Source organism: Mobula hypostoma, chromosome 21, assembly GCF_963921235.1.
Source record: "Mobula hypostoma chromosome 21, sMobHyp1.1, whole genome shotgun sequence".
In the NCBI taxonomy this organism is placed as follows: Eukaryota; Metazoa; Chordata; class Chondrichthyes; order Myliobatiformes; family Myliobatidae; genus Mobula; species Mobula hypostoma.
Window position 1 is genome coordinate 18,493,969 of NC_086117.1, and position 260,385 is coordinate 18,754,353.

Consider the following 260,385-nt stretch of genomic DNA (forward strand, 5'->3'; position numbering starts at 1 on the left):
ACTGAGGATGACATTAAACTATCTTGAATCTTGAATTATAGTGACTTTTTTTTCATTGAAGGGGAATGCCTCCCATGTATCCTGCCCAATATTTATCCCCAGCCAACATTCCAAACGAGAACATTGGGCTGTTTTCAGGAAAAGACGAAGCACAACGAGATCTAGGTGTTCTTGCACATCAGTCACTGAAAGCAAGCATGCAGGTACAGCAGGCAGTGAAGAAAGCTAATGGCATGCTGGCCTTCATAACAAGGGGAATTGAGTATAAGAGCAAAGAGGTCCTTCTGCAGCTGTACAGGACCCTGGTGAGACCACATCTGGAGTACTGTGTGCAGTTTTGGTCTCCAAATTTGAGGAAGGACATTCTTGCTATTGAAGGAGTGCAGCGTAGGTTCACAAAGTTAATTCCCAGGATGGCGGGACTGTCATATGTCGAAAGATTGGAGCGACTGGGCTTGTATGCACTGGAATTTAGAAGGATGAGAGGGGATCTGATTGAAACATATAAGATTATTAAGGAATTGGACACACTGGAGGCAGGAAGCATGTTCCCGCTGATGGGTGAGTCCAGAACCAGAGGCCACAGTTTAAGAATTAGGGGTGGGCCATTTAGAACAGAGTTGAGGAAAAACTTTTTCACCCAGAGAGTGGTGGATATGTGGAATGCTCTGCCCCAGAAGGCTGTGGAGGCCAAGTCTCTGAATATTTTCAAGAAAGAGATGGATAGAGCTCTTAAAGATAGCAGAATCAAAGGTTATGGGGATAAGGCAGGAACTGGATACTGATTGTGGATGATCAGCCATGATCACAGTGAATGGCGGTGCTGGCTCGAAGCACCTATTGTCTATTGTCTATTGTTGCTGTGGGAGTTTGCCAGTTTATGATGGAAAATTCGAGGATCAGTCCAGGAGGTGAGAAAGCAGCGACAAGAAGGCTGAGGCTGCAGGGAAAGGTGCTGAAGTATCGCATGGTTCCTGCAGCCCGTGGGAGGTGCGGTATTGTAGCAGTTAGTGCAATTGCTTTACAGCACCAGCGATCACCGGCTGGAGTTCGATTCCCGCCACTGTCTGTAAGGAGTTAATACGTTCTTTCTGTGACCACGTGGGTTGCTCCCATTTCTTCTCACACTCCACAGATGTACAATACTGAGCTAAAGTCTTAGGCACCCTGGCTACATATTTGTCAATGTGGAGCGCTGAGCGAGTTCGTAAATCTGGCAGGAACAAAGGATGTTGGGAATGGCGAGCGTGGAGCGCTGCAGGGTGGCGTGGATGCAGATGCATCCTGCCCTGAGACAGCAGAAAAGGTCATTTAATTCCACACAAATGGGTTCTTGATCATTACAGAATGTCTCTGGTGCTTCCCTCTCCCTCCCCTCTCCCTTCCTCTTTATTGTGATGCCACTCTGAGTGAGCTGCAACTGGAGACGAAGTTCATGGCTGCACAATCTCCAAGGCCTTGCACAAAAAGAGTATGTATGGAAGAGAGGTGAGGAAGAAGCCCTGGGAAGGTCCACACCTTCTAAAGTGGAACATTTTGGCCTCAACACCAAGCAGTACATCTGGCATAAGTTTAATACTGCACGTCAGCCAGGTAACATTACCCCTACTGTAGAGTCAGGTGGAGGTAGCATCACGCTATGGGGATGCTTTTCAGCAGCAGGGACTGGAAATCTGGTCAGGATTGATGGAAAGATGAATGTTACTGAATTCAGAGAGGTCCTAGATAAAACCTGCTGGCCTCTGCCTGAAAGCTTAAACTGGGGGGGAGGTTTGTCTTTCAGCAGTACAACGACCCAAAGCACACTACCAGAGCGACCATGGAATGGCTTCAAATGAAGAAAATTTATGTTGTTGAGTGGCCCAGTCGGAGACCGGGCCTTAACTCAATCGAACATCTCTGCCAAGACCTCGAGATTGCTGTCCACTGCTGCCTCCCCAATGAACCTGGTACTGCTTGAGCAGTTTTGCAAAGAGGAGTGGGCAAATCACGCTCCACCACATTGTGCAAGGCTAGTAGAGACTTATCCAAGCCGACTACAGGCTGTAATAGCTGCAGGACGTGGCTCAGCTAAGCACTGAACAAAGGGGGATGAATACTTTTCAACTGCTGACATTACAGTTTTGGAATTTCTAGTTTTTCATGCTTTACAATTTCCCCTCTATTTTGGGCACTATGGTGAATAAAGGAGCATGTTTCACAAATAAAAATTCTCAGTTAAGTTGCTCCAAATCCCTGGATGTAATACTCATTTATGTGAACAAAGGGTTGAGAGCTGAATACTTGTACTGTATAAAGAGTAAGAGAGACAACAGTAGGTATTGGATGGCCGGAAAATGATGCCGGAGAAGTAGCAATCTGGGGCAAAGAAATGTAGTATAAACTTAATCAGTCTTCACTGAGGAAGACACGAGCAGCATGCCAGAAATTCAAGTGTGTCAGGGGCAGAAGTGGGTGCACTTGCCATTACTATAGAGAAGGTGCTTGAGATCCTGTAAGGTCTGAAGGAGGTAGCTGAAGAGATCGTGGAGGCATTAGTAATGATCTTTCAAGAATCTCTAGATTCTGGAATGGTTCCAGAGGACTGGAGAATTGCAAATGTCACTCCACTCTTTAAGAAAGGAGGGAGACAGAAATAAGGAAATTATAGGCCAGTTAGTCTCAGGCACCTTAGCTATATACATATGTGCCTAAGACTTTTGCACAGTATAGGTTAGGTTAGGGTTAGTAAATTGTAGGATGGCTATGTTGGTGCCAGAAGCATGGGGACATTTGCAGGCTGCCCCCAGTTCAATCCTTGGACAGTGCTGGTCGTATTTATAAAAAATGCATAGCACAGTGTTTCGATGTTTTGATGTACACGTGATAAATAAAGCAAATCTTTTTACCTTTAAACGCTGTTGTTTCATGATGGAAAATTCATGGACCAGTCCAGGATGAGTCATAGAGGCATAGAGCACTATGGGACTGAAACAGGCTATTTGGCCCCTCTAGTCTGTGCTGAGAATGATGGGAAGGGCGTTAAAGGGTCACATGGTGCAGTGCAGGGCTGTAATCTCTCAAGGAGGTTTAATTGCATGGTACGGATCAACAAGCCAGTGCAGTGATGGTCAGTCCTGAGTAGGAGCGTCAGATCCTGTCCGAGGTGTAAAACTGATGTTTTGTTCCTTTTGGTAATTCAGGTGGGAACTGGGGAGAATTAAAGTCAGCAGAGGAGGAGGAATGGGATCCCGCCTGATGACGTGGACAACATTCACATATTCAAGCCAAGCATAAGTCGCAAATTATATACAAGTTACTGGACGAAGGGGAGCAGAAGGAGAGGGGTATAGCTCGGCTCTTTACCCCTTTCCTGAGAGGGTCAGTATTGACATCGTAGTACCTGAGCTCTGAACCTGCCACAGGGTATTTCAGATCGGTCAGCTCATGCAGTGGAATGGTGAGACCAGAACCCCGGTCCGGGGCGAGGAGGTCTAATTCAGGATGGCACCTGCGCTTTTTCCCTCTTTCTACACCCAGTAACAAGAAGTTGGTGAAAAAATGCTTCTGTTCCCTGTCTTCAGTGATCACTGAAAGTGGCTCCTTTGGAACCAGCGACTGGCATCTTGAGAGGCAGCAGCTCCAGGAAAATCGACTCATGAATCGGTTATGGGGGATTGATCAAACGGACCCTACAATTCATGTTCTCAGTATCATTTATTTTTTTATTTGCACAGTTTGTCTTGTTTTTGCTCATTGGTTGTGTGTCAGTCTTAAGAACATAAGAAATAGGAGCAGGAGTAGGCAATTTGGCCCGTCGAGCCTGCTCCACCATTCAATAAGATCATGGCTGATCTGGGCATGGACTCATCTCCATCTACCTGCCTTTTCCCCATAATCCTTAATTCCCTTAGTATTCAAAATTCTATCCAACCTTGTCTTAAATATATTTACTGAGGTAGCCTCCACTGCTTCATGGGGCAGAGAATTCCACAGATTCACCATCCTCTGGGAAAAGCAGTTCCTCCTCATATCCATCCTAAACTTACTCCCCCGAATCTTGAGACTATGTCCCCTAGTTCTAGTCTCACCTACCAGTGGAAACAACTTTCCTGCCTCTATCTTGCCTATTCCTTTCATAATTTTATATGTCTCTATAAAATCTCCTCTCATTCTTCTGAATTCCAGCAAGTATAGTCCCAGGCAACTCAATCTCTCCTCATAGTCCAACCAGTAAACACCCGCTAAAAATTCACCTCAGGTTAGGATATGGTGACGTATACTTTGATAATAAATTTACTCTGACTTTGACTTTGAAAACATCAGAATAGGCCACTTATCCCCTTGAATCGGTTCCTCTCTTTCGGTATTGGAATTTGTTTATTATAGTCAGACGTACCAAGATACTGTGAAAAGTTTGTCTTGCATGTTGTTTACACAGATCAAGTTATTACACACAGTACATTGAACAAGGTAAAATAATAACAATGCAGAATAAAGTGCAACAGCTATGGAGAGAGTGCAGTGCAGGTCAACAATAAAGTGCGAGATCACAGTGAGGTAGATTAACCAATTTGCCCCGGGATCAATAAAGTATGACTATGACTATGGTGAGGTTGAGGATCCAACTTTGTCTGTAATGTATCTTGCTTTCCTTCATGCTCCTGCCTCACAGTGGAAGCTGTCAATCTCAGAGTGGCATTACCTGAGTTTACACCTTCTGCTTTGCTGGACAAGAGCTTTGCAACTTTTATCATCTGAGGAGTGAATAAAACGTGCTCCCTAAATTCTCTCCTGAGTGGCCAAGTCTGATTTTAAGATTCTCTCCCTAAACTAATCCTGCACTTAGGAAAGGGGACGGGAGTTTTGATTGCAGGTAATCTCACCCTGGGAAGATCAGTTAAGCTCTGTTATTGTGCGTTCCAAGGCTGACCACTCGGTTGGCTTTTTGGCTCGCTACCTGAGAAAGGTTCTCCCTGAGGTCCTGCAGCTTGACACTGCCCTGACCAAACTTGGCAATTTTCAGCCACAGGGTTACAGAGGTCATCACGGTGTCATTATCCTAAATCTGTTCTTCGTGGCTTCCATATCAGGGGACAGCGCAGGGACATGAATAGTCAGTGGTGTTGGGTTTCGAGAGTCCACAGCACTCACCTGTTGCTCCTCTCCCTGCGGCCCTCAAACGTAACTGCAACTAATTCACCTTTCCCTTTTTGTATTGTTGAATTCAGTCCTTCAAACTGGCCCTCCTTGGAAAAGTAAGCGCTCGAGTGGCCAGCAGGTCACTGACCATTACTTTATGACCATATGGGGCTGCTCTTTTAGACTCTTGTTTTGTTCTCTGATTTTTTTTCCCCAGTTTGCATTACCATATCAGTCTCGACTATCTATTGCCTCAGGGTGATTTTTTCGCCCTCTCAGTTCTCTGATCCAGGTTAAATAGGGTCTAATCTTCAGTCAGTATATCAGGGAAAATATAATGTTACCAGTTGATCCACAATGAAGATAAGTTACAAAAATAGATGCAACAGGGAGCAGCTTAGCCATTTTCTAATTAAAACAGTCTCCCTGAGTCCAGGTGCTCATTGATAGGTTATTAATAGGATAATTTTTTCAGATGCAATTATTTCTTTCCAGTGCATTACAAAGACCTGGATGGCACAAAACTCCTTTGTAGGCTGTAGTGTGCAGAGGATCTTAAATTTAATGGCCAATGTGAGGTTAACAAGATATACACTCAGTGGTCACTATATTAGGTACTTCCAGTACCTCATAAAATGGCCACTGAGTGTATGTTCGAGGTTTTCTGCTACTGCAGTCCATCCACTTCAAGGTTTGACGTGTTGTGTGTTCAGGAATGCTCTTCTGCTCACCACTGTTGTAACGCGTGGTTTTTGAGCGACTGTTGCCTTCCTGTCAGCTTGAACCAGTCTGGCCGTTCTCCTCTGACCTCTCTCATTTTGCCCACAGAACTGCTGCCCACTGGCTGTTTTTTGTTTCTCTCTTCATTCTCGGTAAACTCCAGAGCAGGGGGTTCCCAGCCTTCTTTAATGCCATGGACCCCGACCATTAACTGAGGAGTCCACGGACCCCAGGTTAAGAACCCTTGCCCTAGACACTGTTAAGTGTGAACATCCAAGGATATCAGCAGCTTATGACATACTCAAAACACCCCATCTGGCATCAACAACCATTCCACAGTCAAAGTCACTTAGATCACATTTCTTCCCCATTCTGATGTTTGGTCTGAACAACAACTGAACCTCTTGACCATGTCTGCGTGCTTTTATGCATTGAGTTGCTGCCACATGACTGGCTGATTAGATACAAACAGGTGTACAGGTATACCTAATAAAGTGGCCGTTAAGTGTACACTCTCTGTCCAATTGTTACTAATGTCCATATTGTCACCAGTTGATGTGATTAATGAGACTATCACTGAAGTGATAAAGAAATGGACGAGTATTAGTAGAATTTGATGAAGATATAATTTGTTGCATTCATGACATGGCCACCAGGAAGTCCTCTGAATGGATGGAATCAAGATGCCTGGTGCTTGGACACCTTCAGGCCATCGTAAGAGGTGGTCATTTCCATTCTGATTATTAAACATGTCTCCTGTTGGTTGGCTGGTCCGCCAGGGGGGTGGTAACAAACAAAGGGGGTTCTGATGAACCCCTAGTGCCATTTTAAGAGGAAGCGTGCAGGTGATGTGTTGACTGGCAACTTTTGAGCTGTTTTTCTGGAACAGGGATGAGAAAGAATTCTCCATGCCTCGAAGTCTGATCTGCACTGTGCAAGTCACTGGCTGTTCCTCTTTGACCCCTTCCGTCACCCCCAAACAAGGGTTCATCTCCCTTCAGGGCCACCATCTCTGGACCACATCAGTTCTGGGACGGCTGCACCCAGGTACTTACTTTGAGAAGTCCTGTGGCTGCATTGAGTTAGTGCTTAAACAAGGCCCCATCCTCAGAACAACAGGACTTGTCCTAAAGATTCAAATTTGCCCAGATGGTACGTAACTCCAGGCTGTTTTATGTGCAGGCCAGTGTCCAACTCTTCCAATTTGGGAAGTTAAGCCAGGGAAGCATTTGCAGGGTCCTGGAGGTGGCCTGTGTGTGTGAGAGTGTGAAAGGAGCTTGTTTTGCTGTTGTTATCCTGTTTCGTTCTATTGTTGCTGTTGCTGCTTGGGTGTTGTTGCACTCAACATTGTGGGCATACTATGTTGGCATCAGAATGCGTGGCGACACTTGTGGGCTGTCGCCAGCACGTCCTTAAGTGTGTTGGTTGTTGATGTAAATGAGGGTCGGAGTGTAGTTCACTGACAATGGTGACAGGAGCAGAGAAGGTTGTCACTCTTCCCTTCATTAGTTGGGTGTTGAGTTGGGGATATCATGTTGTGGCTCAGTGGGACGTTGGTGAAACCACTCCTGGAACACTGTGTGTAGTTCTGATCACCAGGCTACAGGAGGCTGGAGAAGGCACAGAAAACTTCCACAAGGGCGCCGTTGGTGCTGGAGGGATCGAGTTACGAGGCGAGACTGGTTTGGCTGTGATGGTTTTCCCTGCAGTGAAGGAGGTTGAGAGGTAACCTAATGTGCAGGTTTATAAAATCAGGAAGGGCCAAGTTAAGGTGACTGGTCAGTCTTCTTTTCCCGAGGGAGAAAGGAGTTTTAGGAACAGCCTCTTCCCCTCTGCCATCAGATTTCTGAACAGTTCATTGATCTATGAAAACTACCTCATAATTTTGCTCTCCTTTTGCACTAATTGTAATTTATAGTAATTTTTATGTACTTATGCAAAAAAAACCTGATTTCCAGACTGATGTCAGTGATAATAAACCTGATTGTGATTTTGGACAGGGGAATCTAAAACCGGGGAGCGGAGGCTTAGGACAGAAGGAAAAAATTTAAATGGAACCTGAAGGACAAGTATTCATAGAGGGACGTGGGTGTAGGGAATGAACTGCCAGAGAGCGGAAGTTGTAAAAGCAGGTACAGTTACAACATACAAAGTTCAAAGTAAATTTATTATCAAAGTATGTCACCATATACAATCCTGACATTCATTTTCCTGCAGGTATATTCAGCTAATCTATAAAATAGTGTTGCCACACATTCTGATGCCAACATAGTATGCATAGGAGGAGGAGGAGAAGATGGTGGCGCGATGCACGCGCGGCCTCTCCGATGATGATATCTGTTATTTGTCAAGTAGGATACCATGCACAATTCTGATTTGATGGAGGCAGACGTGAGAGCACGGAGGAAAATCTGGTGAAACTTCTGAAATGCCTGTTTCGCTGCCCCCCGCTACTGTGTGATCCGAAATCTCCAGAGGGGAAGGCCCTGAATCCTTGGCTTTGCTTGTTGCTTGGCGGCCGGGGCGGGGTCAAAACGCTCGGCAGATATGGTGCTCAGTGCTCGGTGTCGGAGGCTCGAAGATTTCGTACGGACTCAGAGTCGGACTGTAGTCGGGTGCTTCCAGGATGCTGCATCGGCAAGTTTGTGGCGCTGGAAGCTCATGGCAGGGAGAGTTTTTTCTTTCTACCGTCTGCTTGAGATGTTGGGGCTATCGGGACTTTGAGACTTTTTTTTACCGTGCCCATGGTCTGCTCTTATCAAGTTACGGTATTGCTTTGCACTGTTGTAACTATATGTTATAATGATGTGGTTTTTGTCAGTTTTAGTCTTGGTCTGTCCTGTGTTTCTGTGATATCATACTGGAGGAACATTGTATCATTTCTTAATGCATGCATTTCTAAATGACAATAAACGAGGGCTGAGTGTCCTCATAATCTAATCTAATCTAGTAACTATAACAGGATCAATAAAAGATCAACCAGAGTGCAGAAGCACCAGACTGTGCAAATGCAAATATAAAAAAAAAGCAATAAGTAACGAGAACATGAGATCATGAGGTAAAGAGTCCTTAAAGTGAGGTCATTGGTTGTGGGAAACATCTCAATGACGGGGCCGGTGAGTGTAGTTATCCCCTTTTGTTCAAGAGCCTGATAGCTGAGGGGTAGTAACTGTTCTCGAATCTGGCGAAGTGCGTCCTGAGGCTCTTGTATCTTCTACCAGAAGAGATGGGCTGGGTGCTGGGGATCTCGGATGATGCATGCTGCTTTCCTATGGCAACGTTTCATGTAGCTGTGCTCAATGGTTGGTCACAGTAAAATACATTTAGACAGGTATGTGGATAGGAATCATTTAGAGGGCCGTCGGCCAAATGTAGACAAATGGGATGAGCTAAGAAAGGTTCGTCTGACCATGGTCGAGTTGAGTCAAGGGGTCTTTTTCCTTTCTGGATGATTCTACAACTCAAGGCTTTAATTTGTCACATACAGACCACTACATGAGAAATAGACACTCTATAACTCATCTCCTTCTACCTAAGGCCAAGAACTTATCAATCACCCCTGCTGTGGACCACCTGGAGGTCCAAGACGCTCTTGTTACATGCACGTGCAGTTCAACTCTTTGAGTGATAATGCAGACAGTTTGAAGTTAATAGCTCATCTCCTTCCACCTTAGGCCATGAACTTACCGATCTCTCCGTGTGTGTGTGTGTGTGTGTGTGTATTTACTTAATGTAACTCAGTTTTATCTCCATATTTATTTATCATGTATTGCATTGCACTGTTGCAGCTAAGTTAACAAATGTCATGACATATACTGGTGATATTAAACCTGATTCTGATGTATCAGTGGACACAGATAGTAATGTGCTTTATACTGTGGTAAATATAGCATGAGTCAACTTGTTTGTGCTGACTTGTAAGTGTTAAACGACGTTGTAGCTTCCAAATACTGTTTGTCATTTAGCAAGAGATTGCACCTATTGAGGTAAAAAGATAATGTGAGTTCTTTTTCTCTCTGTGCACTTTGGGTGTTTGACGGTCTGCCTTTTTATATGTGTATCTTTGGGTGTCTTTGTTTTGTGGCTGCCTGCAAGAAGGTGAATCTCAAGGTTGTATAATGCATACATATTCTGATAATAAATGTATTTTGAACTTTAAACAATAGGATAACAGTGCATCTTAGCTGTACAGATTCTGTAGTTTATTATAAAAAGAAATAGTGGCATCCACATCATAAGATATAAGAGCAAAATTAGGCTATTTGGCCCATCAAGTCTGCTCCGTCATTCAATTATGTCTGATCCATTTTTCCCCTCCTCAGGCCCACTCCCCAGATTTCTCCCCATAACCTTTGATGCCACGTCCAATCAAGGACCTTTCAATCTCTGCCTTAAATACACCCAACGACCTGGCCTTCACAGCAGCAGGTGGCAACAAATTCCGCAAATTCACCACTCTCTGGTTAAAGAAATTTCTCCACATCTCTGTTTTAAATGGATACTCCTCTATCCTGAGGCTGTGCCCTCTTGTCCTAGACTCCCCCACCATGGGAAACATCCTTTTCATATCTACTCTGTCTAGGCCTTTCAACATTCGAAAGGTTTCAATGGGATCCCTCCCCCACCCACCATCCTTCTAAATTCCAGTGAGTACAGACCCAGAGCCATCAAATGTTCCTTGTATGATAACCCTTTCATTCTCAAAATCATCCTTGTGAACCTCCTCTGGACCCTCTCCAATGCCAGCACATCTTTTCTTAGATGAGAAGCCCAAAACTGCTCACAATATTCAAGGTGAGGCCTCACCAGTGCTTTATAAAGCCTCAGCATCACAACCCTGCTCTTGTATTCTAGGCCTCTTGAAATGGAGGGCCGTACCCTCCAAATATCCGGACCTGCCTCTCGGTTTTTTTGCACTAGCTTACTTCCCATTTTTCTATTTTCTATTTATGATTTATAATTTAAATTTTTAATATTTACTAATTTTAACTATTTTTAATATTTAATATTTGTAATCCAGGGAGTGTGAAGCGCAGGATTAAGTATCGCTGTGATGATTGTACGTTCTAGTACCAGTTGTTTGGTGACAATAAAGTATAAAGTATAAAGCATGAATGCCTTCCTCACCACCAACTCAACCTGCAAATTAATGCTTAGTGTGTTCTGCACAAGGACTCCTAAGTTCCTTTGCATCTCAGATTTTTGTATTTTCTCCCCGTTTAGAAAAGAGTCTGCACATTTATTTCTACTACCAAAGTGCATGACCACGTATTTTCCAAAATTGTATTTCATTCGCCACTTTCTTGCCCATTCTCCTAATCGGTCTAAGTCCTTCTGCAGCCTACTTGTTTCCTCAACGCTACCTACCCCTCCACCAATCTTTGTATCAACTGAAAACTTGGCAACAAAGCCACCTATCCCATCTTCTAAATCATTGATATACAACATAAAAAGAAGCGGTCCCAACACCAAGCCCTGCGGAATTCTTCGGAATCACTGGCAGCCCAAGAAAAGGATCCTCTTATTCCCAGTCGCTGCCTCCTACCAATCAGCCAATGCCCTAACCATGCCAGTAACTTTCTTGTAATACCATGAACTCTTAACTTGGTAAGCAGCCTCATGTGTGGCACCTTGTCAAAGGCCTTCTGAATGTCCAAATATAGAAAATCCACTGTATCCCCTTTATCTATCCTATGTGTAATCTCCTGAAAGAATTCCAAACAGGTTTGTCAGGCAAGACTTTCCCTTAAGGAAACCAAGCTGACTTTATCCTATCTTGTCCTGTGTCACCAAGTACTTCATAACCTCATCCCTAACAATTGACTCCAACATCTTCCCAACCACTGACGTCAGGCTAACTAGTCTATAACTTCCTTTATGCTGCCTTCCTCATTTCTTAAAGAGTGCAGTGACATTTGCAATTTTCCAGTCCTCTGGTACCATGCCAAAGTCCAATGATTTTTGATTGATCTTTACTAATACCTCCACAATCTCTACCTCTTTCAGAACCCTTGGGTGCAGTTCATCGGGTCTTGGTGACTTATGTACCCTTAGGACTTCCAGCTTTTTGAGCACCTTCTCCCTTGTAATAGTAACTGCACTCACTTCTCTTCCCTCACACCCTTCAACACCTAGCACACAGCCAGTGTCTTCCACAGTGAAGACTGATGTAAAATACTCATTTAGTTCATCAGCTATCTCCTTGTCCTCCGTTAATATTTCTCCAGCCTCATTTTCTAGTGGTCCTATATCCACTCTCATCTCTCTTTTAATTTTTGCATACTTGGCAGAAGCTTTTTCTATCCACTTTGATATTGTTTGCTAGCTTGCTTTCATATTTCATCTTTTACCTCCTAATGATTCTTATAGTTACTCTCTGTCGGTTTTTAAAAGCTTCCCAATCCTCTATCTTCCTACCAATTTTTGCTTTGTTGTATGCTCTTTCTTTTGCTTTTACATTAGCTTTGACTTCCTTTGTCATCCACGGTTGTATTATTTTGCCATTTGAGTATTTCTTCATTTTTGGAATACATCTAATTTGCACCTTTCTCATTTACCCCAGAAACGCACGGCATTGCTGCTCTGCTGACATCCCTGCCAGCAGCTCCTTCCAATTTACTTTGGCCACCTCCTCTCTCATACCACTGTAATTTCCCTTACTCCACTGAAATACTGCTACATCAGACTTTACTTTCGCCCTGTCAAATTTCAACTTGAACTCAGTCACATTGTGATGACTGTCTCCTAAGGGTTCTTTTACCTTAAGCTCTCTGATCACCTCTGGTTCATTACATAACACCCAATCCAGTAAAGCTGATCCCCTAGTAGGCTCAACAACAATCTGCTCTAAAAAGCCATCTTGTAGGCATTCAACAAACTCACTCTCATGACATCCATTACCAACCTCATTTTCCCAATTGACCTGCATGTTGAAATCTCCCATGGCTATCATAACATTGCCCTTTTGACATGCCTTTTTAATTTCCCATTGTAATCTGTGGTCCACCTCCCAGCTACTGTTGGGAGGCCTGTACATAACTGCTATCAGGGTAATGATTCAACACCTTCTGATCCTATGTTACATCCTTCTACTGATTTGATGTCATTATTTACGGCAGAGCCACGCCATCCCCTCTGCCTGCCTTCCTATCCCTCCAATACAATGTGTAACCTTGGACATTCAGCTCCCAATTACAACCATCCTTCAGCCATGATCCAGCATCATACCTGACAATCTGTAATAATGCAACAAGATCATCCACCTTATTTCCTATACTCCGTACATTGAGTTATAACACTTTGAGTGCTGTATTTGCTACCCTTTTTGATTCTGCATTCCCAGTGCACTGGTACTCACCCTGCTGGCTCAATTTTGTTCTGTCATCTGCCTGCCCCCCCTGACAGTCTGACTGTAGACTATCTTTACTTTTTTACCATCTATCCTATCCTGAGTCCTTTCACTCCAGTTCCTACCCCGCTACCAAATTAGTTTAAAACTTTCCCAAAAGCTCCAACAAACCTGCCCGCAAGATTATTCGTCTCTCTTGGGTTCAGGTGCAACCCATCAGTTTTGCACAGGTCATACCTCCTCCAGAAGGGACCCCAATGATCCAAGAATCTGAAGCCCTGTCTCCTGCACCAGCTTCTCAGCTCTGCATTAATCTACCAAATCACCCTGAGTGCACCCTCACTGGCAGCAATCCAGAAATTACTGCCCCAGAGGTCCTGCTTCTCAGCTCTGCATTAATCTACCAAATCACCCTGAGTGCACCCTCACTGGCAGCAATCCAGAAATTACTGCCCCAGAGGTCCTGCTTCTCAGCTTTCTGCCCAGCTCTCTAAATTCTCTCTTCAGGACCTCTTTGCTTTTCCTTCCTATGTCATTGGTACCAACATGTACCAAGACATCTGGCTGCTCGCCCTCCCCCTCCAAAATGTTGTGGACTCGATCCAAGATGTCGCTGACCCTGGAACCTGGGAGGAAAACATACCATCCTAGTGTCCCATTCACATCCACAGAATCTCCTGTCTGTTCCCCTCAGTATTGAGTCCCCTATCACTACACTCCCCCCCTCCCTCTTTCCCTTCTGTACCATGGACCCATGCTCAGTGCCAATAACCTGGTCTCTGTGGCATTCCCCTGGGTCGTCATCCTCCACAGCAGTATCCAAAATGGTATACTTATTATTGAGGGGAAAGGCCACAAGGGTGCTCTGCACTAACTGCCTATTCATATTTCCATTTTCCCTGATGGATGCCTCCTGCGACTTCAGGGTGACAACTTCCCTGTAACTCAGATCGATGATCACCTCACTCCCCCGTACAAGCCAAAGGTCATCCAGCTGCTGCTCCAGATCCCTAACACGGTCTTCAAGGAGCTGCAGCCGGATGCACTTCATGCAGGTCCCCCAGGACTCCAACATCTGGCATGAAGAACACACAACCGCCATTTACTACGCTGGGTTCAGCAACAGAAGAATGAGGGAACCTTAACAGAAACTTACCCAGAGCCAATGCCCCTCTTGAGCTGAAGCCTCCTCCGAGTCAAAGCCTGACAATCCTACTCTCACCAATGTCCTAACTCCCAACCATGGCTGCCCGGCTTGTCCCTTCTGTACTTTTAAACAAGTATCGCTGACCTGCAAGAAACCTCATTGCTGTGGCCTGCTCTTGCTATTGATGGGGCCGCTGGAATGACATTCAGGAAGTATCCACTCGACATCAGATATATGAGCTGTCTCGGGCATTGGGATTGCAGCCTTAGTTCACCTCCCACACATGTCTGCATCCTGTTGGTTGAGGCCCTCACCAAATCTGGTTCAACATGTCTCCACACCACTGAGGGGGTGCCGGAACGTCAGAGTTGCTATTTTTGGAAGAGATGTTGAATCCACATCTCTGCCTACCTTCTTGGACAGGGGGATGAGAAGTGACTTAATAGAAATATATAATATAACAAAAATGACACAGATCGAGTGCACAGCCAGAGACTTGTTCCCAGGGTGGAAATGGCTAACGTGAGAGGGCATAATTTTAAGATGATTGGAAGTCGAGGGGGATGTCAGAGGTAAGTCCTTTACACGGAGAGTGGTGGGTGTGTGAAATGCCCTTCCAGAGGCAGATATATTAGGGGCATTTAAATAGGCATATCAATGGTAGAAAAATGGGAGGGTACTGCAGGAGGCAAGGGTTAGATTGATCTTAGAGTAAGTTAAAAGGTTAGCACAACATTGTGGGCCCAAAGGTCTGCACTGAACTAGTGTATGTTCTATGTTAACAGGTAACAAGGCATTATACTGAGAATGTAGAAGGGGAGCCCTCCTTGTTTTCCTAGTCACCCCTCAGTAAACAAACTGAGCATTTGTCACACTGCTGTTTCCATTATACACAACTGCTGCCGCATTTCCTGCATTGGTACATTGCACTTTTACCTCATTGCCTGCCTGAACTGAGATTTTCTCCACTGCCTCGACCAATCAGAAAGACAAGATGCTGCCCTCATTAAGTGAAGAAAATGGGAGCCACCGAGCCCACGTGAACAAAGAACACGATTTCTGTACTCGACAGATCACATCTGTGCTCTCTGACACAGCTCAGGTGACTACAATAAATGTCATTTTTAACTGATTTCATGATATAGGGATAAAAGAAGTCGCTTCCTGCAGAATCACATTCCAGGTAGTTTATTAAGTTTGGAACTAGGGACTTCATGGGAGTTTGTTTGAATTATGAGCCAACACTGAACAAACCTTTCCAAATGATATAATGCTTCATATTGCCAGTTAAGAACATTAAGAGTATGGCTCGTGATATCTGTGCCAAACACAATGCTGAATTAAACAAAATTTCTTCTGCCTATACATGATTTCCATTCCTTCATATTCATTCTAACAGCCTCTTTAACACCACTTGCCTCCTCTCACTCTCACCTGACCATCACGTCCCTCTGATGACCCTCCTCCTTCCCTTTCTACCACGGTCTTCTCCAATCAGATTTTCTGCTTCTCCAGCCCTATACCCATTCCACCTATCACCTCCCAGCTTCTTACTTACTTTTCTGCCTACCCCACCAACCCACCTCCCCCTCACCGGCATGCTTGCACTCCTTACCCTCCCCCTGCCTACTTATTCTGGCTTCTGCCCCCTTCCTTTCCAATCTTGATGAAAGGTCTCGGTCTGAAAAGGCAAACTGTTTAATCCACTCCATAGATGGTGTCCGACCTACTCAGTTCCTTCAGCATTTTGTGTGTGTTGCTCTGGATTTCCAGCATCAGCAGAATCCCTTGTGTTATTCTGCAATAGTGAGTGCAGGGGTAAGTTTCCTTGTAGGATGTGTGGGACAGACTCCGGGAAAAGCAGTGTCCATCGGAAGTGAAGCACTTCTCATCCAAAGGGTGTCTGCTGAGGTACACTGTATCTGGCCAAGATTACCATGCCTCACAAGTGGAGTCATTAAAAGGCTGGAATTGATCATCACTTCCACCACAAGACTCAGTAGATTAGATATTGATCTTGTTGACCTGCAGGAGGCCCTATCAGCCTGCAGAAGGGCATGGTACTTCAGCATCGCTCCACCGTGTGGCAATTGGTGGGTTAAACCTTTCCAAATAGAGCAGTGGTCAATAAATGATTATTTCTTGGCTCCCCTGTCTTCAGGCTACCTTGCTTGACCTTCCTCTTGCTGCTTTCCGAACACTAAAGAAATTGCTTCAAAAGATTCATGGTTCTGTCAAATGGATCCAATCAAGTTCTTTTTTTTTTATTTTGGTATACCACACGCTGCTTTATCATTTCTATGCTTCAAAAGTTAATTTGAAACTTTTTGAAAAAAAGGCTTTAAACTCCAGCATTTTGTACTTGAACACAAACTTCAGACTTGGATTTGTTCAACGGTTCTCTGTAGCTTGGTCACGTTGGTGTTGTTCTTCACTGCAGCTCCGAGATCCCAAGGCTACATCCATCTCTCTTGCTACACACCAGCGATACCACACATGACAGCCTCCACTCTCCTCTCCTATCACATTCTGTCTCCCCCAGCCCTTGACCTTTCCCATCCACCTGGCTTCACCTCTCACCTTCCAGCTAGCCTCCTTCCCCTTCCCCCACCTTTTTATTCTGGCATCTCCTCCCTTCCTTCTCAGTCCTGAAGAAGGGTCTCAGCCCAAAACACTGACTTTATTCATTTCCATAGATGCTGCCTGACCTGCTGAGTTCTTCCAGCATTCTGTGTCTGTTGCTTAGCATTAGGTGGTGTCTACAGTATCCTTGCCTGTAGAGTGCCATTTCACTGGAGTGATGGCAGTGCTGAGAGGGAACAATTAGGAAACTAGGCTTTATAACCTTAGCTCGTCTCTCCTGGAAAATTGAAGACATGTTTAAATGATCTGATGGTTTAAATACAGGGGAAACATTTTTTTTGGTGGGAGAACAGAGAACAAATGGGTGTATTACTAACATTAGAGGTGACACATATAGAACTGAAATTAGTAAGAATTTTTACACAAAACATAGAGGAACTTTGAATTTACCCCTTTAAAAGACTGTGGGTACTGGTACAAATTTATTAAGTGAAATTGATAAATCTCTGTGAGCACAGGTACTAGAGGATTTGGAATTAAATGGAGCCAAGAAGTAGATAAATAAATACTTGAACAAGTTAAAACAATCTTAACACAGACACTTGTGCTCATGATTCACTGATTCTTCTACACCAGAGGATCATTACGCAAGACTACAAAATGGCAAGGGTTCGTTAACATTTTTATCACCTTCAGATTTTTAAAACAAAAAGCCTTGCATCACCTACTCTTGAACTATCCAGCTCCAAGCTTTATTCTGTTCATGGTAACTGTGCTGTGGGCCTTTCATGTTTTATCCGGATTTTTCATAAAAGCCTGTAAGGTCTGTAAGTTCTACCTGTGGCCCAGGGGTTTTCTCCGGGTTCTCCAGGTTCTTCCCACGTACATTCCAAAGATGTGCCGGTCAGTAAGTCCTGAGCAAGCTATGTTCGCACCGGAAGCTTATGACACTTTTGGACTGCCCCCAGCACATTATCAACTGTGTTGGTCGATGATGCAAGCAGCACATTTCACTGTGTGTTTTTATGTACATGTGACTAATATAGCTAACCTTTAATTTTTAAAAATTCATTCAAAATAATCTACATATTAAAGGAAAAACAAAAATTTAACATCTTGAATGTTAATACTCAGTTTCCTCCAAAGATTCAAAGGTACATCTAATATCAAAATACGTATACAGCATACAACCTGAAATTCGTCTTCTTCACCGACATCCACAAAACAAAGAAACCCCAAAAAATGAATGATAGAAACATTGAAGCTCCAAATGAACCCCCCCTCCCCTCACACATGCAACAGTAAAAGCATTGACCCCCCTCCCTCTCTTGAAAGGAACAATAGACAAGCACCATTTGAGGGGTTTGTTCAAGATGATTCATTTTATTCAAAATGAAACCAGCGACATACATGGAACTTGCACTTTCAACAAAATGTTTTGCGATATGTATATTAAAATACATTTTACAAAGTAAGTGCCAGAATTCGCACAGGATTTTCACTTATTTGAGCTTTGGAGACGATGATATTCTTTCAACCTGTTTAAAAACAGATTAGGACATTTAGCTATTTGCAATAAAAATGGAAATGCAAAACAAAAGGTAGAGAAATTGTTCAACATAAACTTGAATAAAATCCATTTTTGTCCTTTCAAGTGAAAATAAAAATACTACAACTGCTCGAAATCCAAAATAAAACCAGTCAAAATGCTGGAAACACTCAGTAAGTCAGTCAGCATCCATGGAGGGAGAAGGAGCGAGGGAAAAAATGACTGACAGAATGAGACATTAGCTCTGATTCTCTTTCCTCAGATTCTCCTTCACCTGCTGAGTGTTTCGAGTATTTTCTTGTTTTTTATATTGTACCTTCAGAGCTGATTAATTGTGTGCAGACGCCTGATTGATTGCTTCTCTGTTCTTTCTAAAGCGTGGATGTGCTGTGTACAACGAAGGTTGTACAGCTTTTCTGATTCTGAAAGGGGTTTGTTCAGATCCTCTGCTGAGCAGGGAGTCACTGTTCTTCTCCATCGGACATTACCTGTCGTTCTCAGTGCCTCTTTCTGGACAAAACTGCCCTTACCCCCCTCCTGCTCAGAGAGGTTCTGGGACGCCCATTTGTAATTTGCTATTGAAACAGTTTCAGAGCAAGTTAAGACAGACTGAAACAACTGTCAAATTTTGCAAAAAAAAACACACACACACAATGTCAGAAACATCCAAGTTCTGGTAAAAATTAAAGATACCATTAAAAGTTAAAGTTATTTAAAAATAAATATAAACAAGAACCTATTTAAAACAAATGAATATATTTTATTTAGCTCAATTAAAACCACAGGAGCAAATTGGGCCATTCAGCCCATCGAGTCTGCTCTGCCATTCGATCATGGCTGATTTATTTTCCCTCTCAACTCCCTTCTCCTTATTTAAATGACATTGTTACTCAAGAACTTATTAACCTCACTGTAAATATACCCACTGACTTGGCCTCCACTAGGTTTCGTTGCAATGAATTCCAGAGGCTCACCACCCTCTGGCTGAAGAAATTCTTACTCATCTCTGTTCCAAAGGGACCTCCTTGTATTCTGAGGCTGTGCCCTCTGGTCCTAGCTCCCCCCACTGTTGGAAACATCCTCTCCACGTCTACTCAATCTAGGTTTTTCAATATTTGGTAGGCTTTAATGAGATTCCACCCCCGCTCTCATATTCTTCTAAACTCCAGTGAGCACAGGACCAGAGCCAGAAAGTACCTCATACATTAACCTTTTCATTCCCGGGATAACTTTTGTAAACCTTCTCTCCAACACCAGCTTATCCTTTCTTAGATATGAGACCAAAACCTATTCCCAAGGCTGCGTTAAATAATAAAGTTACTCAATATACCCTCTTCTCCCTTGCAGTTCTTCTCTAGTCTAATGAATGGGTCATCTGAACTGTACCAGTTTAAACTGTCATAGGTGCATTGATTAAGTACTGGAAACTACTTATGGCCTATGGCCTCAGTGCTGGGCTCCTGGTGAAGATCTTAGCAATCAGTTGGATGAGGATTCCTGCATAAGGGTAAGACCTGTGAGACTCTGCAGGGCCATGGTGGCAACTGTTGGCAGTCCCGTGCAAATCACCAGCAGTTTTGTGCAAGGTTCGGGCCACTTTTGGGGACAGAAATTCCACAATAGGTTAGGACCTTATTCCCTACAGTGTCGGAGAATGAAGGGAGATTTAATAGGGGTATGCAAAATGGTGATAGACAGAGCAAATAGAAGCAGGCTTTTCTCCACTGAAGTTAGGTAAGAGTAGAACTAGAGGTCATGAGTTAAGGGTGAAAGGTGAAATGTTTAAGGGTACCATGAGGGGGAGCTTCTTCACTCAGAGGGAGGTGACAGTGTGGAACAAGCTGCCAGCAAAAGTGATGGATGTGGGTTCGATTTCAACATTTCAGAGAAATGTGGATAGGTACATGGATGAGAGGGGTAGGGAGGGCTATGGTCCCGGTGCAGGTCGATGGGACAGGGCAGATTAATAATTTGGCATGGCCCAGATGGGCTGAAGGGCCTGTTTCTGTGCTGTAGTGTTCCATGACAATCATAATGTAAGGTGGGTTTTGAGTTCACAGATTTTTAGCTGGAGTAAGTACTCCCAAAATGTCGTTAATTAATCGTAACAAATTAGTTAAAATGTGAGAATGAGGGAACATGTGACTGTGTGTGAGATGTATAAATACAGTGGTTTCCAGCTCATGCCTGACAGAGTGGGTATTTTCTACTTGATCCAGGAGATAAATAAATTAGAGGGAGATGCACTCGTGCCCAGTTTCAACATGACTACAGCCTGTCCTTAGGATTAGTCAATGGTTCCAATTCACAAGCAGAAGGTAGTCGACCTTGACTACAACTCGGTTTGGCAGTTAAATTGTTCAACGTTTCAGATCGTGATTGGAGTTCATGAATCACTTACCCATGCAAATAGCATAAAAACCTTTGAACTCCCAGGGCGAAAGATTCACTCACCTTAAGGAGCAGATCCGAATAAATCCGCCTGCATCAATCGGGTCATAATCCCCCTGCACGTTCATGCTGGAAGAGAGAAACAAGACAAGGTCACCCATCCTCCACTCTGCTCAGAATTGCAAAATCACTGCAAAGGATTTGTACGTTCTCCCCAAGACCGTGTGGGCTTCCTCCTGGTGCTCTGGTTTCCTCCCACATTCCAAAAGATGTGTAGTTAGGTTGAGGGTCAGTGAGATGTAGGCATGCCACGTTGCACTGGAAGTAATGGCAACACTTGTAGGCTGCCCCAACACAATCCTCAGACTGGACTGGGCATGACGCTCTTCACTATGTGTTTCAATATACATGCGACAATTAAGAGTTAATATTTTCTCTTCGTTCCTCATCAGACTTTCAGATAACACATCACAGGTCTATTAGAAATTTGATCAAGTTGCAGTACTTATTGGAAGAGCTGGAGACCGTATGTCAAACACAGAACAGCTGAGAGAAACGTGCATCTCTGATCTCTCCTATACGCTGAGCTCTGCGCTTGGACACACCATTGAGATAATACACCAAGGACAAACACTTGCAATCGTACAAAGCTTTGATGAACCAGGAGGGGAATACGGTGAGGAAATGGACATCTGCTTAATGGTTGGAGAGGTGACAATGGATGCTCTCCAATGACCTGCCAGGATGGTGCTGGATGTACACGTAATCGTAGCACTCAAAAGGGAGTGAGTAAATCTCTGAAGGGAAAGAAACAGCAGTGTGGCAGGGTGGGGGGAAGAGGACAATATTAAGAGGATTCAACGAGCAAACCAAATTCCGAACATGATCATTATTCAACTAAACTAAATAGAGTTGAAAGTTCACACATTTTTTTCCTCACACAGAGGTTGATTGGAATCTGGAATTCCCAACTCTGAAGCAGCAGAGATTTCGGGACTAGACAGAGCTCAATAGGTTTTGGCTAGACAAAGGGGGTGGGCAGGTGGGGGAAGGGACGGTCAGAGTGGTGGAAGAGTTGGGGCAAATGCAGCCGATACACATATTTTTGCTTTCACTGAACGGCAGCATGGAGGATGTTAAACAAATGAGGATAAATTCATCAATATGCGTGCAAATCAAAAAGGGAAACTGTAGGGGGACACTGGGTGCATATAGGAGAGGGATGAGTGCGACGTTGAGTCAGGGGAGATAAGAGAAAGAGGGAGAACTGGGGTACTTAGCAGCTGAACACAGAAGATGGGAACATCGCAATACAAAATTCAGAATCAGGGTGGCAGGTGAATCGGATCTGCGTGGAATGAGATACTGGCAGGAATGTTTGGGATGAGCTGATGTAAACAGATTGTAGAGGTTGGATGGGTTTTCATCCAATAGCCAATCTTTTAGGCTATTGTTACTGTAGAAATAATTATAAAATATGAATCTAAACTCACTGTGGGCCGAATTATGAACGCAAGATTATGACCACTCAGAGACAATGAACAGGGGGAAATTTAACAGCAGTCAGATCTATTGATGATTAGATAGATAGATAGGTACTTTGTTGATCCCAAAGGAAATTACAGTACCACAGTATCATTACAAGTGCACAGTGCAACATATCGATGTAGTGATAAAGAAGGCAAGACAGCAGCTATACTTTAGACCATAAGATATAGGAGCAGAAGTAGGCCGTTTGGCCACTTTATTTGGAGTTTGAAGAGATTTGGTATGTCAACAGATACATTCAAAAACTTCTATAGTTGTACTGTGGAGAGCATTCTGACAGGCTGTCTGGTATGGAGGGCTATTGCACGGGACCAAAAGAAGCTGCAGAGGGTTGTAAATCTAGTCAATTCCATCTTGGGCACTAGCCTACAAAGTACCCAGGACATTTTTAGGGAGCGGTGTCTCAGAAAGGCAGCGTCCATTATTAAGGACCTCCAGCACCCAGGGCATGCCCTTTTCTCACTGTTACCATCAGGGAGGAGGTACAGAAGCCTGAAGGCACACACTCAGTGATTCAAGAACAGTTTCTTTCCCTCTGCCATCCGATTCCTAAACAGACATTGAATCTTTGGATACTACCTCACTTGTTTTTTGATATACAACATTTCTGTTTTTGCATATTTTTTTAAAAATCTATTCAATATACGTAATTGATTTACTTGTTTATTTATTATTATTATTTTTATTTTTTTTCTCTCTGCTAGATTATGTATTGTACTGAACTGCTGCTGCTAAGCTAACGAATTTCACGTCACATGCTGATAATAAACCTGATTCTGATAAGATATAAATATTAGAACAGAAGTAAACAGAATAAAAAATGAGTTACCACAAACAGTCTAACAGGAGGAGGTTACTTACTTATCCTTGTAAGCGGAACAAATGCTACACGTGCCCTTACACTTTCTCCCTCACCACCATTCAGGGCCCCAGACAGTCCTTCCAGGTGAGGCGACACTTCACCTGTGAGTCGGCTGGGGTGATGTACTGCATCCGGTGCTCCCGATGTGGCCTTCTATATATTGGCGAGACCCGATGCAGACTGGGAGATCGTTTCGCTGAACACCTACACTCTGTCCGCCAGAGAAAGCAGGATCTCCCAGTGGCCACACATTTTAATTCCACATCCCATTCCCATTCTGATATTTTATATCCACGGCCTCCTTTACTGTAAAGATGAAGCCACACTCAGGTTGGAGGAACAACTCACCTTATATTCCGTCTGGGTAGCCTCCAACCTGATGGCATGAACACTGACTTCTCAAACTTCCGCTAATGCCCCACCTCCCCCTCGTACCCCATCAGTTATTTATTTATATACACACATTCTTTTTTTCTCTCTCTCCTTTTTCTCCCTCTGTCCCTCTCACTATACCCCTTGCCCATCCTCTGTTTTCTTTCCTCCCCTCCCCCTTTTCCTTCTCCCTGGGCCTCCTGTCCCATGATCCCCTCATATCCCTTTTGCCAATCAACTGTCCAGCTCTTGGCTCCATCCCTCCCCCTCCTGTCTTCTCCTATCATTTCGGATCTCCCCCTCCCACTCCCACTTTCAAATCTCTTACTGGCTCATCTTTCAGTTAGTCCTGACGAAGGGTCTCGGCCCGAAACGTCGACTGTACCTCTTCCTAGAGATGCTGCCTGGCCTGCTGCATTCACCAGCAACTTTTATGTGTGTAACAGTAGGGGGCCATCAGTTCCCTGGCTATAGATTGACTCATTATAGAGCCTAATCGCCAAGGGTAAGAATGACCTCATATAGTGTTCTCTGGAGCGGCGCAGTTGTCTTAGTCCATTACTAAAAGTGCTCCTCTGTTCAGCCAAGGTGGCATGCAAAGGGTGAGAAACATTGTCTACAGCTAGGTTAGTTGTATGCCTTGGGTGGTAGGGTGGAGATATGTCTCTACCAAAGGAGGTGTAAGGTGCTCCTTCCCTCCGCTAGCCTGCAGGTCACCCCTGGGCAGGGTGCAGCACCTGCTTAGCAGCCCCCCACCCAACCAAGGACACGTGAAGTCATGGGAGCAGGTGGTGGATGATCGTATGCCCATATCACAAATCCAGGTTATGTCACCAATCTCCGGGGTCACCCATCTTGTAAAAACACTGCCCAGAAGAAGGCAGTGGCAAACCGCTTCTGTAAATAAATTTGCCAAGAACAATCACGGTCATAAGACCATGATCACCATGGCACGGAATGATGATGATGATGAGTTATGTCAAAATCGTGTCGATAGATACCTTTTGAATATGAGATAATGACAGTTTTACTCAGGGAGTTGCAAGGAGATCCACGGTAAATGTTACAGAGTCCTGTAGCAGAGTAAGGCTGCTGAAATATTGTGACCACACCTCAGCAGTAGAAAGTTAAAAAGCAACCAGGGAGGAGACACAAGAGACTCCAGACACTGGAAATGTGGAGCCGAGAACAAAACTGCTGGGGTAACTGCGCTGATGCAGTCTGCTTACCTGACTCAATGATCAACCCTTTGCCTCTGCAGATGCTGCTCGGCCTGCTGAGTTTTCCAGCAGTGTGATTTTTGTCAGCTATGGGCAGTGCTCCCTTCCCGGGGGCTTTCTGGTAAAGGGAAGTTGGTTGGAAGGGTAGGATAAGGTGAGTGCTGACGGTGCAAGAAATGGTTCGAGATGGTCTTGTCTGTGAGTGAGGAAATGGCTGCAGATTGTGACAACGTTTTCCGTTAACCAGGCAATGAAACCTGAACTTGCACTTCCTCCCCCCCATATAATAACTCTGAGGCAAAAAAAAATCAACTCGCTGGCAAAACCTCAGCAAAACAAATGCCAAAACTACTCAGTACCTTGCTCAATTTTGGTCCTCTCAGTAAAAGGATATTGTACATTATTTAAAACTGATGCAATACATTAGTTAGATTTATTGTCATTCAGCTGCATACACATACACGGACGGCCAAACGAAACACCATTCCTTCAGATCAAGGTGCACCACACAGTACATATAACTCACACACAACACAAGGGTAATATTACCCAAAATAAATGTACAAGTAATAAGGTGCATTTATGACACAAGTCAAAAAAACTGAACAGAATAGGCTACTGGATTTTCATATGTGATGAGAATTGGGTGGTAGCAGCGAGTTCAGTAATCTCACGGCCTGACACTTGCCCCAACACCACAGTGCGTCCTGCCTGATTGTGGGTGGGGTGAGGGATCAAGGAGATTGTTGGACAGACGGTAGGGTGTCACAGTTGCGTAGCAGTTAGTGTGACGCTATTGCAGCTCAGGCCGTCGGAGCTCAGTGATAAATTCTGGTGGCCTCTGTAATAAAGTTTGTACGTTCTTCCTGGGTACCTGTGGGTTTCCTCCGGGTGCTCTGGTTTCCTGGCACAGTCCAAAGATGCACCGGTCAGCAGGTTAATTGGTCACGGTGAAACCGTCCTGTGATTAGGCTAGGGTCGAATTGGTGGGTGGCTAAATAAATAAGAGCCCTGCGTAAGCAGAGCTCCTGGTGAGTATCTCAGATGGGGAAGAGGGACCTTGATCCCCTCAGCTGTCCTCGCAATCCTTTGTAGGGTCCTGCAGCGAGATGCCTCGCAATTCCCGTACCAGACGGTGATGCAGCTGGTCAGGACTCTGCCAATGCTCGCCTTGTAAAAATTGTTTAGAATGGTGGTGGGGGGGCAGGGGAGCCTCACTCGCCTTGATCTATTCACTCAGCAAACCTCACGAGACTGAAAGAAGCTTTTGCGGTGTATCTGGAAACACAATACCTCATCTAAGAAGTATTAATATTTATCTCAATAAGAACAGTTTTCCAATTTCTCTTACTATCAGTACAATAAGCACAGACTGCTGATGAGGTAATTCCCAAGGGCACCTGTACCTCTGCGGTAGCTGCTGTTCACTAAATAGTGTTTGAATCCAAGGTTTTGCTCACACTAATACTCCAGTCTGTTCCACCCTCACTAAATGTAGGCTTAAGTGATCAATAAATGCTTCAAGTATAATGCACATTGACAACAACGTGTTCATGAAACATGCAACACTTTAATTTTACTCCTTAGACTTTTATTACAGTCTGTTTGAAGGCAAGTCTAAAAAGCCACAACATATTGACTTTTCAACGGACAGCTTCTGTTCAACAAATTGATTTGCTTTTCTTCTTTGACACTCAGGGCTAATAAAATGAAATCTCTCAGTTAAACCACCAGAATTTTATTTTTTTAAATTAAAAGCCAAGTTATTATGTATTTATTTTGTTGATCTAAAGTACGTAGGCAGCACTTAACGCTTCCATAGAGTGGGAACTTAACAATGAGAGAAAATTTATCAAAAGCAGCTTTTGTTGTCAGTTATAAGCAGACAATGTCAAGGATGCAGAGAATTTTCAAGGCAACACGGCCACGTAAAGGCACGGCGAATCTGACTGGAGCATTGCATTTGCCCGAAGAGCAACTCAATAAAAATTAAAACAGATCACATGGTTGTGGACGGTTTTTAGGTGCAGTTAACAGGAGTCATTTGGATGTTTAACAAGACGACGCCCCAATACTCCCAGGGACACCTGCCTGGAAATCACGGGTGGCTTCTGGTCCAGCCTGGGCAATGGCAATGGAACTGTCTCAGTCCCATTTGGCTGCAAGTATATTCTGAGAGTCCTCCAGCCTCCCAGATAACCGCGTGCGCCAAAGCTGCAGGTTCCCAGAGAACGCGTCAAGGAACTGGAACTGCATCTCAGTGGCCTTTGGCTCATACGGAAGAATGAGGAGGTGATGGACAGGAGCTACAGGGAGGTAGTCACCCCTAGACTGCGGGAGATAGGTAACTGGGTGACTGTCAGGTGAGGGAAATGAAACGGGCAGCCAGCACAGAATACCCCAGGGGCTGTTCTGCTCAGTAATAAGTATACTGCTTTGGATACTGTTGGCGGGGGGGGGGGGGGGAGGGAAACGCCCTACCTGGGGCAGCCACAGCAACTGGATCTTTGACACTGTGGCTCAGAAGGGAAGTGGGGGCAACAGCAGTGACAGGGGAGCAGACACGAGGTTCTCTGGATATGATAGAGACACCCGGATGGTACCTTCCCTCCCTGGTGACAGGGTCAAGGACATCTTGGATCGGGCCCACGGCATTCTGAAGGGAGAGGGTGAGCAGCCAGAAGTTCTGGTACATATTGGCACTGACGACGTTGGTAGGGGAAGAGAGGAGGTCCTGAAGAGAGAATCTAGGGAGCTAGGTAGAAAGCTGAAAAGCAGGATCTTTATGTAGTAATCTCTGAATTGCTGCCACACACCAGGGTAAGAATGGGATGAGGGAGTGCAGGGTAGGTTCACAAGGTTAATGCCCGGGATGGCGGGAGTGTCATATGTCAAAAGATTGGAGCGACTGGGCTTGTATACACTGGAATTTAGAAGGATGAGAGGGGATCTGATTGAAACATATAAGATTATTAAGGGATTGGACACGCTGGAGGCAGGAAGCATGTTCCCGCTAATGGGTGAGTCCAGAACCAGAGGCCACAGTTTAAGAATAAGGGGTAGGCTATTTAGAACAGAGTTGAGGAAAAACTTTTTCACCCAGAGAGTGGTGGATATGTGGAATGCTCTGCCCCAGAAGGCAGTGGAGGCCAAGTCTCTGGATGCTTTCAAAAAAGAGATGGATAGAGCTCTTAAAGAAAGCGGAATCAAAGGTTATGGGGATAAGGCAGGAACTGGATACTGATTGTGGATGATCAGCCATGATCACAGTGAATGGCGGTGCTGGCTCGAAGGGCCGAATGGCCTACTCCTGCACATATTGTCTATTGTCTATTTGGCAGATGAATGTGTTGTCGAGGAACTGATGCGGGGGGCAGGGTTTCAGATTTCTGAATCATCCGGACCTCTTCTGGGGAAGGTCTGACCCATACAAAAGGGGTGGGTTACACCTGAATCTGAGGGGGACCAATATCCTTGGGGGCAGGTTTGCCAGAGTTGTATGGGAGGGTTTAAACTGATTTGTCAGGGGAATGGGAAACTGGGTGTTAGGGCTGAGAATGGGGCAGTTGGTATACAATCAGAGACAGTGTGTAGTGAGAACGTCAGGAGGGTCAGGCAGATGGCAGGGCAAAATTGCAGTGAGTGGGATGAGTTAAAGTGTAACAGGGGGACAAAATTGAAAAGGGTGATGAATACAGGACTGAAGGTGTTATATTTGAATGCACGCAGTATACAGAATAAGATAGATGATCTTTTAGCGCAGTTAGAGATTAGCAGGTATGACGTTGTGGGCATCACTGAGTTGTAGCTGAAAGAAGATTATCATTGGGAGCTTAACATCCAAGGAAACACATTATATCTAAAGGACAGGCAGGTAGGTAGAGGGGGTGGGCTGGCTCTGTTGGTAAAAATGATATCAAATGGCATAGGATCGGAAGATGTGAATCTGTGTGGGTACAATTATGGAACTTCAAGGGAAAAAAGACTGTGATGAGAGTTATATACAGACCTCTGAACGGTAGCCAGGATGTGGGCTACAAATTACAATGGGAGATAGGAAACACATGCCAAAAGGGCAGTGTGCAGGTGGATTGCGAAAATGAGGTTGGTGCTGATTTTAGTTTTTGGATCTCGAGGGACAGAATTTGTAGAATCCCAACGGGAAGGCTTTTTAGAGCAGCTTGTGGTTAAGCCCACTAGATCAGCTATTCTGGATTGGTTCTTGTGTAATGAACTGGATTTGGTTAGGGAGCTTAAGGTAAAAGAACCCTTAGGAGGCAATGATCATAATATGATAGAATTCACCCTGCAATTTAAGAGGGAGAAGTTACAATCAAATGCACCAGTGTTACAGTGGAGTAAAGGAAATTACAGAAGCATGAGAGAGGAGTTGGCCAAAGTTGATTAGAAAGGGACACTGGCAGGGATGACAGAGCAGCAATGGCTGGAGTTTCTGGGAGCAATTTGGAAGGTGCAGAACAGAAACATCCCAAAGAAAAAAAGAAGTATTCTAAAGGCAGGATGGCTCAACCATGACTGACAAGAGAGTCAAAGGCAACATAAAAGCAAAAGATAGGGCATATAACAGAGCAAAAATTAGTGGGAAGTTAGAGGATTGGGAAACTTTTAAAAACTGACAGAAGACAACTAAAAAAGCCATCAGGTTAAGATAAAATATGAAGGCAAGCGAGCCAGTAATATCAAAGTGGATACCAAAAGTTTTCTCAGATTATATGAAAGAGAGGTGAGAGTAGATATTAGATTGCTGGAACATTACACTGGAGAGGTAGTAATGGGGGACAAGGAAATGGCAGATGAATTGAATAAGTATTTTGCATCAGTCTTCACTGTGGATGACACTAGCAATATGCTGGAGTAAGCATAGTTGTTATTGCAGGTCATGTAAGAACATACATCCTAGCTGTACTGTGGTTGGGTGGGTGGGGGAAGGAGGATCTTCAAATGCCCCGGAAGTTACTCCAGCTCCCCGTGGCTCTCAATGAGAGGGAGAATATGAGGCCTCCAATAAGAATTGCAGATCAAGTCTCATTAATGTTATTGGACATGAAGCATACATTTAAAAATGCATCATTATACTGGCCTGAAACGTGGACTCCACAGATGCTGCCTGACCTGCTGAGCTCCTCCAGCACATTGTGTGCATTTCTCTAGATTTCCAGCATCTCGTGTCTATCATCATACCCTTCTGCAGTTCTCAGTAAAGCAGATACACAACACAGGAGCTTCTGCTGACGCTGGAAAGCCACACAAAGTGCTGGAGGATCTCAGCAGTCAGACGGCATCCACGGGGAGGCAAAAACAGTCGATGTTTCGGGTCCTGATGAACGGTCTCAGCCCGAAACGTCGTCTATTTATTCCTCTCCATATGAATTGGTTTGTGAGGACTATCCACATTTTACCCAGCCTCCTGTTAACAGCCAAACTGGGTATGAAGATCCACCTCAGACAGAACCCTTTGGAATACGCTAATTTAATGAGCTAGAATGTTCCAACAGCTAGTCACATCCTTCTAAACAGAAGGTGCATTTAAAAATATCACCTTAATCTAGAAAGTTGCTGGACTTTGGTCTGCAGTTTCATCTTACAATATATCTCCTTGTACTTTCAAGTGTCTGGGACCCAGCCACTGTAGGGGTCTGTCAGGTCAGTGTACTAGAGTGTATATATAAATACATCTACTACATTCAAGAGTATAGTAAAGTACTGGAATTGGCCCAAGGTTACAAAAGGTCCAGTGCAAACGCAAGCATTCATTTCTTCTTTGCTTTACGGTGAGATCACAAACTGAATCCCATCCTTCTGTGTTACTCTGCTATGAAGACACTTGCAGAAATCACTTCACACGTATGGTACTTGCAGCCATTCTGAGTAGCAGCCAGGGGAGAAGATCATCTGCCTGCCTGCCTACCTCTCAGCTGCAGGTGCTGTGACTAGGATGCCCAAAGGCAGATTATCTGTGATATATAAAAAAAAACCCTTAAGTGATCCTTCAAAGCCCACTTCAGTTTTAACTATTTTTAAATGTCCAGTTCCCCTCACTTCTCTCCATATAGGTTTCAAAACATCACAGCAGTTACCATCCAAACTGCAACTGATGAATTATTTGCAAGAATAAAAAAAAACAAGCAATTTAGAAGAATTTACAATGGTGCTGGATGTCTTTCCAGAAATCCATGCTTTTATTTTTGTGCAATCGAGTGGGCTATATGCCATATAATTACATTACTTTATACCTACTGTGACCAGTCACTTCCAGCCTCCTGTACTGCTTACTGCTATTCTTTTATTAGTATGATTCCATCATCATTCAAACACTTTAAAGGCGCTGATGTAGAAACTGAAAGAGAAATCGCTTTGGAACTGACAGTGAATAAGTGGTCCTGATTACTTTTACTTTATTCATTTAGCTCCTTCTGTGACTGTAAGCCACAAAGAAGGGGATTATTAAGGGTTACTCTGTACACATTTTGGCTATAAAAGAGAAAATCAGCTGTGGTATTTATCCTACCCGACACCTTCCTTTCTCAGGAATGAAAAACATTTCGATGCCTTGACAATCTTTAAAAAGTCGGGTTGACAATGAAGATAAATAAACTGTGTGTGAAGCACAATACAACATTAACGCTGCTTGAGTAATGGTGTTTACTTATTTAAAAGAAACACAAGCATAAAGGACACGTTTTATTGCCTTTAGAGTGGACTGCAAAAAACTTTACATAGACCTGTATTGATCTCCAGAATGGTACCATGGGCTATTGATCTGTGTGTGTTACTGTTGAATTTTTTTTTGCAGCTGTAATTGGTGGATTGAAATCAATAAAGATTATAACACATAAAATGCATCAGAAGCAAGTAAATAGGAGTTAGTTTTTTTTAGGCAGTGAGATAGTCAATAGCTAATCTCGCTCTGTAAACTGTAATGTATCATCTCTTTGTATATGATATTTAAAAGACATTAAACTCAATGGCAGAAAAAACAATGTATAATTCCTTTCCCCTTCATACCTATATCAATATAGCATCATGGCCTGGTGTGGAAGCACCAATGCCATTGAATGGACAGTCCTACAATAAGTGCTGGATACAGTCCAGTCCATCACGGGTAAAGCCCTCCCCAACATCGAGCGCATCGCAGGAAAGCAGCATCCATCATCAGGGACCCCCACCATCCAGGTCATGCCCTCCTCTCGCCACTGCCATTAGGATAAAGGCACGGGAGCCTTAAGAATCACACGACCCAGGTTCAGGAAGTTACTACACCCCAACCATCAGATTCTTGAACCAAAACTTCTCTCAACTTCACTTACCCCATAACTGAACTGTTCCGACAACCTATGAGCTCACTCTCAAGGTCTCTTCCTCTCATGTTCTCGCTGTTTATTGCTTATTTATTTATTATTATTATTTCATTTTCTTCTTTCTTTCTGTATTTGCATGGTTTGTTGCCTTCTCGCTATCTGCCCTGTTGGTGTGGTCTTTCACTGATTCTATTATGGTGATTGGATTTATTAAGTATGGCAGCTAGAGGATGAATCTCAGGGTAGTATACAGTGACATATATGTACTTTGATAATAAATTTACCTTGAACTTTGATTTATACTTGGATAAATGAATATAACCTAATTTCACTCAGAAGCACCGGATGAATTCCTAAACCATGTTAACAAAAATCTTACATTAACAAACATAACTGCACCATGAACAGTCATTTCTTCTTAAGTTTAGTTCCTAGCACAATATTTCAATGCAGTTTGGAAAGCATGCATTACAAGGACATTGGAGGTAATTGAAGTCAGCGTGGGTAAACTGGACACACTCAGGAATACGGTATCAAGTTCAAGCACAAGATGCACAACTTTTGATTTGATGCAAAAATATATCCCACCTTTCCAATTTTTTTACAGCATAAATGTTGAAGCAAATGCCAGTTGTTAGCTTTTTGAATACTGTCCCTTTCACTATGCCAGGAAAACATATCAGTGCAATTCTTTTAAAATTTAAATTCTGGATGTGACTCAGTTTGTGGACAGTTCAGAGTGGCACAAATTCATAAAGCAGGGGTCCATTTCCTATATTTCTGGGCAACAAGTAATTTATAGTGATTTAACTTTTAACCGACTTTACTATTAAGATACAAAGCTGATCCTAACTGCACAGTTCCTTTCCTAAATTTCCTGGTTTTGTATTTTGACTTTACCTTCAAATCGGAGATTTTGGTCATTAATTTAATTCATAAATGCCAAATGGGTTGCAATGAAATGCAAATCGGACCCAACAGTGGTATTTATTTTGAATAATTCCAGATGCTATATTAGGGACATTTATAGTGCATATTTTGAAATCAAGAGACCAAATGGTTAACACACACAAAATGCTGGAGGAACTCAGCAGGTCAGGCAGCATCTATGGAGATGTTTCAGGCCGAGACCCTTCATCTGGGCAAGTACTTCTTATTCATCCATGCGTATCTTGTGATCGGAATTTTCAGCACTCAATTTTCCACGGTGCTCAAACAACACTGCAAACCAAACATAAACTGTGACGTTACCCACCTGACGAGACTTTCGTTGTACAGAGAAGTAGGTGATTCCCGACCAAGGATGTAAACTTGTCCCTTGAGCACAGAAAGCTGAACTTTCCCTTCGACGTTCTCCTGTGAATTGTTGATGCAGTGACGGACAAAAGTACACTCAGGACTGTTCCAAAAGCCTACCAAATCAAGAAGTAATTTTCAAACGAGTGTTAGGCATAACTGGAAACAATTAAAAAGTCATTTCAGTGAGAAAGCATCAGGAGCCATACATTTATTAAGTGTGCAGCACGTTGTTATATTCACTGATTGAATCCCCAAAAAAATGCAGAGAACGTTGGCAAAGTAAACACAATTAGCCCCTACTGAGCTGCTGTATCTGGGCTGCACTGCAGAACGACGTGAAAACTTACATGCATAGGTGACAAAAGTGTGCTGTAGTCAGCTTTCTGAATAATTCAGCAACCCACAATTTCAAACACAAGGATGTTTGTGTGGTTTGGTGGGTAATTTTTGAGAGATGTTTTTAGATCTATTAGGGCTCATTTTCCTCTCCAGCCCTCTTGCCTGCGCTGTAGTCAAAGATGTGCAAAGGCACAGTCAATAGAAGGACAAGTATTGGCAAATGTCACTGCCCCTACTTTGCCCCAGCTTACGGGTGTACAAAACTTGCTAACTTTCTCCCCCACAAACAAGAGAAAATCTGCAGATGCTGGAAATCCAAGCAACACACACACACACACACAAAATGCTGGAGTGGAGGAACTCAGCAGGCTGGGCAGAACCTGTGAAGGTCTCGGCCCAGAACGTCGACTGTTCACTCTGCCTGGCCTGCTGAGTTCCTCCAGCACTTTGTGTGTGTGTTACTTTCTCCCCAGCCGCTACCACATTAAGGTAAACAGTAATCGTATTCCATTTTTCTCTCAAAGCACATATTTGTACAGACCCAAAGCTAAATTAAAGAATATCATCACCTAATATCAAGATAAAAAAGTGAACGGAAATAGCAGCAAGGTAGTAATCCTAACTTATTAAAGCTATAGAGTCGGGAATTCTTTCACTTTCTTTAAAGAGGCCAGAACTGGGCCACTTCCTCTCTCATCCGCTGATCTAGAGAAGTGCCTTGTTCTTTTTCTTCATGGCAGGTCATCTGCACACAAGAGAGACAAGAGAGAGGAACGGGAGAATGGAGCGAACGGATGCGTTAGGGGTCACTGTCCCTTTCTGTTCTTCAATGCTCACTGCAGCATGCTTGTCTGAAGAAGCAGAGTACTGTAAGACCTTCAAACATTAACACCACAAAGGTGTAATGGAGCAGAGACTCGCGAGCAGAGTGCATCTTTCCACTGTTACCAGGAGATGTCACTCCATAACTCTGGTCATAAAAATGTCTGTGATAAAGCCACCATTACCAGGACAATGAAACACTGACACACGGTCCTTCTATTCCCTATGGTTCTCTTTTGTAAAGCTGGTACTTCCAGTAGGCATGTACACACAGTTTAACAAAACTAGAAATCTACACAGCTAACATGAAATATTGAAGATGGATTAAATAACTTTTAAGAGCTGACTTGGAGACTCTAAGCCAGAGAAAGCCAACCTATCAATGGATAAATAGCTAAATATAAAGGATTCTGACAACTCTTAAGACCCAGGCTACATAATTTGCCCAGTACGAATCCACAAGCAGACATAACAGTATGCACCAGCTCCACTGCTTTACCCCTCAGGGTATTCGTCAACCAAACAATCTCTGTTTTGTGATGTAGACTGTACCTACATCACACTGCACTGGTACCTGAGCAACAAAACTATTCTTACCAACAGAGTGTCAGGGCTGTTTCCTGTAATAAGTAGTTTTATTGGTTCAACTTCAAATACTCCAAACAGCTCCAATTTAATAATAAGCTGGAATGTGCCTGCTTAACTTGGGTTGACAATATCTTGATGCCTTTGCTGAATCGGGCTATTTGAATCAGCTCTACGTAAAACTTCCGACTTGCAAACGTTTGTATGAATGATTTCTTTATTTACTTTTTTTTTCCCTGGGAAAGGGTTGGGTGTTTAACATCTAAAAACAAAAAGTCACCACATGACAATTTCACAAATCTACTGGGAATCACCAAACTCATTACAGGAGAGGGAGTCCCAAAGAAAGGGTTGAAGAATGGCTCCTTTCAACTTTGTCCAGCCCCACCAGCCCCGACAATGAAGCCACAGAGGGCAGTTCAAATTCATCCTGCAGGCTTTTGAGCTGTGAATGAACAGCTGAACCTGTTTTCTTCTGGGCTTGGCGTGGCCTCCTGATAGCTTGTTGAAGTATCCCATGAGGGACTCCTCAGACCTTCGAGTAAATCTAACTGAATAGCCAAGGCCTGACCTATTACTTATCACGATTGAAATCAAAGGCCCATATGTTTCATTTTGCAAATCTACACGTTTTTGTCGATGCTCACCAGTAGCCTCTTTCCAAAATAACATTGCTAATTAGAGCTCAAAGGAGCTGGCAATCTCCAGTTTCTCTCTCTCTCTCTGCTCTCTCTGTTAACAACAAGCTATCACAGGCACATCTGTCCATTTGACTTACACACACAATGCGAAAACAGGAGCAGGAGGAGATTACTTGGTCTTTAAAGTCTCCTCTACCCCCTCAATGGGATCATTGATGACCTTCTACCACAATCCCACTCCCCGGTGTTATCATCGTATCCCGCTAATCCCACAGTATCCAAAGATCTATTGATCTCCAACTCGATGACGGTCCTCAATAGTGTGTGGAGGTCCGTAGATCCACAACTTTACGTGAAGTCATTTCTCATCTCAGCCATAATGACAGGCACTGTAGAAAGAAGGTGAAATATCGCACCAGGAGACCAGCCAAAGATGACCTAACTGAGCATCAGCAATACTCACAACACGCTGGAGGAACTCAGCAGGTCGGGCAGCATCCGTGGAAAAGATCGGTCGACGTTTCAGGCCGAAACCCTTCGTCGAAGCTGCCCGACCTGCTGAGTTCCTCCAGCGTGTTGTGAGTGTTGCTTTGACCCCAGCGTCTGCAGATTATTTTGAGTTTACTAACTGGGCATGAGCTTGGCATAGCTTTTATAACCTCAGTTGAAGAGATTACCAGAAAAAACTATGCTCCCTCTAATTTGTAATGACCAGTGTGCACAAAAATCTTGTGCCGTGCAATTTTTTGCCCAGTGACAACAACATGTGCAGGCTGAATAATTCCTTCAATAAAAACAGTTTAAATAAGCCAGTTCTAAAATCTGCAGACAAATCATTGCAAACTTCACATTGTCGACACCGTCTGCATCAGAGACCGGAAAAGTACGGTCTTTGTGTACGGTCGTGCAATATACTTAACAGGCCAATGAGGTAGAAGGTGACAACTTTTTATGTGCAGTTAAATTCCTTTGTGCGCTTGTAGCAAACGCGCACTCCTTAGAGGGAACGTTGCAGTAAAGCGATATTTTGACACATAATGTGGTGAGAGAAGACTTAATTAAATATCAGACCACAAAACAAAATGATTATCCACAGGCCTAATCGTAAATCCAGTTTTCTATTACAATGATGGGTGAACGCTGTAATATAATTACTGAAGTTCCTGAAATCTGGGTGTTGTCGTTGCTACATTTCATGTCTCTGCTTTTGTCTGCGGTTTCCTGTTACCACATTAGCACAATCCACATCACGTCTTACCAGTTATAAGATCATAATACCATAAGATATTGGAATTAGGCCATTTGGCCTGTCAAGTCTGCTCTGCCATTTTGTTACGGCTGATCTGATATTCCCCTCAGTCCCAATCTCCTGCTTTAGACCATAAGACCTTAAGACATAGGAGCAGAATTAGGCCATCTGGCCCATCAAATCTCCTCCGCCATTCAATCATGGCCGATCCTTTTTATTGAAATCTCCTCCTCAACCCCAGTTCCCGGCCTTCTCCCCATAACCTTTGATCCCATGTCCAATCAAGAACCTATCAATTTCTGCCTTAAATACACCCAGTGACCTGGCCTCCACAGCTGCACGTGGGAACAAATTCCACAAATCCACCACCCTCTGGCTAAAGAAATTTCTCTGCAACTCTGTTTTGAAAGGACACCCCTCTATCCTGAGGCTATGCCCTCTTGTCCTAGACTCTCCCACCATGGGAAACACCCTTTCCACATCTACTCTGTCTAGGCCTTTCAACATTCGAAAGGTTTCAATGAGATCCCCCTCTTATCCTTCTGAATTCCAGCGAGTACAGACCCAGAGCCATCAAACCTTCCTCACATGATAACTTTTTAATTCCTGGAATCATCCTTGTGAACCTCCTCTGGACCCACTCCAATGTCAGCACATCTTTTCTAAGATGAGGGGCCCAAAACTGTTCACAATACTCAAGGTGAGGCCTCATCAGTGCCTTATAAAGCCTCAGCTTTTCCCCCATATCCCTTCATGCCCTGATCAGTCAAAAATTTATCAACCTCTGCCTCAAATATACATATAAACTTGGCCCACACAGCTGCCTGTGGCAAAGAATTCCACAGATTCACCACACTCTGGCTAAAAAAATTCCTCCTCATTTCCATTCTAAAAGGACGCCCTTCTTTTCTGAGGCTGCTGTTGTTCCTCTCCAAGCCTTGTGGTGCATTGGGTGACAACTTTGCCATTTCTTTGACATTTGTCTGCATTTTTATGAGGCCAAGTTGCTAGCTTGATGCTCTACCCAGCACGGATGAAAAATGTGCAAGGTGGCCGACTGGATTCGAACCGGGGATCACTCGCCTCACAGTCCGGTGTGGATCCCACTACACCACCGGCCAGCAACCTCACTAGTTATTAGCTCTCACTACTCTTTCTCCTACAACAGCACAAATCCTAACACCCTAGTCCCAGCCTTTCAATCTGAGGGAACATCCACCAAATTCTAAGCCATCAAGTCCCTTGAGAACGAAATATTTCAATGAAATCACTTCAAATTCAGCTCACCTCAATTGCATGGAAACCTAACTAACTCAAACTCTCCTTGTAGGACAGCTTCGTCGCTTCAGGAATCCAACCATGGGCTCATCAAAGCATCCTTCCAACTCAGCCCTCCGAAGACAATGCATTTGCAATGAGTAATATCACAGAACCACCTTATCCCAAGCCAAGATGATGGCTGTAATGCAGTTTCCATAAGGATGGTAAACAGCTTAGTAGTGCCAAGTACATTTTCTTTGAAACTAAAATGTATCTGTAACAGAGAAACACTTCTGCTGTTAATAAACTGCAAGTGTATCTTTAGGTTGAAAAGTTCTGTACCTGCAAACTTAGTTGGAATCAAGTTCATTGAAGCACAGAATTGCTCAACACAGAATGGGGCCCTTTTGACACACCTCTTTACACCTATCTACACTAATCCCATTGGAACCATCTCCCTCCGCTTGCTTCTATTGTCCCCATACTTGTACAAATGGTTCCTAAGGTTGTCATAGCCGGGGGTGGTAGTGGGGATAAGTTCCCACTACCTATAAACTGCTCCAAATGGTGTGCGACTCTAACAGCCTCTGACAACCAAGTCTAACTCTTGGCCTTCACCCGTGGCTTAGCTACTAGGCCCGGCGGAACTGTTTCTACCGACAAGAGAGGGGGCAAAGGCGGACCACTGGCGCCTCAAAACCAGCTGCTTCAGGCAGGTGGGGCTCGTCAGCCTTGGATGGCAGCCCGCTTAGGAGAAAGAAAAATCTGATTTTAAACCTCCGCTGTCTTGTGGCCATACCCACCCATGGGAAAGGCTTTGGGAGAAAATCCTGAGGAAGAAATCCAGAGCCGGGGTCCCTAAGGCAGTTTGATGTCATTCACAACTTCACTCCGGCAACCTCTGCGACAGCACTGGTGCCAAGCTGTATTGGTGCTTGTCCTTCCCTTGGACTACATCAGTGACGTGGAGAGGGGGAGCCCACTGCATGGGCAACAGCCGGTTCTTCAAATCTTCCCACCCAGGCTTGTGCCCTGGAGAGAACACAGTCCACCAGAGGCACAAACCCATGATCCCCTGGGATCGACGACTGCCTACTGTACTTGTACAAATGCCTTTTAAACATTGGAATTGTTTCTGCCTCCATCACCTTTTCTGGCAGCTCATTCCAGATGTTCACCATCCTCTGTGCCTCAGACCTCCTTTCAATTTCTCCCCTCCTGTCAAACCTGCACCCTCTAGTTTTAGACTCACTGCATTGGAAGAAAAGATTTGGACTATGCAAACAATCTATGCCCCTCATCATTTTATAAATTTCTTTAAGGTCACCTCTCAGACTCCTCAATTCCAGTGAGAATATACCCAGCCTTTCATCATAGTTACAGCTCTCTGTTCCAGCAATCACCCTTTGGATGTGGAGAGGGTGTTTCCTACGGTGGGGGTATCCAGAACTAGAGGGCACAGCCTCAAAATTGAGAGGCGACCCTTTAGAACAGAGGTAAGGAGGAATTTTTTAGCCAGAGAGTAGTAAATCTGTGGAATGCTCTGCCACAGACTGTGGTGGAGGCCAAGTCTATGGGTATATTTAAGGCAGAAGTTGACCATTTCCTGATCAGTCAGAGCATCAAAGATATGGTGAGGAGGCAGGTGTGTCGAGCTGAGTGGGATCACGGTTCAGCCATGATGGAATGGCGGACTAGATTCAATGGGCTGAATGGCCTAATTCTGCTCCTTTATTTTATGGTCTTATGGTCTAAATTCTGTCTGCACCCTCTCACTATCCTTCCCGTCATGTAACAGCCAGTACCGTCAGCAGTACTCAGAGTGCCGACTGATGCAGAAGATGGAACAATTTACATGTTTGGCTCATGAACTAACATGACCTGTTCTGGTTTACACCGAATGACTCCACTTACTGCATCCAAGACACAACTTACATTTAACTTAAACAGCAATCTTGACAGTCTTTTGGCAGCTGGTGGTGAGCAACAGAACCGACCACTGCAAAAAAAATAGATCTAACAGCAGTGAAGCAGATGGCAGGAAATATTAAGAAAACCAGGGATTTAGTGTTATGGGCAGGTTCCAGGGTGCCACTCGATGGTGCAAGGAACAGTTATCATGAGGGGAAAGTTTTTAAATTAAAACCAAGTGAAGCTTGTTTCCAGTTGTGGAAAAACAGATGTCGACTGTTGGGAAGATCTGCTTCTACACAAGCCATTGAGCGACACTCACATACAAAAGAAATTCAGCGAAGGAGCGTCTAGACCCATGATCTGTTAGTGTCAGCACCCGTCACCAAGCACATCAGATGCATGGGAAACTCAGAAGGGAAATTATGAACTTCATTAGGGACATTGAATAAACTCCTAGACATGGATGATAGAAAAATGGAGAACTATGTAGGAGCTAAGTGTTAGATTGATTTAGAATAGGCTAAAGGTTTGGCACAATGTCATGAGCTGAAGGGTCTGTACTGGGCTGTGTTCTATGATCCACTCACAAAGTTTCAAATTCTATTTTAAAAAAGGGATTTCATAGAAATGCAGTCATCAGATAAACGTTGCTCAAAATGATAAAGTATCTAAGCCAACATTCATTACTTCACTGGTGTGTTCATTCTATTTCTTACATCTTGCGAATTCTTGGCCAGGTTGACATCGCAGGGATAATTAATGGGCTGTTTTTGTCGCAGAGACTCACTCGATGAGAAACAAACCAAGGCGGCCTTAACTCATTTCACTTAAGACCTTTACTGCGTTCGGATCCGGAGTTTATCATCATGGGTCTGGCGTTATTTAAATTCTAGCCCCAGAGGCAAAATGACAATGTTTCCAGTTCATTGTGCTCGGTACCGAGGGAATTCCACAAAGGAAAGGCCGACTGAAACTGACATCTTACCACTTGAGAACTCTAAGCCTGTTTCACGTTGATTCTGTCACGATGCCAAGTGTTGTTACTGCCTCAACAAGGTATTCTGAAAATTTCAGCTGACATTCATCAAAAACAAAATCATCTGCTATCGTATTCACATGCTTTATAACCCCTTAGTGTAACACAGCAGCTTCTATGAGGAACAGGTCTCTGACAAAGTAGTTTCAGGGATGTAACATTAACCCAGCCACTCCACACACCTGAAAACATCATTCTTGTCAAGTCTGCTGTTGCTAATGAAGAAAAGCAATTAGGTATTTAGTGTTTCTTAGATAATAAAGGTATGTGTGGGGCTGCCACTGGACTAACCTCTCAAATCTTTCAATCACCCACTTAACCTTAGGAATTATTGCCTAACCTTTCCTTTCCAACGGCTTGTCCCTTTTCCAGAACACACAGTGAGTTCAGTGCTATTGAAACCCAAGTAAGTCTAAATCATGGGTTCAGTAGAATCTTATTAAAAACTTGCCATTAAGTTTTGAAGGGACTGAGAAGAGTTAAGAATCCTCTAGCATTAAGCTTTGCTGACAGAATTCAAAATGGGATTTAAAATATTTTGCTCCCTCAAATCTATGACAACATAACAAATTATTTAACTGATTTCCCCATGTTAAACAGACGACAGAAATTGTTTTAGACAAAAAAAAACATTTTGAAATCTCTAAAATCAGAACTTAGCATTTGAAAACTGAGATCTAAAATATCTATGATTGTGAAAAAGCATTACTGATACTCAAACGAGTGAGTATTTAATGTAGATGATGAAAATAATAACACTCTAATGCAAGACAGGCCAGGAGCAGAAACGGTCTCTCCCTGATGCTATATTATACATTATAAACAGTTCTAAAATAAGGTGATTTTCTAAATGATTTCCTGTCTCTCCTCAGCTAGAACGGTGGCTCAGTGACAGCTCTCTGCAGTAGGACAACCACTTCAGTGATTATATAGTGTGGGAGGGAGGATATTTACAGGTGCACAGAATACGTTCCTTTCATCTCCAGTTCCAGGTAATTTCTATCATTGATCTCACCTTCTTCTTCCAAGGTTGGTGCTATTTCTTTGTAACCAACATCTAAACATTAATAAAACAAATCCTATCAATTTCAAGCTCATTAAAAAAAAGACAATAGGATTAAACACCTGGGCCGGACCCTAAGAGGAGGATTTACGGATTTAAGTCTGTTTCAAATGTTCATTTCAACTCGACAAAAGCAAATAATCCTTGGAGAAAGAGGCTAGTTGTAGCAATTAGAGAGATTGTATTTATTTATTTATTTGGAGATACAGTGGAGTAGGCCTTTCCAGCCCTTTGAGCCTTGTTGCCCCAGCAACGCCCGGCAACCCTGATTTAACCCTAACCTAATCATGGGACAACTTACAATGACCAATTAACATACTTGGTATTTTCCTGATAGGCTAACCCTTCTGCCTGTAAAGAAGTTTATATCAACCTACTTGCTTTTCTAAAATCTGATCATCAGAAGCTGTTTTCTTATTTTGGTCATTATTAACTGATTGCCCACCATGCACACATTTGAAGTTTTCCTGCAAACCCAAGCCTTCAGAATGAAAGAAGTTATAGCAAGAAAGGGGGCCCATCCATGAGCACTTGGCACAGTCCAGCCCTTTGCCCCTCGATATCTTGCAAACTTTTTGACCTACTCTAAGATCAATCTAAACCTTCTTTCCGAAACAGCCTTCCACTTTTCTGTCATCCATGTGCCCATCTGAGAGTTTTGTAAATGAAGTTCATAACTTCCCTACTGAGTTTCCCAGGCACTTCACATGTTCGGTGACAGACACCAACATCCAGCAGCAGATCGCGAGTCTAGATCAGGGGTTCCCAACCTTTTTTTTAATGCCATGGGCCCTTACTATTGACCAAAGAGACCATGGATGCCAGATTCGGAAGCCCTGGTCTAAACGCTCCTTCAATGAATTTCATTTGTGTGTGAGTGTCAGTCAACAGCTCGTGTAGAACCAGATCTTCCCGACACTCAAAGTCTGTGTGTTCCAACAATTGGAAACAAGCTTCTGTTGGTTAAATTTTTAAAACTTTCTCCTCATGATAATCGTTCATTGGACCATCGTGTGTGCCCCTGGAACCTGCCCATAGCACATAGTCCCTGATTTTGCTAATATTTCCTGCCTTCATTGCTATAGATTTTTTTTTGCCGTGTTTGGTCCTACTGCTCACTACCAGCTGCAAAAAGAATCTTAAGACTGCTGATTGTGTTAAATAAGTTTCTTGTTTGTTATGTCTCCTCTCTCGCTGTGAAATGGGGACACTTCTTTTCCCCTTATTAGAGGGAGAAAGAGCCTGTGGTGTACTGCAAGTCTGTGTCTTCACTGATGCTTGCTGCACACCTGAGTGCTCGTTGGGGGGGGGGGCTGATAATTTTTGCTGGTGGTGGGGGGGGTCACTGCCTTCCTGCTGCTTATGCATGGGAGGGGGGAGCTGGGGGGGGGGCTTTGGGGTTCTCACGGTTAACTGTCATTCATTCTTTGGGGCACTCCTCTGTTTTCATGGATGCTTGTGAAGAAAAAGAATTTCAGGATGTGTATTGTATACGTTTCTCTGACATTAAACGTACCTATTGAAAATACCCTAAGGTTAGAAATTTTTCAACTGTTGAAGCTAGGTGCTGACGGAAGTTAACCACCATTCTGGAACAACTTATATTAAAAAGATGCAGAGGAGCTGACCGAAGCCCGTGAAGAGTTAAATGTCTGTACTCTTGAATCAAGATACTCCAAGGAATGCAGGGTGTTGAGAGAGATGTTCCCCAAGTGGTTTCAGTGACTAAAGGCCACCACGTATCAACGAGATAACAAACTGGAGACACAGGAGACTGCAGATGTTGTACGCTGGGGCAGCAAGCAACCTGCTGGAGGAACTCAGAGGGCTGAGCAGCATCTCATCTGGCAATTCCAGAGTTTGCTGCCGATATGCCGCCTAACTAACATTCAGTTTGAGAGGACTTGATTACGGATGTGATGCTGAGGCTTTATAAGGCATTGGTCAGACCCAAGTTTTGGGTCTCTTACCTAAGAAAGGATGTGCTGACGTTGGAGAGGGTCCAGAGGAGGTCTATGAGAATGATCCCGGGTGTGAAAGGGTTAACACTTGAGGAACGTTTGATGTCTCTGGGCCTGAACTCGCTGGAGTTTAGCAGAATGGGCATAGGGATGTCATTGAAACCCATCAGATATTTAAGGGCATAGATCAGGGGTTCCCAACCTTTTTTATGCCATGGACCAATACCATTAAGCAAGGAGTCTGTACACCCCAGGGTGGGAACCCTAGGCCTAGATAGTGGACATGGAGAGGACGTTTCCTATAGTGGGGCAAATCTAGGACCAGAGGGTGCAACCACAGAATAGAAGGATGTCCTTTTAGAACAGAGATGAGAGAAATTTCTTTAGACAGAGGGTGGTGAATCTGTGGAATTCATTGCTGCAGACGGCTCTGGAGGCCAAGTCATTGGGTATATTTAAAGCAGAGGTTGATAGGTTCTTGATTAGTCAGGGCATCAAAGATTACGGGGGGAAGGCAGGAGAATGGGGTTGAGGGGGATAGTAAATCAGCCATGATGGAATGGCGGAGCAGACTTGATGGGCCAAATGGCCTCATTCTGCTCCTATATCTTATGATTCGTGACTGTAATTGATTCTTGCCTTGAGGTAAGGAAAGGTTTAAAAAACAAGTTAGGTAATGCATCTATTCTTAATCACCATTCAATGTGTATCTGAATGGAGAGCAAATATGCAGTGACATTTATCAAGGTCCCAACTGGCTCAGCTGTGAATCTCTCCGTGACTGAATAACTTGTCTACATTCACTGCATGGTTCATTCACGACGGGAAGCCACTGGGGTGAGTTACCGCAGGTCTCATAGGAATAGATCCTTCTGACAAATTCAGAAAATGAATGGGAAAAGTCAGGCAGGACTACGTCTGAAATTAAATTAGAAAATGAAGCAAAGCCACTTGAAAAGGAAAGGTGAAAAAGCTCCAAAAGTTAATCTTAAATGTGGTTGTAGACCATCCACCTGAATTGGCTATGTAATATATTTTACTCAATACATTCTTGAAAATCAAGGTCCACAACAGTTGAATCTATAAATGGAATGTGAACTAAAATGAATTTAATATTCTATTTCCATTAGATTCCACGGCAGATAATGGACAAAAGAAAAATGCAGAGCCATGTGGGAAGAAAGTGTTCGATTGATCTTGGAGCGGGTTTAAATGTAGGCCCAACATTGTGGGCCGAAGGGCCTGTAACTGTGTCATAATGTTCCATGTTCTAATGGGTAGGCCTCCTCTCTTACAATAACTTCCTTTCATTTTGAAGGGCTGGGTTTGAGGGAAAACTTCAAAAGTGCACATGGTGGGTAAAGATTAATAATGAGTGCAAAACTACTGGATTGTTTTAAAAACACATCTAGTCCTGAAGGGTTTAAACCTGCCAGCTGATCCACCAATGGTGGGTGATCTTAAATGCCCCCTGAAATAGCCCAGCAGGATGTTCAGTGCAAGGACAGTTAGAGATGAGTAATAAAAGCATTCAGTGGCCCAGATTAAAACAAATAAACTGGATCACGCAGAGACAATCTGACTTTAGGGCAGGGAAATCACATCGGACAGATGCACTAGCATTCTTTGAAGGGGTATCAGTCAAAGTGGGTAGAGGGGGAACCAAACACGAGGAAATCTGCAGATGCTGGAATTTCAAGCAACACTCAAAAAAAATGCTGGTGAACGCAGCAGGCCAGGCAGCATCTATAGGAAGAGGTACAGTCGACGGTTTGGGCCAAGACCCTTCGTCAGGACGAACTGAAGGAAGAGCTAGTAAGAGATTTGAAAGTGGGAGGGGGAGGGGGAGATCCGAAATGATAGGAGAAGACAGGAGGGGGAGGGATGGAGCCAAGAGCTGGACAGGTGATTGGCAAAAGGGATATGAGGCTGGAGAAGGGAGAGGATCATGGGACGGGAGGCCTAGGGAGAAAGAAAGGGGAAGGGGAGCCCAGAGGATGGGAAAAGAGGGAGAGCCACACAGGTTTGGATTTTCAGAAGGTATTCAGCATGCAATTCAGAAGGCTGCTTCGCCAGATAAGAGATCATGGCACTGGGGGTAATATTAAAGAGAGAGGGAGAGAGCAGCAGATAACTTGTGGAAGCAGTAGGTGGATGATAAAGGTGTCATTTTCAAGTTGACTATCTACAACAACTGAAGTGCCTCAAACCAGATTCCCACTTGCACAATGTCATGAACACTGATTTCTGTAACTTTCGGTAATTCTTCCCCTTCCCCTCTTCGTCCATTCCCCACTCTGGCCCCCACTGCTCTACTCCACACCTACCTTCCACCTCCTTGTGGTGCCCCCCTCCTTCCCTTTCTTCTATGGTCCATTCTTTTCTCCTATCAGCTTCTTTCTTCTTCAGCCCATTACCTTTTCCACCTATCACCTCCCAGCTTCTTAGATTTTTAGCTTGATCTACATACCCCACATTGTGTACACGTGCACCATGTGCGGTTTAAATTTTCTCCCAACAAAGCAAAACTTGTGAAGTTTGGAGTTTGTGGCATCAAAAGAAATCTTGAGAGACAACCAATAATTCTATTTATTTCCTCTGTTCTTTTTTAGGGGCAGCCACATCAGTCTCGTCCCTGTTTGCAGGCAATGCCATAGCTGATAAAGTTTAGAAGAGTTCAAAAGCTTGGAGTAAATTTATTATAATTAGTCTGCAAGTACCCTGAAACCTCAACCTTAATAACAGATGTTAGTGTCAGATCTGTAATAACAGATGCGAGGGGGAATTCGTTGAATGCCTACAAGATAGCTTTTTAGAACAGCTTGTGCTTGAGCTTACACAGGAAATGGCTATCTTAGATTGGGTGTTGTGTAATAACCCAGATCTTATTAGGGAGCTTAAGGTAAAGGAACTCTTAGGAGACAGTGATCATAATATGTTTGAATTCATACTGCAATTTGAGAGGGAGAAACATAAGTCATGTGTGTCAGTATCACAATGGAATAAAGGGAATTACAAAGGCATGAGAGAGGAGCTTGCCCTGCTGGATTGGAGGGGGATATTGGTGGGGACAATGGCAGAGCAGAGATGGCTGAGGTTTCTGGGAACAGTTCAAAAGGTGTAGGATAGACATGTCCCAAAGAAGTAGTTGTTTTCAAATGGCAGGGGTAGACAACCATGACTGAAAGGGGAAGTTAAGGACTGAATACAAGCCAAGGAAAGGGCATATAATGTAGCAAAGATGAGTGGGAAGTTGGATGATTGGGAAATGTTTAAAATCAGACAAAAGGTAACTAAAAAAGCTATAAGAAGGAAAAGATGAAATATGAGGGCAAACTAGCCAATAATATAAAGCCAGGTACCAAAAGATTTTTCAGTTATATAAAGAGTAAAAGGAAGGTGTGAGTTGATATTGGACCACTGGAAATGATGCTTATGAGAGAGTAATGGTGGACAAGGAAGTAGTGAACTTAATAAGTTCTTTGCATCTGTCTTCACTGAAGAAGACACTAGCAGTGTGCCAGAGGTCTGTGAGTGTCAGGGAGCAGGAGTGAGTGCCATTGCTATTACAATGGAAAACTTGCTAGGCAAACTCAAAGGTCTCAATGTGGATAGGTCACCTGGACCAGATGGACTACATCCCAGAGTTCTTAAAGAGGTTGCTGAAGAGATAGCAGATGCATTGGTCATGATCTTTCAAGAATCACTTGATCCTGGCATGGTCCTGGAGGACTGGGAAAATTACAAATGTCACTCCACTCTTTAAGATGGGAGGAAGGCAAAAGAAAGGAAGTTATAGGCCAGTCAGCCTAACCTCAGTGGTTGGGAAAGTGTTGGAGTCAATCAGTAAGGATGAGGTTTTGGTGTACTTGGAGACTAATGATAAAATAAGTCAAAGTCAGCATGGTTTCTGACAAGGGAAATCTTGCCTGACAAATCTGTTAAGAGTTCTTCAAAGAAGTAACAAGCAGGGTGTACAAAGGAGAGGCAGTGGCTATCATTGAGAAGACATTTGATAAGGTGCCACACATGAGGCTGCTTAACAAGATAAAATCCCATGGCATTACAGGAAATACTACCATGTATAGAGGAATGGCTGACAGGCAGGAGACAGTGAGTGGGAATAAAGGGGTCTTTTATGACTGGCTGCCAGTGATTAGTGGTGTTTCTTTGGGGTCAGTATTGGGACCGCTGCTTTGCACATTGTTTATCACTGTTTTAGATAATGTATCACTGTTTTAGATAATGGAATTGATGGCTTTGTGGCAAAGTTTGCAGATGATATGAAGATGAGTGAAGGAGTAGGTAGTGCTGAGGAAGCAATGCGATTGCAGAAGGACTTAAGACAAATTAGAAGAATTGGCAAAAAGGTATTAGGTATACAGTATCAGGAAATGTACGATAATGCAGTTTGGTAAAAGGAACAAGAGCGCAGACTGTTATCTAAATTGGGAGAAAATTCAAACATCAGAGGTGCAGAGGGACTTAGGAGTCCTCGTGCAAGACTCCCAGAAGGTTAATTTATAGGTTGAGTTTGTGGTAGTAAAGAAGGCAAATGAAATGTTGGCATTGATTTCAAGGGGAAATAGAATATAAAAACAAGGAGATAATGCTGAGGCTTTATAAGACACTGGTCAGGCCACACTTCCAGTATTGTCAACAGTTTTGGGCCCCATGTCTCAGAACAGATGTGCTGTCATTGGAGAGAGTCTAGAGGAGGTTCACGAGAATGATTCTGGGAATGAAGGGGTTAAGATATGGGGACCGTTTGGCAGCTTTGGGCCTACACTCACTGGAATTTAGAAGAATCTGGGGACATCTCATTGAAACCAACCGAATGTTGAAAGGACTAGGTAGGGTGGATGTGGAGAGGATGTTTCCTACGGCGGGGGTATCCAGAACTAGAGGGCACAGCCTCCAAATTGAGGGGCAACCCTTTAGAACAGAGGTAAGGAGGAATTTTTTTAGCCAGAGAGCAGTGAAACTGCAGAATTCTCTGCCACTGACTGCGGTGGAGGCCAAGACCGTGTGTATATTTAAAGTGAAAATTGACAGTTTCCTGTTTGGTCGGGGCATCAAAGGTTATGGCGAGAAGGTAGGTGTATGGGGTTGAGTGGGATCCAAGATCAGCTACAATGGAATGGTGGAGCAGACTCGATGGGCTGAATGGCCTAATTCTGCTCCTGCGTCCTATGGTCTCTTATTATCAAAATAAGTACATGTCATCAGCCACTACCCTGAGACTGATTATCCTGCAGGCATTCACAGTACAAAAAATAAGTACAATAGAACCAGTGGAAAACTACACAAAATGACTAACAAGCAACCAATGCGCAAAAGAAGACAACCTGCACAAATACAAAAAAAAACAAACAAATAAAGAAATAACACTAAAAACACAAGTTGAAGAGTCCTTGAAATGAGTCGATAGGTTGTGGATTCAGTTCAGAGTTGAGGTGGGTGAAGTTATCTATTCTGGTTCAGGAGCCTGATGGTTGAAAGGTAATAACAACTCAAGAGTCACTTTGCATTTTGGACAGCCAGAATGGATAGTTTGAATAGCATTCCAACTTTCATAAACCATAGTCTGCTACTTTTTTCCCTGCTTACCATTGTACAGCTGCTCTGAAAACTTCACTGCCAAATCCCGTTTGATTTTCCTCACTTCCTTGTCCATGGTGAAGGCCTCGATGTCCGTGTGAGCGTGGTACAGAATTGTCCCACCTGGGGTCTCGTAGATACCTAACCATTTACCGAGAGAAGAAAGAGAAAAAAAACACAAAAAATTATTGTTGACTGACAAAAATAATCACTTTTCTGACAGAAATAGAGTTGGACACCATTCAGTCCCAGCTTGCTCTAAAAGGCATCTGTCATTATCTGCTCACTGGGACTCACGCAGTCCACTTCACACCTTGCAGTGAAAATTTCCAGATTCCTTGTTCTATCTGCACTCATTCTGACTAAATGACAGGGTTTAAGCACTGATTCCCCTCAATGTATGCCCAGTGGCCTCCCTGAAAGCCTGTAATTAAACAACTGCCAGTGAACAGAGAGAAACTCAGCTGTGAAAATTAAGCTGTCACCAAGTGCTCAGAGCTGGATCTCGTCTTCATCCGTTCAAAGGGAAAGCATTTGGAAAAATCTGATTAGGTTTGTAAAATACAGCTCTGAGCCGCTTTCCCAGCTTTTGCGCTTGGCGGTGGATAAGGAGAGAAATATTGTTAAAAGGAAAGCAAAAACAGGCAGATTTATCTTTTGGTATGGCAAGTTGTGACAATTATTTAACCACCTTAATTCTCAAGTATGATTAAATATTTTTCAGCTGTAAAAGTGCATATTTCCTTCAGCAACACAGCTGCAGACAATTTCCATTTTTATACATTTAACATGAAAGTTAGTACAGGTTTCCAAAATCAACATGTTAACCTGTGGAAGATGTCTTTGGTATTTTATACCTCCTTCTACATTTACACTGAAGCTACATTCTCTCTTTGGATTTTATGTTTTCCGATTAACAGGCTGATATTCCACATACTTCAATTAAATGCAGACAGTAATACACATTCAGTTCCTTGTGCCTGCCTCAGTCACTCACTAAGATTATGGCTGAACTGTATCTCTGCTACGTTTCCGAAACAACCCCATCAGTCTGACTTCCCTTAACATCCAAAGACCTATCCATCTCTGCCAAAGATATACTGAATGGATTAGCTGCTGCAGCCCTCTGAGTTTACGAGGTTCACTGCTCTCTGAGTAAAGAAATTTATTTTCATCTCCAATCCAAATTTCTTACTTTGACACTGTGATCTCGGGGTCTAAACATACCAGCCAAGGGAAAAATCCCGGCATCAACCCTGTCAAGATCCAAGAGAACTTCAGATAATTTAATCTGATCTTGTATTGATCTAAATTTGTGAGAATATAGGCTCAGTCTGATCAATACTTGAGGGGATATCCCAGGAATCACTCTGGGGAATGGTTTGTCACATTCCCTCTATATAGGTCAGAAGACCAGACTTGCATATAATCAAAGTCAAGGTTAATTTATTATCAACGTACATGCAGGTTACCACACACTAGCTTGAGATTCACTTTATTACAGGCATTTACAAGAAAATAAAGAATTTATGGAAAATGATACATAATCAAAGACTGAGAAATAACCGAAGTGAAAAAGAAGATAAATTGCACAAATATAAAAAATAAACAATACTGAGAACAAGTTGCAATCTCATCAGAATTCTATATAAATTCAGAAGGCTCAGATTCATTTTATTTTACTTATCACATATACAGCCCAAAAGAAACTCTGCTTTTGCCAAAGTTGACTGCACTTTCTTCAGCTACCTCATCCCTGCCCATTCACCCAGGTATTCCCCAGAAACCCCTCCCCATCCTCAGGACTCCCTGTGGTATCCCTCCAGTTACAAGATTCAACCTGAGATGACACATTAATCCCCACTCATTGTTTCTGTTAATGGATTATACCTAGTAAATTATCCCCAATCCCAAATGTTCTAAATCCGTTTAATAATCTCTTGTTGGCATTTCCTTGCACACTTTCCTGATAGGCCCAAATGCACCACACACCCCACTACATCCCAATTGCCTAGTCACTCAGTTTACAACAAAAAACTCAAATAGATATGCCAAACCTGATCTTATTTTCATAAATCCCTGACCTACCCTAAAATAAAGTGTTCTGTTGTCATGTCCTTAATGATGTTCTAATGTCTTCCTTGATTTGCACAAGTTAATGGGTCTACAGTTCCATGTCTTCTCCCACCCTGCTTTCTTAAATAGATTAGATTATGAGGACACTCAGTCCTCGTTTATTGTCATTTAGAAATGCATGCATGCATTAAGAAATGATACAATGTTCCTCCAGAGTGATATCACAAAAAAAACAGGACAAACCAAAGACTAACACTGACAAGACCACATAACTATAACATATAGTTATAGCCGTGCAAAGCAATACCATAATTTGATAAAGAACAGACCATGGGAACGGATAAAAAAAAATCTCAAAGTTCCGATCGACTCCCGATAGTCCCCGATAGCAGGCGGCAGGAGGAAGAAACTCTCTCTGCCATAAACCTCCAGGCACCGACAACTGTTGATGCATTGGAAGCACCTGACCCCAGCCGACTCTGAGTCCGTCCGAAAACCTTGAGCCTCCGACCAGCCCTTTGACACTGAGCACCGAGCACCATCTCTGCCGAGCGCTTCGACCCTGTCCCGGCCTCCGAGCAACAAGCAAAGCCGAGGATTCGGAGCCTTCCCCTCCGGAGATTCAGGATCACACAGTAACAGCGGCAGCGAGAAAGGCATCTCAGAAGTTTCTCCAGATGTTCCTCCGTTCTCTCACATCTGTCTCCATCAAATCAGGATTGTGCACGGCACCCTACTTGACAGATTACAGATATCATTCACTGGAGTGGCTGTGCAAGCGCAAATAGTGTGGTTACATTTGCGATACCATCCCAGAACCTGTGGAATTGTAGATGGTGACAGTCATCCATTATCACTGCTGTATCTGCATCTCTTCAAAACCTTGAGATGGATGACAGACATCCACAGAATCTGTGAATTACTGGCCAAATTTCATTACTCCAGTATTTCTTCCCCCACCCAAATGGTTGTTGTGACACTAGTGTGGTAGTGTAGTAGTTAGTGCTTGTCACTCTCACTTTCGACTTCCACCACTGGCCAGCAGTCTTGCAAGAAGGAGAGCTGAATGTGTAAGTCTCTCCCTGCCAGTACGTAGCCTCTCCAACAGCAAGCCTCATGGAGTGCCTCCTCCTCACTGGCGACACACGGAAACTGAACTCCTTTTGGACTCAGGCTGAACTACAGAGGACGAGGAGGAGGTCTGGCCCCTGCACACGTAGCACGCAGGCCCACCGGTGAGTGGACACGCCCTGGTGCTTGTGAACCAGGTCCCCAGCTGTGAGCAAGTAGCCCCACTGCTTTGTGGGCAGCCTCGGGAGAGACAAAGGCTACAGGAGTAAACGCAGACAGCAAATCCGGAGTGGAGCCCCTAAGGGGGTTGGACGTCACTGAACATCCTTCTGGCAGCTCCTGCAGCCGAGCTGGTGCCAAATGTTTTGCTTTGCCTTCCTTTGGACTAGACCGGTGAGGCTGAGAGGGATCTTGACAACTGGGTATCTCAGGATCTCCATACCTTCCACCCAGAATTGTAATCCATTCTCCCTCGAGACTGACGGATGTCATCATCACCTTCCCACACCCCCATACTAATGTCTTTCAGCACCATATTCACTGTAGACCACTTCTTTTGGAGTGTGCTTCATGTGTTCTTCCATAAAGCCAAATACAAGATTATTAATTTGCCTGTAATTTCCCTATTCCGAGTAGAATTTTCACAGGCCCAGTCTGTGAAAGACTATGCTACCTGTTGCTATTCTTCTCCATTTTACGATTGAAGCTTTAAACACAGTCTGTTTTTATATTTCTCTTCCCTTATTAATATCTCGGTCAGCAAGTTCTGAACATCTCCCAAACCTCAGGGTGAATGCAACATTATTACATGCCTGATCCTTTGATCTAATGCAACCAACATCAAACAGTAAAAAGAGAAAAAAAAAAACCCAAAATGTTGGAAATACTCAACAGTCAGGCAGCATCTGTGAAAACAAGTTTGATTTCTAAATTATCTCGGTATTAACGAAAAGTTATAGACAGGAAACATTAATTCTGTTTCTTTTACCCAAGACATTGCCCATCCTCTCATATATTTCAGCATTGTGTGTTTTTACTTTTAGCCGAGAAGCTCTTTTCTCTGCTGTTATTTTTGTGCCTTTGCGGGATATTTCATGGAATCATAGAGCCGTACAGCACAGAACAAGCCATCCGGCCTATCAGACCCATGCTGACCATTCCATCCATCTACACTATTCTCATTTGCTCGTATTAATTCTCCTCCTTCTTTTGTCTCGCCTATTCAAGTGCTTAAACGCCTCTTTTAATAGGTCATCTTCACTCCTATAGTCAAACTCTTTCCAACTCCCACCATTTACAAAACTCTTCCTTTGCCAACGATAACTGCACATTCTCGTATCTGCCCAAACGCTCCAGGTAAACTGAGAGACTGTATCTGGTTCCACCCCTTCATCTGACAGAGCATTCCAACTATCAGTCACTTTCTGTGCAGAAGATCTTTCCCTCTCATCTCCTTTAAAAGTTCCTTCCTACCACCTTAAACACATATGCAAAAGTATAAGAGACTTAGGGTAGGTAGATTCTTTTCCCCAAGGTAGGGGTATCAGAACCATACCCCTACCTTGGGGAAAAGAATCTACCTACCCTAAGTCTCTTATACTTTTGCATACCTCTAACACAGGGGTTCCCAACCTGGGGTTCGTGGACCCCTCAGTTAATGGTAGGGATCCATGGCATAAAAAGGGTTGGGAACCCCCTGCTCTAACGGGACACCCGTCAGCTTCCTTTGCTCCAGGAAAAGCAAGCCCAGTCTATTCAATCACTTCTCAGAACTTAAAAGTCCTCAAATCTGGACAACTTCCTGGCCGATCATAAATCAGGTGTTAAAGACTTAAATGTTAGTCACTGCCTGTTTTTTTGTTCTATCTTAATGTAGCATCCCAATCTACTATTGCCAGCTCACACTTTATGTTTACATACAAACAACAGGAATTCTGCAGATGCTGGAAATTCAAGCAACATACATCAAAGTTGCTGGTGAACGCAGCAGGCCAAGCAGCATCTATAGGAAGAGGTGCAGTCGACGTTCCAGGCCGAGACCCTTCGTCAGGACTAACTGAAGGAAGAGTGAGTAAGGGATTTGAAAGTTGGAGGGGGAGGGGGAGATCCAAAATGATAGAAGACAGGAAGGGGAGGGATAGAGCTGAGAGCTGGACAGGTGATAGGCAAAAGGGGATACGAGAGGATCATGGGACAGGAGGTCCAGGAAGAAAGACGGGGGGGGGGGGGTGTGACCCAGAGGATGGGCAAGAGGTATATTCAGAGGGACAGAGGGAGAAAAAGGAGAGTGAGAGAAAGAATGTGTGCATAAAAATGAGTAACAGATGGGGTACGAGGGGGAGGTGGGGCCTTAGCGGAAGTTAGAGAAGTCGATGTTCATGCCATCAGGTTGGAGGCTACCCAGACGGAATATAAGGTGTTGTTCCTCCAACCTGAGTGTGGCTTCATCTTTACAGTAGAGGAGGCCGTGGATAGACATGTCAGAATGGAAATGGGATGTGGAATTAAAATGTGTGGCCACTGGGAGATCCTGCTTTCTCTGGCGGACAGAGCGTAGATGTTCAGCAAAGCGGTCTCCCAGTCTGCGTCGGGTCTCACCAATATAGAAAAGGCCACATCGGGAGCACCGGACGCAGTACATCAGCCCAGCCGACTCACAGGTGAAGTGATGCCTCACCTGGAAGGACTGTTTGCTCCCGATGTGGCCTTTTATATATTGGTGAGACCCGACGCAGATTGGGAGACCGCTTTGCTGAACATCTACGCTCTGTCCGCCAGAGAAAGCAGGATCTCCCAGTGGCCACACATTTTAATTCCACATCCCATTCCCATTCTGACATGTCTATCCACGGCCTCCTCTACTGTAAAGATGAAGCCACACTCAGGTTGGAGGAACAACACCTTATATTCCGTCTGGGTAGCCTCCAACCTGATGGCATGAACATCGACTTCTCTAACTTCCGCTAAGGCCCCACCTCCCCCTCGTACCCCATCTGTTACTCATTTTTATGCACACATTCTTTCTCTCACTCTCCTTTTTCTCCCTCTGTCCCTCTGAATATACCTCTTGCCCATCCTCTGGGTCACACCCCCCCCCTTGTCTTTCTTCCCGGACCTCCTGTCCCATGATCCTCTCGTATCCACTTTTGCCTATCACCTGTCCAGCTCTCGGCTCTATCCCTCCCCCTCCTGTCTTCTCCTATCATTTTGGATCTCCCCCTCCCCCTCCAACTTTCAAATCCCTTCAAGCAACACACATAAAAGTTGCTGGTGAACGCAGCAGGCCAGGCAGCATCTATAGGAAGAGGCGCAGTCGATGTTTCAGGCCGAGACCCTTCGTCAGGACCTTACTCACTCTTCCTTCAGTTAGTCCTGACGAAGGGTCTCGGCCCGAAACGTCGACTGTACCTCTTCCTACAGATGCTGCTTGGCCTGCTGCGTTCACCAGCAACTTTGATGTATGTTGTTATGTTTACATAGTTTGTTTGGCTTGGGGTCAAGACACTCCTTTCAACATTAAAAAAAATCAATTTCAATTTTAATATGAAATTGTATTTTATGATGACTGACCTATAGAGTGCTAGACTTTTAATAACCCTTTGCCATAGCACAATGTTAGGTTTAAAGCAGCTGTTCCCAACACTTTGATCTCAGAATCAGGTTTAATATCACTGGTCTATGTCATTAAATTTGTTGTTATGCGACAGCAGTACATTGCAATACATAATAATAAAAACTGTAAATTACAGTAAAAAAATATATGAAATAAGTAGCGCAAAAAAAGAAAAAAATAGTGAGGTAGTGTTCATGGGTTCAATGTCAATTCAGAGATCCGATGGCCGAGGGGAAGAAGCTGTTCCCGAATCATTGAGTGTGTGGCTTCAGGCTCCTGTACCTCCTCCCTGATTGTAACAATGAGAAGAGGACATGTCCTGGGTGATGGGTGTCCTGAATGATGGATGCCACCCTTTTGAGGCATCGCTCCTTGGAGATGCCCTGGATGTCCGGGAGGCTAGTGCCCATGATGGAGCTGAGTGAGTTTACAACTCCCTGCAGCTTATTTTGATCCTGTGCAGTGCACCCCCCACCCCGGTATCAGACAGGGTTGCAGCCAGTTAGAATGCTAGAAAACTCTTGGCTATACTCCATGAATATGGCTACCATAGTATTACCGTAATTTGGTTTGTCTGAGACCAAAATATAGAAGTCCCTCATGATTACGCTAAACACATGTTAGTTGTAAAATTATTTTCTGATTTTGCTATGTCCTACGTTGCCACTAATGTCTTCTGCCCTCTGTTTTAAGCTCCGCCCAAATAAATCCTACTTTTCTGAGCTAAGCTTCTTTCTCTCTCCCCCCCCCCCTTCACCATTTTGCATTTTAGTGAAGTTAGAGAACTGAAATAGTTAATTCCCGACCCTGGTTACTGTGACAATGTCTGCTCAATGTATACTAAGTGGCGGCCAATTATTCTTAGTTGTGGCAATATGCTGCCTAACTTGTTTGGACTATCACAATCAAGCAGATAAAGGGCCTTAATATTTTTCATTTTACCTTTCGTACTTATTTTTCTTGGAGGTACTCTTACATTCACGTGCCCTGCTTCTTCCTGATACCTGATTTCCATTATCAATTTGCTACCTTACTCACCTTTTCCCCTTGACTTTCTAGCCCTTTTTCAGCACCCTACCTCCTAATACTTGGTTTCAAGGGTTGCTAGTGTAGTGCATTTAATACTTCAGTAATATTGTAAACATATTGTTTGATTTGGCAACTGTGTTTGTTTACATAATTCAGTACAGGTTATATGCAAAAAGTATGTGAATGGCATATGTTATTATGCCACCGTGTCACATGTGAGCGTCTCACTAAAAGATAGGTTTCCTAGCTTCCGTGCTTTTCTTTCAATTCAGTTCTGGAGTTACAAAACATAACAGTGGCAATGAGTAAGTTTTAAAACAAATCTGAGGCAACTACCCACCTGTTAAGATACAGCATGTTTTTCTTTGCAAGGAGAGAGAGAGAGACGATAGAGTTTTTAAAAAAGCGCAGCATGTGGTTCTTTAAAAGGAGAGAGAGAGAGAGAAAGAGTTCACGTTAAAAAAAAGAAAGACAGAAAAAGGTCAAAGTTAATAAGCAACAAGTTTGGCCACAGGTTCGTAATACATTTTTAAAAAGCAGAAAAACTGGCTATATCTGAAAGATAGACACATTTGAGTGCACAATAGATAACTGGATTAGGTATACTGAATGAATTGAGCAGTATTTTAAAGCAAATGGAATAGCCAATAAGAAGTGAGTGCCAGTGTTACTGAGTTCAACAGGTAGAAAAGCATATAGTTTGTTAAAAGTTTAACTGCTCCAACCAAAACAGCCAAAATGAGCTTCACTGATATCATGAACATAATGTGGGAATATTTAGAACGAAAACAATTGTTGGCTGCAGAATGCTTTAGGTTTCATAATCAGAATCAAAAGAAAGGAGAGTCCATTTCAGCTTATGTAGCTGAATCGAAGAAATTGTCTGAGCATTGTCAGTTCAGTGATGGGCTTAATGATGCACTGAGAGATCAGTTAGTTTATGCAATCTTACAAGAAAGCATTCAAAAATGGCTCCTAACTGAAGCACAAGTCACATTTAAAAGAGCAGCTGAAGTCGCTGTATCAATGGAAACAGCATCCAGAGGCAGAAGTGAATTGCAGCCAGGAGTGAAAGTGAATGTGAACAAAATTGCAACATCTAAACAGAAACTTTCCTGGCTGAATAAATTTTGTTACCACTATGGCAGGGGCTCACATACGCCATACCAATGTGAATTTAAAGGTGAAACGTGCAGAAAATGCAACAAAGTAGGACACATACAAACAGCAGGTCAGGCAGACAAAATAAATGCACTGCACAGGGAAAAGAAAAAGTACATGAACTTGAATGGCATTTCAAAGATACTGAACTGAAGCCTGCAGATATCCAACTAAGAACTTACAGTGTACTGGAGAAAAGATAATTTCTGAGGGAATGACATTTCTAACAGTGAAATACAACAGCCACAAGCCACATTGGGCTTGTATGTGGTTAAAAAAAACAGGAGTGCCATCATTGTGAGGTCATGATTACAAGATTACAGAAGTATGCTCAGAAAATTCAAGCAGTGGTGGATGCCCCAAGGCCAAAGGACATGCTTGGATTGTCCTATTTACCCTTGGAAAAGCAAATAACTGAAAATTTACTGAAGATGACACTCCTCCTGTTGTATTCTCCTTAGTGCAAATCAACGTCTCCCTATTACGGCAGCGATGATCCAAAATGAAACCAGAAAAGACGCCATACTGTCTCAGGTCTATATGTCAACCCAGAATAGCTGGAATGTGCAGCAGAAGTTCCAGTTCCCCCATTTTTACCATCGCTGGGATAAACCTGCCTTTGCCAGATGTTGTTTTATGTGGAGAGTTGATGTACCATCCAAGCTGAGAGTTAAAGAGTTGGGGGAGCTACATGCCGGCCATCTAGAACATCCCAGAAATTAACTGGGATGGATCAGCAGATCGAGCAGCTTGCCATGCACTGTTCAGAATGCCAACACGTCCAGAAGACGCCAAGAGCAGCACAATTCACAACCAACAACTCACCAGCCACGCAGTTCCTGGGGTGGCCCTTGCACTCACGTTTGGATCTCTTTAAACCCAACCTCAGAAGGATGACGCAGGACATACAGATGAGACAAACTGACAGCTCCTCAAACAACTAGGTTCGATGTTTCACTCCTGGCAAGCAGTTCTGGCGAAAAACTACAGAGCTGATCAAAAGTGGGAAGACTATGTAGAGAACAGCACCACTCTCCTACACAGTGGAGATTGCATCCGATGTCATCTGAAGATGACACAACAATCAGTCGAGGGGAGCAGAGTCGATTGTTAGAGAAGAAAGGTGCCCAGAGCTGTCAGAATCATCTCCTGCAGTCCCAGAGTCAACTCCTACAACCACCACTTGGAAGGTCCCAGAACCTCAGATTGTTTCACAGTCACAAGTCTCACCTATCAAGCAGAGTGACCCACTCCCGTCGTTAGGAAATATGTTATCCAACAAGTGTAAGAACCTTTCCACAGTGATTAAATCTTCAGGCCTGAATGAAGATTCATTATGCTGTGGATGTCAATATGGTAGTTGTATGATATAGTATACAGTATTAAGACTAGAGCACAATAAGTTACATATTTGAGTTGAGGTGCACTCTATGGTGAGTTCGTTTATAGCTAAGTAGGGAGGAGTGTAGTGTATTTCATATTTCACTAATATTTGAATAATAATGTAAATATATTGTTTGATTAAGCATTCTTGTTTGCTTACATAACCATTACGGGTTATGTGTAAGAAGTACATAAATGGCATACATCATTATGTCACCACATCATATGCAAATGACTCACTAACAGAAGAACAAAGTATACACATTTCCCAGCTCCCATGCTTTCCTTTCAATTAGTTTCTGGAGTTACAAGACATAAAAGCTAGTTGTTCAATGTAAATGAACACAAGTGAAGTCATTCAAATGGAAGAACTTTGTTCTCCCACTACTGGAGCCTGTTCCCAATTAACTAAAATTATTTCTCCCACACTAGTCTTTGAACCAAACGTTCAGCCCTCTGACTCCTGCTGAAGGGTCTCGGCCCGAAACGTCGACTGTACTCTTTTCCATAGATGCTGCCTGGCCTGCTGAGTTCCTCCAGCATTTTGTGTGCATTGTATTAATTTAACTCTCTGATCTTATTGGTCCAGTGGAAGTAGAGTTATAGAGCACCACAGCACAAAAACTGGCTTTTTGGGCCACCTAGTCCAAGGCAACCTGGTCTTCAGCCTCATCCCATCTACCTACATCCAGTACTGTACTTCCGCTGGCAGCCTGTCCCATGCACTGGAAGAGTTCCCCCTCAAATTCCCTTTAAATGTTTCACCTTTCACCCTGCCCTTATGACCCAACGTGAAGGGAAGTGTGTGCAACCCCCACTCTGGTCCATTACTGTCCTAATAATGTCGCAACTTTGCGAAATGCGAGCTTCAGAAGCTCGTTGCAGATCGCAATACACAATGCATCACTGTGATGCAATGATTTTGAACCGCATCCACAAACTAAACCTGCCCTTTCAATTTTAATTTATTTAATGATTAATTAAGCTACCTATCTATGCTCGTTAGTTATAATTTTGACTAGACTCAAATCAAGTGTCAAAATGCCATTTTTAGTTAAAATGTTTAAAATTTCAGAGTAAAATCCTTAAAACTGGAACCAAATTAACTCAAAACATCATCAGATTAAGCCACTGAGCTATAAACAAACAAGGTGTATTTTTATCCTGTAATCTTTACCTTTGACTCATTAAGCTTCTGATTGATCAAAGTCATTACGTTAAAGCACTGGATGTTTTATGTTCTCAAAATCAGCAGAGGAATAGATTAAAGACATTCAAAGAGATCAACAGATAGTTAAAGAGGTACTTCACAGTTCTCAAAAACAGATCAGAAAATAAAACTTTGTGGGAAATGTAATCCATTTGTGCCTAACCAACAAATTAAGGGAGTTGGTTATCTTCCAAAAATCAAAATTTCTGGGAAAGTTCAAGCGGATTAAAAGCACGAAATATACTAGCACGCCTGAGGAAGGGAGGGTGAGTGACCTGGAATTGTGAACCAGTTACCTTATCATCAATTGTGAGGAAAACGTTGGAATTCACTACAAGGAAAAGCATAACACGAGTGGTGAATGACAACAGACACAAAGTGCTGGAGGAACACAGCAGGCCAGGCACCATCAATGGAAAAGAGAGAGTCCGCGCCAAAGGGTTTCGGCCCGAAACATCGTCTGTACTCTTTTCCATAAATGCTACCTGGCCTGCCGAGTTTCTCCAGCATTTTGTGTGTGTTGCTCGGATTTCCAGCAGCTGTCGATTTTCTCTTGTTTGTGGTGAAGAACAATTTATGAAGGGAAGTATAGGAAGCAGATAGATGGTTTACATGGAAACTGCTGGGCGTATTGTACTTAAGTTACCAAAGTGTTGAAGGGAAATAAGAATTCCTCAGGTGTGCTGTTCCTACCACATTAGGGCAGGTCAGTTCTCAGTGTGGGTCCCAAATCAAGAATTCACTGCTCATTAACACATTCACTGGGATTAATTCATGCGGCCATTGGGAATAGAGCCGAGGCTCCCATTTCAATTTTGAACTAGATGTGTAAGGGATGAAGTGGTTGGCTTTCTAAATATGCAACAGCTATGTGTCTGGCAGAGTACAAGAAGGATAATTTTACCCTGGATGCCATCCAAGTGATGTGTATGGAATTGGGCAGCCTGCAGCATATCCTCGAGTGTGTTGGTTGCTTGCAAAAATGACGCATTTCACTGTATATTTTGGTGTACATGTGATAAATAAATCTAAACTTGACTCTGAGATCTATAAAAAATCGGAGTAAGTTTTCTTTTAAAACATTTTCTACATTTATCTGCTTTAAAGAAAAGATATCCTTTTTAACAATCACTGACATCTGGCTTTCACTATTTCAGTGTTTTCCATAGAGTCATTAAATCCCAATTTATATATGTAAATCAAAATGTGACAATATTCCATATAACCAAATCCTAAGGAGTTTGAACAACTCAGACTGAATCGCAATGGTACCATAGTAACACACACATCAATGGAAATAAATACACAGTTGATATTTCAGGCCTAGATCAGCACTGTATTTTAGAACATGTTTCTTAAATTTAAAAATAAAATTGCGGTAGGTTTCAAATTTTAAAATCGTATCTACTTTTAAATATTCTTCTGATTTGAAATGTTTGTGTTAAGCTACATGAAGTTTAAAATCGAATCATATCCTACAACTGTGGCATGAAAGGAACCTCAGTTCAATTTGACAGAACAGCCTCATTTATTGTGGAAAATACAAACAGATTAATTCAACAGTGAAACCTGGATCTGTTCCTACTGTGGTGATATCACGTGTAAGAATGTGATAGGAGAGAGTTCTAAAAGTTCTATGTTTTCCAGAAGATGTTTCTTTATTAGCAACCCACGGTACGTATAAATATAAAGAACACAACACCTACCATTATTTACAACTGTTACTTACTGCATGACAACAATTTTCCTGCAAGCAGGGACCTCATGGGGATTGAAAGAGAGACAATATTAACTTAACAGAAAGGGATTAGTTTCATGGTAACCAACATGGCTGACATGCCAACACTCTCGAGCCATTATGTAAGAAGCATGCAATCCTTCACAGACTGGAATCACAGATCACTGAAGACCAGCTTCAACACAAATACGTACAATTAAAAACTGGTGGCTTGCAGAATGATAGTGGTTATAGGTTTCAAATAAAACTTAAAAGTAAGTTTTATTGAAAATGTGTTTTATCATTCTCTGTGCAAGGGCAATGTTGTATACCATAAGGTTTAACCTGATTCTTCATATATTTTTTGAATGAAATCATTCATTTCATTTCATTTTTTGAATGAAATCATTCGGGCAGGGTGGTTTATTACTGAAGATCTCCTTGCCTTAAACAGCCTAAACTATTAAATGAACTATCGAATGAATGGTGGTGGGGGAGATTTAACAGGCTCTCATTCCCTCGCATTCCACCACATGCACGTAAAACTTTTTAAGCTCAACCACTGCAGAAATGGGAACAGAAAGCAAATAGCAAATATCAAGGGCAAGAGTTAATTTAGGCTGTAAAAAAATTATTTATATATTCAGATACATGAAGTTCTTAAAATATCTTTAGGCCGAGGACAAGTGGATCCAGCAGAGTCAGGAGGCGAGCAGTTGAAAATCTCAGTACTTGTTCCCATCTCTATTTGCTCTTTCTTTACTCCAAAGTTTATTTTACTTACAATTTTCTTTTATTTTCTTTAATTCCTATTTATCTTTAATTCTGTCAATTGCAATAGGTTAGCAGCAATTGTTTTAGGCAGTTTCAGTCACATTCATCACATCTGCCTGTCAACAGGACATAAACAATGACTATTCTATTAAAACGTTGCTTTCTGTCCCACTGTATTGAGTGATTCTGACATTTGTCTTATTGGTGGAAGAAAAAAAAAGGAGGAAGGCAGCTTTGGAAGCTAGTAATCTTCCTGCATTTCTGTCTAAAGAGAGTGAATTCGTGTACTCCATCAGGAAACAGAGGATGACACGTGTAAAAATTAAGTAATTGCTTGTCAGAACCAAGTCAAATAATCTGCTCACTTCATGCTGATAGGCACTCAGCTTTTCTGCACACTTGATGCACTGCGGCTCCCTGATGTTTTCCTGTTGAGCAAGGATACAGCAAGAGGCCAGAGCTGCGAGTAGCTGTTGGTTTCAAACAATTCCGTTTTGCACAGGGGAAGACAAGTCAGACCGAGAATTGGAATCTTGATGCAAACAATAATCTGCTTCTGATACAAATTTGTCAACAACAAGCCCAATATTCATACATCTTATTTCGTATTCCACTGAATATTAAAAATATCAGTACCTTAAATTTGTACAGTGTTTTCCCCAAACTCCAACAAGATTTGGTTTGTAGCTGAATATGTGTTATCTTAAGTAATATGTTCTAAAAGGGACAGCATACCAACAGCCCTGCTGAGCTTTCGCCTGAGAAGACATTTCCTACTTTTGGACAATGATCGCATCACAGAGGAGCATATACTATACTATCCAAGCTTCTATTTTTACGCGTAATAATTAAAAATAGTTTGAACAACTGAACTGCAGTTGAACGAGACTGGCATTCATAAAGGCATCTTTCACTCCCTTTTCTGAGCATCTCCAAAACCTTTACAGCCAATGAAGCATCTGTAAACAGCAAAAAGGTTAATGGGTCTGTAAGTGATGTTCATTAAACGAACCGTATTGGCCAGGACATCAGCCTCTCCTATCCTTTCTTCCCAATAGTGATGTCCCACTGAAAGGACTGATGTCAAAGTAAATTTATCACCCAAGTACATACATGCCACCATATACTACCTTGTGATTCATTTTCTTGCAGGCATTTACAGGAAAATGAATAAATACTGTAGAATTGATGAAAAACGCTGTACATATGACTGATGAACAATAAGAAGACAAAGTGTGCGAATAAAAAGATCAATAATACTGAGAATATGGAATGTAGAGTCTTTAAAAGTGAGTCTGCAGATTGTGGAATCACTTCAGCTTTGAAGTGAGTGCTAGTTCAGGACCTTGATGGTTGTAGGGCAGGGATGGCCAACCTATGGCGCATGTGCCAACAGTGGCGCACTGGATGATTAGAAGTGGTGCACTGCACCCCAGTGATAATCATAAAAAAGTAAGCCTACTCATGCAAAAAGTATTAACCAAAAACCGATTTGGAGAGAAAAAAAATCTATAACAGGAATTCAAGTAGCTTAAATGGGTTTTACTGAGAACAAATCTAAAACTTACCTATTATTTTTAGTGATTTTATTATTTTGTGCACATCTTTTGGCGAATGTTATCTCTGTTTTCAATTTTTAAAAAATGTTCAATGAGCCAAACTAGGAATGAAGGACTTTTGTTCTGCAGTCGTTCCATTAACTGTTCAACACACGTTTGATACTTGTTTGATCCTGAGGTGCCAGACGTCTGCACCAACGGTGCGTTGCAGGAGCTGTGCTTTGCTTTTCGAAAATTAAGCCTTGTTTTTACCCATCACAGTGCAAAAGAAAAGCAGAAGGTGATAGTAAGTGTGAATTCAATGAACAGTGGGAAAATGAGTTCCTATTTATAGCGGGTCTGTCAGGAAAACCATTGTGTATTGTTTGTAAAAACATATTCTCACATAATAGAAGACATGGTCTTAATAGACACTATAAAACACAACATCAGACTGAAATAGAAGGAAAACTGAAGCTACTGCTTGGGTCTGAGATACGGAAAGAATCTGTGATTAAGAAAAAGGAAGAAATCAAAAGAAGACAAAATATATTTGTTAAAAACCTCATTAAGGTAAGTAATGTTTATCTTGTTTTATATTAAATCAATATATCATGTAAAAATGCTAAATCTGTCTATATTAACATAATTTTACAAGAATTGAATGGGGGTACAAGAGTTGTACGGCACATCTGAACTCGTGCGTGAAAAAATTGATGCATGGAATGTAAAAGGTTGGCCACCCCTGTTGTAGGGTAATAATTGTTCCTGAACGTGTTGGTGTGGGACCCAAGGTTCCTATACCTTTTACCCAATGGTGACCTGGATGGAGGGAGTCCTTGACAATGGATGCTGCTTTCTTGTTGCAGCCCTGCATGTATATGTGCTCAATGATAGACAGGGCTTTGCCAGTGATGGGCTTGGCCGTTTTCACCAATTACTGTAAACGTTTCCATTCCTGTGATGTGGCCACGGTTTCTATCTCATTCCAAAGACGTCACTTCTGACAGTGCAGCAGCAGCCAGGTACAGTCCTGGAGAGTTGGCTTCAATGCTTGGAGTCAGCGGCCGTCAAGTGCATCTCGTGTGTGGCAAATGATACTCCAATCTACCAGCAAAGCTACAAACCCACCCATTACCTTCTCCCGCCAAAAAGACGTTACAAACCCTAAATTCATGCATGATTCAAATAATGACGCAACTTATGCAAGACTTGTGCAACTTTTCTTGGATTGCAAGGAGGAAGCTTAAGTCTAGCCTTCAAAGGTCTTCCACTCTCTCCTCAGAGGTCAGTGTGGTTGCTGTTACTAAGAAGAATGTGCTTGGGAAGCTGAAAGGTCAATGTGCGAAGGTAAATTAGTCACCTGGACCAGATGGACTACACACCCCAGGGTTCTGAAAGAGGTGGCTAAAGAGATTGTGGAGGTATTAGTAGTGATCTTTGAAGAAGAATAACTAGATACTGGAATGGTTCTGGAAGGGGAAAGTCGTAAATGTCATTCCAATCTGTCAGAAGGGAAGGAGGCAAAGGGGAAATTCTGGGCCAGTTAGAATGACTCCAATGGTCAGTGGTTGGGAAGATGTTGGAGTCCATTTTTAAGGATCAGGTTTCAGGGTACTTGAAGGCACACAATAAAATAGGCCAAAGTCAGCATGGCTTCCTTAAGGGGAAATCTTGCCTGACAAATCTGTTGGAATTTTGAGGAGATAACAGGCAAGATAGCCAAATGAGAGTTGGTGGATATTGTTTACCTGGATTTTCAGAAGGCCTTTGATGAGAAGCCAGAGATGCGGCGGCTAAATAAGATAAAAGCCCATGGTAATACAGGAAGATATCAGCATGGCTGACTGGCAGAGGCAAAGAGCGGGAATAAAGGGGCCCTTTTGTGGTTGGCTGCTGGTGTTCCTCAGGGGTCAGTATGAAGACTGCTACTTTTTACAATATATTGTTAATGAACTGGATGATGGAATTGATGCCTTTGTGGCCAAGTTTGCATTTGATACAAAGATAGATGGATGGGCAGGTGGAGCTGAGGAAACAGGTAGTCTACAGAGGAACTTGGGCAGATTAGAAGAATGGGAAAAAAACTGGCAGATGGAATACAGTGCAGGGAACTGTATAGTCATGCACTTTAGTACTTTATACTTTATACATTATTGTCGCCAAATAATTAATACTAAAATGTACAATCATCACAGGCAATATTTGATTCTGCGCTTCCCACTCCCTGGATTACAAATATTAAATATTAAAAATAGTAAAAAATTAGTAAATATTAAAAATTTAAAGTATAAATCAAAAATAGAAAATAGAAAAATGGAAAGTAAGGTAGTGCAAAAAAACCTAGAGGCAGGTTCAGATATTTGGAGGGTACGGCCCGGATCCGGGTCAGGATCCGTTCAGCAGTCCTATCACAGTTGGAAAGAAGCTGTTCCCAAATCTGGCCATACGAGTCTTCAAGCTCCTGAGCCTTCTCCCGGAGGGAAGAAGGACGAAAAGTGTGTTGACTGGGTGGGTCGTGTCCTTGATTATCCTGGCAGCACTGCTCCAACAGTGTGCGGTGTAAAGTGAGTCCAAGGACGGAAGATTGGTTTGTGTGATGTGCTGCGCCGTGTTCACGATCTTCTGCAGCTTCTTTCGGTCTTGGACAGAACAACTTCCATACCAGGTTGTGATGCATCCTAGGAGAATGCTTTCTACGGTGCATCTATAAAAATTAGTGAGGGTTTTAGGGGACAGGCCAAATTTCTTTAGTTTTCTCAGGAAGTAAAGGTGCTGGTGGGCCTTCTTGGCAGTGAACTCTGCTTGGTTGGACCAAGTCAGGTCATTTGTGATATTGACCCCGAGGAACTTAAAGCTTTTGACCTGTTCCACTTGCGCACCACCGATGTAAATTGGGTCGTGCGGTCCGTTATTCCTTCTGAAGTCAACAACCAATTCCTTCGTCTTGCTGAAGTTGAGGGATAGGTTATTGTCTTCGCACCATGCCACCAGGTTCTTAATTTCCTCTCTGTACTCAAACTTATCATTACCTGAGATAAGGCCTACAATTGTTGTGTCATCAGCAAACTTATATATTGAGTTCGATGGAAACTTGGCTACACAATCATGGGTGTACAGTGTGTACAGCAGGGGGCTGAGTACACAGCCTTGTGGGGCACTGGTGCTCAGAGTGATTGTAGAGGAGAGCTTGTCCCCTATTTTTACAGCCTGGGTCCTGTCTGTGAGGAAGATGAAGATCCAGCTGCAGATCTGAGTGCTAAGGCCCAGGTTCTGGAGCTTAGGAATCAGTTTATTTGGAATGATGGTATTAAAGGCAGAGCTTTAGTCAATGAAAAGGAACCTTACGTATGCGTCTTTATTCTCCAGGTGTTCTAAGGAGGAATATAGGGCCAGAGAGATGGCATCTGCCGTTGACCTGTTGCTCTGGTAGGTGAATTGCAAAGCGTCGAAGTTGACCGGTAGGCTGTGGTTGATGTGTGCCATAACCAATCTCTCGAAGCACTTCATAGCAATTGATGTCAGAGCCACAGGTCAATAGTCATTCAGGCATGCCACCTTGCTCTTCTTCGGCACTGGGATTATCGTTGCCTTCTTAAAACACGAGGGGATCTTATACTGAAGCAAGGAGCAGTTGAAGATGTCAGCAAACACTCCAGCTAGCTCGCTTGCAGGAATAAGGGTGTGTAAATGGGGAGTGAATTCAGAAATCGAAGGTGCAAAGGGACTCAGAAGTCGTCGGTAAGGAAGGCAAGGGCAAAGTTAGCATTCATTTCAAGGGGACTATAATATAAGAGTATGGATATACTGCTGTGGCTTTATAAGACATCTGTCAAACCACATTACTGAGAAGTTTTGGGCCTCATTTCCAAGAAAGGATGTACTGTCATTGGAGACAGTCTAGAGAATGTTCACCAGAGTGATTCCGGGAATGAAAGGGTTAATGCATGAGGACCTATACTTGCTGGAGTTTAGAAGAATGGGAGGGGGGTGGACCTCATTGAAACCTACTGAATATTGAAAGGCTTAGATAGGGTGGACGGGGAGCGGATGTTTCCAAAAGTGGGAGAGAGAAGAAAGAGTGAATAATGGAGCAGACACAATGGGTGAACGGTCAAATACTCATCATATGCTTTATGGTCTAAAATTTCTTAATCTACTCCTATCTCTCCAAGTGGTGAATTTTTCTGTTTGCTCTTGTGGTCTTTCTACGCTTCACCGTCAGCCCACACGCTGTCACTGCGTATTCATTTCTTGTCGTGCACTGTCACTGATGGCCGAATTTGTGATTGCAGGGCTCTCTGATATTGAGAACATCTGATTACCTGGTTTCTAAACAGTGAAACTCCACAGACCTTCATCAAGAAAACTGACTTGAATGTCAACGTCCCCTGCCCCGAAAGAAGTCATCGGTGGAAGTGGAAAACAAGGCAAGAATTCTAGGAGAGGGGTTGCTATCACCAAGCTACATCATGAAGGAGATGCAGGCGACAACTCTGATACGTTCGATGCTTGTGCGAAATTCAGCCGAATAAAAAGATGGAAAGGTATTCCAGTTTGTCCCTCTCCAGAGACTGAGAATAAAAAACTATCTTACTGAGGGTGGATTTACAGTAACTGTTGCCATCTTTCTGTAAGACTTTAAACTGACAGGTGGGGATTAAATCAGATTCAGGTTTAATATCACGTATCACGGGCAGATGTTGTGAAATTTGTTGTCTTTGCAGCAGCAGTACAATGCAATACATAATAATAGAGAAAAAAGTGAATTATATTAAGTGTATATATAATAAAATAATGTCAACTATATAGGACGCTGGTCAGACCTCACTTGGAGTACTGTGCTCAATTCTGGCCGCCTCACTACAGGAAGGACGTGGAAACCATAGAAAGAGTGCAGAGGAGATTTACAAAGGATGTTGCCTGGATTGGGGAGCATGCCTTATGAGAATAAGTTGAGTGAACTCGGCCTTTTCATCTTGGAGCGACGAAGGATGAGAAGTGACCTGATAGAGGTGTACAAGATAATGAGAGGCATTGATCATGTGGATAATCAGAGGCTTTTTTTCCCACGGAGGGCATAGTTTTAAGGTGCTTGGGAGCAGGTACAGAGGAGATGACGGGTAAGTTTTTTTACACAGAGAGTGGTGAGTGCATGATATGGGCTGCCGGCGGCAGTGGTGGAGGTGGATAAGATAGGGTCTTTTAAGAGACTCCTGGATAGGTACATGGAGCTTAGAAAAATAGAGGGCTATGGGTAAAGCCTAGGTAGTTCTAAGGTAAGGACATGTTTGGCACAGCTTTTTGGGCCAAAGAGCCTGTATTGTGCTGTAGGTTTTCTATGTTTCTATGTTTTTTTAAGTAAATAGTGCAAAATAAAAATTATATGAGTAGTGAGGTAGTCTTCATCAAAGTTGCTGGTGAACGCAGCAGGCCAGGCAGCATCTCTAGGAAGAGGTACAGTCGACGTTTCAGGCCGAGACCCTTCGTCAGGACTAACTGCTTCCTTCAGTTAGTCCTGACGAAGGGTCTTGGCCTGAAACGTCCACTGTACCTCTTCCTAGAGATGCTGCCTGGCCTGCTGCGTTCACCAGCAACTTTGATGTGTGTTGCTTGAATTTCCAGCATCTGCAGAATTCCTGTTGTTTGAGTGAGGTAGTGTTCTTGGCTTCAATCTCCATTCAGAAATCAGATGGCAGAGGGAAAGAAGTTGTTCCTGAAATGCAGAGTGTGTGCCTTCAGGCTTCTGTACCTCCTCCCTGATGGTAGCAGTGAGAAGAGGGCATGTCCTGGGTGTGGGGGTCCTTAATAATGGATGCCACCTTTCAGAGGCATCGCTGAAAATGTTAAAGATCCAATGGCAATATTTTGAAGTATAAAGGACTAATCAAAATATTGTGGAAAGGCAGTTAGTTGGCTGATTCAGTTCAAAGAAAACCAAGATAGTAAATTTTAGTTGTTCCTTTAAAGCAATAAAAACTCTTATACCTGTTCACAAGTGGGACAGCATGGTAGTGTAGTGGTTAGTACATCGGTTTACAGTGCTGGCAATCACAGATCAGGGTTCAATTCCTGCCCCCGTCTATAAGGTTTTGTATGTTTGTACTGAACGTTCTCCCTATATCTGCGTGTGTTTCCTCGCACATTTTCAATTCGTACGGTTATGGTTATTGAGTTGTCGGCATATTACTTTGGCGCCAGAAACATGGCAACACTTGCGGGCTGATCCCTACACAATCCTCAATCAGAAAAGAACATGTTTCACTGTATTTTTCAATGTTTTGACATATGTGTGACAAATAAAGCTAATCTCTTCCCAATTGGTATGATTTAGAAAAGGAAGAATATATAAGCAAAAGATGTGAAGTTCTTTAACAACTGCAGGCAAGAAATCTATAAAAATGTCAAGTGCCGCACTACATTATAAACAAAGAGATAATGGCTTTAAAAGCAATGACATGATGTTGCACTTCAACAGAATATTGTTCAAGCCATTTTTCAAAACTGCAACCCTAGCTACCCAATTAAAGTCGTGAAAATTATACAGGGAACATTCACAAGCAATTCAAAATATAATTTAAAAGAAATGCACTTTCCCCAATGAAAGTGAACAAAGGAAGGAAAGAGAAAATTTTGAGGTTTTCAAATTTAAGAGAGGTTTTATCAGAGAAAATTGTCAAACCATCAGCATCTTGCAAATTATTAACAAGGTGACATGACAAGGGAAGCAGAGAAACTGGAAATAATTTCACATTAAGATTATTATTAGAATATGGAATCCCCTACCACAAGTGGTTACAGAGGCAAAAACTAGATCACGTAAAAATATATCATCACAAATATTTGTAAAGGATGAATATGAAAGGGTGGAGATATGGAATTAGAGCAGACGGCTCCAATTTGAAGAGATAGCACTGGCAGAGGCACAATGGCCTCCTTCTGTGCCCTAATTTCTATGATTTCTGAACTGAAGTGTTAAATCGAGTATAGCAGTATGAAGTTAAATACCGCAATAATGTTAAATGTTACGCTTTTACAGTTCTAGTTCCTGGTCAGCAGTAGGCGTCAGAATGGAGGAGCACTTGCTTTGACAGGGGCTTGATACTAAAAGGCTGTGGATACAAATCTGACTTGAGAATACATGGCGACAAAGGCAAAGTGTTGGCAACTGCTTATCTGCCTCGCAGATTAAATGAAGTCTGACATTTCAAGGATCTTTTGCTCTCCTGTATTTACAAGAACTCAGGGGAACAGTGACAGCTCTTCAGCTGTAGGTACAAGACAGCATGAGATCACTTGGCAACTGCGCTTCTGTTGTTAATACAGACATTCTATTTTATTTGTTTACCTTTCTACATCACATACCTTTTACATTATACTCCATACTATAAACTAATCATTGTTTAAGCATTAAGGAAATTAGAGTAACCTGGATGATTTGGTAAACGTTTATATAAACTGGAATCGTAAAATGGAGATTTAAAGTAGTTCTTTTATTTTGCATAGTGTTGTTATTTTAAATTATAATATTGTCTTCCTGGGCAGAGGAAGATTAGAAGTCACTCCTCAATATTTCTCTGGTATGGGATATTTCAAAGTAGTCTTCACCCTAGCCCATACAATAACCTTATTTTGACAGATCCTTCCTCAATATCCAAAACATTTAGAGCTCTTGAAAATTCAAGATATAGATAAACACCTGGATGAAATTTTACGAGGGGATCTTCTCCAGCAATTTACAGACCTTCACATCTCTTAAGAGTCCCAAGACAATTTACATCTCAACTTGATTTTGTTGGCCGTGGTCACTTTTGTATTGCAACTCAGTTGCAAACTGCACAACAGATACTTTACAAGGAGCAGTAACTGGATAACCTGTTTTAATTATACTGGTTGAGGATAAATCCAGTTCCTTAAGGTTGTTATAGCCGGGGGTGGTGGAAGGGATAAGCTCCCACTATCTTTTAAATGCTCCCAATGGCGTGCGTCTCAAATAGCCTCTGATAAGCAAGCCAAGCTCCTGGCCTTTACATGTGGCTACTTAGCCCAGTGGGACAGTTTCTACTGACAGGAGAAGGGACAAAGGCAGGCTCTTGGCACCTTAAAACCAGTTGCTTTGGGCGAATGAGGCTCTTCAGCCGTGGCTGGCAGCTCATTTGGGAGAAGGAAAACTCTGATCTCAGACCTCCACTGCAAGTGGCTATACCGACTCATGGGGAAGGCTTCGGGAGCAAACCCCGAGGAATAATCCGGAGCTGGAGTCCCTAAGGCAGTCCTACGTTGAGTTTGACATTGACTGGTAACTCCTGCAGTGCTGCTGGTGTCAAATTGTTCCTTCCGGCGTTCCTTTTGATTCATCAGCCGCATGGAGAGGGGCAGCCTGCTGCATGGGCAACAGCTTGCCCAAGGGAGGCCATACTTTGAATCTCCTTTAATGTATATATTGTTTGTTTTGGCATGCCCTTTGAATACAGAACTTTATCTCTGACTTCCTACTGCTTTCTTGCTGAGCACGCCCTTTATTGCTGGACTCTGGTGCTGCTCTTTCCCACAACTGTAAATCCTTTGTCTGTTCTAGAGTCATGGAGCACCACAGCTCAGAAAGTGGCCCTTCAGCCCATCTAGTCCGTGCTAAACTTTTACTCTGCCCACTCCCATCAACCTGCACCTGAACCACAGCCCTCCATACCCCTCTCATCCACGTACTTATCCATATTTCTCTTAATAGGAATCAGGTTTATTATCACCCGCATGTGTCGTGAAATTTATTAACTTAGCAGCAGCATTTCAATGCAATACATAATATAGAAGAAAAATTAAAGTAAATAGATAAATTACAGTATATGTATATTGAATAGATTAAAGACTGTGCAAAAACAAATAATATATATATTAAAAAGTGAGGTAGTGTTTACGGGTTCAATGTCCATTCAGAAATCAGATAACGGAGGGGAAGAAGCTGTTCCTTAATCGCCGAGTGTGTGCTTTCAGGCTTCTGTACCTCCTACCTGATGGTAACAGTGAGAAAAGGGCATGCCCTGGGTGCTGGAGGTCCTTAATAATGGACGCTGCCTTTCTGAGACACCACTCCCTGAAGATGTCCTGGGTGCTGTGTAGCAATTAATGTTGCAATTGAACCACTTCTGTCAGCAGTTCATTCCACACCGTCGTCACCCTCTGAGCAAAGAAGCTCCTCCTCAGGTCCTCTTAAATATTTCACCTTTCACCCTTAACCTATGACCTCTAGCATATTTCACTGTTTGCTACTCTCCCGAATTGTTAATCTATTGGTTTAGCAAGCAATGATGACCTGATAACATTGCAGCAAGAACGTAACTTATTTAAAATGACACCAATATCAAAGGAGCTTCACTGTAAAGCTGGTCTGAACACCCAGAGGCCTATGCCTGCTCAGCGTTATATTTTGAAAGCACCATTGCCTGTGTCAGTCAGGGTTACTGTTTATAAACCACGAAGGCATGGTGGCACAGCAGTTAGTACCGCTGCCTCATTCCTCCAGCGACCAGTGTACGGTCCTGATCTTCGTGAGGTGAGTGTGCAGGGACACGAGCTGGCCCCTCCACATCCCAAAAGGGTTAATGGGCTGCTGCACGATGCCCCCAGTGTAAGTGGGGAGGCAGGAGAAGGATTGGGGGAAGCTGATTGACATGTGGGAGAAAGCAGGTCGCAGAGAAGTAAAGGGGGTTATAGAACTCGTGCCTGAGAGCTCGCAGAGACTCTGGGGGACATTTACACGAAACGCTGGCAAAAGAAAGCAGCCTCTATCATTGTGGTAAACCATGTATATAGGTTGTAACTGGGTTACCTGTCTGGACACGCCCCCCTGCTGACTGCTCCTGTGGCTCCTCCCGCAGACCTCTGAATAAAGGCGATTGTGTCACTGCTCCTCCCTCAGTCCAGGACAGATACTCAGCATGGACCTGGGTCCATTTAGTGTTAATAAAAGCCTTTCAGTATTTACTCTACTTCCAGTCTTTTGGAGTAATTGATAGTGCATCAATCATCAGGGACCCCCAGCATATGCTCACTTCTACTACTGAGCAGGAGGCAGTGAGGTCTTAAGTCCCACACCACCATGTTCAGAAACAGTCGTTACCCGACCGAATCACCATGGATAACTTCACTCACACTGATTCAGGAGCCTGATAGTTGTAGGGTAACTCTGAACTGATTCCACAACCTACAGCCTAATTTTTAAGGACTGAACAATTCATGTTTAATCTTTCTTATTTGCATGCTTTGACTGTCTATTCGCCTCCATAGATGCTGCCTGACCTGCTGAGTTCCTCCAGCATTTTGCGTGTGTTGTTCTGGATTTCCAGCATCTGCAGAATCTCTTGCGTTTCCATAGCACTAAAGGATCGAACAGCACCAGGATAAGGAAAGGTAATGTTATTAAGGTTCCTTTTTCTGGTCATTGAGTTCTGTTCCTTTTTTTAGTGCTGATTATGTAAACAATATGCTCAATACAGATTAAGTGAGTGGGCAAGAGAGTAGTCAGTGGATTTCGTTATGGAGAAAATGTGTAGCTACCTATTTACAGTAGGTTTGAAAAGCAATGCTTAAAGTCTTCACAGACTGCTTCTTGCTAGAATTCAGGAGCTGGGGAGCCCTTGTACATAAAAGTACCGAAATATAATGCAGACAGAGCAAATATTTACAGAAACAAACAATATCCTTTATCATAAAATGGATTAGCATACAAGCATAAAGACTTATGGCAACTGTGCTGGGTGTTGGCAAGACTATTCTTAGGACCACTGGGCAACACACCAAGAATGCCGGAGGAACTCAGCAGGCCAGGCAGCATCTCCGAAAAGAGTACAGTCGACGTTTCGGGCCGAGACCCTTCGGCAGGACACCTGGCCTGCTGAGTTCCTCCAGCATTTTGTGTGTGATGCTCGGATTTCCAGCATCCACAGATTTTCTCTTGTTTGTGTGAAGACCACTGTGGTCCACTTGCCTTTGAGCAGCACAGCAGTGGCACATGAGGTTACTAGATAAGAGAACTGTTCTACGAGGAGAGATTAAACAGACGAAAGAGGCGATCACATCGAAGCAAAAAGCATGGGAATTCAAAAGAGATCTAACAGAGTAGGTGACAGGAGGATTTTTGCCCTCTTTGAGAAGCTAGAATTAATATTGGTTACAGAAAACAAAAGACAAGGAGCAACTTCTTCATTCAGGCTGTTGTGAATCTTTAGAATGTCCTTCACTGGGTGCTTTGAACGTTTGGCTACAGAGTACACCGGAAACAAAGGATGACGACTTCTGTTTCAGGAGGGAATCAAGAGGATGATTCAGGAAGATGAAGTTCAAAGGGCCAAATGACCCAGTTCGGCATGTACTTCAAGTTGCTTTAGTTATGACAGTATTGCAGTCACCGTGGCACTATTACAGCTCAGGGCGTCCGAGTTCAGAGATCAATTCTGGCACCATCCATACATTCTCCACATGCCCGTGTGGATTTCCTCCCACAGTGCAAAGACATACCAGTTAGTAGGTTAACTGGTCACTGTAAATTGTGCTGTGATAAGGCGAGGGTTAAATAGGTGTGTTGCTGGGAGGCGTGGGTCATTGGACAGAAATGGCCTGTTCAGCACTGTATCTCAAAATAAGCAAAAAGAGGAGGGGAGGGGATAGGAGGAAAGGAAAAGGGAGGGGAATGGAATTCTATTTTAGCAGAAAACTTGTCCATTTTGTTTATAGAATGAATTAGACTTTGAATGAAGGACAGGAGTATGCTAATTAAGCTAACGTCTGGTCAATGGCCTTTCATTATGTTGATTTCAAATAATTTAACGGTGCTTGTAAATGGGAGGAAATGGCAGAAGTCACTGATTTAATTCTGTGCATTTCCACAATGATCTGTAGCTGTTATCTTCTGAAAATATGCAGTATTTATTTTCCCCTGGTCATAATGGACTTAAAATAGCACTTGTTACAAGATTTGAAAACAAGTTTCTATTATTTTAAGCAGAACAACAGAATCTCTCTCTCTACATAAACCTTGCATTTGTCAATTAACAATATCTATAATAGGCCCAACTGCTCTTTGATAATGTCAGCACAATGTATTCATTGATCTATTATATATGATGTGATGCATCAAGTTTTAAAATGCACTGCGGCTACAAAGCCTTTTAATTAGGGCTTTTGTCAGACTGGCACACAGTGCAAGAATTCTACAGCTTGAGGTGTTAATACTAATTTCTGGATCCGTTCACAATTTCTTTTCTTCTAACCAAGGCAGAAAGTACACAAAAAAAAATACAAAATCTCTGTTCTAAATGTCATGCCTGTGTAAACAAAAGCATAGGTGATTAAAATGTTAATAAACATGGGCACAGAACATAGAAGCTCATTTATGACATTGTTATTCAGTTGTGAATAGGCAAACAATCCGGGAAGAGGCTTCAATGGGACTGTGTACGCAAACCCACATTTGCCACTGACAAAGACAAGCCATCAACAGCTTCACCTGGACCTCAGCCTTTGCTCAAGTCCCCGCCTACATGGACACTTGTGCATTTTTGCAGCCAATAGATTTATATTTACAGCTTAACATCAAAGTTGGCAATAAACTAATAATGTGTATTCAGATACCCACTAAAATGTCAAGTAGTGCCATCAGTTGCTGCAAATTCAAATGGCTTCTAATATGGTTAAATGGAGGTCAAATAACTCCAGTGATCTGATCGGCTTCTATAGAGGACAAGAAATTTTATGAAGATATTGGACTTTACAGAATTATTTAGTAACACCAGCAGTTGTGACACTAAACAAAATGGCCAATAATCGAGTCACTGAGGAAATGTGGCAATTTAGTGATATCATAAGACCATAAGACATAAGAGTCAAATTAGGCCATTCAGCCCCTCAAGTCTGCTCTGACATTCAATCATGGCTGATTTATTATTCCTCTTAACCCTATTCTCCAGCCTTCTCCCCGTAACCTTTGACACCCTCACTAATCAAGTACCTATCTCTGCTTTAAGTACACCCAGTGACTTGGCCTCCACAGCCTTGGCAACAGATTCCACAGATTCACTACCTTCTGGCTAAAGAAATCCCTCCTCATCCCTATTCTAGAGAGAGGAGAAATGGGTTAAAAATTCTATATCTGAATGCACGAAGTGTCAGAAATAAGGTGGATGAGCTTGAAGCTCAGGTGCGAATGGGTAACGATGATGTTGTTGGGATAACGGAGACATGGCTGCAGGGGGATCAGACCTGGGAATTGAATGTACAAGGGTATACATGCTATCGAAGGGACAGAAAGGTGGGCAGAGGGGGTGGGGTGGCCCTGTTGGTGAGGAATGAGATTCAGTCCCTTGCAAGGGGGGACATAGAATCAGGAGAAGTAGAGTCAGTGTGGATAGAACTGAGGAACAGTAAGGGCAAAAAGACCCTAACAGGTGTTATCTACAGGCCCCCAAACAGTAGCATGGATATTGGGTGCAAGTTGAATAGGGAGTTAACAATGGCATGTGGCAAAGGAAATGTCGCAGTAGTTATGGGGGATTTCAACATGCAGGTGAACTGGGAAAATCAGGTTGGTACTGGACCCCAGGATAGGGAGTTTGTAGAGTGCCTACGGGATGCATTTTTGGAGCAGCTTGTATGAGAGCCGACCAGGGATAAGGCTATTCTGGATTTAGTGTTGTGCAATGAACAGGATTTGATAAGTGATCTTGAAGTAAAGAAGCCATTAGGAGGTAGTGACCTTAATATGATAAGTTTTTATCTGCAAGTTGAGAGGGATAAGGGCAGATCAGAAGTGTCAGTATTGCAGTTGAACAAAGGAGACTACGGAGCCATGAGGGAGGAGCTGGCCAAAATTGACTGGTCGGATATCCTAGCAGAAAAGACAGTGGAACAGCAATGGCAGGTATTCTTGGGAATAATGCACAAGGTGCAAAATCAGTTCATCCCCCAGAGAAGGAAGGATTCAAAGGGGGGAAAGTGGCCACAGTGGTTGACAAAGGAAGTCAGAGATAGCATAGCATTAAAAAAGAAGAAGTATAATAGAGCTAAGGTGAGTGGGAAGATGGATGATTGGGAAATTTTTAAGGAGCAACAGAACTTAACTAAGAAGGCAAAACGGGGAGAAAAAAATGAGGTATGAACGCAAGCTAGCTAGGAATATAAAGGAGGATAGCAAAAGTTTTTTTAGGTATGTGAAGAGAAGGAAGATAGTTAAGAACAATGTTGGGCCCTTGAAGAATGAATTGGGAGAAATTGTTATGGGAAACAGAGAAATGGCAGACGAATTTACTAAGTACTTTGGATCTGTCTTCACTAGGGAAGACACAAGCAATCTCCCAGATGTATGGATGGGCCAAGGACATAGGGTAACAGAGGAACTGAAACAGATTGACATTAGGAAGGAAATGGTGATGAGTAGATTGATGGGACTGAAGGCTAACAAATCCCCAGCTCCAGATGGTCTGCATCCTAGGGTACTAAAGGAGGTGGCTCTGGAAATTGCGGATGCATTGGTGATCATTTTCCAATGTTCCTTAGATTCAGGATCAGTTCCTGAGGATTGACGAATGGCTAATGTTATCCCACTTTTTAAGAAAGCAGGGAGGGAGAAAACAGAGAACTATCACCCTGTTAGCCTAACATCAGTAGTGGGGAAGATGCTAGAGTCCATTATTAAAGATGAAATAGTGGCATATCTTGATAGCAGTGATAGGATTGGGCTGAGCCAGCATGGATTTACCAAGGGCAAATCATGCTTGACTAATCTATTGGAGTTTTTCGCGGATGTAACCAGGAAGATAGACGCGGGAGATTCAGTGGATGTGGTGTACCTTGACTTTCAGAAGGTATTTGATAAGGTACCACATAGGAGATTGGTGGGTAAAATCAGAGCTCAAGGCATTGGGGGGAGGATATTGACATGGATAGAAAACTGGTTGGCAGATAGAAAGCAAAGGGTAGCAGTGAATGGGTGTTTCTCGGAATGGCAGGTGGTGACTAGTGGGGTGCCACAGGGCTCGGTATTGGGACCACAGCTGTTTACGATTTACGTCAATGATTTAGAGGAAGACATTGTGAATAACATCAGCAAGTTTGCTGATGATACTAAGCTGGGTGGCAGTGTGACATGTGATGAGGATGTTAGGAGAATTCAAGGTGACTTGGATAGGCTGGGTGAGTGGGCAGAAACTTGGCAGATGGCGTTTAATGTGAATAAGTGTGAGGTTATTCACTTTGGGAGCAAGAACAGGAAGGCAGATTATTATCTGAACAGTGTGGAGTTAGGTAAGGGAGAAATACAAAGAGATCTAGGAGTACTTGTTCATCAGTCTCTGAAGGTGAATGAGCAAGTGCAGCAGGCAGTGAAGAAGGCTAATGGAATGTTGGCCTTTATTACAAAGGGAATTGAGTACAAGAGCAAGGAAATCCTTTTGCATTTGTACAGGGCCCTGGTGAGACCACACCTGGAGTATTGTGTGCAGTTTTGGTCTCCAGGGTTAAGGAAGGACATCCTGGCTGTGAAGGAGGTGCAGCGTAGGGTCTCGGCCTGAAACGTCGACTGCGCCTCTTTCTATAGATGCTGCTTGGCCTGCTGCGTTCACCAGCAACTTTGATGTGTGTTGCTTGAATTTCCAGCATCTGCAGAATTCCTGTTGTTTGCAGCATAGGTTCACTAGGTTAATTCCTGGGATGCCCGGACTGTCTTACGCACACAGGTTAGAGAGACTGGGCTTGTACACGCTGGAATTAAGGAGATTGAGGGGGGATCTGATTGAGACATATAAGATTATTAAGGGATTGGACAAGATAGAGGCAGGAAATATGTTCCAGATGCTGGGAGAGTCCAGTACCAGAGGGCATGGTTTAAGAATAAGGGGTAGGTCATTTAGGACAGAGTTGAGGAGGAACTTCTTCTCCCAGAGAGTTGTGGAGGTGTGGAACGCACTGCCTCAGAAGGCAGTGGAGGCCAATTCTCTGGATGCTTTCAGGAAGGAGCTAGATAGGTATCTTATGGATAGGGGAATCAAGGGTTATGGGGACAAGGCAGGAACTGGGTATTGATAGTGGATGATCAGCCATGATCTCAGAATGGCGGTGCAGGCTCGAAGGGCCGAATGGTCTACTTCTGCACCTATTGTCTATTGTCTATTCTAAAGGAATGTCCCTCTATTCTGAAGCTGTGTCCACTGGTCCTAGACTCCCCCACTATTGGAAACATCTTCTCTCATTCACTCTACCTAGGCCTGTCAATATTTGGTAGGTTTCAATGAGATCCCCTTCCCATTCTTCTAAACTTCAGCAAGTACGGGCCTAGAGCCATCAAACACTCTTCATACATTAACCCTTTCATTCTTGTGAACCTGCTCTGGACCCTTTCCAAAGCCAGCACATTATTTTTTAGATATGGGGGCCCAAAACTCTGCATAATACTCCAAGTGTGGTCTGACCAATGCCTATTTTAAGATTATTACAGAGTATGTTTAAAAATCCATAGGCTAAGTTAACTCAATAGAGATTGGGAGTTTTTTTGAATCAAACCCTAAAATTCAATGCTACACAGGGATGGTCAAAGATGTGAAATATATACCCTAAAGAGCAAATACGTTAAACACACAAATCCTCTCAAACTGCCCTGCAAAGTTCATCTGTTTCTTTAGCATATGATTTCTAGGTACTACGTGTTATTCATGAGCATTACAAAACAAACTCATCGTCAATCTTCTCTGTCTCTTATAATTTGATGTTTTATTTCATTGTTGCTCAGAGCCTGCTTCTAAATTTTTCTGTACTTTCTCCCTGCTATTTTTAATCTCTGGTATTATCTGGCCAAGTACCCCTTATCCGTAAACTTCCAAAATCCAGTTCTTTTTTAGCTCTAACATGATGTCACAAATGGAAAATTCTGCAAGACGCTGAGAAGGTTCCTGGGCGAAACGTAGGTTTCTGAACATCACAGACAGTTCTGAGAAGTGAGCACATATATGTAATGAAAAGAAGTTAATGAAAAATAGAAAAAGCACTGCATAAAAGCGGGAAACAAAGATCTCGATTGTGTATTGACAGAGTGGATTCGTCAGCGTTGAGTGAACATATGCTGCTTAATGTTATGCTAAGGTCAAATAAGCTAAGGTCTATCACAATGAACTGAAAGTTGAAGGTAACTGAATATTCAGCAGGCTGGTTGCAGTAATTTAAGAAAAGGCACGATATTAAATTTTAAATCACCTGCTGATCACGAAGCAGCAGAGAAATTCGTTGCTGAGTTTGCTAGATCGTTGCTGATGAAAAATCTAACTTCAGAACGTCTATAATACTGATTGTTTTTACATAAAACCTAAAGAAAAAAGAAAAATACAAATACTGTGTACTGCAGTCATTTGATCAAAACACAGCATTGTAGGGAGACTAGAAGCCTGCGGTGCTGCTTTTGTTAGTCTGCACACATTACATTAATGAATTGTAATGTTTTTTATTGGTAAATACACATATGTGCTGAACAAGACAAAGACTGGTGACCGGTAGCATATAAATTCAGTATCAGAAATTATGGTGTTCACAAGCTATCTCATTATATATTCCAAAATCTGAAATCTGAAACACTTCTGGCCCTAAGTATTTGGATAAGTGGGACTCACTCAGTGGCCACTTTATTTGCTACACCTGCTCATTAATGCAAATATCTAAATCAGCCAATCATGTGGCAGCAACTCAATGCATAAAACCATCCACACATGGTCAAGAGGTTCAGTTGTTGCTCAGACCAAGCATCAGAACGGGGAAGAAATGTGGTCTAAGTGATTTTGACCATGGAATGATTGTTGGTGCCAGATGGGGTGGTTTGAGTATCTCAGAAATTGTTGATCTCCTGGGATTTTCACGCACAACAGTCTCCAGTGAGTGGTAGCTCTGTGGGTATAAACACCTTGTTAATGAGAGTCAGAGGAGAATGGCCAGTCTAGTTCAAGCTGACGGGAAGGCACCAGTAACTTAAATAACCATGCATTACAATAGTGGAGTGCAGAAGAGCATATCTGAATGCACAATACATTGAAACCAAAAGTGGATGGGATACAGCAGCAGAATATCATAAATACACACTGGGTGTCCACTTTATTAGATACAGGAGCTACCTAATGAAGTGGCCACTGAGTGCAGAAACTTACAAATATTGGAATGGGTTGTGGTGTTATTGTAGTTTAACTTTCCTAAGCTTACTTGTATTTTTATATAATCACTTACATACATGTAATCTTTCAGTGAATTTCCAGTAATTAATGGTACAGTTGCTTCAGAAACTTGTTAGTTCCCAGTAGCAGGTGAAATGCATTTGTGTTCCCACAGCCACTTTCATTCTATATGGTCCTTCTTGATTCACATTTAGTGTAGAATATTTAATTGAACACCTTTTGAATGTATACAACATCAACTACACTGCCCTTATCGACCTTCTGTTCATTCACAAACAAATAATCACTTTGATCTCTTTTCCAGATCTGTACTGACTTTATTTTATTTATTTCTCCTGGCTCATTGCCACAACCACTTCCAGATCTACCCTTGGTTCCATTACTTGCCGAACGCTTTCTTTTATTTTTGTCTCAGACCAAAGGCTTTATTCTTTCTGCAAAAACAGATTGGATTTACAAAATGCAGCACTGTTTGGTATACAATTAATGCACTTACCAAGGGATGTGAATTATCCCATTAGGTTTTAGGAAGCGTTGAGAGGCAGTTAATTATGGTTTTCACAGATGTTATTGATTTCTGTTTAGCACTGATTCCTAGTTAAATTAATTAATACCCAGAGCCCAGAAGTATAATCAGCTGCTCTTATTTAATTATCTGGTCCAACAAGAAGAATTTCCCCATTCCATTTGTTGTGTGACATCAAGGAGATTCCTCTTTACTAAGTTCAGCATAATTTTGCCATTATATTTAAAAAGGTAACAAGCAAATGAAAGGACAATTGCCTTACAATGTTGAACACCGCTTCTAATAGAGCTGCATTAGTTTTATTGAGTTCTCTGTGATATAACAACTCATCTTTACTCTAGTAAAATATCCCAAGGCACTTGACTGGGACATTGTCAAAGAAATCAAGTCACATTATTTGTTAGGACAGGTAACCAAAAGCATAGGCACCTAAAGACTCACCGAAATATAGCAAGCCTGCAACTTAGCCATTTGACCTAATAAGCCACTGAGAAACAAGTGCTCTGTAACAACATTTGGCATGCACTGTGTAGCTCTGCAGGTATGGGTTTTTTAAGTATGCATCCAACTATACAACTTCAACGTGATGAGGGCTTCTGTCTTGACCACCTGTTCAAACAGCAAGTTACAGACCCAGACACCCTCTCGTCAGGGGGTCCTCAGGCCCCTTGGTTAATGGTCAGCCTCCATGAAGCTTGGGAACCCCCACTCTAAATGAAAACATTTTTCTCATCTCCTTTTCTTCTAACCATTATTTTATATCTCTGCCTACTTCTCCCTGATCCCCTTGCTAGGTTGTGTTGGTGCCGGAAGCATATGGGTCGTGACCAGACTGTGTTGGTCTTTGATGCAAATGACACATTTCACTGTATGTGACAAACAAAGCCTCCTTCCCTTTCTCCCATGGTCCACTCTCCTCTCCTATCAGATTTCTTCTTCTCCAGCCCTTTATCTTTCTTACTCACCTTCTAGTTATCCTCCTTCCCCTCTCCCCACCTTTTTATTCTAGCACCTCCCCCTTCCTCTCAGTCCTGAAGAAGGACCTCGGCCCGAAACATCGATGATACATACAGCTCCACAGATGCTGCCTGACCTGCTGAGTTCCTCCAGCATCGTGTGTGTGTTGCTTTTAATCTTTATCCCTGTTTCCTTTGAACAATGTTTACAGAGGAGCTGGCTACCATAAGGAATGATGATTGTGCAGAAGTGGTTGAGGCAACATGCAAACATATGACAAATAAAAATAATCTTTAGAAACAGCCAGATCCTTTATCATTTTACACTCCTCAACTAAATCTCCCTCTAGATTCCTCTATTCCAAGTAACAAAGACCACAGTTTATCCAGCCTTTCCCTCATGGCTGAAGTTTTTCAGTCCTAGCAATGTCTGTAGAACTCCTTTGCATCCTCTCCAGCACAATCACGGTAACTGCAGATAGTTGTGGACACAGCTCAGCACATTACAGAAACCATCTGCCCCTTTATAGACTCTGTCTGTACTACTTGTTGCCTCAGTGAAGCAGCCAGCAAAATGAAAGACCCCACCCACCCCAGACATTCTCTCTTCTCCCCTCCTCCATCAGGCAGAAGATACAAAACACAAAATACTCTGCAGATGCTGGGGTCAAAGCAACACTCACTACAAGCTGGACAAACTCAGCAGGTCGGGCAGCATCCGTGGAAACGATCAGTCAACGTTTCAGGCCGGAACCCTTCGTCAGGACTGAAGAGGGAAGGGGCAGAGGCCCTATAAAGAAGGTGGGGGGAGGGAGGGAAGGAGAAGGCTGGTAGGTTCCAGGTGAAAAACCAGTGAAGGGAAGCAGGGAGGTGGTAGGCAGGAAAGGTGAAGAAGGAATAGGGGAAAATGCTATGGGTAGTAGAAGGAGGCGGAACCATGAGTGAGGTGATAGGCTGCTGGGGGAGTGAAACTCGATGCAGATTGGGGGACCACTTCGTCGAGCACCTCCGCTCTGTCCGCCACAACAAACAGGATCTTCCGGTTGCCACCCACTTCAACTCTGCTTTACATTCCCATTCAGATATGTCCATACATGGCCTCCTCTACTGCCATGATGAGGCTAAACTCAGGTTGGAGGAGCAACACCTCATATACCGTCTAGGTAGACTCCAGCCCCTTGGTATGAACATAGAATTCTCCAACTTCTGGTAATTCCCTCCCCCTCCCTTCCCCTATCCCAGTTTCACTCTTCCCCCTCCCTCAGCTGCCTATCACCTCCCTCATGGTTCCGCCTCCTTCTACTACCCATTGTGTTTTCCCCTATTCCTTCTTCACCTTTCCTGCCTATCCTCTCCCTGCTTCCCCTCCCCCACCCCTTTATCTTTCCCCTTACTGGTTTTTCACCTGGAACCTACCAGCCTTCTCCTTCCCACCCTCCCCCACCTTCTTTATAGGACCTCTGCCCCTTCCCCCACAGTCCTGACGAAGGGTTCCGGCCCGAAACGTCGACCAATCGTTTCCACGGATGCTGCCCGACCTGCTGAGTTCCTCCAGCGTGTTGTGAGTGAAGATACAAAAGCCTGAAAGCACGAACGACCAGGATTAAGGATAGCTACTACCCTGCTATAATAAGACTATTAAATGGTTCCCTAGAGCGAGAAAGCAAACTTATGGTCTCACAAACTACCTTGTTATGATCTTACACTTTATTGTTTACCTGCACTGCATTCTCGTACACTTTATTCTTTCTGCATTGTTATTGTATTACCTTCTTCTACCTTAATGCACTGTGTCGTGATTTGATCTGTGTGAACTGTATGCAAGACCAGCTTTTCCGTATTATCTCAGTAAATGCAACAATAATAAGCCAGTTCCAATACCACAGTCACGAAGGCTGTGGTAAAGAGGGTGGAGGAAGGGTAGGGCCTTGGCGGCAAACCACAATGCTGTCCGAACTGCAGTAACTAAATTCAGAGATGATCAAATCCCTGGACTGGCGTAAGTGCAGATACCTCAGAGTCGCATTCTGTAAAGGATGCAGGATAATACATGGGAGAGGTAAATACATGAATTAGTAACAGGACCGGGTTACTCAACCAATGAAGCCTTCAAGGATCAAGAAAAGGATGAGCACATTAATGCCTTTGATCTAAATCAGTTGTACAAATTTCAGCAAGCTGTGCAATGGCACAACGCTTGTTACACCAAGCAAGGACCCCTTTACTCCTGCTGTGCTTCCTGTTGTCCAGCCAATTGTCTGTCCAAAATGTTGCTAGTAAGCTTTTATTTTCTGCAGCTCCTTGTCAAATGTGTTCTGGAATCCTAGTGCGTCCGGAGGTTCCCCTTTCACCACGGCACACATCACTTGCTCAAAGAACTCAAATAAACTGTTTCAATTTTATCAACACACACAAAATGCTGGAGGAACTCAGCAGGCCAGGCAGCATCTATGGGAAAAAAACACAGTTGACGTATCGGGTCCTGCTGAAGGGTTTCGGCCTGAAATACCGACTGTACTTTTATTCCTAGATGCTGCCTGGCCTGCTGAGTTCCTCCAGCATTTTGTGTGCGTGTTGCCTGGATTTCCAGCATCTGCAGATTTTCTCTTGTTTGTGTTTCAATTTTATTGTCTTTTAACAAAATCTTGCCAACTCTGCCAATTTTCTTGATTTTATTTTTCTATGCCCTGCTATTATTATCTTTGATAATAGTTTCTATTATTTCACAATGCATTTTGTTAAGATAGTTGGACACTGATTTCCTGCTTTCTGCCTTCTTTTTTCATTAAAGCAAAAGTTCCCAACCTTTCTTTATGTGATGGACCAATACCACTTTGCAAGGGGTCCGTGGAATTCATTAATTAATACCTATGCACAAATTCTCCCACTGGCTATTTCTTTAAAAACCTAAGATGAAACTCTATCAGAACCTAGAGATTATCAGTACATAACACAACAATTCACTCAGCACCCATACTCAAGCGATCCTCTCTCTCTCTCTCTCTCTCTCTCTTTTGATGGTGAGTGACAACCTGTTGCTCCTCAAGTCAGGGGGACTTGGAAAAGCAACCTGGAAGATTGTAACATCAGACGGTGAGCTGCTTGTCTCCCGCTCATGTTATTGCAGGAGTGATCCCTTCCTCGCTAGTGACAGAGAATCTGTTTGAGATACTGCAGTGCTGGGTTATGGACGGTAGTTTTTGATGGACTCTAGATCAAGGTCTCTTTGGGGGCTTTTGCTATTGCTTGCAGGGTGGGGGTGCTTTTTGCTGGGGCAAGTGGAGGAAATGGAAGGAGCAGGTCTATGCTTCCACTGCTGCTTGTACATGTGGGGGAGATGGGGCTTTGGGGTTCTGCTGTTTCTGTCATCCATTCTTTGGGGTTTTTGTTTTGAGGATGTCTGCAAAGAGTAAGAATTTCAGGTTGTGCACTGTATACATTCTCTGATATTAAATTGAACCATTTGAACTACTTTACTGGTGATTATAATTTTCCATCTCTCCCTTCCAATTCCAACTTGCATTTATCTCTGGTATGTCCTCTATAGTGAAAACCAATGAAAAATACCCATTTCATTCATCTACTGACTCCTTTCTTTCCATTATTAATTCCCAGACTTGCTTACTATAGAACTAGCACTCAATTTTTAATGCTTTCTAATGGCCTATAGGAACTCATGCTGTTTTTACATTCCCGGTCACCTTTATCTAATTTAATTTTTCCTTTGTCATCAAGCTTTTAGTAACTCTTTATTGATTTTTATATCCTGTCTAATATTCTGGCTTGCCACCTGTCTTTATACAATTATATGCTTTTACTTTAAGTTTGACACCATCAAAATTCAAAAAAAAAGTTCAAAGTAAATTTATTATCGAAGTGCAGTATGTAAACATCACCATATACAGCTCTGAAATTAGTTTTCTTGCAGGCAGTCACAGTAGGACAGAGAAATACAACAGAATCCATGAAAAGTTACACACAAAGACTGACAACCAACCAATGTCAAAAAGAAGACAAACTGTCTTAAAGGGCAATTACAGACTGCAAATTGCAGTGATAGAAACACAGACCAAGTACTTTTAGTAGTTTTGTGAGCTGCCCGCAAAAAATCGCTGTGTATCACCACCGACCTCTTGACTTTTTAGTTAATTACAGATGGTGGGCCCTCCCCTTGGAATGTCTCCTTCTTGTTGGAAGAGATTCCCTTCGGGTTCTCTGAAAGGTGCCCTGATACAACAGCCAAGGCATCTTGGCTAACCAATCTTTTACCCAAACTTGCTAGTTTATTAATTAGGGATATTATTATTGAGCAGAGCAGCTCCTCCGTTCTTTCACTAGCTTCCTGTTCATGATAAATGTCAATAATATTTATGTCATAAGATCCCCTGTTATGCCAGCCTGCAGCTAACTCAGTGATGGCCATCAGATCATACATATGGTCATCCCTCTATGAGTTTGCAGATGGCACCACCATGGTGGGCCAAAACTCAAATAACAATGAGTCGGAGCACAGGAAGGAGATAGAGAGCTTAGCAACATGGTGTCATGCCAACAACCTTTCCCTCAATGTCAGCAGCACAAAATAGCTCGTCATTGACTTCAGGAAGGTGGGTGGTGTACACGCTCCTGTTGTCAACAGTGGTGCTGAGGTTGAGAGGGTTGAGACCCTCAAGTTCCCAGGAGTCAACATCACCTGTCCTGGTCCAACCACATTGACACCATTGCCAAGAAAGTTCACCAACACCTCTACTTCCTCACAAGGCTAAAGAAATTCAGCATGTTTCTGTTGACCCTCTCCGATGTTTACAGATATACCATAGAAAACATCCTATATCAAATTATATAGCCATAATGCATTCAAATAGGACAGAGATTCCGAACCTTATGATGCCATTAACTGAGAGATCCATGGACCCCGAGTTGTGAATTCCTCCCCTATTTGAATGCATTATGGCTTGGTAAGGCAATTGCTCTGCCCAACACTGTTAGAAACTGCAAAGTTTTGTGGCCACAGCTCTGCACATCACTGAAATCAACCCCCCCCTCCATGAACTCTGTTGAAACTTCTCACAATCTCGGTAAAGCAGCCAGCATTATCAAATAACCAACCCACCCCAGTCTCCTTCCTCCTCCCTCCCATAGGGGAGAAAGTACTAAAGCCTGAAAGCACGTACCAGCTGTCTCAAGGACAGCTTCTATCTCACCGCTGTAGGATTATTGAATGGTCCCCTTTACAATAAGACGGATTTCTAACCTCTCACTCTATCTCATTATGGTCTAGCACTTTCTCTGTAATTGTAACACTTTATTCTGCATTCAGTTATTGTTCTTCCCTTGTACTCCCTCAATGTACTGATGTGATTAAATGATCTGTACAACAAAGTTTTTAATTGTACCTCAGCACATGTGACAATAATAAACCAATTTACCAATTTCCTTTTTGTTTCAGATGCAGAGACTTTAATTAGTATCTTAATTATTTTTATAAGCTCTAGCCTTGTGCGCAGATTTGTTCTTAAATTTATATTCTCTGTCCCTTTCTGCCATAAACTGATTATTTCCCGTATTTAATATTTTTTCTCTCTAGTCTTGTCTATACTGTTTAATTTATTACATCCTCTCACCTTTGATCTTTTGCCGACACCATTTGCTTTGGAAGTATTTGAAGGTGACAAGGAAAGCTTTAAAAGCGAGCCTCTGGAAGAAGGAGAGAAAGGTATTCCATATGCTCCGGTGATGGGTACATGTTGGGACATGGGCAGCAAACCTCTGAAGGTCTAAATCAGGGGTTCAATGGACCCCTTGTCTGATGGTGTTGATCCATGGCATAAAAAAGGTTGGGAACCCCTGGTCCATATCAAGCACCTCAATAGTATCAGGTCTGATCGAAGTGTTGAGCTGGGGTTGGGATTTGAGAGTGAAACTGTTGTGAGTGGAAACATAGACATGGAGTTTGTTTGAAACAGAGGTCAATGGTCCTGGGATATGGGGTGTGGGCACGTGGCCAAGTGGTTGAGGCATTGGCCTAGCGACCTGAAGGTCATGAGTTCGAGCCCCAGCCGAGGCAGCGTGTTGTGTCCTTGAGCAAGGCACTTAACCACACATTGCTCTTCGACAACACCGGTGCCAAGCTGTATGGGTCCTAGTGCCCTTCCCTTGGACAACATCGGTGGCGTGGAGAGGGAGACTTGCAGCATGGGCAACTGCCGGTCTTCCATACAACCTTGCCCAGGCCTGCGCCCTGGAGAGACTGAAGACTTTCCAGGCGCAGACCCATGGTCTCGCAAGACTAATGGATGCTTTTAAAATGGGCTCGGTGCAGGAAAATGCCACTGAGACAAGAGGATCAGCCGTGATCCTGACAAATGATGGAGCAGTTTTGAGGAACTGGACGTCGTTCTTCTGCTCCTAATTCAAATGTTATTTCCAAAGACCCACTTAAACAGGGAAATCCCACAGGCACTCCTATCAAATCTTGTAGAAGCTACAGACCCAAACCTACAATATGGGAACAGGATGGTTCCATCTTGGCAACTGCAATGGAAGTGTCTTATGTATTTATTTAATGATACAGCATAGTAAAGGTCCTTTGAGCTACACCACACCAGCAACCCCCAGCAAAACTCCATTAACCCTAACCTAATCATGGGATCATTCACAATGTCCGGACTGTGGGAGGAAGCCAGAGGACTGGAGTAAGTCTACACATTCCTTGGGGAGGACGTGCAGAATGGCGCCGGAATTGAACTCTGAACTCTGGAACGCCCTGAGCTGTAATAGCATTGCACTATCCACTACACTACCGTGAAGTCCGCTAAATGCGATATGGAATGTTTGGAGGATGCATGCTACTGCAGTAATCTGGCACCTTTGGTATCTCAGTGCCCCTGGACTAGCAGATTTTCTAGGCTATTGGATGTCTCTCCTACTCATAACCAAACCCATTTGTGTCTGTTGCTGCCTGACCTGCAGAACTTTTCCAGTACTAGACCATAAGACCATAAGCTATAGGAGCAGAATTAGGCCATTCAGCCCATCCAGTCTGCTCCGCCATTTCATCAAGGCTGATCCATTTTCCCTCTCAGCCCCAATCTCCTGCCCTCTCCCTGTATCCCTTCATGCCCTGACCAATCTCTGCCTTAAACGTACATAAAGACTTGGCCTGCACAGACACCTGTGGCAACAAATTCCACAGATTCACCAGTCTCTGGCTAAAGAAGTTCCTGCTCATCTCCACTCTAAAAGGACACCCCTCTATTCTGAGGCTGTGTCCTCTGGTCTTAAGACTCTCCCAGCATCCTCTCCATATCCAACCTATCAAAGCCTTTCAGCATTCGATAGTTTTCAATGAGGTCACCCCTCATTCTTCTGAATTCTAGTGAATACAGGTCCAGAGCCACCAAACGCTCTTCACATGACAAGCCATTCAATCCTGGAATCATTTTTGTGAATCTCCTTTGAACCCTCTCCTGCTTCAGTACATCCTTTCTAAGATGAGGGGCCCAAACCTGTTCACAATACTCGAAGTGAAGCTTCACCGGTGCTTTATAAAATCTCAACATTACATCCTTGCTTTTATATTCTGCAGTTTTCCCCCCAGTGTTCTTTGTCAGTAGACATTCGTGCACCTTTCTACTCAATATCATTTCCCTGTTGTACTGTCAGCCTGCATTACACTTTCTCTGGAACTGTAACACTTTCTTCTGCATTCTATAATTGTCTTTCCTTGCACTATCTCACTGCACTGTTGTAATGAGATGGTCAGAATGGATGGTATATTAAACAAAGTTTTTCACCGTACTCCAGTACACGTGACAATAATAAACCAATTTGCCAATAGAGTCGTGATTTCCTTGTGAGGCTATTCCACAGGGTAACACGTAAAATTTCTGAAGTGAACAAATTCCTCATCGTGATTTAGTACTATTTCTCACTGATTCCAGCTCCTCCTAATATATTTCAGGCCAAACATTATCTGGCAACAGGTTTTGTACTGTTGTTTTTGAAGTATCCTTTAATCCACTCCCAGATGAACTCTGGAGTCCTTCTGAGAGTGGGGTAAGTCCAAGACAAGGTAATGAGCTGGTCTGTATTTAAATCGCTCACATTGTCTATCCCAACGAGATTTAGTCAAGATCTAAGAACTGGAGAGAAAACGAAGGAAATCCAAATTCTGTTTCGCGTTGTAGTTTGGCACAACGGACTGGTTACCTCGGCAACCAGAGGGAAATCAGATGGCTGTACATCTGTAAACATTCTATAGTCCTGTTAAGATCAGCAAATTTCTTTCCCAAAGGCATTAATTAACTGGGCAGATATTATATCGATATGATAGTTTCAACATTATGGTTAGAGGATAGTTGTTCCTTTCAGTTAAAAGGTAAAAGGTAAAGTTCCTCCGCACACCTTGTTTGGCACATTGGGTGACAACCTCGCCGTTTCTTCAGCATTTGTCCGTTTTACGAGGCCGAGTTGCCAGCTCGACCCTCGAACCAGCGTGAACGGAAAGCGTGCAAGGAGCCGGCCGGATTCGAACCCGGGACCATCTGCTCCAAAGTCTGGCACGGATGTGGCCAGCAACCTTTTAGTTACTGGCTATTTAATCAACCAAATGCAAGTTCTCCCACTCCATTGATGAGATTCTAAGCCAGCACTGGTCCAGGCCTCTGAATTAGCAGTCCCACAGTACAACCACATTCCCCAACAGAAGTCAAGTACCACTCATAAACGGTCGATCAGGTTTCACCTATACAGTATATCATCCAATACTTTTCCTATATTCAACCACGCTGAAATAACAATGATATGTGTTAATAAAAGTGATCCAAGTTCCCAAAAGTACACAGAACAAGTGAGCATCCTGAAAGGGTGATCCTGCAAATACACAAGGCACCCTGAAACCCAGATCTCCTTATTCTATGACATTTCCATCGGATTTCCCAGACATGATTCCCAGAAAGTACAAGGCGTGGAACCATTTGAAGATAAATTCACTGATCTCTGAATGAGGCAGGCAGATGCTGACATATATACTTGACTCATAGGGAGAATACAGCATCAAAACAGATTGGAAAAAAAACATAAATCAAATGCATCAGAAGTGCCTTACCGCGTGATTTCATGCCAATGAAGCGATTCTCTACGATGTCTATCCGTCCAACCCCATGCTTACTCCTGGAAAAAGAAAGATGAATGGCAGAGTTGAGTTTCCTTTTCAATCGGGTGAAACACCCCCATAAAGGTACAACAGGGCATTAACTAATAGGCTCAAGTGATGTAGACATTAATATGGTTGAGGTTAAAAAGGGCCAGTCAACTGAGAGGCAGTGAGATAAACTCGCACAATGAACATTCTGCCTCATTAAAGGATGTCAAAATTTTTTAGTTCGGCTGCACAGTTCCAAGGCACAGAGCCTGGCACTTTGTCGGGTCCTGAATAGGAGTGAAGTCAGATTAGAATTAAATGAGACTGATCTTTTCACACCCTTTGAAGGGAGACGTCGAGTGGTACACAAAGAGGCAATTCTCCATGTCGACAGCATGCTGCTGGAGCTGTGCTGTATGTGAAGCAGCTGATTAAATCCGGAAGAAGACCTCCAGGACTGCCACATTCAGGGTACACACATAGACAAAAATCCATGCAGAATTCTCACAGTCCAGCCAGCTATAGGCAGGCACTCAGGACATCACAGTAGGCTCGAGGGGGAAAAAAATACAGTAAATCCTATCTCATTTATACATGTCTATTCAGCATCACATAAAAACTCATTGCAATGCAAATCCCGCTTTCATCTTGCAAACACACAGCACTTAAAGTGGCTTATTACGAAGAATGGTAACCGAGGAAGTTGACAATTAAAAGTGACAGTAACCAGGAGACAAGATTTTTTAAAAAAAATAAACCTCTTTAACATCACAGCTGTATTCATGCAACTCTCATTGTGCGTGTGAAGTCATTTTGCCGATCTTTTAAATAACAGTTTAAAAGGGGATAAAGCACAGTTTTATATCATTGTAGTATTTTGTCCCAATACAACACATAATTGCTATGTCACGCATTCTTTCATGAACAAAACAAAACAATAAACTTCTACCTAAACAAAACTCAGAGTTGATGCTTGTTTTATTTAACACAGTATAAACCCTTTCCCAGGCCTTTTATCCCTCAAAAGACCGAGCCTACATTAAATCACATCGCTTTCAAATGGACACCGTCTGAATTTCAAATCACTATTAGTGAAAAATATAAACACTAATTTTAAATTACTTTTCATTTGTGATTTTGCATGAAATAGACAAGGCATGAAGCTCAACACATCAAACAGAAGTGATCTCCTGTTGGTCTACGCTTGTGATACTTAAACATTCATCTATTTATAATCATCCCACTGATACCATTCTGGATTCACTTCATTTTTGACTTTTTAAACAATTATTCAATTGTATTGAAGGCGTATAAATTGCCCAAATCAGTTTTTGTGATAAAATGTTCACTGGTCCATCGCAGTTGTGATATTACCACACTGTATTAACATGCACAATATTACAAAATAAAGAAAAGGGTAACAGTGAAGAAATTCCAGAGCACAACAAGAGGGATCGTGGACCTGCTACCGTAGACTAGACCTTGAACTCAACCGCTCGGAGGCAGGTTGGCCAGTGGCTGTTTGGAAAAGGGCCGAGGCTGCCTCCCAACACCTGAGACCTGGGTTCAGTCCTGACCTCGGGTGCTGCTGGTGCAAAGTTTTGCACCTTCTCCCTGTGACCACAGGGCCTTCCCCCAGACTCTCCAGTTTACCTCTGCACCCCAGACATGAGCGGGCTGGTAGGATAATTAAACTGCCCCTAGCTTACAGGTGAGTGTCGGAAACCATGAGGATGTGTGGAGAATAAAATGGGATGAGTGCAGACTTACAGGTGGGCGGTTGATAGTCAGAGAAGACCTGGCAGGTGAAGCCCCAATGTCTTTGTAATTCTTTGCTTTAAATGGCTGCGATCTTGTTTCACTCTGGCTACAGTCAATTTTCAGTCGTGTAATGATGATAAAGAAAGTTAGATAATCATTTTTCTTAGCATTCCTCTCTTCCCATGATGTTATCTATGGGAGGGGGTGATATTTTACTTCTGACTCCTGTCTTTTAATTGACATTTTGCCCAGATGTACAAGCCTCACTAGTGAGTGTTGGCAACTATTTTATAGTCTGGAACCTCTATAACTTTACTGGCCACACTCTTGGTCTTTCTTTCGGACGCTAATTAAGGGCTGTGATTCCGCCTGACATTTCACCCTTTCCCGAGAAGGCAATATAAGTTAATTGCACTCTCTATGGCTCACTGTTGCTTCCCCCAGCCCCTTGGGCATGCTCCAGCATTCAATTACATAACGGCCATTATGTACCTCAACTCTAATCAATACCCTGACCCAACAAAACTCTGTCAATGTCTCTTCAATTAACACAACACCCACTGCTCTTCTGAGGAGAGATTACCACTACCTTGTTTTCAAGACAGTTAACGATTTCACTTCTAGTTAGTCTAAATTTAATTTTAAGATTATGTTCTCTCCTTGTGGATTCCACCCCACTCAAACCAACCCCCCCCCCCCAAAGTTGCTTCTTTTTACCTATTTTATCAAATCTTTTAGCCACGAGCAGATCTAATTTTGGACGTTCTCAGAAATTCCAAATGCAAGGGAATGTATTCACAATCCCCATGGTTTAATCCTTTAAATTCTAGTATCTGTTCAGTGAATTTCTACTATACACCTTCTTTGTACCTTACACCCTCCTTGAAAGATGCACCTTTTAGAATCAAATTTCAGATTTATTTATCACCTGGATACACAGAGTGAACTGCATCATTTGCATCACAGCCAGCTCACCTGAGGATGTGCTGGGGCAGCCCGCCAGTTCCCAGTCCGTGTATGGAATTTGCAGTAAGGTAAAGACAGGCTGGGGCAGTTGTGGTCAAGTAGTGAGACAGCCCGAGGCAGATGGGAAAACAGAAGGATGTGAAACACCCAACAGCTAAAGGCCAATTTATACTTGTGTGTCAAATCAATGCCGTACCCTATGCCGTACCCTACGCCGTAGCCTGACGCACACCTCCCCAAAAATGTAACTACGCGTCGCGGCAACGCAGACCGCAACAACTGTGATTGGTCCGCTTGGTAGCATCATATTTCCTCCTACGCTGCAATAGCTTCCCATTGGGTGACTGAAGGGCAGGGAAGGAACTCTGGCTGCAATGCTTTCCATAAAGCTTTACAGACCTCCGAAATTATGGAGGACCCTGTGCTTGATGCCAGTTTGTAGCTAGCTGCTACAGCCTGTTGACTTCTACCTGAAGCTAAAAGTCGGACGGTGATTGCCAGTCTCTGAGTATACTGTGTGTACACTGATGCGAAATAAATTCTTGAAGATGATGAACCAAATCGTCAAATCTACCTGCCGACATCTGAAAATATTTGAAATGCATTTCCTCATCCATGTCTCTCAGTGGCCGAACAAACACAGAAAATTCACCCTCCTTCAGTTTCAGTCGCCATTGTTTGAAGTTTGAGTTTCTTTGTGTTGAGTTTCAACACAGTGGCATAGAAACCCCACCACCAACCAGCGTTTTGGCGGTGAATTGCAGAGCGATGCAGACACACCAATGCACAAGTATAAATGCTCACAACGGCGTGGACCACTTGCATAGGCTGCAGCGTAAGATAGTACACACAAGTACAAATCAGTCTTAAGGCTCCACAGTCTTTACAAACGTTAAAGTATCATCGGCTGTCTGCTCGAAGTTTCGATTGACTTTAGCACCTCTACTGTGAATGGAAATTGATCTGGCGAGTAAGGAATTGAAACATATACAATTTACAATGATCAATATTAGTAACTGATGAGCCAGTTCTGTATAAAACTAGCAGTTATCCGTTCAGACTTGGGAATAGTGTGGGTGACAGGGAACCGTGCTGTTCTCCTTGTACACAAATAAATAAAAGGAATGTTTGAGTGGTAAGAGTGCATGCGTTCTCGGCCCAGATAGTTTAGTTATTTTATCATATTTTAGTGTCAGCAATGACAGTTACTTTGACACATATTGCAGCGGAGTAACAGTAGTGTCTGGATAATGTTACTGCCTGTAATGAACTAACTGAATGACATTTGCTCGCAACCTGTAAGTTCAAAGTAGATTCATTATCACAGTATGTATATGTTACTATATATTATCCCTGAGCTACATTTTCTTGCGGGAATCCAGCTCTTGCTGGAACTTGCAATTTCCAGCATCTTCCGCAAGATGAGCAAGTGGATAAATAAAATAAAAACACAACAATGCTTCAGACTTCAGGCCAGCCGCCCACCTCAGGGCATGGCCTTTGGGATCTATATCAGGGTGGGGGAACTGCCATGCCAGGATCCCACCTTCCAACTGTTCTTTGTAATGGACTGGTAGTCCTTCTGCCCCGTACAAAGAAACGGCGGTAAAAGGCAGGGATCTAGCTGCCTTGCCGTCATCATTATGGCAGGAGCCTGCTGGACACGGTGGAGTTGGTGCAAATTCCAGTGGGTGCTGGAACGTCTTTTTCACCTGCACTCCTGCCGTTGGGCCAATGCAAATCTTGGTGCTGTTATCACAACACCCCGGAGGAACTCAGCAGGTCGGGCAGCATCTGTGGAAACGATCAGTCAACGCTTCAGGCTGGAACCCTTCGTCAGGTTCCGGCCCGAAACGTTGACTGATCGTTTCCACGGATGCTGCCCGACCTGCTGAGTTCCTCCAGCGTGCTGTGAGTGTTGCTTTGACCCCAGCGTCTGCAGAGTATTTTGTGTTCGTGCTGTTCTCATAGGGCCAATAAAAATCAATTAAACCAGAATCAGTGTCAGTGCTTACGTAGCTGCGCAGATAAAACAACTGCTACAATCCATAACTAATAATCATACTAAATATTGAAAGCTTCCCATATAGGATTTTAAAACTATGTAAGATCTGTACACAATCCCCTGAGACAGACAGACACACACACACACCGAATCCCTCCTACAGCACTGACGCAGTCTTCTGTGCTAAATGTCATCATTAAGCATATTGTTATTGCTGCAAACCACCCCCCCGCCTTAATTTGCCCTCTTTACTTTGTCCAAGTTACCCCTCCCTCTGAATAGGCCTGCATGCTCTGTTCACCAACTCAACTCCCCACTCCCGTATTTCTTCCCTTTCTCTGCGAAGGAGCTGGCAAACTCCAACCTTTCTGTGCCTGAGTCACAAGAATCGGAACGTCACACTTACCGCATCAGTTTGTGATACATCCAGTTTGATCTTAACAGGCAAAAAGGATTTAATTGCAACAAAATATTTATAACTGTATTTCCAAGATTAATACCTGTAACTTAACTAGCGCAATGCTCTTACTGACTGGGGCGCCAGAGCTCAGTCCTGGCGTGCCCTGTAAGGAGTGTCCGTACATCGTGCCCGTGGAATGCGTGCGTTTTCCCCGGGTGCTCCGGCTTCCTGCCACAGTCCAAAGGCACACTGGGCCGGTTAACTGGTCATTGCAAATTGTCCCATAATTAGGCTGGGGTTAAATTGGGGTTGTCGGGGGTCAGAGGGCCTTCTCTGCGTTGCGTTGCTAAACAAATAAATTCATTAAGCATTTCAAGCTTTTCAGTAGTTCTGCTGGCACGAAAGACTGGTTTGCTACCCTATGTACTGTAATAAGTAAAAAGGGAAATAAATTACTCTGTAGCTCTATGTTGAAAATGTCTGTAATTCTCTTACCCAATTGCATTGAGGTACATGAAGAGTTCAAGGGCAGAGCTGTAAGTGGTCTTATCACTCAGGTTGGTGACCTTGACAGGAACACCTGCAACACAACAGGGAAGAAAAAGAAAGCATTTTAAGGCCTGGGTTCTATAACTTCATGGATGGTGCATTAAATAGGGCTGACAAATATGAACTATGACTATACCCTAGTCACTAAGAACTCAGTGAGCCTTGGCTGAGGAAGCTGTATTGAGACAAAAAAAAAACCTCCTTTCTTTTTTGGCCGTGAAATCATGGCCAGGCCCTTTACTAATTAAATTTCACACTTCGGCATTGTGTGTGCTACAGCACCTTCTGTCCCACCAGTACCTCATGCAGGCTGGACAAATGAGCGAGTAGAATAGGCTTTTTCAGGCTGATAAATGGGGGGGAGCACACAGTGCACAGTCGGCATGCACACATGCTCTACATTATCTTGCCCTACAAAGGTGAATGTCTGTAGAAGTCCATCAAGGGGAATAACCCCATGAATTAATCATTGCCCAAAACAGGCAAAAAAAAGGAGATGTCATTGGCCTACTTAATAGCTGCACGAAATGAGCAATAAATGGAAGAGGAAGCAGTTGGGGGTTTGGAAGGGGAGAAGCAGAAAGCCAGTCTCTAATCTCCTTCACATCCATCTGTCTACCTTATTAGCATTTAGCACGGCAATCAGTTGCCAATCAGAGTAAAATAGCCTTTTTAGCCTTTTCTCCACAAAATGTAAGCTCCATATTAATGATTACTAAACCCCGGCAAATTTTTGAGCCTGCGCTATTGTCTTCCGCTCATCCTCGTGAGCGCCAACATAGTCATCCTGTTGTCCATAATGCCTCTTAAGTCTGAAAAATAGTTAATAATTAGATTAAAACTTCAAATAAATTAACTCTTAGATGAATAGTTATAGCAGGGGGGCTTAGTCCAGTACAGCCATTAAAATGTATTAGATTTTGGTGCACCCATTCCCAGACACAAAAGTTGTTAACATAATAGTGCTGTAGAAAAGCACTCTGAAATAAAAACACAATAAAAAGCAGTGTTAAAGGGAACGTTTAATAATGTAGCACTTTCAAGATGCTTCCATTTTTATTTTTTTTTAATCGACAGTCAGATGATCACCTTATATTCAATTAACATCATAACTTTGTGGTTTTTGGATTTATGCCCACTTAATGACAATGTGGCCCCCACTACTTTTGGAGTGTACTGGTGTGTGGGTAGATGATGCTATAACTGAAATTAGCCTTGTTCAAGCATTGCCAGCTTTGCACGTGGGTTGGAAAATGGACGTGGTGCTGCTCATGCCCATGCAATAACAAGCAAGGACGGGATCAAGGTTCTTGGATTCTCTGTGGAAGTATCTGGGAATTTAGGAAGATTCTGGAGCAATGGTGAGGAACTCAATGCATGACAAGACTGCAATCCTTAAGCTTCTGTGGAAACACTGGGACAATGATAGGGAGCTTAACATCCAGAGACAGAGATCTAAAGAGCATGTTAAAACAGTTCAATCATCACCTCTGTACTGAAGTTTATTCTAATTTGTGAAGTGTTCAGTGTTCAAAGTTCAAAGCAAATCTATTACCAGGAACGTACGTCTATGTTACCATATATTTAACTTGGGGTTTCTTTTCCTGCAGGCATTTACAGGGGAAAAAAGAAATACAATAGAATTTCACAAAAAACTACGTCAACAGACAGACTGACAAACAACCAATGTGCAAAACTGAACAAATAAAAAGAAATGAAGAGAACAAGAGTTGTAACAAGACCAAGAAAGTGAGACTATAGGTCACAGAATCAGGTCGGAGTTGGGGTGAGTGAAGTTACCCACGTTGGTTCAGGAGCCTGATGGTTGAAGGGTGATAACTGTTCCCGAACCCGGTGGTGTGGGACCTAAGGCTCCTGTACCTCCTGCCTGACAGTGAGAAGCCTGGATGGTGGGGGTGTTTGATGATGGATGCTGCTTTCTTGTGGCAGCGCTCCCTGTAAACGTACTCGGTGGTGGAGAGGGCTTTGCTTCTGATGGACTTGGCTGTATCCAAAGTTAGTGCAGTTTATCCGAACTGATTGATTCCGAGGATGAAAGAATTGTCCTCTGAATAGTTGAGTGAAGAATGAGAGGTTTTCTTATATTGAAAGATTCAGGAATCTGATAGGGACCAATAGGATAGATACTACAAAGGCCATTTCTTCTGGCCTGAGGGGCTGGAGATAAGAGACACTGCTGCAGGACCAGGGGTCCAAAATTTAAGACTGAGAGAAGAAGGTTCTTTACTCAGAAGACTGTGACTCTTCATAACGTTCGATAATCCACGGTGGCCATGGATGCACATTCAGCATTTTCAAGGTCAATACTGACAGAGCTTTGGGCACTGAAAGAAATTCAAGTGTTATGGGAATGGGATGGAAGTGAAGAATTCAGGCCGGGGATGGAAGTGAAGAATTCAGGCAGGGGATCGAATTTGGCAGAACTGGCTCGAAGGGCCATGGCTCAAGCATTCTTGTGGCTTGAAGACAATGAAAATGTGACTTTGTTAAGCTTATAGTGAAAGCTCTTCAGAATGCAACTTAGTGGGTCAATAATGTTAATAAAAACCTTGCATTATGCAGATCTTTATGAATCAGACTCTTACTATAATCCGCCAAAGAGTAGGGCTCTGGGCATTACTACTTTGTAGACGCTGGATGGATGCAAGCCTGAGACTAAGATTAAGCACAGAGGCCTACCACATGGCATCAAAATCACACCGTAGCCAAAATACCAATAGAAGAGAAAGAGCTCGCCTTCTTAGCTTGAAAACAAAGTCTGGCAAATAGATAAATGAAGATCACAGAGAAAGGTAATCTGGTACTGGCCAGTGAGAAGGAAAAGATAGATACCTTGGATGACTAGCAGTGAGGCAGATTGTGATAAATATTAGGCTGGTAGTAGAGATTCAGATGGAAAGGAAGACATAGCAAATTGCCTGAGAGGTAAACGAGGGGCAATGCATGTAAGAGAAAGCATTTATGGATGATGTGGAATCATAGAAACATTCAGCACAGAAATAGGTCCTATCAGTATCAGAATCAGGTTTAATATCACCAGCCTGTAAATTCATTAACTTTGCGGCAGCAGTACAATGCAATACATGATAAAAGGGAAATAAAACTGTGAATTACTTTAAGTATATAAGTAGTTAAATAGTAGTGTAAAAATAGAAATAACATAGTGAGGTAGTGTTTGTGTATTCAATGTCCATTCAGAAATCAGACGGCAGAGGGGAAGAAGCTGTTCCTGAATCGCTGAGTGTGTGTGCCTTCAGGCTTCTGGACCTCCTTCCTGACGGTAACAGTGAGAAGAGGGCATCTCCTGGGTGAGGGGGGTCCTTAATGATGGACTCTGCCTCCTCGAGGCATCACTCCATGAAGATGTCCTGGATACCAGAGGCTAGTGCCCATGATGGAGCCGACTAAGTTTACAACTTTCTGCGGTTTACTTTGATCCTGCACAGTAGCCCCCTGCCCCCACAGCGGATGCTGATGCAGCCAGTTAGAATGAACTCCACCATGTCAATGCTGATAGCGATGCCCACCTGCACTATTTGCCCACGTTATTCATATCCTTCTACGACCTTCCTTTTAAACCTCGTGATTGTATCAGTCTCTGCCTCCTGCACTGTCAACTCCTTCCAAATATTCAGCACCTTTTGTAGAAAAACTTCACCCTCAGAGTTACTTTAAATTTCTCCTGTGTAAACAAACTTAACTTTTTTAAAATATGTTTTTTTAAATTGAGCTACAGTGTTCTTCCGGCCCTTCGAGCCACACCACCCAGCAATCTCCCAATCTAACCCTAGCCTAGTCACGGGACAATTTACAATGACCAATTAACCTGTCAGCCAGTACGTCCTTGCACCGTGGTTAGAAACTGGAGTGCTCGGTGGAAAACCCATGCGGTCTCGAGGAGAAGGTATAAACTCCTTACAGGCAGCAGCGGGAATTGAACCTGGGTCGGCACAACAATGTGGGCCGAAGGGCCTGTGCTGTGCTGTACTATTCTATGTTCTATGTCTATGTTGCCAGTACTGCAAAGCATTGTGCTAAGTACTATACTACTGTGCAGTGGTACGGGTAGTGGTAGAGGTGAATGCTTTAGGGACATTTAAGAAAGTCTTAGATAGGCATGTGGATGACAGAAAAATGGTGGGCAATGCAGGAGGGAAGGGTTAATTGATCTTAGAACAAGTTATAAGGCCAGCACAACATTGTGGGCTGAAGGGCCTGTACTGTGCTGTAACGTTCTAGGTTCTGTGAAAGGTTTTAGGAAAGGTAGGAGAGAAACAACACAAAAATCAGAGAGGACAAAAACAATGGAACAGAAACCATAGTTTCATCAATCGAAAAATTACGAGGAGCGCATGGAGTACACCCTCCTGTATCGAGGGAAGTTAAGGATGGACAGTGAGAGAAGGTCAAGAGACAGACTTCCAATCCTCATTTGAAATGGGAGTGGTGCCAGAGGACTGAGAAGTCAAAAAATCTGCGTCCAAGATCTAGTAAGTACAGCCCAACGGCTGTGGTATTAATGCTTACATATGCCACTTGGTTAATGAATGACAGTCAGTGTAGGTCTGTAGTATCTGCCAAGCTCGATTAAGCTTTTCAAAGGAATAATCCTGCACTGATGGGAGAGGGCTGTGCATTTGACGTGGTGAAAGGCCTTTGATAAATAGCTTTACAATAGATTGGTTGGAAAAATTGAAATCCATTAAGTATACAATGAGGTCCATCAGCTAACAGGATTAACACTAATGCACTTTTCATTACTGATGTAAACTTTGGGATATGGGGCATTTTCTGAAGTTTGCAAAATGATGCAAAGTTCCAACGTGGCAAAAATAATATTAGCCTTCATGAGAATGGGGACTGAGGAAATTATAAATGGTGAGATGAAATTTAAGGTGGCAAAGTGATAATTGAAAATGTTTAGAATAAGAGGACTAAATAATGAATATGAACTCAATATGAACTAAATGATGCAGCTTTGACGAGGTATACAGGCACTTCATTTCCGACGAAATTCAACAGCATATGACAAACTGGCAAAAAAGAATATGGGTTTACGAATACTAACGCACAAGGAGCCAAGCCATGGTTACTTCAAATAGTCATAAATCACTGATTAGGTCCCAGCTGAAGTTCAATGTCCAATAATTATAATGCTATACAAATGCAAATTCCTCCTGCAATTAATTTTAAATGGACAGGAAATCATGGGCCGTCCAAAGTTGGGAGTGACAAACCAAGCAAGGTCCTTATGTCAGTTTATTTTTCAGCAAATTAGATATTGATTATTTTAAATTTTGCAGTTCAGAAACTAATTATGGCTGCCTGCTAGTTTTATATAATATCTTTCCTTGAAACCCCACCCTCCACAATAAAATGGAATAAAATAATCCCTTACCGTGCTTGAATTCAATCTCCAGTTTGTCAGGAATGTCCGTGGACTTTATTGGGTCAACTGTCATGGTCAGCATACCATCTGGTGCATGGTTCTGTCATATTAGCAAAAGAAAATCAACTTTAGCTATAATATTTCAATAGCACACTTAAAATGTTGTCAGGCTTCCAAAATCGCCATTCTGTACTCTGATATTAGGAGGTACTTAAATCATTTTGAGAGAGGAAGATTGGCTGCTTGTGTTTATTTTCTCCAACACTTGCAGTTTATTTGCTATGCAGTAATATAACAAAAGGCTGAAAAAAATTCTGTTTCCCATCTGAGGAGAGCCTACGCTGGCCAATTTCAAACAGAAAAATGTCTTGTGAGGATAGGTTGGGCAGGCAGGACCTCTTCTCTTTGGAGCCAAGGACGATAACAGGTGACTTGATAGAGGTGTGCAAGATAGTCATAGTCATAGACATACGTTATTGATCCTGGGGGAAATTGGTTAAAAGAGATGATAAGAGACATAGAAAGAGTGATGGATACAGCCTAGTTCATCACAGGCAGAGCTCTCTCCACCACTGGGCTTTTCTATAAGAAGCACCACCACCAAAAAACCAGCATCCATCATCAAGGGCCTCCACCATCCAGGCCATACCCTCCTCTTACTGCTACCATCAGGAATGAGGTACAGGAACCTTAGGTCCCAGACTACCTGGTTCAGGAACAGTTATCAGGCTCCTGATCCAGCATGGATAAATAACTTCACTCACTTCAACACTGCACTGTTCCGACAACCTATGGGTTCACTTTCAAGGACTCTTCATCTCATGTTTTCTGTATTATTTATTTACTTATTTATGTATTTGCACGGACTATTTGCAAGTTGGTTGTCTGTCGGTCTTTGTGAGTAGTTTTTCATTGATTTTATTGTATTTCTTTATTCTACCATGAATGGCCGCAAGAAAGTGAATCTCAGGGTGACGTGTATGTACTTTGATAATAAACTTAGTTTGAACTTTGAAATTGCTGATCGGAGGGAGCATCATTTTAAGGTGGGGCATGTATAGAGGTAGGTGGGTGTGGTGGAATGCACTGCTGGGGTGGTGGTAGAGATAGAAACATCAGTGACATTTAAGAGACTCTCAGATGGATGAAAGAAAAACGGAGGGCTATGTAGGAGAGAAGGGTGAGATTGATCTTAGAATAGCTGAATAGGTTGGCACAACACCGTGGGCTGAAGGTCCCGTGCTAAGTTATATCATTCTATATCCTAAGAGCAAAAGATATTCATGAAATCGCTGCTTCTTGAAATAGCTTCCACCTCTTGCTCTGACATTCGCAATATACTTTCTGTTTTACCTTGTTCCCTTCAATGAACAGGTTCCCGTCAGTGAGTTTCCCCTCAATGTTTCACTTAATATAGCATTTCAGTACCAGAGTCAAGGCACTGCCGAAGTAGAAGGAACCTCAGTTTGTGTGAGAGAAAAAAAAAACTTGGAAATTTTTCAATTTAGTTTGAGTTCATGGTGAAAATTCCAACCATTTTGAAGTAAATGTTCTGTGAAGATTTGAGCAGAAACCTAATCATTTCTCGTGCTGTTCTTAAAAGGGACTTTAAATAATGGAACTTGCTCAGGTAGTTGAATTCACACTCAACAAAGGGTTCAAAGACTGAAGCAGTGACCTATGGAATAACAGATGACTAAGTATTTGAACTGCGTGACTCAGAGTTATCTAAAAGGAGCTTCCACTTTACATTCCCCCACCATTTTGCAGCATTGTAGATTCGAAAGAAATGAAGTGGTGCAAAAAGACAAAAAAAAAGCTTTTTTTAAAGATGTTTTTACTTGTCAATTCATTCTGCAAGCATTGCAGTCTCTCCTAATGCTGGTTCTGTGACTTACACTCAGTAGCCAGTTTATTAGCTACACCTGTCCACCTGCTCGTTAATGTCAATATCTAATCAGTCAATCACGTGGCAGCAACTTAATGCATAAAAGCACGCAGACATGGTCAAGAGGTTCAGTTGTTGTTCAGACCAAATATCAGAATGGGAAAGAAATGTGACCGAAGTGACTTTGACTGTGGAATGATTGTTGGTGCCAGACGGGGCGGTCTGAGTATCTCAGAAACAGCTGATCTCCTGGGATTTTCACACTCAACAGTCTCTAGAGTTTACAGAGAATGGTGCGAAAAACAAAAAAAAGTCCAGTGAGCAGCAGTTGTGTGGGTGAAAACGCTTTGTTAATGAGAGAGGTCAGTGCGGAATGGCCAGACTGGTTCAAGTTGACAGGAGGGCAACAGTAACTCAAATAACCACGCGTTACAACAGCGGTGTGCAGAAGAGAATCTCTGAGCGCACAACGTGTCGAACCTTGAAGTGGATGGGTACAGCAACAGAAGACCACAAACATACAGTCAGTGTTCACTTCATTAGGTAAAGTGATCACAGAGTACATGCTACACACATAAAAGTTGCTGGTGAACGCAGCAGGCCAGGCAGCATCTCTAGGAAGAGGTGCAGTTGACGTTTCAGGCCGAGACCCTTCATCAGGACAGAGTACATGCTGTCTCACACAGATACAGGTTAGTTTGTCTCTATGTGATACAGGATACAAGCTAAAGAACCTCAACCTTTATATTGCAGAGGAAGGCAAATCATAGGTTGCCTCACACAGAGGAAAAAGTTAGAAAAGCAGAAGAGGGGGGAGAAAAAATGTTTATTAAAGATTTTCTTCCCCTTTCATCAATGGGCTTTAGAATCAGACTCAGTCTCAAGATTAATATCACGGACATTTGTTGTGAAATTTGGTGCTTTGCAGCAGCAGTACAATGCAATACATAAAAACAGCTATAAATTTCAATAAGATATATAATTAATGCGGCTATAGACGCCAGCGACATAACAGGCAGTAACTAACATCAAATTAATAATTAGTGCAAATAATAGTGAGGTAGTCTTCATGGGTTGGGTCATTGTCCATTCAGAAATCTGATGGAGAAGGGGAGGAGATCTTTGAATGTGTGCCTTCAGGCTCCTGTACCTCCTCCCTGCAAAGCAGCACTGGCAAAGTTTTAACTAAACTTCAAACGTTCTGATCTGGGAAACTTGAAGGAAATAGTTATGCATTTTTACAGAAAATGGGAATAAAATGCTGAGAGCACACATTTATTGCTTGGATCCATTAGTGCTGTGTCACCAACATTTGCTTTCATCATAGAAATGTACTCCCAGGCAAATCTCAAAGTAAATACAAAACCCACAACAGCTACAAAATAAAATGTGAATGAAAGGAGGGGCAACAACAACTGACAAACAGGAGAAAATCTGCCGATGCAGGAAATCCAAGCAACACACACACAAAATGCTGGAGGAACTCAGCAGGCCAGGCAGCATCTATGGAAAAGAGTACAGCTGATGTTTCGGGCCGAGACCCTTCGGCAGGATCTGTGTTCTTAGACTACCCGTTTTTAAATGGAATAGATGTAATAGTTTAAACTAGTTTAAAACTATCGCATCTGTGTACTCTGATAGTTGAGTTTTGCAGGCTGTCCTCAGTAATGAACTAATTCTAAACAAGAGAATCTGGCTTCTCATCTCTCTTTTCAGTCCTGATGAAGGGTCGCGGCCCGAAACGTCGACTGTTTACTCTTTTCCATAGATGCTGCCCTGGCCTGCTGAGTTCCTCCAGCATTTTGTGTGTGTTACAATGAACAAATTCTGTTTTTACTTAAGTCCATAAGTAAGAAAATATAAAATAAACACTCAATGTGGTAAACACTCCTCCACATGAAGGACATCAAAAGTGTACAAGACTAATCGGAAAGAACAATTACTAAAAGTGGAGAGAGAGAGAGGAGAAACTAGTTATGCCATTTGTGGGAATGAAGGTATGTACGTAAGCCATATGCTTTAATTTTACAATACACGTTGAGTATCCCTTATCCAAAATGCTTGGCCTGTTGAGTTCCTCCAGCATTTTGTGTGGGTTGCTTGGATTTCCAGCGTTCGCAGATTTTCTCATGTTTGGGGCTGGAAGTGTTTTGGATTTTTTTGGATTATCTTATATATAATGAGATGCTTGGGACTGCCATCATTTCAATTCTGAATTTATGTGCTACTGGTAAGCAGTCTTTGTCTTACGCATGTGCATTATGCATATGTATTTAACAGTAAAAATTAATTACATACCATTAATGTAATGAAAATATAGTGTGTTCGGGTAACAAAAGCAGCATCGGGAGAATCAGCTGTTGAACAGCAACAGGCAATGGCAGGCTTTCAGACTCCATATATGATGTCGTGTTTTGATTAAATGATTACAGTATACTTTATTTGTATTTTTTTTACGTATTATGTAAGGTATTATAAAGGTAATAATCAGCATCATAGACTTGTTCTGGTGCTAATTTTCACGAGCAGCATAAATTTCAAAAATTTAATGCCGTGCCCTTTGCTAAATTTCTGCAATGTTCACAATTACTTTTAATTTTCAGTTCAATATGATAGAGCTTTGCTTCTTTCATGATCAGCAAACTGTTAAATGACATACAGTATGTTCACTCCGATGCTGACAAATACACTCTGTCAATACACAATCGAGATCTTCATTTTTTCATTTTATGCAGTGTTTTTCATTAACTTCTGTTCATTATGTATGTGAGCTCTCTTCTCAGGACTGTCTGCGGTGCACAGAGACCTACGCATTGCCTGGGAACCTTCCCAGTGTCTTGTGGAATTTTCCATTTGTGACATCATGTCAGTGCTCAAAAAAAAATGAGGATTTCGAATTTTTCATATTTTGGAATTTCAAATAAGGGGCACGACCTGTACTATAGGAATCTCTTTTATAGTCATGGGAATCTATAAGACCCTATTTGAAATCCTGTTCTCATCTCTAACTTTGGCAGCTGAAACACAGATAGGAACTGCAGAAGGTGACAGTGAAACAGGGCATTACCAATCAAGCTCAGCACTAAGTACAAATCCTGCAAGGGTTCTTCACAAATTAAAGCATTTACATGTTTTTCTCCATGTAGATGGAGAAATAATTGCTGCAATATTTCACAGTTTGCAACAACTTCTCTCTTCTTCAGCAACCAAAAATAATCAGATTATCGCAAACTGTAATTTCATGCACATACGTTTTCAGCAATTCTCAGAAGAGCTTCTTCCCCTCTACCATCAGATTTATGAATGGACAATGAACCCATGAACACTGCGTCGCTATTTTTAATCTCTTTTTGTGGTGATAGAACAAAAATAAGCTTCAGATATTAACTCATGATATTAATGTATATATAAAGACTTCCAGAATGGAAATTTTAAAAAGTTTATTTTGAATTTGGTGATGTTGTGATAATATTAAAAGGTTAGAAAAACCATGGCTTTAATTCCCCTCAAGCTGATTTCATCTCATCCTTTGACATGTGCTCAGCTGGAGTGAGAGCAGGCTTAGAAAAGCTAGTCAAGCAAGAGGCAAAGCCTGCAGTTGATATAAAATTTGAGTTGATTTGGTATTGAATGAAAACCATTGCAGATCTATGACCTTGGCAGATGTCTGACCACCACAGTTTATTAAAAAAAATGGGTATTTTGTGTGCCTGTGATAGGAGAGCTTAAGATGAAGCCATTTAGAGAATATTTCTGTGTCAATAGATGGAATGCTTTATTTAAGATACTAGCAGTATCAATCGTGGCATGGCGATGGATCTTTTCTTTTAAAGATAGCTTGGCTACAGGGCAAGAATACAGTTTATGAATTGTATCAAACACTGCGTACAAAGCTTAAAAATTGTTCTTAATTACAACAATGTGAATTATAATGAGGGATGAGCCTGAGGTATTTGACAGAAATTAGCATAACCCCCAAAAATATCCTTCCTCCTTCAAAAAAGTTTGTATTAGAAAGAAAATTGTCCAAATATTTAGAGTAGATTGACAAAACAATGCAGCCATCCTTAACAAAATCCATATCTGTCAATCTTCAACACTGGACTGCCGGCACAATTAATTTAGTTTACTGAGCAAAGGAAGTCATTGAATGGCTGTTGGGATTGGTTGTGCTGTAATAGTTGCTAAATAGTAAACATGATGCTATAATGTTGAGATTATTTTAAAAAAATGAGAAAGATCTTTAAAATATTTTTCTACTCAAATCTACTTTTCCTACTATCGGTCGTTCTCCAAGTTAGGGCTGGGTTTTGTTCCTGTGAACTGTTCGTAAGCTAATCAGTTTGCAAGTCAGAAATATGGCCAAGACCGAGTTCATGGATACCAGAAGGTGCCTACAGCCCTGCAGCAACAGGCAAATCCATCCTCCTGGCTCCCAAATGGTCTTTTGTATGAATGGGCTGTATGCTAGTTGAGTGTTTGTAATCTGAGGAGTAGCCATTTGCAACAATGTGCTTTGTAAATCGGGAAGTTTCTGTAGTGTGATCAGGAATTTACCTCTTAGAAACATTTTGTCTACAAAGTCAGATTTCTACAATCCGAATCCCATATAGCATTCAAAAAAGGATAAGTTTTAAAACTTAGTGTTAAGTTTGTATATGACCAAAATACAATCAATTCATTCACACACTCTGAAGACAAAACCAGCTGTGATGCCAAGAAACATGCAGCTTTTGATTTAATTAAAAAAGGTCTGAATTTGTGTTATGATAGTCATTCGTCTGTTCATTCTTTATGTATGACGTGGGTGATCATAGTTTTTCCATGACTGTAATTGGTCTTGGCAATTTTTCCTGGAGAAGCAGTTTGCCATTGCCTTCTTCTGGGCAGTGTCTTTACAAGATGGCTGACCCCAGCCATTATCAATACTCTTCGGAGATTGGCATCAGTGGCTGCATAACCAAGACTTGTGATATGCACCAGCTGCTCATAAGACGATTGACCACCTGCTCCCATGGTTTCGCGTGACCCTGATCAGCAGGGGCTAAGTAGGTGCTACATCTTGCCCAAGGGTGACCTGCAGGCTAGCAGAGGGAAGGAGTGTCTTACACCTCTTTTGCTAGAGACATATCTCTATCCCGTCACCCCTGATAGTCATAGGAAAAATTGGATTAGGTTCACAACCTGCTCTTCCTTTTGTTAGAAGTCTGGAAGAATTCTAATCTATCTTTTAAATAAAAGAGTTTTGTAGTAAAAGCATTCTCTTGTCTCAGATGAGCAATTCAGAGAGCCGAAGATGGTCACAAGACATTAGAATTATTTCATGTCATAAGCAAGGGAACACATGAAACGGCAGGAACTGTTTCCGAGTTTTAGAGATACAAAAGACCGACAATAAAAGTACAAAAATAACACTCTTTGTGAACTAATGGCAATGTTGTAAAGCTTAGAGATGACATTTACACAAATTTGTTAAAAAGCGGTGATTAATAAACCCAAGAAATTCTGCAGATGCTGGAAATCCAAAGCAACACACACAAGATGCTGGAAGAACACAAACGGTCAGACGGCATCTATGGAAATGAATGAAAAGTCATCATTCCGGGTCGAGACCTCTCTTCAGGACTAGAGAGGAAGGGGGAAGACGACAGAACAACAAGATGGTGGGAGGGGAAGGAGGATAGCTGTAAGGTGATGGGTGAAGCCAAGTGGATGGGAAAGGTAAAGAGCTGGAGAAGAAAGAATCTGACAGGAGAGGAAAGTAGACCATAGGAGATAGGGAAGAAGGAGGGGCACCAGGAAGAGATGATCGGCAGCTGAGAAGAGATAATAAACCAGATTGGGGAATAGAAGAATACAGAAGGGGGAGGGGAATTTTCTTTACCAGAAGGAGAAATCATTGTTCGTGCCATCAAGTTGGAGGCTACGTAGATGGTGTTACTGCTACACCTGAAAGTGGCATTATTGTGGCAAAAGAAGAGGCCACGGACTGACACGTCAGAACAGGAATGGGAATAGAAAATAAAAAAGTTCGCCACTGGGAAATTCTGCTTTTGGCAGATGGGAGTGGAGGTGCATAACAAAGGATAAGTGCCAGGAGGGAGATTAGTGGGAAGAGATGAATGGACAAGGGAATCACGGAGGGAGCGATCCCTGAGGAAAGCAGGGAGTGGGGGGAAGTAAAGATGCCTTTGGTGGTAGGACCCTTTGGAGTTGGTGGAAGTTGTGGGGAATGGTGTGTTGGATGCAGAGGCTCATGGGACAGTAGGACAGGACAAGAAGAACTCTATCACTGTTAAGGTGGCAGGAAGGTGGGGTGAGCACAGATGTTCAGGAAATGGAGATGCGGGTGAGGGCAGCATCAATGGTGCAAGAAGCAAAACCCTGTTCTTTGAAGAAGGAGGACATCTCTGATATCCTGGAAAGGAAAGCAGTATCCTTGGAACAGATGCGGTGGAGATGAAGGAACTGAGAAAAGGGAAAAGTATTCTTACAGGAGACAAGGTGGGAAGAAGTATAGGCAAGGTAGCCATGGGAGTTAGTAGGTGTATAAAAGATATTGGTAGACAGTTTGTCTCCAGAAATGGAGACAGAGTGATCGAGAAAGGGGAGGGAGGGGTCAGAAATGGACCAAGTGAATTTAAGGGCAGGGTGGAAGTTGGAGGCAAAGTTGGTGAAGGTGACAAGTTCAGCGTGGGTGCAGGAAGCAGCTCCAATGCAGTCAGTAATGTAGTGAAGGAAGAGCTGGGGAGTATTTCCAAGGAAGGCGTGGAACATTGGTGATTGATGTTGATTAACAATAACTAAGAAGCTGACCAGACTGCTATGTGGAGGTCAGATGTTTCCTAACGAGTGAGAGCAGCAAACCAAGTTAGATATCATGGCCCATAGCCTAGGAACTGTAACATGTCTAAAAGCTAGTATCATGTTTGAGTAAAGGTGCCAGAACTGGATATTGTTTTTCCCTTGTCCTGATGTGATGAAATGAACTGTATCGATCAAAACAAACTTCTTCACTGAGCTTCAGTATATGTGACAATAATAAAACAATTTAATATACCAACATCGGTTGAAGGAAATACAGGTTCTTGATGAGAAAGGGCATCAAGGGTTATAGGGAGAAAGCTGGAGAATGGGGGTTCAGGGGGATTATAAATCAGACATGATTGAAAGCTGGAGAAGACTTGATGGGCCGAATGGTCGTATTCTGCTACTTTATCTTATGTCTTAAGCGGAGGCAAATGTAGATGCTACCTCCGGGGGAGTAGACCAGTTATGATTGGGCCTTTGGCACCACGAGAAGGTTGATGTGTGCTTCTCAGTTACAACTGATTTCAGCATGAAAGCCGGGCTCTATTTGTAATCAGCCAAGCACAGAGCAGTTACTTCAATGATGCCAGAGCACACCCAGCTGCCTCAGTATTCATATTGACGTGTGCAGAAGACCCACACCCAATTTTACTAAGTGAGCTCCCTGGGTAATGCAAGCTTCCTGGTTGATTAAAATATAAATTAAAAATGTGCATAATACGATGTAATTTCTAGGCTTAGGACTTTTTAAGTGCATATTAATTTATTATCTGATAGCTGTAATCTTGATCTGAACAAGACATTCATGACTTCATTCTAAGTTCAGGAGAGAACAATTGAACATCGAACGTTACAGCACAGTACAGGCCTTTTGGCCCATGATGTGCGACCTTATTCAAAGGATTCAAAGTACATTTATTATCAACCCTGAGATTTGTCTTCTCCACAGACAGCCATGAAACAAAGAAAATTATGGAACTCGTTCAAGGACAAACATCAACCCCACCTCGCATAAAAAACAAATCGGGCAAAAGGCAACATCAACCACCCCCTCGCCTCACCCCACCACCACACGTAAAAAAAATCACACAATTGGCAACTAAAATATCAACACCTCCCCTTGCGCAAAATACATATCACGCAAATCGGTGAGAAATGGAATCGAGGCGAGCTTCCTAGCCTCGAGGCCACTTGCCTCCCAGAACCTTCTTGGAGACAGGAAAGTGCCAGATTGCTCAATTGGTCTGAAAACACACCATCAAAACTGCAGATCACAGGGTCCAACAGTACCAGGACCACATTTAAAAGAAAAGGAAGACGTAAAAGGAGTGAAAGAAATAGTTTTGTGGAGAATATCGCCCATGTTCGTGTTGTTCACTGACACTGCCTTATAACAGAATCTAGGATCAATCTAACCCCTCCATCCTACATAACCCTAAACTTTTTCTACTATTCATGTGCCTATCTAAGAGTTTCTTAAACTTCCCTAGTGTACCTGCCTTTACTACTACCCCTGGCAGGACAATCCACACTCTCACCACTCTCTCTGTAAAGAACATACCTCTGACATCCCCCTATACTTTCCTCCAATTAACGACAATAAGTTGGGCTGAGTGAAGGGTCTGTTTTCATGATGTGTTAGTCTACAGTTCTAACTCTCCTCAGAGTCATTTCTTGACCAAATCCAAACAGAAGAGCTCTGAAATTCAACTCCCGGCAGTATTGTTAAACATACACTTATGTTTAACAAGAGACTTCTCAACTTACAAAACTTTGAAAGTTTCATCTTGTAGCACATTTGGTACAACTGAATAAGGGTGAACTCCAAGGCCGAGGTGATCATCAGAGAATAGGAAGTGACCTTCTTCAGAAATCGCAATAGTCTGCTCCAGTTGGTTTAATCACTGCCCTCGTCATTGGTGGCATCATTTGGCTGTGTGGCATCAAAGGACCCAAGTAAATCTAATGGGCATCAAGGGGATTCACATCTCACATGAAAGTATGTGTAGTTTTTGACAATCAACCATACGAGTCATGGGTCACTGCCCTAAACCCAACTATTTCCAGCTGCTTCAACAAACTTTACCCAAAGTTCAATTCATTTTGCAAATACTCAAAATGAAAGACGTCATTGGCTCATTCAGTAAAACCAAGACAACATTCCTGCAGAGTCTAATAAGAGGCATTCATGCCACAAAAGTGCCAGCCAATCATCATCTCTGATACAAGATTCCTAATTCCTCCCCCTTGCTTCCAAAGGCATTACAGTCTCCAAGCTCCCCCCTACCAATGACCTGGAGTCACCACTGACAAGGAATTCATTAAGGCCTTCCTTTGTACAGGACAATGTCAGAGGCTGGGTATTCTGTGGCAAGTGACTCACCTCCTGGGACTTGAAAGCTTTGCTACTATCTGCCAGACAAGAGGCAACAGTGCAATGAGTACAGCTCCATCAACATCTGAACAGCATAAAGACACCCAAGAGATTCTGCAGATGATGGAAATCCAGAGTAACACACAAAATGCTGGAGCAGGTCAGGCAGCATCTATGGAAATGAATAAGCAGTTAACGTTTTGGACCCAACCCTGGTGGAAGTGTCTTGGCCTGAAATGTTGACTGTTTATTCCTTTCCACAGATGCTGCCTCACCTGCTGAGTTCCTCCAGCATTTTATGTATGTGACCAAGACAAAATAGCCAGCATGACTGGCAGTCTATCCATCACCCTAATCATTTGCTTCTGCTGTTCCTTTCCGTGCCTTGTGGCGCATGGGCAGTACCCTCACCATTTACTTAGCATTTTTGTCTATTCAGTACTCAACCCAGCATGAATGGAAAGCAGGCAAGGAACCGGCCAGATTCGAACCCAGGACCTCTTGCTTCGTAGTCCAGTGCGGATGCCACTATGCCACCGGCCAGCTACTGTCATCATTCATTGGTGTACAATGCCACATTAGCTAAATGCAACATTATTATTTACCCAACTGCTCCAATAACATCTCCTAAACTGAGAGGATGTATTTTCTACCACCAAGGAGGACATGAGATGATCATGTCCTGCAGATTCCCCTTGAAGTCGAATTCCATCTGCTCTTGCAAATGTAATCATTTTCTTTCAACATTGCTAGATACAAATCCTGACACTGCCTTCGTGACGAGAAGCTTCACCAGAAAGGGAGCAGCAGTTCGAGCTCAGAACCCTATTCTCAAGGGCCGTTAGGGATGAGCAATAAAGATTAGCCTTGCCTGTGACATCTTCACACCGAAAACAAATCGAAATTAAAGGGAGAAGAATTAACAGGGACTGCGATGGATACGGCACAAAACAGGAAAGCAGGTGCACTTGGGGTTCAATAATATTTCTCCCTCTTTTCACAACTTCCCCGGAGCACTGCCCGAGTAGGGAGATCATCAATTGACCAGTTCAGAGCTGCGTGAATACACTGAGAATCACTGCATGGAATGGGACCCAATCTAATCACAATGATAATTAAGGCCATGATTTTAATCTTTCTGACTTACACCATCTAAAATGTACCATTCAACTGAAAAAACTCTGCCGTGGTCTTTAACAATAAATTTCATTTTACCTTTTATGTATCATTGTAAATTTAAGTTCTGGTGGCACTTTCCTATTTCAGTTTTAAACAGTTATAAAATAATGCATCAGCGCTGGGACTGGGGTGATTGACGTACTGGTATGAAACAGACAGCAAACAATGAAGGAGAACACAAGCTATAGCAAGCACAATGTAATATGTCAGTGTGGCGACTAACAAAAACATTTTTATCTTATTCAGATCATACAAATTTCTGGAAATTAAAGCCGACTCTTTTAGACCTTGTGGTGATTTCCATTGTATTTTCTGTTTTACAGACAGTAGCAAGATGTTGCAAATATAATTGCTATGTAATAGTTCTTAAGTAATGTTTAAAAACACACAGACACTGGAAATAAAGCCATGGAAAAATAATTTCCTTAACAGACTCACTAAAGGCAGCTGATACTCCAAGCTCTGTTATTTTAAGAACCGCACAATTACACAATGACCTTCGCTGGTAACTCTAGGGTTAATGTTGTACAGAAACAAGGTGAACCAATTAAAGAGTAATGATTGAAAGATATTGACTTGAAGCACTTTAAGCTCACTCCATATACATTTTATTTAAACACAATAACCAGTCTCTTCCTACATATAGAAAATTTTACTTAAATTATTTTGTTCTTCTTTACCAAACATTGAAAGAAGGATTCGGAGTGTCCCTCGTTTTAATCTGACCTCGACTACTTCTTAAAATGAAAATGTACTGCTGCTCGATCAGCTTTCCGTGATTGCTCGGCGTTCCGCTTGCTGCAGCTCAGGAAAACAAATCGTTTTGTACACTGTATCACTGCCTTCCATTTAGCCCTCACGGTAGGAGGGCCAGTCTGCAATGTCAGCCGCAGAGACTCTGAAGAAAGTCTACCCAGAAAGGAGTGAAGAGAAGAAATTGGAGGCAAATGGGCCGTGAACTAAACCATCATGTAGAGCTATCGATGCTGATAACATTTATTCAATCGCTTGATATTGTTGAGCTTGGCCTGAATGAAGTCTTTCAGGCTGCTGCATGAAGTTAAAGCAAGTAAATTTCTATCTTTTCCAGCATTAGCTGCCTCATTGCCCTTCAATCGGCCTCACAAAAGCAGAAAATGGTTATACCATCTGCTTTCAATTCTCTGTAGCCCAAATGTTCTTGTTGCGTCACTGCACACATTCAGAATCCGTTCCCTTCACCCACCACCACCACTCCCCACTATTAGCCTAGAGTTTCACTGCAAAGCAAATTGGCCTGATCAAAGAAGTTTGCATTTAAAAAAATCTTTAAAACTTCGATTCTTAAAGTAAATTACATCTGTGTTGATAAAAATATAAAGAAATTTTAATTGTATGCCTTCATCGCAGTAAGAGTCACTGAATAACTAAATCTTGAAACGGGCAGGACACACGCAGCAATTTCTCCAATTAAACATTGGCATAATTGTGTCAATTTGTACTTAGCAGACAAGTATGATTACCTATTAATCATAACTCTTTCAAATGTATCACTGTTGATGCATTTAATTGCAAAGAAAAGTCAACCCAGTATTGTATTAAATATCTGGAGATCTCCTTCAGGACTGTGTGTTTTTCCACAGGCAGTGAGCTGACTATTTTTCCTTGTATATAGATCAGACCAGGTTTTTAGAAAATTAAAAATACGCTGAAACTATATAAAATCAGAAAGCACAATTCTAAAATTTTAATAAATCTTCAATGTTTCTAGTAGCAGAAATTCAGATGACTTGGTGATCTCAAAGTGAGATTAGCAAGAGTTGAGTCACAATGACGAAAATCTTGTCACAGTTTGCTTCACATTGAGAAATAAACTAGGTGCTGTTTTTCCATAAAACACACCAATTTATCAACAAATTGGACTGTAGCCCAGCTGGAAAAGCAGTGGCCCCACTGATAAAGATCACTTAGATGTTCCAATGAAAATACAAATCAAGGACTGATCTAGGTGTCATCCCTTCAGAACCCAGTTTCCATTGGTTGCAGCAGGCAGCAGTGACTGCTTCACTCAAAAGAGATTTCTGGCAGTCATCAATGAAAGCTAAGTTGTAAAAACTTTAACTAAAGTTACTGCGAAGTTATCCAGCATGTTATTCTTCAGTTACTCCAGTTCTTCGTTCCAATAGTTATCGGAGGTAGTTTGAAATTAGTGAACAGTCTAGACCAGAGCCAGCAGCTTGCTTCAAATATATTCAACTCAGAGATTAACCACAGCCTAGTGGAACCTATGCAAGATTAAGGAAAGGAGTCTTTGAAGACTGTGACCTACAGGTCAAAAGAAAACTTTTGGTCTATAGAGCAGTCGTTCTTCCTACATTACTGTTTGAAGCTGAATCATGGACAGTGTAGACATCTGAAAGCCCTGGAACAACGCCACCAAGGATGTTTACAGAAGGTTTTGAGGATCAGATGGAAGGACAGATACATTAACTCCAGTGTAATGGAAGATGTCAACATGAACACTATCTCCTCCATGATAAAGCAATACCAACTCCAATGGTTAGGACATGCCATCCAATGGCTAACTCACATCTCCAAAACAGATTCTTTACTCCAGTTGAAGGGAAGTCAGTGAGCCCCTGATAGGCAAAGGAAACCTTTCAAAGATAACATCTAAATCAGCCTGAAGGTATTCAACATTATATCAAAAAACTGGGAAGGTTTGCACTCAATAAGATATACATGGAGGAAATCTGTTCAAGAGGGAGCTGCGCTACATAAGAACGACCTCAGCTGGGCTGCAGAGAACAAGCAGCAGCTGTGAAAGGGGGGGTTGAACAACCAAAAGACCCAAACACTAACCACAGCCACCAATTACTCGTACCAACACTGCACCGCAAGATATGGATCTGGGATTGGTTCCTACAGCCACTGAGGCCTCACCAATAGACAATCCCCTTAGGAGAACATCTTACTCGACTCGAATGATCGCACCGCTCACCAAGCCATAAAGGCAACTCTTTATAAACTTCAAGCAGGTGCAGTTTCATGTCCGAACACAAAATCAATCACTATCCATCCAGCTACCCAATCACTCGTTGCTCTAAACAGGATCAGCAGTTCCTGCCTCCAATTGGCTACAGATTTACAAAAGCAAAAGACAGCAGATTTGAGAAAACCGAAAACAAAACAAATCGTGCAAGTCATACTTCAAACATAACAACAGATAGATTTCATTTCAGACTCTCCATTAGAAGTGTTCTGATAAATACGACCGACCTTAAATATAAACTGTTTTTCTCCCCACATTAAACAATTAATGTGGGGAGGATATACCAGCTTCAGAGGCAGTGCAGAGGAGGCTCACCAGGTTGATTCAGAGATAAACTATGAGGAGGGATTGAGTCGCCTGGGACTTCAGAAGGATGAGAGGAGATCTTATAGAAACTTATATAAAATTAAAATAAGATAGAGGCAGGGAAGTTGTTTCCACTGGTAGGTGAGACTAGAACTAGGGGACATAGCCTCAAGATTCGGGGGAGTAGATTTAGGATGAAGATGAGAAGGAACTGCTTTTCCCAAAGAATGGTGAATCTGTGGAATTCTCTGCCCAATGAAGTAGTGGAGACTACCTCAGTAAATATATTTAAGACAAGGTTGGACAGATTTTTGCATAGTAGGGGATTTAAGGGTTATGGGGAAAAGGTAGGTAGGTGGAGATGAGTCCATGGCCAGATCAGCCATGATCTTATTGAATGGTAGAGCAGGCTCGACGGGCCATATGGCCTACTCCTGCTCCTATTCCTTATGTTCTTATGTTCTGTTTCCTAGCCCTTTCTAATCGTGTTCTTAATAGTTCTGTGGGAGCCAGATTTTAAGATGATTAACCACTCCACTGATCAACAGATACCCTGAGGGCCTTTGTCATGAAACATGGCTGTAAAGGGCATGTGGGGCAGGTAGAGTTACATTTTGACATTTCACTTGTATCCAAACAGCAGGAGGAATGTTAAACTCAGTTCCATAGTGGATAAGCGATAAACTCATGGCAGAAATATACCCTGTGAGGGAACTTGATGAGCATGAGGAAAGTAAGGATAGAAAATAGATTGAAAGGTTTATCCAAATCAGAATCAGGTTTAATATCACCAGCATATGTCGTGAAATTTGTTAACTTTACGGCAGCAGTATAATTCAATACTTGATAAATATCGAAAAACAAACTGAATTACAGTCATTATGTATATGTATATTAAATAGTTAAATTAAAATTAATGCAAAAACATAAATAAAAAAAGTACAGCTAGTGTTGGCGGGTTGAACAGATGCCCTGAGGGCCCTTGTCATGAAACATGGCTGTAAAGGCACGTGGGTGAAACTGGATGGCAGAGGGGAAGAAGCCATTCCTGAGTCGCTGAGTGTGTGCCTTCAGGCTTCTGTATCTCCTCCCTGATGGTAACAATGAGGTGAGGACATGTCCTGGGTGGTGGAGGTCCTTAATAATGGACATCGCCTTTCTGGGGCACTGCTCCTTGACGATGCCTTGGATACTGTGGAGGCTAGTACCCATGAAGGAGCTGACTAGTTTAACAACTTCCTATGGGAACTCGCATGGGCCCTAGCTATGCCTGCCTCTTCGTTGGTTATGTGGAACAGTCTGTGCTCCAAACCTATTCTGGTACTGCTCCCCAACTTTTCCTTCGATACATTGACGACTACATTGGTGCTGCTTCCTGCACCCATGCTGAGCTCGTCAATTTCATCGACTTTACTTCTAACTTCCACCCAGCCCTCAAATTCACTTGGTCTATCTCGGACACTTCTCTCCCCTTTCTCGATCTCTCAGTCTCCATCTCCGGAGACAGACTGTCCACTGACATCTTCTACAAGCCCACTGACTCTCATAACTACCTCAACTATACCTCTTCCCACCCCGCCACATGCAAAAATGCCAGTCCCTATTCCCAGTTCCTCCGCCTCCGCCGCATCTGCTCCGAGGATGAGGTTTTCCGTTCCAGGATATCTCAAATTGGTCCTCTTTCTTTAAGGATCATGGTTTTCCTTCTGCTGTCATCAATGATGGCCTCACCCGCATCTCCTCCATTTCCCGCACTTCGGCTCTCACCCCATCCTCCCGTCACCACAACAGGGACAGTTCCCCTTGTCCTCACCTACCACCCCACCAGCCTCCGGATCCAACACATTATCCTCCGCAACTTCCGCCACCTTCAACAGGACCCCACCACTAAGCACATCTTTCCTTCTCCACCCCTCTCCGCTTTCCGCAGGGATCGGTCCCTCTGCAACTCCCTGGCCCGTAACGTCCCTCCCCACGGATCTCCCACCCAGCACTTATCCCTGTAAGCACAAGTGCTACACCTGTCCCTACACCTTCTCTCTTGCCACCATTCAGGGCCCAAACAGCAATTCCAAGTGAGGCAACACTTCACTTGTGAGTCTGTTGGGGTCATCTATTGCATCCAGTGCTCCGGGTGTGGCCTCCTCTACATCGGTGAAACGTGACGCAGATTGGGGGACCGCTTCGTCAAGCACCTCCGCTCCGCCTGCCACAACAGACAGGATCTCCCGGTAGCCACCCACTTCAACTGTGCTTCTCATTCCCATTCAGATATGTCCATGCATGGCCTCCTCTACTGCCATGATGAGGCTAAACTCAGGTTGGAGGAGCAACACCTCATATACCGTCTAGGTAGTCTCCAGCCCCTTGGTATGAACATAGAATTCTCCAACTTCCAGTAATTCCATCCCCCTCCCTTCCCCTATCCCTATGTCACTCTGCCCCCTCCCCCAGCTGCCTATCACCTCCCTCCTGGTTCCGCCTCCTTCTACTACCCATTGTGTTTTCCCGTATTCTTTCTTCACCTTTCCTGCCTATCACCTCCCTGCCTCCCCTCCCCCATCCCTTTATCTTTCCCCTTACTGGTTTTTCACCTGGAACCTACCAGCATTCTCCTTCCCACCTTCTTTATAGGGCCTCTGCCCCTTCCCCCTACAGTCCTGACGAAGTGTTCCGGCCCGAAACGTCGACCAATCGTTTCCACGGATGCTGCCTGACCTGCTGAGTTCCTCCAGCGTGTTGCTTTGACCCCAGCATCTGCAGAGTATTTTGTGTTTAACAACTTCCGGCAGCCTACTTTAATTCTAAGCAGTAGCGCACCCCACCCCATACCAGGCGACGATGCAGTCAGAATGCCTTCCACAGTACATCTGTAGAAATTTTTGAGTGTTTTAGGCGAGAAACCAAATCTCCTCAAACTCCTAATGAAACGTAGCCACTGCCTTGCCTTCTTTATAGCTGCATTGATATTAGGTTAGAGGGATGAGAGGTACGAGTTTGGACCATAAATATCAATGGCAACATTGGCTCCAAATGTTAGTTCCTGTGCTTGGCTTTTGTTACTCTGTGCTCACTCAAATGTGATGCAATTAATTTACATCTCTCGATGTAATGATGTGAAATCTTCCCCGCAGGGTCAAGCAGTAGATTTGCATTTTCAAATCAGGACAGCCAAATCAACTAACATCGAGGTTGAGAAGTCTTCCCACCTCAGATTTCTGGCCAGACGTTTATCACAGCAGCATCTAAGGCCCTCAGCCGGAGAAAGTTCGATTATAATGTCATTTCCCCCAGAAGGTTTTAACACCTCTTTCGGGTGACAGTACTGCTGCTATGTCATTGTAACTGCTCAGCTTTGGTGTTGTCTCTGGACTACTTTGGGCATCACAGCTGGATTCAATCTACCTACACATGCACCAGTACTGAAGGCAGATGCCAGAAGGAAAAATACCGACCGGTTTTTGGCTCCTTAATGCTCGCCAGAAGTTCAAAAGCCAGCAGGAAGTTTCTTCTGCTGTATGACTGTAAGATCCAGGTTGAGGCTTGGATATGGGATCTTTTAATACAAGATTATACAACTCAGGTGTGTGAGTTGGGGAGGGGAGGGGGTTGTTGGGAGTGCGGAGGTCGTCTTCCATACAGAAGGTTTAAAAAGTTATCAATCGAAGTGAATTATAATTCTCATCTAGGAATCCAATAATCTATACAAGGAATTCAAGCAACTGAGTTAGAATAAACATTCATAAACCCATTAAAGTCCATAAGCTTCCATTAAAACAGATGACAACGGAATTCATGCACCAGCATCACTGGTTGGAATTTCACACAATACTGCGACCTGAATTCTTTCACATTATCTGCAATTAATTCAGCAAAAGTAAAATTGATGCCAACTTTTCATATCAAATTCACAAAAGTAGCTTGTCAATTGTCACTAGCTAAGTAGAAAGGAAATGGAAATTCTTAGCATGCTGTAAAGGTGCTGCAATGGTTATTTAAGGTGCAGATTATATTTCTTTTGCACTTTGGTTTATTTCAAGGTAACAAAACCTCCCAAGGTTGGCGTGACATTAAACCATTCAAGCGTCAATCTTAAGCCTTGCACCATCGGCACAACCCAGAGATACCCCTCCAGACTCTTTGCAGCAACATTTCATTTAGTTCATTCGTTTAGAGACACAGCACAGTAACGGGACCTTCCGGCACACGAGCCCGTGCTGCTCAATTGCACTCGTGCGTCCGATTAACCACTAACCCCTATGGCTTTGGAGTGTGGGAGGAAATCAGAGCCCCCAAAGGACACCCTTGTAGTCACGGGGAGAAGCACGAACTCCTTACCGATTGTGGCAGGAACACAGACACGCCTTAACGGATGCAACTTCCCATTAATTTTTAAAGTGTTACCACATAGATCTGGGTGGTATCAAACACAGATAGGGATGGAAAATCTTTCCTCCAACATTTAATAATCTAAAGGCAACATGTTACATCACTTAAGGACAGTTTTAGCTTTGCAATTCTTTCAAGCAAAGTTTCATGACAGCAAAATTCATTTTCCTCTAGATTATACAAAACCCACCAGCAGCTTACCCATCACTCTTCCACATAAATGAGTAAACATGATAGTAAAAACAGATAAAAGCCTGCAGTGTGGACATGAAAATGGCTAATGGCAATGGGGAAGCCAGTCTATTGGATGCTGCTGCATCGAAAATTGTATTAGTTCATGACCTTCGATCAAACAAGACCCTACGTTGCACAATGAGAAAAACCACTGCTGCAAGCTGGCAACTTTGAAGCAGTCCTCTGTGAATGTGCCTCATCTGTCTAATTGCTTCTTTATTGTTTGGATGTGACATTGTATTGTACAATGTCACACAGAGTGTTTCCCTCCCCATTGATCTTAACAGCAATAAAAACCTTTAAAACACAGATGATAACGGTACCAGGGCTTGGCCTTGCCATTTCACCCTCATCCCCCATGAAATTTCAAATTATGGGTCATAGACATAACACTTTATAAGCTTAATGGCATATCTGAGAGTATTTCAAGGTCATGAAATATTACCTTAGGGTTTTCCAAGATCCCAGACTCGTAGCTGTGGGAAAACATAAAATCAATGTACACAGAGTGAAAGTTACAGTGTGAGAGTCTGAACTTATTATGATTGCAAATATTTTAAATAATAATTTACTTAGTAGTTAAAATTAAAATATTACAAATCTGCAAAGAACACCGACTGCAGTGCATGTCTATCAGTAATTAAAACTTGCATAAAACTCTTGCATATTCAATCATCAGACAGCTCGTGATAGAGGAGCCAAGCTCAGAACTCTGTTTTCTCTTTCTAAAACCACACGGGTCAGCTGCTGGACTTCACTCACCTGATGTGCATGATGTTGGCATCCATGCTCCAGGGGCTTTTGGGAGTGACCGGAATGGGAATGCCATGTTCCTACAATCCAAGCAGAATTCAAAAATATCATAAGTTGGCATGTGTTACAGGGGGTGGCTCGGAAATAAAACATTTCTCACTGCCTTGAGTGACAAAATACTAGGTAATTGCTCATAGTAAGAAACAGAAGTTCAAATTTGTCTTTAAAAAGCACTCAAGAATTCCAATCCATTTAACCTCATTGAATGGATATAATTAAACAGCATCATTAGGTTTAGTTCCAGTATCTGTATTCATAATTATTTGCCATTCCACTCATTTTAAAGTCAACTGGCATCCACACACCCAAACCTCAACAAATATTACAAACACAGGAATATCTGCAGATGTTGGAAATCCAAGGCAACACGCTCAAAATGCTGGAGGAACTCAGCAAGACAGGCAGCATCTATGGAAATGAATAACAGTCGCCGTTTTGGGCCGAGGCCCTTCATAAGGACTCCCGGTGAAGGGTCTCGGCCTGAAACGCTGACTCTGTTTTCCTTTCCATAGATGCTGCCTGACCTGCTGAGTTCCTCCAGCACTGTGTGTGTTTTGCTCTCAGTAAGTATTACTTCACAATATGTAGAACTCAGGATATAATTCAAAGGGAAATGATGTGTGGAAATATTCATGATCAACACAAACCTTCTTCCAACTCATCAAGTGAATCCCAAACCTTTACTCCCCTAATAAGCTTGAAACTTTACCTTAATTGCAACTATACTGCAAGCAAGTTTTCCCTTGCACCTGAACATACATCTACTCGTGCAAGTAGCAATGAACATGTACACCTCCATCCTATTTATGAACCAAAGCGGGCAAAATTCCAGACGACACCGCACGAAGTTCTGCACGAGATTTCCTCCCCACATCGCAACTGAGTTTCCATGACAGTGACCAATCAGTCGCTTGGTAAGGATATAAAGGCCAAGCATTCGGAGGACACGCCCACACTCGACAGCACACCGATGACGTCTCCTTGTGTGGTGATGAAATGTTTGCAAGTAAATTGCTGAGATCGGAAAACGACTCAACCCAACAATAAACTCAACTTGATTTACTACTCCCTGGCAAACTTCTATAGATTCACAGTGGGTAGTATGCTAGCTGGTTGCATCATGGCCTGGTATGGAAACATCAAAGCCCAGGGGGAGCAATGACTATGGAAAGTGGTGGACACACCCCAATCGAACACAAGCTAACCCCACCATCACTGAATACATTTACATGGAGAGGACGGCATCCATCATCTGAGGCCCCCGCAATCCAGGCCATCCCATCTTCTGACTACAATCTGGCAAGAGGTACAAAGCATTTGATTCCACAGCACCAGGTTCAGGAGCAATTATTACCCTACAATCATCAGCCGCCTGAACTGCCGTGGAAAACATCAATCACCAGAACTCAGAACTAATTCTACAACCTACAGACTCACTTTTTGCACACTGGCTGGTCGTCAGTCTTTATCAGTTTATGTATAGTTAGTAAATACTATTGTATTTCTTTTTGCCCTGTAAATGCCTATAAGAAAATGGGGTTCAGGGTTGAAAATGGTAAAAATATATGTACTTCGATAATAAATTTACTACTTTATTTTTACTGCTGGCATCAACTGCATCAGTTAAGTTGTAAACTATAACCTGTTGCCTGAGTGGTTTCCACTGAATTCCTCACTGTAGACATGCAGTGAAGTTTGATCTTTGCATCAGTTGGACACATGTAGGCACTATCCCTCAGAACTCAGACAACCTGAATTTCTAGACTTACAATATTGTAGATGTGGCCAGTGAATTTTACTCACTGTTTGACAGTTGCCAATTCCAGTATCGAATTAAGTCCCACTTTAAAAGTCAGGCATAGCTTATGAATTTCTCCTGAAAGTTCACAGTTGTTTTGGGTACAAGTTTGCCACAAGTGATTTCCAAATTATAAATAAGCTCCAAAAAGTGAACGAAAGGCTATACCAGAGAACTTAAGAGGAAATTCAATTATTTAGTAGCTTCAGCACCTTCCAGTACTTTGTTCGATACGATGCAAGGATAAGAACTGTGAAGTCCTTAAGAAACAATCCACATTTGTTTACAGGGACGCTTGGGAAGGGAGATGTGAGGGAGAAGAGGATATAGATGTGATGTACTGAAGAATGATTTCCTAACTTCCCATAGTGGGATTCCTTCCTTAGATCACACACAATAAACTGAAGCATAGATAACAAACGTTCATTACCCTGGGCACGTTTATCTTTAGTCAGCACTACAGAAAAGTACTCCTGGTGACCAGTGGCACCAGTTCACAACACTTAGACTAGCAGAAATGCCAGCAGCTACTGACGCTGTCAGAAAAAGCTGCAGAGTGAAAGCTTTCACATGAAAGCAAACTCCAACAATATCAGCAAAACCCACACAGTTCTCCACAGAAAAGACACTACTTATTCGCCAGAAACAAAGAGAAGACGTTACTTTATTTTTTACTTTCAGAGTTAAACCATCTCATTTTAAAGTTAAGTTTATCAATAGTTCCTCTTCTAAATAATCTAGAGTTAAAAAAGTAAATTTTACTGCCTAAGCACTTTGTGATGTAAGTCACATTGAAAAGAAAAATCAAGGTTGGATTCCATAATAGCGCTGAAGATGAGGTAGCTGGTTTACAAACAGAGGCAGTGTGTAGTGAGGAGAGGCTGTAGATAGGGCAGAATTGCAGTCAACAGGATGAATTGCAATGTAAAAGGCAGACAAAATTAAAAAGGTGAATACAGGTCTGAAGGTGTTGTATTTGAATATACACAGTATACAGAATAAGGTAGATGAACTTGCAGATTGGCAGGTATGACGTTGTAGGCATCACTGAATTATAGCTGGGAGATTAATGTCCAAGGATATACATTGTACTGAAAGGACAGGCAGGAAGGCAGAGGGGGCTGCTTTGCTCAGTTGGTAAAAAATGAAATTTTATAGGCATCCGTTATTCTCGTGAGACCATGGATTTGCGCCTTGGAAAGTTTCCAGGGCGCAGGCCTGGGCAAGGTTGTATGGAAGATCGGCAGTTGCCCATGCGGCAAGTCTCCCCTCTCCACGCCACCGATGTTGTCCAAGGGAAGGGCATTAGGACCCATACAGCTTGGCACCAGTGTCATCGCATTATAAAATTAGATCATTAGGAACAGGTGACATAGGGTCAAAAAGTGTCGAACCACTGTTGATAGAGCTAAGGAACTGCAAGGGTAAAACAACCTGACGGGAATTGAATACAGATAGTAGTAAGGATGTGGCCTAAAAATCACAATGGAAGATAGAAAGTGCACACCACAAGGGCGATGTTACAGTAGTCATGGGGGACTTAAGTATGCAGGCAGATTGGGGAAAGTCAAGTTGGTGCTGGATCCCAGAAGGGGGAATTTCTAGAGTGCCTACAAGATGGCTTTTTAGAGCAGCTCGTGGTTGTGCCCACTAGGGGATCAGCTATTCTGGGTTCGGTGTTGTGCAATGAACCAGAACTGATTAGAGAGCTTAAGGTAAAAGAACCCTTAGGGGAAAGTAATCATAATATGATCGAATTCACCCTGAAATTTGAGAAGGAGAAGCTAAAGTTAGATGTATCAGTATTACAATGGAGTAAAGAAGCATGAGAGAGAAGTTGGCCAAAATTGATTGGAAAGGAAAACTGGCGGGGATGATGGCAGAGCAACAATGGCTGGAATTTCTGGAAGCAATTCAGAAGGCAAAGGATATATACATCCCAAAGAGGAATAAGTATTCTAAAGGAAAGATGACACAACTGTGGCTAACAAGAGAAGTCAAAGCCAACATAAAAGCCGAAGAGAGGGGATATAATAGAGCAAAAATTAGTTGGAAGTTAGAGGATTGGGAAGCTTTTAAAAACCAACAGAAGGCAACTAAAAAAGTTATTAAGAAGGTAAAGATGGAATATGAAAGTAAGCTAGCCAATAATATTACAGAGAATACCAAAAGTTACTTCAGATACATAAAGTGTAATAGAGATGTGTGCGTGGATACCGGACTGCTGGAAAATGATGCTGGAGAGTTAGTAATGGGCAACAACGAAATAGCGGACGAACTGAATAAGTATTTTGCATCAGTCTTCACCGTGGAAGACACTAGCAGTATGGTGGCAGTTCCAAGTGTCCGGGGTCATGAACTGTGTGAAGTTACCATAACTAGAGAGAAGGTTCTTCGGAAACTGGAAGGTCTGAAGGTAGATAAACCACCTGGACCAGATGGTGTACACCCCAGGATTCTGAAAGAGGTGGCTGAGGAGATCGTGGGGGCAACAGCATTGATCTTTCAAGAGTCACTAGATTCTGGAATGGTTCTGGAAGAATGGAAAATTGCAAATGTCACTCCACTCTTCAAGAAGGGAGGGAGGCAGAAGAAAGGAAACTGTAGGCCAGTTAATCCGACCTTAGTGGTTGGGAAGATGTTGGAGTTGATTACTAAGGAAGAGGTCTCAGGGTACTTGGAGGCACATGATAAAATAGGTCATAGTCAGCTTTGTTTCCTCAAGGGGAAAAAACTGCCTGACAAATTTGTTGAAATTCTTTGAAGAAATAACAAGCAGGAAAGACAAAGGAGACACGGTGGATGTTGTGTACTTGAATTTTCAGAAGGCCTTTGACAAGGTGCCACACCAGGCTGCTTAACAAGCTACGAGCCCATGGTATTACAGGGAAGATTCTAGCATGGATAAAAGCAGTGGCTGATTGACAGGAGGCAAAGAGTGGGAATAAAGGGAGCCTTTTCTGGTTGGCTGCTGGTGACCAGTGATGTTCCATAGGGGTCTGTGTTGGGACCGATTCTTTTTCTGTTTTATATCAAAGATTTGGATGATGGAATTGATGATTTTGTTGCAAAGATGTCAGATGATATGAAGCTAGGTGGAGGGGCAGGTAGTTTTGAGGAAGTAGAGAGACTACAGAAGGACTTAGAACTTAGAACATAGAATAGTACAGCACAGTACAGGCCCTTTGGTCCACTTAGATTAAGAGAATGGGCAAAGAAATGGCAAATGGAATACAGTGTTGGGAAGTGTATGGTCATGTACTTTGGTAGAAGAAATCAAAGGGTTGATTTTCTAAAAGGAGAGAAAATACAAAAAATTGAGGTGCAAAGGGACTTGGGAGTCCTTGTGCAGGATTCCCTAAAAGTTAATTTGCAGGTTGAGTCTGTGGTGAGGAAGGCAAATACAATGTTAGTATTCATTTCAAGAGGACAAGAATACAAAAGCTAGGATGTAAGGTTGAGACCTTACTGGTGAAGCCTCACTTGGAATAATGTGAGGTGTGTGCCTCTTATCTTGAAACTGGAGAGGGTTCAAAGGAGGTTCATGAAAATGATCCCAGGATAGAATGGCTTGTCATATGAAGGACGTTTGATGGCTCTGGGCCTATATTCACTAGAATTCAGAAGAATGAGGGGTGACCTCATTGAAACCTATCGAATGGTGAAGGGCAAACATGAGGAAATCTGCAGATGCTGGAATTTCAAGCAACACTTATCCCCTCCCCCTCCCACTTTCAAATCTCTTACTAGCTCTTCTTTCATTAGTCCTGATGAAGGGTCTTGGCCCGAAACATCAACTGTATCTCTTCCTAGAAATGCTGCCTGCCCTGCTGCGTTCACTAGCAACCTTTATGTGTGTTGAATGGTGAAAGGTCTTGATAGAGTGGATGTTTCCTATGGTCTATGGTATGAGAGTCTAAGACCAGAGGACTCAGCCTCAGAATAGAGGGGTGTCCTTTAAGGATGGAGTTGAGGAGAATTTCTTTACCCGAAGAGTGGTGAATCTAGAATTCTTTGACACAGACAGCTGTGGAGGCCAAATCTTTATGTATATTTAAGGCAGAGATTAATAGATTCTTAATTGATCAGTGCATGAAGGGATATGGGGAGGAGACAGGAGATGGGGGCTGAGAGAAAAATTGGACCAGCCATGATGAAATGGCAGAGCAGACTTGATGGGCCAAATGGCCTAATTCTGCTCCTATATCTTATGGTCTTATGGTCATATCCGCTTAAAGCCGACTTTTTTTTTAAGAATTTTAAATATTCAAACTTCAGGCCACTTTTCAAATTTGAAACTTCTGGATTTCACTTTCAAGATAGAAATTGCTGAAGTGGAGATCAAAGTTTCAAGTTTATCAAAATAGTTATGATTTCTGCCTCAAGCCAACACTCACAGCTCAAGCTGCAGGTCCTATCAGTTGACAGAATCTACAGATCTTTCTGAGCAATGGTCAAGGCATCAGATTTGGCCACAGATGTGAGAGGGTTTGAGGTAGGAATGGCCATTGAAGTTACCGTCACTGTAGGAAAAATAATATTGCTTAGAAATGTGTCCCAAATTGATCATTCTAATCCAGTTAATGTAGTTGATATCAAATGGAACAAGTTTCAGAGGTAGAACACAAGGCACTACTTCAATTGATAGGCCTCACTGTCCTGGATGAATTTCAAATATAAATATATTGTTCAAGTCTTCTGCAAAGTTCTCATTGGCTGGAACAGTGTGGGATCTTCGGGGAGGGAAGAAAATGAATGACCTCAAAAATATTTATGGCTGCAATAGCCATGTTGACTAGCAGAGGGATGACTTCTGGAACATAACGACTTGCTGAATATTGCCGCTGTACAAAACTAACTGGTATAAGCCTTGATCAAAGATGAGCCACCTAGTACATATCATGCCTGCCACACCTTTGGACCAGAATATGTGGATCCTGGGTTGGTCATCTGAGGAACCACCAATATAAGAGAGCATCATACGCAGCTCGACTGCTACACCATCAGTTCACCAGTGGTCTCAGTTATTGTTGAGTTAAGAATGCCCATATTATTGCAGGCAGAATTGTTACTTTACAACGGCACAAGAAAGAAATAGGTCAATCTTGGACAAACATCACCCAAGTAATAGGCTGCTTGCGGAGAGGAAGAATTCTGGCTTTAAGAGGTACATTCACAGCAGAACAGTGATTATGAAGTGTGCATGAACACATATACACTTCAAATTGAAAACACTTATTTATCCTCCCAGCCACTGCACTTTTAAACAGTATTTTAGTTCATATCAGAGGAGGAAGATGCCCCCGCTAAAGCTCTCTGCATCCGAAGGTCAAATTTGCACATCAATAAAAATGACAAACCCACTTTATCTCAGCCTGAACTAAAGGATAAGGTCCTGTAATAGCAGTCACCCTTGCTACTGGATCATTAAAATAAAATGAAAGCATTATATTAGGATCTTGGTTTATTTTAGTAAAGGTCCTTCTAGCCCAAGCGTGTTTTCCTCAGGTGGGATGGACACGGTGGGGTAAGGGCTCATTTTTGGGTTGTACCTGGCTTGGTAATGTACCACACCTTGTCAATGCCAATGCATCCAAAGAGGGCAGCAGAGGTTCTTCTACAGCAGCTCAGTGGCTGTACTGCACCCAATACACCATTTGTCCTGAAGAAATGCTGAGCGTTACCTAAACTGCCAAACTAGTAAAGGAAACACTGAAATAGTAGACAGTGATCCAGCAAGGAACACACTAGGAACACTTGCAACACACACACACACACACACACACACACACACCCACACTCACACACACTCACACACACTCACACACACACACACACTCACACACACACCACACACACACACTCATACACACACACACTCACACACACACACTCACACACACACACACTCACACCACACACACACACACTCACACACACACTCACACACACACCCTCACACACACACACACACTCACACACACACACACACTCACTCACACACACACACACTCACACTCACACACACAAAATATTTGAGGAACTCAAAAGGTCAAGGAGCATCCATGGAGGTGAATAAGAAATCAATGCTTTGGGCCGAAACGTCAACTGTTTATTCCCCGCACCTGCTGAGTTCCACCAGCATTTTGTGTGTGCTACTCTGTTTTCCAGCATCTGCAGTATCTCTTGCGTTTGAGAACAATTGTACCATTTTACAATGTTTCCAGATTCACTTGACACAAAATGGAACAAGTTTCAGAAGCTGAGCACCAGACATGAAGGCAATTGATTGCCCTAATTGCCCTGGATGAATTTCTAGCAACTAAATCTTCTGCACAGTGAGCAATGTTCTCAGTAGCCCAGAAGGAGCTTTCTCAAAACTGAACTTGGGCAGGATTGGGTAGAAGGAAGGAAATGAAAGGGGAGTTTGAGCTGGATGGAACCTTAGGTGGCTTTTGCCTTGATGAACACATGGTGTTCAAACTCTCAAGAGCAAAGGAAGAAACAGGGTAAATAGGCACAGTATACACTCATTGCCCATATTATTCGGTAGACCTGTACACTGCTCATTAATACAAATATCAGCCAATCATGTGACAGCAACTGAACACATAAAAGCATGCAGATGTGGTCAAGAGAATCAGTCGTTGGTCAGACCAAACAACAGAGTGGGGAAGAAGTATGATCTAAGAGACTTTGACGATTGCTGGTGCCAGATCGGGTGGTTTGGGGCTGATCTCCTGGGATTTTTGAGCACAACAGTCCCTAGAGTTTACAGAGAATGGTGTGAAAAACAAAAAAAAATCCAGTGCACGGCAATTCTGTGGCGAGAGAGTTCAGAGGAGAATGGGCAGTCTGCTTTAAGCTGATAGGAAGGCGACAGTAATTTAAATAACCATGCATTACAACAGAGTTGTGCAGAATGGAACTTCTGAGTGCATTGAAGCTTGAGATGGATGGGCTACACCAGCAGCAGCAGATCGCAAACCATAAACGTATCCAATGAAGTGGCCACTCTGTGTATGTTGGTAGATATTGGATGAAATACTTCTTAATTGAAGTTTCACAAATTAACAGGAGGCATCTAATATGGCTTACAACAGAAGTGAAAGGAAAATCTATTCACCACTTGCGTGCCACACTCCCTGCAACAGAGTCAACGGAAAGCAGATTAAGAAAGGTACTGGCTGATGCCACAACAGTGTTCAAGGATGGCACTGGAAAACTCAAACATATCAGGGGTAAAATAGTGTTAAATGAAAATTCCACACTCAGGTTTTACAAAGTCCATCTGGTTCCTTATACCATCAATGATAAAATAGCCAGTGAGCTGAATCACATGGGTTCTGAAGGAATTATTTTTAAGGTTGAGTGGAGCCTATGGGCAACGTCAGTGGTCCCAGTGGCCAAGAGGAATGGATCTATCAATATCTGTGTTGATTTTAATGTGAGCATCAAGACAGTACTAAAAGTAGATCAATACCCTCTGCCTGGGATTGCGGATAACTTTGGAATCCTTTCTGGAGGGAAACATTTCAGCAAAGTGAACTTAGCTTCCAGATAGAGATGGAAGCAGAGTCCAAAGTGTTTCTCACCATAAGCACTCACAAGGGGCTTTATCGCTATAATAGGCTTATTGTTGGAGTAGCATGTGAACTTGCACTCTGGCAGAAAGCCATGGACCAGGTATTGCAAGACTGCCCAGGCACTCAGTGTTACTAAGAAGCCATCGTTGTTACCAGGGAGGATGACAAGGAACATCTCCAAAACCTCAAGACAGCGTTAAAAAGATTAGAAGATTATGGGCTCAGAGCAGATGCAACATGTGTGAATTCTTTAAATCAAGCATCACTTACTGTGGCCACACCATTGACACACAAGAATTTTCACAACTGTGCTGAGAAAATTCAAGCAGTAGTGGATGCTGCAAGTCCAAAGGACTTGTCACAGTTGTGGCCCTGTTTAGGATTTGTCAATCACTAAAACAGGTTCCTGCGAAATGTGGCTACTCTGCTCCATCTGTTGAATTCATTACCACAGATCGAGAAGAAATGACAATGAGCAAAGCAGTTTGAGGTGGCGAAGGAAATGGTGACATCAGACACTGTACTCACACATTATGATCCACATTGTCCAGTGAACCTTGTCTGTGACACCTTGCCTTATAAATTGAAGTGAAGATGGAAGTGAAGCCTTTGCATCACATTCCCAGAGAAAAATTACGCACAGACTGACAGAACGTCCTTGAGTCTGGGGTGTAAAATGTTTCAACCAGTACTTGTATGGGGAAGAGTTTGCCCTCATTACTGATCATCAACCACTGGTGTCTGTTTTCAATCCACAGAAGGGTGTTCCACTAACAGCAGTGGCACAAATGCAGGGATGGGCTCTGTTTCTTGGAGGGCACAATTATAAGATCAAATTCAAGAGAGCACTAATTATGGAAAGCTGATGAAGTGTCCCATTTACTCTTGGAAAAGGAAACGTTGGAAAAAGTTACAAGGGAGGATGCTATCCTTGACACAATGTCCATAATGCAAATTAATGTCTCCCTATTATGGCAGAGATGATCCAAAGAAAAAAACAGAAAAGACCCCACACTGTCTCAGATCTACATGTCAACCAAAGTGGCTGGAACATACAGCAGAAGTTCCAGATCCCCCGTTTTTACCAGAGTTGGGAAGAACTTGCCCTTAGCAGGAATTGCCTTATGTGGAGATTGGGAGCTGTTATACCAACCAAGCTGAGAGCTCCATGCCGGTCATCTAGGTGTGGTCAAAATGACAGCATTGGCTTGAGGCTTTGTCTGGCGGCCTGGGATTGAGAAGTAGACTAAACAGCTTGCCTGCAATGGTTCGGGATGCCAAGACATCCAGAAGATGACAACGGCAGTGCCTCTCCATCCCTGGGAATGGCATGCATTGCTCTGGCAGAGGAGTCATGTGGATTCTGCCAGACCATTTATGGGCACATACTTATTGGTAGTTGTGAATGCAGCTACAAAGTGGCCAGAAGAGTTCCCAATAGCCTCCACTACAGACTCGCACACTGTTGATGTGTTGAGAAGATTCTTCTCAAGGACGGGTATTCCAGAACACTTAGTCAGTGACAGTTTGTGGGGAACAGTTTCAGTCATTCCTGAAAGTGAATGGAATAAGGCATACTACATCTGCACTATACCACCCAGCTACAAATGGCTTGGTGGAAAGGTTTGTCCAGAGTCTAAAGAACACACTGTGAGCGATGTCAGCAGAACACACTACAGTAACACTGCATCAGAAGCTCCCCAACCTCCTCCTTGCATATCGCAATGCAGCATACTCCACAACCAACAACCCATCAGCTGTATTGTTCCTGGGTCGTCCCTTGCACTCGTGCTTGGATCTCCTCAAACCCAATCTCAGAAGGAACGTGCAGGACAAACAGCTGAGACCAACTGATGGCTCCTCGAACAAAGAGGTTCGACATTTCACTCCGGAACAAACAGTCCTGGGGAGGGGCTACAGAGGCGATCATAGGCAGGTACTTGAAAAGATTAAGGACTGAACTGGTCCACTCTCCTACATAGCCAAGATTGCGTCCGATACCGTCTGGAAACGATGCATCGATCGATTGATTGTGAAGAGAAGAAAGGGTCCGGAGCTGTCAGAACGACTTCCTGCAGCCTCAGAGTTAACTCCTACAACCACCACGGAGGAGCCCGAGATTGTTTCACAGCCACAAGTCTCACCTGCCAAGCAGAGTGAGTTCCTTTGTCAGGAAAAACATTATCCCACAAAAGCAAAAAAATCCTCCACAACAATTAAATCTTCAGGCCTGGATGGGACAATTTAAACATTTGATGCTCTAAATGTTTATATAGTATGGCTAGAGAGCAATTGTCGGTGCGTAGCCAAGTGGGTAAGGCGTTTGTCTAGTGTTTTGAAGGTCGTTAGTTCGAGCCTTGGCGGAGGCAGCGTGTGTGTCCTTGAGCAAGGCACTTAATCACACATTGCTCTGCGACGACACCGGTGCCAAGCTGTATGGGTCCTAATGTCCTTCCCTTGAACGACATCGGTGGTGTGGAGCGGGGAGACTTGCAGCATGGGCAACTGCTGGTCTTCCATACAACCTTGCCCAGGCCTGCGCCCTGGAAACCTTCCAAGGCATAAATCCATGGTCTCACGAGACTAACGGACACCTATAGAGAGAATGCATTCCACCTGTGTAGAAAGTTGAGATGCATTCTATATTGATTTGGAGTTTATTGCTAAGCAGGGACAAGTATTGTGTGCTTAATATTACAGTAAAATTTGAGTAATATTGCAAATATTGTTGATTAAGCATTCTTTGTTTACATTATTCATTCCGGGGTATACATAAGATGTATGAGAATGGCATACGTCATCGCGGCACCGTGTCATAACGGAGCGCCTTACTAAAGTAAAACGAAGTAGACACGTTTATCCTGGGTTTTTCTTTTGATTAGCTTTTGGAGATACAAAACAAAACAGGATAAGAAGAGGCAGATGAAGTATGGATTTTCACTGGCTGAACGCAGGTAGATTCAATTGCAGCCCAGTCTATGGTACCACCCAGCACCACAGGGACTGAAGAGCGTCTTGTGATTCAGCTTCAGTGGGTCTCCCGAGTTTGAAAAACTGTATAACTCACTTGCTGTTGTGGGTCCTTTACAGGCATGAACCTACTCCTATAATAAACTGCAGCTGTCCCCAATATCCTATAGATCTGTTCTAGATTAAACATGAAAAGAGAAAGCCATTAATGGCTAATGAGTTGTTAATGAGTTGTAGTGAGACAAATGCAGTTGTCTATTATTGTTCTGCTACAATAAATGTTAATTAGCAGCTATTTACTTGATGCTTTTACCTGTCTTTGATTTCACCTCCTTTGCAGCCCCCGGCCCTACGCTGCCTCCTCTACCAAACCCCCCCCACCCCCGAGCAGTTTTGCATCAGCTCTGAGTGGTGTCAACAGGTTACCCACTGTTACAAAGTGTCTTCCTCATGTCACAAGAAGATGGAGCAATTGTTAATGCTTGGGCAACCAAACCACTGAATGCTTCATTAGGTTTCAAGAGGTTGTTTTTTCATTGAATGCCTTTTAGCTTCAATGGGCTGTTATCATTAGCACAGGGTGCAGCCCCAAAGAGGTGGTCTCACATCAGTACGGACACAGTCTGGGGCAAAGACAGTTACTTCTCACTTCCACCCTCTTTAAAATACCTGCTACTATCTCTTGTGACATTTATTTTCTTTCGCTTATTAACAAAGAGGTAACCTGACTATACATGACATTGGCATTTGACATTTCAATAAGAACAAAACTACAATTTAAAATTGAGTAATATTAAACTCCATCTTTTATAAATAAAAAGAGAATTTATATTTCTAAATTAAATTAAAATTGGTTTCTGAGATTTGCCCTTGATTCGGTTCACAGGCTGTGGATGTTGCTGGTAAGACTGCATTTAGTATCCTGCGTTAAGAGGAAAAATCGTGAATTATCCTTGGTGATGGACTGGAGTTATGTACGGGACATTCTGAGGAAAGGCAGCAGATGATCGTCACTGAAGGACAGAGTGAAATAGTTATGCATTTACAAAAATTCAGTAATTCCGTGATTATTTCAATGAAAGTGACTTGTAGGCTTGTTAAAAGTTAAATAAATCTGGAATTTAAATTTCCCAGCTGTCGAGGTGAGGTGCTTACTCACTCCTCCAGACCTCTGGCTTTGGCTGTATACCGTAAACCATTATGCCACAGTGCTCCAAAGCACACTCGAGTCTAATTTATCAAAGTCAAATATATTGCAGTTTCATCAACAGACACTAATGAAACGCAAAATCCACAATTGAATTTTTTTATGAAATTGTTGAGCATTTTGGAATTATTGGGGAAAACTTAAAATTTAAACTACTAACACGGAAAATGTCAACGACCGACATTGAGCAGCTTTCCTGCGTACTGTTAGTCTGGCTCCATAGGATACATTCATTAATGTCTGGATGAAGTAAAAACAAAAAATGCTGGAACACGTTCCGCCCGGTACAGTAGATTAGAGTCTATTTATCTACTGATTGAGATACAGTGCAAAATATGCCCTCCAGTCCTTCGCGCCCTGCCACCCAGCGACCCCCGATTTAATCCTAACCTAATTCGGGGACAATTTACAATGACCAACTAACCTACCAACTGGTACATCCTTCGATTGTGGGAGGAAACCAGAGCACCCGGAGGAAACCCACTCAGCCACGGGGAAAACGTACAAACTCCTTATGGGCAGCAGCAGGAACTGAACGTGGGTTGCTGGTACTGTAAAGCGTTGTGCTAACCACTATGTTACTGTGCCACAAATTACAAATGTGCTATTTTATTCTAGATTTTATAAATACAGATTTCTTTTAAAAATACTTTTTTCCCTCTCATCTTTCTAATCAGTCCATCTCTCCTCTACTAATTCAATTTATATGTTAGGATTTCAAATTCTAACAGATTGATTTAGGCTTTGCTTTTTTTCCCCACATGAATGATTGAAGAAGTACAATTGCGAGGGCCGTTCACACAGGTTTTAGGTGTCAGGTACAGGAACCTGTTCTTTATGAATAGTTGGCTGACAGCAACTTGCTGTGCAAAGGCCATTCAAATATCTACAGGCAATGAAAGTCTCTCAAAGGGCTATGCAACATTTTCACTATAATTTGGTGCTAACATGAGTCCTTTGCATTCCAAGTCCATATTTTATTCTGAAGAATGTTATTATGATTTTTGTGTCATATTGCTGCAAGCAAACACCTAAAATGTATCTTTCCAACATACAATAACCTGCATATTGAATTGAACTTACTAGCCTAAAATGTAAAAGGAGTATAGCTCCAAGTCTTTCCTCTTGAAATTGTCCTCAGAACATGTTTTTACTTGTAGCTTGTCTTCTATCATCCATTAGTTCTTTGTATATTTATGTATAGTTTTTCATAAATTCTATTCTATTTCATTTTATCCCTGTAAATGCCTGCAAGAAAATGAATCTCAAGATTGTATATGGTAACATAAATCAACTTTGATAATAAATTTACTTTGAACTGATCACCTATAAGTTATACTTTATACTTTATTGATACTGGAATGTACAATCATCACAGTGATATTTGATTCTGCGCTTCCCGCTCCCTGGATTACAAATCGATAGTAAATATTAAAAATTTAAATTATAAATCATAAATAGAAAATAGACAAATGGGAAGTAAGTTAGTGCATAAAAACCGAGAGGCAGGTCCGGATATTTGGAGGGTACAACCCAGATCCGGGTCATTGGTTATTGGTAATCTAGGAAAACCTCATTCAGGCATTTGGGCGTAGCAGTTAGTATGAGATTATTACAACTCAGGTGGGGGGGGGGCGGGGAATTAAAGTTTGGAGTTCAATTCCAGCGTCCTCTATATGAAACAAAGGTTTGTATGTTGTGTGTGTGTGTGTGTGTGTGTGTGTGTGTGTGTGTGTGTGTGTGTTTCCTCTAGGTGCTTCCGCAGTCCAAAAATTAGCAGATTAACTGGTCATTGTAAACTGTCTTCTGATTAGGCTAGGGGAAGGGCCTGTTCTGTGCTTTATCTCAAAATAAATTTGTTCATCAACCTCATTACCATATTTGGAATGGGGATCAAATCCCCAGGTTGGAGATCCGGGAGGAGGGGGGTGCTCCTTGTGATTTTCAATCTAGGAGCCAGTGAATATACCTAAGTCTTTCAACTGGGCATTTAAGGACAATAGTTGCTGTTCAATCTGTTGCTTTTTGCACCTTGTGGCACATCAGGCACCATTTTTTCCGTTTCCTTAGCACTTGTCTGTTTTTGTTTGAGGCCAAGCTGCTAGCTCGATGGATGGAGAGCAGCAAGGAGCCGGCCGGATTTGAACCCGGGACCACTTGTCTCAAAGTCTCGTGCTGATGCCACTACACCACTGGCCAGCTGAATTCCGGACAATTTTTTCCAGCTGGCTACCCCCATTCCTTGCAGGGGAATAATGAACAGAAGGGTTCTGCAGATGCTGGAAATCTTGAGCAACTCACACAAAAAGCTGGAGGTACTTGCTGAGTTGCCTGACTTGCTGGGTTCCTCCAGCATTTTGTGTGTATTGAATGAAGTACTAACGCGAACGCAATTCTCTCTTCAACACTTGTATAGAGCAGACAAAATAAATCACTGCCACATTTACTGTAATATCACCGACAACTCTCCCATAACTAGATAGAAAAGAAAAACATACAGTATAATTTAAGATGTCATAACATCATGACATCCTTAGCAAATAAGAAAGTAAATACTGTAGTGGCAGATCAAACCACATTTCTGGCAGTTTAGTCAAGCAATAATTATTTAAATCACATGCACAGCCATTAATTTTCTACTCTAGTGTATTTATATATTGACATGAAAATCTTCGAGAATTTGGAAAATGGAGTGTGATCTTTTATAATTCCTTAGTAATCTTTCATAGTTCCTAAATACCTAAATGCAAGTTTTGAAGAATATTTTCTTTCCTTGAAAACACGGGAAGGATTAAATGTTGATTGATTCTTACTTAATAGATTGCAAAGATTTTTACAGAATCATTACACTCAAGGTCAGGTTTTGAAGAAACAGCTAATTGGAGTCCAGATCCACTAAACGCAAAGAAGGGAATTAACTCAGAATCTTCTAGCAACTCCTCTTGGGAACTACACATTGATTTCAATCTGTACTTCCGCAAGCCTTGTCATGAAGAGAATTTGCACTCAGTGGCCACTTTATTAGGTACAGCGGTACACCTGGTTGTTAATGCAAATATCTAATCAGCCAATCATGTGGCAGCAACTCAATGCATAAGAGCATGCAGACATGGTCAAGAGGTTCAGTTGTTGTTCAGACCAAACATCAGAATGGGGAGGAAATGTGATCTAAGTGACTTTGACCAAGGAATGATTGCCGGTGCCAGATGGGGTAGTTTGAGTATCTCAGAAACTGTTCATCTCCTGGGATTTTTACACACAACAGTCTCTAGAATTTACAGAGAATGGTGTGAAAAACAAAAAAAAAATCCAATGAGCAGAAGTCCTGTGGGCAGAAACACCTTGTCAGAGGAGAACGGCCAGACTGGTTGAAGTTGACAGGAAGGTGACGGTAACTCAAATAATCACACATTACAACAGTAGTGTGCAGAAGGGCCTCTCTAGACACACATCAAACCTTGAAGCGGATGGGCTACAGCAGCAGAAGACCACAAACATACACTTACTGGCCACCTTATTAGGTTCCCGAGGTACTTGACGAAGTGGCCACTGTATGACTGTACAATCGTCCTGAGTTGTAATTCTCATGATCAAGCCTGCCAGCATTTGCTGACCCAGGGAGTAGTGACCAAGTCCCCATTGTGAAGCTATACTCCATGTAGCAAGGTAGAAAATAGAAAAGTAAACTAATGGCCAGGCACAATCACATCAATGATTATCATTTATTTTCAGCAAGCTGAAGTAGAAACCTCAGCTGTTTTTTAATCATTATTTTTGCTTTATACTAACAGGTAGGAAATCTCATTCATAGAACAGGGATAGCACAGGCCCTTTGACCCACTGTGTTATGCCAAACCAATTAAGTTAGTAATTAAATGGCCAACTAACTAATCTCTTCTGCCTACACCATGTCCATATCCTTCCAATTTCCTGACATTCCTGACATAAACGTCTCAATCAGAATCAGGTTTAATATCATCGGCATACGTTGTGAAACTTGTTGTTTTGTGGCAGCAGTACACTGTAATACATGATAATAAAAACTGTTAATTTCGGAAAATATACCTATAGTTAAATAAGAAGTGCAAAAATAGAAAGAGAAAAAGGAGTGAGGTAGTGTTCATTGTCCATTGAGAAATCCGACGGCAGAGGAGACAAAGCTATTTCTGCGTGGTGTCCCTTCAGGCTCTTGTACCTCCTCCCTGAAGGTAGTGATGAGAAGGGGGGCATGTCCTGGGTGATGGGGGCCCTTAATGATGGATGACTTTTTGCTCCTTAAAGATGTTCTGAATATTGGGGAGACTAGTGCCCACGATGGGAGCTGACTGAGCGAAAGCTTTCTGCGGCTCATTTCCATCCGGTGCAGTGACCACCCCATCACTCCCACCTCCCCCCGCCCCAAACCAACACACCAGAAGGTGATGCAGCCAGTTAGAATGCTCTCCACAGTCACGGTACAGAAGTCCCTAATGTTTCCACCCCCACCACCACCCAGGCAGCACATTCCAGACGCCCACCACGTTCTGTGTAAAAACTCGTCCCTCACATCTCCCCACCCCCTCAGCTTAAACACATGCCCTCATTCAATGAAGCTTGACCAGCGTTTGGAAACACATCGACAGAATCCCAACCCAAACTGTGGCCAATCCGAAATGAAATCCAACCTGAAGATTTAACTCACCATTGCTATCCAGAAGCATGGCCTGGTCATTCAGCCCACATAACCCAGTACTGCAGGGCCCTCATACAGCCAGCCTCTGACTAACTTGTTAATAGTGAAAATTCAAGCTGCCCGTGCATGGATTTAAGTGGAGTCCTGAACTTTCGCACACTCATAGCATCAAGATCTGGCGAAGTAGATTTAGGACAGAGATGAGGAGGAATTGTTTCACCCAGAGAGTGGTGAATCTGTGGAATTCTCTGCCCAATGAAGCAGTGGAGGCTACCTCAGTAAATATATTTAAGACAAGGTTGGATAGATTTTTGCACAGTAGGGGAATGAAGGGTTATGGGGAAAAGGCAGGTGGGTGGAGATGAGTCCGTGGGCAGATCAGCCATGATCTTATTGAATGGTGGAGCAGGCTCGACGGGCCAGATGGCCTACTCCTACTCCTACTCTTATGTTCGTATTTATAAAAACCTAGGTGAGCTCAATCTGACCCCAACCCAGAGGATTAATAATACTTCTTCCCAAAGAAGACCCAAATTCTCAGTTAGGTCCTGCTAGATTTGGAATAATCACCATGCTCTGCTCAGTGGGAATTAGCACCTAGTAACAACACAGAATCCAAGGCAGTATGTCAGATTAATAGAGGTTACTAGGATGCACAGTGGTTTGGGTTTTAGCCAATTTACAATTTACCTTCAAAATGTTATGTGGAGGTTAGCTGTACCTTCCCTGAGATTAAACAGCTGGGCTCACATTTATAGGAAGAACTTCAAGGCTATTTCCACGATTACTTTGTTCTCTTTTTGCACTACTTTCTAAATATTTCTTACTGTAACATATAGTAATTTATTTACTGTACTGCTGCCACAAAGCATCAGATTTCATGACATATGTCGGTGATAACAAACCTGATTCTGAATTACCAGAGTCAGGGCTTTATGCTTTGGCTCTTGGTAGGGTCACCCACGCCAAACAGGTCACAGGGTAAAGGCCAGACTGGGAGTGGTCCACCAGTCCTCCAGGTTTGGGGGTTCAGCTCAGGGCCAACAATCCTGACTGGACAAACAAAATTGTTACGGAAACAGCAACGAAGAACCCTTTGACCTGAGGGCGACAGTATTCCTGAGTCTCCACCCGGGACTTGCGTGACTGACAGCGGTGAAAACTGAGAGGAAGCTGCTGAGACGATGAAGGAAGTCCTGAACTCCTCCAGAGACGGAGGACCTTCATTGCTGCCCTCAATGCCAGTGACGCAATGGGCAGTAAGTCAAGTCACTTTTTATTGTCATTTCGACCATAACTGCTGGTACAGTACACAGTAAAAATGAGACAATGTTTTTCAGGACTATGGTGCTACATGAACAATACAAAAACTACACTGAACTACGTAAAACAACACAAAACTACACTAGACTACAGGCCTACCCAGGACTGCATAAAGTGCACAAAACAGTGCAGGCATTACAATAAATAATAAACAAGACAATAGGCACAGTAGAGGGCAGTAGGTTGGTGTCAGTCCAGGCTCCGGGTACTGAGGAGTCTGATGGCTTGGGGGAAGAAACTGTTACATAGTCTGGTCGTGAGAGCCCGAATGCTTCGGTGCCTTTTTCCAGATGGCAGGAGGGAGAAGAGTTTGTATGAGGGGTGCGTGGGGTCCTTCACAATGCTGTTTGCTTTACGGATGCAGCGTGTGGTGTAAGTGTCTGTCATGGCGGGAAGAGAGACCCCGATGATCTTCTCAGCTGACCTCACTATCTGCTGCAGGGTCTTGCGATCCGAGATGGTGCAATTCCCGAACCAGGCAGTGATGCAGCTGCTCAGGATGCTCTCAATACAAACTCTGTAGATTTACACTTTAAGCCATTTTTTCTTCTATGCCCTTACTCAACACAAATCTACAGACCTCACTTTTAATATCACACGATCCATTCAACATCTACAAACTCTTAGGAAAAGAGTTATTCTTCATATTTCTTCTATGTTTTTTCTCATTTTAGTACCAATCTCTAATCACATGTTTGCCCCTTTGTTTTGTCTTCCACCAACTAATCATCTCAAGTGTAACAACTCTGTTGATTCTGAACAAGTTAGAATGTCACTGAAGAACTCTATGAGGGAATACTGATACACGTCTATAAAAGAAGTGGATTTGATTGAGCCAAGCTTTTCATTTGACCCTTTCTCATGTATCAGTAATCACTATCTTCAATTGAACCACATCTAGCTCTCTACAACAACACACACAAATTGCTTTCTGCAGCTGACTCCCTTGTAGCTGGCATCCTCTGAATGTTACTAATCAGCTACTAATGAGAGCCCTCACGAAACTTGCTGTCGCAATCTGTTGACATTTGGTCCACAATCAGGAATGTCACACTAAAAGAAGAACAGAGTCATTCAACAGATGCAACAGAAACAGCACAAGTGAAGCAAAACCCGGATTTTTTTTTTAAGCAAGCAATAAATTAAACAAGAAGTGCAAACTTTCAGCCTGGAACAAATTAGACCGTAAAATCATAAGGCATAGAAGCAGAAGTAGGCCACTCGGCCCATTAAGTCTGTTTCACCATTCCATCATGGCTGATTTATTATCCCTGTCAACCCCAGTCTCCTCCCTTCTCCCTGTAACCTTTGACACCCTGACCCATCAAGAACCTATCAACTTCTGCTTTATATTCTGTGACGAAAAACCAAGTTATCAGAAGATTGATGCTAATGAGAGAGACACAAGGGAGACAATGGAGAAACATTCAAAATGCTAATAAGAGAGAAGAGAGAGATTAATGAGAAAGAAACACTTTTCAGATATTGACAGACCGATTGCTTTGAACCTGAACTGTTTGAAGTTTGATGGACAGGCGATACCTCAGCAGGGGGATAAAAGGAACTGGCTCGCTAAGGCACGACACACACCATGAAATCACGAGATAACGAGACCCTGGGAGAGTGGTGTGCCCCCAGAAGTTGGTGGGCATTGGAGGTCTGGTTCGAGGGAACCAACCATAGACGCACAGAGTGAAAAGGGTACGATCGGTGGGAACCTGGTGTGTGTGTCCGCCCTTGCCTGGGTGCCAGGTTCACCGCGGAAGAACGGTTGTACCCGGAACGGAGGGGTCACAGTCGGTGACCAGAAAAGCCATAAAAAGGGTTCGCCCGAAAGCTAACTGCAAAGAACATCAAAGGTCTGTTTGAATCAAAATTTGCATTCTCTTTCTCTCTCCAACGGCACAACAGCGATTACTGCGAATTGTACTAAGCTGAACTGAACTCTGCGTCACTTGAGACTGATCATTTTACCCCTAGACTGCGATAGAGCTTGGTTGACTCCTATTACCCTAGTTCTGTGTACATGTGTGTTTTATCATTGCTAACCTGTTGCATTTATATCCTTATGATTAGAATACTGTGTTGCTTATTTCTTTAATAAAACTTTATTAATTTCTAGTAATCCAGACTCCAACTAGTGGTCCATTTCTGCTGGTTTGGCAACCCAGTTACGGGGTACGTAACAATTCCCATTGGTTCTCTGGTCTGTCCACTTCAGCTCTGTGAATTTGATGCTCTATACTCACACTATGATTCTTCCTTTGGATGCATTAGCAATCTAATATCCACCATTTCAGCTTAGTTAATCCTCTTTCTTTTAAGTAAACTTGAACCCACAATTGCATTCACCATACAACAAAGATTAATGTCATATCCTTCAGCTGACCCAGCATGACTTACCCCTGTAATTTGCAACCACATTAACTAGTTCCCCACGCAGTTAATCGGACCATTAGCTAAACTGCTTATTTGGGACAACTCTGAAAGAACAAAAGCTAGTCAAGAAAATAGATGGGATTTCCTTTGTTTATTTGGGACATTATGCCTCTTAACTGGGACTGGAGGCTGTTGCCGCACAGTTTCTAACTAGTATCAGTTGCATGCACTTTGGTAACCATTAAACTACACTGTGCTTAGAGTGAAGTTTTTAAATAGTATCAGTGGCATGTGTTTGTGTCCAAAAAGCGGTGATTTATGTCACTGATCATTGGCAAGAAATAAGCAGTAAGACAATTCAGAACTGTTTTGCTCACAGTGGTTTCAACCATTCAGTCTTGGAGATGTGAGAAACATCTAGGAGTGAAGATGAAACGATTTCCCTACTTCAGCAAGTTAGGAACTACAAAGAATTTTAAGGTATCGACAATCATTTTGAATGTTACAATAAAAATGAAGATTTGGAGGATGCAACAGTTTCTCACTAGTGTTAATTGTGTGCACTCATTTAGCCATTAGACACTACACTGCGCTCAGAGCAAACAGTTTTTAAATGGCGTCAGTTGCGTATGCTTGTGTTATGTTATTCATTTGGACTGACTGACGCTGAATTAAAAAGCAGTGATTTTTGACAATACTCTATGCAGGAAGGCGATGAAGGTAGTTCATTATCTACACAAGGTGTCTGCGCTGATTTTGTTCACTTACAATCAATAAAAGAACATGGCAGCATACACTGAATGAATTCCTTCGTCAATAACCATTAGGTTTTATAGTACAGTAGCAGTATTTGTAGTGTTCTAATTTATTCTGTATTTCAATTAAATACATAATTTGTTGCTCAGTTAAACATAGTTTCTTTTTTAAACCATTTCCATGAAACTTCGGCAAATTGGGGCAGCCGCTTAATTGGATCAAAATGTACTGGTTCTGAGGTGTCCCAGTCAACTGGAATCCACTGTGTGTGAATTAATTCACAAAGGTACAATATGAAACACTTAGAGAAAAATCATTTCAATTATCCAACATAAACCAAATATTTCACTTCCAAACTGTAAAACACTACGACTAAAAGCCTGAAGAGTTTGAAAATTTTGCCAAGTTAAAATAAACAGGCTGTTAAGAAATGGAGTAATGAATATACAAAAGTAATTACAATTAATATACAAAATAAATCTACATAAATAGTCATAGAATAATGTAGAGTTTGGAATGAATTACAATCTATAATCCAATCATAGATCTCTCATGGTTGATGGCAAGTTATGGGGGGATGGATACACAAGGAATTATTACAATGAAATGCACAAACTGAAGGCTACAGTTGCTAAATAAGAGAACCAAAGGATGAACACTTTATAATAATAAACTGAAATCCCAGCCTTGAAGTTACTTTTGATTGCCTAAACTTCAGTGCCAAAACATTCCAGTGCACCCACTCAGTATTTCCAATGTCAGTGCACAGACTGGGAAATTAAATATTCTATATTTGTTACATTCCAAAACAAATCACAGATTAGCATGCATATTAAAACATTCAAGACACTTCACAGGAGTTAAAAAGAACACCCAAGGCCCAACACCCGGGTCAGTTGACTCAAAGTGTAGACCAAGTAGCACATTTTCAGGAGCTTCTTTTGATGTGGGGATATTGAGAGTTTCAGTGATGCTTTAAAAGTCCAGAGTCTAGGCAGATGAAGTAGAGCAAATAAAATCAGGACTGCCCAAGGCCAGACCGAGAAAAGTGCAGAGACCAGATCACTGAAGGCTACAAAGGTTACAGACACAAGGCCATGGAGAATTGGAAAACGTGGATTAGAACCCTGCTGGACTGGGAGCCTATATTGACCAGTAAGTATAGAGATAGCAGATGAATGGGAATCAGTGCAAATTAAGATTGAGGTAACAGAATTTGAGACTTTCTAGCTTATGCAGAGCAGAAAATGTCACCCAGCCCAGAAGAGCAGTTGAATGATCAACTACAGAGGCAGCAAAGCTTCGACAGCGAACGAGCTGAGACGGAGTTGGGTGACTTTTATGAAATGGAAGCAGGTGGCCTTGTGATGGAGCAGCTATGTGGTCAGAAGGTCATCGCAGGATCAAATATGACCAAGGTTGTGAGAAGTCCCGTTCAGCCTGAGGCAAGTGACCAAGAAAGAGAGGTTGCCGGCAGTCTGAACGAAGTTTGCAGGGAGAACCAAAAGACAAATGCTTCAGTCTTCCTGCTATTCATTTAGAGGAAATTAAACAACTTATATAGAACACTTTAAATAGGTGGAGGGCGAGGCTACAGTTAAAAACATATATGCAACATTATTGTAAATGAAAACATTCTTTGTGCAATTTCAGTTACTGCAATGCTAGGCAAGTCATAAAGAGCTGACTGGAAGACTTGCCATAGAATGTTAAAATTTGATACAAGAGCACAAATTACATTTGGCTTAATTCTTTTCCATAATGAAGAGGTAGTAATTATGCACAATATACAAGTTGACCTAAAGTATAATTGCTCCATGTGTGGGCAATAAACAGAAAGTCTGTACATTTCTGTAACTCAGTGACCACTGATTTATAGATTTGTAGTAATGAATCACTAATAACACAATTAAAGTTAAAAGCAACAGAGAACATTTGGTTAAACGGAGATTTTAATAGACTAAAGTTACATTAAATCACTCTCCCTGAAGTGTTTTCTTTTGAATCATGGATATAAGCAAACAGATAAACCAAGAGGATGCTCATGAGGTCTTTCTGAAATGACAAAAATAATATGGTTGGCTCTGTCCCTTTTAATCGAGAGCATAGAGGCCAGTTGAACTGTGAAGTTTATGTTATGTGTTTGCTGAATGCAAATTGAAGGGCAAGAACCAAGAACATCTAATTTTCCAGGCCCACAGATGGCACTGAACGGTTTCCCTGGCGTCAAGAAAGAAATACAGGAAGACAGGAAAATATTGATGAATTCAGATATTATTATCTATAAGAGCTGCTAACCGTCACTGCAGCCAAAATCTCCACTGTTGACAGTTCTACTCATGATTTTATGTAACAGATATCATGAATAAGATGGGTGTGCTATTTAAAATGATTACTGAAGATTTAAGTGGTGATTACAGGAATGTAATCTGCGGTGGAGGGAAATCACAGCACTGACATTTCTATTTCTTGTACAAGCTTCATGTTCTCTTTAAAGCCTTGTCTGCCCTCTTGTGGTTCTCAGCCGTTACTGCAAGCACGTTGACCTTGCAGTACTTTTAACATCAGTAAATAATTACCTCTTGTGTAAACTGCGACTGTATGGTGACGATTTCGTTGGTTATTTGTTAATAACCTACTAGACTAAACAAGCAAGTTAATTGTTTACACACCAGCTCAACTAGCACCATGAGAAGTTATTAAAATGTTAAAACAGCTTAGCACTGCAAGAAATAACTATTAATTTAGGTTTACGCAAACATTAAACAGACATCATTGTAGCATCTCTTTGCATGTGGAGGGCTTTCTAATGCTTGCATCGAGAATACTGTGGCAGTTCTATTAATGGCACAAAAATCTACCAGCCTCGGACAATGTGGGTCAGAGTTACAACCAACAGGCTCACTGCATTTCAGTTTGTACCAAAATCAGCCAACTTAAGTCAAAGTATATTCAGTTCCAAAGTAAGTACACTATATACAACCTGGAGATTCATTACAACACACACAAAATGCTGGAGGAACTCAGCAGGCCAGGCTGCATCAATGAAAAAGAGTACAGTTGACATTTTGGGCCGAGACCCTTCTTCAGAACTCAAACGTCTCGGCCCGAAATGTCAACTCACACAAAATGCTGGAGGAACTCAACAGGCCAGGCTGCATCAATGAAAAAGAGTACAGTTGACATTTCGGGCCGAGACCCTTCTTCAGGACTCAAACGTCTCGGCCCGAAATGTCAACTGTTTACCTTTTTCTGTAGATGCTGCCCGACCTTCTAAGTTTTTCCAGCACGTTCTGCGGTGTTGCTTTGAACCTCCGACATCCGCAGATGTCCTCGTGCTTGGGGTTCCTCTCCTGACAGGCAGTCGCAGAGCAGAGAGACCCAATCGAAGCCATTAAAAAACAAAAGATCGCCAAATACTCAATGTGCAGTAAGCAAAAGCCAGCAAACAACATAAGTTCATGAAAGTGAGTCCACAGCCATGAAGCCAGTTTCACTGCAGCCAACTCAGTGAATAGAAGCAGCAATCCAAGTATGGGAGGCCTTGGCTTCCAACGCCTGGACTGGACTAATGTGTAGTTATTCTACATTATAGTTCCAATGCAATTTTCTCAGCTTTAAATATTGGGCTTTGATTAGACAGATACAATAGATACAGTAACGAATTTGCTCATAATACCAGAGATGACAAAGCTGGGAAAACTTGCAATATGGATCACAAAATCAAATCATTTATGTCACAAGAACAGATGCTGGAAGAGCAAAATTATCGTGGTTGCATTTTCCTTCACGCATCCTGACGGACCCATGCGTTCCTGACGTGAGACACAGTACTTTGTAAAGTTACTGAATCCAGCACACGAAGTTACAGTTATGTATGGTCTGTACGGAGATGATGGGCTGAAGGGCCTGCTTTCATCCTCTATGACTAAGATATTGACCCTTCCACACAGTCAACAACTCCAATAACAAGGGTGGAACGACACTGTAGAGACTAGCCCAGCGCTTTACAGTGCCAGAGATCTCCAATCAGAGCTCGGTACCAGCTGCTGTCCATAAGGAGTTTTTTAGTAAGTTTTGCCTACGACCGTGTGGGTTTCCAAAGGGAAACAGTTAGGGTTAGTGAGTCACGGACACACTACATTGGCGCCCGAAGCATTGCGACACTTGCCCCCAGCACAATCCTCGGGATATGTAGGTCGTTGACACAAATGACGCATTTCACTGTATGTTTCGACGTACATGTGACAAATAAAGCCAATCTCTTTCATCTCTATATACCTGCCCTCATCCTACTTCCCTGTGACGCAAGAGGAAGCCATTTGGCCACCCATGTATACCCAGCTCACAGGCCAATCCTACCCACCACGAAGCGATCCTCGTTGACCTTGCCAAGCTGCCGTCATTCCACACCATGAGGATCTGGAAGATCCTCTGCGTGTCCTGGCCAAGAAAGATCTCCAACCACGCCCTACTCCTTCAGCGTCACCAAGAGAACATGGCCACAATCATCATGAGGAAACGCTGGAGATGGATTGGGCACCTGACGAAAAGAGAGGCCAACTCCATCATTAAGACAGCATTACAATGGACCGAGGAAACACGGGAAACCAAAGACAACTTGGTGCCGTACCAAAGAGGCAGATATGAGGAGCCGGACCCACACCTGGGGAACAATACAGAAGATGGCCAAGGACGGACAGAGATGGAGGACCTTCATTTCTGCCCTAAATGCCCATGGCATCACAGGCAGTTAATAAGTAAGTACTACCCTCCTTGCATTCACAGTAACCTAACTCCATCAGCTGCAATTTTTAGTGGTGGGAGGAAACCAAAGTAGCCGGATTAAACCCGGAGCACATGCAAATTCCACACAGACAGCACTCAAGGTCAGGATCAAATCCAGATCACTGGAGCTGCAAGACACCAGCTTCAATAGCTGCACCACTCTTCTACCCACTGTTAATACTAACAGCTCTTTACAAGTAATTTCAAAATAACTAATCCCACCCGTGGATGATTTGTGGACCAGTGAACAAAGTTTCAAAACGTGCGGGCAAAATGAAAATGTGAAATCAAATTATTTGTACACAATGATCCAGAGAACGTTCTAACTGGCTGGTATGGAGGGGATCAAAGTAAGCTGCAGAGAGTTTTAAAATTAGTCAGCTCTATCATGGGCACTAACCCCCGTAGTATCCAGGACATCTTCACGGAGCCGTACCTCAAAAAGGTGGTGTCCATCATTAAGGACCCCAGCACCCAGGGCATGCCCTCTTCTCACTGTTACCATCAGGTAGGAGATACAGAAGCCTGAAGGCACACACTCAGCGATTCAGGAACAGCTTCTTCCCCTCTGCCATCCGATTCCTAAATGGATGTTGAATCCTTGGACACTACCTCAGTACTTTCTTTTTAAATTTCCTATTTTTTTGCACTACTTGTTTAATTTAACTCTTTCATAGCTAGTGTATTTAATTTAGTATTCAGTGTAACTATGTAATACTTAGTGTAATTCACAGTTATCTTTCTCGCTCTATTATTACGTATCGCATTGTCCTGCTGCTGTAAAGTTAACAAATATCACGCCATATGCCGGTGATATTAAACCTGATTCTGATTCTCAGAACTCAGTGACTGTTGGATAGTGGAAAATGTTTCTTTTTTTTTGGGAAAACACTGGATTTTTGACGGAAGAAAAACATTGCAGGACTATGGAAAAAAATAGCCAGGAAAAGGGAGTGAACAGACTGCTCTGCCAGGACTGGTGTGAAATCTGTGGACGGAATAATCTCCTTCTGTGCAGTGACAATTCTATCATTGTACCGATAGCTTTTGATGCACAGATGGCGGTAACTCCATAAGTTAAAGCAAAGACCTGGACAACCTCGGTTACCTACCAACTTCAATGAAGATCTTGTTACCTACCAACTTCAGTGAATTTGGAAATTCAGCCGGGCCAGATTGAAAAGGTCAGGGTGTCAGGGCCAGAGGCAAGGGCCGGGCGGTGTTCAGCTCACTGAGATTTACTTGTCTCTGTGTTGAACTGTGGTCTGCAAATAAAGGGGTCCTGGATCGGCGGCAGTGATGACTGGCTTTGTGGCTGTGAAGTCACTTTTATGAACTTTAGTTCTCAATGTTAATTCCTTACTTTTTATTGTTTGCATGATTTGTTCTTTTTTTTTACACATTGGGTGTTTGATGGCCTTTTTTAATGGGTTCTATTGGGTTTCTTTGTTTTATGACTGTCTTTGAGGAGACGAATGTCAAGGTTGCCTATAGTATACATACTGTGATAATAAATGTACTTTGAACATTAAAGGCCAAATTAATCAATCTACAATATAATTTAAAACCACAATACTTCTCATTATATTTCCAATTCCCTCAAGTTGTACACTAAAATTATAGCATCTAAGTTGTTTATTGACCAATATTCAACGGCTAACTTTAATTGATACTATGCATTCACATCTCTGCAATTACTTGATTTTAAAAACAGGAATTTCTGATATCATTCATTTCTCCCAATCTAAAATAAATAACCCATGACGGACTGTAAATGGTGAATAAAATGTTTTATCAAATTTGGCAAAGTCATATTTTCACCTTCCCCATCTATACCACACCAACTCCATCCAAAGTTTTTTTAAATGTAAGTTCCTGTTCTTAAAATGAAGTAAAAACTATTGAAAGCATAGTTCTAAATTTGTATAATATAAATCGCCCGGCTGCTATATCTAAGGAATGATATTGCAAGGATGTCAGCTCAAAGGACTGAGTTTTACGCAAAGATCTGTGCAACTTAACTAAAAGCACGACAATCACTTAAAACAAGGTTAGAAAAAGCCAGCTGAATACGTCAGACATGTTCTGATAAAGGCTCGTATCTAAAGCATGAACTTGTGTTTTTGTCTACACGATGGTGATAGGCTGTGCATTTCCTATATCAACATTTCTAGTCGGGTGACCAGCACTTGCGGAGTCCTTTAACCACTTTTATCCATAAAGATATAGAATTGTATTTCAAACCATTGTTCCTTTACAAGAGCACCACATAGACAATGCCGGAGGAACTCAGATAGCATCAGTGGAGGGGTAAAGAACAGGCATACGACCACCTCCCATGTTCCTACTTCATCCACGTTCCTCCTCACCTGGTCTCACTTGTCACCGGCCTCTCTGCGGATGCTGCCTGACCTGCTGAGTTCCTCCAGCACTCCTAGAGGAATGTGCCACTGTTCTCTAGCCCGAGTATTAATGGTATCTGCATCCATCACTGACTTTGGTGCATTGGCATCAAGTTGTGTTCACTGACACCCACGCCAGCAAGACACTCTCTGCTCCTTGGATCTACCAAATCTTTCCTTCCCAAGAAGTGCTGTAAAGGCAAGGATGTCTAATCCCCATGACTAAGTGTGGTCCAACCTATTCTATATACGATTTAGTTAGTGTCTCTGGACTTCTGAGGCAGCTAGGTGCCCAAAACAACCGGGACACGTAACGGTTCCAGCTGGTAACTTTACTTAAAGGAGGTGAACTTTAAACAAAGTCAAGCAGCTGTTTCAGACTTTAAGCCAGTAGAATGAGCCTGTGCAGTCTACAATCCAATGGGGTAACTATTGAATTTCCCACTTTCAGGTAACCTGCTTCCCATTGTCCCATTTCTCTCTCCTCCTAATCAACCCAGCTGCTCATAATCCAACTGAATCTCACCCCAGCACCTCTGACCCAGTCTCTTTCCCCCTCCTCTACCCACTCGATGTGCCCACCACACATACACTTTCCAGTGGTTCCCCTCAGCCCCTACCCCTCGACTGTTCCCACCCACCGACCCTCCCTGTCCCCACCTACTGCCGATCCTACTTCCTTTATTCAGTTCCACGGTCTACATTCCTTTCCTGTCAGGTTCAACCACCTGCAACCTTCCGTCGCCTCCACCTATCACCTCGGAGCCTCTGTCGCTATTTTCACTCTACCCTCCGCGTAAACCAATCCTTACACACCAGCAGCTCCTGCTCCACCCTTCCCCTCGCCTCTTCGTACTGGCTATCTACCCCCTTTCTTTTGGTCCAGATGAAGGATCTCGACCTGAATCGCTGGCTCTCCATCTACTCCACGGACGCTGCTTGACCCACTGAGGTCCTCCAGCAGCAGTTAGTGGGTTTTTTTTGCTACAAACATTTCTCACAATTCGATTTACATAAAATAACGAGAGGGCCAGCAGAGGGTGTTTATACAAGAACGCTGACCTCTCGATTCCATACTGATAAATAACTTCAAGGAAGCTTTCAGCGTCAGCCCGATATTACAGATTTATAAATCACCTGCTGCTCTATACACGAGAAAAATACACAAGTCTCAATGAACAGGAGAAGTTCAAGATGTACTTCCTCTAAATTGGAGGATGTGTTGCTGCGATGAGGTCACTCTCAGGTTGGAGGAGCAAAACCTCATATTCCGTCTGTGTAGCCTCCAACCTGATGGCGTGAACATTGACTTCTCTAACTTCTGCTTCTTCTTCTCTCTAAATTGTCCCTCTCTCCCTTCCCTCTTCTCTTCTCCTCACCTGCCTATCACCCCCCTCAGGTGTCCGCCTTCCTTCCCTTCCTCCCATGGTCCACGCTCCTCCTATCAGTCTCCTTCTTCTTCAGCCCTTTACCACCAATTGTCTCGCAGCTTCTTGCTTCATCACCCTCTGCCCCAACCACCTGTCTTCACCCATCACTTGTATCCCTTCCCCCTTCCTTTCCACTCCTGAAGAAGGGTCTCGGCCCAAAACAGTCACTGTTAATTGCTTTCCATAGATGTTGCCTGACCTGCTGAGTTCCTCCAGTGTTGTGTGTGTGTTAATATTAGAATTTGAATGGTATGTACTTACTAAAACGAGGGTCTGCAGAATGTTCTTAGATTTTGCTTTAAATGTTGGTCCACGCCACCATGTAAAGCACAACTCTTGGTAAGTATGTCAAAAACACACAACTACATCTATGGCTGTACCTTTTGATCCTTCCACACGAGGCAAGTTTCTAGTCCCTCCAAGTACCAGTTAGAGGGAGACAGATGTTTAGAACACACCATCTACAATGCAACAATATCTACTGGACATTTTAAATCTAAAAGCTTATATCCCTAAACCCCTCTTAATACGATGTGTCAAAAATGCCACTGTTATTTTAATTCCTCTTCTATTAGGCACCAGATTACACAAAGGAAGGAACTAGAATTATGCAAAGATTAGGACAGCCAAACAGAAGTTGGCTTTTTTTTTAAGTTTATCAAAAAAGCAATTTCAGAAAAATCATTTAACTTTAAACGTTCCAACAAACCTTTGCATATGCTATCAGATCGTGGCGCCCCATGAAACGATTATAAAACTCCGGTAACCTCCAGGGTGAGATGATCTGTGATTAAAAGAACAAAATACAAAAGGAATCAATCCAACATGATCAATGCAAAGAAGGGTTTTTGAATTCACTAAATAACTGTGAAAACTTTCTCTGGAAAGAAGAGAATTTTAATATTTCTGACTCAGGGAGTTGACCAGGGACGTTAAATTCTACAGATTTTTTTTTTGAGACGCAGAAGTTTCAAAGCTCTCAAGAAATGTACACAGGCAAAGTTGTGAAAGCAGTTGGACTATAAGAGCATCCTTCTAGATCAGGGGGTACCCAACCTTTCTTTTATGCCATGGACCAATACCATTAAACAAGGGATCTGTGGACCCCTGCTCTAGATTCACACACATGCTTATCGCAGATGGAACCACATGATCACCACTTTCATTTGATGCCTAGAGTGATGCAAAATTCATTTCTATACCCCTTCTTCCAAAATCCATACAAACCCCTTTGAGGAGCACCGTGCATTGGAATGACCACTGTAGACAACCACATTTGGACTGTCTATGCTGGTAGAACCCACCAAGTTGCATTGCAAACAAGCACACCATTCTCCAAAGCACTACATTTCTACTTTTTTTTCCACAAGCAAACATCTATTTTAAGCATCACCTGATGTCTTATTGCTATTGGCCCACAACCGAAATGGCCATTGTTGGCTTCTCCTACAACCATTAAGGTTCATCAAAAATCCTAAGTCACTAATTGTGTTTTTTTTCCAAAAGATTCTAAATATCCATTTTTCATTATTTATCCTTTTTATAATGAAAATATACAAGGATTTATTTAAGTGTGCCTGCTTTAGGTACAGCAATGATTCTATATAACAAAGTTGTTTTCAATAAACAATACAATTCAGTCTCTCCTTCCTTTTTTCAATCTCAGTCTGGCATTGGCTCATTATTACTTTTGTTTTATTCATCTACTTTGATACTGCTTTGCGCCATTTACTTTGACATATTGCCTGGGTTTATTACAGCAAAGCTGTTTTTTTAAAGTATCTTGTACCTGGCATCAGGTCAATTAAAATGAGAGCAAGATTCCACCTTGAACCATTTGCCCATTGTAAGATCTTTGTGCTACTATTAGGTTATTAGTTTTGAGGCTCAGAATGGAATTATCCATCCCATTTAAATTAACGTCAATGGAGCAACAGAAGAGTTGGCAAAACTAGAAGAACAGTTCATCACATGCTGGTTGGACAGTCTATCTCACCAGTTCGTTCTGTTCCAGGCCCCATTGCTTATAAGGTGTAACAAAAAACAAGTTCTCAACCATGAACTAGACAAAAGAAGGAGAACTAAGACAAGACATGCTCTTCACTCTTTAAAGTCCAACCAAGTCCTCTGGTACTCAATCCTAGGCATGCAAGACTGACTCTGACTAAACAAAAGCTCTTTTTACCCCTTATAAAAGGCATTGCACACAGAAATGCACTTCCAAAAAGTACAGTGGTGTCCTGATAAAAAAGCTGGACAGTTGATATCAATTTTTGCAAGTCGCAGTCAGCACTTGAAGGACTGACAGTTCTTCAGATTTAACAGTAACGAAGGCCCCAGCCATCCCATTGCTCCCCTTTTCCCTTTCATAAGCCAGTTAGTCTATTTTGCATGTCTTGTCTGTCATTATCGTTAGCCGTATCATCTGGGAAACATTTACTCCAGCAGAATTACAGAAAGTTTAATGCAAGAAATATAAAGTTCATACCTTAACTTCAGGATAGAGCGCATAGCAAGTCAGTTCAAACCGGACCTGATCATTTCCCTGAAAAGGAAACGAGTGAAGTTAAATAAATTGAAAACCACAAATTTACACTCATTCAGCAACCACTGCCAACGACCAAACAGCTCCTCCAATTACTCAGTGTCGAAGTAAAATGTTAGGTGAGGCATCATTGTTGTGAATTTGTATAAACACATTGAGTATATTTACAGCAAAGGTTTGATAGCTTTTCAGTTAGTCAGGGTGTCAAAGATTACAGGGAGAAGGCAGGAAAATGGGTTGAGGGGGAATAATGAATCAGCCATGATGGAATGGTAGAGCAGACTTGATGGGCTGAATGGCCTAATTCTGCTGCTATGTTTTATGGTCTTATGGTCTTTGTGGTTTGTTTACACCAACCTCTTAGGCTTCTTCCACTGAGGTTGGGTGAGACTAGAACCAGAAGTCATAGGTTAAGGGTGAAAGATGAAATATTTAGGGGGACATGAGAGGGCACTTTTTCTTCACTCAGAGGGTTGTGAGAGTGTGGAATGAGCTGTCCAGAAGTGTGGATGTGTTCGATTTCAACACTTAAGAGAAATTTGGATAGATGTATGGATATATATGGTGTAAGCTATATAGGTGGCGGGGTGGAGATATGTCTCTACCAAAGGAGGTGAAAGGCCCTCCTACCCTCCGCTCGCCTGCAGGTCACCATTGGACAAGGTGTAGCACCTGATTAGCTCCTGAACAGGGTCACGTGAAGCCGAGGGAGCAGGTGGTCGAAGGTCGCATGAGCAACTGGTGCACATCACAAGTTGGGGTCATGCGCCCACTAACGCCAGGCAGACAATCTCTGAAGAGTATTTATAATGGCTGGGGTGACCCGTCTTGTAAAGGCACTGTCCAGAAGAAGGCAATGGCAAACCACTTCAGTAGAAAGATTTGCCAAGAACAATCATGGAAAGACTATGATGGCCCATATCATATTATACAGCATACAATGATGATGTCATATTATACAGCGCATAATGATGATGTCATATGATATGGCACATAATGATGATGATGAGGACATGGATGGGATGGTTATGGAGGACTATGGTCCAGGTGTAGGTCAATGGGACTAGGCAGATTAATAGCTTGACATAGATTATTACCCTGTTAGAAGGATGACAAGACTTTTAACACTTCTATAACATGATGACTTAATTCTTCATAAATACAGATAGGAAGCCTCTTATTTTAAAACAATTCATGTCATCCATTAAAAGGGTGTGCAGAGAAATATCACTGCGTCATTGGGTTAACTCACTGTTCTTCCTCAGAAGTCTAGGTTCCTTTGTACAGAGAGAAAACTACGTTGGCAATTTTAACAACATCCAACAAAGCATTTGAATAAAACATACAAATGATAATTTTCAACAAAGAAAATCTGATAGCATATAGAAGATAATATCTTCAAACCAAATCTTGGAGTTGGCCTCTAACTTAAACCCAAGAAACACTTCTGACTTCTTGCCAATCTATTTTCCAAAAGTCTAAAATGTTACTCCGTGCGTTTTCGGAAATTCCAGCAGATTTTGAATTGGCAGAACTAATGTTAAAAGATGGACAGTGGCCCCAGCTTGTTTTAAGTGAAACTCATTCTCTTTTCCCATGTCTATAATTTCTCTCCCACATTAACCTTCGAGCATACATTTGACTCTTATTATGCAAATTAGTATACATTTGCATGCACCTCAGGTGGTGATCTGGAGATCAGTAACCTCTGTGATTATGTTTGTGTTTAATCTGAACCCAAGCTACTCACACTCACTCAGTAGAACCCCCTTCTCAGTCCTACACGGCACATGATCCTCCCAGTGCAACTCCAAGGAGGTGTCCCTTATCCCTGGAGAAGAAGAGCTGCTGGAGGGACATTGGTGGAGGGAAATGGGGAGTCAATATTTCAGGTCGAGACCCTTTGGTCTGGACTGAAGGAGTTGAGGGGAGACAGCCAGTATAAAGAAGCGAGGGGAAGAGACGGCAAGAGCTGGCAAGCGTTAGGCAGGTCCAGGTTAAGAGGGGTTGACTGGCAGCGAGAGGGAGGGTGGAAATTGTGATAAAGTGATCAGTAGAGGTAACGAAGTGGTGGATCTGATAGGGAAGAAAGGCAGAGCAGAAACAAAGAAAGGAGACTGCAGACTCATTTGCCTCCCTTCTCCTCCCTTTCCTGGGCAGACAACACAAACTTTACTACTGATGATCTCAGATCGGTTCCTGTGCTGCCTGTAAGGAGTTTGTACGTTCTCCCCATTACCGCTTGGGTTTCATCCCGCAGTCCAATGACGAACTGGTTGGTAGGTTAATTGGTCATTGTAAACTGTCCCGTGATTAGGCTAGGATTAATTTGGAGAATTGCTGGGCGATGCAGCTCGAAGGGCCGGAAGGGCCAATTCCACGCTGTATCCCAATAAATAAAAGCAGAGAACAGCATCCATCCCTCAACTGATTTGATCCCCATCTCAAGCACAGTTCCCCTCACCCATCAGCTCCCACCTTAAACAGCCTCCTGCAATGCCTCTGCTTGTCTCACAGACCGCAAACGTTTTGTATCCGATGTGCATGTGCAATAGCCATTTTCCAGATCCCCACAACTTCCCTGCCTGCGCTCACCCCGGTCCCACTCCTCCTGCCCCGGATTTGCAGAGCTAATTGGAAGGGGCATGAAGTGCTGATATAGATTTCCCTCTCCCTGTTACCCTGCAGAGTCCGAATCTCGGGCTGCAGCTCATTATCTCTGAGCTGAAGATCCTGGAATAGGGAAAACTGAAACAAGTTCCATCACCTCCCACATATGACGACTGCGAATCATGAACCATCGTACCATGCCCGTCTCACTTCAGAATATTTAATTCTTTGAAATATAAAAGCTGCTTTTTGCTTGTGTGTCACAAGTCCCGTTCACTAAGTCCACACTCCGTAGACAGTACACACCATGTGCTTCAGCAGAAGCCACAGATTTATAATCCAAGTTCTCAACCGGAGGACAACGGTTTCCATTTACCAAATCTAGCTGGTTATCTAATTAACTGAATGACTTTCAGGCTACTGACTTACTACTGTAAATAAAAGTTAACAAAATCTAAACAAATATAGCTTACTTACACAAGTAAATATTTGAAACAGCTCTGTGTATGTATCGAAAGCCTACACTCTCGGAACACTACACTCAGTGAGCATTCTACTCTGTACTAAAACATGCTGTGTTCTGTTGTCTTCTTAATCCTATTGCCCTGTCCCCCCTTTTAACGTGTTCAGGACCTGCGGAATGGGTGGGAGGGATGAACTGGGCTGTGTATGTGTATGGGTGGGAGGGATGAACTGGGCTGTGTATGTGTATGGGTGGGAGGGGGGAACTGGGCTGTGTATGAGTATGGGTGGGAGGGGGAACTGGGCTGTGTATGTGTATGGGTGAGAGGGGGGAACTGGGCTGTGTATGTGTATGGGTGAGGGGGGGAACTGGACTGTGTATGTGTATGGGTGGGAGGGGGGAACTGGGCTGTGTATGTGGGGCGAATGGTCCCGGGTTCGAATCTGGCCAGTCCCTTGCAGGCTTTCTATCCGTGCTGGGTTGAGCGTCGAGCTGGCAACACAGTCTCGTAACAAACAGGCGAATGCTAATGAAACGGCAAGAGGCCGGCTGGTGGTGCAACGACATCGGCGGCAGACCCTGGAGCGGAGGTTCCCGGGTTCAAACCCAGTCGGGTCCGCCCCCGAGCACGCTTTCCATCCGTGCCGGGTTGAATGTCGAGATCACAACTCGACCTCGTAAAACAAAGGGAAGATACTGTGAAAATGTCTGTGTGCGGAGTGGCCCACCACACAGTCTCTCTCCCTCGCTCTGCACCTGGAAAAGCCACGAAAAATCCATCACCACGAACATGCACGCGTACAGACTTCACGCACGCAGGCCCACGCCAAGAAATAAAGAAACGGCAAGGTTGCCACCCCAATGCGCCACAAGGCGCGGAGAGCAATAAGAATGTGTGTGTGTGGGTGGGTGGCTCGTAGAGAGGAACTGGCCTTGTCTGGCTGGTGTTGTTTTGTTATTTGTTGTGCTCTGCGGAGAGCAACCCAAAACACAACAAGCAACAAAACTGTGGGCGGGCTACGTCAGCGCCTGAACGTGTGGCGGCACTTACAGGCTGCCCCCAGCACGTCCGCAGGCTGTGAAGGTTGTTAACGCAAACAGTACATTTCACCACAGGCTTTGATGTACGCTGATAAATAAGTCTGAACCTAAATTAAAGACGGTTAATAACTCTCTTGTCCCTGTTTCCAAATCCAAATGTTAACTGTTGAAAAAGTACCCAGCTTAATGCTGCTTGTTAAAGTATTCCTGGTGCTCCAGTCTGAACACTCTGAGCTATAAACACACCAAGCGCCAGTTTCAGGAAACTGTCTCCCCCTGCTGGTGCTCCGCCGGCATTGCGACAGTAATCCTTCAGTGGGCAGCAAAGCACCTGACAAGGTGCGGGCAGGACTGCCCGAGACCTCGCAGTGCCGAGAAGTGGGGCGAAGCTGTGCACCCCGAGGGGGGCAACACAAGAGCAGGCGTTGTTGGGAACTGTCGGCCACTGCTCTGTGTGCCGACAAGCCGTCTACAATCACCTCCTGTTGAAGGTGACGGAAGCTGCTGTCTTCCACTGAGTTTCTCTGCTGCAACAAGTAACTGCTCGCTAGAAATCTTGCCATCCCTGTGACATGGGGCGCTCTTACACAGTCAGGCCTTCATAAAAGAGCCTAGAAATCCTTAAATTACTGAACTAATTATCTGATGGGGAGAAGGTTCAAACATCAGAGGTGCAGAGGGAATTAGGAGTCCTTGTGCAAGACTCCCAGAAGATTAATTTACAGATTGAGTCTGTGGTAAAGAAGGCAAATGCAATGTTGGCATTTATTTCAAGGGGAACAGAATATAAAAACAAGGAGATAATGCTGAGCCTTTATAAGACACTAGTCAAGCCACACTTGGAGTATTGTATTGTCAACTCTTGGGCTTGAGTGGGATCTGGGATCAGCCGTGATGGAATGATGGAGTAGACGAGGGGCTGAATGTCCTAATTCTGCTCCTATGTCTTTTGATCTTATGGTCTGAACTGAATAGTCCTGGACTGTTTCAAGGGCTCTGCGGTTTGATCTTTAATGCTCTGTGTGTTATTTGCTCTTTTTTGCCGTTTGCGTGATCTGTTCTTTTTTGTGCGTGATGGGTGTTTGATGTTTCTCTTTGAACAGGTTCCATGGTGTCTCTTTGTTTCGTGGCTGTCTGCAGGAAGACAAATCTCAGGGTTGTATGCTACATACATACTTTGATGATAAATGTACTTTGAATCTTCAGGCCCTACTGTGCATGAAACTGGCCTGTCCACCAGCTTTCCCTCTTAGCCTCTCCTCACAATCGGTACATACATCTTGAAACTACTAAAGCACCACTTCATTGCCACAGAAGAAAACACTTTAACTATTTCACTGCCCAGCTCAGAAGGATGAGGGCAGGAGGGGTATCCATGGAAACCTGCTGGATACTGGAAGGCCTGGATAGGGTGGATGTGGAGAGGATAACTTCTTTAGTTGGAGAGTCTGGGATCCAAGGGCACAGCCTCGGAGTAAAGGGACATCCGTTCAGAACTGAAATGAGGAGGAGTTTCTTCAACCAGCAAATACTGAAACTGTGGAGTTTGTGGATGCAAAGTCATTGGGTGTATTTAAGGTGGAGTTTGATAGGTTCTTATTGGTAACAGGAGGAGGAGAAGATGGCGGCGTGACGCAGGGCGCAGTGGCCACTCCGGTGAATGATATCTGTTATCTGTCAAGTAGGATGCCGTGCACAATCCTGATTTGATGGAGACAGACGTGGAGGAACATCTGGTGAAACTTCTGAGACTCCTGTTTCACTGCCGCCGCTACTGTGTGGTCTAGAATCTCTGGAGGGGAGGGCCCCGAGTCCTTGGCTTTACGTTGCTCGGCAGCTGGGGCGGGATCGAGGCGCTCAGCAGAGATGGTGCTCGGTGTTGGAGGCTCGAAATTTTCGGATGGACTCAGAGTCGGACTGTGGTTGGGTGCTTCCAGGATGCTGCATCGGCAAGTTTGCAGCGCTGGAAGCTCATGGCAGGGAGAGCTTCTCCCTTCTACCGTCCGCGTGAGATGTTGGGGCTATCAGGACTTTAAGACTTTTTTTTACCGTGCCTATGGTCTGATATCAAATTATGGTATTGCTTTGCACTGTTGTAACTATATGTTATAATGATGTGGTTTTTGTCAGTTTTAGTCTTGGTCTGTCCTGTGTTTCTGTGATATCATACTGGAAGAACATTGTATCATTTCTTAATGCATGCATTACTAAATGATAATAAACAAGGACTGAGTGTCCTCATAATCTAATCTAATTATGGTTACAGGAGAAACAGCCATGGTTGAGTGGTGGACCCAGTAGCCTAGTTCTGTTCCTGTATTTCATGGTCTTGTGCCCTGGCAGTGCCAGTCAAGGGCCGAGTCCGTCACCAGGTTCCCAACACAGCAGCAGAGAAGCGCATCTCAACATCCAACGCCAAAGTGATCTCACATAAAACACAAGAGTGTTCTTGTTCCTGCGATCAGACCTGACAGGCACCAGAGTCCAAACGGCATGTTTAAATCCACAGAACTAGACAGCAACAGCTAATGTCTCTGAGCTCGGGCAACGCTATTCCAAACCGTGAATGAGCTGCCTCTCTCACGTGTACACTTCACTCTCCCTTCCATTAGCAAAGAGTAGGGAGAGGACACACCTACAGTCTATAACAGGGTGGTTGTGTTCAGAAATCGAACACTGCAACCCAGCATTTGTCGCTCCATTTTCAGTGAGGCAGGCGCACTAACTCTCTCAGGCTCTGAAGTTACACGGTGGAACGTTAGTGAACAATATTCAGAGACCGAAATCACACACTGCCCTGCCTTAGCAGAGATGGTCACCCAATACAAGCAGTTACGAGTGCATGGGGGGAAATTTCACATCTGTGCGTCCAAGCTCCCGTACGAGTGTCCCACAGCGTAACCTTATGGACTCAGTGTTCAGCAGATGGAGGAAAACTAGGCTCACCTGCTGCTTGGAGCAGTAAAATCAGATGACATTACCTGCTCAGAACTTTACATAACAGATTGACCAATGCTCAGTGATTAATAACAGTGGCAGCTTTGCATTGTAACGGGCACGAAGAGGAAGAAATTGAGCCGGAAACTGTGGAACTACAACAAGAGGGTGGTGTCTGTAGCTAAACCAGCTCCTCCGATACATCAGTGGCCAACTCTGACCTCCTCCTCCGACTCCTTGGCCGACTCCTTCCACAGCTTGGCCGGCTCTGCCGCCGATACCAGTCCAGCTCCTCCGATCAACAGGGAGCTCACTGATGGAGTAGCCCAGCAGTAACCTGCTGATCTTAGACTGGAATTGTCTTTGGATCATAAAAAATAAAATTTACAAAGAGAAAAGGACCTTTGGTTGGGCCTCGAGAGGGCACTGCGCTTGCGTGCGATGTGCCCGAGAAGCCCCCACAACTATTTTATCCTTGCGCAGATGACAATGAACTTAGTTAGTCAAACTGAATTCTGTCTCTCGGGTGTATGTACAGTACATGCCCTGGAGAAGGCAGATGAGCAACATCCCCAAATCCAGTGGGCTCACAGCTGTATTAATATCCGGCCGTGATTAGCTATAAACAGCTAAAATTTGTAAAAATGTATATTTCTGGCAACATTTTGCTGCAAATACTTAGTATCACACCTACCTACATTTATTTATTTAACTAGAGTTACAGAGCAGAACGGGCAAAGAGTCACACTGCCAGCAGCCCATCTTTTTAACCCTAGCCTGATTACCAAACAATTTACAATGATTAATTAACGTACTAACCGGTACCTGTTTGGACTGTGGGAGGAAAGTGGAGAAGTTTAAAATAAATAAATACATGCACTAATAACATGCTTTTATTGCAGTGAATTATTCAATTGGTTTAAAATTGCAAATGCTAATTGCATTTAAATCTTCTTTAATTATTGCTTATACTACTTTTTAACAGTGCAAGCTCCTGATGTAGATTTTGGATGGCCAGCTTACACCTCAGAGCTAAATATCCCGATGACATCATCAAATGTTGCCCACTTACTCCAGTACTGGACAAATATTGCCACCTAGTGACAAGACAAGGAACTTCTCCCAAACACAAACAAGAGATTCTCAAAGTTCGAAGTAAACTTATTAACAAAGTACATACTGTATTCATTTTCTTGCGGGCATACTCAGTAAGTCCAATAGCCATAATAGAATCAATGAAAGATCACACCAACAAGTGTGCAAAAGGCAACAAACTGAAAACACAAAGGAAAAAAAAAGAAATAATAGATAAATAGATAAAGAAGTAATAAATATCAAGAACATGAGGTGAAGAATCCTTGAAGGTGAGTACAGAGGTTGTGGGAACGGTTTAGTGATCGGGTAAGTGAAATTATTTCCTTCCCCCCCCAGCACTTGGTTCAAAAGCCTGGTGGCTGAGGAATAACAACTGTTAGGTGGTGTGAGTCCTGAGGCTCCTGTACTTTCTTCCTGATGACAGCAGTGAGAAGATGGCATGACCCGGGTGACGGGCTCCCAGATGATGGCTACTGCTTTCCTGTGACAATGCTCTGTGCCGATGTGCTCAATGGTGGGGAGGGCTTTACCTGTGATGCACAGGGACAAATCCACTACTTTTTGTAGGATTTTCTGGTCAACGGCTTTGGTGTTTCCATACCAGGCTGTGAAGCTGCCAGTCAGTACACCCTCCACCACACATCTTTAGAAGTTAGTGGAAGTTTTAGATGTCATGCCAAATCTTTGCAAATTCCTAGGGAAGTAGAGGCACTGCTGTGCTTTTTTCGTAATTGCACTTACATGCTGGGCCCGGGGCAGGTTTTCTGAAATGGTAACACCAAGGAATTTAAAGTTGCTGACCCTCTCCACGTCTGATTCTCCGATGAGTGCAGGTTTATGGACCTCCGGTTTCCTCCTCCTGAAATCAATAATCAGCTCCTTGGTCTTGCTGATGTTGTTGTGACACCACTCAGCCAGGTTTTCAATCTCCCTCCTAGAAGCTGATACGTCACCAGCTTTGACTTGGCCAATGACGGTCATGTCCTCAGCAAACTTGAATATGGTATTGGAGCTGGGCTTAGCCTCACAGTTGTAAGTGTAAAGTGAGTAGAGCAGGGGGCTAAGTACAGTCTTGTGGTGCACCTGTACTGATGGAGATTGAGGAGGAGATGTTGCCGAACTGAACTGACTGGGGTCTGCAAGTGAGGGATCAAGGGTTGAATTGCACAAGGAGGTATTGAAACCAAGGTCTTGAAGCTTGTTGATTAGTTTTGAGGGGGTGATGGTGTTGAATGCCGAGCTATAGTCAATAAAGAGCATCCTGATGTTTGCATCTTTGCTGTCCCGATGTCCCATGTGTTGAGTGAAGAGCCAGTGAGATAGCATCTGCTGTGGACCTGTTGTGCCGGTAGGCAAAGTGAAGTGGATCCAATTCATTTTTCAGGCAGGAGTTGACACGTTTCATCACCAGCCTCTCGAAGACACTTCATCACCGTGCTAATGGACAATCGTCACTGAGGCAGGCTGCCATGCTTATCTAAGTGAGAGGTTAAAGATCTCAGTGAACACTCCAGCCCAGGTCCTTAGTACTCGGCCAAGGACACTGTCGGGGCTGGATGTTTCTCGTGGGTTCACCCTGCCGAAGTGTGCTCGCTCATCAGCCTCAGAGACCGAAAACGCAGGGTCATCGGGGGTGAGAGTTTGTGAAGGGTCCTCCATATTCTGGTGGTCAAAGCGAGCATAGGTGTTCAGCTCACCTGGAAGCGAAGCCCTGCTGTCGCCAATGTCACTTGATTTCACTTTGTAAGAGGTGATAGCATTCAACCCATTCATTCATGAATTCAATTTTTGTCCAGAATAGCCCAAGGGATGGCTTTCTGGAGACGGTACCTGGACCTCTTGTGACTTTCTTGGTCACCAGGCTTGAATATCTCTGATCTGGCCCTCAGCAGATTGCAGACCTCATGGTTCTTCCAAGGCTTCTGATTGGGGAAGACTCTGAATGAACTTAGACCATAAGACCTTAAGACATAGGAGCAGAATTAGGCCATCTGGCCTATCGAGTCTGCTCCACCATTCAATCATGGCTGATCCTTTTTTTAAAATCTCCTCCTCAACCCCAGCTCCCGGCCTTCTCCCCATAACCTTTGATGCCGTGTCCAATCAAGAACCTATCAATCTCTGCCTTAAATACATCCAACAACCTGGCCTCCACAACTGCATGTGGTAACAAGATCCACAAATTTACCACCCTTTGGCGGAAGAAATTTCTCTGCTCTCAGTTTCGAAAGGGCGCCCCTCTATCCTGAGGCTGTGCCCTCTTGTCCTAGACTCTCCCACCATGGGAAACATCCTTTCCACATCTACTCTGTCTAGGCCTTTCAACATTTGAAAGGTTTCAATGAGATCCCCCCTCCTCCTTCTGAATTCCACCAAGTACAGACCCAGAGCTGTCAAATGTTCCTTGTAATGATAACCCTTTTGTTCCTGGAATTATCCTTGTGAGCCTCCTCTGGACTCTCTCCAAAGCCAGCACATCTTTTCTAAGATGAGGGGCCCAAAACTGTTCACAATACTCAAGGTGAGGCCTCACCAGTGCCTTAGAAAGCCTCAGCATCACATCATTGCTCTTGGAATGAATGCTAACATGGCATTTGCCTTCCTCACCACCAACTCAACCTGAAATTTAACCTTCAGGGTATTTTGCACAAGGATTCCCAAATCACTCTGCATCTCAGATTCCTGGATTTTCTCCCTGCTTAGGAAATAGCCCGCACATTTATTTCTACTACCAAAGTGCATGACTATGCACTTTCCAACATCATATTTTATTTGCCACTTCCTTGCCAATTTTCCCACTCTGTCTGTCCTTCTGCAGACTGCCTGTTTGTAGGATTGTAGGACACACTCGTCTATGACTATTATTATAAAGTCTGTGACAACCGTGGTGTGTTCTTTCAGATCATCTTGAACACGACCTCGAAGCAACTCCGTAGTCATTCCTCTGTCACTCGTGACCACCTCTTTGGCCGACTCCTGCCCGCTCGCCTCGCTTCCGCTTCCTCGCACGCAACTTTGGAATGTGGGAGGAAACCAGAGCTACCAGAGGAAACCCACGTGGTCACGAGGAGAACGTACAAACTCCTTACAGACAGTGGTGGGTATTGAACCCTGACCTTGCAGCTGGCTGCTCTAAAGTATTGCACTAACCACTGTGTTGGCCGTTAAGGGAAAGGAGAAAGAGATGAAGGATGAACCAACTGTGCCGAAATAATGTCTCCTAAGGTATTTTTCAACCAGAACTTTTTTTTATGGACTTTGCCAATTAACGGTTCCATTTCCGAAAGGAGGGCGAACCACGTAAGGCCTTGTACTGGAGTGTAGCGGTCAGTGTAATATTTTTCAGCGCCAATGATCGAGGATCAATTCTCACCACTGTCTGTGAGGAATTTGTACGTTCTCCCTGTGACCATGTGGGTTTCCTCTGGGTGCCCTGGTTTCCTCCCACAGCCCAAAGACGTACAGTATGGGTTAAAAATGAGTAAGATGTGGGCATGTTATGATGGCGGCGGTACCATGGCAACCCCCAAACACAGACTTGGACTATGTTTATGTTGGTTGTTGGGGCAAATGGTGCATTTCACTGTATGTTGTGATGTACTTGTGACAAACAAAGCTAATGTTTCTTTGAGCAATGTTTGTAGACGAGCTGGTCACTGTAGGGAATGATCAACCGGCAGAAATGGCTGAGGTAACATGTCAACTGCATCTGTGGAAAGACCCCGAACCGGAGGGATGACTCATTTACTCCTCATACACTCCACGGAACAGGACCCTCCAGCCCGCGGACCGTGTCGCCCAGTAACCCAACCAATTTGTTGTCATTGCTCTCCGCGCCTTGTGGCGTATCGGGCGCCAACTTTGCCGTCTCTTTAGTGTTTTTTTCTGTTTTTCGCGAGGCGGAATTGCTAGCTTGACACTCAACCCAGCACGGATGGACAGCGTGCAAGGAGCCGGCCAGATTCGAACCCGGGGCCACTCTCCTCAGAGTCTGGTACAGATGCCACTACAGCAGGCACAACCCACCAACGTAACCCTCGTCTAATCACAGGCCAATTTACAATGACCAGTTAACTTACTAACCAGGATGTCTTTGGACTTTCCTCTGTTCTTGATACTAAAAGCCAAATCCAGTTTCAAATTTGACAAATTTATGAAGAATATGGGGACCTATATTATAGAAATTGCTTAGAAAACCCATTGAGTGCTACAGTGATTTCCCAGCAAGTGGCATTTATCTATTATGTACAAACTAATTAGCCATATCAGTTATTGTAAAACTACATTTTATTTCTGTGACAACGAAGAATAACTATTTCAAATCAAGTTCCCGTGAACATACCTTTCCGGTAGCTCCATGGGACACAAACTGAGCTTTCTCCTGCTTGGCAATCTTGACCTGACCCCTGGCGATACAGGGTCTAGCCAGCGATGTCCCGAGGAAATATCTATCCTCATACACAGCGCCTGACTGCACCCAAGGCCAGATGAACTCTTCTACAAACTCCTTCCGCAGATCTTCAATAAAAACCTGGAACAAAAGCACAATGGGTATCGTTATGCATGGCTCTCAACACAAAACCAAAGGATTAGATAGTTTTATTTATTCATTTAAGGGATGTGGGCGTCGCCAGCTGAGTCAGCATTTATTGCCCATCCCTAGTTGCCCTTGAGAAGGTGGTGATGAGCTGCCTTCTTGAACCGCTGCAGTCCCTGAGGTGTAGGTACACCCACTGTGCTGTTAGGGAGGGAATTCATAGATCTTCCATGGCCTAATACATATCCAGCCTTATGAACACATCAAGCATAATTCAACATTCTCCCCACCCAACATTGTGCAATCATAGTACTTGCAGGAGGCATGTATCTATTTTCTGTCTGTAGTGTATTTTGTGGTGTGTTTAATAGGGGAATCTGTCATATTTTGGGGCGCAGTAGAAGCAAACGTGTACAGTTACGTATTCATGCGTTGTCTTAGTTGTTTAGCCTAGTGAACAGTGTTGAACCACGGGGAATTTCATTTTTTGTTGACCGCTTAAATACGTTAATTAATTGTGCTAACTTCACTTAAATGCGCCTTGAACGCTAATTGGAAGGTTATTAGAATGCAGAGTTACGCTGATTTGAACACTAAGATTCCGTTTTGTGCGGGGGGAGAATGTTAGCGATTGGGATGCCGTTCTGTTTTGTACGGTGGGGGTGAGTGGGGAGGTTTGCTGTTTCTCTCGGAATGACTTTCATGTTCTTTGTTTCGTGGCTATCTGGAGAAGATGAATCTCAGAGTTGTATATGGGTACACGCTTTGATAATAAATGAACCGTTGAAGATCGCAATAACACTAATTTAGCTTGGTTAGTATTTTTTAAATCGCAATAACATCGTTGATCTTTGCTGGTTTCATTATAAAGATCAAGTTAGAAATTTGTTACTTGGAAGCACGTTGTACAATGTCAAGTACCCTGGCTCAGTCTCTCAGCAGTTTTGGTTTGTCTTCAAGTAGCTACTACAGTATTGTACTTGTTCCTTTTGTAGAATGAAGGAAAAACACACAAACTTTTGAATAACACACAAAATGCTGTAAGAACTCTGCAGAAATAGACAATTGATGTTTCGGGCCTCTAGGTGCTGCGGACAATTTAGTTTGCTGAAAAGTGCCAAAAATAAAATCCGTTGAAATAATGAAGTCGATAAGTGTGACCACAACAAAGCATCCCAAGTTGATCTGCAAGGGTAATTTTCAAACAGAATTTGACATAGACAAACAATGGAAGGTGTAAAGTCAAAGAGGGCAGGAACTGAGGAGTGAAAAGCTGAGAGAGTGAACACTGGAGTTTAAAGAAAGATCAAAAAACTGCAGAAGCTGGAAACCTGAGATAAAAACACAAAATGCAGGAAACTCTCAGCAGCTGAGGCTTCATCCATGGAAATACAAACAGTTAACATTTCAGGTACACGACCCTTCATCAGAACTGATAAACTTGAACTATCAGATGGAGCCAATGAATTACTTTGGATCGAGGGGGGCACTGATGGTTGAACCAAGCACCAACCCTCTCCAGTGGCATAAAGGCGGCAGTTTCCTCTGGACCACATGTATTACAGCACAACACCATCTTACCTTCTTGGCTCCCAAAGACTCAGCCTTCTTTCGAGCGGCTTCAAAATCTTCATCCTGCCCAACGTCAGCCTGTTGGTGATGGAAGAAAGGATTATTAATTTTACTTCAAGCATCGGGACCGCACAAAGTACTTAATCACCATCTCATAACCATAATCTCCCACTTGTATAATGTGTTCCAGTTAATGATGGGAGGCGGAGCGAAGTTAAGATGGCGCTAAACGGCGACTCCCTTACTTGCATCTTCGGAAACAGCTCTATTTCCATCTTTAACATCTTTATTTTTCCCTTTCAAGGTTCTTTTGAAGATCCTGACCTGGAGTTACACGCTGACTTCAGTTCTTTGCTGGAATGGGACCCGCTCTCGGGGTTTCATAGCTGGCCATTGTTCGACCCACCAAAGGTTCGGCCTGAGAGAAGCCTAAGATCTCGGGGCTCTGGAGACAGGGTCAAGGGTCGGTGTCAAAACAGGAGACCCGTGTGTCATCGAGGGAGTCGGGATTTTTGCTGTGGGCCCAAAGACCCAGGATCTTTGCGACCGTCGGTCACAGAACTTGGAAAAAGCCACGTAACAGACTTTCAACATCGTAAACCAGCGAGTTGTTTGTTACACCTCCCCGCTCGCTGGGGAAAAAACAGGGACACCTCCTTCTCCCTTATTAAGGAGAGAGAGGATCTGCGGTATGTCCAGAGTCGGGTGTAACGCAAAGTCTTTGGGGTAACTGCAAGTCTGTGTCTTTGCTATGGGCTTGCTCACCTGGGTGACCAGGTGGCAGTGCCGATGTTTTTTTTTGCTGGTGGGGGAGAGGGGAGTGTTGCTCGCTGCCGCTTACCCACAGGAGGGAGAGGAGCTGGGAGGGGGGACTTTGGGGTTCTAATGTTTATCTGTCTCTTTCAATATTTTTATTAATTTCTACATAAATACAGAGCACAAGAACTATATAAGCCAAAAAAAACCCAATACATTTTAATCACACTTGCAATCTCATTACTCTATATTCGTGTAAATTAAGTTAAATCATAATATTGAAATATGATTTTTATTATTATACAGAAAAAAATCTAAACCCACTACCAAGATCCAAGCTGCTTGGTAAAGAAAGAAAGAAAGGAGGAAAAAAAATCCTTATCATATAGCGAAATATGTTATTAGCCAACATCTGTACTTTAACAACAAATCAAAGATTTTGAAAATAGTTCAAAAATGGTCCCCACAGTGTGTGAAGGTCTTGGCTAGATTCAGAAATTGAACAACGGATCTTTCCTAAATTTAAACATGACATAACATCACGTAACCATTGAGCGTGAGTAGGCAGAACGACATCCTTCCACTTAAACAAGAGCGTACTCCTAGCTATAAGAGAAATAAAAGCCAAAATGTGCAAATCCCAAGTCTCACGTTTATCTGTCATTCATTCTTTGGGGCACTTCTCTGTTTTCCTGAATGTTTGTAAAGAAAAGGCATTTCAGGATGTACATTGTATACATTTCTCTGACAGTAAATTGGACCTTTGAAACTTTGAAGAATCCAACATGCCTTCCTAGAGTCACTGAACCCTACAGCACTGAAACAGGCCCCTCAGTCCATGTGGAACTGATCTCCTCCCTAGTCCCATCGACCTGTACCCAGATCTTATCCCTCCATACCCCTCCCATTCATATACCCATCACAACTTCTCTTAAACGTTACATGTGAACCCTTATCTAGCACTCCTGCTGGCAGCTCATTCCAGTCTTACACCATCCTGTGTATGAAAGAGTTTCACCACTTCATCTGTCACCTTCAGTGATCCTTGGATTTGAAGTCCAAGCTTCATCCCTTCCTCAATATTCCCTAGGTTAGTGTGTGCCCAAACTGGTGTTAATGTTCTGAACAATTCTCTTCTGTCCCATGGTAATTTTGAGCAGAGACCATCAGTGATTAATGAATTAGTAACAATAATTATGGACTTTTTTAAGATAAAAGGATGAGGAATGTTGCTTATTTATGTGCACTTATTGTTTTACTATTAATAGAAGTATGATAGAGACCGACGGAAATAAATAGGAGTATTTTAGAAAACCTGTTAGAAATTAATAATAATCTTTCAAAAAGACAATTGAAAAATACAGTAATTTCTAAATACTATTGTTACTGTAGTCATTTACAATCCAAATATTGGCGTGCACACCAGGTCAGTGAGAATTTCAAACTGTTTCAGCTAACAACACGTGTTCCTGCTGGCGTGAGATGCTTCCTGTGAGGATGCTCCCAGGTTGTACAGAACTACTCGCTGCTCCATTTGGCAGGAAGGATAACAGTTACGGATTTTTTTTTATTATGGTGGGATTGAAAGGATCGAGGGGCAGTGCTAACACTTGTGCAGGAGCCTCCTTGGCCACACATTCCATAGGTGTGGCTCCCCTGGCCTAGGGTCTGATTGTATGCTTGGGAAACACTCCCCATACTGTTCCTTAAAACCACGCAATACCCCACAGCACTGTGGCCCCACACTCCAAGATCCCGTTGTTCTACACCGCTCAGTAGCTGCGTGATCACTCATGGTGTTCTCCTGAGGGATTGTCTATCGGTGGGTCCTCAGGTGACTGTAGGGACTGATCTGGGATTCACATAACCGGGATGTTTGGGCGGATTCCTTTCACGGAGAATGCTGATGCATGACTTTGTTTAACATGGGGAGGCCGATACCCAGGTAGCCACCACACAGTGCTTGACAGATCAGGTCAGGGTCAAGGCCACAGGGGACCCTACATTGCTGCTGCCTTCACTGCCATTGTGATGTGTCATCGTCTTCCACCAGCCCCACCACTGAGGTCTTAGTTGGACTGTTCACTGACTGCAAACCTCTCCCTTAACCTGACCGCCATGGGTGATCCTACCAGGAGTTAAATGCCAGATTGCTAAACTCCCAATGGCATCGCTTTCAGAGTTTCAGGAACTCAAATATCCTCTCCACCTCAGTAATTTTCCACTGACTGTCCATTCCCCAGTCCTGACCTGCAGCTTCATTTTTGTTTTTTTTTTGTATTTGTACAGTGTGTTGTCTTTCGCACGTCGGTTGTCTGTCTGTCTCGGTTGTGTGTAGTTTTTTATTGCTTTAGTTTCTTTATATTTACTGTGAATGCCCGCAAGAAAATGAATCTCAGGCTTGTATATGGTGACATATATGTACTTGGATGATAAATTTACCTTAAATTTTAATGCACCTTCATAAATGTAGTAGTTCAATCCGTGCTGTCTTTCAGATGAACATTAAATATTCTCTGCAGGATGTCACAACAGAACTGTGAGAGCAGGAGAGTTGTCCCCAGTGTTCTGGCCGATATTTATGTCTCACTCAACAGCAGTAAACATATTCACACTGCCGTTTGGCAGCACAGCTGTGCTGAAACTGCCTGCTGTATACCGGAGCCAAATACTTCAACTGCCGTCCACTTTGCGTTTCATGAAAGAGACATGACGGGTGTTACAGAAATGTAATTTTCTCTTTCTGAAGCAATATTGAGAAATGTAAGGTAAATAAAGACCATAGCCCATCAGATATAGGAGCAGAATTAGGCCATTTGGCCCATCGAGTCTGGTCTGCTCCACCATTTCATCGTGGATGATCCATTTTCCATATCAGCCCCAATCTCCTGCCTTCCCCCCAAATCCCTTAATGTCCTGACCAATCAAGAATCTATCAACCTCTAAATTTACATAAAGACTTGGCCTCCACAAGTAATTAACCTGAAACGAAACTAAATTTATTTCAAATATTAATTAACTTTAAGAAGCATAATTTCCCTGCTCCATCATCTTGCCTCAATTTCACAAACTTTTCTGAAATAAGGGGTAAAATTAACAGCCGGGCCAAATCTTTCCCCATTTCCATTAAACTCGCCAGGTGGGTATTTTTTTCTCTCTGTTGCAATTTCTCAATCTCAGAAACAATTTTAAGAATGGATAGAAATTCTGGATTTGGCACTTAAAATCTGAAAATCCATTCTGCAATGTTTTTACCCAAGGAGCAACAAATGCTCTCTGTTGGTCACACAGAGCCTGTGTTCACTGAACCTGCAGAAGGACGTTTGTCCACCAGAGGGCACGCTGGCTTCACAGAGCATTCAATGTAAAAGGATCTCAGAATCAGCCTCAATAATCCCATTGAATGATATATCCGTCTTAATTGACTGGCAGATAAGATTTTAAACACTTCTTGTAGAAGATATAAAGTTCACACAGCCTGACAAGTCCCACGAGAAACTTTCCTGTACCTACTGAGTACCAGCAAGCCGGGTGTAATTATCTCTCCCCTCTTGCTGCCCGATCGATGTGCTTTAAAGGGGAATTGCAACGGGGGGTCTCCCTGCCTATTGTAGAGGAGATGTGGGTTGAAAGGAAATGATCTTCGGATCAAGTACTTGATAAAGTGCGGCAACAAAACCAGCCAGGAATTCACCTGTGCCCTCAGGGGCTCGTTAATTGACACCGCACAATACACCCTTGATCAGTTTTGCATTAAGTAATCAACCGCCTGCTGCTTCCTGCATGAGTGTTACAGGGCAGCAGGCCCAACCTCCCCAGGGCAGAGCTGGTGTAGACATACCAGTGAGGCCCTGGGCACGGCGGATTCTGGAACCCCAGAGCTGTTAAACACACGCAAATCGCTGGAGGAGCAACAATGATGTTTTGGGCTGAGAATCTTCTAAAGGAATGGACAGGAAGGGGACAGAAGCCGGAATTGGGTGGGGGGAGGGGGAAGGAGTACAAGCTGGCAGGTAATATCCGATAGGTGAACGGGGAGGGTGGGGATGGGGATGGGGATGGGATAAGAAGCTGGGTGGTGATAGGTGGAAGAGATAAAGGGCTGAAGAAGAATGAGTCTGATAGGAGAGCAGAGTGTGTGAAGGGGTAAGAGGCTGATGAAGGTGTTTTACACTTAACCTCACAGAAACATAGAAAACCTACAGTACAATACAGGCCCTTGGGCCCACAAGGTTGTGCGGAACATGTCCTTACCTTAGAAATTACTAGGCTTACCCATAGCTCGCTATTTTTCTAAGCTCCGTGTAGCTATCTAAAAGTCTCTTAAAAGACCCTGTCGTATCCGCCACCACCACCGTTGCCGGCAGCCCATTCCATGCACACCACTCTCTGAGTAAAAAACTTACCCCTACACCTCCTCCATCACTACCATTCAGGGCCCCAAACAGTCCTTCCAGGTGAGGCAACACTTCACCTGTGAGTCTGTTAGGGTCATATACGGTGTCCGATGGTCCCCGTGTGGCCTCCTGTGTAATCGGTGAGACCCGACGTAGATTGGGAGACCACTTCACCAAGCACCCACGTTCCATCCGCCAGAACATGTGGGATCTCCCAGTGGCCGCTCCCATTGTAATTCCACCTCCCAATTCCATTCCGATATGTCCATCCCTGGCCTCCTCTACCGTCACGATGAGGGCACAGTCAGGTTGGAGGAACACCACCTAATATTCCGTCTGGGTAGCCTCCAGCCTGATGGCATGAACATTGATTTCTTGAACTTCTGGTAATCCGCACCCCCCCCCCCCACCATTGCCCATCCCCTTTTCCTTCTCTCACCTTATCTCCTTGCCTGCCCATTGCTTCTCTCAGGGTGCTCCTCCCCCCCCTTTCTTTCTTCTACGGCCTTCAGTCCTCTCCTATCAGATTCCCCTTCTGCAGCCCTGTATCCCTTTCACCAATCAACTTCCCAGCTCTTCACTTCACCCCTCCCCTCCTATCACCTCGTGTTTCTCCCTCCTCTCCCCTCACCTTTTACATCTCCTCCTCAGCTTTTTCCCTCCAGTCCTGCTGAAGGGTCTCAGCCCGAAACGTCGACTGCACTCTTTTCCTAGATGCTGCCTGGCCTGCTGAGTTCCTCCAGCACTTTGGGTGTGTGTGTTGCTTGGATTTCCAGCGTCTGCAGACTTTCTCCCGTTTGTGATCAATTCTCCGTTTGACAGGAGAAGAGCAAATCAAGCTACATCTTCATTATCACTATTCATTTGTATCACAACCTCGATTCATATCACTGCTTCCAGCCACCAGTGTACGGGCACAACAATGCCAGCTGCTGATCAAGTTGCCTCAACGCACACTCACTACAACTGAATCAGAACTTCTACTTAACGGTGCAGTTTAATTTCCGTTCCAGTCCTTTGTACGGTTTGAAATAAAATGGAAAATTACAAAGAAGCATCATTTATAATTCTGTGCATTACCATTGTTTCTTTTGTGCTTTCAAAGTCTAAGTGGGATGCTGTGGGATGGTGTGGATATCTAACATATTAATGCACTGTCAATGGACACAATCCAGAAGCCTAGACTAATAACCCAGTTATGAGAATTGGCATTCTATAATGTAGATCGGAGAATTTAAATTCAGTTAATTACATTTCAAGGATAAGCTATTATGATTAGCATGAGCCATGAATCCAGTGTATTGTTGTAATAATCCATTCTGTTTGATAAGCACCATGAGGGTAAAGAATTCAGCTCCATTTACTCGATAAGGCTTGCAAAGTCACAGAAGTAACAGCTCCGTGAGAGCCGAGAGAAAGTGGAATATAAAACCCGTCGGCAGGAAGTGAAGGACTGATGAACGTCTGGGAGGCTCACAGAATATAGAATGCCACAGCACAGTGGCCCTTCAGCCCACAATGTTGTGCTAATCCTATAACCCACTCTGAAATCAAATCTGGCCCTTCCCTCCTACATAGCCCTCCGTTTTTTTTATCAAAGTTCAAGGGAAGCATCTTATTAAAGTACATATCTGTCAGCGTACGCAACCCTAAATTCATCTTCTTGCAGGCATTCATTGTAGATCAAAGCCTGGTAAGTCCCCTCTGCTCACCTGTTTATGTTTTGGACGTACAGAGTCACTTAGCTGGACTGAAATCGGAAGTCTTTGGAATGGTACAAAATGGCCATTTGGTTGATAATTGTAAACGTCAGGCAGGCAGAGGAACGGGTGCCCAATGGAATTCCCTACAGGGATGAGTAGTGAGGAAGCAAGGAATGCATGATGGAAGGCGGGACACCAAGAATAAAGCCCTGTCCAACATGGTTGGGGTGGCAAACGGGATCCTTTCCTGGCTGCGCATGGAACAGAAGGGCAGAGGGTGAAAACAGAATTGTAAGCAAGTCGGGCCACAGCCAGTGTCGGCCATAAAGCTCTGGTCACCACACTGCGGGAAGATTAGACTCCAATAATCATCATCCTCTGTACTTCAGACCGGCAAATAATCGCATAATACTCCTATTAATGTACCACACATACTTTTAGTTCACTCCCCGCACCCCCCCCCAGTTGTTTCACAGCAGTTCAATAAAGTTCCCACTGACCAGTTGTTTAAAGGGGGCAAGGGTAGCAACATAGGAGTGCGACATAGGAGTGCGCAAATGGGTAAGCAAGTTCAGGGGAGACTGACGGATATGCTTTGTTGTGAGGAAGGATTGGTTCAGCTGTGTAATTAGTAACGAGAGAGGGTCTACACTCAGTAGCCACCCAACAACCAACAAACAACCAATTTGAAAGGAGTCTTAAACTGATCTTGGGAAGCATTCTGTTTCGTGACATCAGGGAATGGTACAACTGTTTCTCCCTTCAGATTTCTGAATAGTCCCATGAGCATATCTCACTTTCAGCTCTCCCTCCAAGTCTCGTTTACAGCTGTGCGGACCAATGATTACTCTGAACAGGAAATTTTTACATGGCCTGAAAACTGCATGGCACTTTAAAAGTATTTTTTATAATCTGCATACTATGAATACAAGACCATAAGATATAGGAGCAGAAGTAGGCTATTTGGCCCATCGAGTCTGCTCTGCCAATCAACCATGGGCTGATCCAATTCTTCTAGTCATCCCCACTCCCCTGCCTTCTCCCCATACCCTTTGATGCCCTGGTGAATCAAGAACCTATCTATCTCTGCCTTAAATACACCCAATAGCTTGGTCTCCACAGCCGCTCATGGCAACAAATTCCACAGATCTACCATCCTCTGACTAAAGTAAATTCTCCGCATCTCTGTTCTAAATGGACGTCCTTCAATCCTGAAGTCGTGCCCTCTTGCCCTAGAATCCCCTACCATGGGAAATAACTTTGCCATATCTAATCTGTTCAGTTCTTTTAACATTCAGAATGTTTCTATGAGATCCCCCCACCCCCCCCCCGCATTCTCCTGAACTCCAGGGAATACAGCCCAAGAGCTGCCAAACATTCCTTATATGGTAACCCTTTCATTCCTGGAATCATTCTTGTGAATCTTCTCTGAAACCTCTTCAATATTAGTATATCCTTTCTAAAATAAGGATCCCAAAACTGCACACAATATTCCAAGTGGGGTCTCACATCCCTGCTCTTATATTTTATACCTCTAGAAATGAATGCCAACATTGCATTTGCTTTCTTCACAACCGACTCAACCTGGAGGTTAACCTTTGCACAAGGACTTCCAAGTCTCTTTGCATCTCTGCATTTTGAATTCTTTCCCCATCTAAATAATAGTCTGCCTGTTTATTTCCTCCACCAAAGTGCATGACCATACAGTTTCCAACATTGTATTTCATTTGCCACTTCTTTGCCCATTCCCCTATACTATCTAAGTCTCCCTGCAGACTTTCTGTTGCCTCAGAACGACCCACTCCTCCACCTATCTTTGTATCATTAGCAAATTTAGCCACAAATCCATTAATACCGTAGTCCAAATCATTGACATATATAGTAAAAAGCAGCAGTCCCGACACTGATCCCTGTGGAACTCCACTGGTAACCAGCAGCCAGGCAAAACAGGATCCCTTTATCCCCAGTCTGTTTTCTGCCGATCAGCCAATGCTCCACCCAAGCTGGTAACTTCCCTGTAATTCCATGGGCTCTTATCTTGCGAAGCAGCCTGCTGTGCGGGCACTTGTCAAAGGCCTTCTGAAAATCCAAGTACACCACATCCACTGCATCTCCTTTGTCTACTCTGCTTGTAATTTCCTTAAAGAATTGCAGTGGGTTTGTCAGGCAGGATTTTCCTTTCAGGAAACCATGCTGGCTTTGGCCTATCTTGTCATGTGCCTCCAGGTTCTCTGTAATCTCATCTGTAACAATTGATTCCAACAACTTCCCAACCACTGATGTCAGGCTAACAGGTCTATGGTTTCCTTTCTGCTGCCTCCCACCCTTCTTAAATCACAGAGTAAGATTTGCAATTTTCCAGTCATCCAGTACAATGCCAGAATCTATCAATTCTTGAAAAATCATCATTAATGCCTCTGCAATCTCTCCAGCTACTTCCTTCAGAACCCGAGGATGCATTCCATCAGGTTCAGGAGATTTATCCACCCTCAGACCATTAAGCTTCCTGAGCACCTTCTCAGTCGTAATTTCACTCCACAAACTTCACTTCCCTGACACTCTTGAAAGTCTGGTATACTGCAGATGTCTTCCACTGTGAAGACTGATGCAAAATAGCATTCAGTTCCTCTGCCATCTCTGCATCTCTCATTACAATATCTCCAACGTCATTTTGTATTGGTCCCATATCTACCCTCGACTCTCTTTTACCCTTGACATACTTAAAAAAGCTTTTAGTATCTTCTTTGATATTAGTCACCAGCTTCCTTTCATAATTCATTTTTTCCTTCCTAATGATCTTCTTAGTTTCCTTCTGCAAGTTTTTAGAAACTTCCCAATCCTCTATCTTCCCACTAGCTCTGGCTTCTTTGTATGCCCTCTCTTTTGCTTTTACTTTGGCTCTGACTTCACTTGTCAGCCACGGTAGTGTCCTTCTTCCCTTTGAAAATTTCTTCTTATTTGGAATATATCTGTCTTGCACTTCCCTCATTTTTCATAGAAACTCCAGCCATTGCTGCTCTGCTGTCCTTCCTGCAAATGTCCCTTTCCAGTCAACCTTGGCCAGTTCCCCTCTCACGCCATTCGTAATTTCCTTTATTCCACTGAAATACCGACACATTGGATTTTATTCTTTCCCTCTCAAATTTCGATGTGAGCTCAACCATATTGTGATCACTGTTCCCTAAGGGTTCTTTAACCTTAAGCTCTCTTATCACCTCCAGATCATTGCACAACACCCAATTCAGCACAGCTGATCCCCTCGTGGGCTCAACAACAAGCTGTTCTAAAAAGCCATCCCTTAGACATTCTACAAATTCTCTCTTGAGGTCCAGTATTGACCTAGTTTTCCCAATCCACTTTCATGTTAAAATCCCCAATGATAATCATGACATTGCCCTTCTGACAGGCCTTTTCTATCTCCTGCTGTAATTTGTAATCCACATCCCAGCTGCTGTTTGGAGGCCTGTTTACAACTGCCATTAGGGTCTTTTTACCCTTGTCATTTCTTAACTCAAACCATAGAGACTCTATATTTTCCAATCCTATGTCATCTCTTTCTACTGATTTAATATTATTTCTTATACACGGAGCCACACCACCCCCTCTGCCTCCTAACCTATCTTCCCGATACACCGTATATCCTTGGATGTTCAGCTCCCAATGGCAGCCATCTTTTAGCCAAGATTCAGAGATGGCCACAACGTCATATTTGCCAATCTGTAGCTGAATTTCAAGATTGTCCATTTTAATTCCTTATGCTGCGTGCATTCAAATATAACATTTTCAGTCCAGTATTTTGTTGCTTTCTGTTTTAACTGCAGCACGTCTCTATTGCCCTGTAACTCATGCCACTGACTGTGATTAAGCCTCATCTCCTGCTTGTTCTTTCTATAATCTCTGTTGCACGCTATCTTTGATTTATTTCTGTTTTCGTCTTCCTCAACCCTATCACCCCGGTTCCCATCCCCCTGCCAAATTAGCTTAAATCCTCCTTAACAGCTCTATTAAATGTGCCCGCTAGGATATTGGACCCCTTTGGGTTCAGGTGTAACTCGTCCATTCTGTACAGGTCATACCTCCCCAGAAGAGGCCCCAATGATCCAGGAATCTGAAGCCCTTCCCCCTACACCAGTCTCTCAGCCACGCATTAATATGCCTGATCATGCTATTCTTGCACTCGCTAGCACGTGGCACAGGCAGCAATTCTGAGATTACTGCCCTACAGGTCCTGCTTTTCAGCTTCCTACCCAACCCCCTGAATTCTCTCTTCAGGACCTCCTGCCTTTTTCTACCCATGTCATTGGTACCAACGTGTACCAAGACTTCTGGCTGATCACCCTCTCCCTTCAGAATACTCTGCACCCAATCCGAGACATCCCGTACCCTGGCACCTGGGAGGCAACACACCATGCGCTTATCTCTATCAGGCTGACAGAACCTCCTGTCTGTTCCCGGCACTGTGGAATCGCCTATGACTATGCATCCCTCATCTTCTTCTCTCCCTTCTGCACCACGGAAGCAGGCCCAGTGCCAGAGACCTGATCGTCATGGTCGTCCTCTGTCAGGTCATCCCCCTCAACCGCATCCAAAACGAGATAACGATTACTGAGGGGGATGGCCACAGGGGTGCTCTGTACTATCTGACCTCTTCCCTTCACTTCCCTGACTGTCACCCACTTATCTAACTCCTGCAGCCTTGGAGTGACTAACTCCCTGTAGCTCCTCTCTATCTCCTGTTTAGAATACTTAGATTGAAAATTAAAAAATCACATACTTTTGATTTTATTAAATGAAGGCTATAATGAAACACAGTACAAAGAAAATCTTTCACATTTCATAAACTTTTTCCATATCTGTCTTTATTCCAGCTGCATGGCAAAGAAGGCTATGTGTCTGGGAGCATTTCAGTTACTGCGCACCCGCTCAGCTTAGAGGGAACAGTTCTCCCTATTAGACCATAACACCCATAAGACATAGGAGCAGAATTAGGCCACCGAGTCTGCTCTGCCATTCAATCATGGCTGATCCTTTTTTCCCTCCTCAGCCCCACTTCCTGACAGTCTGACTGCACGTTATCTTTGCTTTTTTACCATCTGTCCTATTCAGAGTCCCTTCACTCCAGTTCCCACCCCCCTGACAAATTAGTTTAAACCCTCCACAACAGCTCTAACAAACCTGCCCGCAAGAATATTGGTCCCCCTTAGGTTCAGGTGCAACCTGTCACTCTTGTACAGGTCATACCTCCCATGGAAACAACCCAAGAACCTGAAGCCCTGCCCCCTGCACCAGCTTCTCAGCCACACATTTATCTGCCATATCATCCTGTTTCTACCCTTACTGATGCGTGGCACAGGCAGCAATCCAGAAATTACTACCCCAGAGGTCCAGCTTCTCAGCTTTCTACCTAGCTCTCTAAATTCTCTCTTCAGGACCTCTTTGCTTTGCCTTCCTATGTCAATTGGTACCAATATGTACCAAGACATCTAGCTGCTCTCCCCACCCCTTCAAAATGTTGTGGACGTGATCTGAGAAGTCCCTGACCATGGCACCTGGGAGGTAACCTATCATCCGGGTGTCCCATTCACATCCACAGAATCTCCTGTCTGTTCCCCTGACTACTGAATCCCCTATCACTACCACTCCCTTCTTCTCCCTCTTTTCCACCTGCACCAAGGACCCATGCTCAGTGCCAGTAGCCCAGTCTTCATGGTATTCCCCTGGGAGATCATCCCCCAGAACAGTATCCAAAACGGCGTACTTATTATTGAAGGGAATGGACACAGGGGTGCTCTGCACTAACTGCCTATTCACATTTCCATTTCACCTCCTGCAACTTAGGGGTGACTACTTCCCTGAAACTCTGATCGATGATCTCCTCACTCTCCCGTACAAGCTGAAGGTCATCCAGCCTCTGTTTCAAGGAGCTGCAGCTGGATGCACTTCACACAGATGTAGTTCCCTGGGAGACTCTAGGTCTCCCAGAACTCCAACATCCAGCATGAAGAACACACAATGGTTATTTACTACACTAGATACAATAAGAGGGAAAAAAGAGAACCTTAACAGAGTCTTGCCCAGAGCCTACGCCTCTTTCAAGCCATAACCTCCTTTCAGTCAAAGCCTGACACTCCTACTCTCACCACTGACATACTCCCAACAATGCTTGTCCTTTCTGTACTTTTATTTAATTCGCTGTGCCCCGCTCCCACCGCTGATTGGGCCGTCAGAATGAGCCCGAACGCCCACGATAACCCTTTTACACTATTCATTTTATTTCTCATAGTAACTTAAGAGTAATATTTTATCTCTTGCAGTGCCGCAAAACAACAAACCTCAGGTCATAGTTCAGTGATAACAACCCTGATTCTGATTCTAATGACCCCATTAATAACTCTTTGCTCAACAACATTTGCTTCGCAAGAAGCCAAGTGTTCATTCATTGCAGGAAAGCAGCTGGTCAGGGCAAGACTTAACAAAAGTTTGATTTTAAAAAATTCTACGGCGGAAAGCAAATCCTTTCCCAGCAGATAGTATTACAGAAGCTAAAGATTATCCTGTTCTAATTCGAGCTCTCCTTCAAAGCTTCAGCTTGAGTTGGTATTTCACTCGAGCCCTCCTGGCAACACTGAATGGAGCTCCTTAATTATCAACTCCAGCTGAGCCACCGCATCGACAGGTTCCAAGAGGAGGAAGGAAAAGCCAACGAGGGTCAAGGCAGAATATTCATATGATAGGTGACGAAGTGGGCAAAATGAGATGAGTCGTTGACTGCTGCTTTGTGAGTCTTTACACAGCGTAGAAAGTCCTGACTCGTGCCTCGGTGTTGACCTCAGGGGATTTAAAAGCTGTTGGATCCCGATGCTTGTGCAACCCCCAGAGGTAGTTTAGAAGTCAAGAATGAGGCTTAGAAATGGCCGCTAACGATCAGTTTATTAAACATTACAAAAGCAAAGAAGAATGGTGAGAGAAAACAAAGAGAAGGCCAAAAAGAAAATAACTGAAATTCTGTTGTAACAATTAACCAATAAGATAGCCAGATTCAAGCAACATGGTGCCTGCAACTGAAATCAAGAAGTTTTCGGAAAAATACAGAGGCAACTGTATCTACGGGAAACTCAATGAATGATCCCATATATATAGGTGAATATATAAAAATGCAGACAGCAGAGAGTTAAAACTACAAGAAAGATAATAATTCTATACCCCAATCCAACAAAGCCGACTCTCCTTTTCAGCATTTACGCCATGCTTCTTTCATCAGAAAACCACCAAGGGAACGTACAAGAAACCAAAGAAGTGTTGAAATCACCCTGTGAAATTACACGGTGAAGTTACAGTGGCAAGTTGTGGAAGAAATTAGTGGGTCAAGCAGCATCCTGTGGAAAGAAGGGAACTGTCAACATCTCAAGTTGAAACCCTGCAGGTTGTAGCTCTGGAATTCATTAACAAAAATCAATTTAGTTTAACTAAGGAGCACCCAAATCACGGTCCACGGTCATGGCTCGGATCGGGGTCCCTTTAAATTTACTTTGTTTATGTTACGATCCGGACCGTTGACTCCCTGTTTCCCCTTGGTTCCCTGTTTTCCCGTGTCCCTCGGCTTTGGTGATTGGAGGCAATTTACTCTCGACTGAACCGGTAGTTTATAGTCTCCGGCTTTCAGCCGTTTGGCGCGAGAGGTACGGCGTGCCAATGTCATCGGGCCGGAGCCAGCCTAGTCTCCACCCGAAGCGAGTGCCGGTAATTTGCCTTTCCCCTCCGGAGCAACCCTGTTAAGTTACCTCGCCAAAGTGAGCCTGCAGAGTTTCCTCACCGAGGTGGGTCCATCAGTTAACCCGCCGGAGGGAATCAAGAACCGCTGTCTACTGTTCCCGGGCCGAGTCAAGAGCTCACCACTAACCAGCGGCATCCAAGTACCGAGTCAAGTCCTGGTCCTGGCGGCATCCAAGTTCCGAGTCAAGTCTTGGCCCTGGCGGTCTGTGATTCCTATCCTACCCCCCTGTCTGAATCCCTTCTCCGCCCCTCTCGCCTCTAGCCCTCGTCTACAGCCCCCGCCTGCACCTCGGTCTAGATCCATCACCGGAGCTAGATAGGTACTGTCTGGTGTTCTTTCGTGTTAGTCTTGTCTTGTCCTCGTCTCTGTGGGGTAAGTCAGGCCATCTTGCCGTTGCCCCACGGGGGGTCATGCCTTGTCATGTCTTGTCCTCACCTCTGTGCAGTAAGTCAGGCCGTCTTGCCGTTGCCCCGCGGGGGAGTCATGAGTCCCGGCCCTATGTCCTGTACCCAAGAAGGGGTCCCGACTCTGTGTTCTGTGTATGTGTCCATGGTTCCATGTACCTGCTTTCCGGAGACCGAGGCTTTGTTTTTCCATGTTCCTCCTCTCCCTAGCCCATGTTGTGTCCTTGCCTGGTTCTGGGGTCCGAGCCCGGGGCAGGACCCAGGTACTGGGTCCTTGCCCAGTCTCTGGCTCGGAGTCCATACCATAACCTCTTCATGTCGCCGCTAGTTCTGGGATCCAATTCCGGGTCCAAGCCCAGACCCCTAGTCCCAGCCTAGTCCTAGTCCTGAGTCCCTGTCCAGTCGCTATTCCTGCTTCTGCTTTGCTCTCCTGGTATCAAACAATAAACTAATTTAATTAACCTTACAAGATGTGGCTTGCATTTGTGTCCACCCTTGCTCCCAATGCCGCCCACATTGTGACATCCACAAGTCAAATCCGGCTTTGCGGATCTTAGATCAGGCTGTTAAAACGAGAGCTGTGGTATTTATTTATAGATACAGCGCAGAGCAGGCCCATCCCTCCCAATGAGATGCACCACCCAGCAAGCACCGACTTAACCCTAGCCTAATCAATGACCAATTAATCTACTAACTGGGGCATCTTTGGACCGTGGGAGGAAACCAGAGCACCCAGAGGAAATCCACGCACTTCACGGGAAGGACACACAAACTCCTTTCAGATGGCGCTAGAATCGAACTCCAAACTCGGGAACGTCCTGTGCTGTAATAGTGTCACACTAACTGCTGCACTACCACGTCATTGTCCATTGTTCCTCTGCCCAACCCATCATTCTCACTGAAGCAGGTTTAGATCCTTGGGAAAAGGCCCTTCACTATACTGTACCTGCACATTGGACTTTGTTTACTCACAGTACTGAAATGCTTTTGTGCTGAAGAACCTGTTGCAGGAAACAAATACGTACGCAACTTCCAAGGGAAAAAAACTTTGAACTTTATTCAACGCCGTGTGCTAACCAGCTAATTCTGCACATTTTCCGTGAGACCATTGTCTGCATGAGGATTTTCCAACGTCAGTATCTGCCCTTCCAAATGGGTTCTGTGAACGTTCCACTATATTCTTCTCTGATGTTAGTCGTCAGTCGGATGCAGGGCTTCGAGAGTTTCTTTCCTCTGACCGAAGCTGCTTGATCTTCCTCAGCTCCTCCAGCAAATTGTATGTTGCCTAAAAGCACAGGGCTCACCCCAGGACTTCATCCAAGCAACAGGGAGTACTACATTGTTAGTACTGTTGTTTGGTAAAGTACCAAACAAATGGAAGCTATGTAGTTCTTCTTCTTCTGACTTCTCATGGCAGTTGGCGGTCCAATTTAAAGGTGCATTACCGCCACCAACTGAACGTACTGATGAACTGACAGACTCTCTCAGCATGGAAGCAATGTCATTTTTGAGAAACAGGATGTGAAGACAAAATGTAATCAATAAATGTAAAATGGAGTGCGTGTCTCAATGGAACATCTCATGCCAAATAAAGTCACTGTGTTCATCCAACAGACACCAGCAGGAGCTCTTACACACCGAGGACTGTTGCAATTTCCCAAAACATGCCACAAACACATGGAGTTGTCAAGCCCAGTTAATATCTTTATTCTAAAATTCTACTGCACCTAGGGTTGCCAACTTTCTCACTCCCAAATAAGGGACAAAAGTAGCAGTCAAATACGGGACACTTGTGTTTACCCCGAGAAAGACTACCATGACCATGAAGCCTTGTGTGGGCACTGTGTGCGCGTGCATGACGTGAGCATATGTGACGCGCGCATGCACGCACGTGCCGATTTTTTTCCCCACAAATCAGTTTTGGCTTAATCTTCCCGACTCGTCATAGTCATAGTCATGCTTTATTGATCCCGGGGAAAATTGGTTTTCGTTACAGTTGCACCATAAATAATTAAGTAGTAATAAAACCATAAATAGTTAAATAGTAATATGTAAATTATGCCAGGAAATAAGTCCAGGACCAGCCTATTGGCTCAGGGTGTCTGACCCTCCAAGAAAGGAATTGTAAAGTTTGATGGCCACAGGCAGGAATGACTTCCTATGACGCTCAGTGTTGCATCTCGGTGGAATGAGTCTCTGGCTGAATGTACTCCTGTGCCCAACCAGTACATTATGTAGTGGATGGGAGACATTGTCTAAGATGGCATGCAACTTAGACAGCATCCTCTTTTCAGACAACACCGTGAGAGAGTCCGGTTCCATCCCCACAACATCACTGGCCTTACGAATGAGTTTGTTACTGTATATACTGTACATACATTATTTCTACTTTATATAGGCTGTGTATTTATCATATCATTCCTGCTTTCACTATATGTTAGTGTTATTTTAGGTTTTATGTGTTATTTGGTAGGTTATTTTTTGGGTCTGGGAATGCTCAAAAATTTTTCCCATATAAATTAATGGTAATTGCTTCTTCGTTTTACACCATTTTGGCATGAAAGGTTTCGTAGGAACGCTCTACCTTAGCGGGGGAAATATGAGACAAGGCCGGTCCCCATGCGACAAACCAATTTAGCCCAATAAATGGGATGTCCCCGCAAATATGGGACAGTTGGTAACCCTAACTGCACCCCATTTTGTGTTAAAGAGTAGAATTTCTATCCTAATACCATTTATCTTTTTCATTTAAGCCTAAACTCAGTGAATGGAGATAAACACAAGGTAATATTAAACTAACAGATAAACTCAAATTATTCCTACCAGGTATGCGATAACTTCATATCCTTGTTCCTTCAGCCAGACCAGAATACATGAGGTGTCTAAGCCACCACTGTAGGCAAGAACCACGGTACCCTTTGACTGAGACATTGAGCCTTAAGAAAATAAGGGAGAAAATTAAAATAAACAAGGCCGTTAATTACCACTAAAATTGGCCAAAGAAAGGCAAAGCATAAATCAAAGTAGTCCCAGTATTTTACAAGAAATATTTTAATCCCATTCACAAAGATTAAGTCAAACAACTTGAAACATCAAAGAAACCAAACAGTGGAACTGGAGATGATGGAAATCCGGACTAAAAACAGAAAATGCTGGAAATATGTAATAGGTCATACTGTATCTGTGGCAAGAGATACAGACCTGTCATCAGCTCTTGAAAAACTAGCTACAGTTTTAAGATCTACAGAGAATATAGTTATGAATTAGTATGCTTACACATTTATCCAAATAACTGACAATACAAAAAAAATCAGACAAAAGTGTTTTTATTAAAGAGCAGAATAAATATGATGATCACATCACTCTGTTGTATAAAATTATTCTTTAGTTGGAAAGAGGGTTGTTAGTACTTGTGAATGGAATGATATGATGATTCACTTATGACAAGTGATCTCTAAAACTACAAGAACCCTTTCAATTTCACCAATTATCACGGACTTCTGGACTGCCTGCAGTGATGAAATGGCTTTGTGGCTGCAAACTCACTTTCCCAAACTTTAGTTCTGATTGTTATTTGCTCACTTTCTATTGTCTGCGCGATTTGTTCTTTTTTGGGCATATGTAAAGCAGAGGTTGGTAGGTTCCTGATTAGTGAGGGTGTCAAAAGGTTACGGGGAGAAGGCAGGAGAAAGGGGTTGAGCAGAATAATAAGTCAGCCATGATGGAGTGCCAGGTGCAGCCTCGATGGGCTGAATGGTATAATTCTGTTCCCATGTCTTATGGGCAAGTACGCCGAGACCTCTCTGTTACCCACCTCATCATCCTCCCATTTTTAATAGAATCTTGTCTGCTTGTTGCCCACAAATGCACCTCCTCACATTCCTCCTGCAAATTTGGCCTACCTGACCAACGCACAGTTCAGGGTGGCAAAGCAGAGTAGCAGGTAATGCAATTGATTTACTGCACCAGCGACCACCAGCTCCCGCTGCTGTCCGCAAGCAGTTTATACATTCTCCCTGTGATCAAGTGGGCTTCCCCGTGGTGCTCCCGTTTCCTCCAGCACTCCAAGGACGTATGGTTTAGGATGAGTGAATGGCGGGCGTGATGCATGGCAACACTTGCAGGCTGCCCTTAACACAATCCTCACTGAGTTGATTTGATCAAAACGACAAATTTTGCTGTAATGTTTCAATGTACATGTACTTAGGTTTACACTTAAGTTTATACTTTATTCTTTATTGTCGCCAAACAATTGGTACTAGAACGTACAATCATCACAGCGATATTTGATTCTGCACTTCCCACTCCCTGGATTACAGATATTAAATATTAAAAATAGTAAAAATTAGTAAATATTAAAAATTTAAATTATAAATCATAAATAGAAAATAGAAAAATGGAAAGTAAGGTAGTGCAAAAAAAACGAGAGGCAGGTCCGGATATTTGGAGGGTATGGCCCAGATCCGGGTCAGGATCCGTTCAGCAGTCCTATCACAGTTGGAAAGAGGCTGTTCCCAAATCTGGCCGTACGAGCCTTCAAGCTCCTGAGCATTCCCCCGGAGGGAAGAGGGACGAAAAGTATGTTGGCTGGGTGGGTTGTGTCCTTGATTATCCTGGCAGCACTGCTGACAGCGTGCGGTGTAAAGTGAGTCCACGGACGGAAGACTGGTTTGTGTGATGTGCTGCACCGTGTTCACGATCTTCTGTAGCTTCTTTCTTTTTTTGTGACAAATAAAGCTAATCTTTGCATTGACACTTCCTACAGTCTGGAAATCCCTTCCCCACTTTCAACCACACTTCCAGTTCTGACACCAAACTTCATACTTGAGGAGACCTCAGCCAAGCCCAAATACTTCATTTAAAAGCTGGACAGTAACATTCCGACAGAATACCGCTCTTTGCTTTCTGGTTACCGCAGTCTGCCGGGTGGGTGGGAAAAGCAAAAGTTTTTTTATTCTGGCAGCTTTCCTGACTTCCTCTCTAGTCGTGACGAAGGGTCTCAGCCCAAGACGTTGACGGTTCATTCATTTCCATGGACGCTGCCTGACCTGCTGAGTTCCTGCAGCATTTTGCATGTGTTGGTGTGAATTCATTTTAACGTTTTCCCGTCGATTCCGTGGGGTTTTAGTTTATCGTCTCTCACGAAGGACTCAGAATCAGAATCAGGTTTAATATCGCCAGCAAATCTCATGAAATTTGTTGTTTTGCAGGAGCAACACGTAATTTAAAAAATATAAAGTACAATTTACAAGCTGGTTATACATCATTTTATTATTTTTTTAAATATATACAAGCTCTTCATTGATACTCATAAAATTCACTATTAGTCAAACACAACTGCTCCCAAAACCCTCACTGTTTTCCCATAATTTGTCTCTTGGAATGTTTTATCCACCCTTCAGAAACCTTTCCAACAATTCCCCCACCACTGCCGTCAGAAAGGTTAGCCTGAGCTCTCTGGGTCCATGCTTCTCGTCCTTTTAAAGAACGGTACAACGCTGGCCACCTTCTAGACCTCCTAACCCACACGTGGGCAAAAAGCACCTGCTGTGTAACATCAAACTAGCAGAGACTTCGATATTAGATGGCTTTCGTAAAAATGGTCGATTTTCCCAGCAGCTCCACGCTGAAATGAAATGGTTACAGTCCCCGCCCAAGGTTGTTTGCCGAGCTGGTGCTGAAACATTCCAGGCTCCGCCACGACATCACCGCGAGTCCTCTCGACCCTCCCAGCTCGATTTGGTTCGGTTCTTCCATCTAGCGGAGACAGTGCGGGGAGAAGTCTGCAGCCATAGCATCAAGCCTTCCACACCCATCCACCTTCCAGAGCTTGCACACTGACGTGCTCCTCTGATGCAGAACATTACACTCCAGGGAGCTGGCAGAGATGTGCACTGTGCTCCGGGCAACCTGTGTAATATCACATTTTGTGCAGATCTCAGCTCTACTTTTGAAGTTTATTAACAGTGTGTAGGGTGTGTCATTCAACGCGAAGTGACTTACCTCTCCCAAAAATGCACCAGGTGTTCAAGATTTAACTGCTGACATGGACAGAAATGGTTAGATAGTCATGTCCTCAGAGGATACCCAGAGATCTCCTGCTTTCCACCAAAAATACAAAAAACCAGAGGAAAATCTGAGGAGATAATGCTCTCAAGGGCCCTGTCATTACTTCGCAACTCAGAATTCTACGTCTCTCATCATCTGTTCCAGCAGCAATGCACTTCTCCATTTAAACTGTTCAGTGATGACAAGATTTAGCTGGTGGTTCTCTTTCAAATGCACAGAGTGAACTTTCCTGTAGTAACTGCCAGCAAGAAACAGGCACTGATTAATTCAGTTTCCTTCTCTTTATTCCTGCTTCGTTAAACCCACTGCTCAGAGTCTCACGTTCAGGCCGAATCCAGGCGCCAGGCCAGATACAGACGTTGATGTAGATTGAAAACGTCAGTGTGTCAGGGATTGAGGAGAGGGACGGGCCAATTCATATCGCTACTCCGTGACTCGGCTCTGCGTTGAACTATGGGACTGTCTTTGCGGACTTCAGTTCAGAACATTATTTGCTCGCGGTTATTGTCTGCCTGATTTGTTTTATTTTCACTGGACCTTGGCAGGTTCTTTGGGGTGTCTTTGTTTCACGGCTGCCTGTTAGGAGATGAATCTCAAGGCTGTATAATGTATACTTTGATAATAGATGTACTTTGAACTTCACCCCCTCCCCATCTCACCTATCCCACATCAACTTTGCAACACACGCAAAATGCTGGAGGAACTCAGCAGGCCAGGCAGCATTTTTGCAGACTGAGATTCCCCTACCTGCTTTCTTATTAAATTTAGGGGTGGGTCCAGTTCCCTCACTCCATACACACATCTTTATTTTATCTTCCAGCCGTGCCGCCCAATCATAAGCTTAATCTCCGCCCAATCACAGGACAATTTACAATAACTGATTAACCTACCAAAAGCTACGTCTTTGGACTGTGAAAGGAAACCCATGCGGTCACGAGAAGAATGTACGAACTCCTTACAGGCAGTGGCGGGAATTGATTGTGCTAACCTCCACACGACCGCCTTACACCGATTGCACTGTTACTTTTGGATGTTTTGCAAGGGGAAGTGTTTTTAGTTAGAGTTCCAGAACCAAAGAAGCCCGAGGCCAAATTTCTGTCATTACCTCAATATGCTTTGAATACAGCTAACTCAGTATCTGTGATAAGAGCTGAATGAGCTTGCCAGCTCCTGGAGCAAGAAATTTGGTACTAGCTCCAAGAATGTGCTCTAATAATCTCACCCGCTCTGCTTGTACACAGGGCATATTGAGCAATCTCAAAGTATTCTAGTAACTCCAACATTAAAAAAAGTACAGGTCCTGCCCAGGTTACAACAAAAGTTCTGTTTGTAACTTGACACTTTGTAACGTGGAAATGAGAAGAGCAGCCGCCAGCTAGCCGCTCTCACTGACTCTGAGCGAGAGAGTGAGTCCACTCAGCAGTCCCAGCTCTGCTCAACTCAATTAGGCATAAAACAGAGGAGCAGAATCTGGCCATTCAGCCCATCAAGTCTGGTCCCCCACCCAACTGTTTTCTTATAACAAAATATACTTTATTCAAAAGTAAAATTACGCACAATAAACCATTCAATGACTGTCAATCCTTTACAGATGTTTCCATGATGGTCTATACATTTCCACACTTTTAGCCACCCACGTGGCACTCTGTTGTTTCATTGTTCCACATCATTGTTGAGGGGTATACTCCCCTCCACCCGACCCCTCCCACTCCCACGGGAGAAGAACCCTAAAGGCTGATTTATACTTGTGCGTACTAGCTTACGCTGCAGCCTACACGAGTGGGCTTCGCCGCTGTGAGCATTTATACTTGTGCGTTGGTGTGTCTGCATCGCTCTGCAACTCACCGCCAAAATGCTAGTTGGCGGTGGGGTTTCTATGCCACTGTGTTGAATTTCTTCGTGTTGAAACTCAATACGAAGAAACTTCAAACTTCAAACAATGGTGACTGAAACTGAAGGAGGGTGAATTTTCTGTGCTTGTCCGGCCACTGAGAGACATGGACGAGGAAATGCATTTCAAATATTTTCGGATGTCGGCAGGTAGATTTGACGATTTGGTTCATCGTCTCCAACCATTTATTTCGCATCAGTGTACGCACAGTATACTCAGAGACTGGCAATCACCGTTCGAGCTTTAGCTTCAGGTGGGAGTCAACAGGCTGCAGCTACAAACTGGGGTCGAGCACAGGGTCCTCCATAATTTCGGAGGTCTGTAGAGCTTTATGGAAAGTATTGCAGCCAGAGTTCCTTCCCTCCCTTCAGTTGCCCAATGGGAAGCTATTGCAGCGTAGGACGAAATGCGACGCTACCAAGCCGACCAATCACAGTTGTTGCGGTCTGCGACACCGCGACGTGTAGTTACATTTTGGGAGAGGTGCACGTTAGGCTACAGTGTAGATACAGCGTAGGGTTCGCAGCTACGCCATACCTACGGTGTACATTTGATGCACAAGTATAAATCAGCCTTAAATCTTGCTCCTTCCCCACTGGGCTTGCGGTGGCTGCACCAAGTTTCAGCACGTCCCTCAGCACGTACTCCTACAGCCGAGAATGTGCCAGTTGGCAGCATTCTGCCACAGACATCTCCATGTGCTGGTGGGCAACAAAGTTTCGGGCCGACCAAAGAGCGTCTTTCACCGAGTTGATGATCTGCCAGCAGCATCGGATGTTGGTCTCCGTGTGCGTCCCCAGGAATAGCCCGTAGATCAGAGGGTCCTCTGTTATGCAGCTGCCGGGGATGTTGTAACTCAGAAAGAAGGCATATGGAAATACTCCAGTCCCACCCAGCAGCCCGAAAGCCTGCCCTGCCGGTCCCCAAAACACTTTTTTGTGGGTATGGGTTTGAGTTCGCAAATTAGGGAGGACCTGTAACACATCATTCTCTGTGTAAAACAAAACCATTGAAAATGCTACAACATTTTTGAACAATATGTTATCAGTTGTTTAAACACATTTTAGACTCCAAAAACTCCATTATTCCAGTGTCTACTTCCCACAGAACAATACGGTAATATCAACATTTTTTTAAAGTAAAATGGACCCTAATATCTCAACTTCTTTCAATCTGTGAATGGATTCCAATCTTTATGGAAAACGTTTAAACTGTTATAAAAATTACAGATTTTCCTATTTTGGTTTGCTATCCATCAGGATTTTCTACCCTGTGTGACAGCAGATGGACTGCAGGAGGTAGGGGACAGGAACTGTCATCAGGTAAAAAGAGGGGAAACCCATTCTCCCAGCTCACTGAAGCTTTGTGCGGGTCTCTTTGAGCTCAGCAGCAATAAATCTCCCCTCCACAATGACCGGATAATCAGGGCTAATGAGGCAAGTTACTTAAGTGTACCATCAAAAAAAAACTTTTAAGATTGGCAGTACTTGTTGTCAAAAACTATTATAGTCATACTTTATTGATCCCAAGGGAAATTGGGTTTCGTTACAGTTGCACCAACCAAGAATAGAGTATAAATATAGCAATATAAAGCCATAAATAATTAAATAATAATATGTAATTATGCCAGATGGAAATAAGTCCAGGACCAGCCTATTGGCTCAGGGTGTCTGACCCTCCAAGGGAGGAGTTGTAAAGTTTGATGGCCACAGGCAGGAATGACTTCCTATGACGCTCTGTATTGCATCTCGGTGGAATGAGTCTCTGGCTGAATGTACTCCTGTGCCCAACCAATATATTATGTAGTTACATTAGTTAGTCTTATAGAGTTGCCTGTTTAATAAAAATCCCCCAGAATATAGGCCGACTTACAAAACACAACTAGGGGAAAGTCTAGAGTCTTTAAGTGAACTGTCTAAATTTAAGTACAGATGTTTGTATAATGGACAGCTTATTCACATTTATCATTATTATTAGTTTCTTCTTTTTGTATTTGCACAGTTGATCTTCTTTTGCACATTGGTTGTTTGTCAGTCTTTGTAATTTTTAAATTGATTCTATCATATTTCTTTGTTCTACTTGAATGACCGCAAAAATAAATAATCTTACGGTAGTATATAGTGACATATTTGTTCTTTGATAATAAATTTACTTTGAACCTTGAAAATATTTTAAATGCAACAAGAGCTTTAGACTTCTGATTTTTTTTTGTAATACAACATGGTTTATTCTCACGCCTACTACTATTTTTCATTTGCTGATCCTGACTTTTAATCCTACAGAGTAATTATACAATATTATTTTTAAAAATCATTTATTGCCTCACTGTTACAATATAAAACAAATCACTCATTGTTCAGTTACAGCAATATCTAGATATCTTGTTTTAATGTTGCAAGTAACTTTTTAAGATGCTTCAGGAACCAAGTATAAACTTAAAACTGAACCAAGCGAGATGATATTAGCGTCCCGATGACAGATCTCAGCCTGAAACATCACCTCTTTGGATGCTGCCGGATCTGCTGAATTCCTCCAGCATTTTGCGTAGGTAACTTAAGATGATATTACAGCAACTTGACGAAAGGTTGCTCGAAGACATTGCTGTTTTAAGGAATTGAAAGGATGAATAAGTAAGTTCCAAAACCTTGGACCTTGGCCGACAATACCATAACAATGGAAATCAGATAGGAGGAAGAAACCGGATACCTGGGTAAAGTGATGATGGAAGTTTACACAGGAGGAGCAAGGGGCTGAGAAGTTTTAAAGATGAGCTTTGTTTATCACATGTACATTGAAACATACAGTGAAATGCATCATCTATGTCCACAACTAACATCATCGAAGGATGTCCTGGCAGCAGCCCGTAAGTGTCGCCAGGCTTCTGGCGCCAATATAGCATGCCCACAACTTACTGTCCCTAATCCTATCCTGATTTTGGAACGCCAGAGGAAACAGGAGCACCTGGAGGAAACCCACGTGGTCACGGGGAGAACGTACAAACTCCTCACAGACAACGGCGGACTTGGACCCGGATTGCAGGTGCCGTATTAGCATTACACAAACCGCCACACTACTGTGCTGCTCTAACTTGGATGAAAAATTGGAAGAGGAACAAATCATTGCTTTCAGGAATTCACATGGGTGAGTGAACACCAGAGCAATGGGTGAATGCACTTTGGAGAGAATTAGGACAGTGGAGTTTGTGTGACCAAATGCTTAGAGCAACACAGTTCTCTAGCTGTAAAAAACAACCACTGAAAATGTTATGGTTTAAAACATTGAAAAGAAATCAGGAGCGCTTTGCAACAGTTAAACCTACAACAGGCACCCAAGGGTGTTACTGAAGAAGTAGGTGGCTCTGATGATGTAGGAAGAAAGTCTCGGACGTCTAATGAAATAGCCAGCCATAAGACTGGGGTTCGATTCCCACTACTGTCTGTACGTTCTCCTTGTGACCACATGGACTTCCTCCTGGTGCTTTTCTTCCACAGTCCAAAGGTGCACGGTTAGGGATAGTGAGTTGTGGGCGTGCAACGTTGGTGCAGGAAGGAAGCATCGCGACACTCACGGGCTGCCTAAATCAATCTTCGCTGATTTGATTTGATTTGATGTAGAATGATTCATTTCGCTGTATGTTTCAATGTTCATGTGACAAATAAAAACAATCTTAGTGGCTAGGATACAGAGTTCTGTGGTAGGGACTTGCGGCAATGATGGGAATATGCAGGGGACCAGGAGGAGCACATCCTCACAGACAGGGGATAGAAATGGGCCGTGGGGGTTGGGGCGCTGAGGGAGAGCCACAAGGACACCTCCCTCTCCACATAACAGTGCCTCCCTTGGTGCAACCTCCAGGTTTCCCTGAGGCCTAGAGAAGGCCAGCTGTTCATCAGCCACCTTGGAAAGGTCAAAGCCTGAGGCAATGCTCATCTCCCCTTTGGCAAAGATGATGTTCACAGTCCTTTGGGAAAAAGAAGCCCAGGTTGGTGATGGGGCAATACTCTAAAGGATGGGCTTTTGAGAAAAGCTATGGAATTGGTTGTATTTACTGAATGGGAGTCCACTAACAGTGCTAATGTACAATGATTCAATTTTCTGAGAGCACTTTGAAGAGAAGTGAATTGTGTGGCTCTGGTGTGGAGTTAACAGTCTCAACTGGTTCAAGTGTTGTCTCCATTTTCTGAAAACCAGCAGGGGATCCTGGAAGCCTGATAGGATAAATTTCACTTTTTTTGCAAACTGCTATAGAGTCCAATTTAAAAGTTTGAGACTTACTTAAAGTGCTTAAATGTACAAGCCTTAGCTGCAGCTCAGAAACAAAGGCCTGCAAACCTACCCCACAGTCCATCCGCATCACCAGATACCGGATCCCATTATCTAGGCCAGTGATTCTCAAACTACAGCCCATAGGCAACTGCCAGATTCGCTGCTAATCAAATGTCAACTCAGATTTTAAAACACTTTTACTTGATTGCTTGTTTAAAATAAGCTTCGCAGACCTTTGACAGCTCTGCAATGACAGGTATTGTGCAATAGAAATTCATATAGTTGCCGGTTACAAAACGCTTTGGATATCCTGCAAGGGGAGGTGTTGCGTACCGCATAGAAAGCTGGCAAAGGATACAGCGGGACATAGATCCATTGCAGGAATGGGTGGAGAAAGGGCGGGTGAACTTTAACCCAGCAAAATGTGAAGGGATGCACTTTGGGAGAAGAAAGGGACTGGGACCGTGCACAGTTAATGGCAAGGCTCTTCACAGCGTTGATGTGCAGGTGGATTTTGGAGTCCGAGTCCATAACTCCCCGAAAACGACGATGCGGGGTACTGTAGATAGAGCGCCTTCAGTAGTTGAGAAACTGATATTAAGAATCAAGGAAGTTGTGCTGAAATTTTATAAAACTTGGACTGCATCCGGAGTAGTGCACTCATATCTGGTCGCCTCATTATCAAGAAGAATAGAGAGCGTACGGAGAGGGCGCCGAGCAGGTGGCTGTCCGGGATTACAGGGCGTTAGGCAAACAGGTTGTTTTCTCCGCAGCAGCAGTGGCTGAGAGGTCGAGACCTGATAGAGGTTTATAAGATTACGGGAGGCGCAGATAGACGGCCAATATATTACCACCCGCCCCCCCCCCCCAGTAGTCATGCTTTTCAGTTGAGAGGGGTACACTCAGACGAGGGTGGTGACAAATGCAAATACGATAGCGATATCCATGGGACATGAATAGGCAGGAAATGGATGGACGTAAAGGAATTAGTTTAGCTAGTAATTTGGTTACTAATTTAGTTAGTTCAGCACAATATTTTGGGCGGCAGGGCCAGTTCTTGCGCTGTACTGTTCTACCCTGGAGGAATTCTCATTTCCCTAAATCCACCTCTCGCCAGTCATCACAATTGTTGCTGGCATTATTTCTGTCTGCACACAGATTTCTGAATCAGATTCAGTATCACACGCAAAGTGCCGGAGGAACGCAGCAGGCCGGGCAGCATCTTTGGAAAACAGTGCAGTCGACGTTTCGGGCCGAGATCCTCCGGCGGGGCTGGAGACTTTTTGTGTGTGTGTTGTTTGGATTTCGAGCATCTGCCGATTTTTTCTTGTTTATGATTAGATTTAATATCGCCGGCATATGTCGTGAACTTTGTTAACTTCGTTTCCAACAGTGCTTACAACCTACTGAACGAAAGTTACAGTTGCTTCAGGGAAAGGTTATTCCCAGTGGCCCCATACTAGTCTTGAAATGATTGACTATACTACATAATGGAATCCAGATTAGAACGTAGAAACAAAAAAAAAGCAATTTCCCTCGGACGAACAGTCTATTAGATCTCAAAGGCCGGTCTTTTAAGGTCAGTAGAATGTGGTCGTTTTGTACCAACAGGAAGTCCTTATTACGCCACTCCGCAGGAGATCAGGACAACTTTGCAATACCCAGAGGCAATGTCATCATCTGCATCTGGATTTGAGGGAGTTTTACTATCGACAAGAAAAAAAACCTAGTAAAATATAACAACCGAACTAAATGATTCAGTGGGTCGAACAGGCGAAGTTTCGGATGGAGACCTGCATCAATTAGTCTTTCTCAATCATTCTTTTTATTCTCTGTTTTACTGTAAAAGAATTTAACTTTAAAAAAATGTAAAGACAATCCTTTAAGGATTACAAATTAGGGCTGAGGAAATAAAATCACGCCGCATGTCAAGGCATTAGTTTTTGGAAATGGAGCCCAAATAGTTTAAACAATGCCGAGCAGGTAAGGGAATCGGGAGAGATGCCGAGGTGACAGGGGCTGGGAGTGTTCCCTGCTCCGGGTCACCCTCCCCATGCAGCCTCACCTGTGTCCTCTGTCCTGAGCGCTGCGTCCCGATCCGTCGCGTCCCGACCCGCTCTACCTTCGCGATCTCACTCGCGTCTTTTTTTAAAATCCGCCCCCTCCCATCGCGCCGCTACTGATTCTGCGCGGGTCGGGGCCACCGGCAAGGGGGCGGGCCGGCGGGCCTTGATTGGCAGACGCTCAGGTTGGGGGCGGTGCCCTCTCGCGCCCATTCCCCGCCCCCGGCGTCATGACGTCACGCGCCGCACCCAAACTCCGCCCGCTTGTCGCGCCGTGCGGGCGTGGGACGTGCTTGCAGTTGAGAGGGAGCGTTCCGCTGATTTAAGTGGCCGGGACCTCTGACGTCCTCTAAATGAGGCAATAGGAGATGGCAAAGACTCTCTCAAAATGTATCCAGAGCACTTGAATTGTCATGGGATAGAGGGCTACTTCGTATGCATGCCGACCATCATATCTACCAAATACAACCTCGAGATTCGTCTCCTTACAGGCAGCCACGAAACGGGCCGCCCCCGAAAAAAAAGTCAAAATCGAAGTACATTCACCATATACTACCTCAAAGCAAATAAAGCAAATCTGAAAGGAGGATGCTGTCTAAGTTGCATGCCATCTTGGACAGTGTCTCCCATCCACTACATAATGTACTGGGTGGGCACAGGAGTACATTCAGCCAGAGACTCATTCCACTGAGATGCAACACAGAGCGTCATAGGAAGTCATTCCTGCCTGTGGCCATCAAACTTCACAGCTCCTCCCTTGGAGGGTCAGACACCCTGAGCCAATAGGCTGGTCCTGGACTTATTCCATAATTTACTGGCATAATTTACATATTACTATTCAACTATTTATGGTTTTATTACTATTTAATTATTTATGGTGCAACTGTAATGAAAACCAATTTCCCCTGGGATCAATAAAGTATGACTATGACTATGAGGTAGTATTTATCAAGAAAGATGTTCACATTATACACCTTGAAATCTGTTTGCTTACAGACAGCCACAAAGCAAGGGAACCAAATAACCTAATAAATAAAGACCAGAAGAACTTGAGATTCATTTTCTTGCATGCATCTAGGAAAATTAAGAAACACGATAGAATTTATGATTTAAAAAAAACAGTAACAGAGACAAAGAATGTGCAAATTAAGACAATTTGGTATAAATAATAAAAAAATACTGACAACATGAATTGTGGAGTCCTCGAAAGTGAGCCTGTAGGTTGTAGAATCCGTTCAGAGTTGAGTTGAGGTTTACGGAGTGCTGGTGAGTGGAAACGGATGGCTTGGTATGTACCAAAGAGCCCGTCCTTCTGCATGTCTCTAGGACTTGGTTCGTCCCCATTTCACTTGTAGTAAACGCTGACTGAGTAATTACAGCACACCATGTCAGTTACATGTGCAGACCTTCTGCCAAGTAATTGGTGCCAAGTATGTCAAGTCACAAATCTATTATATAACTATTTTATAGATACATAATCAGGAGTGTATATACTACCCCCAGGTGTGGTCTTCTGTTGCTGTGGCCCATCCACTTCAAGGTTCAACATGTTCTGCATTCAGAGATATTCTTCTGCACACCACTGTTGTAACACGTGGCTCTTTGAGTTACTGTCACCTTCCTGCCAGCTTGAACCAGTCTGGCCATTCTCCTCTGACCTCTCATTAACCAGGCGTTTTCACCCACAGAACTGTCACTCACTAGATGTTTTTTGTTTTTTGCACCATTCTCTGTAAACTCTAGAGACTGTTGTGTGTGTGAAAATCCCAGGGGATCGGCAGTTTCTGAGATACTCACACCACCCTGTCTGGCACCATCAGTCATTCTGTAGTCAAAGTCACTTAGATCACAATTTTTCCCCATTCTGATGTTTGGTCTGAGCAACACTAAACCTCTTTACCATGTCTCCATGCTTTTATGCATTGAATTGCTACCTCCTGATTGGCTGATTAGATATTTGCATTAATGAGCAGGTGTACAGGTGTGCCCAATAAAGTAGCCACTGTATATATACAGTGGATTCCGGTTAACTGAGACACATCAGCAAGAGTACATTTTGGCCCAATTAGCTGAAGCTTCACAGAAATAGCTAAAAGGTATTAAAAAATGCAAACTACTGTTTACCTGAGAAACAATTTACTATTTAAATGAAATACAGAACAAATTAGAACACTACCGATGTCTCTACAGTAGTGTAAAACTGCGTATTAGTTCCAAATAGATATTGACAGAGGAATTCATCTGCCATGTCCTTTTGATGTACTGTAAATGAACAAAATCAGCGCAGATACCTCGTCAGAATCAGAATCAGAATCCGGTTTATTATCACCGGCATGTGACGTGAAATTTGTTAACTTAGCAGCAGCAGTTCAATGCAATAAGTAATATAGAAAAATAAATAAATAAATAATAAATCAATTACAGTATATGTATATTGAATAGATTAAAAATCATGCAAAAAACAGAAATACTGTATACTTAAAAAAACGTAAGGTAGTGTCCAAGAATTCAATGTCCATTTAGGAATCGGATGGCAGAGGGGAAGAAGCTGTTCCTGAATCGCTGAGTGTGTGCCTTCAGGCTTCTGTATTTCCTACCTGATGGTAACAGTGAGAAAAGGGCATGCCCTGGGTGCTGGAGGTCCTTAATAATGGACGCTGCCTTTCTGAGACACCACTCCCTAAAGATGTCCTGGGTACTTTGTAGGCTAGTGCCCAAGATGGAATTGACTAGATTTACAACCGTCTGCAGCTTCTTTCTGTCCTGTGCAGTAGCGCCCCCCCCCCATACCAGACAGTGATGTAACCTGTCAGAATGCTCTCCACAGTACATCTATAGAAGCTTTTGAGTGTATTTGTTGATATACCAAATCTCTTCAAACTCCTAAAACTCCTATCTTGCCTTCTTTATAACTACATCGATATGTTGGGACCAGGTTAGATCCTCAGAGATCTTGACACCCAGCAACTTGAAACTGCTCACTCTCTCCACTTGTTATCCCTCTATGAGGATTGGTATGTGTTCCTTCGTCTTACCCTTCCAGAAGTCCACAATCAGCTCTTTCGTCTCACTTGTGGATAATGGACTGCATCCACACATTGCTTTAGATGATTGCATCCTCCAAATCTTCATTTTCATTGGAGCATTCAAGATGATTGTAGATACCATCAAATTCTTCATGATTCCTACCTCGTTGAAGTAGCAAAGTCATTTTATTTTCACTCCCGGCCATTTTTGGCATCTCCAAGTCTGAATGCTTAAAACTGTGGTGAGCAAAACAGTATTGAATTGTCTTACTGTTTATTTCTTGCTAACTATCAGTGACAAAAACCACCGCTTTTTGAACACAAATACACACAACTGATGCTATTTAATAGCTGATCGCTCTCTGCAGGGTGTAGTGTTTAATGGCCACGCAAGTGTATATAACTGACACCAGCTAGAAACTCAAACAAGAGTCCTGATGAAAGGTTTTGGCCCGAAATGTTGATTATACTCTTTTCCATAGATGCTGCCTGGCCTACCGAGTTCCTCCAGCATTTTGTGTGCGTTGACTAGTGAGAAAAGGTTCGGCCACAGTCTCCTACCCCAATTAAGTGGCACAGTAGCCCAAATAAATTAAGCGAATCCTGTCTATTTTCTTGATTTAGCTTTTGTTCTTTAAGAGTTGCCCCGAATAAATGGCTGGCCTGACTATGACCCAATTAACCAGAATCCACTGTATATTAAGAACTTTGACAAGGAGACTGATGAATTTGATGATATTTCACCTGTTCTGTTTGAAAGACGTTAGAGAAGATGGAGATAAAAGCTAATATAATGACTTTGTGGACAAACTTATGAATAGATTGTGGAAGCAGAGATTGTCCTCTTTACAGTTTAATATGTTCTGGAGCCCAAAGAAAGGAAATAATGGCAGAAGTGTCAAGAACTAGAGGAGACAGATTTATGGACAATGGTAAAATAACCTAAGGGAAGACATCTACTGCCCGTTATTCTGCTGGCATTTTGTGCAGCAGTGACGGTCCTCAATCTCTGGCGGTGTTCTGGGCTTCATTCATCATGTCAGTAGCTTCCTCTCAGTTTTCACTGCTGTCGGTCATGCAAGTCCCGGGTGGAGACTCAGGAATACCGCGACACTCAGACGGTGGAGTGACTCCTCATTGCTGTTTGCCATAACAGTTTTGTTTTACCAGTCAGGGTCGTCAGCCCTGAGCTGAACCCCGGAACCTGGAGGACCGGTGGACCTCTCTTACCCTTTGACCTTTTTAGTGTGAGTGACTGTACCAAGAGCTAAAGCATAGAGCCCTGATGCCAGCCATCGTAACTCCCTGATTTATTGAGGCACGCAAGCCTCCAAACCCTACAACAATGTTGTGCTCCTCTTGGGGGAGGAGAAAGATAGAGGGAACATTTACTTGTAGATCAAATAGACCAGATCTGTAATTTGATGGCTGAGAGGGCAGTGTGAGTAGATTGCTTTCAAATAAAATGAAAACTCAAAGAGGAATATATTACGGGGTGAAATAGCGTGAGAATGCTCTTTTGTAACAATCGAGTGTAGGCTGAAAGGACTGAGTTGATTCTTTCCATGCTGACGCTGTGCTTGTGGATCTATTCCAAAGCTCAGCGTGGGCAAGCAGTGCAAATCACTCTGTTTATCAATATCACAAATGTGTCCTGAGTGAAAGCTCCAGTTAAGTAACAAAATAAGCCTAAATAGAGTAAAATGAAGTCAGTTTCAAGTTAATTTTAACTCAGTTCAGTGACACAGCAGTTTTCCTGGTTACATATGATGTAACTGGGGTTTTCCAACAATAATACCATAAGGAAATGCTCCTATATTAAAAGTGCCTCACTCAAAGTTGATCATTGCCCAACTAATTAGTTCATTCATCTTTTAAAGAGGGAAGATCTGATCAGAAGGTGGATAATGGTTGAGGAAGTCTAACATTATTAAAGTCAGGTAAGTGAAAAGAGAGAAATGTTTTAAAAATATTCCCAGTAGTAATGAAACCAGCACAGTGTAAGTTGGAGATGTCATTATCATTTTCAATAAAAACAAGTCAGAAAGTAATGGATCTGCCCTTTCTCTTCTCCACCCCACCCTTCAATTCTATTGACATTTTGCCCTTGGCAGCTTGGGCTCCACACAGGCACAGATAAACATCAGCAGTTCAGTGTTTACTGGCAAAAAAAAATGCTATGAAGTAGATCTGTTTCCTTTCAGTATTCACCTCCTTGTGTGTGGCACAAATAAGATTTTCAGCGTTGTGTTGTAGGTGAAAATCACTTCATCCAACAAACAGTATTCCGGGGGGGGAAGAGGAAGTACACAGAAATACTTACCTTGTCATTTGTCATAGTTAGCATTCTGTTTCAGTTCTACCACTTTTGTACAGTTATTCAGGCTGTCTTTTCAAGCACCAAGGGAATAAATTAACTATGAAATGGCAGACTCTGGCCGTGGCACAACCCATAGCTTCAAATCTAGTTTTCCACCCCAATCCGTGTGGCAAATCAGAGGGAGCTGCAGAAGGGCATGCAGCCAAGTGGTTAGGGCGTTTGACTAGTGATCTGAGGGTCGTGAGTTCGATCCTCAGCTGAGGCAGAGTGTTATGTCCTTGAGCAAGGTACTTAATCACACATTGCTCCTACACGTTATAGCCCAGCGATGGTGTCTGGTGCAGTATGGACAAGACAAGCAGGAAGTGGTGCTCAGGGCAAGGTAAAAATCTAACGATGAAAATTGCAGCTGAACAAGAAATGAAGTGGTATGATTAACTAATTGAATGAAGTATAATGAAGTATAATGACAGGTTAAAGAGGAATGTCAGTTTTGGTTGATGGGGCAGGCAAAAGGCGTCAGACTGGTTTAGAAGAATTGGGGCAGGTGATCACTGATGAAATCCAGCAGCTCACACAGGAGTTTTAGTGGAGATACAGTATGTACTCAAACTGGGTATGAAGAAGAAGTGTGGCTCTGAGCTGGTTGGGGGCTTAATTATAGAATGACGGCGAAGAGATAGTCTGGACTTTTTGTTGTTAATTTAAATATCTATAAAACCATAAGGCATAGCAACATAATTAAGCCATTCTGCCCATCGAGTCAGCTCTACCATTCCATCATGGCTGATTTAATATTCCTCTCAGTCTCATTCACCTGCCTTCACATAACCTTTGACGCCCTGACTAATCAAGCACCTATCTACCTCTGCTTTAAATATACCCAATGACTTAGGCTCCACAGCTGCCTATGGCAAATTCACCACCGTTTGGCTAAGGAAATTGTTCCTCATCTCTGTTCCAAAGAAGGTTGTACTATTCTGACGCTATGCCCTCTGGCCCTAGACTCCCCACCATAGAAAACATCCTCTCCACAGAGAGGATATCATAAGACCATAAGATATAGGAGCAGAAGTAGGCCATTCAGCCCATTGAGTCTGCTCCACCATTCTATCATGGGCTGATCCAATTCTTCCAGTCATCCCCACTCCCCTGCCTTCTCCTCATACCCTTTGATACCCTGGGTCACATTGCTTTTTCTTTTGGATTGGTATTCTATCAATTGTGACATAAGGTGGATTAAAAATACATTATTTTTAATAGGATAATTGTAATTAAATTTAAATTAGAATAAATTCTTTAATAAAATAGAATAAGACAAGATTCCAAAGAGTATTCTCAGATTTTTGTCAAGCTGCATCATGTCAATGTTATATTATTCTCTTCATATTTTCTGATCTACCTCTGCGTGTCTTTTTCCCAAAGTAATAAAGGAGCAGTTTCAGTTTCATGTCGTCCACATATTTCAAAATAAAATAGGCACTCTAGGGATTGTATGAACGTTTTTCTAAATTGGTGATTGATAATTACCAGGGCGACACGGTAGCGTAGTGGTTAGCAAAACGCTTTCAGTATCAGCGACCCGGGTTCAGTTCCCACCACTGCCTGTCAGAAGTCTGTACGCTCTCCCCGTGACTGCGTGCGTTTCCTCTGGGTGCTCCAGTTTCCTCCCACGGTCCAAAGACGTACCGGTGGTAGGTTTATTGGTCACTGTACATTGTCCCGTGATTAGGCTGGGGTTAAATCCGGAGACTGCTGGGCAGTGCAGCTCGAAGGGCCAGAAGGGCCTATTCTACACTGTATCCCAATAAATAAATAAACAAATAAAAGAATCGCTTTATTATTGACACATGTACAGAGGTACAGTGACGCTCTCTGTTTTTAATGCCATCTATTCTGATCATTTCAGCACATCAGTGCATCGAAGTGGTGTATTTGCTTGGCTGCTTTCAGTATCTGTAGGAATGACTGGTCACTTAAGAAACCTCATACAAGCTGCCTATATAACTAGCTAGAAGAGATGGGAAAGCTAAATCCCCTTCATCGGAGAAACAATATATTTGTTGTTCAAATATATTTTGTCACAAGTGAACAACGATCTCGTAAGGGAAGATCTTTTTGCTCTTACACCATAGCATTGCACAATATCTTTTCCAAATAATGTTGTAACCTAATCCTTTCATTGCTTCATTCTGTAAATACTGTTGCTTACCAAGGCTCATTTCTAGGGAAGCTAAAAACATTGGCTTGTGGTTATCTTTAAGAATCCTAATCTAATGGGCCTGACCAGTTCCTAAATCCCTTTATCTCATTTACCATCAACCATCTAACTTATTCGCAAATATTGATGTGATCTTCACGTTAATTACAATCGATTTCAAAAATCCACAAGATATTCCTCAAACTCTGTCTGAAATTTCTTCATTGACATCATATTTCCTATTTTAGACCAGTTCCCTAAAATCCCCTGCATGGTCTGCAGAACCAAAGTGTTTCAGTTTTAAAATATTTCCTAATATATGGTACTTGTGTTACAGGAAAGTGTTAGAATCTAGAGCATAGAACAGCACTGCACAGGGACAGACAACAAATTAAATTTCTTCTGCCTGTACATGTTCCATTCCCTGTATATATTCATGTGTCTATTTAACAGCCTCTTAAACGTTGTATCCGGCCCCACCACCACCCTGAGATAGTGTTCATGAGTCCGTGCACCTTTGAGAAATTTGACAACGGAAGAGAATAAGCTGTTCCTAAAATTGTTGAAAGTGCACCTTCAGTCTCCTGTACCTCCTCCGTGATGATCGTACTGAGAAGGCACCTCTCTGCCAGATAGTGCTGCAAGCCTTCAGAATGCTCACCGCATTACATCTGTATAAATTTGCTAGAGTCTTCGGTGACATACCAAAAGGTCTCTTGATTGCGTCTCAGGTGTACCCACACTATTTCATTCTCCCTGTTTCCTTGCAGTTCCTCTCTTTTCTCATCACCATATTTATGATGTTTGGACGGGCATGATTTGAACTGTAAATTTCTCTGAGAGTTTTTATTATTAATTTTATAGGATGAGCCGTTGCGAGGATTTAGATGAAAGCCCTTCTTGAACCATTGCAGTCTGACAGGGTGGCGCAGTAGTGTAGCGGTTAGCAGAACACTGTACTGCACCAGCGATCATTCATCTGGCTTTCAATTCCCGCCACCGTCTACAAGGAGTCGGTACGTTCTCCCCGTGACTGCGCGGGTTTCCTCCAACATTCTAATGGTGTATGGGTAGGGTTAGTGAGCTGTGAGCGTGCTAGGTTAGCGTGGCAACACTTGCGGGCTGCCCAGCACGACCTTCACTGATTTGATTTGACGCAAATGACACATTCCACAATATGTTTCAATATGGTTCGGTACATGCGACAAGTAAAACTAAGCTTTCATCTTTAATCTTCAAAAACGTATTGGCAGCTCCTTTTCCCATTGGAATGGTGCACACCATGTCACTGAATAAATATTTAGTACCTCTGGCCTTACAGCCAATTCCCGGGTGTACACCATGAACAGAACCACAAGGAGACATTAACTCGTTCTTGCAATCAAAAACCCCTACTCAGAATCAGAATTAGGTTTAATAGCATCGGCATATGTCATGAAACTTGCTGTTTTTTGGCGGCAATACACTGCAACACATTGTAATAAATACAATAAATCACAGTAAGAAACATATATATGAATTAATTAATTAAATAAGTCACTCAAAAGAGGGGAAAGGTACTGAGGAGGTGTTCATTGTCCATTCAGAACTCAGATGGCAGAGGGGAAGAAGTTGAAGCTGTTCCTGAAACATTGAGTGTGAGTTTTCAGGGCCCTGTACTTCCTTTTTGATGGTAGCGATGAGAAGAGGGCGTGTTCTGGGGGACGAGAGTCCTTAATGATGGATGCTGCCTTCTTTGAGGTATCACCTTTTGCAGGGGAGACTAGTGCCAATGATGGAGCTGACTGAGTTTACAACTTTCTGTAGCTTTTTGCTCTGTGCTTTCTCCCTACGGCTCAGCCTTAATTTCAATTTTCTTCTCTGTTTAATTCCCATGCTTAATCTTTTCCAGTTACTTTCTTTTATTAAACTTTCTAGATGTTCTTGAACACAGGACACTGTTCTATCTACATAGTAATCACCTCCCAGAAAAGCTAGGTCATGCATTTTAAACATGACCACCTTTTCTGAAATCCTTGCTCTGGTTATTGTCTGTGTATTTCTATACCTCGTAATTCTATCTATAAGTTCAGCGTTCCAGAATACTCAGATTCAGATTTATTTATCACATGTACGTGAAAAAAGAGAATGGAATGCAATGCGTCGTTTGTGTTAACAACCTAAGGATGTGCCGGGGAGGGGGGCAGGCCACAGGTGTTACCACGCATTCCAGCACCGACATAACATGCCCTCAGCAGAACGACACAGAGCACATCAAAACATAACACAAAATAACAACAGCAAAACAAGCCCCTTTCCTCCCTCCCACCTACCCTCACAAGCAAACAGACCTCCAACTCCATAACAGGCCTCGAGTGTCCAGTCTCCACTCTCCAGGCTTTAACTTTGTCTTCCGAGCTTCTGATCAACCTTTGGGCTTCTATTTCCGTGGAGACCCCCGGATCAGCTAATGACAGGACCCTTCACTGTTGAGGCTTCTTTTTGGAAAGGATCCTATTCTCCAAAATCGAGTGCAGAGAACATCACTCTGATGTGAAAACACCAGTGGGTTATTGGTCAGGGGATCATAGAAACATAGAAAATAGGTGCAGGAGTAGGCCCTTCAGCCCTTCGAGCCTGCACCACCATTCAGTATGATCGTGGCTGATCATCCAACTCAGAACCCTGTACCAGCCTTCCCCCCCATACCCTCTGATCCCTTTAGCCACAAGGGCCATATCTAACTCCCTCTTAAATATAGCCAATGAACTGGCCTCAACTGTTTCCTGTGGCAGAGAATTCCACAGATTCACCACTCTCTGTGTGAAGAAGTTTTTCCTCATATCGGTCCTAAAAGGCTTCCCCTTTATCCTCAAACTGTGACCCCTCATTCTGGACTTCCCCAGACTGAAATGGTTCAAGGAAGTGACTCGTTTCCACCTTCTCAAGGGCTGGTAGAGATGAGCAATAAACAGTGACATCCACATTAAAGTTCAAAGTAAATTTTATTATCAGAGTACATATACGTCACCACATACAACCCTGAGTTTCTTTTTCCTGTGGGCATACTCAGCAAATCCATACAACAGTAAAATAAATAACAATTATTATTGAAAACGATAATTCAATCAGAATCAGAATCAGGTTTATTATCACCGGCATGTGACGTGAAATTTGTTAACTTAGCAGCAGCAGTTCAATGCAATACATAATCTAGCAGAGAGAAAAAAATTAATAAAATGAAAATAATGATAATAATAAATAAACAAGTAAATCAATTATGTATATTGAATCGATTTTAAAAAGAGCAAAAACAGAAATACTGTATATTAAAAAAAGTGAGTTGGTGTCTGAAGGTTCAATGTCCATTTAGGAATCGGATGGCAGAGGGGAAGAAGCTGTTCCTGAATCACTGAGTGTGTGCTTTCAGGCTTCTGTACCTCCTACCCGATGGTAACAGTGAGAAAAGGGCATGCCCTGGGTGCTGGAGGTCCTTAAAGATGGATGCTGCCTTTCTGAGACACTGCTCCTTGAAGATGTCCTGGGTACTTTGTAGGCTAGTGCCCAAGATGGAGCTGACTAGATTTACAGCCCTCTGCAGCTTCTTTCAGTCCTGTGCAGTAGCCCCTCCATACCAGACAGTGATGCAGCCTGTCAGAATGCTTTCCACAGTACAACTATAGAAGTTTTTGAGTGTATTTGTTGACATGCCAAATCTCTTCAAACTCCTAATAAAGAATAGCCGCTGTCTTGCCTTCTTTATAATTACATCGATATGTTGGGACCAGGTTAGATCCTCAGAGATCTTGACACCCAACAACTTGAAACTGTTCACTCCCTCCACTTGTGATCCCTCTATGAGGATTGGTATGTGTTCCTTCATCTTCCCCTTCCTGAAGTCCACAATCAGCTCTTTCGTCTTACTGACGTTGAGTGCCAGGTTATTGCTGCAACACCACTCCACTGGTTGGCGTATCTCACGCCCTCAATTGGAGGATAATCAGACCATGATAAGGTACATAATCTCCAAATGTAATTGCTTAAGTTTTTTTTTAAAGTTTTTCACTTCCATTTCCCTCAGATATTTGGATGTAGACCATTTGGTGCTGATATTTGTTGCCTTCTAGTTTGATCATCTCTGATGAAATATATATGTCCACAAAATATCACCGTATTTGTAACGTTTTAGAAACAAAGAAAATAGGTGCAGGAGTAGGCCATTCGGCCCTTCGAGCCTGCACCGCCATTCAGTACAATCATGGCTGATCATCCAACTCAGAACCCTGTACCTGCCTTCTCTCCATACCCCCTGATCCCTTTAGCCACAAGGGCCATATCTAACTCCCTCTTAAATATAGCCAATGAACTGGCCTCAACTGTTTCCTGTGGCAGAGAATTCCACAGATTCACCACTCTGTGTGAAGAAGTTTTTCCTAATCTTGATCCTAAAAGGCTTCCCCTTTATCATCAAACTGTGACCCCTCGTTCTGGACTTCCCCAACATCGGGAACAATCTTCCTGCATCTTGCCTGTCCAATCCCTTTAGAATTTTATAAGTTTCAATAAGATCCCCCCTCAATCTTCTAAATTCCAGAGAGTATAAGCCTAGCTGATCCAGTCTTTCATCATATGAAAGTCCTGCCATCCCAGGAATCAATCTGGTGAACCTTCTTTGTACTCTCTCTATGGCAAAAATGTCTTTTCTCAGATTAGGGGACCAAAACTGCACACAATACTCTAGGTGTGGTCTCATTAAGGCCTTGTACAACTGCAGTAGTACCTCCCTGCTCCTGTACTCGAATCCTCTTGCTATGAATGCCAGCATACCATTCGCCTTTTTCACCGCCTGCTGTACCTGCATGCCCACTTTCAATGACTGGTGTACAATGACACCCAAGTCTCGTTGCACCTCCCCTTTTCCTAATCGGCCACCATTCAGATAATAATCTGTTTTCCTGTTCTTGCCACCAAGGTGGATAACCTCACATTTATCCACATTAAATTGCATCTGCCATGAATTTGCCCACTCACCTAACCTATCCAAGTCACCCTGCATCCTCCTCACAGCTAACACTGCTGTGTTTTGCAGATTTATTTACATGTTAATAACACTTAGAGTTAAGTGCTTTCATTTTCCTTCTCCAAGGCTATAGAACCCGACAGTTTGCAGCCCTAGTTTTGCACCTGAACCCAGGATGAGCTTGGAACCACGATCTCTAAGATTGCCTATACCCTCCTCTTTAACTACATCGATATGTTAGGACCAGGTTAGATCCTCAGAGAACTGAACACCCAGGAACTTGAAACTGCTCACTCTCTCCTCTTTTGAACCCTCTATGAAGATTGGTATGTGTTACTTTGTCTTACCCTTCCAGAAGTCCACAGTCAGCTCTCTTGTCTTACTGATGTTGAGTGCCAGGTTGTTGCTGCAGCACCACTCCGCTAGTTGGCATATCTCACTCCTGTATGCCCTCACGTCACCACTTGAGATTCTACCAACAACGGTTGTATCATCAGCAAATTTATAGGTGGTATTTGAGCTATGCCTAGCCACTCAGTCATGTGTATATACAGAGAAGAACAGTGGGCTAAGGACACACCCCTGAGGTGCACCAGTGTTGATTGTCACCAAGGAGGAGATGTTATCACCAATCCACACAGACTGTGGTCTTCCGGTTAGGAAGTCGAGGATCCAATTGCAGAGGGAGGTACAGAGGCTCAGGTTCTGCAACTTCTCAATCAGGATTGTGGGAATGATGGTATTAAATGCTGAACTATAGTCGATGAACAGCATCCTGACATAGATGTTTGTGTTGTCCAGGTGGTCTAAAGCCGTGTGAAGAGCAATTGAGATTGTGTCTGCCATTGACCTATTGTGGCAATAGGCAAATTGCAATGGGTCCAGGTCCTTGCTGAGGCAGGAGTTCAGTCTAGTCATGACCAACCTCTCAAAGCACTTTATTACTGTCGATGTGAGTGCTACCTGACAATAGTCATTAAAGCGGCTCAGATTATTCTTCTTATGCACTGGTATAATTGTTGCCTTTTTGAAGCAAGTGGGAACTTCCGCCTGCAGCAGTGAGAGGGTTGAAAATGTCCTTGAATACTTCCGCCAGTTGGTTGGCACAGGTTTTCAGAGCCTTACCAGGTACTCCATTGGGACCTTCCATGCTGCGAGGGTTCACCCTCTTTAAAGACAGCCTAACAGCAGCCTCTGAGACAGAGATCACAGGATCATCAGGTACAGCAGGGATCTACACAGCTGTAGTTATATTCTCCCTTTCAAAATGTGCATAGAAAGCGTTGAGTTCATCTGGTAGTGAAGCATTGCTGCCATTCATGCTATTGGGTTTTGCTTTGTAGGAAGTAATGTCTTGCAGACTCTGCCAGAGTTGCCATGCATCCAATGTCACCTCCAACCTCGTTCAAAATTGTCTCTTCACCCTTGAAATAGCCCTCCACAAATCATACCTAGTTTTCGGGTATAGGCCTGGGTCACCAGATTTGAATGCCACAGATCTAGTCTTCAGCAGACGACATACCTCCTGGTTCATCCACGGCTTTTGCTTAGCTTCCAGTTAAGCAAAATCTCTTCTCTGGTATTGTCTGAAAGAAGGCAAGCACCATGAGGGAGGACCTTAGAGTTATCGGGTATGGTAGGCAGTCTCGTTATTAACGACGGTCTATAGTGCTGGGTACTTATTTTATCTTCTACCTCATGTCAGGTACCAAGGTGGTACTGTATACGGCGTATTGTACATACTTCGATAATAAATGTATTTTGAACTTTGAACCTTCTTTCCTTTAGCATCACAACCTGGTACTCCAGCTGCAGTGCTGTCGACAAAAAAGCCTTGCAGAGGGTGGTTAGGGGAGCAGAGAAGGTTATTGGGGTCTCCCTACCTTCTGTCCAAGACCTCTTTCAGAGTCGATGCCTCCAGAAGACACGGTACATCATTAAAGACCCCTCACACCCTCTCCATGAACTGTTTGTTCTTCTGCCATCAGGCAAACGTTACAGGAGCATCAAAACTAAAACCACAAGGCTACTAAACAGCTTCCTCCCACAGGCAGTCAGACTGCTAAATAGCTGCTCGACCTGACTCATAACTTGATTTTAACTGATATGTGGCTGTTGTGTTTTACTATTTATTGTTATGTTTTTATTTAGTGTTGCATTTGTTATGTTATGATTACACTGCTCCTGGGAAACGCTGTCTCATTCTGTCCTGCAGAGCTCATGTACGGTTAGAATGACAATAAAGTTTTTTGAATCTTGAATCTTGAATTAGTTCCTGATGTATTTTTGTCTTCCAGCTTTGTGCCGATTTCCCTTTCTGGTGTGTTTTGGTCATAGCCATGCCTCTCCCGTTAGACAAATGAGAAAACTGGTCAAGGATGGAATCGGACACTCATTTTCGGAATTCCGGGGTCTAGTTGCCTGGTATTGTTCGCTTAAATTCTGCATTCCAATATGTGGGACTCTAAGCCACATCATTCTGTTTCAGAATCTAGCACACTGACTGAGTCAGTACCTAGAAAAACAATGATAAAAGTGATAACAATGACAGAACCTGTTTACGGTGGCAGCATATTAGAGATTTACTGTGCAAATAGTGATTGTTTGTATTAGCTCTCTAAATGCTCTCCCAGTTTTATAATTTTATAAATTTAAATGTAGTTTAGAATGTTTGTATTGCATTCTACATTTTCTTTTCCAAATGTTTATCTGTTGCTTTTTTAAAATGCTTTGGGATTTTAACCCCATGCTGTTTTGAAAGGGCATTTATATCTTTCTAACTCAATATAGATATAATGGACCCGGTTGGTGGCGTAGTGGCATCAGTGCCGGACTTTGGGACGAAGGGTCCCGAGTTCGAATCCAGCCTGCACGCTTTCCATCCGTGCTGGGTTATGAGCTGGTGATCTCTTTGGAAGCTCACCCGGCAGAAGGCAATGGCAAACCACTGCTGTAACTTTCCTTGTACGCAGTTCCCCATGACTTCAGAGAGGCGTGGAGGGAAATCATCCGCTAACCGGAGAAACTCCAGATGCGACGTACCTTTCCTTTCCTATAGATATAATGTAGATATTTTTCCTGGGCATCCTCTTGGGGAAAAAAAACTGAGAGAAAAACAGATATAAAATATAAAATTCTACGAGCTGTTTAATGGAATGAATCAAAGGAAAAAAATGCAATTTGTTAAATCCTTGTACCCAGAACCAAAGATCCAATTGAATTGACCTTAGATGTTGTTTACATTGCTCAATGACTTAGATTCACAGAAATTTTTTTCCTTCTTACGCTATCTAAGTTAAATAGTAAGTCATTGTCATCAGTATACAGATAACTAATCAGCAGTTTGCTGGATAAGCAAGTACTTTTTCCACACAGCCTGAATGCAAATTTCAGCTAATGAGCTTTGAGCCCACATTCAGCTAATGAACTCTAATTCCTGAATAAAACACCAAATGGGCTCATTTGACTTTGATGTTCCTATTTTTAAAAAGAAAACGTAATTTAAAAATAATCCAGAAGACACTAGAGCACAAGAATATAGGAGCAGGGATGTTCCACTTGGCCTCCGTTGGATGCCTAAACATTCAATGTGATCATGGCCCCAGGCCTCAAGTGCTCTCTTTGTCAACTTCCCAGCAGCCTGAATTCCCCAATCTCCCAAAAACTGATTTATCTCCTTACTAAATATCTCCACAGGCCTAGCTTTCTCAAGGTGAGATCAGATCTGAAGCTGTTCTTCAGATTTAAATAACTGACTCCTTTTCTTGTAATGATGTCCCCTTGCTTGACAATCTCCCACTCGTGGAAACATCTCAGCATCCACTCTCCTTGCCGCTTAGGGTCTGAAATGTTTCAACAGGATCAGCCCTCATTCTTCTAAACAACAAAGAATGAAGATTCAACTCATTTAGCTGTCGTAATTGGACAACCCTCTCATCTCTGGAATTTGCTTAGTCCATTCCTTCTGGACTGCCTCCCTTGCTAGTATATCGTTATTTAAATAGGAGACCAAAACAGTATAGGAGACGCGGGTTCAGTTCCCCCCGCCGCCTGTAAGGAGTTTATACGTTCTCCCCGTGACTCTCTGGCTTTCCTCTGGGTGCTCTGGTTTCCTCCCACAGTCCAAAGACGTACCAGTTGGTAGGTTATATTTGTTAGAGTGAGTTTTTTTGGGTAGATGATTTGTTTACACTTAAATACCTTCTATTTGACAATGCGCTTCCTAAAAAGGTGTGAATACCAGATGCTTCTGGCACCGTAGTTAGACAAGATGCTGTAGTTTCAAAGACAGTATTATCTATACATTATAAATATTAATTGTCTTCTATGTTAGCATGTAAAATGCCAAATAAATGTATTGTGGATTGAACTAAGGGCTGTGGATACCAACCCAGACATGTTGGCGTTGGAAGGAAAGGATGAAATCCGAAGGTGTGATGTTTGTATGTAGCTTCAATAGAAAGCATTGTCTATAACTTTTTAAGTAGCGATTGCCTTTGTGATTAGCATATAAATATCAAACCCACATTGGGCTAGCAGACCTTTCTGCGGAAAGCGTCTCCGTCTGTATGATGCTTGCTGTACCTTGTTGTGTCGAATAAAGAAGCTGCTTTGTATCTACCAGTGACTCTGTCTCTCCAGTGATTTCATCCACGCTACGACACATCCCGGCCCATGATTAGGCCAGGATTAAATCAGGAGGTTACTGGGCAGTGCAGCTGGAAGAGTCAGAAGGGCCTATTCCACGTGGAATCGCAATAAATAAATAAATAAAGCCATACACAATACTGTAAGTGTGTCTCACTAATAACCCGTACAATTGTAGCAATGCACCTCAATTTCTCAGCTCCAAACCTTTTGCAGTGAAGAATAAAATCAGTCTCAGAATTAGGTTTAATATCATTGGCATATGTGGTGAAATTTGTTAACTTTACAGCAGCAGTACAATGCAATACATGATAAATAAATATAGAGAAAAAACAGAGTTACATTAAGTATTTAGTAGTTAAATTAAAATAACTTGTGCAAAATAACAGCAATGAAAACGTAGTGAGGTAGTGTTCATGTGTTCAATGTCCATTTAGCGATCAGATGGCAGAGGGGAAGAAGCTGTTCCTGAATCGCTGAGTATGTGCCTTCAGGCTTCTGCACCTCCTTCCCGATGGTAAGAAGAGGGCATCTCCTGGGTGGTGGGGGTCCTTAATGATGGACGCTGCCTTCCTAAGGCACCGCTCCTTGAAGAGGTCTTGGATTCTACTTCCTGTCTGCTTGATGTTTAGAGACTCAGGCAAATTACAGCCAGGTCCCTTTGCACTCGGTTTGTTTGCAAGCCTCGCACCCCCCCCCCCACCCCCACCCCCACCCCCACCCCCACCCCCATTTACATTATAGTGCTTTTAAATTCCTCTTCCTGAAGTGTGTGGCTTCATGTTAAATTCTGTTTGCCAGGTTCCCACCCATCCATACAACCTTTCCATGTCCTGTTTTAGAATCCAAACATTCTCAGTCTCAAGGACAACCTTTACAGCACTATTGTAAGACTATTGACTGTTTCCTTATTACCATAAGAGAATTTTGACCTCATAATCTACCTCGCACTTTATGGCACTTTCCGTATAACTGTAATACATTATCCTGCACTTGGTTGTTGTTTCATCTTGCACAGCCTCAATCCACCATTGTAATAAATTGACCTATAAGACATGTTTTTCACTGTACCCCAGTACAGATGGCAATAATAAACCTCCCACCCAAAACTGTATCATCAGCAAACTGGAATACTTAACAACAGAAATTCTGCAGATGCTGGAAATTCAAGCAACACACATCAAAGTTGCTGGTGAGCGCAGCAGGCCAGGCAGCATCTCGCGGAAGAGGTACAGTCGACGTTTCAGGCCGAGACCCTTCGTCAGGACTAACTGAAGGAAGAGTGAGTAAGAGATTTGAAAGCGGGAGGGGGAGGGGGAGATCCAAAATGATAGGAGAAGACAGGAGGGGGAGGAATGGAGCCAAGAGCTGGACAGGTGATAGGCAAAAGGGGATACAAGAGGATCATGGGACAGGAGGTTCGGGAAGAAAGACGGCGGGGGGTGGGGACCCAGAGGATGGGCAAGAGGTATATTCAGAGGGACAGAGGGAGAAAAAGGAGAGTGAGAGAAAGAATGTGTGTATAAAAATAAGTAACAGATGGGGTACGAGGGGGAGGTGGGGCCTTAGCGGAAGTTAGAGAAGTCGATGTTCATGCCATCAGGTTGGAGGCTACCCAGACGGAATATAAGGTGTTGTTCCTCCAACCTGAGTGTGGCTTCATCTTTACAGTAGAGGAGGCCGTGGATAGACATGTCAGAATGGGAATGGGATGTGGAATTAAAATGTGTGGCCACTGGGAGATCCTGCTTTCTCTGGCAGACAGAGCGTAGGTGTTCTGCAAAGCGGTCTCCCAGTCTGCGTCGGGTCTCGCCAATATATAAAAGGCCACATCGGGAGCACCGGACGCAGAATATCACCCCAGTCGACTCACAGGTGAAGCGTTGCCTCACCTGGAAGGACTGTTTGGGGCCCTGAATGGTGGTGTGGGATGAAGTGTAAGGGCATGTGTAGCACTTGTTCCGCTTACACAGATAAGTGCCAAGAGGGAGATCAGTGGGGAGGGATGGGGGGGAACAAATGGACAAAGGAGTCGCGTATGGAGCGATCCCTGCGGAAAGCGGGGGGGGGGGGAGGGAAAGATGTGCTTAGTGGTGGGATCCCGTTGGAGATGGCGGAAGTTACGGAGAATAATATGTTGGACCCGGAGGCTGGTGGGGTGGTAGGCGAGGACCGGGGAACCCTATTCCTAGTGGGGTGGCGGGAGGATGGAGTGAGAGCAGATGTACGTGAAATGGGGGAGATGCGTTTAAGAGCAGAATTGATAGTGAAGGAAGGGAAGCCCCTTTCTTTAAAAAAGGAAGAATGAAAAACCTCATCCTGAGAGCAGATGCGGCGGAGACGAAGGAATTGCGAGAAGGGGATGGCATTTTTGCAAGAGACAGGGTGAGAAGAGGAATAGTCCAGATAGCTGTGAGAGTCAGTAGGCTTATAGTAGACATCAGTGGATAAGCTGTCTCCAGAGACAGAAAGATCTAGAAAGGGGAGGGAGGGGTCGGAAATGGACCAGGTAAACTTGAGGGCAGGGTGAAAGTTGGAGGCAAAGTTAATAAAGTCAACGAGCTCTGCATGCGTGCAGGAAGCAGCGCCAATGCAGTCGTCGATGTAGTGAAGGAAAAGTGGGGGACAGATACCAGAATAGGCACGGAACATAGATTGTTCCACAAAGCCAACAAAAAGGCAGGCATAGCTAGGACCCATACGGGTGTCCATAGCTACACCTTTAGTTTGGAGGAAGTGGGAGGAACCAAAGGAGAAATTATTAAGAGTAAGGACTAATTCCGCTAGACAGAGCAGAGTGGTGGTAGAGGGGAACTGACTAGAACATTGACTTCTCTAACTTCCGCTAATGCCCCACCTCCCCCCATACCCCATCTGTTACTTATTTTTATATACACATTCTTTCTCTCACTCTCCTTTTTCTCCCTCTGTCCCTCTGAATATACCCCTTACCCATCCTCTGGGTCCCCCTCCCCCCCTCGTCTTTCTTCCCAGACCTCCTGTCCCATGATCCTCTCGTATCCCTTTTGCCTATCACCTGTCCAGCTCTTGGCTCCATCCCTCCCCCTCCTGTCTTCTCGTATCATTTTGGATCTCCCATTCCCCCTCCCACTTTCAAATCTCTTACTAACTCTTCCTTCAGTTAGTCCTGACGAAGGGTCTCGGCCTGAAACGTCGACTGCACCTCTTCCTAGAGATGCTGCCTGGCCTGCTGCGTTCACCAGCAACTTTGTTGAATACTTTACACTAACTTATACAGATAATAAATAATCCTTGAGTACTCCACTTATTCCATCCTCAAACCTGAAAAAGACTGATTTATTCTCACTCTCTTTCTCCTTTGTCATAATTAGTCTTCATTCCAAGCCACCCTTTTCCCTTCTGTTCTCCTATGGTCCACTCTCCTCCCCTATCAGATTCCTTTTTCCCCCAGCCCTTGACCTTTCACACTCACCTGGCTTCACCTATCACCTAGCTATCCTCCTTCCCTTCCCCCAACTTTTTTATTCTGCCGTCTTCTCCCTTCCTTTCAGTCCTGAAGATGGGGCTCGGTGGGAAACATCAACTGCCATTCATTGCCATGGATGCTGCCTGACCCCTGAGAAATGTTCCCTCTAAGGAGCGCACATGCACACGTCTTTTGCTACAAACTCACAACAGAATTTAAACTGCGCACAAAAGGTTGTCATCTCTACCTCATTGATGTGTTAAGTATACTTCACAATCGGACACAATCACATTTCCTTTTCCGATTTCTGATGTGGACGATGTTGACGAGTTTGTGAGGATTTGTCTGCAGATGTTAGAACTGGCTTATTTATACCATTGTTATTGAAGAAATTATTGATCCACTATGTCAAATTCCAAAGGCATGAAGTGCAAAAGAACTGCTAGTTCATTTAAAGCAGAATGGCTTATAGAAAGAGTAGAAACTGCTGCACGGAAAGCTCATGAGGTCAGGAAAGTGTAGCTATGAAAAATATTTACAGAAACTGGTGTTACCTGTGTGTATTGTCATGGTGTAAAAGTTTTCAAACTTATTATCTAAGTACATTTATGTTGCCATGTACTACATCGAGATTCCTGGTCAGACAGTATTGATGTTGACATTCTTGGTTCACGCTCAATGACCATTCACTTGGGCAAGGTGCACAGGAGCTGCTGGTAATAACTAACAGGAGTTAGACTTTGGGCAAGGAAACACTGAGGAGAAAACATTTTTAATAAAGAACTAAACACTTAAAACACCGAGGGTGGAATTCAAAGACCAGCAGCAGCCATTGACATCTTAAGAACTTAGAGTAAAAAGAAGTAATTTTAACAAGTAGTCAGATTTTGTATTTTTCCACACATTTGACTGATTAAGAAAAAAGGCAACATACTGGTGATAACATTTTATCAAAAGTCTCACAGCCTAATAACAGGACTGAGAACTGAACTGTACACTCATTGTTAATTATAGCTGGTCCATATATAAACTTTAGAGCCGGTGGTGTAGTAGTATCTGCTCCGGACTTGGAGGCAAGTGGTCCCGGGTTCAAATCTCCCCAGCTCCTTGGACGCTTTCCATCCGTGCTGGGTTGAGCGTCGTGCTAGCAACTCGGCCTCGTAAAAAAACAACAAAAGTACGAAAGAAATAAAGTCTGTCACCCGATGCACCACAAGATGCAGAAAGGAACAACAATATATAAACTATTACAGATTGAACCTATTCCAAAGCAAATCAGAGAGACAGTAAAAGTGTGATAATGAATTCATTGCAGTGTTAGCTAATCAGATCGGCTGCATCTTGTGCAATTACTGGTCATTGTTAAAAGTGGATTTATCTTGTCAGAATATTAAATATACTTTCCCCTCTTTTTACTTTCAGATATACAGTATCTATCACTAGGTATATATTATTCGCTTCAGTACCTACCCATTTCTTCAAAGAGGGTATCCCACAGCTCTTATACAAGACTAGCCCATCAAGGACAAGTTAATCATTAATCATGCTACATCTGAATTCATTTGAATGCTTATACATATAGGGCATTTACCATTACTAAAGGTCTTCTGTCTAAACTGGGTTTCATCTCCTAAGTTACAGAGAAAGGTTGAACAAGTTGGGTCTTGATTCTTTGGAGCATAGAAGGTTGAGGGAGGACTTGATAGAGGTATTTAAAACTAGTAGTAGTAGTAGTAGTAGTCATACTTTATTGATCCCAGGGGAAATTGTTTTTTGTTACAGTTGCACCATAAATAATTAAATAGTAATATGCAAATTATGCCAGGAAGTAAGTCCAGGATCAGCCTATTGGCTCAGGGTGTCTGACCCTCCAAGGGAGGAGTTGTAAAGTTGGATGGCCACAGGCAGGAATGACTTCCTATGACGCTCTGTGTTGCATCTCGGTGGAATGAGTCTCTGGCTGAATGTACTCCTGTGCCCAACCAGTACATTATGTAGTGGATGGGAGACATTGTCCAGGATGGCATGCAACTTAGAGGAAGAGCCCTCCCACTTTCAAATCTCTTACTAGCTCTTTCTCCAGTTAGTCCTGATGAAGGGTCTCGGCCTGAAACGCCAACTGTACCTCTTCCTAGAGATGCTGCCTGGCCTGCTGCATTCACCAGCAACTTTGATATGTGTTGATCGAATTTCCAGCATCTGCAGAATTCCTTGTGTTTACTCAGAGAGTGGTAGCTGTGTGGAACGAGCTTCTAGCAGAAGTGGTTGAGGCAGGTCCGATGTTGTCATTTAAGGTTAAGTTGGATAGATATATGGACAGGAAAGGAATGAAGGGTTATGGGCTGAGTGCAGGTCGGTGGGACGAGGTGAGAGTAAGAGTTTGGCACGGACTAGAAGGGCCGAGATAGCCTGTTTCCGTACTGTAATTGTTATATGGTTATAAACCATAGTAATGCATGCAAAATACTGGAGGAACTCAGCAGGTCAGGCAGTATCTATGGAAATGAAAACCATCAATGTTTCGGGCCGAGACCCTTCGTCAGGACTGGACGAGAAGGGAGAAGAAGCGAGAGTCCTTGCTGTCTAAACTACTGGGTCTTTGCTGGGCAGAGTCCCACAGAATATAGAACATCAGCAGTACAGCACAGTATGGTCTCTTCAGCCATGCTGTTGTGCTGACCCTTTTAACCCACTCCATGAGCATTCTATCCCTCCCCTCCTCCATATCCCTCCATTTTCCCTTCATCCATCTGCCTAAGAGTCTCTTAAAGGCCCCCAGTGTAACAGCCTCAACCCCCATGGTACCTGCCAGACACTTAGCACTCTGGTAAAACAAAACTACTTATTCTTCACTCTGTTCATGTGATATGCTACATACTGTAAATGGAGATCTAGATCACACACAAAATGCTGGAAGAATTCCAGCAGGTCAGGTAACATCAATGGAAATGAATGAACAGCCAACATTTCCTTCAACTAGAGGCTTAGACCACAAAGTTTTGAAACAGTCTTATCATACTCGAAGTGTCACTGGTTAATCTGTTCCATACTTTGTAGCACTTAATATTAATACACTTCAGTTTGTTATTCATGTATGATTCATCTGTAGATTTTATCCTTGTTTTCATAAGTTATCATGCATTATGTGTGTTATCTGTGCTACTGTGCTTTATACCCTGGTTTGAAGAAACATTGTCTTGTTTCTATATACATTATATGGTTATAAATGTTATATACACGTATATAGTTAAATGACAATAAACTTGACTTGACTATTGATATTAATGAGGACACTGAAATATTTTGTCTATTTTGGATCTTCAGACTTTAGAAGGTGTGTGAGTGTTGTAGAGAGGGTGTAGAGGAGACCTGCTCAGGCGAAGGTATAAGGACAGATTGAGAAAGCTGGGGTTCTTCTTGGAAAATTGGAGGTTCAGAGGAGATTTGATGGAGCTCGACAAAGTCATGGTGTGTTTACTATTACATGGTGGGTTCCTATTAGCAGAAGATTCACTGACCTGGGCACCAAAGTAAAAATTCTCAACAAAGGATGCTGGGAGGAGGTGAAGGAAAACGGAGATTATTCGGGACCTGGAATTCACTGCCTGTGAAGGAATCAGTCAGAACTTCCCAAAGGGAATTGGATGGCCACTAGAATGAGAGCAGTTGGCAGGATTGTGGGAAAAGAGCAGAGGGACAGGAGTGACAAATGACTCTGGTAATAGCTGGCATAGAATTGATGGACTGCATGGCCTCCTGTATACGTAATAACCATTTTAATTAATGAGGTGCATTTTGGATCTTCTTTTCCTGTTGTAGTCTTCATCTGTCCAACGTTGAGAAGTGGAGCCCTGGCAGAGGTGCTGTTCTTCAGCTAAATAGAGGTTCCAATGTCACTCTCCGGTGCCATGGTAAAGTCACAGAGCACAACAGCAGAGATAGGCCCTTTGGCCCATCTAGTCTGTGCAGTCTAGTCCCATCAATCTGCACCTGGACCATATCCCTCCATACCCTTGCCATCCATGTACCTATCCAAATTTCTCTTAAATATTGAAGCCAAACCCGCTTCCGCCACTTCCACTGGCAGCTCATTCCACACTCTCACCACCCTCAGAGTGAAGAAGTTCCCCTTAAACATTCCACCTTTCACCCTTAACCCATGATCTTTAGTTCTAGTCTTACCCAACCTCAGTGGAAGAAGTTTGTTTGCCTTTGCCCTGTCAATATCCCTCATCATTTTGTACACCTCTATCAAATCTCTCCTGCGCTTCAGGGAATGAATTCCAAAACTGTTCAACTTTTCCATACAACTCAGGTCCTCAAGTCCGGGCAATACTGTTCAATTTCCCTGCAACATCCCAACGGGGAAAAAAAAAATCCCACTATTTTAAATATTAGCACGCTGCTCTCCCTGGCAGTCTGAACAAAGCTCATCCTTCAATCAACAATATTACAAGAAGCTGCTTCAATAAAGCTTTAATGAATTGACGAGTAAGACTGATTTGGGTGGCGAGGTGGAGATACATCTCTATCAAACGAGGTGCAAGGTGCTCCTTCCCTCCGCTCACCTGCAGGCCACCCTGGGGTAAGGTGTAGCACCTGGTTTGACCCCCCCCCCCCCCGATCAGTGTCATGTGAAGCCATGGGAGCAGGTGGTGGATGGTCGTAGGAACAGCCGGTATATATCGCAAGTCCTGGTTATGCAACCACTGACACCAGGCAGACAATCTCTGAAGGGTATTAATAATGGCTGGGGTCAACCGGCTTGTAAAGGCACTGCCCAGAAGACGGCGACGGCAAAGCACTTCTGAAGAAAAATTTGCCTAGAACAATCATGGACACGGAAAGACCACGACCGCCCACGTTATACGACACACCCCAAAACAAACAAATGAACGAAATAAGACTGATAGTGGTTTCAGTCCTTTTCTTCAGTGCACAAAGCAGATGGAACATCCTTGCAAATACTTAGAGGGGATTTATGAAAGTTATTGAAGCTTGTTTGATTATTTCAATGCCAGAAAAGAATAGATAGAATTATTTGCCTACAGGGTACAGTGTAAGAATGTGTTGGCAGCAGGTATAAGGTTGCCTAGTGAAAAACATACCCTTGTAACGATCTTGACTGCGTTCCAGGTGGGAGTGCAATCTCTCCTCCTCTCTACCTATTAACCAGCTCACTTTGGAAAGAATGACGTCAAAGTTAATAATGACCATGCCTCTCTGCTGCTCATAATAAAGCAAAACACCCCTGATAATCTTGTAGAAAATTAGAAATCAAGCTATTGTGTATTAAACTTTATTTATGCCCATTACTTAAATGTACCAAGCCCAATCTGAATAGATATACATTTCTAAATGTGAGTCCCACGTGACTCCATCAGGGCTTCCACTTTATCACATGTACAAACATTGCAAATGACAAACTTTGTATAATGCCATTAGCTTTTCATTTCTGGTGACCTGACAGGGGGGGAAAAAAAAAAATAAGCAGCAGGAGCCAAGATAAAACAATTTCGCAATTCAGAGTATGAATGTTCTACTTGGATTTATCAAGTCAGTAAGCCAGTTATACTAAAACTGAAATCAGCTTCCCAAGTACAGAATAATGGGTTCCAGTCCATTTGAGTGAAATAGCTAACTTAAAAACATTCAAATCTTTGGAAAATTCACAAGGAAACTAATTCAGAGTAAGGATCCCATGTGCAAACAGAGGCAACATATTCTGAATTGGTAAAGGGCAAAAGAATGTGTCTGATGCAGACTCCATGATTAGGTCACAATTTTCCTGACATGTAACAAAGTTATGATGGAAACAAATTTTTGCTGGCACTCAGATTTAAGATATTTCACTAACCCTCTTGATAGGGGCTTGAGGAGTTTCAGTGTATCACTAAAGACTCTTACAGATTTCTGTAGATATACAGTGGAGGGCATTCTGACAGGCTCCATTACCACCTGGTACGGAGTCTCCAATATGCAGGAACACAGGAGGCTGTAGACCCGGCCAGATTGATCATGGGCATCATCCTCAGTTCAGAAATGCTGCCCATCTTTGCACATTGGATCCTTGATCTGATTTAGTTTAGGACATCTTCAAGAGGGGATGCCTCAGGAAGGCAGCATCGATCACCAAGGACCCTCACCACCCAGGACAAGCCTCTCATTATACCTGTAGGGAGGAGGAACAGGAGCCTGAAGATTCACACTCAACAATTCAGCTTCTTCCTCTGTCATCAGCTACCTCATTAGTCAATGAATCCACGAATTATTGCTTTTGTCACAGTGGGGAGCATTGGGAACGGACCCAAATGCAAGACACAGACACTGAAGTACTAGGAACAGGAACGGACAAAACTAATGATGGGACAGGATGCAGACTAGGAGTAGGGACAGGAACACAGACTAGGCTAGGGGCGCAGGACCAGGGCCAGGGACTGGGAACAAGGAGCCTGGGTGTGGACTCCGAGCCAGAGACTGGACAAGGACCCAGAACCTGGGTCTTGACTCAGGCTCAGACCCCAAAAACCAGGCGAAGACGTGACGAGGCTCGGGTTCCTGGAGACCAGGCGAAGACGTGACGAGGCTCGGGTTCCTGGAGACCAGGCGAAGACGTGACGAGGCTCGGGTTCCTGGAGACCAGGCGAAGACGTGACGAGGCTCGGGTTCCTGGAGACCAGGCGAAGACGTGACGAGGCTCGGGTTCCTGGAGACCAGGCGAAGACGTGACGAGGCTCGGGTTCCTGGAGGTTCTTGGAGGCTAGACGAGGGCATGACGGGGCAAGGGTACTTTGAGGCAGCTCCTGGGCAGGACACGGGACTCCACCCCACAGAGGCAAGGACAGGGAGGAATAGACCCAACCACAGGGTAACAGCAAACAGCCTGGCTTACCCGACAGAGGCAGGGGACAGGAAGAGAACTAGGTCCGGGGTGGCTCCAATACTTGAGGTGGCCAGTAACCTTGGCAGGCTACAGAACAGCCAAATCCATATCTTGATGACTGCACTAGCCTTCCACCAGTGGGTTGCTCCAAGGTGAGACTGATGAGACAAACCAGCACCCATACTCACTCCCAGGGCCACTTATATTCCCAGCCCCAAGATGAGCATCAGGTGTTTATGGTTAAGTTCAACCGAAACAAGGGACAGCCGGAAGACCCGGAGTTTGGAGTTCACGGACCGGAACGTGAAGTGGAATGCGGACTTTGGACCGGACCATGACAGCTTTTCTTTGCACTTCTAACATATTTTCATATTTTATAGTAACTTTACTCTCTACTGCTACTGCAAAATAACAAACTTCATGATATATAAGCCAGAAATAATAAATCAGAAATCTGAAAACTGATCGGCAAAATCAAAGGCTTTTTCCAGGTTAAAATATACCATGAATGGGGTTTGGAGTTCCCACACAATGAAATCAAATTCATAGTCCCCCAGATGGACAAATTCCACCCTGTGATTTGGACTGCTACGTGGAAGATCCCTTTGCAGAGAGTCAAAGAGTGCTGCAACTCAGAAAACAGGCCCTTTGGCCCAAATAGTCCCATTGACCAGGTGGATTTAATAATAATAATAATAGTAAGTACTTTATTGATCTCCAGGTGGAAAATTCTTTCATTACAGCAGCCATACTCAAAAACACATGTGCAGTGTACAGACTGAACTAATAATATAGACAGAATAATCATATACACAATAATAATGAGCATTAATGTGCAATAATAATGTACAAAGTAATAAAACAGAGACTGTGCTCTCCTGTTGCACAGAGGTTAACTGTTGTATATGGTTATTGCATTTGGTAGGAAAGATTTATCTCCTTTGTGGAAGATGGCCACATTTTCAAAGGCATTTAAGTCCTCTGGCACATCTCAAGTACGGAAGCTGAAGTTGTGAAGTCATATTTTGGGTTGTCCTATGGATTGAATGCAGTATCTCTGTAAATTAGTCAGCACCCGCTCAGCATTTCCTTTCTCCAGTGCAGGGGAGACCTCATTGTGAACACCAGGTTAACAGAGGTGCAAGGGCAACCTGGCATGATTGACTGGGTCCCTGGATGTTGGGAAGGAGAGAGATGAAAGAAAGAGTGCTGAATGTTATTTCAATTAATACCCCAAAACACTTATACTTCACCTCTGTTTCCACGTTACACAATATTTCAGTTCTCTGATAGAATGGCGTGTGGGGAGCAGGGCTCCAGAAAGTGGGAAGACTTTCGCCTCTCGGCGCCCAGGGTGATCCAACCTCGCACCCGGGCCAGCTGTACGGGCATCGAATCTCCTCTGCCCTGACTTCTCCCCTCCGAATGGCTCACTCCACAGATCTCACGGCTTCACTGCTGCAGTCGGAGATTCACAACTGCTTCAGAAGGGCGACAAAATCATACCAGTGCCCAAGAACAGGAGGGTGAACTGCCTCAGTAACATTGCCCAGTTGCACTCACTTCCGCTGTGATGAAGTGCTTTGAGAGGCTGGTCACACATCGAAGTTCAAGTTCAAAGTATACTTATTATCATAATATGTATAAATTATACAACCTTGAGACTTGTTTGCTTACAGATAGCCACAAAGGAAGAAAACCGAAAAAACCCAATTAAAGAAAAAACACCCGATATGCAAGAGAAAGGGGAAAAAAAATACAAATCATGCAAATAATTGAAGCGCACAAGAACACTCTAAGCCAAATTCAGCACAAAGTCAAAGTCAGCATGGTTTACATCAGGGAAAGACTCCATAGTCTCCATAGCCTGACGAACCCGTTGGAATTCTTTGAGGAGATTACAAGTAGGATAGATAGAGGGGATGCAGTGGATGTTCAGAAGGATGAGGGGGCATTTCTTTGAAACCTTTCGAATGTTGAAAGGCCAAGACAGAGTAGATGTGGAAAGGATGTTTCCCATGGTGGGAGAGTCTAGGACAAGAGGGCACAGCCTCAGGATAGAGGGGCGCCCTTTCAAAACAGAGAGCAGGGAAATTTCTTTATCCAAAGGGTGGTGAATTTGTGGAATTTGTTGCCACATGCAGCTGTGGAAGCCAGGTTGGGTGTATTTAAGGCAGAGATTGATAGGTCCTTGATTGAACGTGGCATCAAAGGTTATGGGGAGAAGGCCGGGAACTGGGTTTGAGGAGGAGCTAGAAATAAAGGATCGGCCATGATTGAATGGCGGAGCAGACTCGATGGGCCAGTTGGCCTAATTCTGCTCCTATGTCTTATGGTCTTAAATTGAGTCCTCAGATCTGAACCCTGGAGTAACCCCAAAGCCTCACATTAGTAGGCATAGAGCACAGCAGCCAGGACAGTCTCCATAGCCTCTGCATCATCGCGAGAGAGTGAGCGAAATTGGTTCTCGCCCGGATCTCAACACCCTCTTTTCAGTCTATCTGGGTTGGTGCTAAGTTGACCAAACAACAGAAAAGCAAAATGCTCTGTGTCCTGGAGAGAGTAGTGAACATTGTGGAGAATGATCAAAATTGGCTCTCGTCCCCGATCTGGGCCAGCACTTACATAGTCTAAAGAGTGAATTGCACCTCACATTAGGACCCACCTACTGCAAAGTGCTCGGGGCCTGAAAACCACACCACCCAGCGACTTGCTTCGGGCCCAGATTTCGCCGTCTAGCCCAAAGCCAGCCTCAAGCTCTTCAAATCAGCTCGGTGCCCAGAGCAACCCAGGCCAGTTGTACAGACTCTGAATCTCCTCTGCCCAGGCCCTGACTTCTCCTCTCCGGATGGCTCATTCCATCTGCATGGATTCTGCAACACACCATCTCGGCTTGTTCCCCGAACTCACCTCACCATCGCCTGCTCCCTCACTGTTTGCGGCAATAATTTATAGTACACAATTTACCTCAGAAAAGGTGTTTTTAATGATGTCTTTAGTTGAATGTCTTAACTTTTTAACTGCCAATGAGCTGTCGCATGCGTTTGGTGCCGCCATCTTAACCGGACGTTTGGCCAGATTCAGCTGTTGCTTCAGCAAGGACCTGGACCTGCTCCAGTTGCCTACCCCACAATAGGTCTACAGCAGATGCAATCTCACTGTCTCGACACTCGGCCTTAGATCACCTGGACAATGGCAATACCTACACCAGGCTGCTGTTTATTGATTACAGATCAGCACTCAACACAATCATACCCTCAATTCTAATCAACAAGCTCCAAAACCTGGGCCTCTGTACCTCCTTCTGCAACTAGATCATTGATTTCTTCACAAGGAGACCACAGTCAGTGCTGATTGGAAATAATATCTCCTCCTCTCTGACAATAAACACTGGCGCACCTCAGGGGTGTGTGCTTAGCCCACTGCTCTGTCCTTTCTACACCCATGACTGTGTGGCTAGGCACAGCTCAAACACCATCTATAAAGTTGCTGATTACACAACTATTGCTGGCAGAATTTCAGATGGTAATGAGGGGGCGTACAGGAACAAAATAGATCATCTGGTTGAGTGGTGTCGCAACATCAGCCTTGCACTCAGTGTCCGCAATATCAATGAATTGATTGTGGACTTCAGGAAGGGTAAGTTGAGGGAACACGTGCTAGCCCTCATCAAGGGATCAGAAGTGGAAAGAGTAAGCAATTTCAAGTTTCTGGGTGTCGACGTCTCTGAGGATTATCCTGGGCCCAACCTATTGATGCAAAGAAGGCTATAGTTAATTAGGAATTTGAGGAGACAGTATGTCACCAAAGACTCTTGCAAATTTCTACAGCTGCTCCATAGAGAACATTCTAATTTGTTGCAATGGAGGGACCACTGCACAGGACTGCAAAAGCTGCAGAAAGTCGTAAACTCAGTCAGCTCTGTTGTGTATTTAGTATATCAGTAATACAGGGCTGTGCAAAAACCTCAGGCACATACGTATAGATAGGGTTCCTGAGACTTTTGCACGGTACTGTATCGGTGGATTAATCATTCTTGTTCATTTAAATAATTGATTACAGGTTATATGTAAAATTACTTCAATGGCGTACATCAGGGGTCCCCAACCACCGGACCGCAGACCGGTACCAGGCCGCAAAGCATGCGCTACCGGGCCGCGAGGAAACCATATGATTTGGCAATATGAATCAGCTGCATCTTTCCTCATTCCCTGTCACGCCCACTGTTAAGCTTGAACGCATGCGAGGTCATTACCCGCGCGTCATCCATGTCAGCGCGGGAAGGAGATCAACTCCTCGAGCTTGCAAATGATGGCGGGCTGAAAAGTATGTTTGACATAACATCTCTGCCGGCATTCAGGGTCAAAGTCAAGGCTAAATATCCTGAGATAGCCACGAAAGCACTGAGAACGTCGCTTCCATTTCCAACATATCTCTGCAATGAATGCAATGAAAACTAAATTGCAGAGTAGACTGGACATAAGGAACCCCCTTTGAGTATCGCTGTCTCCCATCACCCCTCGTTAGGACCATCTTGTTGCAGGGAACAAGTATTCAGCCCAGGGCTCCCACTGATTCAGTGATATTGGTGTGTTGCAATGATTTTATATGTTCATATGGGGAATATATGTGCTGTGTGTTTAATATCCAAATGTTACTTAAAATGTTATGATGCGATTGACTTATAAGTGACTTAACAATTACAGCACAGGCCATCTCTGCCCTCCTAGTCCATGCCGAACGCTTCCTCTCATCTAGTCCCACCGACCTGCTCTCAACCCATAACCCTCCATTCCTTTCCTGTCCATATATCTATCCATTTTTTCTTTAAATGATAATATCGAACCTGCCTCTACCACTTCTACTGGAAGTTCATTCAACACTTACTTCAAGCTCCCCTGTCCTCCCCTGATAATTGACATCACTATATTCATGCGAGGAAAATATGCACTGTGTATTTAATATTAAATTTGTTAGAGAAACCCTTTAGACACGAAATTGAGCGTATTAGCCATTTATCACCTATATTCCGGTCGTGATTAACAACCCCCCCCCCGAACAGAATCGCCAAAAACCATTTGTAGAAAAAAATCGGCACGTACAGGCATGCGCAAGTCATGCATGCGCACTGGTGCCCGTGCAAGGCTTCGTGGTCATTGTAGTTTTCCTCGGGGTAATCCCAACATATTTGACTGCTACTCTTGTCCGTTAGCAACCCTTCCCCCCATCCCCGGGTCGGCCGGTCTGCAAGCAAATTGTTAATATTAAACCGGTCCGCAGTGCAAGAAAAGGTTGGGGACCCCTGGCGTACATCATCACACCACCATGTTACAAGTGCGTGCTTCAATATAAAGTAAGAACAAAGTTTCAGGGTTACAAAACACAACAGTGGTGGTGAATAACTTTTAAAATGAACCCAAAACAACTACCTACCTGATGAAGCGCAGTGAGGTGATCAAGTTAAAAAAAAAGCAGAGGGAGACATTTGACTTTAAAAAAAAAGGCAGATAACTGATGAATTTATGGGTTCATAATCAATGAGTACCTGGTGACAATAATCATAAATTAATAAAAAAACAGCAGAAATTGCTGGCTACATTGGAAAGATAGATGCATTTGATTGCACAATGGATAACTGGATTTTGTATACTGAGCCAATTTAACAATACTCTAAAGCAAATGAAATAGTCAAAGAAAAAAGAATGCCAATTTTACTGAGTGTAATCAGTGGGAAAGCAAACAGTTTGCTTAGAGGTTTAACTGCTCCAACAAAACCAGCTGAAATGTATTTTGCTGCTATCATGTAAGTAATGCATGAACATTTAGAACTGAAATCATTGTTGATTGCGAAAGGTTTTAGGTTTCATAAGTGGAATTAAAAGGAAGGGGAGTCAATTTCATCTTACGTGGTTGAATTGAAGTGATTGAGCATTGTCAGTTCAGTAATGGGCTTAAAGATGCACTGAAAGATTGGTTAGTTTGTGGAGTCTTACAAGAAAGCATTCAAAAAATGGCTCCTAACTGAAGCACAACTCACATTTAAAAGAGCAATTGAAACAGCAGCCAGAGATGCAACTGAGTTGCAGTCAGAAATGAAAATGAGTGCAAATAAAATTTCAGCATCTAAACAGAAGCATGCCTGACCAAACAGTTTGTGTTACCCTTGTGGCAGTGGCTCACATACACCAGACCAAAGGCAAAACTTGTAGAAAATGCAATGAAGGGGAACAAATACAAAGAGCATGTTGGGCAGACAAAAATTAATGGACTGCGCGGGGAAGAGGAAAGGATAAAAAATCAAGTTGCAGTTTCAAAATGAGCACTAGTCTGCATGCTGTTTATGAGAAATCTGATAATGATGGGAATGTCACAGGACTGAGATCTACAATGTGCAAATTAACAACAGACACGTAATATGGTTTACACCAGATGTGAATGGCAAATCAATTAAAATGGAATTGAACATTGACTCAGCTGTTTCAGTCATTCCGCAAAATAAGTTTGAATGAAATTTCAAGGATACTGAACTGAAGCTAGCAGATGTTCAACTAGAACTTCTGGAGAAAACATAACTAGTGTGGGAATGACATTCATAACTTCACTTTACTTTACTTAACTTACTTTATTGTCGCCAGACAATTGATACTAGAGCGTATAATCATCACAGCAATATTTGATTCTATGCTTTGCGTTCCCTGGAGTACAAATCGATAGAAAATATTTAAAGTTTAAATTATAAATCATAAATAGAAAATAGAAAAGGGAAAGTAAGGTAGTGCAAAAAAACAGAGGCAGGTCCGGATATTTGGAGGGTATGGCCCAGGTCTGGGTCAGGATCCGTTCAGCAGTCTTATCACAGTTGGAAAGAAGCTGTTCCCAAATCTGGCCGTACGAGTCTTCATGCTCCTGAGCCTTCTCCCGGGGGGAAGAGGGACGAAAAGTGTGTTGGCTGGGTGGGTCATCTCCTTGATTATCCTGGCAGCACTGCTCCGACAGTGTGTGTTGTAAAGTGAGTTCAAGTACAGAAAATTGGTTTATATGATGTGCTGGGGCTGTGTTCACAATCTTCTGCAGCTTCTTTCGGTCTTGGACAGGACAACTTCCATACCAGGTTGTGATGCACCCTAGAAGAATGCTTTCTATGGTACATCTATAAAAATTAGTGAGGGTTTTAGGGGACAGGCCAAGTAACAGTGAAATGCAACAACCAACAAACCAGACAGAGCTTGCATGTGGTAAAAACAGAAGGACCAGCATTGTGGGGACATGATTGACTGAGACAACTACAACCTGATTGGAGATTCAGCCACCTCTTGCATGCCACATCCCTGCAATATACTCAACTGAAAGCAAATTCAGGAAGGTACTGGATAATGCCACAACAGTATTCGAGAGTGGCAATGGAAAACTCAAACATATCAGGGTAAAATAATTTAAAATGAAAATGCCACTCCCAAGTTTTACAAAGTCCATCCAGTTCCTTATATCATCCATGGTAAGGTAGCTAGTGAGCTACGACTGTGGTCCCATTAGCCAATTGGAATGAGTCTGTCAGAAACACTGTTGACTTTAAGGTCGCAATCAACCCAATACTAAAAATAGACCAATACTCTCTGAGGATATTTTTCCAAACCTTACTTCAGCAAAGTTGACTTAGTTGAGGCCTAACTTCAGGTGGAGATAGAATAAGATTCCAAAGTGTTTCTCATCAAAAACACCCACAGAGGGCTTTATCACTAAAATAGGCTTACTTTTGGAGTAACATCTGCACCTGCACTCTGGCAGAAATCTATGGACCAGGTGCTGCAAGGCTGTCCGGGCAATTAATGTTACTTAGATGACATCATTGCTACCGGTCAGGATGACAAGGAACATCTCCAAAATCTCAAGAAAGTGTTTAGAAAGTGTAATGCCCTGGTTCATTTTTTTTTATTGTTATGCTGTTCTGTTTTTGATTTTTGTGCTGTTCCCTGCAAACTGCTTGTTTGGGTTCCTGTTGAAGATGAGAGGTAGGTGAATTGTGTGCCATCCAATTAGGTTGGCGGGACTATGGGGAGGTTTCTCTGGTGAGGGACACTAAGCTTGGGCTTGGGGCTTTTGGTTGAGGAAATGAAGAGAGAAGATACCGGAGAGAAGAGGTCGTAGGATTTGACCCTGAGCGGGACCTGGGGTGAGATCGAAGGAAGATTGGCGAAGGGGAAACCATGAGCTCCAACTTGTGCATATTAGACTGTTTCATTAAAATGGGCCCTTCTCTTTTTTTGTTCTTTCTTTACTAACCCTTTAGTCAAATTAAGAATTATAAAGCTGAAACTTTCAGTTGTATGCAGTGTACTGTCTGTTATTTTGTGGCACTTATTTGTAACAGGGTAACGAATCACGCGGCATCCACACAATCGGGGGTTTGGGGTGAGCTCGCGCCTCAATCGCACACGTTTGGCGGGGCCGGAGATTGTCTTCCCTGGACTTATGCAGCCGATGAAACCAGAGTGTTTCAAAAGATTAGAATATTATGGGCTCAGAGCACAAGTGTGAATTATTTAAACAAAGCATCACTTACTGAGGTCACACCATTGATGCACAAGAATTACACAAGAGTGCTGAGAAAGTTCAAGTGGTGGTGGATGTTCCAAGGCCAAAGGACATGTCACAGTTGAGGCCCTTTTTAGGATTTGTCAATCACTATAACAGATTCCTACCAAACCTGGCTACTGTGCTCCACCCCTTGAACTCATTACTACAGACTGGGTTGAAATGGCAATGGACGTGTGACGCCATCCCCTTCTCGCAATTCCTCCGTCTCCGCCGCATCTGCTCTCAGGATGAGGCTTTTCATTCTAGGACGAGGGAGATGTCTTCATTTTTTAAAGAAAGGGGCTTCCCTTCCTCCACTATCAACTCTGCTCTTAAACGCATCTCCCCCATTTCACGTACATCTGCTCTCACTCCATCCTCCAACCACCCCACTAGGAATAGGGTTCCCCTGGTCCTCACCTACCACCCCACCAGCCTCCGGGTCCAACATATTATTCTCCGTAACTTCCGCCACCTCCAACCCACCACTAAGCACATCTTTCCCTCCCCCCCTCTCTCTGCATTCCGCAGGGATCGCTCCCTACACAACTCCCTTGTCCATTCGTCCCCCCCATCCCTCCCCACTGATCTCCCTCCTGGCACTTATCCGTGTAAGCGGAACAAGTGCTACACATGCCCTTACACTTCCTCCCTTACCACCATTCAGGGCCCCAAACAGTCCTTCCAGGTGAGGCATCACTTCACCTGTGAGTCGACTGGGGTGATATACTGCGTCCGGTGCTCCCGATGTGGCCTTTTCTATATTGGTGAGACCCGACGCAGACTGGGAGACCGCTTTGCTGAACACCTACGCTCTGTCCGCCAGAGAAAGCAGGATCTCCCAGTGGCCACACATTTTAATTCCACATCCCATTCCCATTCTGACATGTCTATCCACGGCCTCCTCTACTGTAAAGATGAAGCCACACTCAGGTTGGAGGAACAACACCTTATATTCCGTCTGGGTAGCCTCCAACCTGATGGCATGAACATTGACTTCTCTAACTTCCGCTAGGCCCCACCTCCCCCTCGTACCCCATCTGTTACTCATTTTTATGCACACATTCTTTCTCTCACTCTCCTTTTTCTCCCTCTGTCCCTCTGAATATACCTCTTGCCCATCCTCTGGGTCACACCCCCCCCCGTCTTTCTTCCCGGACCTCCTGTCCCATGATCCTCTCGTATCCCCTTTTGCCTATCACCTGTCCAGCTCTCGGCTCTATCCCTCCCCCTCCTGTCTTCTCCTATCATTTTGCATCTCCCCCTCCCCCTCCAGCTTTCAAATCCCTTACTCACTCTTCCTTCAGTTAGTCCTGACGAAGGGTCTCGGCCTGAAACGTCGACTGCGCCTCTTCCTATAGATGCTGCTTGGCCTGCTGCGTTCACCAGCAACTTTGATGTGTGTTGCTTGAATTTCCAGCATCTGCAGAATTCCTGTTGTTTATGGACGTGTGAGAATGCTTTCAATAAGATAAAGGAAATGGTGACATAGGACACTGTACTCACATATTATGATCCACATCATTCAGTGAAGCTTGGCTGTGATGCCTCGCATTATGGTATCGGTGCAGTCATGTCACAGGTTACGAGTGATGGAAATGAACACCTCATAGCCTTTGTATCATGTTCCCTTACCGATGCAGAGAAAAATTAAGCACATATTGACAGAGAGGCCTTGAGTCTGGTCTGGGGTGTAAAGCATTTCAATCAGTACTTGTATGGGACAGAGTTTATCCTCATTACGGATCATCAGCCACTGGTGTCCATTTTCAATCCGCCGAAGGCTATTCCACTAACAGCAGCAGCGCAAATGCAGAGATGGGCTCTGTTTCTCAGAGGACACAATTACAAGTTCGAATTCAAGAGGACAACTAATCTTCGAAATGCTGATGGATTGCCCCGTTTACCCTTGAAAAAGGAAATACCAGAAAAATTTACACAAGAAGACAGTCCTCTTGACGAATTCTCTCTAACACAAATCTAAGGTCTTCCTATTACAGCAGAACACACTGACACTGAATCAGAAGCTCACCAATTTCCTCCTTGCGTATCGCAGTGCAGCACACTCCACACAATGAAAGACTCAACAGCTATGCTGTTCCTGGGCCATCCCTTGTGTTCACACTTAGATCTTCTCAAACCCGATCTCAGAAGGAGTACGCAGGACAAACAGCTGAGAGAAACTGAGGGCTCCTCAAACAAGGAGGTTCGATGTCTCACTCCTGGACAAGCAGTCCTGGCGAGGGACTACAGGAATGATCAAAAGTGGGTACCTGGAAAGATTAAGGACAGAACTGGACCACTCTCTCGCACAGTGGAATATGCGCGTGGTATCATCTGGAGTTGATACATCGAACACTTGAAGAGAGAAGAGAAGAAAGGGGACAGAGCTGCCAGAATCACCTCCTGAGCCAATCCCTACAACAACAACCACTGAGGCAGCCTCAAATTGTTTCACAGCCACAAGACTCTCTTCTCAAGCAGAATGTCTTCCCCTTGTCAAGGAAGACATTATCCCACAAGAGTACAATGCTGTGGATGTCTGTATAGTAGTTGTATTACATAGTATACTGTATACATCCATTCAATATTGAGTTGGAGTTTATTGCTAAGTGGAGGAGTGTAGTGTATTATATTTCAGTAATATTTGAGTAATATTGTAAATGTATTGTTTGATTAAGCATTCTTATTGATTTAAATAAGTTATTACAGGTTATATGTAAAAGTACGTGAATGGCACACGTCATCACGTCACCATGCCATAAGTTCGTGCCTTGCTGAAAGTAAAAATGAAGTTTACACACATCTCTCAGGCTCCCTCAGTCCTCAGTGGTACAGTGGTAGGGTGCTGGATTTCCAATCTGGCGACCCCGAGTTCAATTCTGGATCGGGCCATTTCCCTTGCTAAGGAAATCAGTGTGGACTTCTGGAAAGTGTCAATGAACCATGGAAATACATGGCTTCTCTGTAGAGAGTTCCCGGGAGTTTACATCATGGATGACCTTACCTGGTCCCTTAATATCATTTCCCTGAACAAGAAAGCAGAGCAGCCCCTCCACTTCCTAAGGAGATTGAGGCAAACAAGGCTCCCCCCAACCCCATCTCAACCGCATTTCACAGCAGCAGCATTGAGAGTATCCTGACAAGCTGCATCTCCATCTGGTGTGGGAGCAGCCGAGCTTCCGACTGAAAGTTCCTACAAAGGACTGTGAGGATCATCAGGGTCTCCCAACCATCCATTTGCTGCGTACACAGGGCCTTAGGATCCCACCCATCCATCCAGGATCTTCTCTGACTTTCCACCAACTGCAGGAGACTCCATTGCCTAAAAACAAGAACAGTCAGAATGGGAAACAGTATCTTCCCTCAGGCCATTAAGCTTCTGAACTCCCTGCTGCATTGCCTTCAAAGTGTCACTGGTTAATCTGTTCCATACATTATGAAATCTAATTTATACACTTTAGTTTGTTATTTATGTGTGCATCTGTTGAACCTATCCTTACTTTCATAAGTTATTGTGTGTTATGTGTACTGCTGTGCTTTACGTCCTGGTTCGAAGAAATGTTGTCTCACTTCTATATACAGTATATGGTTATTTACATTATATACATGTATATAGTTAAATGACAATAAACTTGACTTGTTTTTCTTTCAATTAGTTTCATGTTTTGGAGTTACACGACATAGCAGAGGTGATAGGTGAAGGCAGGTGAGGGAGAAGATAGGTGGGTGGGGAAGGGGGAGGTGAGAAGCTGGAAGGTGAGAAACTGGGAGGTGAGAAACTGGGAGGTGAGAAACTGGGAGGTGAGAAGCTGGGAGGTGAGAAAGTGGGAGGTGAGAAACGGAGGTGAGAAACTGGGAGGTGAGAAGCTGGGAGGTGAGAAGCTGGGAGGTGGGAAACTGGGAGGTGAGAAACTGGGAGGTGAGAAGCTGGGAGGAGAGAAGCTGGGAGGTGAGAAACTGGGAGGTGAGAAACTGGGAGGTGAGAAGCTGGGAGGTGAGAAACTGGGAGGTGAGAAGCTGGGAGGTGGGAAACTGGGAGGTGAGAAACTGGGAGGTGAGAAGCTGGGAGGTGAGAAGCTGGGAGGAGAGAAGCTGGGAGGTGAGAAACTGGGAGGTGAGAAACTGAAAGGTGGGAAGCTGGGAGGTGAGAAACTGGGAGGTGAGAAGCTGGGAGGTGAGAAGCTGGGAGGTGGGAAGCTGGGAGGTGAGAAACTGGGAGGTGAGAAACTGAAAGGTGGGAAGCTGGGAGGTGAGAAACTGGGAGGTGAGAAACTGGGAGGTGGGAAGCTGGGAGGTGAGAAGCTGGGAGGTGAGAAAGTGGGAGGTGAGAAACTGGGAGGTGAGAAGCTGGGAGGTGAGAGGGAAAGGGCTGAAGAAGAAGGAATTATAGGAGAGGAGAGTGGATTTTTTTAGATCAAAGTCTGTCACGAGCCTTGTGGCCCCTCAGGCCGGTGCTTATGCCAGTTTCCAGAGGAGGGTGGACCCTGGAAGAAAGGGAAGGAGGAGGGACACCAGAGAGAATTGATGGGCTGGTGAGGAGAAGAGAAGGAGCTGTAGGGGAGTTGAATGAGGAATGGAAAAGAGAGAAGGGGGGAGGGGAGAGAAACTACTGCAAGTTAGAGAATTCAGTGTTCATGCCATCAGGTTGAAGGCAACCCAGACGGAATATGAGGTGTTGCACCTCCATTCACAAATCCACGGCTGATCATGTACCTTTACAACATTTGCCTCACCCGACCTCAACAGGAGACCATTCTTAACATCAAACGTGGAGTAAAACTGAACAGAGATACAATGAGTTTAGCTGCTATCAGTTTTTCTGCGTTAACAGAAGAAGACTGACAATGAACGTCATATACAAACTCAGTTCCAATAAAAAAGACGCCCAGTTCTATAACACCTTTCATATTCAATTTGCAACACTCCAGTGCCCTCTGTACAGAATTAAATATTCCTTTGAAGTACGCAATCAGGAAAAATGACAGATTGTCAAAGAACAAGTTATCTCTGAAGCAGCGGACCCCATTCAACTTAAATACAATTTTAATCAGCAAACCATTGCAACAACTAATATTATGAATCGTATTGGAACAATAAATATCTTAGTGAAGGATCAATTGGCTTCCTAGTGCAAAGCCTTCTCTCCTTTCCAGTGCAGATGAAAAGCTTTGAGATCATCTTTCTCTTCTTCTAAGAGTCTTTCAGGATCAAGGGTGAGTTGTATTCACTCTAGTTTGGTGGGTCCAGAGGAGACTATTGAAAGCATTGTGGTCTGAGATGGGCAGCTGGTACCTGACAGGTCAGCTGAGAGGTAGTTTGTGAGGAGGTGCACCCCATCCATGACTCACAACAAGCTTCTGTGGTCTTCCAATGCAGGGTCTCAAGGTTCTCAGGACCCATCCAGAATGTTCCACTTTTTTAAGGTGACGATGTGCCAGGAACTCCAAAATTATGTATCATCTATATAAATTTATGTTAACCTACGTTTGACCCTGTCTGATGCTTCAACTATAAAACAGTACTCCCATGGTATTTATACCTTGATTCAGTGAAGATATAACATTTTGTTCAATGATGCTTTTCCTCTGTCCTTTTGTTAATCTCTTCTAGTGATATAATGTGGAATATGGTGTCTATTTCTGGAGTTAGTGTCACGTGTAAGATGGCCCACTCCCAATGTAGTTGTATGAATGTAACAACAGACTCAACACTGGGGATGATGGCCTTCCCACTAAATTTAGAGGATTATTCGGAGGCATCATTGGTGGCATTTTTCTTAGTGGCTTGAGATGCCTGTTGTAGGTAATCCAGGTCTTGGAAACAGACAGAAGGGCAGTGATTACTGCTGCCTGGTAGGTCATGTTTTGTACCAGGTCTAAAGTCTTGACCTTTGAGCATCTTCCTTCTCGTTTGGTTAATGTCTGTGCCAATGTACTGAAGGCAATGGTGAATTTCTTCATTAATATTGGCTTCACTGAATCATAGATTCACACAGCACGGAAATAGTCCCACTGGCCCAACCAATGTACCTTCCTGGGATCGCTACACTGCCTGTGTTTGGTCCAGGTACCAACCTGGATAGTGGAAGACAGTGCTTTCAGCAGCAGAGCTGCAAAACTTATATTGTTGCATATTTAATACTTAAGTAATAGTTGAGTGCTATTACTTCATTGACTCAGGCCTAGGCGGCCGGCATCAGGCACAATGACAGACTCTCCATTTCCCCCTCTCCCTCATCAGTGTGTTCAGTTCATCTACATTAGCCGCGCCGCTGTCTTCTAGGAGCGTGTTGACCATAGTCTTGGGAGGGCGCCCAGGGTTCATCCTCCCGTGCTTGGGCTCCCATATGATGACTAGGCTGGCAGGTAGCTCGGGGTGGCGTAGACAGTGCCCCGCTAGTTGCAGTCTTCTCGCCTCGATTTTAGTGGTGAGCATTGGTAGGTCATCATAGCTCAACCTTCGTCATGTGCTGTTGCCAACTCACGTCAAGAGCCATCTGGAGCATTCATGTATAGCAACCATCTAGAGACTTTCGCCTAGTCTTGGTGAGTGTCCACGTCTCGCATCCGTACGTGAGAATGGACTCTATGACTGCTATGAAGATCCTCTTTTTAAGCCCTCTGGTCGGGTTCGACTTCCAGATTTCCTTCATGTCGTTCATAGCCCTCCACGCCAGCGCCTTCCGTATCTTTATGTCCTTCTCCGAACTCATCATTCTTGACTCGAGGTACTTGTAGTCAAAGACTTTCTTGATGGTATCATTCTTTATGGTCTTGAGAGTACCTTTGTCGCAGTTAAACACCATGTACTGCTGTACCTTTGTACCTTTGTCGCAGTTAAACACCATGCATTGAACTGCTGCTGCTAAATTAGCGAATTTCATGACACACGCTGGTGATAATAAACCTGATTCTGAATTTCCCTGCTCCTTCTCAAAGGGTTGCCAGAATATCATTAACATGTGAATGCACAGGAAATGGAACCTTTTAGAATATCTTATTTGCAAGTCGTAAACTCTGACAATGCATCGTTGGCTTGGTAACACAGAGCTGCCTGTTCCATTTGATGATAATGGATCACCGATCTTTTATTCTCCCTAGCTTTTATAAACCCCTGAGGAACTTCGGCTTAAGTGTCATCTTTACTGTACACTCAGTGGCCACTTAATTAGGTGCTGCCTGTACTAATAAAGTGGCCACTAAAGTTTATGCTCGTGGTCTTCTGCTGCTACAGCCCATCCACTTCAAGGTTCAACATGTGTGTTCAGAGATTCTCTGCTGCCCACCACTGTTACAACGTGCGGTTATTTGAGTCACTGTCGCCTTCCTGTCAGCTTGAACCGGGCATTTTCACCCAGGGATCCGCCGCTCACTGGGTGTTGTTTTTATTTTTTGTGTGTCATTCTCTGTTAACTCTAGAACAGGGGTGCCCAGCCTGTGGTCAACAGACCCCTTTGTTACTGGTAGGGGTCCGTGGTATAAAAAAAAGTTGGGAACCCCTGCTCTATAGACCAGGGGTCTGCAACCTTTTTTGCTCTGCGGACCGGTTTAATATTGACAATATTCTTGCAGACCGGCCGACTGGGAGGTGGGTGGGGCGGGTGGGTAGGGTTGCCAACGGACAAGAGTAGCAGTCAAATACGTTGCGTTTACCCCGAGAAGACTACCAGTGCGCATGCGTGTACGTGCCGATTTTTTTTCTCTACAAGTCGTTTTTGGCGATTCTGTTCGGGGCTGGGGGGTGTTAATCACGACCGGAATATAGGTGCTAAGAATTATAAATCACTTATAAGTGGCTAATACACTCAATTTCATTTCTAAAAGGGTTTATCTAATGAATTTAATATTAAACACAGCGCATATTTTCCTCGCGTGAATATAGTGATAAATCACTTATAAGTCAATAGCATCATAGCATTTTAAGTAATGTTTGGATATTAAACACACAGCACATATTTTCCCCATATAAACTTATAAAATCATTGCAACATGCCAATATCACTGATTCAGTGGGAGCCCTGGGCTTGTTTCCCTGCAACGATACGGTCCTACCGAGGGGTGATGGGAGACAGCGATACTCAAAGGGGGTTCCGTATGTCCAGTCTATTCCGCAATTTAGTTTTCGTTGCATTCATTGCAGAGATATGTTGGAAATGGAAGCAACGTTTTCAGTGCTTTCATGGCTATCTCAGGATATTCAGCCTTGACTTTGATCCAGAATGCCGGCAGAGATGTTATGTCAAACATACTTTTCAGCCCACCGTCATTTACAAGCTCGAGGAGTTGATCTCCTTCCCGCGCTGACATGGATGATGCTCCGGTAATGACTTCACGTGCGTTCAAGCTCAACAGTGCATGACAGGGAATGAGGAAAGGTGCAGCTGACTCATATCGCCAAATCATATCGTTTCCTCGCGGCCCGGTAGCGCATGCTTTGCGGTCCAGTACCAGTTCGCGGCCCGGTGGTTGGGGACCGCTGCTATAGACCGTTGCGAGTGAAAACCGTAGGATTTCAACAGTTCCCTTGAAATACTCAAACTAGTCTGTCCGGCACCAACAATCATTCCACAGTCACCTATATCACATTTCTTCCCCCATTCTGATGTTCGGTCTGAACAAAAACTGAACCTCTTGACCATGTCTGCATGCTTTTATGCATTGCGTTGCTGCCGCTTAATTGGCTGATTAGATATTTGGGCATGTAATAAAGTGAGGAAGGAAGGAAAATTGATGCCTAGGATTTACCAGATTCTGCGTGGAGAGCTATTAGGAAATAATGGGTAAACGTGGGAGTATTGAACAGATTCAACATGTGTTCTAATTTAGGATGGTTACTGACAAAGGCATGGCAGACTCAGGTCGTACTGGATAGAATTTCAAGACTCGAGGGATCCAGGAAAATTAATTAAGGAACAGATAAAAACAAAATAAAAATCTTATATGTTTTTCAGCTCATTCCCAACGTTGATATTTTTAACACAAAATAATCTGCATATGCTGGGGTCAAAGCAACACTCACAACACGCTGGAGGAACTCAGCAGGTCAAGCAGCATCCGTGGAAAAGATCAGTCGACGTTTCGGGCCGGAACTCTTCGTCAGGAGTGTAGAGGGAAGGGGCAGAGGCCCTATAAAGAAGGCGGGGGGAGGGTGGGAAGGAAAAGGCCGGTAGGTTCCAGGTGAAAAACCAGTAAGGGGAAAGATAAAGGGGTGGGGGAGGGGAAGCAGGGAGGTGATAGGCAGGAACGGTGAAGAAGGAATACGGGAAAGCACAATGGGTAGTAGAAGGAGGTGGAACCATGAGGGAGGTGATAGGCAGCTGGAGGAGGGGGCAGAGTGAAATAGGGATAGAGGAAGGGAGGGGGAGGGAATTACTGGAAGTTGGAGAATTCTATGTTCATACCAAGGGGCTGGAGACTACCTAGACAGTATATGAGGTGTTGCTCCTCCAACCTGAGTTTAGCCTCATCATGGCAGTAAAGGAGGCCATGTATGGACATATCTGAATGGGAATGGGAAGCAGAGTTGAAGTGGGTGGCTACCGGGAGATCCTGTCTGTTGTGGCGGATGGAGTGGAGGTGCTCGATGAAGCGGTCCCCCAATCTGTGTCAGGTTTCACTGATGTAGAGGAGGCCGCACCGGGAGCACCGGATGCAATAGATGACCCCAACAGATTCGCAAGTGAAGTGTTGCCTCACCTGGAAGGACTGTTTGGGGCTCTCCCTGAATGGTGGCAAGAGAGGAGGTGTAGGGACACTGTGCTTTCAGGAATAAGTAACAGAAACTGGAATTATATTAAATATAGTTATATTCAACATGATTGGGATTAATTTTCATTTCCTCTTCTAGTTTCCCTGTGGTTGGAGTTTTGTCATTTCCAGTAAGTGATGGTGAGTCAGCAGAAGGTTTTGAAATCACATCCTTCATCCGTGACTGTGGCAACAGGCGCACTCTGAAGCTGATTTATATTTGTGTGTCAAATGTACACTGCAGGTACCGTGTATCCTACGCCGTAGGGTGACGTGCACCTCCCCAAAAATGTAAATCATGGGTTGCGGCGACGCAGACCGCAACAACTGTGATTGGTCCGCTTGGTAACATCTCACTTCTTCCTACGCATTTACGGTTGCTTTTCTTCGCCATGTCTGTACGCTGATGCGAGATAAATGGTTGGAGACGATGAACCAAATTATCAAATCTACCTGCGAACATCCCTAAATATTTGAAATGCATTTCCTCGTCCATGACTCTCACAAAGAAACTCAACACAGTGGCATAGAAACCCCACCGCCAACTAGCGTTTTGGCAGTGAATTGCAGAGCGACGCAGACACAACTACACATGCTCGCTACAGCGTAGGGCTACACAAAAGTATAAATCAGGCCTATGGTGTAGCCTGTACGCACAAGTATAAATCAGCCTTGAGGAAGCTTGCATAGTCTTCGGGAGGACGTACAAACTCCATCTAGTGGTTAGCATTGAACTGAGGTTTCTGGAGTTGGCGTACGGTGTGCCATCCCGTTAACCCTCCAGATTCCATTACTGAGCTTGTTGTGAATATAGATGTTGTGTCTTGTAACTCCAGAAACTAATCGAAAGAACATCACAGGAGTCAGGGATGCATGTCTGCTTATTTTTTCTTTTAGTGAGATGCACACATACGACATGGTAATGTAATGACACTTCCCACTCACGTACAGACTACGAGATGAAGTCATCACCCTGACACAGTGGTTTCAAGGAAACAACCACTCTCTCAATGTCGCAAAAACAAAGGAGCTGGTGGTGGTCTACAGGAGGAATGAAGACAGGCTAACCCCTGTAGACATCAATGGATCTGGGGTTGAGAGAGTGAACAGCTTTAACTTCCTCGGCATACACATCACTGAGGATCTCATGTGGTCTGTACATACCGGCTATGTGGTGAAAAAAGCACAACAGTGCCTCTTTCACCTCAGACGGTTGAAGAAGTTTGGTATGGGCCCCTAAATCCTAAGAACTTTCTACAGGAGCACAGTTGAGAGCATCCTGACTGGCTGCATCACTGCCTGGTATGGGAACTGTACTTCCCTCAATTGCAGGACTCTGCAGAGAGTGGTGCAGACAGCCCAGCGTATCTGTAGTTGTGAACTTCCCACTATTCAGGACATTTACAAAGACAGGTGTGTAAAAAGGCCCTGATGGATCATTGGGGACCTGAGTCACCCCAACCACAAACTGTTCCAGCTGCTACCATCTGGGAAACGGTACCGCAGCATAAAAGCCAGGACCAACAGGCTCCGGGACAGCTTCTTCCACCAGGCCATCAGACTGATTAATTCATGCTGACACAACTGTATTTCTATGTTATATTGATTATCCTGTTGTATATAATATTTACTAGAAATTACTATAAATTGCACTTTGCACATTTAGACAGAGACGTAAAGTTTTCTACTCCTTATGCATATGAAGAATGTAAGTAACAAAGTCAATTCAATTCAATATAACCCATAATGATTAAGTAAACAAAGCATGCTTAATCAGACAATATATTTACAATATTACTCAAATGTTACTGAGATGTTAAACACCTCACAGTCATCACTGCTTAGCTATAAACTCTATCTCGATATCTCAACTATATGCACAATATACTATATACAGTGCTATATATATAGATATCCACAGCACGGTAAATTTTAAATTGTCCCTTAATTTGCCTCAGTATACTCCTTCTGAGATTGGGTTTGAGGAGATCCAAGCACGAGTGCAAGGGACGACCCAGGAACAATACAGCCGATGGGTTGTTGGTTGTGGAGTATGCTGCATTGCGATAAGCAAGGAGGAGGCTGGGGAGCTTCTGATGCAGTGTTAGTGTAGTGTGTCCTGCTGACATCGCTCACAGTGTGCTCTTTATACTCTGGACAAACCTTTCCACCAAGCCATTTGTATCTGAGTGTAACAGTGCAGATGTAATATGTCTTATTCCATTCACTTTCAGGAATGACTGAAACTGTTCCACAACAAACTGCAGTCCACTGTCACTGACTAAGCGTTTCTGGAACACTAGTTCTTGAGCAGGGACTTCTCAATACATCAACAGTGTGTGGGGCTGTAGTGGAAGCTATTGGGAACACTTTATAGCTGTGTCAACAACTACCAAGAAATTTGTGCCTATGAATGGACTGGCAAAGTCCACATGAATCCTCTGCCAAGGAAATGCAGGCCATTCCCAGGGACAGAGAGGTTCTGTTGTTGGCATCTAATAGACGTGTTGACATCATACACAGTGTACGGCAAGCTGCTCGATTTGCTGCTCTATCCCAGGCCACCAGACAAAGCTTCAAGCCAACACATTCATTTTGACCATGCCTAGATGACCAGCATGTAGCCCCTCCAACACTTCAGCCCTCAGCTTGGATGCTACAACATTAGGGAAAATACTTCAAGAGGAGTGTCCTCATTTGTAAATTTTTCAGGTGTTTCCTTTTCCAAGGGTAAACAGGACAATCCATCAGCATTTCAATAGACAATAGACAATAGGTGCAGGAGTAGGCCATTCGGCCCTTCGAGCCAGCACCGCCATTCACTGTGATCATCGCTGATCATCCACTATCAGTATCCAGTTCCTGTCTTATCCCCATAACCTTTGATTCCGCTATCTTTAAGAGCTCTATCCATCTCTTTCTTGAAAGCATCCAGAGACTTGCCCTCCACTGCCTTCTGGGGCAGAGCGTTCCACATATCCACCACTCTCTGGGTGAAAAAGTTTTTCCTCAACTCCGTTCTAAATGGCCTACCCCTTATTCTTAAACTGTGGCCTCTGGTTCTGGACTCACCCGTCAGTGGGAACATGCTTCCTGCCTCCAGCGTGTCCAAGCCCTTAATAATCTTATATGTTTCAATAAGATCCCCTCTCAGCCTTCTAAATCCCAGTGTATACAAGCCCAGTCACTCCAGTCTTTTAACATATGACAGTCCCGCCATCCCGGGAATTAACTTGTAAACCTACGCTGCACTCCCTCAATAGCAAGAATGTCCTTCCTCAAATTTGGAGACCAAAACTGTACACAATACTCCAGGTGTGGTCTCACTGGGGCCCTGTACAACTGCAGAAGGACCCCTTTGCTCTTATACTCCCTTTGTTATGAAGGCCAGCATGCCATTAGCTTTATTCACTGCCTGCTGTACTTGCATGCTTGCTTTCAGTGACTGATGTACAAGAACACCTAGATCTCGTTGTACTTCCCCTTTTCCTAACTTGACTCCATTTAGATAATAATCTGCCTTCCCGTTCTTACCACCAAAGTGGATAACCTCACATTTATCCACATTAAACTGCATCTGCCATGCATCTGCCCACTCACCCAGCCTGTCCAAGTCACCCTGCATTCTCATAACATCCTCCTCACATTTCACACTGCCACCCAGCTTTGTGTCATCGGCAAATTTGCTAATGTTACTTTTAATTCCCTCATCTAAATCATTAATATATATTGTAAACATGAAGAGTGGTCCTCTTGAGTTCAATCTTGTAATTGTGTCCTCTAGGAAACAGAGCCTAAATCTGCATTTGTGCTGCTGTTGTTAGTGGAACACCCTTCTGTGGATTGAAAATGGACATTAATGCCTGATAATCAGTAATGAGTGTAAGCTCTCTCTCTCATACAAGTACTGGTGGAAACGTATTTTGGTAGATTCTGGTTTCACACCCAAACCAGAATCAAGGCCACTCTGTCAATCTGTGTATAATTTTTCTCTGCAGTGGTAAAGGAACATAATGCAAAGGCAATGAGGCGTTCACTTCCTTCACTCATAACGTGACATGACAGCACTTATACCATAAGGTAAGGTGTCACAGGCAGGCTTCATGATGTTTGAGTACAGTCTCTGATATCACCATTTCCTTTGCCTTTTGGAAAGCCACCTCACACAGCTTTGCCCATTGCCATTCCTTCACAATTGTGACATGTCCTTTGGCCTTGAGATACCCACCACTGCTGGAATTTTCTCAGCACACTTGTGTAAATCTTGCATGTCAATGTTGTGACCACAGTAAGTGATGCTTGGTTTAAATAATTCGCACTTGTTGCATCCTGCTCTGAGCCCATTATCTTTTAATTGTCTTAACTCTGCCTTAATATTTTGGAGATGTTCCTTGTCATCTTCAACAGTAGCAATGATGTTAATGATGTGACTGAGTGCCTGGGCAGCCTTGCAGTCCATACTTTCTGCCAGAGTGCAGGTGCAAATGCTACTCCAAAAATAAGCCTATTATAACAATAAAGCCCTTTGTGAGTGTTTATGGTGAAAAAGAAACTTCGGACTCTTCTTCCATCTCCATCTGTAGTTAAGCCTCAAGTCCACTTTGCTGAAGTTTTTCCCTCCAGAAAGGCTTGCAAAGATGTCCTCAATCCAGGGCAGAAGATAATTGATCTTCTTTCAGTACTACAATAATGGTGACCTTAAAATCACTACAGATCCTGACAGACCCATTCTTCTTGGCTGATGGGACCACTGACATTGCCCATAGGCTCCACTCAACTTTGGAAAGAATTCCCTCAGCCTAAATGTGAACTAGCTCACTGGATATTTTGTCATGGATGGTATAAGGAGCCAGATGAGATTTGCAAAACTTGGGTGTGACATTTTCATTTAAAACTATCTTATGTTTGATATGTTTGAGTTTTACAATACCACCCTCGAACACTGCCGTTGCATCATCCAGTACCTTTCACTTCAGTTGACTCAGTTGCGGGGATGTGGCAAGCAAAAGGTGGATGGATCAACAATCTAGTTGTAGTTGAGTCAGCCCATGCTTGTCCTTCTATTTTTATCACGTACAAGCCCAATCTAGCTGGTAGGTTGTTGCATTTCACTGTTACAAATGTCATTCCCACAAGAGTTACCTTTTCTCCAGTACAAGTTCTTAGTTGGACATCTGCAGGCTTCAGTTCAGTATCTTTGAAATGCTGTTCACTCATTTTGTGGAATGACTGAAATAGCTGAGCCAGTGTCCAATTCCATTTTAATTAATTTGCTGTTCACTTCTGGTGTAAGCCATATTGCTTGTCTGTTGTCAGTTTTCACATTTTAAATCTCAAGGCCACTCATGTGTCATTAACAGATATTTCATCAACAGCATGCAGAGCAGTGCTCTTTTTGAAATTGCAACTTGACTTTTTATCTTTGGCTCTTCCACATGTACTCCATTTATTTTTATCTACCCCAAATGCTCCTTATATGTGCCCTAGTTTGTTTTAGTTTCTGCAAGGTTGCCCTTTAAACTTGCATTGGCCTGGTGTATGTGACCGCTGCCACAACAGTAACACAATTTGTTTGGCCAGACTGGGTTCTGTTTAGATGTTGCAATTTTGTTCACACTCACTTTCATTCCTGGCTGCAACTCTGTTGTGTTTCTGTCGGCCTTTTCTATTGATAGTGATTTCAATTGCTCTTTTAAATGTACGCTGTGCCCCAGTTAGGAACCATTTTCATCGCTTTCTTGCAAGATTATACAAAATAAACAGTCTCTCAGTGCATCATTAAGCCCATCACTGAACTGACAATGCTCAGACAATTTCTTCAGTTGAGCTATGTAAGCTGAAGTGGACTCCCCTTCCTTTTGATTCAGCTTATGAAACCTAATACGTTGTGCAATCAGCAATGGCTTTGCTTCTAAATGTCACTGTCTTACTTTCACAATATCAACAAAGCTCATTTCGGCTGGTTTGGTCGGAGTAGTTAAAGTTCTAAACAAACTGTATGCTTTTCCACCTATCGTGCCCAGCAACACTAGCGCTCATTTCTCATTGGCCATATCATTTCCTTCAAAATACTGCCGAATTTGTTCAGTGTACATCATCCAGTTATCTGTTGTGCAAAAGAATGCACCTAACTTTCTGACATAGCCAGCCATTTCTGCTTTGTTCATCTTTATTATTATTATTACCCAGTATTCACTGTTTATGAACGCATGAATTTCGTCCATTTTCTGCTTCTTTTTAAACTTGACCATCTCTCCCCCCCTTCCAAAGAAACATGTTCTGTAATTTTTTTCCTCAAACATCTTTCTCTCCCCCTCCTAAGAAATAAAAACGTGTTGCACTTAACTCAAATGGCTTCTTGCTGCATTTCAACAGGGAGGTAGTTGTCTCAAGTTAGTTTTAAAACCTTCCTGTCACAACAGTTATGTTTTGTAACTCCAGCAATGAATAGAAAGAAAAACACGGGAACCAGGGATGCATGTTTATTCGCTTTTACTTTACTGAGACGCGCACATATAACGCGGTGGCATAATGACATATGCCATTCACATACTTCTAACCCATAACATAAACAAAGAAAGAATACTTGATCAAACAATATATTTACAATATTACTCAAATATTCCTGAAATATTAAGTATTAGGTCATTCAGTTCTTTGAACTTGCTTGCAAGGTCGAGTTTTCGAGTCCATGCCAGGGACTGGAAGTTGGAGGCTGGTGTGGGTGAGGAGGTGGATGGGTTGAAGTGTGGGAATTGAACTTGTTTTGCTGTTGGTTATTTGTTCTGTTGTCGTTGTTGCTGCTTGCGTTTGTTCTACTTAACATCATGGACATGCCAGAATGTTTGGAGACACTTGCAGGCTGCACCCAGCACATCCTTGGCTGTTGGTTGATAATCCAAATGGCACTTTTCACTGTATTTTCTGAGAAATGTTCTCCCTGTATCCAGCCTGTTGAATCGTGTCAGAAGTTTGTATATTTTAATAAGATCTTCTCCCTTTCTTCTAAACTAGAGGCTCCCAACCTGGGGTTCATGGACCCCTCAGTTAATGGTAAAGGTCCATAGCATAAAAAAGATCAGGAACTCCTGTTCTAAAGTTTGATGAACATGCATACAGTTGACTCAATTTCACCTCATACAGCAGTCCCACCATTTTGGAGGTCAAACAAGAACATTTGTAGCAACCCCTCTACAGCAAGTATATACTTCCTTGGGTCAGGAGACCAAAACTGCACACTTTATTCCAAGGCTCATTAAATTGTACTATGGTATCCTTGTCTCTGTACTGAAAACTTCCTACAATGAATGGCCAACAGACTATTTACCTCCTTAACTCTTGCTGTCATACACATTTGCTTTCCGAGACTGGCAGTCGAAATATTTAAAGGATATTAGGACAGATACATTGTAGGAAAGATTTAGAGCAGGGGTTCCCAACTTGGGTCCACTGATCCCTTGGTTAATGGTATTGGTCCATGGCATAAAAAAAGGTTGGTAATGCCTGGTTTAGAGGGATATGGGTCAATTGTAGGCAACAGGAACTAGCTTATTTGGGCATCTTGATCAGCATGGATGAGGTGGGCTGATGGGTTTGTTCTGCACTCAATCACACTGACCGTAAAACTCTGAGAACACCAAGAGAATTTGCACATCTATGTTTCCCAGTCTATCTCCATTTCAATAAGATTCCGTCTTTCCGCTTTTCCTACTTGAGGAGAACTTCAAAACTACCTTACACTGCACCAGCCGTGCATTTTCCAGTCACTCAACTTTGACAACTCTTTGCATCCTCCTCAAAACTCAAACCCCCATGCAATTCTTTATTGTTGGCAAATTTGGGTTCCATGATCCTAATCTTTGGTATATATCACAGATAGCTGTAACCCAGACACTAATGCTTGTAGTATCCCATTAGTCATTGCCCTGCACCTTAATATTCCCCTTCTGTTTCTTGTTTGTTAATCTGGGGAGTATATTACCCTCATTTCTTTAGTGTGGTGAATCTGTGCAATTCATTGCCCCAGATGGCTTTGGTGGGCAAGTCATTGGATATATTTAGAGCAGAGGTTGATAGGTTTTTTATTAATAAGGGCTTCAAAGGTTACATGAAAAGACAGAAGAATGGGGTTGAGAGGTTATGTCAACCATTCGATGGGCTGAATGGACTAATTCTGCTCCTATGTATTATGGTCTTATTTCATATACTTTAATTTTGCAAATTTATCCATTAAGTAGTTTTTTTTTCAAAGCTCTTTGATATTTTAAATTCACCACATTTGCTCATTCTAACTTGGGCATTTTGCCAATTAGCTTCCCAAAATACTTCAGTAGGATTACCAAACATAACTTTCCATTCATGAACCCAATACTATAGATGATGCCACTCACGACAGGCGGAAGGGAATTTTCTTGTATGCCTCACTCTGTGATGCAATGCCCCTAAATGTCCAAGTAATGATGAAAGGCTAACTACTCTCTACTTCCCTGTGTTCTCCCTTCCACCCTTTTATAATATTGCAGCTACATTTGCTGCCCTTCAGTCAGCAGAGTGAACAGTGGCCTCAAACACGGTGACTGGCAAAATGAGCCAAGTAAGGAAAAGGATGTCTCATATTTATTAGCACCTGTCGCAATTCCGGGGATTCGTGAATTTTCCTCATTGGGTGGGGTCAGTATAGTATTTCCCAGACACCACATCAGACCTCAGCAGAGTCAGACTGCCTCAGTTCTTTCCCATCTGTCACGCATTTACATGTCGTAATGTGGGAAATGCTAATTTGTCCCAAGTCCAGCTTCACGAAACAACAGCAAGTTACAAGCAACACTGAGAATGCGGGAGGAAGTCAGCAGGTCAGTCAGCGTCCATGGAGGGAAGGGAAGGGGGACCAAAGCCAAAGTGGAGGTGCAAAGCTGGCAGGTGATAGGTGAGACCATGTGAGGGGGAAGGTAGGTGGGTATGGGAGGGGGAAAGCAAAGAAATGATCTGAGAAGCTGGGAGGTGACAGGTGGAAAAGGTGAAGGACTGAAGAAGAAGCAGTCTGAGTGGAGAGAACAGTCAATCATGGACTAAAGGAAAGGAGGTGGGAACCAGAGGGAGGTGATAATATATGATGGGTTTGACAGAGAACTGACAACCACGACGTCTGTGCTAATGGAGAAATGTCCAAATTTGCGGAATGTAGCCAAGATACGGTCCCAGAGTTCGAAGACGTTTGACACAGGCAACAAGGAGTACAACAGTGTGCTTTCTGAACTGAGACTGGGGTGGTCATGAGGGTGGGGGAGCAGAGAATGGGTGAGAAAGCCACCAGAATGAGGGAAGACAAAGGGCACGGTGGGGTGCCGAGCAGAGGAGAGTGGTTGCCGGAGGTTAGAGCAATCGGCATTCATGCCAGCAGCTTGGAAACTAAGAGCAAGTTACAAGATCAAAGTACTGTTTTAGTCACGAGGCTGAGAGTTGTAAGGTATCCAGGACAGCAGTAATGATCCCCTGTTTGCCCTCCAAATGGAATCTTTCATGGTCAATTCACAGAGCTGAAAGTCTCCGTTCAGAAAGCAGCAACCTCAGCACAGCTGTAATTTCTGGTTGCCATTGTTTCTTTTGTCAGCCACCTCTGACCTCCGGGGTTGCAGCTTGGCGGCGCTCAGCAAATCTGGACAATTCTCTATCAATAAAGGCAGTCTGGTCATCAGCTCCCTGTGATAGACCACTGTATGAGGGAGTGATCTCATTGAAAACTACCAAATATTCAAAGGCCTGGACAAAGTGGATGATGAGAGATTGGGGGCATCTAGGACCAGAGGTCACAGCCTCAGAATAGAGGGATGCCCATTTAGAACAGAGATGAGGTGGAATTTCTTTAGCCATAGGATGGTGAATTTTTGGAAGGCATTGCCACAGATGGCTGTGGAGGCCAAGTCTTTGGGTACATTTAAAGCAGAGCTTGATAGGTCCTTGATTAGTATAGGTGTCAAAGGTTACAGAGTGAAGGCAAGATGACAGAGTTGAGATGGACAGTAAATCAGCCATGATGGAATGGCGGAGCAGAATCAATTTGCCCAATGACCTGATTCAGTTTCTGTGTCTTATGGTCTTCCACTTATCACCACCTAGGTTCTCACAATCCTGCTCTGTAATTCCTGTTACTCCTCTGAAGTTATCAATTGTTTGCTAGACTTTTCTCCACGACAATCTCTTGAATCCAATACTACTAGCAAAAGTGCAAACAACAGGAATTCTGCAGATGCTGGAAATTCAAGCAACACACATCAAAGTTGCTGGTGAACGCAGCAGGCCAGGCAGCATCTCTAGGAAGAGGTGCAGTCGACGTTTCAGGCCAAGACCTAACGTCCTGACGAAGGGTCTCGGCCTGAAACGTCGACTGCACCACTTCCTAGAGATGCTGCCTGGCCTGCTGCGTTCACCAGCAACTTTTATGTGTGTTGCTATTAGCAAAAGTGGCTGTTCTACCTCTACCAGACAGGCCAGTCTTGAAGCAAGCAGTAACCATGAAAATAAAGTCAAAGCAAGCCTTATGATGAAATATCACTTTAGTTGATTCGTTTTGTTTCAAAATTTCTGGAGAACAATTTGCATCAAAAAATGAACAGAAATAAACAGCAGGTTCTGAATCATCTCAGT

At 43.3% G+C, this 260,385-nt stretch overlaps 1 protein-coding gene and 1 long non-coding RNA gene across 2 annotated transcripts; one reads left to right on the forward strand and one right to left on the reverse strand.

Moving 5' to 3' along the window:
• Positions 1 to 18,280: 18,280 nt before the first annotated feature.
• On the reverse strand, positions 18,281 to 204,031 carry ass1 (argininosuccinate synthase 1). The gene is made up of 15 exons (XM_063073558.1): positions 203,898 to 204,031; positions 192,430 to 192,542; positions 174,582 to 174,650; positions 172,806 to 172,994; positions 160,261 to 160,317; positions 158,482 to 158,556; positions 126,411 to 126,481; positions 126,094 to 126,124; positions 105,447 to 105,537; positions 99,974 to 100,058; positions 94,311 to 94,375; positions 49,960 to 50,091; positions 33,436 to 33,592; positions 20,923 to 20,988; positions 18,281 to 18,457 (listed from the first exon to the last, which is right to left on the reverse strand). Exons 2-15 carry the CDS (start codon positions 192,535 to 192,537, stop codon positions 18,418 to 18,420), a joined length of 1,236 nt encoding a protein of 411 aa, XP_062929628.1. The 5' UTR covers positions 192,538 to 192,542; positions 203,898 to 204,031; the 3' UTR covers positions 18,281 to 18,417.
• Positions 64,032 to 76,292, forward strand: LOC134359835 (uncharacterized). Its single transcript, XR_010021213.1, has 3 exons — positions 64,032 to 66,095; positions 69,818 to 70,069; positions 75,807 to 76,292. It is a non-coding gene; the product is annotated as an uncharacterized LOC134359835 (long non-coding RNA).
• Positions 204,032 to 260,385: the final 56,354 nt, after the last annotated feature.

Bases quoted from the DNA above. Each gene is read 5' to 3' on its own strand.
- ass1 (XM_063073558.1), bottom strand. From the start codon at position 192,537: ATGTCTCAGTCAAAGGGTACCGTGGTTCTTGCCTACAGTGGTGGCTTA. The intron at 172,995-174,581 runs GTAAGATGGTGT...CTTTTGTTCCAG, and splicing joins AGTCTTTGGGAGCCAAGAAG to GTTTTTATTGAAGATCTGCG. The intron at 50,092-94,310 runs GTAAGGCACTTC...GTAAATGGTTAG, and splicing joins CATTGGCATGAAATCACGCG to GTATCTACGAGACCCCAGGT.